Source organism: Pristis pectinata, chromosome 8, assembly GCF_009764475.1.
Source record: "Pristis pectinata isolate sPriPec2 chromosome 8, sPriPec2.1.pri, whole genome shotgun sequence".
Lineage (NCBI taxonomy): Eukaryota > Metazoa > Chordata > Chondrichthyes > Rhinopristiformes > Pristidae > Pristis > Pristis pectinata.
The window spans coordinates 78,868,807-79,133,382 of NC_067412.1; the positions used below are offsets into that span (position 1 = coordinate 78,868,807).

A 264,576-nucleotide genomic window follows, 5' to 3' on the forward strand; every position below is an offset into this window, starting at 1 on the left:
CTTATCTGTATCTCTCATAATTTTATAAAATTCTATCAGGTCTCTGCTCAACTTCTAATGCTCCAGAGAAAACAACCCAAGTTTGTCCAGTCTCTCCTAATAGCTCATACCCTCTAATCCAGGCAGCATCCTGGTAAACCTCTTCTCCACCCTTTCCAAAGCCTCCACATCCTTCCTGTAATGGGGCGATCAGAATTGCACACCATACTCCAAATGTGGCTTAACCAAAGTTTTATATTGCTGTAACATGTCTTACTTACTCTTATACTCAATGTCCTGACCAATAAAGGCAAGCATGCCATATGCCTTCTTTACCACCCTATCTATCTGAATGATCACTTTCAGGGAGCTGTGTGTATCAATGCCGTTAAGGGTCCTGCCATTAACTGTATACTTTCCCCTTACATTTGACCTCCCAAAGTGCAACATTTCACACTTGCTCAGATTAAACTCCATCTGCCATTTCACCACCCATATCTGTAACTGATACTTTTACCTGATTCTATAATTTACTCACAGGGATGGAACAATTCAGTCCCCAGTAATGGTGAAAAACTTATGATAGCAAGTCCACCACCAGTTTATCCACTGATATTTTTATTGTTGAAGAAAAAATTTCATTGCACCACTTGTAGACGAAGTGGCCCATTCTTCCAGTACCCCTCAAGCAACAACATTTGAGATAAAAACAATTTCTGATCCTTTATTTCATTGACATCTGTGGAACCCTACTGAGCATAAATTGGTTGCTATGTTTGCCTTCAATAACAAGTGACTACACTTTAAAAATAGTTCATTGTCAGTAAAGTGCTTTAGACCTCCTGAAGGTTTGAAAGGGGAACTAGATGAATGAAATTTCTTTCTTTCCATCTATCATCTATCCCTTGACAGTGATGCCTTTCCCCAGGATGGGATTTTGCCTGAAGGTGCATCTTATTGCACAAGCAGAAGAGTTGTCTTACTGGTTAGACATAGAGGGAGCATGTGCCCAGTGATTGCCAAGCTCAATGCATATGTCACAAGATATTATTAAGTGGCATTTCAATAAAAAGCTAAAGATGGTTCTGAAATTGTTTTGGGTATAGATTGGCTCCCTAGAGATTGTAAATTCATATTGTATTCATAGCAAGTTATTTGGTCATTATAAGAAAACAGAAGTAATCATTAAATGAGCTGGATATTTACATAAAACAAATTAGTTTTTGGCTGTCCTTCAGGGGAGAGAATCTATGTTCTTTTGCAGTTTGGAATACATGGGAATCCAGCCCCACACATTATGCTTGACTTTTAATCCAATCAGAGGAACTGCAAATTTTGCTCATATTTGTTTCTGAAATCAGTAAAACACATACAGTAATTAGCACAGTGTAGTTTGTGGGATTGCACAGCACAAACTTTTCCCTATTTTACAACAGTGAAAACACATCAGAAGTACTTACAGGGCTGTCAACCTCTTTGGGATGTCCCAAGATTGTAAAAATTGTTCTTGAAGTGCAGCTTCTTCTGTTCTTTCTCAGTGTCACCCACATCCCAAAAGCAATTTCTATATGAAGAATATGAGAATTTCAAAGATGTGTCACTGGGAAGACTGGCATTTCTACTTTGTATCCTGAAGGGATGCCCTCTTGGGTCTGTATAAGCTACAATGAACATGAAGTCTAACACAAACTTTGTCAAACCTCTCTTCTGTAGAGATATTCCAATTGCTTGCAAAAAATAACGGCAACATCCTATCAAAATATTTTTATTGCGGGCTTGGCTTTTGTAAGAAATATATGTGGAGCAGGCAGTTCACTGAATGAAACAGTCGGGGGACTGTTAGCAAGATACATTGCACTGTTAGGTAGTATTTCCTTTCCAAATTCATTGAAGTAAATAACCTTTTTATTCCACATCTGTTTTCAGGGTCTGTATCTAGTGCAGGCATAGCGATCCTTCTTCCAAGAATGATGGACTACTGTCCATTTGATGTAATGTTCTGAAGTGACAGATATTTGAAAATAATTTTGGAGCTCAATATAGACATATGCAGATACTTGTCTCCCTATGTAGGCACTGTTGAATGCGCAGGCTGCTGGGGTGAAAGCTGATAGCAAGGACTACCCAACCCTTACTGTGGCTGGAGTTGAGGAGAATGAGATCAGAAGAGTGGGAAACAGAGGAGCTGTAGTTAAGAACCCTGTCAATGGTGCTCATCTGTCATAATTTCTGCAACCTTCCACAGAATTCAAGCACCAGACACATCTTCTCCTCTCCTCCTTTTCCAGCATTCTAAAGGCACTGTTCACTCTGTGACTCCCTGCCTACTCTCTGTCTCTACCAACAACTTATCTTCTTATGGGACTTTCCCATGCAAAAATGGGAGATGCAATACCTGTCCTATCACCTCTTCCCTTCCCACTCTCCAGGGACACAAACAGTCCTTCCAGGTGAAGAAGCTGTCCTTCTTTCAATCTGGTATAATGCACTCAGTGTTCACAATGTGGGTTCCTTTTCATTGAAGTAAGCAACCACAGACTGGGTGTCCTCTTTGAAAACACCTCCATTCAGTCCATAAGAGCTTTGGTCTTCTGCCATTTTAATTCACCATGCCACTCTTAATTTGACACCTCCAACTTTAGCCTGTATATTGCTCCAATGATGCCCAATGTAAGTTTGAGAAACATCACATCTTTCATCTGGGTACATTACAGGCATAAATACTTAATGCTGAATTTAACATTCTCAGCTAACCCTTTCTTTTTTAATCTCTCTCCACAGATGTGGCTGTACCTTTCTTTTTATTTTTTTAAGTCTCCAACTGCCATTTATTACCTTGACCACTTTGGTCTGCATTCTCTCACTGACAATCTCTCTGTTTTCTCTTTGCTCCTCCTCTTGGCATATTAAAGGATGCTTGTTATTTTTTTCCAGTTGTGATGAAGTGTCCTTGACCCAAAATGTTGCCTCTGTTTCTCTCCCTGATCTGCGGTGTGCTTTCACAATTTTTTTTTGTTTTGTACTTTCAGCACCAGCAAATTTTTGTTCCAAAATCCTCAGATAGGTGTTGCACTATAGGATGAAATTTGCATACAGCTCGAATGTCTCTTTAGGAGAAGGGATGTTTGACAAATTTAGTCTTACCTATTAGGAATTTACATTGCTGCAGCCTCGATAGCTCAGATCGTAAATACTGCAGAAAGTAAGTCTGTCCATTGGGAGGAATGGACCAGGATCAGTTCATGAACTGTGGTGAATAAGTCTCTTTCAAATGGATGCTATCATTTTCCCTCACATCGTTCACCAAGGATGGGAAAATTCTGCTGTTGAATTATAAACAGTAACTTCTCCTGGAATGTGCAAAGGTGTGTATTCTGTGAGGAAAGGATTTTGCTGTGCGATGTACTGCCACCAGAAAGGCTGATGTCATTTATTACTGACTATACATGTAAAGAATGACCACCTGAGAGAGATACTGGAGGGTATCAGTTGAGTGAGAAAAATCTTGTGAAGGGTCAGCATGGACAGTACAGAGAAAGCTGAGGGAGGGAACCCGTGCTTTTTTGAAAAGAAACCTTAAAAATAGAAAGTCCTGTGATCAGCTGGGAACTGGATTAATTGTGCCTTCTAAACCCCTAAATAACCGAAGTATGTAAACCCCATTCAAAGCAGAGATAATTGGTTAGTTCTGATTTACCAAACCATCATGAAACACAGAAATATCAAATACAGAAAATCATCAAAGCATGCACATTCTACATTTCTGAGCAATTTACGAACATTGACCCACCAGCAAATAACTGTTTTTCACATTTGTTGACATCTCTGATCTAATGAATGAGGTATTTCAGCATTAACTGAAGAAACACAGAAATACTTTACAAGATGGGGGTAACCTAGGCAACCTAAAGTACAGCTTAGCATATCTCTATGCAAAGTTCCATTTTACAAAGACACCAATCAGCTATAGTTAACCATCAGACCAGCTCTAATAACAATGGAAGGTCCATTCTTTGACCCTAAAAATGTGTACCATCTCTGAGGATATGGTGGAATTAACATTTGATTTGAATTAACATCATAGAAGACAGGAAACAGAATTGTCATCTCGAACAGGTAGAAGCTAGATTTTAATGAGTGGTAAATAGGGTACTACTTTCTATTAGGGACATGTTCATCCACAGTACCTTGGTTGGGCTAGCCACAGAAATCTCGATAAATAGCATTTTCATTTTTTTAATGATTTCCACAGCTGTTCTGGATGAGTTAGGTGCATGAGTTAAAACAATCCCATATAGAAAATTTCCTCAGCTTTTGGAGGATAATCATCTGAATTAGCACCTAATATCTAACTTGGAAGGTGCAGGCAAATGATTGAATCTCAAAAATCCAGTTCATTCTTGTCTTTCTATCTTTCTCTCTGAACCTTTGTGCCAATTGTTCCAATCATATTGTGTCATGCTGTGGGAAAGAAGCGTTATAATAACGCATACATTGATATCTAATATTAAAGAACAGTCTGATTGGCTGATGTTATCAATCAACTGGTAGTATTATAATATATACATACTTTAAAAATAATATATACATTATGTATTATGATACATGTATTAATGCATATATTATAATAGTAAATACATTAGTACATTAATACACTTTCTGTAGGCCTTACCATACTTCCCCAACAAAATGTTATCATGGGATCCTCGCCAGCAAAAAGCAGGATGCAAAACAGTGCCCTCCTGCTTATAGTTAAGATGCAGCCCATGACAGTCAACAGTGGTCTGAATATTAGATCCACCTTCTGGTAGGCTTGCTTCAGTGCTGACCTCTGGGAATCGTGCCAAGGAATGGCTGCTCTTCTTCCATGCACCATATGTCTTCATTAACTCCTCTTCTGAACCATTAGATAGCAGGGTCAGAATCAAGACAAGTGAGCTACTTATCTGTACTCTTGTTCTCACAGCTTGGTTTTTCTTATCTGTCATTTTTGTGTGCAAATTTTAATTCCCTTCCTCTGCACTTTTGTCTTTTGATCTCCAAAGCGAAGGGAAAATCAGTACTTCTGGTAATTTGACCAATAACAAGTAGCAATAAGCAGAGGGTGCAAGTGCAGTTTCATAAGAAATGAAATAATTTGTTTGTCTTTAGTTTAAAGTGAGAAATATCAAGAATAAGGGTGATGAACTCAGAGCATGGATCAGTATGCAGAATTACGATATTGTGGCCATTACAGAGACTTGACTATCGCAAGGACAGGATTGGCTGCTTGATGTTCCGGGGTTTAGATGCTTCAAAAGGGATAGGGAGGAAGGTAAAAGAAGTGGGGGTGGGGGGGGGGGAGTGGCATTGCCAATCAGAGATAGTGTCACAGCTGCAGAAAGGGAGGATGTTGTGGAGGGATCATTTACAGAGTCAGTGTGGGTGGAAGTTAGAAACAGGAAGGGAGCGATCACTCTATTTGGAGTATTTTATAGGCCACCCAATAGCCACCAGGACACTGGGAAGCAGATAAGTAGCAGATTTTGTGAAGGAGCAAAAATAACAGGGTTGTTTTCATGGGAGACTTCAACTTCCCTAATATTAATTGGCACCTCCTTGGTGCAAAAGGTTTAGGTGGGGCAGAATTTGTTAGGAGTGTCCAGGAAGGATTTCTGACACAGTATGTGGACAGGCCGACTCAAGCAGAGGCCATACTGGATCTAGTACTAGGCAATGAACCTAGTCAGGTGTCAGACCTCTTGGTGCGTGAGCATTTTGGAGATAGTGACCACAACTCCCTGATCTTTTGCATAGCCATGGACAAGGATAGGAGCAGATGATATGGGAAAGTTTTTAACTGGGGGAGGGCTAATTACAACAGTGTTTGGTAGGATCTTGGGAGCGTAAATTGAGAACAGATGTTCTTAGGGAAATGCACAGAAGAAACGTGGTGGCTGTTTAGGAAATACTTACATGGGGTTCTGGATAGGTTTGCCCCACTGAGACAGGGAAAGGATGGTGGGATAAAGGAACCATGGTTGAGAAGAGAGGTGAAATATTTAGTCAATAGGAAGAAGAAAGCATACTTAAGATTTAGGAAGCAAAAATCAGGCAGGGCTCTTGAGAATTATGAGGTAGCCAAGAAGGAGCTTAAGAATGGACTTAGGAGAGCTAGAAGGGAACATAAGAAGGGCTTGGAGAGTAGAGTTAAGGAAAACCCCAAGGGATTATACACGTACGTGAGGAACAGGATGATGACTAGAGTGAGGGTAGGATCGGTCAGGGATAAAGGGGGAAACATGTGCCTGGAAGTGGAGAAGTTAGGGGAGGTCCTTAATGGATACTTTGCTTCAGTTTTCACAATGGAGAGAGGCTTTGACGAATGTGAGGTCAGCGTAGAACAGGCTAACGTGCTGGAGTACGTTGAAGTTAAGAAAGACATAGTGTTGGAACTTCTAAAAAATATTAGAATAGATAAGTCCCTCGAACCAGATGGGATATACCCCAGGTTACTATGGGAGGCGAGGGAAGAGATTTCTGGGGCATTGATGATGATATTTGCATCCTCCCTGGCCACAGCAGTGGTAGCAGAGGATTGGAGGATGGCAAATGTTGTTCCCCTGTTCAAGAAAGATAATAGGGATAATCCTGGGAATTATAGAGCAGTGAGTCTTACGTCAGTGGTGGAAAAGCTATTGGAGAGGATTCTTAGGGACAGGATTTATGAGCATTTGGAGAGGGATAGTCAGCGTGGCTTTGTGAGGGGCAGGTCATGCCTCACGAGCCTAAATGAGTTTTTTGAGGAGGTGACAAAACAAATAGATGAAGGTAGAGTAGTGGATGTGGTGTATATGGACTTGAGTAAAGCGTTTGACAAGGTTCCCCATGGTAGGCTCATCCAGAAAGTCATGAGGCATGAGATCCATGGAGACTTGGTTGCAGGGATTTGGAATTGGCTTGCCCACAGAAGGCAGAGGGTGGTAGTTGATGGAGGATATTCTGCCTGGAGGTTGGTGACTAGTGGTGTTCTGCAGGGATCTGTTCTGGGACCCCTACTCTTTGTGATTTTTATGAATGTCTTGGATGAGGAAGTGGAAGGATGGATTAGTAAGTTTGCGGAAGACACAAAGGTTGGAGGGCTTGTGGATAGTGTAGAACGTTGTCGTAGGTTACAGCAGGATATAGACAGGATGCAGAGTTGGGTGGAGAAGTGGCAGATAGAGTTCAATCCAGAAAAATGTGAAGTAATACAGTCTGGAGGAATGAACATAATGGTGGAGTACAAAGTTAATGGCAGGATTCTCAGCAGTGTGCAGAAACAGAAGGATTTTAAGATCCAAGTCCATAGATCCCTCAAAGTTGCTGCGCAAGTTGATAGGGTTGTTAAGAAGTCGTATGGTGTGCTGGCCTTTATTAGTCGTGGGATTGAGTTCAAGAGCTGCAAGGTAATGTTGCAGCTCTATAAAACTCTGGTTAGACCACACAGAGTATTGTGTTCAGTTCTGGTTACCCCATTATAGGAAGGATGTGGAAGCTTTAGAGAGGGTGCAGAGGAGATTTACAAGGATGCTGCCTGGATTAGAGAACATGTCTTATGAGGAAAGGTTGAGTGAGCTAGGGCTTTCTCTTTGGAGCAACGCAGGATGAGAGGTGACTTAATAAAGGTGTATAAGATTATGAGGGGCATAGATAGAGTGGACAGCCAGCACCTTTTCCCCAGTGTGGGAATAGCCAATACCAGAGGACATCCGTTTAAGGTCAGTGGAGGTATGTTCAGGGGAGATGTCAGAGGTAAGTTCTTTACACAGAGAGTGGTGGGTGCCTGGAATGCACTGCCAGGGGTGGTCGTAGAGGCTGATTATAATAGGGACCTTTAACAGAGAAACTAAGGACTGCAGATGCTGGAATCTAGATGAAAAACACGATGATGCTGGAGGAACTCGGCAGGCCGGGCAGTATCCGTGGAGAAAAGCAGGCGGTCAACGTTCACCACCTGCTTTTCTCCGCGGATGCTGCCTGGCCTGCTGAGTTCCTCCAGCATCATTGTGTTTTTCAGGGACCTTGTAAAGGCTCTTAGATAGGCACATGGAAGTAAGAAAAATGGAAGGACATAGGCTGTGCAGGAGGGAAGGGTTAGTTTGATCGTGGAGGAGGTGTTCATATAGTTCGGCACAACATCATGGGCCGAAGGGCCCGTACTGTGCTGTATTCTTCTACATTCTACATTCATGAGGAGGTGGAAGCACTCGGTCACATTCAGTTATGTGGGATTGTTTCTCTCTGAAACAGAGAAGGAAAAGTGGAGATATGATAGTAAATTTTGTACTATTCCTTCCTAACTAATATCTCTTGATTTTGCCTTTATCCTTCTATCAACCCCTATTTTGCCACTTTAGCCCTTTTCCGGCAGCTCTGTTCCCCAAATTCACTTCAGTGGAAGCTTGTAGAGGACAACTCTTTTGCCAACATTTATCAAAATCAGTACCTGAATGTTTCTGTCAGTACAATACGCAGGGAAAATACCCTGACTCACAGGTTTCAGGGAAGTACTTGCTACTGACATTACTTGATCAGCACATACAGTATTTCTGTAGGAGATGACATGTAACACAAGGGAGACATGGTCCCAGAAAACGTAGGTAGTCAATTTGAGTTAAATCCTGAGCACAAATAAGCAGGCAAGGCTGAGATTGTAGGACATCTCCATCTCTCCCCAGCTGCTGAGCGTAAGTATGAAAATTTTCACAGCACAATTTTTAAAAGGAATGGTTTCAAACCACCAGGGATTGGTGGATTCAGTTGAAGGTAAGCCTGGATACTTCAAAATTTATCTGTGGCTCCTCATATTTGCTATAGAAAGTATGCAGTCAGTTTTTTAAAAAAAATATTCTTACAGTGCAGGTGGTATGGCCAAATTTGCTGCTGAGTTGCCTTGAGATGGTAGTGATTAGGCAGGGGAGGCATTGCTTCCAATGGTGCAATGTAAATTGAGACATTTCCCTGGGGGCATGTTCTAAGTAGGAGATTGTGGAGTGTGGTTTGTGTCAGTCTGCTGGTAATCCCACACAGTCTGCAGGATCAATGAAATGATGGTGAGTTTCCAGCATTCCAATGCTACCTCTTGGGACCATGTTATTCAAGATTGGATAGGATGTGAATGTGGCTATTGGAGTTCAAGGGCTAGAAAGGAACTTTCAGGCTGTGTTTACTTTCAAGGATGTTGGTGAGGTCTTCCTGCCTCAGTTTCAAGTTTGCATTTTGTCAAACAAAAGAGAAAAAAAAACCTCAAAGCGTATTTGGCTTGCCTCAGATCCAAGATCTTAAAGTAATTACCAAAAAATATGGTTCGTATTTCTCTCCACTCTCTGTAGTAATCCTCATAATAATATTGGAATGGTCTCACATCCAAGCAAATGAGAATCTCAGTCATTCTCCTGAAAATGGACTAGGAAACATCTTTATAAAGCAACTGAAAGGGAAATCAGCATCAGTGGTCTTGTGATTAAAATTGGAAAAGGCATAAAGAGCAATTCATGCATCGTCCATTTGTTGCCACATTGATATAGTTTCTTTCGGCTAGCAATTAAAGGTGTCTGACCACTGTCCACAAAGTGTATCCATGAGGATGTTGGTAGAGGATGGTTCTGGCCTCTGATTTATTCACATGGAACAATAGTCTTGCTGCATTAATTGTTATTAGTAAGTGAGGGTTTATTTCCCTAAATTTAGGAGTGGGTGACTGAGTGGGTGTGAGAGAGAAAGTGAACATGTGTGTGCACCATATGCTTATTCTTTTTCTATTATGATTAAGAGTACAATTCATTTATGATTTTTTCCCCTATCTGCATTTAGTGCAGCTGAGTAGAAAAGACTTATGAGGCCATAATACATTTTTCTTTCATTTGGCTTATTAAATCAGTTCTAATTTTGATCACTTCTTTTAAAGTACTAGCACCCTCAGGGCAAGAATTCCCCAGGTGTCAGACACACCCACCCATCACACCCGTATTACCTCAGTAACTGGTTTATCGGGCAGCACGAACTGAATCAGTGGATCTCTGCAGAAAACAGTCGCCAGTTACCAAGCACATTCCCTTCCCTGCCAGGTGTTCGCCCGTACACATTTTACTGTTTCTGGACAGAAATCAGTTGTGCAAACCCAGACCGAATCTCTTCTGCCCTAGCCTAAGGGGGCTAAAGCCAATTATATTTTCATGACTGCTGCCCCAGCTGAGATTAGATAATTTTGTACAGACCCTGAATCAAACCTGAGACCTTCTGGTCTGCCTGACTGATACAGTCTGCTTTACTAATTGGGTTATCACGGGAACTTATCGAGTTTGTACAGCAAGCAAAAACAGCTGCGTCGATGCTTCCTCAAGGAAATGTTACTTCTGGTAATATATTTTTCCACAAGAAATATCATACTTCTGGTAATATATTTTTCATGGGTCTTCAAGAGTTAACATGGTGATGATTGTTTGCATTTTGAAAGTAAGCAAATACACTGAAATGTTCCGGTGACATTTAAGGTGCTTTACATTTTTACCATATTGTTAAATATTCCCATCAAACCCCTCCCCTCTCTAATGCTGTCTGATATGTGACAACTAAATATTCATGACATTACCTTTTCATAGATGATTGGCAGCTGCATTCCTGCTTACTTGGTCACTGAGTGATTAGCATGCGACGCCCGCCTCAGCTGTTGCCTCACACTGTGAGATACTGCTCACGGGGCTGTTATTCAGAAACTGGCACTCTCTCTTTCTTATCTACATACAGTGTGACGTGTAATCTCTGCCGAATGGGTTTTTGCAAAGAATTTAGTGCAAGTGAAGCACTTGAGACTGATGCTGCAATCAGCTGGAATGGAATGAATTAGAAAGGGAAGAAGAAATCTCATCTGGCATGGTGGATCTGCTGGACAATTTTAGTTCAGAGCCCAGGTTGACACCACAGAGTCTGCCAGATCCGCATCTTGAGTACTACAGTCTCCTGCATTGCACCATGACCTTGGATATACAGACCATTGTTGTATTTGCCATTATCGTAGTGTTGGTGCTGGTGAATGTAATTTTAATGTTCCTGCTCGGCACACGTTAATGGATGACTCTTGAGCTATTGGGTGACACAGCGCTTCAGAGGCACAGCTACAGTATGGCCCTGCAGTGATATGAATGACGTTGGTATATTATCTACCTAATCTTTTGTCGTGTCTTGTCTTTAATATGCCTGTAAGTCTAGTTATTTGTTGGGAAGATCTTGTGTATTTTTTACATAAAGTAGTAAAGCGCTTTAGGGAGGTTTTTCCAGTATTAGAATCTGCGCTCTGTAGAATTTTCTAGCAAGTAATTATTGATGCTCTGTGTATTACTGAAAGCTAGTATGAGTGTGTGTGTGTGTGTGTGTGTGTGTGTGTGAGAGAGGAGAGAGAGAGAAAGTGTGTGTGTATGTACGTGTGCAGCTTATGAGCAGTTTTGGCTGAAGGATATCAATGTGGACGTTAAAACATGAAGAAAAATATACAGGGCATTCTCAAGAAATATTTTCTGTATGACAATATTATTTTCACCAATGAATTTGCTGGTGGATTGATGGTCTTCTAAACAGCATATTTCAATATGGTCAGCATGCTTTTTCAAAATAAATTGTTATCTGTAAAGGAATTGATATTTTTGGAGTGCGTTTCATATATAATAAGGCAGATTTGTTTATGTTGTGAATCCTGGGGAAATCTCACATTGCAAATGCTGGCCTTATCTTGTGCAGAGTGGATGAAGGACATAATGTTTCAGCCCTGAGAGAGTTAATAAACCATCGTAGATTAAGACAAACCCTGAGGCAAATCTGTTCTTGCAGTCTTAATCAAATGATTTCAGTTGATGCTATTTCTGTAAAACAGCATGACACAGCTTTGTTCATCTATTTTTGGTTACTTTTGAAACTATGAAAAAAAATCAGACCTTATTTTGTGCCATTTCCTTTGTATTTTGACTAAATTATTCTGGTAGAATTTATAATGATCTGCATTTTCTTTCAGCCATTTTTAATGTTTGGCCTGAAACTGATATTCAACAATATGCCAAGCTTGTATCCTTCGAAAATTAAAACATGCTTTTTCATTACACTTTTTTAAAAAATGAATAAGGGTTGGCAAATTATGTGTTGGCTTTTGTAAACCACCTCCATAAACAATTTGCCTCCCACCACTAACAAGAACCACATACATAATTCACCTTCTGGGCTATTACTAGGGACCCTGTGACTGAAGGGACATGAGATGTGTTTAAAAATATCATCTAGTCAGCACACGGAGGAGGTCCGGTCATGATTCATGAGATCTGTAAAGAAATGTCAAGGAGCAAAAGGCAGGCCTCTGCCCTGCCATCTTTTAACCAAGGTGAACGATAAGAGTATCAAGTCTGGACAATAATGATTACTAACAAAATAATTTGTTAACTAATTAAATCTCACCTATCGTGGCTTGTAGGCTTTGCTGATTTTTCATGATAGGAATTTTTAAAAGACAGTATTATTGATTGGAAATTGGGAAACCAATAGTATTTAGGTGCATTGTAAGACAATAAATTACCTGGACTTTCTTAGTGCAAGCCTTAAGGAAGGGGACGAAGAAATTTCCTTAATTTTATTTCCTCTCCGTAATTACTTTTTTTCCTTTTCAGAGGCAGCTTGCCTCCTCACACATCTTACACTGGATTGGTGGGTGCGTCACTCTGGCTGTAAGTTACTCCCAGAAACATTTTTGAATCGGTTTTGCAATCAACCAATCGGAGGCCTGGAGGCCTGGCTCAAGCCCATTGTCCTCTTCCAAAAAAGAGTCTTTCTATTTCCCATGGAGTGTTCTGTCTAGCAGGCTAATATTAATAGGCAGAAATCATCCAGATGAGGGAACTGAGTGTGGGCTTAAAACTCATAACCTCCAGCTGCAAGATGTGAAATACTTAACCCCTGCTGAACTCAATCAGTATTTTATTTCTTGGTAAAGTTTGAGGTTTATAAAAAAAGATAGAAACTTCTATTGATAGTCATTCAGTTGCATCAATTTTTTTTCTCTTTTCTATTTTAATACAGTTATTAATCTGTTAATTTTAAATGGACCAGTGCTTGCCAAAAAAAACTAAAAGAATCCCAAATAAAAATATAATAGTTGCACTAAGGAAGAAATCAAAGTTTTGGAGAAAAAAATATTTTCTATTTTTCTTCCTGACAATTTTCAAGACACTATTCCTCCATTCCTGATGGTGTTTTCTGTTGCTCAGCTACAGATCAATCATCTTGATCATCTGCTGGTATCACATGCCAGTGGCCTTTCTCCATGTTTATGGAGAATATGGCCTGTATATGGAAACGGATGTTTCTTCATGTGGTGTTGAGAATTGGCTGCTGATTATAGAAATGGCCTGATTAAATTTCCATTGATTTCAATGAATGTGAAAGTCTTGTACAGGGGCGAATAGTTTGTGAGGCCAGCTTTATATCCAATCCGTTGACAACCTACCTCATTAATTCTTAGTAAGGTGTGTGACATCAGCAGATATGTAGATAGTGATTGAGAACACTGGCTATGTTGTCCTCTGTTAACCCTGAGCACCTAGTGAAAATTGTAACACTCTGTCTCTGCTTCAGCAGATAGCACTTATAATCCTCCCAAGATCTCTGAACTCATCTAATCCCAACCTCTTGTGCGTGCTAGATTTCTATTACTCTATCAGTACCTTCAATTGACTGGTTCCAAGGCTTCTTGAATTCCCTTCCTAAATGTCCCTGTGAGTCCCTCCTTGTTTAAGCACCTCCATGTGACTGACTTCATTGAAGAACCTTTGGTTACTTGTCCAGTCTTTCTCTTTAGCTTGTCATCATGCTTAGCCTGATTGTGTGTCAGAATCAGAATCAGGTTTATTATCACTGACTTATATGTCATGAAATTTGTTGTTTTGCAGCAGCAGTACAGTGCAAAGACATAAAATCACTTAAAATTACAAAATAAATAAATAATGCAGAAGGAAAAAGGAATAACAAGGTAGTGTTCATGGGTTCATGGATCATTCAGAAATCTGATGGCGGAGGGGAAGAAGCTGTTCCTAAATCACTGAGTGTGGGTCTTTAGGTTTTAATAGGGTCTTAATAGCCCTTGGGACATCTTAAAATGTTAGAGATACTATATAAATCAAATTGTGTTTTTGATAGCATTTAATTTGACACCGACTGAGAAGAAACCCAGAACTTTCCTCATATTGATAGCTTTGCTATTCACTGTCTTAATGAGTCGTCTAACTGAGGTGCTCTACTGTTAATGCATTCTGATAATAGCATCTACCCGAAATGATATGAAATTAGGAAACCAATAGTATTTGAAACAATACTAGGCACCTTAATTGAAAATTCTTGCTATGTCAATGAGGAAGTCTACACATTTTTTGTTACTTCATTGCATTCTTAAGTTTGTGAAGTGACCTTCAGTGTTATTCAGTTGTCTATTAAACCCATTATCTCAGCTAAAGTGGAAAGTAGAATTTCATTGTCTGATTTTTGTTTTGCAATGATTGACAACTGAACACAATTAATACTTGTGGTGTTATTTGGGATCTTGACTCTATATTAAAAACAATTTTTTCAGCACAACTTAACAGTTGTGGCATTACAATTTTTTTTTAAACTTTACCATGTCATCTTTTTAAATAAAAAATGGAAAACACTGAAAATACTCAGCAGATCAGACAATTTCTGTGGAGAGAAAGAAACGGGGTTATCTTTTGGGTCAATGGCTTCATCAGAATGAGGGAACATTAGAAAACAAGCTTGTTTTAAGTTAGAGGAGAGGGAGGTGTGGAGGGCTCAAAGGGATGTCTGATATGCGAAGACCAAGATTGGTGTTGGCTGAGAGAGGGAGGTGAAGGCTTATTAATCTCAGTACTTGGGAGGATTTAAACTAATTTGGTGGGTGGATAGGGGTTGGTGTGGAAGGCAGAGTAGTGGTGCAGTAACATCATAATTTGAAGTGCTGATCTATATTCTAAGCTCATCAGACTTGTCTGTGAGGCAGAAAAATGTGTAGGAAAAATCAAACATCCAGTGGGCAGAGCAGACACAGGCAGTTTAGGGAGCGTGGGAGGGCTGGCACACTCAATTCAGTTACTTTAATGCAAGGATCCTCACAGGTAGGTCTGATAAGTTCAGGGTATGCATCAGCACTTGGAATTATGATGTTACTGCAACCACAGAAATGTGGTTGAGGGAAGGGCAGGACTGGCAGCTTAATGTTTCAGGGTGTAGTTGTCTCAGATGTGACAGATGGGAATGTGAAAGTGGAGGGGAATCGCATTACTGATTAGTGAGAACATGACAACATTACTTAGAGAGGACATCTTGGAGAGATTGCCTCTTAAGTAGCCATATGGGTAGAATTTAGGAATAAGAGAGGGGCAATCACCTTGCTGGGGTTACACTATCAGCATCCCAATGGTGAGCAGGAATTTGAGGAACACATGTGTAAGCATATTGCAGAAAGGTGTAAAAACAATAGGGTTGTAGTCGTGGGGGATTGTAACTTTCCCAATATTGACTGGGATTATCTTAGTGCAAGGGGCTTAGATGTGACAGAATTTGTTAAGTGCATCCAAGAACATTTTTAGAGATAATATGTAGAAAGAATCCAACTAGACATGGGGCAGTACTCAGATTTATCTTAACTGAAACTGGGTAGGTAGTGGCACTGTCAGTAGGGGAACACCCTGGGAACAGTGACCATAATTCTCTCGGTTTCAAGGTAGTTTTGGAAAGGGATATGGTTGGTTCTTAAGTTAACGCCTTGAATTGGGGAAGGCTGATTTCAATTGCGTAAGAGAGGACATGGCAAATGCAGATTGGGAGCTAATGCTTATGGATAAAGTAACAGCTGACAAGAGGGGGTATTTTAAAAGAAGGTTAGTGAGAGCTCAGGGCCAGCATGTTCTAGTAAGGGTGAAAGGCAAAAATGGCAAGATTAGAGAACCTTGGATGAAGTTAAATATTTTATCAGGAAAACAGAGGAAACATATGGTATGTATGGGCAACTGGGGTGAGGGGAGCCTTTAGGGAAATAAATTAGGAGGACACAAAGGGCCACAAAATATCCTTGGAAGTAAGATTCAGGAGAATCCCAAATAATTTTATATCAGGACCAAGAGGATAGCCAGGGAAAGAGTGAGTTCCCTTAGGGACCAAAAGGGTAAGCTATGTGTGGAGCCAGATAATGTGGGCAGGTTCTTAAATGAATGCTTCTCATCTGTATTCACCAAGGAGAAGGGCAAGGAGGAATATGTGGATAATCTGGAGCTGGTCAGGACTAAGCAGGAGGAGATCTTAGATGTCATGGGACAGATAAAGGTTGATAAATCCCCAGGATCAGATGAGATCTATCCCAGGTTGCTATGGAAAGCAAAGGATGAGATAACTGGGACCTAGACGAAGATTTTTGCATCTTCATTAGCCACAGGTGAGGTGCCAAAAGACTGGAGGAGAGCTAACGTTGTTCCTTTATTTAAGAAGAGCAGCAAAGATAAGTCCATAGTTCCCTGAAAGTGGCAACACAGGTAGATGGGGTGGAGAAGAAGGCATATAGTATGCTTGCTTTGATAGGTTGGGGCATAGAATATAAAAGTTGGGATGGTATGCTGTAACTTTACAAAACATTGATTAGACTACACTTGGAGTTCTGGTTGACACACTATGAAAAAGATGTGGTTGTGCTGGTGAGAGTCAGAGGAGATTCACCAGGACATTGCCTGGATTGGGGAGAGATTGGATAGACTGGGCTTGTGGTCCCTGAAGTGAAGGAGGCTGTGAACTGACCTAATAGAGAGATATCAAATTATGAGAGACGTAGATGGGGTAGATAGTCAGAATCTTTTTCCATGGTAGGGATATTGGAATAGTTTTATTATTGTCATTTGTACTGAGGTACAGTGAAAAACTTGTCTTGCGTATTGTTCATACAGATTAATTCATTACACAGTTCATTGAGGTGGTACAAGGTAAACCAATACAGAATGCAGAGTAAAGTGTTACAGATACAGAGAAAGTGCAGTGCAGGTAGACAATATGGTGTAAGGTCACAACGAGTTAGGTTGTGAGGGCAAGAGTCCATCTTATTGTACAAAGGAACCGTTCAATAATCAGGATAGAAGCTGTCCTTGAGCTCGGTGGTACGTGCTTCCAGGCCTTTGTATCTTCTGCCTGATGGGAGTGGGGAGAAGCGAGAATGTCCGGGGTGGGTGAGGTCTTTGATTATGTTGGCTGCTTTACCGAGGCAGCGAGAAGTATAGACAGAGTCGATGGAGGGCAGGCTGGTTTCTGTGATGTGCTGAGCTGTGTCCACAACTCTCTGCAGTTTCTTGCGGTCATGGGCAGAGCAGCTGCCAAACCAAGGATATCAAAAACAGGAGGTCATAGGTTTAAGGTGAGAGGAAAGAGTATTAAAGGGCATTTGAGGGAAAAGTTTTTTTACAGAGAGAGTGGTTAATATCTGGAACTCACTGCCAGAGGAGGTGGTGAAGTCAGATGTAGTCACTACGTTTAAGAAACATTTAGACAAGCAGCTAAGCAGGCAAGGCATAGAAGGATACAGACCCAATGCAGGCAAATGGGATTCGTGTAGGTGGACAAAATGGTCAGCATGGATTTGGTGACCAGAGGGCCTATTTCTGTGCTGTACGACTCTATAATCTATGACTGTAATTGCAAGTGATCTGCTGGAGGAGATGAAAATGGAAAGAGATGAATGAGATCAGAGGTGAGAGGAATGAAAAAAAGAACAATGCTGGAACTGTGAGATACAGAATTCAGCAATAAAACAACATGCTGGAAAACACCCCAGGTCAGGCAGCATCAGAAAGACTTAATTGGTGGGAATTAGTCTTGAGGTATGTCAGGGTGGAGCTCTCTCTTATTAAATTAATGAGGAAAGTGTATAAAAATTAAATAGATATGTGCACACTTGCAAGAGGAGTGAGCATGTGCATCCATCAGGATCAAGTGCAGGCGAGCAGAATATTTCTGAGTGAGGCTTGTTGACAAAACTATTGTGAGACAATGGATATAAAGATAAAATTAAATGTTGACTAGAGATTCTTATGATGCACGACATCAGTTAGATGTCTCTTTAAATGGTGATTCTCTGCCTATGATTGGCTGGATAAGTAAGGAACCAGGCAAGTGTGCTTCCATACAGCTGGATGTTGGTCCCATAACTTGTGTCATAGCTGTTGGAAATACAAGTTTGCAAGAGTGCCATGATGCTTAACCAATGAGATGTAAGACAGAGAAAGAATCAAGGGGAGTGCAGGAGGAGGGCTGCTTAGAGGCAAATCAGTTGCAGATAGAAAAATTGAGGCAAAAGAAAAATTGGACTATAAAAGGGAAAAAGAGATACAGAAAGCAAATGTAATGTAAAAATAAATAAATGTGTGTAATTTATAAAATCTTCACCAGCAATGTACTACAAGCATGAGTGGGATTTATATCAATTTAAAATTGTTTTCCTCTCTCACCTGAGTGACACTTCTAACAGTAGAGAACTCCCTCAGTGCTCCCTTTGAGAATCAACATAGAGTTTCATGCTCAGCTGCCTGGACTGGGCCTTGAACCTTCTGATGCAGACAAGCATGCTGCCAGATGTGCCAAAGCTGACATATTCCTTTGTAAATGAATACATATGCTATTAAGTTCCAGTCCAAACCCCTCAGATTGACTTTACTGGATTATTAATGTTAAATCCATCAATTTATTCTGAATGAAAGGGAGGATGAAGCTGAGAACAAATGGTACACTGGATCGATCAGCATGTTTTGGAGATTCAGAACTCATGAACTCACTGGATGAATTTGCACATTACTTATACTGTGTTAATACACCATTTTTAAAAGCAAGATATAGTTCAACACTGCAATGTAATTTGGGTAGAAATGCTATTAGCATCAATGACACAGTTATGTAAGTAATAGACAAATTTATTCAGTTGTTATTTGACCATCAGTGGCATTGGGCTTTGTAGTATTTGCGATATCAATGAATGGCACTGAAATGTGTATGTATTGGAAGCAAATTCATTCCTGCCTGTGATACTATCTTTGGCCAAAAACTGACCAACACTTATTCACATGCCAAAAAATGGGAGAGATGTTACTAGGTCACAAATATCTTCCCGGTGCAGGGAAGAGAGATTGGGGGAGAAATAGTTTAAGCTAGTAAAGTTTAAGGGATGCAGGTAATAGCCACTCAAATTAAGACATTTATACCAGATACTGAATGGTATTTCTGCATAATGTGATACTATAAACAATTACAGGATTAGCATAATGACTGTGGGAATGTGACCATTAGTTCTAATTTTCAGTATATGAACTGTGTAGATATATACTTCAATGGAAATTAACTCCATTAATTTTTAATGTGCTTCACAGCCAGAATTGTCAATGCCAGGGAAATTTGAAGGGTGAGACTTATAATCAAAAGATATAAAATGGACCACAACCCTTATAAAACACATTTAGCACAAATGAGATACATGGGAAAAAAATCAAATGTTCAAACCAAGATGATGTCCCATTCCAAATATGTGAAATTTTAGAAATCTATCTGCAGTGCAAATATATAGTAGAGAAAGATAAACACATAACTTGTTGATAAATTTTATTTGGTATCATTATATTAGGAAACAACACTCTAAGCACAGGTAACTGATAAAAGAACCAGGGGCAAAAGATTTCTCTGCAACAATTTAGTATGCATTTGGACTGTACTGCCTGATAGTGTGGGGAAAACAGTTTTAACAATAACCTTCAAATGTGAATTGTATAAATATTTGAAGAGGGAAATATTTGAAGGGGGAAAATTGGATTGCTTTTTGAAATAGATGCTGCAGGTTTGAAGGGCTGTGGCATCCTGTGCTGCACAGTTCTGTGATTCCAGGATTCTATTATTGTGCATAACTGTAACATGAAAACTGTCTCATATGTATTTAACCATACATTTAACTTGAAGTTGCTGTCTCTCTGGCATTTGATTGAACAATCATTTTTCAAATAGATTATTTTGGGTTTTCTGAAATATGAAATAGATGAGTTTTCCCCTTAATTTTTTTTATCTGTTTTGTTTCTGGCTCTAATGAAACAAAGATATTAGAGAACACTTTCTTCTCAAGTTGTTGGAGAGAGCACTTCTAGCCACTAGTAATTTATTCACGTAGCCATTCTTCAGAATAATTTTTTCATTAAATGTTTGTCATGTCATAGCAAGTGCCCAAATTCATGTAATAATCCGAGGCTGTTTTACCCCAGTCCTGCCACTCTTCCACCCATACATCAGGAATAAATCAGATGTAAGGCTTGCTGTATGGAATCAGAGCAGTTAAAAGCCTTACAGCTTCTAACATCAAATGTATCTGTTTGTTAATAGAGAAATTAAGGTTCTTTCATTTTGTTAAATTGTACCTATGTTCTAACAGAAGCAGATTTATGAGCTTAATATTTATCAATTAAAGACATATGGATCTAGAAATGCAACCAGCCAGCACCCATTTCTCAGGAATTAAACAAATCATGCTCTTATTACGATAAATGGGAAGCATTGTAGACCAAAAGTACACCACCCACGGCACTGATAAAGGCAAAATAATGTCACCAGGGCCCACACTGGAAATTGAAAATTAGGCCATTTACGTTCAAAAAGTGGTCCTAATGCCTATGTAAAACCACATCTGTGATATTGGGTTGCTTGATTATGGCCAACACCAAGCAGCCTTTGGTAGGAAATTCAGATTGACAAGCAATCTTTAAAGGAACCAATAAAGACCACAACCAGCAAGGTAGTTGTTTGAAACACACTTGGCTGAATTTGAAATTCATATTCAGACTGAGAGGCTGTTGTCCACTTGTGATCAGTCACTGCCACATTGAAACCTTAAATGTGCCCTGTCAGTACTGCAAATCAGCTGATCGCTGCCATCATCTCCGCTCCATCCCAGCCTCAGCCCTCCTCAGTCAGCATTTCACTACTCCCAGCCAACTCTGTAGCCCTGACTTATTTGCTTGAGGGATTATAGATTGTTGCATTAATTTTCGAGAAGAGGTAACGCCTTCAGCCATACAATACTTTCTCATAGGACAACAGCACAACATCAACTTTCTGCCATACCAATCAATCTCATCATTCTTCAGAAATGCATTAAATACAATTGATTACTTCAGTATGCTTTAACAGTTTACTTACTAGACTACCTCTCATGGCTTTTATCCAACATTATTATCACCTCCAACATACAACAATTTGCACACCATTTTACTTTCAGCCTTCACCATTCTCTTATTAATTTATTTATAAATGAATATTCAATTTATTCACTGCCATTTATAAAATCACCTAAAACAATTTGAAAACCATTCAGGGATTCTCACAACGAGACAGTTGTGAATCAGCCCCACCATAGTTCAACCTACCAGCCAACTGCAGAACCCAGTTAAAGTATCCAACTATATCTGAAATGATTCTAGGGTTTTTGCTTTAATAGTTCAAATGAGAAATCCATTCATTGGCATGGATTTTGTGCTCTGTAACAAATTCACTGTGCTAAGAAGTTGGGCAGGAAATATGAAATCTCCACGGTCTTAGAAATCGTGGTGGAGATTTCATCTTTCCTGCCAGGCTTCAGCTTTGGGAGAATTGAGAATTATGGGGATCAGGGAAGAAAATAGATTTAAAGTGAAAGATCAAATCAACTGTGATCTTATGGAAATGTGGAGCAGGCTGGAGGAACGGTATGACCTGCTTCTGCTCCTGTCTATTCTTATGAAATAAAATTTAGAACCTTCACAGAGAATAAAGGAAAAGTTGTAATATTAAAACATTAAAAAATATAGTTTTTAAAATTTTAAGCAGGTATAGAATTTCAAAATATTTATCAGAGGGAAGTTCAATTTGTGTGCACAAAATTAGATTTTTACATCCAGAAGTGTAAGGATCAATTAATACAATTTAATATGTCATTAAACACATTGTTACAATTTATGCAGCAAAACAACATTTTCAGGTCTCATAAGCAAGAATTGTTCCTGGAAACCTAACATTTTTGCCAGTTGACGAATTTCTGCAGATTATGTTCAAGACAGCCGCAGAGCACTGCCCCCGTGAAGGAGCAAAGAATCACTAACTGCAGTGGTTGGATTTCTATCTGCTTACTCCAGATGTTGTTGTCAGATTTCCTCTATTATTACGATGAGTGCTGATAAGGTCTGTGTTATTTTCATCACAAGCTCCAAATCAGTGACTAGTTACTCATTGTTTAAATAACTTGCTGATGTTGGTCTTATGTCATAATTTAAGTTAACGGACTGCCCAGCTTCTCTCTATCAGGGTGCGGCCTTGAGACCCACACCTCAGTGCCTTGTGGCTGCACAGTGCAATCCCAGTGCGCCCAACACCAGCCCTCACAACCAGACTCTCTCCACCAAGCCATGAGGCAACGCTGCCGTGTCAGGAATTTGCCAGCAATCCAGCTGTGCACTGTCAGTAAAGCATCTCTCTCTAAATAATGCCATATCGAACCCTTTCAGTGCTCTTGTACCTGGGAACACATCCTGAGCACTGCACAAATTACCACTGGAGTGAGTTTAATCAGAATTAGATCCATTTGGTGCTATGACAGAGGCTTGTTGAGAGAGGTTTGAATATTAAGGTCTGACTACAATAGGCACAAATTTTGGCAGCTTCAACAAACATTAAAAATCTAATTGTACCCTTTTAGATTTCAGTACCATTTACACATCTGTATGTTTACCACTCAATCACTGACACTTAAGTGTCTGCAATTCTTCATAATCAGTCAGTCACAGGATTCTGGTGATGAGTTAAATTCAGAGACTAAAGGGAGCCATGAGGGTTGAGAGTGATAGAAGGATTTGCTTGGGTCCTCCAGGTGCCAGCTGTGTAAATGTGATGGCAGTCACGGCTGCTGACCACACATCAATTTTGGAAGGTACCTTAGCTGATACTATTCACTGCACTAATTACTCCAACTAAAGTCTCACTACAGTCAACCAGAAATAGACCCAAACATGCTTGAGGTCAGTGGAGTACAATGTGAGCTTTAGAATAAAACAACGTTGATATTTTCATGTAACTGGGGAGAGCAGTAAGTGACAGTACAAGAGAGGAGATTAAACCATTTTGAATGTAAAAGCTTCATCAATCTGCATTTAAGGTTATTCTGAGCATAAAGCTTTTCCAATTACAATAATTTAACTGATTTCTTGGATAGCCATTGATTTAGTATTCAAATAAATCAGACATCAATAAGAATATAAACAGCTAAGGATAATGGATGAATTTGCTGCTACTTATATTTTCACCTTTGAAATTTTTATTTCAGTCAGCCACAGTCTCATTGAGTTCTCTGCATCTTCCTCCTACCTATATCCTCATGGTGTTGAAACCCAAGAACGAATTGCAAATGTAGGAGTCACCAAAGGAAATTGGTGAGAGGGAATTTTCAACCATAATTTTAATAAATGGAATATCACAGGCTGTGGACCTGGAGTTTTCTGCTTTGCTTTATGCTTCTCAATAGGAGCACAGGACTGCAATATCATACCTTATGGCAATATATGTTCTTTCCCAACTCAAGACCACAGAACCATAGAATACTGGCCTGGGAACTATTGTCCACCTAAATGGTGGGCAATGTGGTTGCACTTGCCAATGGCTATTATGGATGTGGCCCTGTTGATGTTAGCATCAGGAGCACCTGAGGTGTACATATGAAGATAAATATGCCATGTGGGACTGAAACCAAATCTGGAGACAGGGTGATGGAGAGGTTGGACATTGGAACAAAATAGAAATGCTGGAAGAACTCAGCTGGTCAAGCAGCATCTGTGGAAAGAAAACAGCTACTGGTTCAGGTCAATGAACCATCCTCAGAACAGTCATTGATCCAAAACATTAACAGGTTTTTTCTTTCCACAGGTGCTACTTGAGTGGCTGAATTCATTCATCATTTCTGCTTTTGTTTCAGATTTCAGCATCTGCAGTTTTATTTGTTTTCCATTAATAGCAGCTGGATTTCTAATTGGGACCTATTGGTGGGAGTGATGGCGGTGGTGCAATGGGTGGGATCAGCAACTGGAAGATCAAGGCATAGAATGAGGCAAGAGAAGGGGTGGAAGTTGCCAGGTTGGCTCTCAGGTGGCCAGGGCCTGGTGGTGCAGGTGTGTAAGGTTTGCCTTGGAGGTTTCTAGCTGCTGGGGGGAATCAGAGAGTTGGAACTCAGGGTGCTGGAGGGTTGGGGCAGTGGTGTTCAGGGGGGCCAGGTCTATGGTCTGTGTCTCAGGTGTGTGTTGGACTGGAGGGTCAGGTGAGGAGATTGGAGGGTCAGGTGAAGAGATTGGTGGGTGAGCAATTGGTGCTGTTGTGGGGGGATGAGGAAGGGTGATGGGAACATACGCAGGTAAGTACAGAACATGACTTAGTGGGGTACCAGCCCTGTGCAATGTTGGTTAAACCTAACTATACCTTGTGTGATCAATGCTGGTCTTTCCTTGGAACATCAGGGTCTAATTTCCTTGTTGATTTTGTGCAGTGAATGACATCACTTGATGCACTTCTTGCGTGGAAAAAGTGATTCACACTGACCATTAGAACCTCCTGAGCGGTGCAAACTGACCCAAGTATCACGCTTCACTTCAAGATAAGTCATTATTCGATTACATGGTGCTGAAATCAACAGCATCATGCAATCAATTTCCAGAACACTGTTCGCACCTCAGTCTCTTCCTGCCACCATCTTGAGGCTTTTGAAATTAAAGCACCTTGTTGCTTTCTGACTTACCTATTAAAAGATGAAATGATTTCCAATGTTATTAGATGAATTTTTAATGTGCCCATATCAAAACTCTTACTGTTATTTTAATAGAAGCATGAACAAATTTATTTTAATTGGATTAACACCTCTGTCAAAATTGCAGAGAAAGCAATCTGGGACAAACATATTCAGTGCTCATATTAATCATTGCCAACTGGAATTTCCATCCTTTAGTCATCAGTCAGCACTTTAATCTGTGGCCTTTTACCTTGGCTTGTCAATAAGATTTTAAAAATTCATGAGCTATGGAAAGTGGTCCACAGAACAAGAAAAATTGACATTTTTTTCTATCCATTCAGGATAATTACTCTTCAAATAATACACTAAACGGATATTTTTAAGGAATACAGGGATTTTGGAAAAATAATTCAAAATCTGGATGTTAGGAACATATAGTGTGTTATAGTTGAACTAACAGCATATTGTTCTAAAATATATTGTAATCCAAGGACACATGAATCCCATGCCATGTATGAAGAATAACAGCACTTTCAGAACAGAAGAAAGACTCTATGGTGTTTTATTTCATAAATTATTGGAATATTTAAGTTGAAAACACAGCATTTTCTATTTTCACAGATCTGCATTTATTCATTAAATCCTCAAACCTGTTTTTCCGGAGAAACACATATCACATCTTTAATTCTTTCAAACCTTTTTTTCAATGGAAAGCATTTTGGGATTGTTATGCTTAAGGGTCATAATTATGAAACAACTTGCTCTCTATTTTAAAACAATATAATTAAAAAGTAATAAAATGATGAATGATCTCAAGAGATTTCTGGATTCTTCCAGAGAAACAAAAGGACTGTCGATGCTGGAATCTAGATGAAAAACACTATGATGCTGGAGGTACTCAGCAGGCCAGGCAGCATCCGTGGAGAAAAAGCAGGCAGTCAACGTTTTGGGTCAGGACCCTTTTTCAGGACTCAGGACTTCCTGAAGAAGGGTCCTGACCCGAAATGTTGACTTTTCTCCACAGATGCTGCCTGGCCTGCTGAGTTCCTCCAGCATCATCGTGTTTTTTATCTGGATTCTTCCATTCTGGTGTCCCTGACTTTGCTCACTCCTACACACCGTCCTTAGGTTATGAATGCTCGACTTCTGAACACCAGTACAAACAAATGAGCTCCCATAATATTATTAAATTCAAAAGTCTGACATGTGTACATATGTTTGTTCCCCCCCCCCCCGTCTCTCTCTCTCTGTCTCCACTTTCAGTAATTGTTCTTTCTTATTAATCTTCAGTGCCTTAGATGTCATTCATTACAGTGCTGTGGAGGGAGGTATAGTTACTATATTAAGTGAATTTTGTGTAATTTCTGACTAATGGACAAAATTGAATGTAAAAATGGAACCTGTTCATTACCCAGGGTTGGCCTGTTTTAATCATTATTTCTTCAGCTATCTGATCTGTAAATTATAGAACTTCCAGCTTGAACACTCTGCCTTTAAGCTCTTCGAAGCTTATCTCTTTAACCAAGCTTAGGGTCATCTCCTAATGTTTACTACTCTGATCAGACTCCTGTGAAATTTTATATTTTGCAGTATTATGGATAATAAGTGCAAGGTTGTTACTTTTATGCATCAACCATTGCCACTGTACATACTTCCCTTAACTGACCTCAAATTTCCTGATCTTGTCCCTACTACGGACCTGATAGCCAATGGCAGGTGGCCACTGTTAACTATACCAAGGGCATTCCAAAGCATGGGGCCTGAAAGATTACTGCCATTGATGGTACTTAAACAGAGAGAATGTGCGAGAAAGCAGTGTTGGGGCAATAGAGAGTACTTGTTGACAACAGTTATAGGGCTGGAGGAGGTCATGAAGATTGGAACAAACATAACCATGAATTCTAAATTTGAGGCTTTTTGAACCAGAAGCCTTGGAAGACCACAAGGATTCATTTAATGACTGTTCAGGACTTGGTGCTGGATGGGCTACAGGCAGCAGAATTTTGGATGAGCTAAAGATTATGGAAAACAAGGAGCTGAGAGTGGACAGGAAAAGATTGGAAAAGTCAAGGCTGCAGTTGGCAAATGAATGGGTGTGTTTAAGGACACCTTCTCTCACCTCCTTCACATAAACCATCTCCATGAGGATGGGAGTAATGGTGGCAGTACTTGTGACAGAGATTACATGAGATTGAAAGCTAATAGAAGTGACACAATCTGGATTAGCCTGAGACAAATGATAAGAGTTTAACGTTGCATTCAGAAAGGAATGCTGCTTCTTCCCAGTGTTCACCTGAAGGATATTGTGGCTTATCCAGGGCTGGGAGTGTTGAGGCAGTGCAATGCGGAGAGAGTTGATGGAAAGATAGATCTGCAGCCCGTCAGTGTTTATGTGGAGTCTGACAGATCTCATGCCTAAGGATGATGTCAGTACTGTACTCACCCAATGTAACTGTACTGTGTAATGAATTGACCTGTACAATCGGTATGCAAGACAAGTTTTTCACTGTACCTCAGTACCAGTGACAATAATAAACCAATACCAATACCAATACCAAGATACAACACATAAATAACAAAGAGGTGGGGTCCAAAGACAGATCCTTTTGGAACTCCAGTAATGTGTGATGGAGGAGGTGATATTGCTGGAGCTATGTAGCTGTTTTTGGATAAGTAGGATTGAGGTCAACTGAAGCAATCCAACTGAGCTAGATACCAAATGAGGAAAATTGTAAAATGATGAGTTGATTGACTGTGCCAAAGGCCACAGTGCAACCAAGGAGGATTTAGGAAACTTGGTCACAAGCCAAGATTATTATCAATCTTTGCATGCACTCAAAATTTCTAGTTTGTTTTTATTCATTTTGTCAGGTTGTTAATTTTGACCAACAAAACAGAAGAGGTGCATGTATCATAATCCCGTCTGTGGAAGGTACCTCTCAATAGAGCTTGCAATACATTGTATGTCACGGTTTAGTGGCTATCTTCATCCGAGTGCATGTGAATGAGTTTTGAGCAGGGGGTAAAAAACAGATGATGCTGGAAATATTCAGCAGGCCAGGCAGCATTGGTGGAGGTCAGCAACTTGAAACATTAATCCTTTTCCTCTGTCCACAGATGCTGCTTTACCTGTTAAGTATTTCTATCATTTTCCGTTGTTATTCGAGATAAAATATGTGTACCTGAAAACATATTGGGATAGAGAGCAGTTCAGAGTTATTCATGCAGTTTTGTTGTCCTGCCTCTTTTTTGGATCCGCAACCTGATGTTTCACCAAGCCATCTATCTCTTTCCAGCTTGTTATACTTGAGTCAGCCCATCAGTTTCAAAAATGACAGTCCTTCTTTAGCAAATGTGTACTAAAGTGCACTATTAGTGAACTTGGTGACTCAAGCCTGTACTGTTCATGGATGTGTTGTTCAAACTCGCCTTCTTAGTTTTTAGGTAATCTGGCTCTGTTAATTGCTTTCAACTCTAATCCTGGTGCAGATGGTCCATTAAACGCCTATGGGCATTTATAAAGCTTAGGCACTTTGTACAAGTACTGAATATTAGGAGCAAAAAGCCATGTGTGACGGCAGAAGAGGCATTTGCATCAAACTTTTTACCGATGTGGGGTACAATCTATGATCTCCCAAGATCCAGGTATCTTTTCTTCTTTTACTACATCCTTTAGTGGGCTAGCCTAAGTTCATTTTTTAGTGGAAAATTTCCATCTGTTTTCTGTTGTTATTCATTTGTATCACTCTTTACTTTAATTATTTGTCATCATGTGGCAGGAATGTAACACAGAGGAAGAATGCATGCTTTGCACGTATTGGCCCTGGGATCAGTCCTCAGCTTCTCCAAGCGGGTTACCCTGAATCTAAAGGTGGTGCAGTTGTGCAGTTAGTAGTGATGTTGCCTTGCAACTGAAGCAACCCATGTTCAATCCTGACCTCCATTGCTGCCTGTGTGGAGTTTGCACATTCTCCCTGTGACTGCCTGGGTTTCTCCCTGATGCTTTGGTTTCCTCCCACTTCTCAAGGATGCATGGGTTTATGGGTTAATTAGCCACTGTAATTGGCCCCCGTGTATAGGTAAGTGGTAGAATCTGGGTGTGGGGATGTAGAGGGGGTGGTGGTTGCAGTTGGCTGGGAGGGAATTGGTGGGAGATTTTTTGGGACTTTTGGGAGAATCAATAGGATTAGTGTAAATGGGTGCTTGATGATTGGTATGGACTCAGTGGACCAAAGAGCCTGTTTCTATTCTATGTGACACGATAAATGCAATTTACATACACATTGTGTATTTTCCCTTTGTTAAATCAGGAACCAAGACAGAGTTACCTCATACCCAGGAATTTGTTTTATGCATAGCACTGATACCAAATTGAGGATAACCAAATCAAAATGTCAAGCATGTGACGTTGTCACTTTTAAAAAAAAACTTTTATTGAGATTCTCCCCCATTTGAACGTGGTAGAACATCACCTGTGCATTCACAGCTTGCATTTGGTGCATCAGTCACACACTGCTTGGTGGGAAGTAGGTCAGTTTAGTTAAACTGCACCTTTGCAGCAGCCACACAAGCTGCTATGGGGGTGAAGAATAACATGGGGGGAAAAGGGAAAACACTGCACTGTTCTCCTTATGGCACAATTGCTCTGATGCCACCAGTGCACACTCATTACAAGCAATGCACTGATTGGTTATCTCGTATTGCCATAGCACCTCCCACACCACTGCAGTATCGTGCACTGAGGTGCACAGTGCCGAGGTGCTGGGATCTGAATCAGTGCTCCTGTGGTGAAAAGATCAGCAAATGAAAGTGAATGTGAGCAAGTCAGTACTTATTAAAAAAATCCCAGTGGGTTAGGATTACACTTTAGTGAGGGCACCTTTTCTTCTGGAAGGGGGCCTTTGAGTCATGATGGCTCTTGACTTACTGTGTGGCTTTACTCAGAGTGAAAAGCAAACATTGTAGTTCATGACCTTTTGATCCAACTTCTGTTGCAAAGGAAGCAATAAGCAGCATGCACATTGATAACATCATCACGTGCACAGATGGTGATGGAAAAATGAAACATGATCGGGTGAATCATAACCAGAAGCATCAGATCCAATTTCCCGATTTATGGGACTTTAACAGGCAATGGGTTGATTTTTATGCATGAGTTATACATGTAAAAAAAACAAGGACAAGTATTTCCTATTTCTAGGTAATAGTCTCACCTTTCTTAAAAGTTCCATAACCTTTCCTCTGTTCTTATCTGCTTGAAATTTTATTTCCTAAAGATGGCTTAAGGATAAGAACATAAAAGTGTCTGATCTTCTACCTCAAATGCCATTCTTTTTCCCTATCCCAAAAACCCTTCATTGCTTGACTATCCAGAAATCTATCATCCCTGTTTTGAATGAAATCAATGACTAAGCCTCCACTGCCCTCTGGGGAAGAGAATCCCAAAGATTCATCACTCTCTGAGTGAAGAAATGTCTTCACATTTACTCCTAAAAGGCCCATCTCTTAGTTTGAGACTCTAACCTTTAATTCTAGATTCCCTCACCAGGTGAAATGTCCCCCCTGCATCTACCCAGTTGAGTCCTTTAGAAATTTTGTGTTTCAGTGTGGTTACCCTCCATTCTAGAAGAAAAGAGTCCTAACTGATTCAACCTTTCCGCATATGGTAAACCTGGAGCTAGCTTAGTGAATATTTACAGGGCTCCCTCTGTAGCAAGTATATCCTTTCTTAGTTAAGGAGACCAAAATTGTATGCAATATTCCAGGTGTGCCCTCGTTAAAGTTTTATATGTCTACACTTGTACTCAAATTGTCTTGTTACAATGGCTAACACAGCATTTGCTTTCCTAATTGCTTGCTTTGACTGCAGGTTAACCTTCAGTGATATGTGAACAAGGGCACCCAGATCCTTTTTAACATCAATATTTTTCAATCTCTCATCATTTAAAAAATACTCAATATTTCTGTTTTATCTACCAAAGTGGATAACCTCACATTTTCCATATTGTGTGCCGTTGGATCCAAAACTGGATGGGTGATAGGAGGCAGGGAGTAATGGTGGATGGGTGCTTCTCTGACTGGAGATCTGTAACAAGTGGTGCACCACAGGGCTTGGTGCTGAGATCTTTGTTGTTTATAATATATACAAATGACTTGGATGTAGGGGGTATGTTTAGTAAGTTTGTAGATGATACAAAAATTGGTGGGGTCATAGAAAACAAAGAAGGTTGTTTAAAGATACAGTGGGATATAGATCAGCTGGAATGTTGGACGTAGTGGTGGCAGATAGAATTTAATCCAGACAAATGTGAGGTTGTGCACTTTGGGAGATCAGATTTTGTTAGGACATATAGAGTAAATGTCAGGGACTTTAGGGACACTGATGTACAGAGACAACTTGGGGTGTAAGTCCATAGCTTTCTGAAACTGGCAACACAGGTGGATCAGGTAGTGAAAAAGGCATTTGGTATGCTTGCCTTCATAGGCTGAGGCATTGAGTATAAGAGTTGGGATGTCATGTTGCAGTTGTACTCTTTGACTGCACTGAGTTTATTTCTCTCCATAGATGCTGCCTGACCTGCTGAGTTCCTCCAGCACTTTTTTATGAGTTGACTGAGAATATTATGCACAGTTCTGGATGCCACACTACAGGAAGGATGTGACAGCAATAGAGAAAGTGCAGAAGAGATTCACCAGGATGTTGCCTGGAATGGAGGGCTGTTATTATAAGGAGAGATTGGGTAAGCTGGGTTTATTCTCACTGGAATGTAGCAGGATGAGGGACATAGATAGGAGAGATAATCAGAATCTTTTTCCTAGGGCAGGAAAGTATAGAACTAGAGGGCAGAGGTTTAAGGTGAGAGGGAACAAATTTAAAGGAGATCTGAGGGGTAAGTGTTTTTCCCACACAGAGGTTGGTGAATATTTGGAACAAGCTGCCAGACGAGGTGATGGAGGCAGATACAATTACGTTTCAAAGGCATTTAGAAAGGTAGATGGATAGGAAAGCAGTAGAGGCCTGATGCGGGCAAATGGGATTAGTGTAGATGGGCATCACAGTGGGCATGGATGAGGTGGGCTGAAAGGGCCCATTTTGTACTGCATGATTCTACGATTCTATGATCTGCTGTGTTGTGGCCCACTCACTTAGCTTCTCCTTATCCCTTTGAAACACCTTTGCACCCTTATCACTATTCATTTAGTTTTGTGTCATCAACAAACTTGAAAATGTTACAGTTGGTTCCCTCAGCCCATCATCAATGCAGATTGTGAACAGATGGGGCCCAAGAAATAATTTGCATGGTAACCCCACCAGTCAAGGGCTGCCAACATGAGAAGAGTGGTTTATTCCTATTCTTTATTTTCTAGTCCCTGTGCCAACATATATTACCTCCAATTCCATGTGCTATAAACTTGTTCAGCAACCTCCTGAGTGGGAATTTATAGAAAATCCAAATACACCATCTCTACTAATTATACCTCACCTGCTTTAGTAGGCACATCCTCAAAGAACTCCAATAGATTAAGTCAAACATGATTTTCCTTTCAGAAATCCATGTTGACTCTGTGGAATGATATTATTTTCTAAGTATCCTGATATCACGTCCTTTATTATCGATCCCATCATGTTCCCTATTACCAATATCAGGCTAAAGGGTTGGAAATTCCCTTTTGTCTCTCTCACTCCGATCTTAAATAATGGAGTCACATTTGCTGTCTTCCAATATGCAGGAACCATCTGCAGGATGATGGTTAAACTGTCAGCTTCAGTACATGTTCAACCACTTGTGACCTCAAAATCTAAATATTAAACCGTCTTCGGAACTTGTCTAATTTAAGTGCCAGTATGTGCCCAAAGTTACTAAACTAGTACATTGATAATCATCTCTTTTCTAGTTATCCTCCTTGAGTCACAATTAATGATCCTCAGATTGTTCATTCAACATTACATGATCTTTCTCTCATTGCACAAATTATTTAGCCTTGAAGTATTTGAAACTTACAAGAAAAAATTGAGCCAACTCCAAATGGGATGAAGAGATAGTGCACAGGAGAAGGATTATTTAGCAGACTTAGCTGGAGTGAGAATGGTCAAAGGTCAAAGGTTGTTCCTGTACTGATTAAAAGTGTATACATCCATTAATGGCATGCTGAACTTTGTTATGAAGACTGTCAAAAAGGTCCGGTTTGAAAGTATTGTATGATGTAGTGCATTGTCCAAGAATCAAATTGCAGTCCTCTGAGCCCTAGAACATGGGGACTTAGACACTACCTCAAATATGCTTTGGCATAAGAGTGCTAGAGAGCATATTGTTGCTTCCTGAACTTCTGAGGATGGCGCAGTTTCAAGATAATACATGAATGACCTAAATTTATCCCTTAATTGCAATATAGGTCAATACTCACAGGATGTAAACACTAAGTCTCGGATTGGTTGCTATTTTGTTTGTGCAAAAAAGTTAATAAAATAGAGCCTAAAGATTGGGAATTTGGTGTGCTAACCTGGATTGTGTGTAGTGGTAAAATCCATCTGTTTTTCTTGCAAAAACTTATGGAATTGGCAACAAACTGTTTGAGAAAGCATTAGGGCTGTTTACGCCAATAAATATGGCTAAAACAAGATCTACGCAGTCACAAGAGATTGCAGATGCTGGAAATCTGAAGGAGCACACAGAGAAACTGGAAGAACTCAGTAGGTCAGGCAGCATTTATGGAGGGAAATGGACAGTTGACGTTTTGGGTCGAGACCCTTCATCAGGAAGCAGTTCCTGATGGGACTGCACTTAATTGAATGCAGCTGCTGACAAATTGTTATGCTATCAGCATTGCACAATATGACTGCCATGAAAAAAAGAAGCTGTAGGGAAGAGGAGGAGAGTCCTTATATTTAGTAAATGAGCGATGGAGCTGTGTGCTGGGAACTAGGAGACCAGGTAGGACAATCACAGTTAGAGCCCACCAGGAGATGGCTGCAGCTCTCTCCCTCCTCCAGGTTTGAGAATGCCCACTCATTTGAGGAATGCTGAACTTTAATAACCTCATTATATACGTCAGGGTGACCTGCATGTCAGTGATGATAGCCTTGGGAAACCTGAACTTGCAAATACATTATTCATCAGAGAGGTCTGAATACTCTGTGGGAGTAGACTGTTCGCTGATGGGCACCACTTTGTCTGACCAGTTGTGACCATAACACCACCACCAAGAATAGATTTCTGCCGGCAGTGTCATAACTGAGATACCCATGGAATGAATATCTCAGCAGATAAATAATGGAGACAGCGTACTCAGAACTTTGGAAGGAGTTTGAGCAACCTGCAGTCAGATCTAAAACTGGCCTATTAAGTGTTCCTTTAAATAAAGGAAAAATACAGCAAATTAGCATGATGAGCTCTCAGTTGTACTGAGACTGTTCCATTGTGGTGGAGAAACAAAGGACTGCAGATGCTGGAATCTAGATGAAAAACACGATGATGCTGGAGGAACTCAGCGGGCCAGGCAGCATCCGTGGAGAAAAGCAGGCAGTCAACGTTTTGGGTCCTGAAACATTGACCGCCTGCTTTTCTTCACAGATGCTGCCTAGTCTGCTGAGTTCCTCCAGCATCATCATGTTTTTCATCTGTTCCATTATGGTAGTAGGTTGAACCCAAGAATTTCAATTTATGTTGGCATGGGTGGAAGTGGGAAAATAATGATGTCATTAAAAACATATCTATTTTGGGGAAAAAATCAGATGCACAAACCTGCACTGAAGTGGTTAATCCAATTTCCCAATGGCTACTATTTCACCCTGAAATGATCACTAGTGATATTTGACCTGTATTAAATGGCATTTATGCATGATTTGTGCATACAAAAAAACACTTACAATCCAAATTCTTAGGGCAGTTTTCTTCCCTATTAGTCCTGTTAGACAAGAATAATTCTCATTGTAAACTGTCATGCCATTATCTGTTTGAATTGCCAAGTGGCAGCAGTCTAAATCTATTCTCATCATGTTGTAATAATCATAGTTCTGTCTTCCCAGAGGTAAAGAATTCAATCCAACTTTCTTTGAACTTTCTGTTTGGATCAATGTCTGCTGCTTTCCTTGACTCTTTTATTGTTTTACTTAATGAGTGGAGTGAAAGAAGCTCTGTCTGTCCATTTCTAGTGTAAACCAGTGAGGCAGGCAGGCACTTAAAATTGATCAGGAAGCTTACCTGTCTACACCCCATGTTTTTTTGCTGGACTGTTTGATCTGCGTGGATAGCAAGGACATGGAAAGTAGCAGTATTCTTCTCGTGACAATAAAAATTGAGTTCCACTTAATGTTCTGTGGCCTGACTGCTGCTCTGGTTTCCTGAGTGGTGAATCCCACCAGGTCATTATAGGAAGAAGAGTCAAGCAAATGTCCATTCACTATAGAGCCAGGAGCTTAGAAATGCTTTTCCAGGCTGAACAACGTTCAGGCCTCCTTTTGTCTGGATCCACTCCATCCTGATTTCAAGAGCTTCCTGAAACATTTGATCTGAGCTGCAGAGACTGTGAATTTGGCCATGGTCAACAGTGTCAGGCAGACTGAGGTTCAGCCATTATTCACTAGCCTGCTGCCAGTCACCACAATAACCCCCCGAGCTCCCCTCAAACTTCATGCTGTCAAGGAGAGGGTGATTTGTAGTTTTCCTCAGCATGTGAATCAAAAAAGATATTTTGCATCAGTCTTTCACTACAGAGGATATAAGTAATATTCCAGAAAGAGCTGTAAGTCAGGAATTGGGAAAAGGGGAGCATTCAGGAAAATTACAATCACCAGGGAAAGGGTAAGTTGGAAATTGTTGGAGTGCTGGGGCCTGACAAGCCCCAGAACCTGATGAACATTCCAAGATCTTGAAAGAAATGCCCCCTGAAATAAGTTGATGCATTGGTTTTTAATTTTCTCGAATCCCCCGGATTCAGTGAATATTCCATTATTTTGGAAAATAGCAAGTATTCAAAAAGAGAAAGCCTGAGTTCAAGAAAATTCAGTCCAGTCATCTTAACATCTGTCATAAGGAAAATTTTAGAAGCAAATTTTTCTGATGTTATAGCACTGAACTCAAGGCAATTAGGCAAAGTCAGGGTAGTTTTGTGAAAAGGAAGTCATGTACAACTGATTTATTGAAGGTTTTGGAGGAAGTAACTTGCTCTGGACAAAGGGGAACCGCTAAATGCAAAATACTAAGATTTCCAAAAGGTATTTGATAAATCACCACAGGTTGCCACGCAGGTTGATAGGGTTGTTAAGAAGGCATATGGAGTGTTGGCCTTCATTAGTCGGGGTACTGAGTTCAAGAGCCACGAGGTGATGTTACAGCTCTATGAAACTCTGGTCAGACCACACTTGGAGTATTGTGTTAAGTTCTGGTTGGCTCATTATAGGAAAGATGTGGAAGCTTTAGAGAAGGCGCAGAGGAGATTTACCAGGATGTTGCCTGGATTGGAGAGCATGTCTTATGAGGATAGGGTGAGTGAGCTAGAGCTTTTCTCTTTGGAGAGAAGAAGGATGAGAGGTGACTTGATAGAGGTGTACAAGATGATAAGAGGCATAGATCGAGTGGACAGTCAGAGACTTTTTCCCAGGGCGACAATGGCTAACATGAGGGGACATAATTTTAAGGTGATTGGAGGAAGGTATAACAGGGATGTCAGGGTAAGTTTTTTACACAGAGAGTGGTGGGTGCGTGGAACACACTGCCCGCAGAAGTTGTGGGTGCAGATACATTAGGGACATTTAAGAGACTCTTAGATAGACACATGAATGATAAAAAAAATAGGGGGCTATGTGGGAGGGAAGGGTTAGATAGATCTTAGAGCAGGATAAAATGTTGCACAACATTGTGGGCCGAACACTGTGCTATAGTGTTCTATGTTCTCTGTTCTAAGATAAAAGCCCATGGTGTAAGAAGGAACATGTTGACATGCATGGACGATTGACTGGCTAACGTGAAATGAAGTCAGCATAAATGGGCAGTGGAAACAGAGTCTTTGAATATATTTAAGACAGAGTTAGATGTATAAGTGATAAGCAAAGAGCTGAAAGATCACCATGGGTAGACAGAAATGCGAAGTTGGGGTTCAAATCAAAAGAACCTCCATCTTATTGAATGGTAGAGCAGAATTGAGGGGCTGAATGGCATAGTCATTCTTCTAATTCATATGTTTATCTGCTGTCCCTGCTTGACAGCTGTTAAAATCAAGCATGAAGCAAGATAAGTAGCTTGTTGACTGTGCCAGAGCAGTACAGAGAAGTATCTGCTCTATTGATTTCTATTCTTCTCTCCTGAATGCATTGAGTACTCACAACTTTTTGTTATTCTCTTGATCTTTCCTCAGGATCCATTAATCATTAAGTGTGAGCCTTGACAATAAACACAAAGGCATTTTTCAAAGGTATCATGGGTAACATAGGGCAAGGCAGAAAATCATTTAACTTGCCTCATGTGATCAGTGTGCGGTGTATCCGATTATCTAATGGAAGATTTGAGGCAATATATGATCCTATGCAAAAGCCTCTTTCAGATTAACTCACTAAAGTTGTGTTTCAATTGTACTCACTCAGTTTTCCAGTCTTAGAAGTTCTATCCACACTCTGCACATCACAATGAAAAGTGGGATGCACTGAGAATCTTGACACTTGCCATGCTCCAGAGAGGTTCTCTAACAAGCAGCTCATCGCACAGTAATGAATAGTCTGTTTTTGTACTTTTGATAAATATTGCTGCATTTTGCTTTGTGTAACTGTTGGTTTTGTTGGAAGGGACTCTAGTTTTGCATCTTTTATTTCTGCCAATACTTTCCTTCACAACTTTTTGATGATACTCCTGTTTAAGCAGCACCATACAATGTGATAAGTTTGGGGATTCCTTGGAGCATTGCGACAGTGCAGATGATTCACGTAAGGAAGACAAGCTGATAATGGGCCAACAAGAGTATGTTGAATAATGCCCGAAGTGCATAGCCTGCGTTGATTTCCCTGGGGACCTGCATTTATGAAACCTTCTATCTTAATTCTGACATGGAAAATGACCATCATGGTGTGCAGAGATCGAGCTACAGCCCTTGTTGTGCTTTGACTTGTTGCTATGGCACACTGAGAAGGGTAAGGAAATAATTATATTTGGATTGTAACACCATGGCCATAGCTCTTTCAGCACAAGGTGGGAGCTGGAACACTGACAATACATGCTACTGATAGACTTGAATTTTGTCATAAGAATTTCCCCATCTGTTTCCCTATTTCCTAATATTTCTTCCAAGTGCCTGCCCAATGATTTCTAATCTTTCTTGCCGATGCAGAGTGAAAAAGTAAAGGCTGGGGTTTCTCCAGGTTGAGGTAGTTTGCTGACATCAATTGTGGGCCACATTCTAATTTAAAGAGAAAACAGAGAAGATAGAAAATCGTGAAAATATCTTTGACTCCTTCATGTGAAATGAAATGAAGTTGTGAAAAAGTATTTGTTAACAGGCATGTGTACAAAATTGCTAACCACAAATGTGAGCCATTTGCTTTTTCCTTTTGTGATCATTTGTGATCATTCAGTGAATTATATTCACCAAATTATATGGGGAATTTTTGCTGTAGCAAAATCCTGTGGTATCTGAGTTGATTGCAAGCAATCTCCTGTCAGAAGAACCAACTGGGTACAACAGGAGACATTTGTTATTCCACTGCAATTAAATCCAAGTAGCTTCCTGATATCAAGCCAGTATTCAGAGACTAGAACTTTTGCTTCTTTTCAGTGGGATGGCTTGGAGTTAGGCTGAAGTCCAAAACATTCTGATTCAATAGCTGGAATGCTAATAGGGGACTATGGTTCCCCAATGAAATGTGAAAAGCACTTACTTCAATGAAGAGTTCTGTGGTGTGACTATTTCCTTTTACCTAGTTTACTCTGGTGAGATCATTGAATTGAGCAGCCATGCAGAAGTTGTTTGAGAGTACATACAATAATGAAACTATTCCACGGGGTATAAACATGTCCCTGCCTTTAAGTCAAATTTCCACTGCCTTCTTTGCTTTATTTTGAACAGAAATGAGAGAATGTAAAGCTTTGGGAACTTTTGCAACCTTGGAGTTCTCTGTGTTCAACTCTTTCTTTTAAATAACACAAGTCTGGGCTTTATTTAGCCACTGCATCATTTAGAGACAGCAGTGCCAGATTCTCCTCTCCCCTCCACAACACACCTTCCCACTGTGTGAGCCTAGAGCAAAAGGCAGAGAGTACAGGAGCCCAGACTTGATAATGAAATGAACCTGACACTGGAGTGTGGGAGGGAGGTGAGACATCAGCAGGTCAAAGTGACATCTTGATGTACTTGTGTAATGGAGAAAGTGCCAACAAAATGTGTTAGGTTTAATTCAGCCAACCTGCAGCATCTGAATTAAGGTGCAAACTGTGACAAGGTTTTATGTTGTTTTCTTGCTGGGGTCAGCTATGAATAAGTAGGCTTTGCAATATAGGTTGAGGACCACCGCTTTTTAGCTTCTAGACTAATTTGGGGCAGTGGGAACTCCACTGGGCGTCAGCTTTTATTTTATGTTATTTGAGATTGGAGATGGAAGAGAGCAAAACCAAGCACATGAGATGACACCAGAGAAGAACCACAACTGCAATCCCAACTGCAAAGAGGCAAAAGTGGATTTTTCAGAGCCTGTGACATTATAAAAGTCCTTAGGCCAAAAAAGCCTGAAAAATTTGACCAAGATTGCAAAGATCCTGAAAGTTCTCCTTTTCTGCTTAACATTTTTAGATTGAAATATTGGAAAAGTATTTTTTATTTGAAAGCGACATTTATAAAATTATGAGAGGCATAGATAGGGTAGGTGGTCAGAGCCTTTTTCCTAGGGTAAAAATGTCAAATACTAGAGGGCATTGGCTTAAGGTGAGAGGGGAAAATTTTCAAGGAAGTTTTTTTTTAAATTTTACTTACAGAGTGGTAACAGGCCCTTCCGGCCCAAGGAGTCCGCGCCGCCCATTTTAAACCCCAATTAACATACCCGTACGGCTTTGCAATGTGTGAGGAAACCGGAGCACCCGGAGGAAACCCACGCAGACATGGAAGAATGTACAAACTCCTTACAGACAGTGACGGGAATCGAACCCCGATCGCTGGCGCTGTAATAGCGTCGCGCTAACTGCTACGCTACCGTGCCGCGACTGTACCATGCCAAAACTTGTGAGGCAAGTTTTTTTTTTACATAGAGTGGCAGGTGCCTGGAATGAGCTACCAGCAGAGCTGGTAGAAGCAGATACAATGGCAATGTTTAAAAGACATTTAGACAAACACATGAACAGGCAGGGAATACAGGGTCCATGTGCTGGCAGTTGGGACTGGTCGGTGCAGACATGGTGGGCTGAAGGGCCTTTTTCTGTGCTGTACTGTTCTATGTTCTATTTATTCTACCTGAGATCCAGCTGCAACAATCTCTTCCAATCCTTTTTAGTGGCTACTGTCAGAACATTTCACCAAGAAGCATATTTTAGTGAGGTTAATAGTTGAAGTTTTCTAAGGATATGTCACAGTGCGAAAGAAGGAAACAGAAAAGGAGAAGGAAAAGCAGAGGAGAGTACTTGAGTACTCTTCACCATGCACATGCAGTATATTTGTAAAATGAGATTAATTGATTTACGGTTATCATTAACTCTTGGCTTGACTGACTGAAGGGGAATGCTCTTGGAATGGAGACCATTACACATGAGGCTTGTGTGTGGTGGCATCGGCTCTTTTTTGTTTTCTGCCACTACTGTGGTGAGCAGAAACCATAGAGGAAGTGAGCTGGGGAGAAGGTCTCTGTTGCGGGTTGTGAAGGGCGCAAGGAGAACATTGCAGAGAGGGGGATGGTCACGATTGTGGGGAGGTGATCAGCGTGGAGTAGGACAGAAAATGGGGTTATGTTTGAGGAGACTGAGTACAAGGGCATGGGTGTAGACATTTAATGATGATGAAAAGTTAAAGAAAGCACCTATCTAGGGAAAAATGAATGTCTCAGACTCTCCAGCATGGTACAGTGGTGATGAACTAACGTCAAGCATGCTTCAACTGGTTAAGACCGGAGAAATAAAGAACTGCAGATGCTGGAATATCGAGATGAAAAACACTATGATGCTGGAGGAACTCAGCAGGCCACAGATGCTGCCTGGCTTGCTGAGTTCCTCCACTATCATAGTGTTTTTCACCTCCATTTAAGACCTGCTTCACTCTTTTCAATGGCCAGGAAACTCATGGTTGAATTTTGCACAAATGACATCAATCAAATGTTTTTGATGTCACAGCACATGCCCTATGGACTCTTAGTGTTAGGATACGATGTGCATGGAAGCATCAGCAACAGCTTCAACTGATTGTACTAACCTGAACTTGTTCCTCAAGCTCAAATATTTGGGCAACCTTGATCTATACCACTTCACTCAAATGCACTCTGTTTCCTCTGGACTCACTGTATGATGTCCTGGTGAAAACCCTATGTTGATGCTTTCTAATTCTTTACTTCCCCACAAATGAATGAAGGAGTGCTAGAAACCAAAAAAAGAGAAAAGAACCTGAGCAGGAGAGTGAAAGAAGGCACAGAGGGCAGAGGCCAAGGGAGAGAAAGAGAGAGAAAAATAGAGGGGGTGAGACAGCAGAGGAAAATGGGTAGGGTAATGAAATTAGAATGAAACAGGAGCGGGAAGGAGACAAGCTTTGGAAAGAGCACGATGAAGGTACAAACAAAGGAGGTAGTGATGTATGAAGGAGAGAAAGTGAAAGGAAAACCAGGGTCCCTGTATATCAACAGGTCTTTTGTATGCAGAACTGCCTTAATTATGTATTGTTTTTATGTGTAGCTCTGTCTAATGCAGACACTCACATGCCTTGACATATGTATCGGACTCACAGCTTCAAGATGTTGGGAGTCCCTGGCATAGACTTGGAAGCTGTAGGGCACCATTGCTGCTGAAACTACTCAAGTCCTTTTGCTTCTATCTCATTCCATGTTGCTAAAGGCTGTCAGGCCTTTGTTGTTGTTTTATTAAGCAAGTTCACCAATTTCTCCATGACCAACCATTAGCAATGCTTTTTCAAATTTCAGGATTTCTCATTATTGAATCCACCTATTTGGCATTCAATTTCACAAAGTAATTGTATCATTAATTGTAAGGGAATTGATGCCATGAATCTACATGGGACCAGGTACATAATGCACAGAACTCAGGCAGCAGATGTGATGCCACTATTATGAGGACATTCACCATGCCGCCATTATTTGACCCAGAACCAAAAGTAAAAGATTATCTTCATTCCTGGGGCATTAAATCTGCTATCTATCTATCCATAGATGACTAATTCATTAGCCCTCTATAGCAGCTATATACACTTGCCAAGTATTGGTTTAATAAGATACATCCACATATGAATGTCATCATTGTGCATCAGCTATCTAGACAGATCAGGGGTCCTATAATGATGCAGTTCAACTAATGCCTCCATATCAATGTCTGCTACACAACTTCTACAGTTCAATAAGACTTAATAAAGAAATACCTGAAACAGGAAAGAATTACAGTAAAGATGTGGGAATGATGTAAATGGACCTATTAATTATCCACATTTGCAACAGCGTTGTGCATCTTCAGAGTTTGCAGTAATCATTGACAAAGAAATAGCGACTTCTCTGATTATTTTAACAAAAGCTTTCTGACTATTTTGAAAAGATTGAATATCATAAACTCTATCCCTATAGGCTACTAAGGAATGGAAGATTTTTATACATATAGCAAAAACTAGAGATGCATATGGTTTAAAATTATAAAGAATATTGGTAATGTGATTTGAGAAGCTGTTCAGCAAAAAATCAGGAAGGAGGAACAAGGGACATGATTAGAAGTTGTAGAAACTCCAGCACAAGGAATAACATTGATTAATTCTTTCCATTGTGGAATAAATTAGCATTTTAAGCAATGACTAAAGGCTCAATTTAAGCATCCAAGAAGAAAATGGATCATGTACTGGCTCCGTTAAGATGTGGGTGGTATGCATTTGGCTTAGATGGAACAATCTGGAAAATATCTTGATATTTTTTCCACCATCTATTTCAATGCATTTTTATGATACTCAGCTGTCCTTCAGCTAACGTTTTCATTTCTTAGCAGTCATCCTCTAATGTCTCATTTAAGTAGTCAACATTCATGTTGAACCTTGACATATCATTTTTACACGATAGCTTTTCGTCAGATGTTCACATACAAACTTTTCCATCACAGATTGCTGGCTCATAATCAGGATCAGTAACCTTTGCCATTTTCCTTCTTTGTAATCCAGGGAGACCAATTTGAGTGCTCACATTAACAACTAACTGAGGTTAACTGATTCAATATACAGTCCGTTGAATTTCCATCCATGCTCTGACCGTCAGTATGTTGCTGCAACGGATATTTCAGGCTTCTTAACTGCTATCTAATGGAATGTAATAAGCATTTAAGATAAGATATCTTTATTAGTCACATGTACATTGAAACACACAGTGAAATGTACCTTTTGCATGGAGTGCTCTGGGGGTAGTCCACAAGTGTAGCCACGCTTCCAGTGCCAATACAGCATGCCCACAACTTCCTAATCTGTACGTCTTTTGGAATGTGGGAGGAAACCAGAGCACCCGGAGGGAAACTCACACAGACACGGGGAGAATGTATAAACTCCTTACAGACAGTGGCCGGAATTGAACCCAGGTCGCTGGCACTGTAAAGCATTACGCTAACCGCTGCACCACCGTGCCTGCCCTTGTTGCTTAGTGTCTCAGCCATATTTATTTTTTCATCTTTTTTCACAAATGCAGGCTCTTTCTTGGCAGTAATTTTCTTTCCCTCTGTTGGGTTCCATTCACATTTTGTCAACTTTACCCAATCAGTACATTATATAATTATCTAGTCAATCAACTGCCAAATATTGATTGTATACCGGTGTTATTGTGTGTGTGTGTGTGTGTGTGAGAGATGGTTTTTATTCATTTGTGATGATAATGACTTTAATCTCTTATGCTTCTTTCTTCCTTTTCTGTGCTTATTTTTAGCTGATCAGTGGCGGTTACATTGTCAGTGCTGAGGCAGTATGGGATCACGTCACAATGGCCGACCGTGAGTTGGCATTCAAAGCAGGGGACGTTATTAAAGTCCTCGATGCCTCTAACAAGGATTGGTGGTGGGGACAGATTGACGATGAAGAAGGCTGGTTTCCAGCCAGTTTCGTGAGGGTAAGTGAAAGAGAATTAAACCTTTTCTGTTTATGTTTGATTACTGCTTGCATGGGAAATTAACCCCCCAGTGGTAAAATGTGTCAGAACAGAAAATGTAAAAGTAAAAAGAGAAAGTTGAAAATGAGAATAGGAAATGAGGGAACTGTACGGTGGGTCGGTTAACAGTAAAAAATTCTTTTTATATAAAAGAAATATATACATAGAGACCTTTTAATTCTGATAAAGAGTTTAAACACCAAACATTAGGCTGCCTTTGTGTTCATTGATGATGTGTAATTTCAATATTTTATCTCTAAAAGTCATGGATTTACAATACTGTACATGATATTAAGCAATGAACAATTCTTAAAACCATACAAATATTAAGGATTAATAGTTACTTTCCTGTGGCACTAGACAAGAGCAGTTGAGACAAATGCTCTATTTACATTATTTGCTCTGAAGCACTGGATGTGATGGATTGTGACTAACAGCAACTATTTGTCTTTGAACAAATGCAGTAATCATTTCAATATACTGTCCAGTGATTAGAAAGATCAAGTCTCCACAGATCAGAAAACAAATTAAATTGAAGACTACTCCTAAACCTTACCATGAGTGTTGGTGTACAAGCTGACTGCAAGTGGATTGCTGTTACTAGGGGTGCTGGACAGTCACATAATCCCCAACCACTGTTAAAGCTCCTCTTGGACCTGAATCTTTGGAGCTAGATGATGCAAATCAGGAGCTGGTTCTTTGGTGTTAGATAATGCAAATAGAATAGTTGCATGCTGAAGTATTTAATTCCATATAGTAGCAGTTTGTAGTACCTGCATCTTGCAAGTGGAAGCAAAACCCATGGAATTTCAATCCCATAGGCTTCATGCAGGTTAATAGATCCAGAACACTGATTTCTAGGAAATTGCAGCAGGGAACTGAAAATAAAAGTGTACTATCACAAACAGGTGATCTCATCTGAGTACCTTGTGTAGCTGATATAATAGACAAAGGGCCAAGTAAATTAACACCAATTTTTTATCCCTGAGATCTGGAGTCAGATCCAGTCAGACTAATGGAACAAAAGCCTCTGCAATATGATTTTTATAAGAAATGAATCCGTATAATCTAGTTTCAAACCTCCTTAAAATAGATATCCATATTGGAAACTTGGTTACTAAACAAATAGGTGTGATAGAAAATTGTCAGGAGAGGTTCTCTCTTGTGTTGGAACAATCTGATTAGACAGCTTTATTCTGCAGCTAACCATGCTCTCCTAATTAAGGAGCTATAACAGCACTTATAACAGACATGGTGGTAGTTCAGCATTACAACAAATTAAATGTAACAGAAAGAATGGTTTATCTATTAATATGATAATTAGAAATCTCCACAGAAACTTTCCAGTTATCAGTGAGTATCTAGCATGCCCCAAGTTACTTAAAAGACAAGTAAATGTTTTGTAATTCAAAGTAGCCATGTTTGTGTATATATTTAATTTAAATGAATTTACTATTTGAATGGAGCCACAGCTAAATAAAAGGACGAATATTATGTTGTGACTGATGGGACTGACAAATGCACATTGCTTCAAGGGGCATAAGCTCTTCATCGGAGAGAAGAGGTTTTCACTCTGGTGGATTTGATCAACTGTTCAATGAATTAAATCTGTATGTTTCCTCTTTTAGTTGTTAATCTAAAATATAAAAAAACACTGGTAATATCCAAACTCTCTATGCCTTATTTAGCTTAAGCCCAAAAATTATGAAGGCACAATTCAGTCAAACAAAGAGAGTTAAATCCCACACTTCTGCCTTTATTTATCTGTGAATACAACACAAATTGCTTGGTATGAAGATAATAACAAAAGCACTAACAACAACTGGTAATGAAAAATGGAACTGATTATACCTAACATTCTGAAAAATATGACAATAATATGCCCATTATTTTAATGAACATAGCAATAGCTGTGCTCAATGTGATGATGAGTAAGGCCAATAGATAAAAGTCAAAGTCATGTTTATTGTCCAATGCACAAGTACAGATGCAATAAAATACTTACTTGCAGCTGCATCACAGGCACATAGCATCATATAAACAGCATTCACAAGAAAAGCATAAAACTAAACATAAATTAAACAATTTTTACAAGAAAGAAAACAATTAGAACAAAAAAAGTCAATTTTAGTGCAAAGTGATCAAAGATGTCACCAAGTATGTTGAATATGGCAATAGATATGCCTAATAATCATGCCTAATATGATTATACATACAACCTTCCTGGCTTGGCAGTTTGTGTTGGTTATAAGTCAGTTGGGTCAGTCTGATCAAATCAACACTCGCATTTCCAACTGCAGTGACAAGCCAGTTCAGAGCAAATGGTCATTTCACCTCCATCAAGCAATTCTTTGAAGTCTGGTGACCTTCCAACTGACTACAGTGACGTTCATCAGTATTTCAGCTGATTTCACTCTGGTTCTGGATATAATTGCAGCACCCTTTTTCTCTAGCATAACAGGTTTATACTTAACCCGCATTTCCTCTGGGCAGTTTTTCAGAACAATTTATCTTTAAATTTCCATATCCACTTGTAGGGAAGTCTGCTTAGCTGCCACACTTAAAACAACAAATGGTCGTCATTTTCGATCATGTTTCCACCTCCCTGCTTTATTGGTACCTCAAGTACAAATGAAGGGTTTGACCCTGTTGAACATTCTCATTTATGTTCACTGAAAAGTTACACGATGGGAATGGTACCTATAAGTTCGGGTTTATTTATATTTCAATTATTTGTTGACTGAGTAATGGTTTAACTCGAGATCTTGGTATTGACATATCCAAGAAGCCAGAATGCACCTGATTTTGAAAGAGGGCTATGTTCCCAATGCTCAGAAACCCATTTTCAGTGAAACTAACCCTGATCTGTTTTATCTTTGTCAGATCAGATTTTGATGTTAAAGAATTAATCTCACAAATGTCTACCCAAGGCCAGTATCACATTGCTGTAGCAAAAGCAAATTTATCTTCAGAAGTTATTTGAAATGCTACTTCAAAAGTTACAACATATTTGAAAATCAAATACAGATTCAAATGTTGCAATATATGGAAAGCTGCAGTTTAACATACAATCCCAATTACGAACATAAATTCCTTCAGTATAACTTTTTAATTGTATCTGTCCCATGGATAGTTATCACCAGGTATAAACTCCCTTTACACATCAAGTGCAAATATAACCTCTATGTCTCCTTCCATTTCTATGTCTCCTAAGTCCTTTTAAATATTCAAATCCAGAAACAATTATCCCTGTTTCCCTATGGGGCATATAAATCCCTTGAAAATTTAAAATACTGTCTCAGTGTCCTTGGTCACTTCCTTTCTCATTGTGCTGCCTTTAAGTAACTGTGCCATGGCCAAGTCCTGTCTTTCAGTGAAATTCAGAATGCATTAAAACAGGTTTGTTACCTCAGATACAGTACAACTTGCGCAAACATACTAACATCTGAATGTTAGGTCAGACCTGTCACTTAACATATACCATCTTTCTGTTTCTAGATGCTCTTGCCAAAATATCATAAAGAATCTGGGAATCTTTACTTATCATGTTTTTATGGTCTTTCCTTGCTAACAGGCTGTGTTTTTTCTCAATACCCATCCATTACAAGCTAAAGTAGCTCCTGATTTCACTGATGGAAATATAATTCTCTGCATGCTTTTTCTGATCATTAATCTGAATATTTTGGTGATGTGAAGCAATTTTTAAAATGGAAAAATCAGGCAGGATTTTCATTAATGTAAGAAATACAAGCACAGAAATGCAGACTAATGTAATGAGACAATAAGATAAGGTGGTAATATGATACTGAGACACACGAGTGTTACCTCTTAAGATTTTCTGAAGGTAGGTATTATAAAGAAAAAGATGTTTGGAATCTCATTTTGTAAAATCCTAGAAAACCACCTTAAAATCATCTAAAAGGATCTCCTTGCTGCTAAACAAATAATAAAAAAGAAACAACATTCACTTAGAGCCTTAGAGAGACAATTATGAGAGGATGATATTGTTTGCTCAGACCTGACATTAATTTTCTCCCAGATGTGATGCTGCTCAGGAGTAAAATTTGATCCCAGATATAAAATGAAAGAAAAATTATTTAGTGAACAGTCATAATAAACCAATGGCAGTATAATAAATTCACACACTGAGATCCACAGCTCTGCAAGCAAGTCAATCATTATCTGTATACATCAGGTGGCACAGAGGTGCTGCAGGTAAAGTAGCTGACTCACAGTTCCACTGACCCAGGTTCAACCTTGACCACTGGTGTTGTCTGTGTTGAACCATAGAAGAACCATAGAACCATACAGCACAAAACAGGCCCTTCGGCCCACTGTGTCGTGCCGTCCATCAGACCACCCTCACACTACCTAACCCCTTCCTCCCGCATATCCCTCTATCTCACGTTCCTCCATATGCCTATCCAACAAGCTCTTGAACCTGTTCAATGTATCTGCCTCCACCACCACCCCAGGCAGTGCATTCCATGCACCAACCACTCTCTGGGTGAAAAACCTCCCTCTGACATCTCCCCTGAACCTCCCACCCATAACCTTAAAGCCATGACCTCTCGTCTTGAGCACTGGTGCCCTGGGAAGGAGGCGCTGACTGTCTACTCTATCTATTCCTCTCAATATTTTATTGTGACTATATGGGTTTTCCAGGGCTGTTCAAAAGATGTGGTGGTTGTTAGGTTAATTGGCGACTGTACATTGTGGTGACAAGTAAGGGAATCAGGGGAATGTTAATGAGCAGATGTGAGGGAATAGATTACAGGGAAATGAGTGGGGGAATGGGATTGATGAGATTGCTCAGAAAGCTGGCATAGATGGGCTGAATGAACTCCTTTTGCATCATAAGGAAACATGGAAATAACTCCAACTGGCTTTATTGAACTGCAGCTTGAAATGATGGAGCTGAGATGCTGGTGTATTCCCTTTCTCTACAAAGCTGCACTTTCAGCATGATATTGTATTTGTGTAGCATATTTCTGCAGGGAACTCATAAATTATAACTATAAGTTATGTAAATTGTTTTGAACATGCTGACTCACAAAGTCATGCCGCTTCACAAATAATGTAACTACTCACCATGTCTTAACTATGTATTTATTGCACATTTATAAATTTCTTCTGAGAGATTTAACAATATTACTGGATTGCACCTCTTATTCCACAAAGATGCAATACAATCTAAACACACAATTTTTTACATTGACATTGATTCATAATATTTTCCAGTGCAGTGTGTGATGCCTCTTTCGCTAAAACATTTAGGATACATACATCCTCAGACCATGGACACCCTCCCATTTGGTAAATGTAAAATTTGGATTCACAGATTGACTAAATCCAAAATCTATATTATTTTCATTGGTTAAGTTGCTCAAAATATGACAATTCTTCTATCTGACCATTTATCTTTAGCCTGGTGAGAAAAGTAAACATTCCACCAGGCCCTGATTATTTGATGTGGAGGCCTAGAAATTCTCCTGTGCAAAGCCATTTATTTAGATGGAGCAAAACACCACAGTAACCATTTTCAGGTTGTTTCACCCTGGAGATTCCACTGGGCATTTTCTGGTCAGTCATACTTATGCATCTGATGCAATTTTCACATCACTCCCAGGAAAGCTGTTTTCATAGTACCAACCTGCTGGCATCTTAAGAGAGATCAATCCATGATAACTCCCACAGTCCCACAGCCACTCTAGTGAAATTAGGGCTCTTTGTTTCCTACAAAAGAGAGTGCAGCAGGCAAGGTCTGGTAACTTAAAAACATTTCTTTGGCTTCCATGGCTGGTTTTCAACTCACTCAACCCCATCATGTGATTTGGTTCTCATTTGGGCATTCTCCTTTCATTGTTATTCACTGCTTTAAACCGGCCAATGATAGCAAGAGAGAAATGAAAGGAGGGTGTGGAAGTTGAGAGTTTGTGGTGGATGTGCAAATACTGTGTGAGAAATATGTAAGTGCAAGCAGTATGAGGGGGTGTTGAATGAGATAGCTCTCTGAAATGTCAAGTGGGGAAAGAATCCTGAGAAGATTCCAGGATGAAAAAGGAATAATGCTAATGGCTGATGCAAAGGGAGCAAGGGAGAGGTGAGTGTGTGTTTGCATTGAGAATGCAATATACTGTGTATGCTGGGTAGTGAAGCAAGTAATGAAGGGAAGACCATTGTTGATAGTGGTTAGGAAATGAGAAATTCACTTTTCTTTCTCACTGTTTTCAGGGAGACTTCTCAGATCATTGGCAACCATTCCCATTACAACAATTTTTTTTCTTGCATTTAGAGTCACAGAATCATAAAGCACAGAAACAGGCCCTTCAGCCCAACTCGTCTGTGCTGATCAAGTTGCCTCCCACATTCCAAAGACGTACGGGTTAGGAAGTTTTGGGCATGCAATGTTGGTGCTGGAAGCGTGGCGACATTTGTGGGCTGCCCCCAGAACACTCCACGCAAAAAAGATGCATTTCACTGTGTGTTTCGATGTCCATGCGACTAATAAAGATATCTTATCTTACCTGAGCTAGTCCCATTTGACTCATATCCCGTGAAACTCTCCTATTCATGTACCTGTCCAAATATCTCTTAGATATTGTAATTGTACAGCTTCTACCACTTCCTCTGGCAGCTCGTACCATAAATCTTCTACCCTCTGAGAAATTCTTTCCCCTCTTACCTTAAACCCACGTCCTCTAGTTTGAGACTCCCCCTCCCCTGGGAAAAAGACTGTGACCATTCGCCTTACCTCTGCCACTCATGATTTTATGTATTTCTATAAGGTCACTTCTCAACATTCTCTGCTCGAGGGGAAAAAGAAAGTCTCCTTATAACTCAAGCCTTCCAGTGATACTATCATCCTTGTGAATCTTTTCTGCACTATTTCCAGCTTAATGACATCCTTCCTATAGCATAACGACCAGAACTACACACAGTACTCCAATCGCAGTTTCACCAATGTATTGTTCATCCCAACTCTTGTACTCAGTTCCCTGACTGATGGAGGCAAATGTGCCAAATTGCTTCTTCATTACCCTGTTGCCACTTTCCACTATCACCACACCCACTACGTTGCCACTTTCTGGGAACTATGTACTTTTCCTCCAGGTCTCTGTTCTACAACCCTGCTATTAACTGTACAAGTCCTGCCCCGGCTTAACTTCACAAAATGCATCACTCTGCACTTGTCTGAGATATATTCCATCTGCCATTCCTTAGCCCACTTTCCCAGTTGATGTAGATCCTGTTGTAACCTTAGATAACCTTCTTAATTGTCCACTCTACCACCCATTTTGGTGCTGTCTGCAAACTTACTAACCATGCCACCTACATTCTCATACAAATTGTTAATATTGATGACAAACAAGAGGGGACCCAACACAGACCCAGTAGCACACCACTGGTCACAGGCCTCCAATCTGAAAAGCAAACAACTACCACCACCCTCTAATTCCTACCACCAAGCCAATTTTGTATCCATTTGGCTAGCTCACCCTTGATACCAAACAGAATAAGCCACAAAGGACCATAAGCTGTTTAAGAGGTGAATTCCAGCTTTTATTAGACCACTGGCCAATTTGCCACTGAGTTGATCCAATTCAGTGAGGATTCTGCAGGTGAAAATACAATGAGGTCATGGAGGTAAAATGTCCCAGGATAGCTTTGCCTTCAGCAGCTGGGTTTTATGCTGAAGCCAAAAAGTACTTGCTAAAAGAATGATCTGGAGTTAATATGATCATCTTCCTGTAATTAAGGTGTACCGATATGACACATATTCCTAGATTTGCTTCAGCTTAGCTATCTTTTAAAGGCAGAAAGGCCGAAGTATAAAAAGGAAAGGAAGTCAATGCAACAAGACACTTTAAGATCATATAATTTGAAAATAAACACAAACCCTACAGCTAAGGTTTGAATCAGAATTAGAATCAGCTTTATTATCACTGTCTTATATGATGTGAAATTTGTTGTTTTGCTGCAGCAGTACAGTGCAAAGACATAAAAAAACCTATAAATTACAAAATAAATAAATAGTGCAAAAAAAAGGAACAGTGAGGTAGTGTTCATGCATTCATGGACAGTTCAGAAATCTGATGGTGGAGGGAAAGAAGCTGTTCCTGAATCGTTGAATGTGGGTCTTCAGGCTCCTGTACCTCCTCCCGATGGTAGTAACGAGAAGAGGGCATGTCCCAGATGGTGAAGGTCCTTAATGATGGATGTTGCCTTCTTGAGGCACCTCCTCTTGAAGATATCCTGGGAGGGTTGTGTCTGTGTTGGAGCTAGCTGAGTCCACAACCCTCTGCAGTCTCTTGCAATCCTGTACATTGGAGCCTCCATACCAGGCTGTGATGCAACCAGTCAGACTGCTCTCCACTGTACATCTATAGAAACTTGCAAGAGTCTTTGGTGACATATCAAATCTCCTCAAATTCCTAACTAAATAGAGCCGCTGGCATGCCTTCTTCATGACAGCATCAATGTGTTGGGCTCAGGACAACTCTCAGAGATGTTGACACCCAGGAACTTAAAGCTGTTCACCCTTTCCACTGCTGACCCCTCAATGAGGACTGTTGTGCGTTCTCCCGACTTCCTCTTCCTGATGTCCACAATCAATACCTTGGTCTTGCTGAAGTTGAGTGTGAGGTTGTTGTTGCAACACAACTTGGAAATCAAGTGTTATGTGGAATTTATGAACATTGAGCAGTGTTCTGCTTTCATCATACACTTTGTTCCTACCAGTTGGGTGCATGACAGAAGAAAGCACCGAGCACACTCTGTAGTGTTGCTTTTTGGAAGGATGCCATTGTATCATTAAATCCAGATTAAAATTTTTGCTAGTTAAGCATTTCTCTACTTGTGTTTGGAAATTCTTGCACACTTTGATTTCATTCTATTTCATTTCTTCTCTTGGTGAAGTCTTCATTTTCTAAAGAGGAATCCTTGGAGCCACAATGATTCAGGAACAGCTTCTTTGCCTCCGTCATCAGATTTCTGAACTGTCCTTGAACCCATGAACACTACCTCACTGCTCTTTTTTTTCCACACTATTTATTTATTTTGTAATTTATGTCTTTGTACTGTACTGCTGCTGCAAAACAACAAATTTCACGTCATATTAGACAGTGATAATAAACCTGATTCTAATTCTGATTCAAACCTCATCCTTGCCAGCAGGCTCACTGTGTTCACTGTTATAGCTCCAGCTTTAGACTCACAAGTCATACTCCTTTAAGAAAACTCGTAAGTGAATCGCAGCAGCTGATGCTATGGGAATGATTTACACTCCCTGAAGATGACTAATATAATGTGCTAGTGTGTCGGCTAGTCTTCCTGGACAAAGTTGCACAGAATTCTAAATGTGATATGGCTGTCAAGATCACTACTTTAATTAGGTGACAATCTGCATGATCCAGCTGACAAAATAGACATTTTAGGAAACATGGTGTCATCTAATTATGATGATACAATGCATTTATCTAAGTGGAACTTTGGATTATTTATGCCATAGATAGCAATATTTCTCCTTGTTACCTTTTTTAAACTAAGAAGCAAAGGTGAGGGTTAAGAGCCTGTTGATCAGAACATTCTGAAGATGGAAAGAAAAAAGGAAAAGTTGAAATAAATTAGGAGTTACTGATAAAGTGGCACCAAGTTTAGTATTGAGAGACTGTAGATTGTTGGAGGAGGGAAGGCTGAAGAAATTAGATTGTCTTAGTGCTCGGGCCCTTAACAGCATTGATGTACAGAAGGATCTTGGGGTCCAAGTCCATAGGTCCCTGAAAGTGGCAACACAAGTGGACAGAGTGGTAAAGAAGGCATATGGCTACTTGCTTTTGTTGGTTGGGGCATTGAGTATTTGAGTCAGGAAGTCATGTTGCAATTGTAGAAAACTTTAGTCAGGCCGCATTTGGAGTATTCTGTGCAGTTCTGCTCAGCCCATTACAGAAAGGATGTGGAGACTTTGGAGAAAGTGCAGAAGAGGTTTACCAGGATGCTGCCTGGATTAGAGGGTATTAGCTATAAGGAAAGGTTGGACAAACTTGGATTGTTTTCTCTGACCTCTGGAGACTGAGGGGTGACCTGATGGGAGTTTATAAAATTATGAGAGGCATAGATAGGGTAGACAGTCAGAATCTTTTTCCCAGGGTAGAAATGTCAAATACTAGAAGGCATAGTTGAGAGGGGAAAAGTACAAAGGAGATGTGTGGGGCAAGTTTTTTTACACAGGGAGTGATAAGTGCCTGGAACACACTGTCAGGGGTGGTGGTGGAATATGATAGTGACCTTTAAGAGGTATTTAGATATGCACATGGATATGCAGGGAATGAAGGGATATGGATCATGTGCAGGCAGAAGGCGTTAGTTTATTAGGCTCAGACAGCATGGGCCGAAAGGCCTGTTCCTATGCTGTACTGTTCTATGTTCAAGAGCCGTGAGGTAATGTTGCAGCTCTATAGAACTCTGGTTCGACCACACTTGGACTATTGTGTTCATTTCTGGTCACCTCATCATAGGAAGGATGTGGAAGCTTTAGAGAGGGTGCAGTGGAGATTTACCAGGATGCTGCCTGGATTGGAGAGCATGTCTTATGAGGATAGGTTGAGTGAGCTAGGGCTTTCTCTTTGGAGAGGAGGAGGATGAGAGGTGACTTGATAGAGGTGTACAAGATGATAAGAGGCATAGATCAAGTGGACGGTCAGAGACTTTTTCCCAGGGCAACAATAGCTAACACGAGGGGCACAACTTTAAGGTGATTGGAGGAAGATATAAGAGGGATGTCAGGGGTAAGTTTTTTTACACAGAGAGTGGTGGGTGTGTGGAACGCACTGCTGGCAGAAGTTGTGGGGGCAGATACATTAGGGACATTTAAGAGACTCTTAGACACATGAATGATAGAGAAATGGAGGGCTATGTGGGAGGGAAGGGTTAGATAGATCTTGGAGCAAGATAAAATGTTGGCACAACATTGTGGGCTGAAGGGCCTGTACTGTGCTGTATTGTTTTATGTCTTTTGTGTGGAAGTCCATTAAAAGGAATGCAGGAATGTGATGCTCTTTATCATCAGTAAAGAACCCCCAAATTATTAGGTTGTCCTCATTATTTGCCAAAATCTTGGACATAAGCCAATGAGAGCAAATAAAATCTTATATGTAAAAATGTGAAAGTATTAGCTAGTATCAAGGATCACTTACGTGTCTTTTGCTATGTTTCAACTTCAATGGATGCTGAGTACATAGACTTTCATAAAACACTGGAAACTAGTGAAAACTTGACATTTGATCCATTTTGTGATAAAGAAGAAACTCTTTTTGTATTTATCAATTTAATCAGGAACAAATTAGTTCCATCAATGGCTTAGTATGTGAGTGCATTGTCATGAACTAAAGATCACTTTGACTCTGAGCAAGTCATGGAAAAATAAGCAGCTAGGAGTTCTACTCTGTGTCACTGCACAGTGACCCCAGCTATCAAATGTGCATGTCCATGTTGTATAAGGACAGGATCAGATTCAATTGTCATGCCCTTGCTTGTTCATAATGCTAAAATTGCTTGTCTCATTCTGCACATGAATAATAGCTATTTGAGTAAGATACTGAAGAGCTGTAATAGCCCATGGAATTGTCGACTAGAAAAAGTCAGTGACTCCAGTGATGGGAGAAAGTTGAAAATAGTCACAACCGGAATCACATTGCTGATTTGTTGTGTCAGGGTACTGAGCTGTGAGTAAAATTTAGAGAAGTTGAGAACATTCAGGCTTAAAAAAGAAGGCTATTTAACAAATTATTCGAGACACTAATCGGAATAGAAAAGATATATCTGGAATTTTATTTTAATTTAAACCACAACAGCTGGTTAAAGGGGCATGACCTTCTGTTCCTTTCTCCCTTGGGGGTTTATCTATCTTGCTTGTAGAGACATCTATGCCATTCTCTTCAACATTCTCTGGATAAATAATTTCTTCTTGCTTATTTACCAAGCAGGATTACACAAGATTCCGTAGTGCATATGGCACAGAAAGGGGCAATTTGTCCCTTCTATTCCATGTCAGCACTTATGCTAAACTAGAGTCCCCACTTCTTTCCTCATCTAAATCTATTTCCATAGCCCTGTATAACCTACTCTTTCATTTGCTTGCCTAGCCTTCCTATAAATGTACTATTTATTAGTGACAATCTCATATTTTTAGAGTAGTGTGGATGGGTTAAATGGCCTCCCTCATCTGTTCTGTTATTTTTGTTGCATCAACTGCAAGAATTAGTCTGTCAGCCCTGGAGAATGTCAGAATTAATCCTGATCCCTTCCTCTCCTGTCATCAATATACTGTGTACATTTCAGCAAAGTGACTGGATAACATTTAGAAGCAGGACCTTTGGTTAATTTTCACAATCTAACTCAGGGCACTGAGGCCAGTTACCTACTTACTGCAGGTAGGTAATTTGTGAAGGGGGAGGGCATCACACCTGGGACACCTGCACCATGTGATTTCATGTTCTACTAAGTGATCCCTTAACTGATTGTTACATTGGGTAGCTGAAGTAAAATTTTGGATTGCAAGAAACTATTCTCTAAATGATCTTATCATAAAACTGAACTGTAATAATGTAGAGTTGAGTAAAAGTAGAGTAAAAAATCATCGATTAGGTCCCTGAATGTAACAGGGGAAATGGAAAATGGTAGGTTAATTGGCCACTCTAAATTGCCCCAAGTATGTAGATGAGCGGTACTGTCTGATGGGGGAAGTGGGGGTGGATGTTGATGGGAAATGCAGGGAGGATAAAATGGGATAGGGTGGGATTAGGGGACTTACTGATTGGTGCAGACATGGTAGGTCTGTGTAGTATCTCTCTCTATGACTTGAGAGAAATAAGCTAGCAGAGCTTCAGGGACAGAGCAGAGATTGACTGATTACTAGTCAGGGAGCTAGCACGGACTCAGTGAGGCTCCTTTTGTGCTGTTATGAATCTTTGACATTGCCTGCTGAGTGTGAGTACAAAATAATTTATTTGACTGACCATGTCCATGCTGACCTTTGTAAACTTCTACACCAATTTACTAAATGTTTTCCTGATTTTTGGTAATTTAAGTGACTACCTTTCATGTCCAGTTTCTGTTTTCCATTTACATAAGAAAACAGGATCAGGCTTGGACCCTCAAGTTTGGCCCACCATTCATGGCTGATCTGCCCCAGGTTTCATCTCCTCTTCTTGCCATTTCCACATAACCCTCAATTCCCTCATCATTTCAAGACATTTCTACTTCCTCTTTAAATACTCCCAATAATCCTGTGATAACCTCCACAGCCCTCTAGGAGAGAGAATGTCAGAGATTCACCATTCTCAGTGAGAAGTTGTTCCCAGACACCTCAGTTTTAAGGGCCCACCCCCAATCTTGTAATTTATCCCCTTGTTCGAGGTTCACTTGTGAAACATCTCAACATCTACCTTGTCATGTCCTCTCAGGATCTTATATGTTTTAATAAGAATCACCCCTCATTCTTCTAAATTCCAAAGAATACAGATCTAATTTCTTTAGCTGCAGAATCTGCCTTCCATTTGCTACTTTCTTCTTGACTCCATATGTTCTGATCTTATTCATGAGCTTACTTTAAGGTTAATAATCAAAAGCTGCCCAGGCCCTTCCCACTCCCCCAGCCCCTCCCAGTCCTAGTCTTGCTTCCAGATACCCCTTCCTCCTCCTTCCAACTCCAATCTTGCTTGACAATAACCCTAACCCACTCCAGTGACTTGACTAGTTTTCTGGCACTGATTGGACCTACATCCTCTTGCTCTTTCTCCTCCCTGACTTGGCCATTGCCTGGGGTGGCACATTTTCAGTGAAGTCTAATAAAGTGTAGCAACCTTTCAGTAGCTCCTGGGTGCTTGAGTACAATTAAAATTTACAACATGGGGCCCACGACCTAAGCAGTCTTCTAGCTGGCCTATCAAAGTGCACTAGAACTTTGAATCCATTGTCTCCACTACATTACACTTACTTCCTTTTCTGTGATTTCTTCAAATAACTAAATAAGGTTGATCAACACAATATTTTCTTGGAATTTGCACTGACTCCTATATTATCTTTTTACTTTCTAGGTGGTTTTCTATTACATCTTTGAGTAAGGATTGAATTATCTTTCCTACCTCTGACGTTAAGTTAACTGCTCTATAGTTTCCCAGATTTATTCTGTCTACCTTATATTTATGGTCCTCTGGCACAATTCCATTTTCTAATGAATTTTTACATGCACATGTAATGGTGTTCCCGCACTCTTCCCCTACCTTTATTTAATAAACATGAATGCAATCCATCTGGTCCTCTGATTTCTCCTTTCTAAAATTGGATAGTTTATCAGTTATCGTAAATGCTTTTTACCCTTTTAAATCTCATTTTCCGATTTTTATATTTGACTTCCTGTTTCCCTGATTAATGCTGAGATGAAATAATTATCTAATATTTCTGCTATTTTACCTTTGAGTTTTTTTTATTCATCCCTGGTTACCCTAACCTTTTCTCAATCTTTTCTTTTAGTATTAACATACCATTAGAATACCTTACTATTTCTTTTTATATTTCTTTATAATTTAGCTTTGAAGGTTTTCTTTGCCTTGCAAACTGATTTTATTCCTATATCCTTTTGTCATTCTTCCCTTTGTTGTTTCATGATTCATTCATCCATGACGTGCCTTACTGACCAGTTTGTTCTTGTTTACAATGCAAAATATCTCATCTGGACTCTGAAAATTACCATTTTAAGATTTTCTCAGACCTGTCCTATTTCCTGGATTGTCAATCTTATTTATTCCATTTATTTTTCCAAATTCTATTCTAATCCTCTTAAATTTCCTTTTTCAAGTTTTAACATTGGTCTTTATCTCTCAATTATACTTTCAGCCTTATTATGTTATGATTCCTATTGTCAAAATGTTCCCCTAAATTTACTTCACTGGTCAGTTTTGGTTCAATTCTCATTACACATTTGAGCACTGTCCCCTTTGTTTTTGGGACATGTACACACTGGATAAGAAACAAGTCCTCCAAATGTCATACAAAACATCTGTGTACGCTGGACCAACATTTATAACATTAACAACAAGGTAATTGAGGCATTCAAGTCAGAAATATTCAGATTACATATGTTGTCTGTATCGGCTATAACAGATACTGCAGTGCCTCCTGGGATAGAGATTTGAAGTCAGTCTGAACTGCTACTCCTGATTCATTTCCATTGATGCCTGCCAGAAAAAGTGGGCATTAGACAATGTCAGGTTGAGCTGCTCTATGGCTAGTACTATGACACTAACTTTTTCATCGCAAATAAAGTGTGTGATCTTATCAAGGTTTTGGTGGATTGATCTCCAGACCTAGACTTCAAGTTACTCTAACTTGTAGAATTCAATGTTGAGTCCAGAAGGCTACAATATGCACAGATGGAAAATGAGGTGCTGTTCCTCAAGCTTGCATTGAACCTCACTATGACAGTAAAGGAGGCTGCAGACAAATAAGATCAGAGTGGGAGTGGGATGAGGAATTGAAGTGGCAGGCAATGGGAAGTTCAGGATTGCCCCTGAGGACTGAACGCAGGTGTTCCACAAAGCAGGATTTGAATTTAGATTCCATTTTAGATTTCCAGCATCAGCAGATGTTTTTATAATTTTTATAGAACATTTAAGTTGCATTCATCAGAACATTTTTAGCCAGTATGTAGTTCAACAAGATGGGGAGAATTCTGGAGATAGTTTAATGGAAAAAGCTGGCAAGGTGGAAGGAGTATTAGTCGGAGAGTGGTTTTGTGGTAGTGGTTATAATTTGGTAAGATTTAGCAAAATTTTACAACAGGACACAGACAAAATAGGAATAAATGAGGGAAGGCCAATTTTACCAGACAATTAAGTAAAAATGGACTGGATGCAGCTATTGGAAGTTTATCCTGGAGGAATGGGAGGCATTTAAGAAAAAAATTCAAGAGTCTCGGGGTAAACATATTCCCACAAGGGAAAAGGACTGCCAAATCTAAAGACTCTGGGAGGATAAGATGCATAAAAGGGGAAAAAGGGAAGCTAGTGTCAGACAACCCCAGGAAAGAATTATATGTGTTAGGGTGAAGTTAAAAGGGAAATTAGGAAATCAGAAGGCATCATAAAGTACTGGTAAATAAAAGCAAAGGACATCCAAATATATTTTATAAATACATAAAGGGTAAGAGGATAAATAAGAAAAGAGTGTGGTCCATTAGGGACCAAAAAAGTAACCTGTGTGTGGAAATGGAGGATATGGCTAAGGTTCTTAATGAATACTTTGCAGCTGTCTTCACAAAAGAAAGGAACATTAAGATGAATGAACATAAAATATAGGATGGGATAAACACAAAGAGAGAAATTATTAAAGGGTTTCATTTTTGAAACAGACCTGCTGCTAAAAGAAAGGGAGAAACTTGGGAGAGGCTTAGACTATAATTTTTCAATCCTCTAGCTATAGAAGTAGTGTCAGAGGATTGGAGGAATGCAGATTGGCAGTAGAATTGCTTGCATTGTACTGTTGTGTACATTGTATTATTGTATTGTATCATTGGCTATGGAAATGCTCGCATTGTGTTGAGAGAAAATATTAAACTGAATATTTACCCAACTCCTGAAGGTAGCAGGTCTGGTCAAAAGGTGGTTTAAAAAGACATTTGGGATGCTTTCCTTGGTCAGTCAAGGCATGGAAGATAAGAACACAGATATTGCGAGAACAAAATATGGCAACATATTGGACAATTATCCATTCTGTCTCTTTCCTTTATTGGCAGCTTTGGGTGAATCAGGAAGACACTGTAGATGAAGCCAGTAGTGAGATTCAAAATGGACATCTGGACCCAAACTCTGACTGCCTGTGTCTTGGCAGAAGTGTGCAGAACAGAGACCAGATGAGAGCAAATGTCATCAATGAAATAATGAGCACAGAACGACACTACATAAAGCATCTGAAGGACATCTGTGAGGTAATCCAAAGTCCCTCTTAAGGACAAAATAAATTACACACAAGGTCTCCTATTTCTACACATTTGTTCTTGTAAACATTTATTGTGGGTCTTTAAAATGTCATTTAAAATTCAAACCACTTAATAAATTGTGTATTTGCAGCTAATATTAAAAGCTGCACTATATTAAAGAATCATAAGGAATGAATTGTCTTGAGTCTTCACATTACACCACTGTGACATTAACAGAAGTTCAGTAACATGTGCTTAAATGGAGTTCCATCAACTTTGTGCCAACTGCTGGTAATATTGGATGAAAAGCCAACAGAAAACTTTCACTTCTGCAATATCTTTCTCATTTAATGAAAATTCAAGACCTCGGTCAATATTTTGAAGGAAAACACAGCCAAGAAGTTCTATCATATAATGCAATATTTTTGTGAATTATGCAGTAGTTTATCTAAACCTGATCACCAAACACAATCTGGTAGCATGGCATTTGCATAGATCTGCACGTCTGCCGTGTGTTTGATCTGCCTGCATATGAAAATCATTGGGCATTTACGGTGATGTTGAATACCATGCAAAACTTATTTTGATGTCATTTGTGCAAAATTGTCCTGCATAGATACTGCCCACGACAGTGTAAGCCTGGCATTATGAAGCAGGACTGAAGTTACTGTGATAGTATTTAAAGGTGCTTGATCTCACTTGGTCAGAATCATAGTACCCAGTAAAATTTCGCCGCATTTTAGTTTGCATATGAACTTGCTATGACTAGCTTCTGCATTTATTGTACAATATGGTTGGTTAATTTGATTGGTTCTTCTTAACCATGTGGCCAATAATAAGACATTGTTAGTTCCAATAACAAAGCAGATTGGAAACTATATTCAAACATAAGGGTTGATCCTACAGTCTTTTCTCAGTGGCACCTGGACTTTGGTAACTCAACAGCAGCGCATATCAACCTTTTCTAATATGGATCATGATCACCACCACATCAGCTACTTCAGGTCCTTAATCGGGGTAGTCAAGGCAACTGTCGTCTTCGGATAGGAACCTATTTGCAAATCAAGGTTGAACACCAGCTGTACAACTGTATCACATTCTTGTGTTGGCAATGTACAAACCTTGCAGGGCACACACTTGATCTGACAATAACAGACACTGAAAGCCCTGACCGGTGATTCTCAATGAGGGTCCTGCAGGCTAATTATGAAAAAGAAAAAAGATAGTTGACCTGCAGCGTGTTGCTGATTTCACTGTGCCCTTTTAATACCTATAATCTTTTAATCTGAGATTTATATTAACAATTGACTGAGCTTTTTGCAGTTTGCAGAAGGGAATCCACATTTTACCATGTGTAAAATCTTTGCCTAACTGCACTTCTGAAAGGCTTGACTCTACAAGGTACCCAATCCACGGGCAGAATAAATAGTTTTGTGTAACCTACTTTATTGATTTGTGTTAGAATAACAAACTTTAAACAAGCTACTTCAAAATTCTTGGTAGTATAACAATGTTTTCTCAATTTCTTGTAACTGATCCATCAGAAGGCAGTATGTAATTGCTGCAGTCTCTCCATGGCCAATACATCCTTTCTGAGGTGTGGTGCCCAGAACTGCTTAAAGAAATCTGGATACGGTCTAAAACCAAGGCTTTTTATTGCAGTACCAAAACGTCTATCTGCTTTTTCCCCAATCCTCCAGATTTAAAGGCCAGCATTCCACCAATCATTTTAATTATTTTTTTGTTTCTACCATTTTTCTGCCATATCCCTCGATTCATTAATTTCTGAGTAATTTATGCAAAGTCTATTTGGGTACCAAAATCAGATGACTGAATCCTACCTCTTCTGGTACGGTCAACACATGCTGCATAAAGTGCTGAAGCCCACCTGGCTCTCCTGAAAAAATTCATGAAATTGGGCAAAAACCCATTAACAGTAGCATTGTGGTGTTTTGCACACAGATTCATGCACTAAAACAGGACTTGTGCAGGTCCCATTGGGAGTGACATTGCTGTGCTGATGCATAGAACGCTCTCCATGATGGCCCAGAAAAGCCGTAGAAAAGGCTGTGATGGAGGTGAGGGAGTACTTGAGAGCAGACCGATGCAACAATTTCAAACATATTTAAGAAAAGGGTGGACCATGCCTGCCCTACCATTCAATAAAATCATGGTTGATCTTCTATCTCCTCTAAAATCCAGAAACCTACCATTCTTTGTTTTGAATGCAATTAGTGCTTGAGCCTCTACAGCTCTCTGGGGTAGACAATTCTTAAGGTTCTTCGAGTGAAGAAATTTCTCATTTCAGTCCTAAAAGGCCAACCTCTTGTTTTGAGAGTGATCTCCATTTCTAGTCTCCTCATCCAGGGGAAACTTCTTCCCCAGTTCTAACCATCAGGCTAAGAATTTTTGTATTTGTCAATGAGGTCTTCCCTCATTCACGTAAGCACAAAATAATGAAGATCTGGCTTATCTTATCCCTCTTCATGTGACAGACGTACCATCCCAGGAAATGGGCTGGTGAATCCTTACCGCACTTCCTCGATAGCAAGTATATATTTTTTTACATATAGAGACTAAATTGCACACAATTTGGGGATTCCCCACATGATAGATTGCCCAGATTGATTCCCATGCCGCAAAGGTCCGCAAAAATCTTTAAGGGAATTTCTCTTCCACTTTCTGAAATGTGTTGGTATTAACCAAGCTCGTTTCAATGCCCTTTTGCCTCTGATTCAAGTTCTGCTCCAGAGAATTGAGCATGAAGGCCAGACTGACACCAGAGCAATTATTCTGCTGACGCAATCCTACATTGATCAGCAATGTGTGGGCTTATCACAGAGCAGGAGATCGGAGCTTGCAGCTGGCAATTGATTTGGGAGAAAAAGTCTTCAATCGCTGGTGGAAGTTCCACTAATTAATTTTTCATAAAGCTGACCATAGAATACTAAGCCTGGAAGATGCTGTGTGAAAGCTATTGACACCACTGTGCAAGTAGCTTAATTGCCTTCTCACTTTAGACCCCACACAATGTGATCCCAGTTTTACTTTGAGTGAACAATGAAGGTTACAGGTTGCGCCAGAAGACTGGCAATGGGGTGATATGACACCATTAGCTACAGCACTTATACCAGAAGAATGGCAGCCACACAAAGGTGGATCATACAGGCAAGTGCCCTGGTTAGTTTGACAATGGTGCTATCTGACCCAGAAATGATCGCTGACAAAATCTAACTTGGAGGAAATTGCTTTTATGTACAATTTGTGCATAGAAATTGTACACAAATGGGCACCAAATATAGGGAAAAATTTTTACATTTTTATTGTTCAGAAAGTGCAATTACTTCCAGGTCCAAAATGAATGACTTCACTTTTATCTGCACTGAACACTTTTTATCAATTGCTTAATTTACAAATAATTATTTTTTACTTTAATTCATCCACACCGCATGCAATGTTGCATAGTCATGTGCCAAAAGCAAACTTGAATATTTGGCTTTCGATCTCCTCTCCCATGTCCTTGCTAATTCACTGAATATTCTGTGCAGAAAACAACTGGTTGTGCTCTGTCTGTTCAAGTCCCTCTCCATTATTCCTACTCTCTGCTGCTCAAATAAGTTCCATGAACTTCAACTTTAGCTATAGTTTCTTCACAGGGACTTCAAGTGCCTTTTGCAAATCAATATGAATAAGATTCATCAACATTTTCTCATTCATTATTTCTGTCACATTGATGAAACCCCTGGTTAGACTGCACTTGAAGTATTTTGTGCTGTTCTGGTCACCACACTATAGAAAGGATGTGATTGCACTGGAGAGACTGCAGAGGAGATTCACCAGGATGTTGCCTGCATTGGAGGACTTTAGTTATGGGGTTGAACTTGTTTTCCCTGTAACGAAGGAGGCTGAGGGGTGATCTGGTAGAAGTATATTAGATTATGAGAAGTATACATAGAGTAGTTGACAAAATCATTTTTCCATGTTAGTGGTATCAGAAACAAAAGGGCACAGTTTTAAGGTAAGAGGAAGGAGATTTAAAGGAGATCTTGAGGGTAAATTTATTACACAGAGAGTGGCTAATATCTGGAACATTCTGCCATAGGAGGTGGTGGAATCCAATACAATTACGATGTTTAAGATGCATTTAAACAGACACGGCAAGTCATAGAAGGGTATGGTTCTAATGCGGGCAAATGGGATTAGTGTAGATGGGCAAAAAGGTTGGCAGGGACGTGGTGGGCCAAAGGGCCTGTTTCTGCGCTGCATAAATCTATGATTCTATGGCACTTTGAAAAATTCAGCCACGGTCATCAGGCAAGACCTACCCTTGATAATTCATGCAAAATCACTTTGAAAATGATTTGATCAAAAGGACGTTCTCGAGGTGATTAGTTACTCTATCCTCAAGTAGAGACGTTAGTAATATTTTTCAATCATAGTTAGGCTTATTCATCAATAATTCTCTTGTTTCCTTATCCCAATTTTCTTATGTAGTTGGGTACCATGTGACATTCTTCCAACCAATTGGAATGGTACCTGAATAGAGAGATCTTTTTAGACTCCCAAACTATAAACCAACAATATCTTCACCTAATCCCTTTAAAATCCTGGGATAGAAATCGTTTTGCATTTTGATCATTTATTATTTCCTTCAATTATTTCCTTCATTTATTTTGGTTATGTTAATTTATTTGAGATACTATTCATGAGACTCAATTCTTTGACTTGCCCATGCATGTTATCCAGATGTTATTATTCTATGAAAAACATACATGGATATAAGGAGAATTGGTTCAGCAGAGAATGACTGACTTGTTACTAATTAATCATTATTTTGATTTAACTTGCTATTACGCGCAAATCAAATTTGCCACAAACATATAATTTTTTTTTGTTTTAGGGGTACCTCAAACAATGCAGGAAACGCAGAGACATGTTTAGTGATGAACAGCTGAAGGTTATTTTTGGAAATATTGAAGACATTTATAGATTTCAGATGAGTTTCGTCAGAGACTTGGAGAAGCAGTATAACAAGGAAGATCCTCATCTGAGTGAAATTGGACCATGCTTCTTAGAACATGTAAGTTATAATTCCGTTAGATTTTATTATCTTTTGGATGTTCTTTGTGTAATTGTTCGTGTTCTGTATTTTGACATTTACAAGATAAGATACCTTTATTAGTCACATGTACATTGAAACACACAGTGAAATACATCTTTTGCATAGAGTGTTCTGGGGGTCAGCCCACAAGTGTTGCCACGCTTTTGGCGCCAACGTAGCATGCCCACAATTTCCTAACCCGTATGTCTTTGGAATATGGGAGGAAACCAGAGCACTTGGAGGAAACCCACGCAGACACAGGGAGAACATACAGACAGCAGCCAGAATTGAACCCGGGTTGCTAGCGCTGTAATAGCGTTATACTAACCACTAAACTAACATATACTGCCACGGTGGAATATAATACAAGGGTGTTCAAATGTACTGTGTTTATTTTATAGTTAATGCATAAAAATTTCTCTGGCTGCTATTTTAATGAAAACATTAACCCCTTTAATTTGTTTTAATTAAGTTATGGACAAAGCAATCTCAAATTCATTAGAAATATTGAACATCGCAGTCTCAGCCCAAAAGTTGTGTGGTTCTAGTAACCGTATTGCTTTATCTCTACAACAACAATGACATTATTAATCCAATTTATTTTCTTCCTTAAAATTATTCTGCTACTTCAAACATCAAAAATATTGAATTATTAACAACGTAGTATGATGGGTCCCATCCCATAACTACCAGTACAGGTTTTTCAGTTGGAGCTATCCATTCTAAACACATTGACTCAAGTCAAGTTTATTGTCATATGGAGAAGTACATGTATGCACAGGTGCAATGAAAAACTTACTTACAGCAGCATCACAGGCCCATAGCATTAGAGACACAGCATTCACAAGAAAAGCATAAATTAAACATAAATTATACAAGAAAGAACACAATTAAAGCAAAAAAAAGTTAAAAAAGGAAAAAAAACAAAAAAGAAACATTCATATCCTCCCTTTCCAAATGCATACCCACTTTAATCATGTTATGTACTCAAATGTAGTAAGACCTTCCATGTTCACATTGTTTAAAAAAATCTCCTAATATTTCTATTTATTCTAGTGTAATCCTGAAACTCTGTCCACTCCCCTCGTTATTGGTATTCTGGTAGCTAGCACAGTAACAGATTTAAGCCCAATGCAGAGGGAAATGTTCTTTTTTTTTGCATAAGTATGCCTGGATTGCATATATGGATGAACATTTAATGAAAGAGTTGAATGTCTGCAAAGAAGTAAATTCAGTTCATTTTTCATTAATTGAGATACATAGAACATTGAATGAGGAGTGTTACAAAAGTCACCAGTTGATCTTTTATGCATGCCACCAGATGATTAGATACAACGGTGTAAAAATGGAAAATCTGCCAATTGCATAACAATCATTGGCAACAGAAACTATGCTTATATAGCATCTTTAATGTTGTAAAATCTCCCATGGTGCTTCAGAGAGAAGACTGACACAGACCCTCAAAATGCAAAATGTGTTTAAAGAAGAAGATTTTAAGAAATTTAAGAAATCGAAAGCTTTACGGAGAGATCTTCAGAGACTACGGTCTCGTATGGTCTCCATTAAAACCTCAAGTGCTCAAGAGGCCAGTATTGATGGAGGATGATGGCATGAATGGATATCATGGAGGGTGGTAGAGCTGGAGATCATTGAGAAAGAATTGGATGTGGCATGAAAGGAATTATAAATGTGGATGAGAATATTAAAACTGAGATGTTGCTTCATCAGAAACTAAGAACAGTGAGTGATGAGTGAGTTGGTGCATGTTAGGGTATGGGCACTGGGCTTTTTGAGGCAATCAGGGTATGGTTGAAGACTTCAGCAGGGAGGAAAGTTGCAGTACTAGACATAGTTCATCGCAAAATAGTTGGAAAGATCACTGGTGCCTATATTCATAGTGTAAAGGAATAACATTAAAATAGCACCTTTCACAACATCAGGTTATTGTAAAAATCTGTGTATGCAATTAAGTCATTTGACATGTAGTTGTTGTTGTAACATCAAGAAACATGGCCACCAATTCGCTTGTAGCAATGTCCCAAAAACAGCTGGGTGATAATGACTCCATCATTTGGTCTAGTGATGACGGTTATGAAATTAGTATTAGGAGGAACAGACAAGAATTTTGTGCCATGGGACCTTTTACATCCACTTGAGAGAGCCCTGGTTTAACATCTCATTCAAGAGACTGCACCTCTGGCAGTGTAGCATTCTCACATCTGTGAGTGTGATCTGTCGGTCTGGATTTTTATGCTCAGCTCTCTAGGGTCTCTCTTGAATCTACATTTTGATTGAAGCAAGAGTGCAACTGAACCTTGGTTACCACCTTCACATCCAAAGGAGTGGTAGGGAGATACTTTGTTTTGCTGCTGTAGATTACAGATTAGACACAAAGGATCAAATATATTTTGTGATTTATTGTGAGCACATCCCAGTCATCTGTGCTGCCTACTTCTAAAGTATTACTCTGTCAGCTCACAAACCTAATCATCTGACTTTTTCTGTACATCTCATATATATTTGTTGTATTCATTTATAGCAAGATGGATTTTGGATTTATTCAGAGTACTGTAATAATCATCTAGACGCATGCATGGAGCTCTCCAAGCTGATGAAGGATGGCAGGTATCAGCATTTTTTTGAAGCTTGTCGTCTCCTGCAGCAAATGATTGACATTGCCATCGATGGTTTTCTCCTCACTCCTGTGCAGAAGATCTGCAAATACCCACTACAACTCGCAGAACTACTCAAGTATACAGCATTGGAACATAGGTAAGAGCTGGAAGGCAAATGTTTTATGCCCAATATTATTTGTTTGATGATATTATACTGACCAATTTCTTACCTTTGGTCAGCAACATGATCTAAAAAAGGTGTTTCAGGTGTGTACTTCACTTCAACGAGACTTGGGGCTTTAAGAAGAAAATTGACGAAGAAATATTTCACTTTAATGTCTGCAAATTATTAACACATACATAATAGAAACAATGAAAGATGTGGAAACTACATTCCCAATATTAAAATGCATGCCACTTCCAAAATGATTTTGTTTCCTAAACTAATTGATAAAATGTAGGCTTTCCTCTAAAGTTACCAGGGGCTAGCCTCAAGAAATGCTTGAGGATTTTGCATCTAAGTGAGTAATGAATGGGATTGTCCATGTTGCCACGAATTCTCCCATTTTCCAATGTATCCAAAATAGGAAGACTGATAAACTTTTGATGCTTTGTTTGTTATTCTGAGTTTTGAAGGGAACAACTCCTGTGATGTTAGCGCTCATTAATGGAAAGTCAATGAACTGTTTCACTTGTGATGGCAAGTGTTAATTTAAGATTAGGTAAAGTATAGAATCCACATGTTTGTGCTTCTCGGCAATCTGGACAAGGTTTGTAACTTGAAACATCATGCAGGAGAAAATGAACAGTTAGCATTTTTGTCGATTTGGTTCCCCAGTCTTTTATCAAGGCAAGAAAGGAAAATGATCATACTAAGGTTCATAACTAGATATCATTTAAAGTTATTGCATGCTTGTTTTTTTTTGTCTTGCTTTCCTTTTTCTTACATTTTGTTCATCTTTCCTCACCTTTACTTGTTTGCTATTTTCTTTAACGTGTCATTTTCCTTCTTTTTGTCTCTGTATTAGTTAGTTTTACCCTTTTAGTTGTTATCTTTATATATCACTGCTTTCCCTGCATTTCATTTGTTTCCGCAGTTGCCTTTTTCATAATTTCTCTTTGTTGCCGTCATTGTATCTGTTCCATTTTCCTAATTTCTTAAATTTATTCCATGTTATTCATATCTGATCATCAACACTATCTCTTTCTCCTTGTTCACTTCCTCTTATCTAGAAACCATGGATCAGGCATCAAGTCATTTATGTTATGGTAAGAATGAGTAGTCAGACTCGAAGTAGAATTAGATTTTATATGTGCATTCTGAGGGGTAGTTTTTAAAGAAAGCTGAGTTAAGAAGAACTAAAACAAGATGGGAGTTTTCTGTGTCACCACAGTTGATAAGCCTGAAGTGCTTTTTGAAAACAAAATTAAATTTAAAAATTCATTAGCAGTACAGATAGCTCAGGAGCTTATCAGTGAGTGCCTGAGCTTTGCTGACCAAGTTTGATCCCTGGTTGCTACAACATCTGCTCTTGGGAGCGGCAGAAATGATGATCATTCTCAGGATTATTTGGTTGTTGGAAGGGCTCACTTTCTCAGACAATCCTTCAGGATCAAGACTTACTTTCACTCTTGAGTCTGTGGATTCTGAGATAGTTGATGAGAGCAACGTTGGACCCGCAGACTCTGCTGCAGGTAGGACAGGAGGTGCTTGATAAGGTGGGCATCGGGGGGGGGTTTGGGAAGTGGTGTGCTCCATTCACATTATTGATGACTTTCTCTGCGCTCCCACTACATGGATGAGAGGTTCTCAATGCCAACTCAAAGGCACCTAGACTGTTAGAGCTCAACTACTGCCCAGCCATTCAATGGATAGTGATTAATGAAATGAATTCTGCTTTATCCTTTCCCTTAATAGCTCAAGGGTTGTAAGGACAATTTTGGGACCCCATGTTAAGAACAGCTAGCACAGCACAGACTAAAATTGAATAATCCTAATCCGGTATGTAGTTTAACTCTGAAATGGATAGTGCACATGCTGAATGGACCATTGTAAAAGATCACCAGCTCACTTTAACAGGACAGGTAAAGCTAAGAATTAGTTATATGTGGAACAAAGGAAATGACCTCACATTCTATCCCTATGTGAAACGGTAAAGTCTTGAGTGATGCATTGCATGATTTCTGTGAATTAAATACTAAAACTCATGAATAGGCATTTTACAAAACAACATGTAACATTAATTAACAGAAAATAATGGCATTGAGAGATAAATCACATTACCTAGATCTTTGGTGCTATTTTTTCACGGAGCTTATATTCCCTCAGGGACCTTTTCCTCTTCAGAATCTTTGCTTATCTTCAACTCTTGTCTGAGTTGGTGTTTCAAACAGGAAGACAAAAATAATCTACAAGCAGTGCTGAACATCATTCTTTCTTGATAATCAGACATGCTTCTCGACATCTTTGTCTCAACACTTCACCCACTCATAGTTTTCAATAATGTCTTCTGTTCTAAATCTCAGTATGCTTGATGGTGGCTTAAAATTTCTTTAAAAAACAATGAAGAATATTTCTTTGAAATAATATTTTGATGTTAATTATGTGCTTGTCACATCAGGTGAGGGATGTTAACTGAAACATTCATTGTTATGGGCATCCCTATCCCAATTCATTTCAAGTAAAGCAGGTCCAATTTCAGCTCATATATAGAACAGTACAGCACAGTACGGGCCCTTTGGCCCACAGTGTTGTGCCGACCTATATAAACCTTATTCCCATTCAATCTATCTCCCTCTCTACTTCACCTCCCACAACTCTCTATTTTTCTTTCGTCCATGTACCTTTCTCATTGTCTCTTAAATGATCCTATCATATTGCCTCCTACCACCACCCCTGGCAGTGCATTTCAGGTACCCACCACTGTCTGTGTAAAAAAAAACTACCTCTGACATCTCCCCTGAACTTACCTCCACACACCTTAAATGGGTGACCTCTAGTATTGACCATTGCCACCTTAGGGGAAGGATGTTGGCTGTCCACTCTGTCTATGCCTCTCATAATCTTATATACCTCCATCAAGTCATCTCTCATCCTCTGTCGCTCCAAAGAGAAAAGCCCTAACTTGCTCAACCTCTCCTCATAAGACATGCTCTCCAACCCGGGTAGCATCCTGGTAAATCTCCTCCACACCCTCTCCAAAGCTTCCACGTCCTTCCTATAATGTGGTGACCGAGTGTGGTCTAACCAGAGTCTTATAAGGCTGCAACATTACCTCTCGGCTCTCAAACTCAATCCCCTGGCTAATGAAGGCCAGCACATTATATGCCTTCTTAACTGTCCTATCCACTTGTGAGGCAACTTTGAGGGATCTGTGTACTTGGACCCCAAGATCTCTCTGTTCCTCCACACCGCCAAGAATCCTGCCATTAACCATGTACTCTGCCTTCAAGTTCGTTCTTCCAAAGTGCATCACTTCATACTTCTCTGGATTGAACTCCATCTGCCACTTCTTGGCCCAGCTCTGCATCCTGCCTAAATCCTGTTGCAACTTACGACAACCTTCTTTGCTGTCTACTACACCACCAACCTTCATGTCATCTGCAAACTTACCAACCCATCCTTCCACTTCCTCATCCAAATCATTTATAAAAATCACAAAGAGCAGGGGTGCCAGAACAGATCCCTGCGGAACACCACTAGTCACCGACCTCCAGGTCGAATACACTGCTTCTACAACCACCCTCTGCCTTCTGGGGCAAGCCAATTTTGAATCCACATAGCCAATTTTCCATGGATCCCATACCTCATGATTTTCTTTCTTTTTCAATCTTTTTATTAATTTTCAAATTAATACAGAATAATACATATAACATTGGTAATTATACACGTAATACAAAGAGATCGGGAGGACAATCATGACATATATAGTCATAAAGAATAAAAAAAAATATTCTAAGCCCCATGGTTTCTTAGTAAATGAATATATTACAAAACAAAATCAAAATGAGAAAGAAAAAGATTTATTATATAAAAAAGCCCCAAATTGAAAAAAATTATAAGTAATAAAACGAAACAAACTAGAAATAAATTTCAGAAGAAAAATAATCTGGACTGACATTTCTCGATAAACAAAGAGCATTATTATGTCGTCAACTCCGCTCCTCAAAGTTCAAAGATTATTGAAAAGGGATCTATATCATATGAAAATATTGAATGAATGGACTCCAAACTTCCTCAAATTTAAGCGAAGAATCCACAGTGCCACTCCTAATTTTTTCTAAGTTTAAACATGATATAGTTTGAGAAAACCATTGAAAAGTAGTGGGAGGAATGATTTTCTGAATGAGCCTACCATGGGAACCTTGTCAAATGCCTTGCTAAAATCCATATATACCACATCCACCTTCATCAATTTGTCTTGTCACTAGCATAATATATACCCAATAAGATTACGTCTGCTTCATTGAACCTTAGAAGATTTTGCAAAAGTGTGATCTTTTATCCTGGATCGACTTAGAAGTTACCAAATCAAAAATAATTTTGTGCTGTGACCTCTTATCTGTTATGAACTGTAATTAAATTGCAAACTTATTTCATGCAAGACTATCATAGTCTTCAGACATAGGTCACTTCCTCTCATCAGTCCAACCTAGATTTATTTAAAACTTGATCTCAGACTGGAAAGCCTTGTTCCTTTTGTAGAATTCTTTTCAGTTTGTTAGTGTTGAACACAATGGGCCTAGAAATCAGATCACATGTAATGGCAAATGTACTCACTGAGGACTGAAACATGCTAACAACCATTCATATGTTGTTATTCTTTGGTCTGGATACTTAACAGGGCACTCTTTCAAGATGGCTTATGCATCTGAGTGATTTCCATATTAGGTGCTCATCAAATTGTATCAAGCAGTTTTTGGAATATTTTGGGGAAAATTAGACTGCAGTGACCATTGTTCTGAATTCCTGACAATTAGGTCTTTATACCCTTTGGAGATCCCCCTATCAATGGTCAGGACACCTATGACCACCATTACCACCCTCTCCCATGTATTCCCCCAAACTCCACATGCACTGATCTCCTCCTGATTACCCAAGCCCTGCTATCCTCCACTGATTTCCTTCCAGCCCTGCAATCCCAGCAATGGAGATCCCAATATCTACTCCTGTTCCATGGTCCCCTACTTGATTATTGACTTCTACCACCCTTTACACCCCCAGCCCCTGATCCTGACTGCAATAGCCACCATTGCACCAGGCCTGGATTCTGATCGCTGTCCTGATACTGTCACATCTCCTCCACTTGCCTGATCACCGACAATATTCCAGGCCTCAATTCAGTCTATGACTGACACCCCTCTCACTGCTGAATCTGCTTCCACACCCTTTCCAGTTGTTCATTCTAGGTGGTAATAATGGCTCCAGTTTCTAAAATGTCCCTGCACTTTCTATCTGGTGCTTTTGTCATTTAGTTTCCATAAGAGTTATCCTTACCATTTTTTCTGTTCCAGTGACTATAGATACGTTGCTGCAGCTTTGGCAGTCATGAGGAATGTGACTCAACAAATCAATGAACGGAAAAGAAGGTTGGAAAATATAGACAAGATGGCTCAGTGGCAAGCTTCAGTCCTTGACTGGGAGGTAGGTTTTTCATTATAACTTGTGATGTTGATGTTAATATTCTAATGTTAGGTTCCATTCTAAGGTTTGGGTTAGCACCCTGCCATAGTATTTTCTATGATGTAATATTAAACAAATTAAATTGAAATAGTTACAGCCACACAGTACAGTTTTTTAATATTACAAGATAAGAAAATGCGTGTATCATGAATGTCATACTTGTAATTATAATGATAGCTCACATTTTTAAGACACTTACTTTCTGTACCTATGCTGTCTTCATCAGCTTCCACAAACCATAGGAAATTTTTGCAATCACATTGAAAGCATTTGTTCAATCATGCATTATTTTTGGTTCCCCTTATTCAGTGTATCCAACCACATGTTTTCTCTTTCATTGACAAAAATCCTATTCATATTGTTCCTATCTGGGAACCTTATCTCCCAAACACTGTCGTGTGCTTTTTGGGTGTAGTATTCCTTGTAGCCTTGCAATTCCAAAAATATGCCCAAAATAATAAATGCCTAGTTGTCTCAGAATCAGTATGAATGAGTAAAATTAATTCTGGTCTTTTCATTTTCATCACAATTTCTTATTTTGCTTTTTTACTTTCCCAGTCATGGTAGTGTTTTGCAGTAATATTGTATATCTACAGTAATCACAATTTCACAAGATTTTGAAAATTTTATGAAAGTTTACAATGTTTAAGATCTTTCCAAATTTCACTATGTTTTTACATCTAAATCAGTCATCTCAAAAATTGAGAATGCAAGAATTAGTTGAAAAAAGCCATGCTTCTCCTTGATGTTGCTCCACCATTCCAAAAGATTGGAGCAATTCTAAAACAAGTCCACTTATCCATCAAAACTTTACACTCCTTGATTTCCTTTAAATTCTATGATCCATTGGTCTCAGTCTTGAATATACTGTGCATCCACAGTATTTGAGAGTAGAAAGTCTGGTTCCACTACTCCTTGATTTCCTTTAAATTCTATGATCCATTGATCTCAGTCTTGAATATACTGTGCATCCACAGTATTTGAGAGTAGAAAGTCTGGTTCCACTTTGAACATATGCAGTGCAGGGCTGCCTCAGCAGAATGCTAGTGAGATCTTACCCCAGGCTTATCAGTTGTCAAAGACATCAAAGTGATTCAGGAATACTTGGACATGCTTAAAAAAATGTTGTCACAAAAATTTTGTTAACCATTGTTTATCTTTAACATTCTCATACATAAAAAACCCTTGAAACTAACTTAAAAGAAGATAATCCTTCCTTTTTAGCAGTCAGTGTCTCCCATTCTTTTAGAACTGCTGTGCAATAGGCTTGTTCTGCAGGTACCACAAATAAGTCCCAGCATTGGTGTTACCTTCAGGGTAATGGTTCCAGACCTAAGAGTGGTTCATAAATTTTAATGATTCATTATTTGCCTTCTTCAGAGAAATTGAATGAGGGCTGAATTATAATAATATTTTGCTTAGAGGTATCATTACAGGTTTTCCTTCCTGTGATGAAAAGCTTTTTTTTCATCATGGGTACTGAGTTAACAATTCTGATCCTCAGATGACCTTAATGTCAATGTAAATAAAGTTCCAGGTTAATAAAACTTCAAATTTCATTGCCACTCAATTTCATTGAAGTAGGGATAACAACTTTGGCAGTCATCCCAGGGATTGAGATATTATTAGAAACATTCTAGCATTCTTATAAATCAGTGTGACAGTCCCAGATGGTCGGAAGATTCAGAGCCATTACACAATTAGTTAAAGAACTTGTCAATCGTTTTTTAATAGACATGCCACTGACAAGTATTGGACCTTATCATGCACAAAGGTGGTAATTATCTCATTCAGCTTGATGATTTTTATTTTACCATTTGCTTACCTATTTGCTTTACTTCCTTCTGAAGTTGTTGACTAGTAGCTGGAGTACAATTCCACAGATGCTAATTATCTTCTGGTACCTTTTCTATTCATGTGCATGTCATGATAATAAGTGTTGCCAGGCAGTGTCCGTTTCACCCAACCAGGAGTACGGCATGCATTAATTTTATTGCTGCTCCAGTTGCCAACAAGTCAACATTTTGAGAATAGAAGCTAGAAACTTCCTGATCATTATATCTTCAGGCAGGGCTAATGGGAGTTCATTGATTGTGAGGTACTTAAGTGAGATATGTTTTCAGAAGATCTTATTACTGTTCTTCATTCGCAAGGACCTACAGATCATTTTTTTCTCTTTATATTAATGTTAAATTTGTTATGTCCATGGGATGGCCATGGAACAAATAAAAGCACTGCTCCACATCTTTTGAGTTTATGGCAAGGGAAGGTGTGGTACAATGGTAAACTGGTTTAGAAGGAACTTTATTATGTGTCTAACCATAGCATAAGTGAGTTGGATTGCTGATGCTGGGAGTTTGAAATTTGAAAGTATTCAGTTTATCATCGTTATCAGAACAAAATGTTATCAATATTGCTCTGTAACGTGGAGAGTTATTAAATATAATATCATTACACCACTGATCACCATGGAATAACAATCACCAGAGCAAATGTGATTATCGTCAAGTCAGCTTAGCAGTCATGTCTATTATTGGTCGCCAGGACACAAAAGCAAATACTCAAGCCTGTTGAACTAACGACCTGGCCCTATTGACAGATGATTGAATTAAGAGGAAAAAATCAGGAATACTTTTGCTCTTCAAGTTGAAATTAGTGAACTGTTACATGACATGTAAAAAAAATTTAGAACTACATATTCATTGAATAAGTCACAGGATGTTTGTCCAAATTATTGATGAGTTGAGTAAATTGTAGTTTACCTATTTCTCATTTGTAAATGATGCAAGGTTTCCATGTTAAGTTAAAAGGCTCAGAACATCAAATTTCATGTTGTATGAACAATTTACAAACTTAATTTACAGAATTAAAATTAATTTTAGACAGCCTATGTAATCTGTGTTGTTTTTGCTTTGACGGAACTTGCCAATAAACCACATTTTCCTTTTTGGATACTTTTTATAACGTCAAAGACCAGCCTTCAAAAGACTTCAAAATTATATAATAAGGATTAAGAAATAAAATCCACTTGTGTTGTCTTTGGATAAATGCAGAGCTGACATGATTGCCATGGGAACAGTTAAGACTGTTACCAAGATCACATTGTTTCCTCATTGTGCCTGAGGGGAAAACAGATGACCTTTATGATGTAAATGCTCCAGTCTCCTGATAAACAGAAACCCTCTATATCCAATACAAAAGGACTTCATGTTTGTTTTCTACAGTGTTATCACCTTAAAATGCCCATTGTAACTAAAACCCCTGCCTGTTTTATATTAACTGCTATTATCTGCTTAGAATAAGGAGATTAACAACTGTTAAAATAGCCCTGCAATTTAACACAATTGTTAAGATAGCAGTTTAACAGAACTGCATTCAGTAAGCAACTAAAAATAATGCACTCAATAAATAACACTAGCAGACGTGTTTATCGTTCTTTCATGAAAGTTTGTTAATCAGTCTCACACTGTTTAGTGTGTGGTTATGAATAATCAATGGGCAGAGATCACATTGATTCTTATTTAAGTTTTGAATTTATCAAGATATGGAATGTTAAATTTTCATCACTGCATGGCTTTGTGGCAAAATTAACATTTCTCGTGAGAAAAGTAAGTGACACTGGTCCTCAAAGCAAGCAGAAGATAGAGAAAGGCCTGAAAGCATGTACCACCAGGCTCAAGGACAGGTTCTATCCCACTGATATAAAAACTACTCAACAGCTCCCTAGTATGATAAGATAGACTCTTGACTACACAATCTACCTCATTATAGCCTTGCACCTTATTGTCTGCCTGCACTACACTTTCTTTGTAAATATAACATTTTATTATGTATTCTATGTGTTTTTCTATTGTACTACCTCAATGCACTGATGCAATGAAATGATCTGTATGGATGGTATGCAAGACAAGTTTTTCAATGTACCTTGGTACATATGACAATAATAAGCCAAATTACTAATGATATATCTTCAAAGTGGCTTCCCTGTGCCACTGTAAACTTTTCTAACAAGGGCAGTATTGCCCAACAGCCCTACCTCCTCCAGCATTTTACTCTACCAGTGTCAGCTACAATAAGAAAATGCACAAGTAGTCCATCTCTAAGTAAAAAATTTGCAATCCATGACTCACAAAAACCTCTTTTTTTTTGAAAGCTGGCCTGATTTCACTTACTAAAAGTAGATTTGGCATAACTGCTGACGACATGCTATTGTTTTACTGCTAGACGTCATTTGGATAACAACTCTTGGATCATTTTTATCCTGAAATAAATAGTGTTTCTATTTTTCAAGTTACATTTTGCACAGTAGTTGACTGAAATATTATTCAGTAGAGTAGTTTGAAAGTTTTTGTCCTATAAATCATTTCTGAAGCAAGTGCATGGTAGGAAAGAGTGGAATACACAATCATTCTAGTTATCAGGGGTATGTTTCATGTAATTTCTTTTAGATACCCAAAGGACTGTATATGTTGTACCTTTTTATTCCATGTTAGTGAGGAAATAGGTAAAAAGGTAAAGGAAATGCTGTGGAATATTGGTATGGATAATCTGAAGATAAAGAGATAATTTTATTCAGGTATTCAAAGTGGTATAGGGCTTGGATAAAATAATTTCCAATGGCAAGGTAATTCATGCCTGGTTATTAGTGCTAAACATGTCCTATGGTAGCGACTGCACATTCTACTCCACTTCTGAAATTCAAACTTAGAAGAGCATCAAAAAAAGGCAGTTTATATTTGACTGCAGAGAGGAATAGATCACCATGGAAACAAAGAGGTGAGTGAAAAAACAAATTCAAAAGTCAATAGGACAAAGACTAGACAAAACATTTGATAGATGGTATCAAACATTTTCTCAAAAGCAGGGTCAGCCAAGGGCTTCCAACGTGCTTTCTGATCCTACTGTATATTCCTTTGTGATCCACCTTGAAAGCACCTAGGTTTAATGAATACATTAGATGCACAAATGCTTTTGACCAAATAAACACCCATGAAATGTCATCGGAGAACCATGTACTTTGAGAAAGTTGTAGCCTAGTTCTGATTTGGAATAATGTGAGTTCATGCTCCATTCAAGGGACACAAAGAAAAAATCCAGACTTACACTCAAGTGCATCTCGGAGGGAATGCTGTACTTTCTGCAAATGGGCTTCACATTTCCAACATTATACCAGAGGCCACTCTATTTAAAGTACTATGCTGACTGTGTAGAATTCCTGAGATAGTGAAAGATACTTTTGGATGTCTTTATTTTGAGAACATGATGAACTTGAATTAATGGGAGTAAATGGTATGTCCAGATTTGGTCACATAAATGAACAGCAAATTGTCATACTTCAAGTGTTGCACTAATAATGATATCTCAGGAAAAAACTTTTTTTATATTTTGAATCGAATAAAGGATTATATTCATGATAGCAGAGGCTATCATCATATACAGCAAAATAACTCAGTGAGTAGTCTTTTGATTTATATTTTCCCATTATTGTTTATTTCCAATTACACGGGCATTATTCCTTGGAAACTAGATCTATTAGTTCCCTTTTAATATGCAAGAACTGCACATATAAAGCAAATTTTTGCATGCTGTGATGTCTTTGCACCCACTTCAAGTTGAAGTCCTGCCCTATCAGGAAATTGGAATAGCATCTGTAACAGCTTTTCCTTCATCTGCAGTCAGGCAACTGTATGGTTATGTTGAAGCAGCCTGATTGGGGATGTTGCCACGATGGTACACATTTGTAGGCCCACCATCGCAGTGGCATTTAACCAAGCCCCATCTTTATTTTCCCCCATCCCCTTGTCCCACTTCCCCTCTTTTCTCCCACCCTCCCTTCCCCACCCCCAGCCATTTTCTCCCATCTCCATGGCAGCCTGTGTGAGATAATTTTAACTGTGTTGACTGACTTCCTAGCATGCAGTGTACAAATAAGATAGCAGTCTGTGAGCTCCAGGAGCAACTGCTGACTGTGAATGTGCAAGGTGGGCTTTAATATTTCTTAAACAGGGTAATTTCTTAAAGCAAGGATGTCCCAATTTCTCAATAATATTTGATGAGCTCGGTAGTTTTGGAAAAAAGGCAAAACATGGCACCCAGTAGTGCACCAGGAATGGATGAAATCTATCATCTAGGTTTATCATACTTAAAGGCTTAAATATTGTTGCACCCAATACTAAATAAAAAATTACAACTAATAACAGGGTCTGAAATTACATACTGTCATGGTCCTTTATATGTCAAAATGGCTAAAGTAATTCTAATATTTAATCTTGTTATGTAACAAAGTAGTTATATAATTATAATTGGTAAAAAATAATATCTTAATACTTCATTAATGAAAATATGCAAACATGCAAAGACCTGAGAATATTCCAAAGGGATAAGGGATTTTATTTATGAGGGCTAATTTTATTTTTAGTCACTCTTTTATTTTTCTTAGTCTTAATTTCAGGAAAAAAAAGTCTGCTTGAAAATCATTGCCTTGGTGTTGTTTATTTGACAGTTTTTATTTAAATTGTGTCCCTGTTTCTCCAGCAATAATTATCAAATTATCAAATGCAACATCAAACACAGGGGGTGGGGAAGACACACAATTGCTACATATGTGGGATAATTGGGCACTTTCTCATTTCTAAAAGGAAGTTTTGTGCACAAAGAGTAATAAGATTGTGCAATAAATTACCAGGAGGCCATTGATGCATAGAGTATGAATAGAAAATTAGAAAGGTATGCATAGAGGAGACAAGCCTTTTACACCGACCACTTTTTCCTTCATTAGAATATTCTACTTTCCTCATTGCGCCCGACTGACTCCTGGATTATTCCAGCAGTTTTGTCTGTCTGGAAGATTTCCATGGAATGCTTCATCAGCTCAATTTGAACTTGTCCTTTAACAGACGGAATTTCAGTTTCTGTAGTTGTATTCTTTTAAAATGAGGATCATTCGGATATAAAGCCAACTTCAGTAACAATAACTCAGCTGTCTGTTTAGAACTTTGTCCAACATTTTTTTTGCTATAAATTTAAACCAGATTATGATATATCTTTAAGGTATCATCTCAGTTAACTCTATTGAAGGCCAAGAATTGTGTTTACCAACCCTTGCTCATAATTTGGAACTTTAACACCAATCTGAATCAGAATCAGAATCCAAATCAGGTTTATTATCACTGACATATGTTGTGAAATTTGTTGTTTTGCAGCAGCAGTACAGTGCAAGACATAAAGGCATAAAAATTACTATAAATTACACAAATAAATAAATAATTCAAAAGAGGAGTAACAAGGTAGTGTTTGTGGGTTCATGGACTGTTCAGAAATCTGATGGCGGAAGGGAAGAAGCTGTTCCTGAAACGTTGAGTGTAGGTCTTCAGGCTCCTGTACTTCCTTCCCAATGGTAGTAACATGAAGAGGGCATGTCCCGAGTGGTAAGGGTCCTTAATGATGGCACTGCCTCCTGAAGATGTCCTCGATGGCTGGGAGGGTTGTGCCCATGATGGAGCTGGCTGAGTCTACAACCCTCTGCAGCCTCTTTCAATCCTGCACATTGGAGCCTCCATACCAGGCGGTGATGCAACCAGTCAGAATGCTCTCCACCATACATCTGCAGAAATTTGCAAGAGTCTTTGGTGACATACCAAATCTCCTCAAACTCCTAATGAAGTAGAGCTGCCGGTGTGCCTTCTTCATGATTGCATCAATGTGTTGATCCATCTCACATCTCTAGAACTTGAAGTTTCATGGTTTAGAATTGATGCCATTACTCAAACTGTGATCTGATCAGGGGACCTGGAGGATGGAAATTATATTCAACTGATATAACAATAGACAAGTGAAGGTAATTCCAAAGTGAGAACTAGTTGAAGGTATGGTGAAACAGTTTTAACCAATAAGATAGGGATTAGCATTTTGTGCCCCCTGCCTGATGAACATATCCTTCTCCAAAAAATCCTTGGGATAGAAATGAGTTTATCAGAGGATGGCTAGCCTGAAATTGAGTGTTGGTATCAAGGAAGCAATCTGGGCTGAGCCAACAGCCCTTATTACAACTCGAATGGTGGTTCACTCTTCTGCATGCTTCAGACATAAGCAATGGCTTCAGTTGTTCTGCAGGGTGTGGGGGGATGGGAGTGGGCTGTGGAGGAGGATCAAAGGAGAAGGTTAAGTTAGGCTAGCAACTGGATGTAGACATGAAAACAGCTAATGCGGTCAGGATGACAGCCCTCCTGGTTATATTTGGGAACCTTTTCACTTAGATCCCCCAATCTAATGGCTGCATACTCCAGAAGATGCATATGCAACTTTGGATGTGAATTGGCAGGTGAGGGGTGACAGAGGAATAATGTTCTATAAGGAAAGAACTCCTACAATCCCATGGGCTGTTCTCATACTACCTTAGTATTCATTATTTTGCTTCATGGAGTTTCTATCGTTATTTGACTTGATACTCTCAGCAACGTTTGTAAATTACTGATAACCCTGGGGAACATTCTCCAAAGTTCTCAAATATACTCCCAGCTAAGCCTGATTTTTTTAGTTTAGCCTTTCCAGTGTCAATTGATTCCTAAGTCTCAGCATCTGCTCCAAACTGTGATACCAAATTCCCAGGAAGTCCTAAGACATCTGTTTCATTTTCTTCTTCTCACGCATTTGGGATCTGAGTGCTTGAAAGATGTCCCAACCTAATTTCAAGACAAATGTTTATTAGGCAAGTTTGTTGATCCTTGACTTTGTCCTTCATTGCAGGTAAAATGGGTCTGAATCTGTCCTTGTATGAACTAATGGTATAAAAGGATTGAGATGGATTAGATTGGATATTGATATATCGTTTGCAGGACTTTCCCTGCACTTAGCACCAGCATGTCATTAGTACGAATCAGTTTTGTTTTATTTTTCATACACAAACGTTAATGTAATCTGATAAGAATTCTACTATTTTTAAAATTTATGTGTGTAATAATCTTAAATCCTGGCAAAAAATTTGGATTCTTGTTTTCAACTCTTTCTGCTTCCTAAATACCAAACTAAGCCAAACCAGGTGGTTCATAATGTTGGTGCTGTAAGCACAGTTCTCATTTTCTTTCTATCATCAAGATGTCTTTCATTCACCTCTGCAGAATTGTTTGCCTTTGCCTCTTTTCTGTCATTCATGGAAACTGTTTGCCTTTGTTTCACTCTTTGCTTCACTGCTGCGACCTTTATTTCCAACCTCAATACATACCTCAAAACCCTCTAATTTACAGTTCCTCTTTCCACCACGAAACCTCTTGTCCCTGCCACTTCATCTTAGATAGCAGACAGCTCCCCTATTTGACTCATTTCTTCTCTCCGTATAAAATGCTTTGGGATATTAATCATACAATACAAATACAAGTTTTTATTTGAAAAATTTATTCTTTATGTTTTAAGGGTGATGATGTTCTGGACAGAAGCTCTGAATTGATATACTCTGGGGAAATGACATGGATTTACCAGCCTTATGGACGGAACCAGCAAAGGACCTTCTTCCTCTTTGACCATCAATTGGTCATGTGTAAAAAGGTAAGACAGTGGCTGTGAATCTTTTGTACTTGTGACCATCTCATAGAATGATTACAGCCCATCATGTCCAAGCTGGATTTGATTAAGGCAAGATCTTCACATAAATATGAATGAAGAAGATGCTTTTCCACTATTTGATCTTATCCTTTTAAAATATTGGAACTATCATCTCATCATTTAGTTATCAGTGAGCAGAAGCTATTGTGATACAATTGGGCCCAGTGTTCAAGGAAGCATAAAAAGGTAATGGTGACCCTCCTTTTTATTCAATGACCAGGTGAATGGTCCCTGGCTGAGTCGGAGGTGGGCTGCTGGTATATGAGCAGGTGTAGAGATGGGCAGGACAAAGGGAACATCTCTGATAGCACATGGCCAGATTTTCCATGGTATAAGCTGGAGAGTTCATGTAGTTAATATGTTAAGGGGGCAATTAGAGGCAGAGTAAAAGCTATGAAATGAGGCCAATTAGAGAATGTGAATATAAACACTCCCTCAGGATATGCTTGCTCAGCCTGCATAGCCCACATCCTTTTGAATGAATATTTTTTAAAATTGTGAAATGCAGGGCTGTGGGACATGTGCAATTCTTATTTGAAGTCAGTGTTACAGCGTTCCATCCAAACGTTCTTTTAAGCGTACATGTCTGAACACCAATTCAGCCTAAAGGAGCACACTTTCATAAACGGTTTTGAAAGGGTTATCAACTCCCTGCAGATTAGTCATTTGTTGATTTCTTTTGGATGTTGCTGCAATTCTCCATATTTTTTTGCATGGATGCTTCATTTTGTAAAAAAAATAGAGAGAATGGTCTAGTATGTGCTTAAGGACATTTTGGTTATTTCAAGTCTTCTACTCAATTCAGTTGCTCTTATTTCCATTGGTAGTTCCTTTCTTCTTGAGCTGATGGGGAGAACTGCTTTGAGTGTGTGATGACAAGCATGGCCCCAGCTCTCCGTTCACTAACAGCTCCTAATCTTACTTTGCATTGATCATTACAGTTTTCAGTTGGTCACATGGAAAATAAAACAGATCAGAGAGTAAATATTCCAAATTAGGCTCCAATCATGCCAAGATCAATCACTTTTATACATTTTCTAAAGCCTGTCTTCTGTGTGCCTTTGGCTGTGCTGGTATTCCTGTTCAGTGATATCTCAATAGCTGCTGGGTGACTAGTGGAAAGCTACTAACTTAGAAGAAGCTGTGGATGACCTGAGAATGATGTGAAGTAGCTCTGGGCCTTGAAGACTTGATTGTAGATTGCACCATCATGACTTGGGTGGCATCAATGTAGTCTGCTGGCTGAGTGTTAAGGACACAGGTGGAAAGACAGTGGTGGGTAATTATCCTGCAGTCTAAGGTACTTGCCCTGTAGCATGCAGATATTGGATAACTACTGCTTATGCTGCAGTGGAAGCTGCAACATCTGTCATCAGGCCCTTCATCAAGAGTCCATGGAGGGGAGGCTGGTTTCCGTGATGCGCTGAGTTGTGTCCACGACTGTCTGCAGTTTCTTGCAGTCACGGGCAGAGCAGTTGGCATACCAAGCCATGATGCCTCTGAATAGGATGCTTTCTATGATGCATCGATAAAACTTGGTGAGTGTCAAAGGGGACATGCCAAATTTCTTTAGCCTCCTGAGGAAGTAGAGGCACCAGTGAGCTTTCTTGGCCATGACCAGGACAGGCTATTGGTGATGTTCACTCCTAGGAACTTGAAGCTCTTAACCTTCTCGACCTCAGCATCATTGATGTAAACAGGAGCATGTGCACCGCCAACCCCCCTTCCTGAAGTCAATGGGCAACTTATCAATCTCTTCAAGGCCAACAGGATCCTATATTTTACATACATTGGGCAGGATCTGTTTTGCCAATACCACACAAGCAGAATTTTACTGAACATAGAACATTACAGCACAGTACAGGCCCTTTGGCTCACGATGTTGTGCCGATATTTTATCCTGCTCTAAGATCTATCTAACCCTTCTCTCCTACATAGCTCTCCATTTTTCTATCATTCACTTGGATGTGGATAGGGGAGGCAAGATCAGTAAGGTTGCAGATGACATGTGCTTGGTGGAGTTGCTGATGGTGTGGAAGGTCATCTTAGGCTTCAGAGAGTTGTTGATGTCCTGGTGAAATGAGAAGAAAAATGACAGATGGATTTTAATCCAGGCAAATGTGAAATGATGCATCTTGGGAACACTGATAAGGCTAGAACATACACCTTCAATGAAAGGATCTTACAGAATACTGAGGAACAGAGGGACCTTGGAGTACAATTCCTTTGATTCTTGAAGGTGGCAATGCAGGTAGATAACGTAGTTAGGAAGGCATATTGGGATATTGGCTTTCATTAGTCAGGGCACTGAATACTGAAGTAGGGAAGTTATGTTCTAAATTCATAAAACATTGGTCAGACCTCAGCTGGAGTTCTACATGCAGTTCTGGTCACCAGAACTGCATGTAGTACTATAGGAAGAATGTGATAGCACTGAAGAGGGTGCAGAGGAGATTCACCAGGATGTTGCCTGGGATGGAATAGTTTAGTTATGAGGAGAGACTGGAGAAACTAGGTCTGTTCTCCCTGGAGCAAAGGAAGTCATGAGGGGACACAACTGAGATATATAAAATTATGAGGGGTATCGATAGGTTAGACAGCAGGAAACTTTTCCTCATATCAAAGGTAGATAAGATTAGAGGACATCGGTTTAGAGTAAGGGGGAAGAGATTTAGAGGGGATATGAGGGGGACCTTCTTCACCCCAGATAGTGGGGAGTGCCTGGAATGCACTGCCTGAGAGTATGGTTGAAGCTGGGTCACTGACAGCCTTTAAAAAATGTCTAGAGCACTTTAATCACTTAGGCATAGAAAGCAATGGACCAAGTGCCAGGTGATGGATTAATGTGAATGGTTGCCCACTGGTTAGCGTGGATGAGTTGGAAGGAATGGCCTGTTTCCATGCTATACAATTCTACCATTTAATTTTTTTAATGCTTTAATTTTTTTAATGTGGAGTAGCTGTTGCACAGATGTAGTGAGGACAGACGCAAAAACAGGTTTTATATTCATCTGCCATCTACTTACTGTCCATTATTAATGCCCCAAATTCATTTTCTATAGGACCTATGGTCATTTGTTGAATCTTCTTTGTTGACTCTTACTATCTGTTTTTGTAGCTCTGGCCAGCTTTATCTCATGCTCTAATTTTTCTCTCCTTATTAATCTTTTAGTTGTTTACATTCTGTACCATCTTCTGACCTGCCACTTGTCTTTTTCTTTAAGTTTGTTGCTGTTGTTGACTTTATTAGTTTATAATGGGTGGTGGTCCTCCCCTTGGAATTTGCACCAGGCATGTTAACATGTTGCAGTCGGAGAAGGGTCAGACTGTGTTTGTGTGTCGGGGAAAATTATCACAGGAGATGAAGATACCCTCTTATGGGAGACAGCACAGAACTTTGCAGCTGGGATCTTCCAAAGTGAATTTAGGCACATCATTCGATCATGTTTTTTCTAGATATGCAGAATTGCCCCAGATTGATTTTAAGCTTTAAAAACATTAAACAAGTCAATGAGAAATATATCTTCTGTCTTTTGCAAAATAAAAAAAATGCCCTTATTTGCCTGACATAAAGAGGGTGGGTGTTACTGGCATATACCTCAGCTGGCAAAATATGAAATTCTCTGATTTTCAGGGATAACATTCACCAGAATTACATTCATATGAAATGTTATTTTGTTTTTTTTTATTTTCGTGACATTTATTTCAGACTTATTAAAATGCCTTCTCAAAGGACACCACAAAAAGTTATTTCAAAATATACACAATTTTTTATACATTGAACAATATTTTATACATTGAACAATTTTCCTCTGTCTCTTTCCTGTCTTCCATTATTCTCATAAATGTCCATTCCTTGGTGGAGTGTGGTTCCATAACCTCTAGGCATCCTGTAGTATCTCAGCATTAATCTTGATTCCATGTGCTAGGTGCTATTCAACCATGGTAGGCTTCACAGGTAAATCTCTCATTAACTGCTAACTGCATATCTCTTTTGCATCACTGAATAATGCAGATGAGGTGTAATCTTGGTTGCTATTCTTCTTTCTGGTCCATTGCACAGGGAAATATTGCACCATCACTGCAAGCATTCTAGCCAACATCTACTCAACACAGATTAAGGTCCCAAGCAAGAACCTCCTTGACTTCACTGCCTGAACCTACTGAGCTTCTGTGTAAATCGTATAATTTCTGATGCCAAGTACTGATCTTAACCAATTAATGGACTTATCCAAACTAAATCTTGGCATCTGTCTTTTGAGTAGCAGATGCACAGTGCAGACTACAATAAATCTAGTTAATCCACTGTTAAATTAATTCCTTTAGAAAAGACTGGATAAACACTCAGTGATGATGAGATAAATATAGAAGTAAAGAAAATGTCATTGCGCTGTTGGGGCAACACAACCAAAAATATCCATGAAAATATAACAAATCAAGATGAACAGTGCAGTTTTGAACATGAGAAAAATGACTTCCTGATTGTTTAGCTTTGATTTAGAAACAAAAAGATATTTAACAGATCTTTATCTTCAGTCAGGTTTTTAAATAAATTAGATATATGCATGGAGAAAGCAAGATTGGTGAGAAAATCTTGAGTTCTTCATTTTCTTGCTCTGGAAGCATACCCTTACTAAACTGTCCTTATAGATACAGTTTTATATGAATCCAAGACTAAGGAGGATGCAACATTGACTAATGAGATTTAATATGAGGAGAAAATTCTACACACAGGAATTTTTTCCTGCTCATGTTCATGGATGCTCTTCTCTTGTTCGTTGTTGTGTTTAATAGATTTTTGAGCAATCTCAATGAAGTTAGAGATTGGATAGGAAAGTATACTGGAGGAACAGGATGAACAATGATTTTATTGAATGGGATTGACTGTTCTCTTCCTGTTTCTATTTCAGTTGTTCTTACTTTAAATGATATTCATATGGTTTGGGGGGTGTTGGTTAAGGGATAAACATGGGTTAAGACATGTTATTCTCTTCTTTGAATTATGCATGGATAATTACTTTCTGTTTAAAGAGCCAGGGCAGGCAGATAGAAGCCCAAATTAAAGTTTCATCCATAGAATTGCATCTTTGACAATGCCACAGGCCCTGGATTGTCAGCCTATAAATTGTTCAAATTCTGGTGTGGATACTAAGGAAAAAGCTTTCTTACCTGACCGAAACTGACAAATTAGTGCAAATTAGATGTAAATCTTGATAGCACTATTCTCTGTGCTTTAATGTGGCTGCTTCTGGTCAATTTTGGAAGCATTCAGGATTTTACTGTGGTGTTACTTGACTTTCACAGTACCGTGTAAGAGTTCCATGGATCATAATCACTACAGGTTTAAAAAATATTGTTAATTATAGAGGGATTACATGTTCTTGTCAAGCATTAATGTCTTATGATTAGTAAATTAAACACAGCAAGCAAATCTATTAATTTTGTAGCAAACATGAAGTGTTCATCTACTATAAATGTAACAACACAGATAATGTAGATGTTATACATTGAATGCATAGGTAACCTGATCATAACTGAAAGTGTGTGTTTAAAACAAAAACAAAATCCCCTAATTGTCTTCTCCTTCACTTGAAGGTACAGACTATTGATTTTAGTTTGTTGCATGCTGACTTAAGCCCTCTCAAATCTTAGATGAAAAGTCATTTTTAGTCTTTGACATTTGGCAGAGGAGTAAATCCAGTCTATTTATTCACTGAGGACAACAGAGAACATAGGTAGAGGGGGAGGTCATTTAACCCCTGAGCCAGTTCTGCCAATCGATTAGGTCATGGCTGATCATTGTCTTGTTTCTGAATTCATTAATGCCTTTGTCTAACACAAATATATAATTCTCAGATGTGAAGTCTTCAGTTGTCCTTGAAGAGCTTTTTGGAAAGACAGAGAGAGACAGAGTCAGACCACCAGTATTCCAGTACTCTTTTTGTGAAGAAGCTCTTTGTGATATCTCGCTGAGTAAACTGGCTCAATTTTTAAGGTTATCTTTCCTTATCCTGGACTCTCCCATCATTTCCTTTTTATGTTTAAGGGATGTGGGATTTGCAGGCTGAGCTAGCTTTTAATTGCCCACCCCTAACTGCCCTGGAGAAGGTTGTAGTGAGCTGCCTTCTTGAACTGCTGCAGTCCTTGAGATGTGGTTATACCCACAATGGTGTTAGGAAAGGAGTTCCAGGATCTTAATCCAGTGACGGTGAAGGAACGATGATATATTTCCAAATCAGGATCGTGTGTGACTTGGAGGGCAAATTCCATGTGTTCCCATGATTTTGCTGCCCTTGTCCTTCCAGCTGGTAGAGGTTGTGGGTTTGGAAGATGCTGTTTAAGGAATCTTGGTGAGTTGCTGCAGTATATCCTGTAGATGGTACAAACTGCTGCTACTGTGCATCAGTGGTGGAGTGAGTGAATGATTGCAGATAGGGTGCCTATCAAATAGGCTGCTATGTCCAATACAGTGCGGAACTTCTTGAGTGTTGTTGAAACTGCACTCATCCAGGCAAGTGGAGAGTTTTCTATTGCACTCCTGACTTATGCCTTGTAAATGGTGGAGAGACTTTAGTGAGTTAGGAGGTGAGTTATTCGCCGCAGGATTCCTAGCCTCTGACCTGTTCTTCTAGCTGCATTGCATATATAGCTACTCCCATGGTCAATGGTAACTCCCAGGATAGTGATAGTGGGGGATTCTGTGATGATAAGGCTATTGAATGTCAGGGAGTGATAGCTGGATTTTCTCTTGCCTAGCATTTGCGTAGCATGAATATTACTTGCCACTTATCAGCCCAGGCCTGGATACTGTCCAGGTCTTGCTGCATTTGGATGTAGACTGCTTCATTATCTGAGGAGTTGTGAATGGTGCTGAACATTGTGCAGTCATCAGCGAATATCCCTGAAGAAAGGTCATTGATGAAGCAGCTGAAGACAGTTGGGCCTCGGACACTACCCTGAGGGACTCCTGTAGAGATGTCCTGTGACTGAGATAATTAACCACCACAAACACCTTAGTGCTAGGAATGATTCCAGCCAGTGAAGGGTTTTCCTTCCTTTTCCCATTTACTCCCATGCAGAAGGGCTCTTTGATGCCATACTCGATCAAATGCTGCCTCAAGGGCAGTTACTCTCAGAGGTAATAGTTTCTCTGCATCTACACTTCCAAATCCTTTAATAATTTCAAACGCTTCAATTAGATTATTCCTTAATCTTATGTATTTAAAAGGATATAAGCTTAGTTGGTGCTAGGCTGGCCTCAGTTTAATTCTTTTATCTCCAGAATCATTCTGGCAAACGTGCACATCAGCCCCTTCCAAAGCCAATTTATCCTTTTTTTGTCTGTCTGCCTTTCTTTCTCCCCCTCTCTCTGTATTCCTCACTTAAGCTTCACTTTAAAATCTGGCTCACAATCAATTCATGATGCCTTGCATTTATTTCCTGTGGTGATCCCGTTACTCAAGTATGTGGTTACTGGATGGCACGGGCACTGAAATAAAGACACCATCGGTCGCAGCCAGCCTGGGTTATTGATGTGAAGTGCACAAATGTGGATATTGGATAAGGAAAGAACTGGGCTTATCTGAGGTGCCGTGCAAAAGAAAGTAACCTGCCTCAATAATCACAAAGATAATTACAAACAGGGAAGACCAGATTGCCTTATTGAGCTTCCATAGAAATCTTCAGTCATCACAGATGCAGAATAGCCACATGGAGGAAATAACAAGAGAACAGTATACTAATCCTCTTTTCTCCTCTGCTAATGCTCTATCATACAGCTGAGAATTGTATGACTGAGCATTAGCAGAGAAGAAGGGATTAGTAAAATAGAAAATAACATAATGAAATATCTGACGAAGTATAATGCTTTTTGTGTTTTTGGTGCTGCATTCATAGTAAAGCACATTTTAGAAACCAGTATTGTCTTTTCCACATTTATTAAGTTTATCAGTGTTAACTCTCTGTGAATAGATATACTCGACAGTTCTATTACTTGCAGCGATTGGAGGCACATTTCCTTTGCTCAAGATTGAGCCTGAGCTGCTACACCTAATCAGATATTGGAACTACAAGGAACAGTTTTGATAGCCTCCAGCATGATTTCAATTTTAACTAAATTGGCCTGAATTAAGTTACTTCACCACAAATTGTTACTCATTTACACCAGTTATTGCTGAGGTTATAAAAGAAACCAGAAATCTAGATTAAGGGACAACGTATATATAAGATGCCCAGAACAATTTTCAAACACTCCCAGAAGCATTTTAGTCAAATCAAGCAAAAGGCAATATTGTGCTATCCCAGCTGAACCACTTCTTATGTAGATCTAGCAGTTTAAAATCACATTTTAAAATGGCTAAGGGACATGATAAAGTTGAAATCTCGATTGAACCTTCATCACAATGAGCTGCATTTTAGTGTTTCTTCAGCACCTCTCAAAATCATGTCGCACTACACATGGCTAGCAAGTGAGATTATTTATGTGTGCATCTCTAATTTCGTAATCAAGCTCTTTTAGTAACTCTGGCCTGCCTATGAACTAACTGTTAGCAGAGTGCAAAATATAAAAAAAACACAGGGAAAATATCAGAACAATCAAACTATAACAATTTTTTAAAGTAGAAATTTGTGAAAATGCAAAGCATAATTTGCATGGTTTTATTTAAGTCAAGATCCTTCTTTTAAGAAGGGTGAGATACTGGGAAAGGATTGTTGGGGGGAGGGGGGATCTGAAAAATCATGAATAGCACTGCATGATATTATCAGGGGAGGTAGAAAGAGGAAATTCAGCTGAGACTTCTTTTGCCAACTGCTTGCTGTCACTGTGTAAAACGAGTGGGAGGGTAACAAAAGACGGCAGCAGTTCTGAGCCAACAACAGAAAAAATTGGCAGGGTGTATCATGGTTAGCCTATCTGATCTGATATGCCTAAATGTTGAAATTACCTTCTTAATGTGGAACTTGTCTTAATCTGGATCTGAAGCTATACTGACATTGTGCAAAGAGAATAAAATTAATTTTGAATCTATCCAAATCTCTTTCAAACACACAATACCAATAGCTGGAAATCTAATATTCCTTACAATGGGGGATTGCCAGATGCTAGTGGCAAGGTTGTGAGGACATTTGATAGTCGAACAATAATATATAACAATCATTACTCTACATCAAACTGTTGTTTCTTTGAACAAATGTTCTGATGTTTCTGACGAGTCCATCATTCACATAATTCTCATGGCCTGTTGTTTAGCTGGAGCTGGACTTCTAAGGAGAGAAAGATTGGGACCAGCCAGGTGTAGTAGCTTTTGGTGGTGCTGCTTGCTAAGGTAAATAATGGGGGTAGAACTACCAATTAGGCATCCTTTATTGAAGGCAGTCAAATCCCAATTAATAGCAATGGCTGGTACAAAATGTATCAAAATTCATACTACAAGGTATGCTTAATTCTTAAGGGTACACTAACATTTAGTCTGTCATAGGCCAGTTCACACACAGAACCAACCCCCAGTATCTATTCTTGTGGCCCATGGTTGCACGTGCTAAACTTGTAACTCTTGAAGATCTCTGAAAGGCTGGATTGAAATGTTCCTTCATGTTTTTTTTTACAATGTCCAAGTAAGATACCTCATTTATAGTTTGCACCACTGTAACTCTTCCCCCCTCCCACCCTCAGCACTGATAACAATTTCATCTTTGCTGTGTTATTCCGTACTGTGTCCTTCCCTCAAACCTCAACGATATTGTTTACTCTCAGGAAAATTTCTGAAAACATGGAAAAATGCTGAGCCTAATCAAAATCCTCAAGCTTGCTGACATATCCACTATGTACACTGACTGCCATGATCACTGCTTGATCTAGAGAATCCAGTTCTCTATGTACTTTACACTGGATTGCTGCCTTGATATCCCTTAAGCTGCAATATTCCAACTCAAGGCCAAAGTACCTAGAACATAGCACAGTAGAGCACAGTATGGACCCTTCAGCCCACGATGTTGTGCCGACCTATACAATCCTTATCCCCTCTCTACTTCACTTCCTATAACCCTCTATTTTTCTTTCATCCATGTGCCTATCTAATTGTCTCTTAAATGACCCTATCGTATCAACCCCAACCACCACCCTGGCAGTGGTTTCCAGGCACCCACCACTATCTGTGTAAAAAAACCTACCTCTGACATCTCCCCTGAACTTTCCTCCACGCACCTTAAACGGGTGACCTCTAGTATTGACCATTGCCAGCTTGGAGAAAAGATGCTGGCTGTCCACTCTGTCTGTCCCTCTCATAATCCTGTATACCTATATCAAGTCTTCTCTCATCTTCCGTCGCTCCAAAGAGAAAAGCCCTAACTCGCTCAATTCTCTTCATAAGACATGCTCTCCAACCCAGGTAGCATCCATACATCTTTAGTACTGCTATTCACTCAGGCAAATAACAGAGGTAGACCTACCAACACTGAAGGCAGTCAACTCCCAATTGGCTGGTACAACTCATTAAAACTCATACCACATGATGCACTAAGTTCTTAATAGTGCATTAGCCCACTTACATGTTACACCTGGGTATAATAAAAGACTGAGAGTACACAAATACATGTGGGGAAAGTAGTTGTGATCAGATGCATAAGTTCAGACTTCAAAGTCCAACAGGAATTTAGGAAGAAAAATTATATCAGCAGTTCTCTTGTTCCACCAGAGATTTACTTACCAGTTAATATGGCATGGTATATGCTCAGTACTTCAATATTCTGGAACCAAGATTTCAGAAAATCACAGGTGATAATTTTTCCCTGAAACTGTACTGCATTTTGATCCATGTAAAGATCCGGCTGTGAGTCTCCAATGACAAAATGGAAAGGCAGTCTGAGCCAAATCTCCCAGCTCAAGTTTACTGGAGATTGACACTCCAGATTGTCCTGCAATCTTTTTCTCCCTCTTAATCTTTATACAATCAAAAGAAATTAAGTATGTTGGGAAAAGATGCCAACAATAGGAGAAAGAACAATTTAGTGCTGGAAATACTCCAGCAGGTCAGGAAGCCACAGCGCAGGTAGAAACAGGGTTAACATTTCAAATCAGTGACCTTCCATCAGAACTGTTGAAGTTATGACATCCTCAGATGAAGAATCATTGACCTGATATGTTAACTCTATTACATTCTCTACAAACGCTGCCTGAACTTCTGAGTATCGCCAGCAGTTTCTGTTTTTATTTCAGATTTCCAGCGACGAAATTTTTGATTTTCTAAAACGGGTGATATTCTATTGTTGGACTGTTACATTTGTGCCTGGTTGTTCTTTTTCATTCAAACCAACAGTAAAAGGCTCATTGACATTTACAAATATTACAGAAGGAATGCAATAAAAGGTTCACTAGATTGATTCCTGGGTTGAGGTCTATGTCCTATGAGGAGAGATCAAGCTGAAAGGCCTATTGGCTTTGCCTCTTGACTTCAGGAAAAATGAGAGGTGAACCTAATGAAACATATAAAATTCGAATGGGGGTTGACAGGGAAGATGAAGGGGTATTGGTTTATTATTGTCACTTGTACAGAGGTACAGTGAAAAACTTGCCTTGCATACCCTTCGTACAGATCAATTCATTACACAGTGCATTGAGGTAGTACAGGGTAAAAACAATAACAGAATACAAAGTAAAGTGTCACAGCTATGGGGAAGTGCAGTGCAGGTAGACAATGAAGTGCAAGGTCATAACAAGATAGATTGTGAGGTCAAGAGTCCATCTCATCGTATAAGGGAACTGTTCAATAGTCTTATCACAGTGGGATAGAAGCTCTCCTTGAGCCTGGTGGTTTGTGTCCTCAGGCTCCTGTATCTTCTTCCTGATGGGAGAGGGGAGAAGAGAGAATAACCTGGGTGGGTGAGGTCTTTAATTATGCTGGCTTTAATTATGGGGTCTTTAATTATGCTGGAGGGGAGTCCATGGAGGGGAGGCTAGTTTCCGTGATCTGCTGGGCTGTGCCCACAACTCTGCAGTTTCTTGTGGTCACAGGCAGAGCAGTTGCCATACCAAGTCATGATGCATCGAGATAGGAAGCTTTCTATGGTGCATCGATAAAAGTAGGTGAGTGTCAAAGGGGACGTGCCAAATTCCAATGATTCCAATAGCCGGGGTGTCTAGAATCAGGACACACACATTGCTAAAATGAACATTTAGGACAGAGCTGAGAAGGAACTTATTCACCCAGACGACTGGAATTGCCAATCCTAGAGGGTTGTCAAGTGAGATCAATAGACTTTAGGATATTAAGTGAATTGAGGGATATAGAGTTAGTGCTGGAAAGTGGAGCTGAGGTAAAAGATCAGAGACCTTTGTTGCTTCTATTTCTCATTTCTTCTGCAAATTCAGGTCCTATGAGGCAAATAGGTTGTGAGAGGGTGTGGTGAATCTCTGGAATTCTCTGACCAGTAGGTGATGGAAGCTGGATCATTAGTAATGTTTGAAGTGGAGGTGGATAAATATTTAATAGAACGAGGAGAAGAGGAGTTGAGGCCAGCATAGATCAGCTATGATCATATTAAATGACAGGGCAGGCTTGAAGGCCTGATGGCCCACTCCTGACCCTATTTCCTTGTGTTCAGTGTTACCATCAAAATGGATATTGCATTGCAGACTTGTTGGGCCTAACATGTTCTGTGGTACATCAAGAAGGAATCAGTAATTTTGGGTCAAACTTAGAGGAAGATTTGTGGACAAAAATTGTGGTTGAAAATTGTAATTGGAAAGGGTGATAGCTTAGCGGACTATGTAGGGTGAACGAGGAGCAGGGGTAGACAGACTGAAGGGGCAACTAACCGAGGAACGCGCAACAGTAATCGGCCGCAGGGAGTGGAAGTGGACTGGGCAATGTGAGGAGGCGTAGGGTGACAAGCCAGCGCACCAGGTAGGAAGAACTATGAGCAGGCTGAGAACCCAGAGCAAAGCATGAGCGAAATACACATAGGGCACAGAAGTAGCGGGCAGCAGGGAGAAATGCAGAGGCAGCAGCATGGTCTGGAATGGCTCTGGCAAACTGGATGGGGACCTGGCAGGGTGGAGCTCAGGCAGACCTGAAAGGCATGGTGCAGCTCCCTCGGACCTGGAAGGGTGATGGCCTAGTGGACCGTGTAGGGTGAACTGGTAGTAGGCATGGATCAGTGAAGGGGCAACTAACCCAGAAATGTGCAACAGTAATCAGCCTTAGGCTGAAGCAGAGGGAGTGGGGTGATTAGAAGTGGACTGGGCAATGTGAAGAGGGTGAGGACACGGCAGGGTGAAGCAGAAAATGACATGAGTAAATGGAATTAGTGTAGATGGGTAGAAGGGCAGCATAGACATGGTGGGCCGAAGAGCCTGTTTCTGCGTTGTATGACACGGTGACTATGTTTGTCGATAGTCTAAGTTGCAGGCTGTGGAGCCTCTTGCAATTTCCACATTGAATTTATTCTCTGCCTTCAGGAGGGACAAAGAGCAGGAAGTATGGAAGTGATTTTTGAATCCCGATTATGGATAAAGGAGGAGTAGCAAGAGCAGTGGTATAACAGCTTTAAGGAAACTAAGCTGGAGCTGCACCAAGTGCTATCAGGGAATGAAATTGGAGGAGCATTGCCCCAAGCTGGTTTTTAGGGAGCAGACTCAAGGGTAATGCTTCAAGAGCTTCAGGTTTCTGTAGCAAACAATAGCAGAGCAATGCAACATCCTGAAAGAGAACCTGCAGGCTTCTACGACAGCTAGTCACTTTCTGTTAGCTGCTTGGCATGAAACTTTAACTTCATTTCTCTCTTCATAGCTGCTGCCTGACCTGATGTGTATCTTCAACATTCTCTGTTTGTATTTTAGATTTCCAGCATCTGCAGTATTTTGCTTTCCATCATCTTAAATATATTCAGCATATCTCTTTAGTCTTGATCTCTGTAACCTTTCTCATAAAACTCTAAGTTCAGCTGATTTTTAAAAAAGTGATTTTATCCAGCAGCAGTTGTGCTCTGTGAATTATACGTGAATGCCTAGTTCTTTATTTATTCACATTCTTCAGTGTTTTTCCAATAAGCATATGGTTCTGCTCTTTGTTTTTTCCTTTTGAAAATGTACCATCTCACACTTAAGCATATTAACTTGCACCTGCCATCTGTCTGCCCATCCCACTGTTTACATATTCTTGAAGATTCTTGCTTTGTACTTTTTCCTTATAGTATGTTCAACTTATTTTATTCTGTGTCCTCTGTATCCAAGCACAATACTTCTCCTCCTGTCCAAGCCACACCCACTTATCCACAAGTAATCATCAACCAGTTTTCATAAACATTTTACCTTGTGCAGAATGTCCTAATCTTTAAAACAAGTCTTTTGTGAAATATCTTAAGAATGGAATTTGAAAGCTTATATACACTACATTTAGTTCATTCCTTTAAAAATGCAATGGTCACCTTAAAAAAAACTAATCTTCAAGAAATCTCTGCTTGATGTGTATAAGGATTTTATAAAAAATAATCGGAGCAATTTCAATCCAGCTCTCAACAGATTCTTAAGATATCACTAATTTAGGACTAGATTTGTACCAACAACTAGAAATGTGCCCTTTCAAAGACTTCGGTACTTCAGTTATGTTATTGAATGGATAGATCAAGACAATAAATAAAAAATAAATATAAGTTGTTTAAATTACAGTTAATTTACACGGGTGGGAATTTTACTTATTTTTTTACTTCAAAAATACTAAACTTGTCAGGTTTAAATATTCTGTGCATTTGATTTTTTGTTTATTAGATCTACCTTTGTGGCTGTGCTTAGGGACATTATGAACTCTTTGCATGATTGTGATTACAATCTAGTCAAAACAGTGATACTGAATTCATAATCAAAGGTGAGCCTCACTCTTCTGCAGAAAGAGGAGTGTGAAGTGGATAATGGCAGCATAATGCAGCACACTGAAGCATTGCCAACATTCAATGCCCAGGTTCACAAATGAAAAATAACTACTTGGGTGTAGTATTGAAACATGCCCACAAGACTGCAACCTAGTAAAGCAGCAGTGCTCTTGGGTCAGAGGAAATTGGGCAAAAAAAGATGAAAGAAATACTCTGTGGTTACTCTGACCTGAAGAACTAATGCTTCAAGGCACCAGCTGACAGAACTGTGAGCCATACTAACCAAAAGCTGCCACATTTCAGTATGAATGGATGTTAAGGAAAATGTCTCAGTTGCTTAAGTTCATATGAGAAGATTGCACATCACAGTAGGAATCAAAAATTTTAGGGGAAGTCTTGGGAATAAAAAAATTATTTTGGTCTTTATTTTAGTGATTCCTTTCCACTATAATGTGAAGGAAAGTTCAGCTAGACTTTTGGTGGCATATTTTTAGATATTGTAAGAGAGAAATTCTGAGTGACTGGTTTACATTTGATGGCTGTAGTGACCATCTACAAGAGCCACTGCATGAAGGATTTTTCAACAGTACCTCCCGCTCACTGACCTCTATCTCTTAAAAGAACCAAGGCAGCAGACGCCAAGCAAAATCATCTCAATGTTCCCTTCCAACTCACATGCCAGGCTGACATTAGAAATATGTCTCAATTCCTTCATTGTCCTCTTCAAAAATCTGCAACTCCCTCCCTAACAATGCTGTTGTAGTAGTTCACCAGATGGACAGCAGCAGTTCTTAAGGGCAATTAATGAACTCCATTCCAATAATACCCATATCTCATGAATGAATAAAAAAAATGCAATGTTTATTGGGGTTCTTTCTAATTGTCTTTTCCTGGTATGAAGGCTTCTTAATAGAGCAAGTGTCTTTCCTCAAAGGAAAAAAGGTAATGTGGCAGGCTCTAATTTGAAAGGTCTTCTCACTGGTAGGTGACTGAATTGTCCTCCTATTTCCAGTAATTGGCCACGTTATTTTGAAAACCGGGGTTCAATATTGTAAGTAGGGCAGAAAATGCTATTTTGCCTGGAATTGCTCCAGTTGTCACAATGCAGGCTTCAGTCAGTTCCACAGGAGGTGCCTGGTGATGGGAAAATTAGAGTCAGGTTTTTCATGTTACGGAGTACTTCTGTTTGGTAAATGTTTGTAATACTCTTCCATGAAGGCACTTGATGGTATGCCAACTGTTAATATTAAAACTGAGATTGATAGATTTTTGAGAACTGAAATTATCAAGTGATATGGGATAAGGGAGGATATATTGTGTGAAATCACAAGTTGACTACTATACCATAGCAAAATGGGCTTGTGAGGTTGAATGGCCTTCCCTGTTCCTATGTGTAAAAGGGGCTAAACAAAACCTCAGACTAAATGTTCTTCTTTCAGGGTTTGCAAAGGAGCCCCTTCTTTTACATTAAATCACTACCAAAAGCAATGCTCACCACTGCTTTGCAAATGGTAACCACAAATCAAAAATGAATATCTTTTAATATGCACCAAGGGAAAAGCAGCAGAACAGAAGGCAGTTAGGTGTAATGGCAGACTTGTGCTTTTAAAGCTAGATCATGTTAGAAGCTGTTGACTTATTCAGGTTAAATAACTTTGCAATCATCTTTATCTTTTATAATGTCATCCAAATTAATGCATAACAAGTTATGTAACCATGTTGAGTGGTGAGCAGACCCATTGTTTACTATTGCTCTTTGTCCATCTGAGTCCAGGTCCTTCACGTTTTCTACTATAGAATCCTCTGAATTTAAAAATCGTCAGACATTGATAGGAGTAATGAAGAAGAGAAGTGGATAGGAGCTTAGCCACTATTTGATCTAATGACAGTATTTTACCTCCCATCCCTGTGCGATGATTCATCAGGCATACCCATTAGTAGACCCCAATGTTTATGATGATTGAGTGAATCAAACCCCAAGGATTCCAAGATGTTTTTCATCGGTTTTTGGGTTTATGTTTTGTGATCTTCTCTAATTTCTTTTGAAACTTAGGTCCATCAATTAGCTTATTGTCTGTCTGCTCTGAAAGACTTATGTCCTTATCTACGAAGGGATAAGATAAGATATCTTTATTAATCACATGTACATCGAAACACACAGTGAAATGCTTCCTTTTGCGTAGTGTTCTGGGGGCAGCCCGCAAGTGTCGCCATGCTTCTGGCGCCAATGCAGTATGCCCACAACTTCCTAACCCGTTCGTCTTTGGAATGTGGGAGGAAACCGGAGCACCCGGAGGAAACCCATGCAGACACGGGGAGAACATACAAACTCCTTACAGACAGTGGCTGGATTTGAACCCAGATTGCTGGAGCTGTAAACCGCTACACTACCGTGCCTGCGTGTTGTAAGCAGAGAATAAGTACCTAAATTTTATCTGGGGAATATTTCTTATATGCACTGAACATAATGAACTTGTAATCCCGTTTGTATTGAATGATTTTGTTACACATAGCTCACAAAGGAAGCCTTTCACATTTAGTTATTTGTGTGGCTACACAGGACCTCGCTGTTAACTTAAGTGACTAATAATCCTCAGAATTAAGACCATGGAATATAAAATTGATATTATTCTATGCAACAGTAGATGGATGATGTTGGAAGTTAACTTGGAAGGAACCTTGAATTTTTTAGTGTCAAATCAATGGTGCCAACCTCCAAATTGGATGACATTATAAAGAGTTTTGCAGTAATTTTTGAGGTGGATAATTACTCCTACTAGAATCAAGCCTTATAAGCATAAACGTCACCACTCTTTATTTTCTCTTTTGCCCTTTTCCCCTAGGTGCATATTAAAAATTATTTATTCTCAGTTTGAGTCATCAGTGGCAAAGTGGCAGTGAGCTTGTTCATGGCGATGATTCAGTGCAACTAAATGGCATGGTAGAATCTTCAGTTGCAGTTAGAAGTCAGTGTGGTGAAACGGGACTAAAGTCATGCGCTAAAATTAATGATTTCAATTCTTAGTGAATCACTTTGGCTTTATGAAGAAGTGGCAGGACCGTTTTATGGGTAACAAAAAATGTTTTGAATCTGAATATAAATTCTCAACCTTCTATCGTTGGATTTGAGCAGATCTTTGCTAGTTAGTTAGTCCAGATGACAAGCTGAGTAACATATATAATTCACTACTTTATTCCTGTCATTTTGTTGTCCATTTTGCTCCATCACATCTAATTACAAAGGAAGGAAACCATTTGGTATCACATGACATACTGTAATAAATCTCATCAATTTCTACATAGCATGATTTGATGCTGCATATTTGTATCAAAACTTCCAGTGTGTAGTCAAACAAATGGTTCCTGAACGAGTTAAAAAAGTCCTAAAAAAAGTTCCCAAACTAGTTAAAAAAATCACTTTTCCAGACAAATGTCAATGGTTCCTGTGGTGTAGTTGGCTGTCTGTTCTAAAACCTATTGTTTCTAAATTTCTTTCCTCAAGGATTTGATACGACGGGACATCCTTTACTACAAATGCAGAATTGATATGGACAAGTATGAAATGAGTGACATTGTTGATGGAAGAGATGATGAATTTAATGTTAATGCCAAGAATGCCTTCAAACTAAAGAACAAGGAGACAGAGGAAGTGCACTTATTCTGTGTAAAGAAGCCAGAGGAGAAGCAAAGATGGTTGCGAGCACTTCATGAGGAGAGGAGGATGGTTCAAGAAGATGAAAAGATAGGCAAGATAATATGTTATTTTTCCTCCTCTACCAAAAGAATTGTGCCTGATAATGCCATATTTGTCATAATAGAATTGAGCCACTTCATTTTATTGAAATTGTGCAGACCTGCATATAACACGGATGTTGTATCAGTGAAGTAAATGAAGGAACTGAATAATAATGAATGGATTAACTCTTGAAATAGCTGCTCAGTACAAAACCATTGAGCTCTGGAAGTGATTAATAAGTATTTTTAGATTGACAGAAGGCAGTGGTCAAGGAAAGGCTCAAAATTTCTTAGTTGCTCTCTTCTCTTTTCGAGTATTCACTGATTTAGGTGCAGGACAGTGGCACAGCTATCAGAGCTGCAGCCTCACACACCAGCAGCCTGGGTTCAATCCTGACCTCAGATGCTGCCTGTGTGAAGTTCGTATATTCTCCCTTCGAATGTGTGGGTTTCCTCATGGTGCTCCATTTTCCTCCCACATCCCAAATACGTGTGAATTGGTAGGTAAATTGGCCAGTGTAGATTGGCCCTAGTATATAGGTGAGTTGATAGAAATGTAGGGGGAGTAAAATGGGATTAGTGTAAATGGCTGATAGGTAATCAGAGCAGAATTGGTGGGCTGAAAGGTCTGCTTCTTTGCTGTATGACCTATGATTATAGTACAGTAATTCATAGGAAAGGATGTTATTTTCCATTACAATCAATAACAGCAGTGCCAACTCAAGGTGGATATGGGTGTTGCTGGCAAACTAAATTAGGCCATAACTGTTGGACCGTGTCCAAGTCTGGCCACCTAATGTTAGGAAAAATGTAAAGCTCCGAGAGAGGATACAGAAAAGATGAACTAGAATGATTCCATGATGAGGGACTTCTGCTGTAAGGTTGGACAGGAGAAGATGGGGTTGTTCTTCTTGAAAACAGATAATTGAGAGGTGATTTGATAGATATACACAAAGCCATGGCTGGTTCAGACAGGGTAAATGGAGAAATGCTGTTCCCACTAGCAGATGGGTTCAAGGACTAGGAAAGGAATTCAACATTTTGATTTACAAAAAATCCAAGGCAGATGTGATGAAAAACTGTTTTATTATTCTGTGAGCTGTTATGATCCAGAATTCATTGTCTGTAAGAGTGGTGGAAACAGTATCAGTTGGTATCTTTAAAAGGGAATTGAATGACCTCTGGAAAGGAGCTGGAAAATGGAAATGATGGGATCACTCTACTGGGAACAGGCATAGACTCAGTGGAACACATAGCCTACTTCTGTGCCATATCAATTCTTAGATTCCTTGGTTCTCTGAATGATTAATGAATCAGAATTGCATATAGAAATTCTAAAGAAATAAGTTGCAATTATATAGGGGCATTAATGGAATAATGACTTCCCAATCTAATGTATTGATAGTTTGTCAGATCTTTTGAACTATATGGGGACATTATGTCGGGAATAAGTGATGCTTAGAAGCTGAAAGTACGCTGTGCAAAGATTATTTAACCATGGGTTAATAGTAGCATTGCGATAGCAAATAAACTAATTTAATATGAATACTTGAGCATGGCATGCAAATTTTCATATGGTGTAATATGAAGTTTCTTATTTATCATTGGTTGACACCATTAGTCTGTTGTTGGTGTGTACTTTTGAACATTGGTCTTGTCAAACACAATTACTGCATTTTGAGCCAATTTTGCTTACGGGAAGTTTTTATGGAGGATGAAGTCAAATTGAGAGAGCAGGTGATGTTCCTGAAGTTTGTGGCCTCCACAGGGGACAAGACAATGAAATATTCCAGTGAGACATTCCTCAATCTTTGTCACTACATTGCTGTCCCTTATTTCCAAAAATCTTCCTGCTGAAGTGGAGCTAATTGAGAAGAAAAATGAAAAATTGTCCAACCTATGTTGCTTCCATTTCAGAACGAAGATCATTCCAACCTTGGTCATTGAGCTGAAGCACGCAGGCAACGTTTGTGTATACACAAGTTAGGATGTCAGGCTATAGACTTCACAAAACAAATGTCCTCGACTAACCTGACCCGACTACACATCACCCCCCTGACCATAAATGTCCACATTGAGACCCTGAAAAATGCGGACCATGTCTATTTCTTAGGAGCCACCTCTCAATGAAGGCATTGATGATGAAACTCACAATTGCCTTCAATGCATCAGCGTAGCCTTTGGCCATCTGAAGAAAAGAGATTCTGAAAATCAATATCTCAAACTCAACACAAAGCTATTGGACAGCAGTGATGTATACCTTCCTGTATGTTTCTAGACATGGATTACCCATGACTGAAAATGTAACACCAAGGCTATCTTCGCAAAATCCTCTAAATCCACTGGTAGGAGAAGTGAACTAATGTCAGCATCCTTTCCAAGCCAATATCCCATCACCAAGGCCATAATTGCACTCATTTGATCCACTGGGCAGGACACATTATTGGTAAGCCCAACAGCAGACTCCCAAAGCAAACACACGACTCTGAGCTCCATCATGGCAAGACAGAGCATGGATTGAAGAAACAATTCAAGGATGTTCTCAAAGCTTCCTTGAAAAAATATAGCATGCCCACTGACTTGTGGAAGTCCCTAACCCATGACCTTTCGAAATGGAGGCAGAGTATTTGGGAGGACATTGAGAACTCAAGTCCACCAGCTGCCAAGCGTAAATGACAGAGGTACAGAGGTGAGACAGAGAGAAACTGAAACGGGAGGATCCGGTATGGAGAGTTGTGCAGTGCTGGTCTGAGGAAGCAGATGAGCTCCAGCGTGACTGCTTTGAGACAGTGGACTGGTCCATGTTCAAAGACTCAGCTGCCAGCCTTGATGAGTATCTATTTGGTATTGGTTTATTGGTATTGGTTTATTAGTATTGGTTTATTATTGTCACTTGTACCGAGGTACAGTGAAAAACTTGTCTTACAAACCGATCTTACGGGTCAATTCATTAAACAGTGCAGTTACATCAAGTTAGTACAGAGTGCATTGATGTAGTACAGGTAAAAAAAACAATTACAGTACAGAATAAAGTGTCACAGCTACAGAGAAAGTGCAGTGCAGTAAGGTGCAAGGTAACAACAAGGTAGATCGTGAGGTCATAGGTCATAGTCCATCTCATTGTATAAGGGAACTGTTCAATAGTCTTATCACTGTGGGGTAGAAGCTGTCCTTAAGTCTGGTGGTACGTGCCCTCCGGCTCCTGTATCTTCTACCCGATGGAAGAGTAGAGAAGTGAGAATGTCCCGGGTGGGTGAGGTCTTTGATTATGCTGGCTGCTACACCAAGACAATGAGAGGTAAAGACAGAGTCCAAGGAGGGGAGACTGGTGTCCGTAATGCGCTGGGCTGTGTCCACAACTCTCTGCAGCTTCTTGCGATCTTGGGCAGAGCAGTTGCCATACCAAGCCGTGATACATCCAGATAGGATGCTTTCTATAGTGCATCGGTAAAAGTTGGTGAGAGTCAAAGGGGACAAACCAAATTTCTTTAGCCTCCTGAGGAAGTAGAGGCACTGGTGATGGTGTCACCACCAACACGGACTTTATCAGCAAGTGTGTGGAGGACTGTGTACCAAAGAAGACAGTACGGGTGTTCCCAAACAGGAAACCATGGATGAACCGGGAGATCCACTCTCTACTGAAGGAGAGGACTGCTGCACACAAATCTGGTGATCCTGATCTGTACAAGAAACCGAGGTATGACCTTCGGAAAGCTATCAGGGATGCCAAGAGGCAATACCAACTCAAAATAGAGTCCCTGACCAGCCGCCATTTATGGCAGGGCTTACATGCCATAACAGGCTACAAGACAAAGTCGGGCTGCATAGCTAACAATAGCGCATCCCTTCCTGATGAACTTAACACATTCTATGCGCGTGTTGAACAAAAGGGAAGTGGATTGTCACCATCCACCCTGACAGCCACCAAGTCCCTGCTTCAATCTCAGGGTCCCTCCTGTTTTAAGAAGAGCACTATCATCCTGGTACCAAAGAAAAGCAAGGTAACATGCCTCAATGACTACCGACCAGTGGCTCTGACATCCGCCATCATGAAGTGCTTTGAGAGGTTGGTCATGGCACACATCAACTCCAGCCTACCAGACAACTCGGACGCATTGCAATTCGCCTATCGCCGAAACAGGTCTACAGCGGATGCCATCTCCCTGGCCCTACACTCAGCTCTGGAGCATCTGGACAGCGAAGGCACATATGTTAGACTATTGTTTATTGACTACAGCTCTGCCTTCAATACAATAATTCCAAGCAAGCTTGTCACCAAACTCCAAGACCTAGGACTCAACACCTCCCTCTGTAACTGGATCCTTGACTTTCTAACAAACAGAACGTGATCAGTGAGGATAGGCAGCAATACCTCCGGCACGATTATTCTCAACACTGGTGCCCCACAAGGCTGCGTCCTCAGCCCTCTACTCTACTCTCTATACACTCACGACTGTGTGGCCAGATTCTGCTCTAACTCCATCTACAAGTTTGCAGATGATACCACCGTTGTAGGCCATATCTCAAACAGCGATGAGTCGGAGTACAGGAAGGAGATAGAGAGCTCAGTGGAATGGTGTCATGACAACAACCTTTCCCTCAATGTCAACAAAACAAAAGAGCTGGTCATTGACTTCAGGAAAGGGGGCGATGTACATGCACCCGTCTACATCAATGGTGCTGAGGTCGAGAGGGTTGAGAGCTTCAAGTTCCTGGGAGTGAACATCACCAACAGCCTGTCCTGGTCAAATCACGTAGATGCCACGGCCAAGAAAGCTCACCAGTGCCTCTACTTCCTCAGGAGTCTAAAGAAATTTAGTGTGTCCCCTTTGACTCTCACCAACTTTTACTGATGCACCATAGAAAGCATCCTATCTGGATGTATCATGGCTTGGTACGGCAACTGCTCTGCCCAGGACCGCAAGAAGCTGCAGAGAGTTGTGGACACAGCCCAGCGCATCACGGACACCAGCCTCCCCTCCTTGGGCTCTGTCTTTACTTCTCGTTGTCTTGGTGTAGCAGCCAGCATAATCGAAGACCCCACCCACCCACCCAGGACATTCTATCTTCTCTCCTCTTCCATCAGGTAGAAGATACAGGTGCCTGAGGGCACGTACCACCAGACTTAAGGACAGCTTCTACCCCACTGTGATAAGACTATTGAACGGTTCCCTTATACAATGAGATGGGCTATGACCTCACGTCACTTGTTGTGACCTTGCACCTTATTGCACTGCACTTTCTCTGTAGCTGTGACACTTTACTCTGTACTGTTACTGTTTTTACCCGTACTACATCAACGCACTTTGCACTAACTCAATGTAACTGCACTGTGTAATTAATTGACTTGTACGATCAGTTTGTAAGACAAGCTTTTCACTGTACCTTGGTACAAGTGACAATAATAAACCAATGCCAATACCAATACACCAACTGCCAAACTCAAGTATCTCCTGCCCCATCCCTAGCAGAGTCTGTGTGTCCCACAATGGCCTCACAGCCACAGATCTGGGGTGGAAGCAAATTATCCCTGGTCTTAAGGGTGGGGGTGGGGGTGGGGGTGGGGGGGGGGAGGAGAGAGAGAAAGAGAGAGAGAGAGAGAGAGAGAGAGAGAGAGAGAGAGAGAGAGAGAGAGAGAAGAATGCAATGCATTTATGCTAAGGAAATCAGGAACCTTTAAGAGGTTCAGGCTTAATATTTCTACCACAACCAGTACCAGTTGTTTGAGGGACAATTCTACCATGGGACAATTGCTATGTTCTCTAAGATAAAATGGTATTATATTAATGCAAATATTATCACTACCAGAATTTTCATCTGACTTGCTTTTCATTTGGTATCTGCTTGCAACAATTCAGAATTTACTTTGCACTGGTGTTTTGAATATGTTTGTCCTTAAATGGACGCAAGTTCATGAGACAGTTTGTGTGATTTCCTGATATATTCATGTGTTCTTGGTATACCTGATATACAGGAACAGAAAGAAGTGTATTAGAATTTTCACCTCAAATTTGTCAGTTTTGATTTAATTATTCGTGCATAGTAGATTACCCTGAAAAATTGTATTTTTTCTATTGGAGGATAAAATTAGATATAATTTGGATAAAACTTCTACTTAATGCGTACAGTATGTGATAACAAACCTATTTTTTTGAAGTTGATATCAGCTCCCTGTAAATCTAAATAGTGGGCGTTGTACATATTGTACACAGACATGAGGTCAATTCCAATTACATATTCACAGCAACTCTTGGCCTGGATCAGAGCCCTTGCTGGGAGCTTAACACAATGATAGAAAGAGGAGTGGGAGGAAATTATGGCACCCCACAGCAGGCATTTAATGGGGTGAGATTTTTAACCAATAAATATTCATCTGAGCTTGAAAATTTTGGCTGATAAACGGAGCATCAGCAGACCTGAACATCTGCTTCAGGGATGGAACTGTAAATCTGTAGCTTTAAAAGTGGTGAAAAGAGAGTATTTCTGTTTGCCACCAAAAAAAAACCTGAGGGCAGTTGAGAAAGTTACTTCTCAAGAAATAATTAGCAAGGGCCAAGCTAGCTAGCAATTCCCTGCACAAGTTGAGCAAATACATACTGTATATCTCTTAACACAATCCCTCTCAACCAATTGAGTGCAGTGCACACGAAATACTAAATTTTTCATAGCCTAATGTACCTACCAGCATCACAGCAAGCTAATCAAACAGCTGAAATTAAAAAATCAAAGCTATGGTTTCATTAAAAAATATATTAAGTATCCTTCAAGCACTTCTCAAAACATGGCTGGGTGGATGCTGCTTGCACATTGACTTATCTACATGTTGGGATGTCAGGTGGCTGTTTGCATCTCACTATGTTTGCTCTTCAAACACCCAGCAACTCAACATTGCTTACTTCCTTGCTGGACAAGAAAGAAGAACAGGAAGAAGCAAACCTAAGTGGGAGAAAGGCCCTGCAGTTTTAAACATTTGAATCACTATTATGAAATATTGCTGGAAATTGTGGAAAATAAAAGCACTATGGAAATGGAGAATGATTTAGTCTCCCAAAGTCAGAGCTAACACCATCCATCCTTCACAGCTTTTTTCTCTCTCAGTGTATTCACCCACTGATTCATTATTCCCTCTGACACAGCCGTGTAATCAAGCACCACACCATGACATTATATTGCCATGTAAGCAGTTTGCACATACATATACATTACTGAGTTAACATTCAAACATAGCTTCTGTCTCCATAAGTGATCTGCAAGAGCTAGCACAAGCCCATACTGAAGTGCTGGGTGATATTCATTCCACATTCTTGAAGCATCACACAATTACTTCCGGCCTGTGGAAGTAAATGGTCATCTTTGCAAGTCAGCATCGGGTGCATTAGACCCGGTGCATCCTACTCTTATCTCCAGAGCATCTGGATAGTAAAGACACCTACATTAGTCTATTGTTTATTGACCACAGCTCTGCCTTCAATACTACAATTCCAAGCAAACTCAACACCAAACTCTGAGACCTGGGACTCAACACCTCCCTCTGCAACTGGATCCTTGACTTTCTGACCAACAGACCACAACTAGTGAGGATAGGAGGCAACACCTCCAGCACGATTATTCTCAACACTGGTGCCCCACAAGGCGCGTCCTCAGCCCTCTACTCTACTCCCTATATACTCATGACTGCATGGCCAGATTCTGCTCTAACTCCATCTACAAGTTTGCAGCTGATCCCTCCGTAGTAGGCCGTATCGTAAGTAATGATCAATCAGAGGACAGGAAGGAGATAGAGAGCTTACTGACATGACATCATGCCAACAACCTTTCCCTCAATGTCAGCAAAGCAAAAGAGCTGGTCATTGATTTCAGGAAAGGGGGTAGTGTACATGCACCTGTCTATATCAATGGTGGTGAGGTTGAGAGGGTTGAGAGCTTCAAGTTCCTAGGAGTGAACATCACCAATAGCCTGTCCTGGTCGCCACAGCCAATAAAGCTCACCAGCGCCTCTACTTCCTCAAGAGGCTAAAAAAATTTGGCATGTCCCCTGTGACACTCACCTACTTTTATTGATGCACCATAGAAAGGCTCCTATCTGAATGCCTCACGGCTTGGTATGGCAACTGCTCTGCCCCGGGACTGCAAGAAACTGCAGAGAGTTGTGGACACAGCCCAGCGCATCATGGAAACCAGCCTCCCCCCCTTGGACTCCGTCTTTATCCCTCGCTGTCATGGTGAAGCAGCTAGCACAATCAAAGACCCCACCCACCCGGGTCATTCTTTCTTCTCCCCTCTCCCATCAGGCAGAAGATACAGGAGCCTGAGGGCACGTACCACTAGGCTCAAGGATAGCTTCTATCCCACTGTGATAAGACTATTGAACAGTTCCCTTATACGATGAGATGGACTCTTGACCTTACAATCTACCTTGTTATGACCTTGCACCTTATTGTCTGCCTGCGCTGCACTTCACTGTAGCTGAGACACTTTACTCTGTATTCTGTTATTGTTTTTACCCTGTACTACCTCAATGCACTGTGTAATGAATTGATCTGTACAAACGGTATACAACACAAGTTTTTCACTGTACCTTTGTACAAGTGACAATAATAAACCAATACCAATACCTTGTGGCATTGACAGTCAAGGTTTATCTACCTGCCACAGCTACAAAGCTCAGGTGATTACTATCTGAGAATGGTCCCCTGCAGGTAGTTGAATCAGTACAAAACCCAACCGCACACTCTGATATTGACCCAAGAGGAAATCACTAATCACATCTGTGCAATCATGCTGCAGTTTACTGAAACCGCAACCATGGCAACCCCATGCAGCTCAGCAGCTGAGCTCCCGACATGATATTTCCTGCAGTGTTAATGTGATGTCTTTGAGCTCAAGTACCCATCCTTTCAACATGTTGTGTTTTGAGAATGAGAGAGCCTTTGCAAAAACTCAAATTTGATTGCAGCCCAGAAGCTTTTTCCCATGCAGGTCATCGGACATATCCAGTGACTGCCCAGCAACAGTGACGTAAATACAACTGTTATCTCTTGTAGTAATGCCACATCCAGCCACAGGGGCCCCTGACAAAAAATTGCTGGAAACTAGGAAATCATGCCCCGTGTCCTAATGTATGCCAAGTCCATTCACTCATCATCCCTGTATTTGTGGAGAGATGTTAGCTCCTGGCTAAATGATGCCTCTTTAAAATTGTTTTCACATCTCTCCATGGTTCCGTCCTTCCCATTTGTGTAATCTTCTGTAGTCCCAATACTCTCTGTGCTATCTTGTCTCGTTCAATTTCAGCATCTTCCTGATCCCTGATTTTTGTCACTCCATTCCTGGCAGTTCTACCTTCAGCTGCTGCGGCCCAAAGCTTATTCCTTCCCCGAATCACTCCACCTTTTGGCCTCTCTTTTCTCCTTTAAGACACTTCTAACCCATCTTTGACAAATATGTCAAATTTTGTTTGGTAATGTTCCTTTGAAATGCCTTGAGAGATTTTACTACCTTATATAACTATATTCATTTGCTTTTAATGTAAATTGGAAAAATATCTGAACCAGGCAAACAGATATCTTCAGGGTTATCTTGTTTGCTTTAATCTTCATATAAAGCAGGAACAGAGAATTTCCTATAAATAAATAAGTCTGAACTCTTGCATGAAGATGCATGATCTGACATTTCAGCGTTCAGATGCCCACTGCGTTTGTGCTGAGGAACAACTTGCTATTCAGGAACAACACGAGGGCTAAATTACACAGTGCTGGAAAGCATGCACTGGGATTAGGGTGTGCCCTCAGCCCCCCTCCATCCGACCTGTTGTAGGACATGCACTCAATTCCATTCTTCCAAACCATTACCGCAGTTTCTGTATTCAGACAGTACCAACCATGCAGTTTATCACATTAGTTTGGAAGAATGGAATTGATTGCAAGTAATCCAATATTGAGAGTGCTAGCACCAGTAGAAGTGAGCTGATGGTGATTAATGCCTCTGAGAGGGGAGGTGCTGCTGAGGTCATCACAGCATGGGAAGGTCGCATCTAGGATGTGACGAAGCATAGATTAAGAGGGAACCCTTATTTTCTAGTGGGGCACTAGACACCTCAGTGAATGAAATGGAGACAATGAAAATGTTCTTTTATCTATAGGTACTGAGAAAGCACCCCATTTGTAGTGTTAAATGGTAGTGGGGGGGGGGGAGGGTGTGGTGGTGGCTGGGGGGAAGTTCACCTTGGGGTCAATGACACAAATAAACCTGAAGAGTACGGATGCAGTGCCACAAGAAATATAATGACCTTCAAGGGTTGTCAAGGTCTGTGGAAACATCTACTGCACTGCAGGCCTCACAGACTTGTTCCATCATGCACTTCCATCCCTCCTCCCAATCTAGACTTGTACTAGATACCTGCCTCACCCAGCCTCACACAGCTTCCACCTGCTGACACCTGTTTAACTGGGGCACCACATCACCCAAACCACTGCAACACACACATAATGTGAAATCTTCTCTCATGCCGTTAAAACAGGGTAAAGCCAGCACCATCAGAACAGGCAATTGGCGGAAAAGCCACTGACTCTCTGGCCTGAGCAGAGAAAGTGCTAGCAGTTACTGGTGTATGCTTTAATTTAATCCTCCTCCTCACATCTCACTTCCCCTCATCCTGAGTTACAAGCTGCAGATGGTGTAATCAGGGTTTTATTTCTTGTTCCATCCAACTCCTGCAACTCCCTACTTGAATGTATTTCTTTTTTCAGATGCACAACAATCTCTACTGGCCAAAGGGGCCCCAATGAGGAAGCAGACAGCAAAGAAAAGCACCCCGCATTACTCTCACAATCACCAGCTCACTTACTGACATTTGTACACTGTGGAGAGTAGCTTTGATGCAGTAGATGCATGTGTCACTAGGCATGAGTCCCTCTATTGGAAAATGAAGGAAGCACACAAAATTCTCTTGAAGTGGACTCAGATGTGGACTTTGATGGGGCTGAATCTAGGTGAAGGTTGTTGCAGATATGCAATGCGTGCTTGGGGCACTTGGGGAGTCAGCAACTGGGTCCCTGCACTTTTTTAACCACAATAATTGTGTCCAGATAGATCTTTGGTTAATGGCAATCTGCAGGACGTTAATGGAATTTGATAATGGTAACTTTGTTGATGGTGAAGAGGAGATAATTATCCTTCCTGTTGTTGGAGATGATCATAGCCTCAGACTTATGTGATGCAAATGCTAATTACTACTTATCAGCCCAAATTTAGATGTTGTACAGTTGCTTTTACAACACAGCTTAATTCATTGCCTCACTGCTGCTGATTTGGCTCCAATTTTTAATTGGGACCAGAAGGTGGTGAGTTTGTTCCCATATCCAGGACAGTTGTTGCCTCTTCTCCCCCTCCTTCCCTGTCCTTCTGCACAACTCTAGGAATGGATGATTGTGTGTTGGCACGGGTATGAAGGACACAGCAAGCCCTCTCTAGACTCTACTACAGAGTGCTTCCAGAGTAGCTTAGATGGCAGAATTGCATTCAATTATATTATGGGTAGTTGTATGTCTGTCATTGTATAAGAATCTTGCTCTTGTACATAGAACACTGAACTCAGAAGCTGCATGAACAGAGGATGCCTCTTGTCCCCAAGCAACTGACCATTGGTCAGGAATGATGACTGGAAGATAGCAGGCACAGCTAACCAGTGCAAGATGAAACCATCGTCTAATCTTCCTGGGTGATTGATAAGGATATTTTGGTTACTGTGGGTTTCAGTTCAGTTGTCAGATAAAACCCAAAAGGCAATGTGTGTTAAAGCAGTTTCACCCCATACCTGCTGGTGCCCATGGTGTTTGTTGAATCCTATCCATGTGCTTAATATAGATATTTGTATTAAAGAAAGAAATCAATCGCCTTTTTCTTGAGGAGCAAGCCACTGTCACCCTTCTGATCCAGTGCTGAATGGAATACTGGAAAACCTTGCAATCTAGAATAAGACTGAGTCAAAAGAATTTAAGATCAATGTCACCTTTACAACCACAGGAGGAGTATTCCAGGCACAGATCTGTGGCTGCAGTTGTAGATACAACATATGACATCTTTCTGTAACTATTGAAAATTAAGGCAGCTGAAGACTTTGTTCCTCAGTCAGATGAAGAGTTTGGGTAGATAGATTCTTCTGATGACAACCTGTCTGCCCTTTGATTTGTGCTCCTTTCCTCTTCCCTATCATGCTAGGGAGCTGGTGAAATGACCATCAATATAGTCAGTAGCATAATGGTTAAATTACTTGAATAGCAGCTGGAGTTCTGAATCCTTGATCTATGGAAGCTGAGGGATTTAACTTCAAGTAATTAAATAAGAATTTGAAATTACAAAAAAAAGTTAGTCGTAACAAACATAGGATTATAGGATTGTCATAAAAACCCATCTGGTTCAGTTATATCCTTCAGAAAAGAAAATCTGTGGCCTTCACCCAGTCTGACCTGCATCTGGCTGCAGTGATTGACCTTCCTCAGTTTTGGGTCAACTAGGGATGGACAATATATGTTGGCATTTCCAGTGACATCCACATTCCATGCTCAATTGAATAGATTGAAGATTTGTGCCAAGCACAGGAGATGACAAAAGGGATAAATGCAGTTTATAAGCATTTGGTTAAATCATGCCTGTACAAATCCAGAGGTCCAGACTAATGACTTGCTGTCATGAGTTCAGATCCCTTCATAGCAACTAGGGAATTTACATTCAGTTAATTAAATAAAGCTATTTCAGTAACTGTGATCATGAAGCTACCAGATTGTTAGAAAATCCCATCTGGTTCATTAGTATCCTTCAGGGAAGAAAATCTGCTGCCCTTACCTGATCGGTGTACTTGTGCTTTGCTCTTAAGGGCCTCTGAAATGATTCCTGGAAATGAATAAATGTTAAAGCAGCTGGACAATGTTTGTTGAGATAATAGAATTTAACTCTTTGCTCCAATGAATATGTGTAGTCCTTTCAAACCAAATGATTCCCCATACAACCACCAAAAACTTTCAGGTCATAAGAACTTAGGAAGTAGGAGCAGCCCATATGCCTGCTTGAGCCTAAAAGACATTGCATCTCAACTCCACATCCTTTTTGTCAAGTCACTGTGAATCCCTTTAAATAGCACAGGTGGGGGTGTTCTTCCTGCTGCCAAATGCCTGGCATCCTAGGCATGAATAGCACTGTGTTAACCAGATCTTTGCAGTTCAACTTGACTAGACTGTTAGGTGTTCCCTGTGGACTGAAGTTACCAGTCTGCCAACTTCCAGCGTGAACATACAATGTACCCAATTCCGCATTGTACAATTTCCTGAGTTACACAAAAAATATGGGCTCATGATTTGTGAACAAAATTGAAAGTGAATCAGCACCTACAGCACAAAAAATCCAATGGCACACACATTAATTTCACATCCCATCTGTATGGCCCCAAATCTCCAAATGGGTTTTAATGTGATAGCCAGATGAATGCCCTGAAAATCTGCAGCTGTTCCCACGTACATTTGCTGTAATTTTGACAGAGGCCTTCTCAGTTGGGCAGAGATCTATCTTGGGTCACGAGTACACAGGGTTTCAGCCTTTCATTGAAGTTTCCTCTCTGGTCAGCTAACAATAGAAATGAAACCATAATCAGGGATGGCCCTAATTGTTGAAAAGTTTCCAAATTCCCTGTCCTGGACCAACAGTTAGTCTTTATGTATCATTGCTGAATGTGGGATTTGTCTGTAGAGATGTTTTGGATAACCAAGACTAGAGTGCTTCTCTCCTGAAGATTCAGGCAGGAATTGTGACCCCTGAACTTAGGGGTAGACCAAAGGACAGGTGTGAAGATTTGCAGTGATGTTCTGAATGCTGCACCAACACTATGGGCAGACCTTGGCCTGAGCTCAGAATGAGCAGCCAAGGAGCAGGCACATGAAGAAAAGAAGGACAAGAAGAAGCCGTAACCCAGATGGACACTTTCTGCACAGGATTTTGGTGAGAAATCATCAGAATGTTATACCAGTTATCACATCCCCAGTTCCACACTCATCAACATTGGTCACTGATCAGCAAAATATTAAAAATGCAAAAATAAGCTTTATTGCAAAATAAACATACTGAAATAGATTTATAAATTACTACAGGCTTTATTTTAAACAAAACTCATCTAGTTATCTTTGTACATTTGTCTAATTCATGTCTCTCCTTGCACCTTTGTTGAGGTAGTGCTCCAAGCAGTGCTAGCCCATTTGTTGAGGTATTATTGGTGGAATACTGCTGCTCTCAGGAGGAAAGGCTGCAGATGGCCTTGGCAGGCCACTTCATTCTCTTGGCATGGAGGGCATGATTTCAGACTGCTTTCTTCTGTATCCAGTTCCATCAATGTCCTCAGCAATCCAAGCTGGCTTGCAGCAGAGAGCACTAAGGGTACTGGCCAGGGTGGAAGAACAAACACTGTCATCCCAATAGATTGCTGAAAGGCTGTGATATCCTCTAAGTCCTTATGAACACTGTTGTACACAGTTATAATGACAGTAGTCTGAGCTTGCTTGGTAGCAAGCTGATCTTACATAACAGTTGTTTGGTTTATCCCAACGGGATTCATTCACTGGGTGGCCACTACTTCCACACTGGAAAGGATGGTGCAGGTTCTGAGTAAAGCGCTGTGCCAATTGGTGCCAGACCCTTCCACACACCTCGACACTGAACATAGATTTTCCAATACAACTTGCATTTCATGGTGCCTTATTCTCTTACCTGCCTGATCAAAGTCCATATCTGAGTTCTTCAACAGAAATCAGGTGTAACCTCACTACTTGTATTCACTGACCTTGACTCCTTATGTAAGGTTATTGTATTTCTTGTTGTCGCAGTACTGTGGGCTTAACTCCTACCATAGACCACCATGGCTCTCTATTCAGATGGTGTCTGAAAAGTTATCTCTTCTACTTTGCACCTATATTGTATCCTCTAACCCTGGAGCCCTCTGTCTTATCTATTGCATCTGTTTAAATTAATTTCCTGCACTACTGCCAATAACTACTCAACTCACAGAGCAATTTCGCTTTAAGAGGTTCAGGTTAGCTTTATATTGTGAAGAGTAACTTTATTGGTGCTAGCAACCCATATTATTAGGTCTCTGCTATTTCATTCAGCCAATCAACAGCACGATTAGTACTGCCAAGAAATTAAAATGACCAAGTAGCAGGAAGCTGATGTGCTGCCTGCACTACAATTATCAGTACACATTAATCATGCATCAAGAGACACTTCATTTATGACTATCAGATTTAGTATCTTCAGTATTTACCATATTTTTTTCCTGTTTTCTGCTTGATGCAACTATGCTTAATAGATAAACAAATGTCCTTAGACACAAGAATACAATTTGAAGCAAGCTTTTCAGCTTCTTATCTTGTGTTAACATAGCCAGCAATTGAGAGATTGAAGTGATGGAGATGCAAAATAAAAGTGCAGATTTTGCAGAGAAATGAGATTTCCCAACTGTGTTTCCATGCTGGACTCTTCATGAGCAAAATTGTGACAACTTCCCAGCACTTTAGCCCAGAGAATCCATTTAAAGAACTTGGTGTAGGGATTTCTTTTTCATTAATTTTAAAGGAAAACAGTTGCAAGAAATTAAGATATTTTTAATTGCCTGAATTTATTTAATTGCATTTAAATGTCTTAATGGCTTGATGATTTTTTTGTTTAGGCAAGTTTTTTAATATTTCTGAATGTCAAAAATATTTAGAAACATTTATAGTGATTGAAAATATTGATAGTCGGCTCAACTAGGAGGTGGCTTAGCCACTTGTTAAATTTATTTTTGGTCAGATATGTTTCACATTCCCTCTCTCCTCTAGTTTGATGGAATTTATGATCAAAAGACTCTGCTATTGTCGAGAGTCTTTTCACTGAGTTTGAAATTGGCCTTTTGTGACAAGCTCTCAACAAGGGAAGGGTAAGCATGGGCTTTACCCGTAGCTCAGTGGCGATTAAAGTTGGGCTATTAGCATTATGCTGTGATTCAAATATGTGGAAAACAAATCTTGGCAAATTGTTAAAGTGCCTTCGCAGAATGGTACACACTGCAGCAATGGTATTCCAATGATGCGTGGTGTAAATGATTAATGTGGGGAATTAAGTGACAGCCTAGTGAACTGCTTTGTCATGGATGATGTACAGTTTTTTTTAAGCATGATTGAAGCTGCACTTATCCAAGTAACTGGAGATTTTTCAATTGCACTTTTGCTTTTTAAGTGATGGAAAGAGTTTTGGAGTCAGGTGATAAGTCACTTTTTTTAAAATTCACTTTTTGAAATAAGGACATCACAGGCAAGTCCTTCCCTAAATGCTATTGTATTGGTGTAGGCTTGGCAAGTAGTGTATTTTGAAGATGACACACATTAAGAACACAGTGCAATGCTGGTGGAGGGAATAAACACTTAGGGTAGTAGATAGAGTGTCAGTCAAGTGGAATGTTTTTTCCTGGATGATGTTGAGCTTATTGAATGTCGTTGGATGTGCATTCATCAAATAATAAGTATTCCATCAGGCTCCTGATTTGTGCATCGCAGAAGGTTGAAAGGCTTTGGGGTATCAGATGGTGAATTTAACTTGCCTCTGATCTTCTTCAGCATTTACCTGGCTGGTCCAGTCAAATTTCTGGTCAATAGGGAGTCATGGATTATTGATGGTGGGATCTTTGCAATGATAATGCCATTGAATATCAAAGGTATGTGGTGATATTCTCTATTATTGGAAAAGGCATGAATGTCCCTTGTCACTTGTTAACCCATGTCTGAATATTATTTAGGTCTTTCTGCATTCAGGCATGGGCTGCTTCATATTCTGAAGAGTTACAAATGGAATTGAACATTGAGCAATTATAACATACGAACCCACTTCTGATTTGATGATAGAAGGAAAGTTATTGACGAGGTAACTGAAGATGGTTGAGCCTAGGATACTGCATTGGAGAACTCCTGCAGGATGTCCTGGCACAGGAATGGTTGACCTCTTAAAATACGACCATCTTCTGTGGGGTTTGGCTCTAACCATTCGAATGTTTGTCCCCTTCATGCTTATGGAAATCGTTTTTACCAAGGCTTGTTGATGTCCCATTTGGTGAAATATTTTCTTAATGTCCTGGGCAGCTACTCCCACCTCATCTTTGGTCCGATTTTGGATCAGGGCTGGATATGGCCCAGAGCCAAATGGTTTTGGCAAAACCCAAACTGGGCATTGACAAGCAGGATATTGGCAAAAAACTGTTACTTGATAAACATTATAGATAACACCTTCCGTTATTTTGGTTATTATTAGAGAGGTAACTGATTTTTTAAAAATTGGTTAAGTTGGATTAGTCTTAACTTTAAGGACAGGCCTTACTGTAACTAAGCTACTTCACCCACTGTTGAGTAGATGCCAATGTTGTAACTAACATGCAGTTCTGGAGCCCAAATTTCAGTTAAACAGCAGCCAGTCCCATAGGCTTTGCTGCACCGAGTGCTCTCTGTCATTTTCTATGTCATCTGGAGCATCTCAAATTGCTTAACGACTAGCTTCTATGATCATGGGGATCTCACAAGGAAGCTGAGATGCATCATCCACTTGGCATTTTGGACTAAACAGGGTTTTGATTGCTTTAGTTTTGTCTTTAACATTCACATGTTGAAGATGAAGATGTTCCTGGAACCATCTCTTTCTGTTAGTTTTGATTTATCCAACATGATTCACGACTGGTTTGGTAGATATGATCTGCTGGTTGTAGGATCACTGAGCATTGTCTATTGCATGCTGTTCTTGCTCTGTTGCTCTGTCACTGGATTGGCATTTCATCTTAGGTGTACCTGGTGCAGCACCTGACATGACATGTTTCGCCCTTCAGTGAATCAGTGTTGGTGTCCTGACTGGATCATAAGGGTACACTGAGGGATATACCAAGCCATAAGGCTACATATTGTGGTGAAGTACATTTCTGCTGCTACTGATAGTATACAGTGCCTCATGATATCCAACTTTGAGCTACCAGAACTGTTCTGACTCCATCCCATTTAGCATGATAATAGTGACACACACAGAGAATATTCTTGGTGTGAAGATAAGACTTTGTCTCCACTTGTCACAGGATATCCATGCTCTGAGTAGTCACAGTATTTATCCAGTTGGTCCAGTTAAGCTTCTGGGCAATCGCTACTTCCCCTCTGTCCAGAATTTAATGGTTGGTGATTCAGTTACATTAATACCATTGATTGCAAAGGGGGCTGATCTGAATTACTTTTGTTAGAAATGGAATCATTGCGTCATAGAGTTGCTACAGCTGACAAGGTGGCCATTCAACCCTCAGAGTTTGTGTGTGCTCCAAGTAAAGCAATCCTGTCAGTTCCATTCCCTTGCTTGTTTCCTATAGCCCTACAAATACTTTATATCAATTGCCAATCCCCTTTTGAAGACACTGATTCTGCTTCCAACACCTTTGTAGGCCATGAATTTTGGATCATAACTACACTCTGTTTGAAAATAAAAGCTTTTCTCATATCCGTCTTGTTTCTTTTGGCTAAAATTTTAAATCTGAGGGCCTAGATCCTTAACAATCTATTTCCCTCTATTTACCCTATCTGAACCCTTCATGATCAGAACCCTACATGACTACACCCCAGGGTTCTGAAAGAGGTAACTGAAGAGATTGTGGAGGCATTAGTAGAGATCTTTCAAGAATCACTAGAGTCAGGAATGGTTCTGGAGGAATGGAAAATTGCAAATGTCACTCCACTCTTTAAGAAGGGAGGGAGGCAAAAGACGGGAAATTATAGGCCAGTTAGCCTGACTTCAGTGGTTGGTAAGATGTTAGAGTCCATTATTAAGGATGAGGTTTCAGGGTACTTGGAAGCACATGATAAGGGAAATCTTGCCTGACAAACCTATTGGAATCCTTTGAGGAAGTAACAGGCAGGATAGACAAAGGAGAGCCAGTGAATGTTGTTTATTTGGATTTTCAGAAGGCCTTTGACAAGGTGCTGCACATGAGGCTGATAAACAAGATAGGAGCCCATGGTGTTACAGGAAAGGTACTAGCATGGATAGAAGATTGGCTAATTAACAGAAGGCAAAGAGTGGGAATAAAAGGGGCCTTTTCTGGTTGGCTGCCAGTGACTAGTGGTGTTCCTCAGGGGTTGGTGTTGGGTCCGCTACTTTTCACTTTATTTGTTAGTGATCTGGATGATGGAATTGATGGCTCTGTGGCCAAGTTTGCAGATGATACAAAGATAGGTGGAGGGTCAGGTAGTGTGAGAAAGCAGGGAGTCTGCAGAAGGATTTGGACAGGTTGGGAGAATGGTCAAGGAAGTGGCAGATGGAATACAGCGTAGGGAAGTGTATGGTCATGTATTTTGGTAGAAAGAATAAAAGCATAGACTATTTTCTAAACTGGGAACAAATTTAGAAATTGGAGGTGCAAAGGGACTTGGGAGTTCTAGTGCAGGATTCCCTAAAGGTTAACTTGCTGGTTGAGTCAATAGTAAGGAAGGCAAATGCAATGATAGCATTGATTTCGAGAGACTAAAATATGAAAGCAAGGATGTAATGCTGAGGCTTTACAAGGCATTGGTCAGACCACATTTGGAGTATTGTGAGCAATTCTGGGCCCCGTATCTAAGGAAGGATGTGCTGGCATTGGAGAGGGTCCAGAGGAGGTTTACGAATATGATCCTGGGAATGAAAGGGTTAATGTGCAAGGAGCGTTTGATGGCTCTGGGCCTGTACTCACTGGAGTTTAGAAGAATGAGGGGGAATCTCATTGAAACCTACCAACAATTGAAAGGCCTGGATAGAGTGGACATGGAGAGGACATTTCCAGTAGTGGGAGAGTCTAGGACCAGAGGGCACTGCCTCAGAATAGAAGGACATCCTTTTAGAACAGAGATGAGGAGGAATTTCTTGAGCCAGAGGGCGGTGAATCTGTGGAATTCATTGCCACAGATGGCTGTGGAGGCCAAGTCATTGGGTATATTTAAAGCAGAGGTTGATAGGTTCTTGATTAGTAAGGGCGTCAAAGATTATGGGGAGAAGGCAGGAGAATGGGGTTGAGAGGGCAAAATAAATCAGTCATGATCAAATGGCGGAGCAGACTCGATGGGCCGAATGGCCTAATTCTGCTCCTATGGCTTATGGCCTTATTGTCTTATGATTTTGTACACTTCTATCAGTTGTTCCCTTCAGCTTTCTTTGTTCCCAGAATAATAACCTCAGCTTCTCCATTCTATCCTTGTAGCTGAAATCCCTTATCCCTGGAGCCGTTCTGGTGAATATTTTCTGCGTACTTTCTAGGTCCATCACATTCTACCTAAAGTACAGTCATCAAAAGTGTGTACAATACTCTATTTTTCTAGAGGATGAACATAGTAACCTTGCTTTTGCACTCTTTGCCTCTAATTATTAATTTCAGGATCCAAAATTCCTTACTCATCACTCCCTCAACATCCCCTGTCACTTTCAAGGATGCAGGCATATCCAGAGCCAGGTCTTTCTGTTACTTTATAACTGTGTCATTTATGCAAAATCATCTCTTTGATTCTTTCTGTCAAAGTGCATCACCACGCATTTTTTACACTTCAATTTCACCTGGCAGGTGTGTGCCCATTCTGCCAGTCTATCTATTTCTGCCTTATGCTAAGTAAAATAGTCAGAGGCGAGTTGGAGATTTTGTATGGTAAAACACTGGATGTTAGCAAATTTCTTCCTAAAGAATACTAGAGAGATTGAGACAGGGCTTGATATAAGCATGAATTAAAGTTTTGGCAGTGATTGGTGTGAGGTGAGGAGGAGGGTGTGTGATACCAGTGTGGTTTTCACATAGAGTCCTAATTTAAGCAGTGATCGCTTTGTAATCAAGGTTCTCAATTAGTCCCTTTTGGCATTTATAAAATGCTTCAGTTGAGCTTATTTCTGCTTCTGTGAAACCTTCAGTACATTGGCGAGGAGATTGTACCGATGATTTCATATCTTGCAGAATAAGGTTGCTTCTTGAGGTAAGATTTCATTGCAGAATATTAAAAGAAAATGTAAAAAAAATCCTCATATCATTTGAGTCCATATGAAGTGGCAAACGAAGCACTGAGAAATATCTTGAAATCCAACAGTGGAATAAAGAAAAAATTGCAATTTCAAAATCTCACAATTTTACTTTTGAAGTGTAGTTAGTGCTATATTGAAGGAAAGCTCACAGTCAGTTTGTGAACTGCAAGGTCCCATGGTCCAATGTGATAATAATCAGATCCTCTGCTTTAGTGATATGAATTGAAGGATAAATGACCAGGATTTGGGAAAACCCTTTCCTTCTTAAATGGTACCAAAGGTTTGTCTTTAATGTCCATCTGCAATGGGATCTGTTTAATGCCACATCTGAAAGACAGCAGTTATGACAGTGCAGAACTTCCTCAGTGCTGTATATATCCACATTTAGGTCCCGCAGCTGGAGAGATTTAAGAGATTAAGATATGTATACAGCATGTTGGTTTAGGTAGGGTGTGTCAAGTCAAATCTCTGGATTAGGAAAAATTCAAAACCTGTTGAAAGCCAGAATGCAGTGCTGAAAAGATGAAAGTAGATTAATTAACTTGCATTGTTGGTGCAGAAATAGAGAACAGAAATGTAGCACTGCCAGGCTTAAACACGTCTTGATTTTAGAAGGCGTTTTCTTACTGTTGCCAAATTAGGAATCAGATATTGAGGCTCCCAACTGGGCAATTGATCCAATGAACAATTAACACCTCTCAAAAAGAAGTGGATGAATATTTGTCTGAGAATGGAACTGAGGGTAGCAAAAATAAGTACAGAGGCAGATAATCAAATGCTGTGTGAAACATAATGGAGCTAACATTCCAGCTGTTGTGTTGTCAGTTCAACAAAACTGAATGCACCACTCAAATTATGATCCGACTTAGGCATTGTACAGTTCGATTATGTCTTCTGAGTTATGCTATACTGGTCCAGCAATATATTTTAGCTTCCTATTTGCTTTGTTCACTGCTGCTTCAGACCATTCTCATCAATCCTAGATCTGGCCATCTTTGTCTACACAAATAACAGTAAATCTAATAAGTTTAGGACATACACAATGAATGGTAGGGTCCTAGGGAATATTGAGGAACAGAGGCACCTCTGTGTCCAAGTCCATAGATCCCTAAAGATGGCAGCACAGGTGGATAAGGTAGTTAAGAAAGTCTACAGGAAAGTATCCAGTTCATTTCAAGATGCCGTCTAGAGGAAGGACATGCTTGCATTAGGGATGATACAGAGGAGATTTACCAGGATGTAGCCTGGGATGTAATATTTCAATTGCATTGAGAGATGGCAGTGGCTGCATTTATTTTCTTTGACATAGTTGAAAATGAAGGAGGACCTGACAGAGGTATACAAAATTATGAGAGGCATGGATGAGGCAGATATTGAGAAACGATTTCTCAGGCAGGTTTGCTATTGTGGTTCGCTATTGTGGTTCGGGAGGGTTTAAACTAGTTTGCGAGGGGGATGGGAACCGGAGGGGTAGGTCAGTGGAAGAAGTGCATGGAGTAAAGTCAGATCTAACATATAGAGAGGCTTTGAGGAAGGAGAAGCAGAGAACAGGGTATAAAGTTAGAAAAGTGGATGGGCTAAAGTGCGTTTACTTAAATGCAGAAGTATCAGGAATAAGGGTGACGAACTGAGACCTTGGATAAATACATGGAACTATGATACTGTGGCTCTTGCAGATACTTGGCTGGCACCAGGGCAGGAATGGATACTGAATATTCCTGGATTTCAGTGTTTTAAAAGGGATGGGGGGGGGGGGGGGGTGGTGAGAAGAGGGGGAGGGGTGCCGTTACTGGTCAGGGATACTATTACAGCTGCAGAAAGGGTGGATAATGTAGAAGGATCCTCTCTAGAGTCAGTATGGGTGGAAGTTTGGAACAAGAAAGGAACAGTTACTCCACTGGGAGTATTCTATAGGCTCGCCAGTAGCAGCAAGGATACTGAGGAGCAGATTAGGAGGCAGATTTTGGAAAGGTCTCCCATAATAACAACCCTGTTTTGGAAAAAACAGGGTTGTTATCATGGGAGACTTCAGCTTCCCAAATGTTGATTGGCATCTGCTTAGTGCCAAAGGTTTAGATGGGGCAGAGTTTGTTAAGTGCGTCCAGGATGGATTCCTGTCACAGTATGGTGACAGGCCGACTAGAGGGAATGCCATATTAGATCTAGTATTAGGTAATGAACCGGGTCAGGTGACAGATCTCTCAGTAGGTGAGTATTTGGGGGACAGTGACCACCGCTCCCTAACCTTTAGCATTGTCATGGACAAGGATAGGAGCAAACAGGACAGGAAGATATTTAATTGGGGAAGGGCAAATTATGAGGCTATAAGGCTAGAACTTGTGAGTGTAAATTGGGATATTTTTGAAGGGAAATGTACCGTGGAGATGTGGTCAGTGTTCAGGGATCTCTTGCAGGATGTTAGGGGTAAATTTGTCCCGGTGAGGCAGAGAAGGAATGGCAGGATGAAGGAACCAGGGGTGACAAGAAAGGTGGAACAACTAGTTAGGAGGAAGAAGGCAGCATACATAAGGTGTAGGCAGCAAGGATCAGATAGGGTTCATGAGGAATATAGGGTAGCAAGGAAGGAACTTAAGAAGAGGCTGAGGAGAGCAAGAAGGGACATGAAAAGGCCTTGGCGAATAGGGTTAAGGAAAATCCCAAGGCTTTTTTTCACTTACGTGAAGAGTAGAAGGATGACGAGAGTAAAGGTAGGACTGATTAGAGACAAAGGTGGGAAGATGTGCCTGGAAGCTGTGGAAGTGGGTGAGGTCCTCAATGAATACTTCTCTTCAGTATTCAGCAAGGAGAGGGGCCTTGATGATGCTGAGGACAGCGTTGATAAGGTTAATGTTCTGGAGCATGTAGATATCAAGAGGGAAGATGTGTTGGAGCTGTTAGAAAATATTAGGACAGATAAGTCCCTGGGGCCTGATGGAATATTCCCCAGGCTGCTCGCGAGGCGAGGGAGGAGATTGATGAACCGTTGGCTAGGATCTTTGAGTCCTCATTGTCCATGGGAATGACACCGGAGGATTGGAGGGTGCCAAATGTTGTCCCTTTATTCAAAAAAGGTAGTAGGGATAGTCCAGGGAATTATAGACCAATAAGCCTTACGTCTGTGGTGGGCAAGCTGTTGGAAAGGATTCTTAGAGATAAGATCTATGGGCATTTAGAGAATCATGGTCTGATCAGGGACAGCCAACATGGCTTTGTGAAGGGCAGATCATGTCTCACAAGCCTGATAGTGTTCTTTGAGGAGGTGACCAGGCAGATTGATGAGGGTAGTGCAGTAGATGTGGTCTACATGGATTATAGTAAGGCATTTGACAAGGTTCCACATGGTAGGCTTCTTCAGAAGGTTAGAGGGCATGGGATCCAGGGAGCTTGGCTGTGTGGATTCAGAATTGGCTTGCCTGTAGACAGCAGAGAATTATGGTGGAGGGATTGCATTCAGATTGGAGGGCTGTGACTAGCGGTGTCCCACAAGGATCGGTTCTGGGACCTCTACTTTTCATGATTTTTATTAATGACTTGGATGAGGGGGTAAAAGGGTGGGTTGGCAAGTTTGCAGATGATACAAAGGTTGATGGTGTTGTGAATAGTGTGGACGACTGTCGAAGATTGCAGAGGGACATAGATAGGATGCAGAGCTGGGCTGAGAAGTGGCAGATGGAGTTCAATCTAGAGAAGTGTGAGGTGGTACACTTTGGAAGGACAAACTCCAAGGCGGAGTACAAAGTTAATGGCAGGATTCTGCGGAGTGTGGAGGAGCAGAGGGATTTGGGTGTTCATATCCACAGATCCCTGAAAGTTGCCTCACAGGTGGATAGGGTAATTAAGAAAGCTTAAGGGATGTTAGCATTCATAAGTCGTGGGATCGAGTTTAAGAGCCGCGAGGTAATGATGCAGCTCTACAAAACTCTGGTTAGACCACACTTAGAGTACTGTGTCCAGTTCTGGTTGCCTCATTATAGGAAGGATGTGGAAGCGTTGGAAAGGGTGCAGAGGAGATTTACCAGGATGCTGCCTGGTTTAGAGAGTATGCATTATGATGAGAGACTAAGGGAGCTAGGGCTTTACTCTTTGGAGAGAAGGAGGATAAGAGGAGATATGATAGAGATATACAAAATATTCAGAGGAATAGATAGAGTAGACAGCCAGCGCCTCTTTCCCAGAGCACCAATGCTCAATACAAGAGGGCATGGCTTTAAAGTAATGGATGGGAAATTCAAGGGAGATATCAGAAGGAGGTTTTTTACCCAGAGAGTGGTTGGGGTGTGGAATGCGCTGCCTGGGGTGGTGGAGGCAGGTACATTGGTCAAATTCAAGAGATTGCTAGATAAGCATATGGAGGAATTTAAAATAGAGGGATATGTGGGAGGAAGGGGTTAGATAGTCTTAGGCCAGGTTTAAAGCTCAGCACAACATTGTGAGCCGAAGGGCCTGTATTGTGCTGTACTGTTCTACAATTCTATGATAACGGAAACATTTAAAATCAGAGGGCAAGGTTCAGGATAAAAGGTAAGAGGTTTAGAGGTGATCTGAGGAAGAAGTTTTTTACCCAGAGGGTGGCAGGAATCTGGAACACACTGCCCAAGAGGATAGCAGAAGCACAGACTCTCACAACATTTAAGAAATACCTGGATGAGTACTGGATTCGTCACAGCGCAGAAGGCTATGGATGAAGGGCTGCAAAGCAGGATTAGTATAGATGATGACTCAATGGTTGGCATGGACATGATGGGCAGAAGGGCACATTTCTGTGCTGTATGACTCTATGATTCTAAGTTTTACATCATTAATAATAGTTGTAGCATCTCTCATTTCTTCCAATGTGTGTGCAGTGCCTTGCTTTTGTTTGTAATTAATTCCATTGCTCGCCTACAAATTTTATTTAGCTCATTTTACAGGTTTCTTGTTGCTTCCTCCTCCCCAACTGCTCCGCCTCCTTCCCATGTCACATCATTTTCATATCCCAGCAGTTGCATTAGAACTCAAAATGTATTTTAGGAATTTAGCCAAATTCTTTTACCTTCTTGGATACTTTGCCTACATATATGTAAATCATTGGGAGATTAAGTTAGAGATCAGGATAGTGGAAGTTTTATGTATTCCACTAGGAGGAAGGCTTTAGTGGACTATACAGACTTATTTCATTTCACGCCAATTTAAATAACAATAAGTGGTCAGCTGGCTCACATGATTATCTTAAATTGATATCATTAGAGATGGTGCCATTTAAATTTTGGTATTCCTCTTTGCGTTAAGGTTTTATTATTTCTATTATGTGAATCATTCTGAAGAGACTTATTTCATAATAACTGTGAGTGAGAAGAAATGCCTGCCAAGGAAGAGAATAGAAAGAAAGCTGCAAAGTGACTCATGTTTTATTCGAGTTGTGTTAAGAACCAGAAATAACTTGGTGTCTGATTTTTTTTTCACAATATACAATGATGCTTTCTTCAGATAAAATTCTGGAAACTCCACTTATACATGCAGAACATTTCAAATGAGAGTCAGTATTGATTGCTTATTTCATACACTGGTGTCAGGCTGCAGGCAAGTTGTAATCTTCTTTCTTGCTGTACAAGATCTGTGTCTCATAGGGAAGCCTACTGATGTGAAACACTAATTATGCTTTTTTTCCCCTAATTCCATTTTCTATCCTCTCCTGCTGAAGTCATTGAGGTTTAGTAGGGCAATCTTCTTAACATACTATTGCCAACAGTAATCATTGTTCTACTCTGGAAAGTTGTCTTTCAATGAGACTAAAATCATAGGCAAAAAGAGGCCATTCAGCCCATTTGTGCCTGTCCCTGCTCTTTGCTATTCAAAGATATCCTGCTCCTTACCCAGAGACCTGATATTCAGATATTTATCCAATTTGGATTTTGAAGGTATTATTAAACCTGCTTCTACCATTCTTTCAGCAAAACATTTCATTGGTAACTAGCTGCATAAAAAATTCCCATTTCAACCCTGTTTTTTTTTTCTCAATTACTCAAACCTGGATCCTCCAGAGTAGAAATGGTTTTCTTTTATTTATTCAATCAAAACCCTTCATGATCTTTAAAACCTCTTCTCCAAGGACAATAACACTAGCTTCTCCTTGAAAATGAACTTATATGTTAGATTTAAATTATCCCATTCAATTCTGAAGTTGGAGGCAAACATTGTACATTATAACCAGCCTTCACTCCTTTTAAAGTGGGCCACTATTTGCAATTTCTTCATCTTATATTTTTATTTCAAATTATCCTGAGAAGAGTGGATCAGAAAATGATTACCATTTTATTGAGATACAAATGATAAACAACATCTTCAAGGGAATGAGGATTATAGTGTAAATGGCAATATGAAGTGTCTGTGGTTAGGGAGAATTTAACCATTGGATATCAAATGTTGTTTAGCAGCTGCCAAGTTGTTGAAAGATGACCCACTTCAAGTCAGACAAATAAGTACCCTGGTACTATTTTAGTAAATCTAGTAAATCCACAAAAACAGAATTGGTCCTACTCTTAGGCACAGGGGAAGCTTACACCCTCAACAATAGTCACAGAATTACCACTCCAGACTCGGTGTAACCACTGATCAACACTAAGTGACCAGTAACTACCTGTGAAGATATGATTGAATAATAATTACTGATACTTTGGCTTGGCTGTCATTCTGAGCCAATTGAATAGGAAAACTGCTCTCCGGTTTGGAATGTTTGCCTTGAATAGGAACACATCATAAAGATTGTGAAATTGTACAACCCAAAGGCTCTGTTTTTCATTGGAAATAGAATATTTAAACCATCCTTTATATCCAACAAAAGCTAGTCATTGATTTACTATTGTATATACAATCTAATCATGTGCAAACCATAGTTACAAAGGTAGATCAGAGACTGGGTAATCAGCTCCTGACCCCTCCAACTGATATTTTTTGAAAAGTGAGCCCTCAGTCCATGTCTCATTCATTCTTAACAGCAAACTATTATGTTACTCTATAAATCATTTTAGAATGTATTCCTGGAACATGAACCACATTGGTAAGGAAACATTTATTGCTTTATTGTATTGAAAAGCTGGCAGTGGACTTCCCTTTAAAACTGCTGCAGTTCTTGTGATAACTGGCGTTCTCACCATATGTGGGGAAGGGAATTCCAGGAATAAACACTTCCTCATTGATGCTCTGCATTTATCCTTAACAATGCTGAATCTATTTTTATAAGTGCCTTTGAGACATTGCTTAGATGCTTCATAGAAATGCTACTGATTTCCTCTTTGAAAAATTGAAAGCACGGTTAAATATTGTAGTGGAGTATGTCCAAGTCATAACATTGCCATTGTAGGTAATTCATTTATTAGTGTTTGCAGTAGATGACTTCAGAGGTCCTTTAATGCAATATTATTCAGGGATTACATCAGGGATCTGTTTTTTTGCCTGAACTGAGGCAAGGCATTTGCTTTACTCTAATGGTCAGTCTTGATTTGCTTGGCCTTTTCAAATGTAACCATACTGTTTGTTGGGCCTGAAGTAGAGGACAGAGTAATAGAAACTGTACCTGCAATTGAAGTGTTCAATCTGCCAGCAAGTACCTCTCCCAACCAGAAACCTGTCTGTGGCAAATTTCACCTCCTTATATTGGAAATAATAATGTTCTATTTCCCAAGACCAGAAGCCTACATTTAATCTTATTTATTAGCGACAAAATTATATGGAAATCTTTTTGTATATTAATTCTTTAAAAAAAACTCGATATAGATGTTAAATTGTGTTCCATTGTAATAATGTGCTTATTTAGGATTATCTGCTTCTGTGGATTAGAACATTACTCTTTTTTTCTGGGGCCCACTTAAGTACTGCCAAACGTGCAGATAACAATGTGTGATTTTGAATATTTGTGAGACGCTAACAAAGAAGTTAGAAAGTTTAAACCTAAACACCAGCAAGGTGCATAGAATTCATCAGTAAATTGACGTCCTCTCCTCTAGACAGCATATGATTTGTTTGGTGCAAGAAAGGAACATGACATCTTGATGCAATTCTGTCCCTGATATAAGGTGGTTGAAATGTTAGTTGTGGTTCAGTTGGGAGCATCGTCATCACTGAATCAGATGGGCCTAGGTTCAAATTTCAATCCAGAGATTTAAGCATTAACATCTAATCTGACATTTAGAGAGTGCTGCATAGTTATAGGTGCTGTCTTTTGGATGAGATGAATACATGGATGTAAAATATCCATGAAGAAGAGTAGGAGAATTATTCCTGGAGCCCAACCAATATTTACCCCTCAATCATCATTGCAAAACAAAAAAAGATTTTTTGATTCATATTTGGTAGTTGTTTGTAGGAGCTTGCTATGTGCAAATGCAGACTCATCTTTCCCACATTACAATAATGACTACACTTCAAAAATGTCTTAAAAAGAGATGTGAGAGGTGCTATATGAATGCAATTTTTTTCAATTCCCTTCTGTGCTGAAATCAGATCATTTGTTGCACATTTATCTGTGTATGGTTGTGACTGGTTTTAGGGGGTTCTCACCATTTTGGATGTAAAATTACTTTCAAATCACCTTGTTTGAATCTACAAGTCTCCCATTTGTTCTCCTGCTTTTCAGGGTTTGAAATCTCAGAGTATCAGAAGAGACAAGCTGCAATGACCGTAAGAAAAGTCAGCAAACAGAAAGGTGAGCATGTATCCTTGTAATCCTTTCAGCAGACAGTATTACAGGCAAAGAGTCAAAAATCAGAGCTGGAAGAACTTGGGTTGTAGAACCGCTGCCTCACAGCACTGGAGATCCTGGTTCAATTCTGACCTCCAGTGCTCTGTGTGTGGAGTTTCTGCCTCCGACCATCTGGGTTTTCTCTGATGCTTCAGTTTCCTTTCACATCCCAAAGATATTCAGGTTAGGTGGTTAACTAGCCACTGTAAATTGCCCCTCGTGTGTAGGTGGGTGGTTGGATCTGAAGGGAATGTATATGAATGTAGGGAGAATAAAACATGGAAATAATGTAGGATTAATGGAAATGGGTGGTTAATGGTTGGTGGTGACTTGGTGGGCCAAAGGGCCTGTTTCCATGCTGTACGTCTCTATGACTCTAACATCCTTGAAGCCCCACTGGGCATAGACATGATCCAAAGTACTGCACATTCATGGTGCTCAGGAGTTTCCAGGTTTCATTGCTAGTCTCTACTGAGTTAGCTAACTCCATCTAGCCTGTAGTTGAGGCTTAGATGTATGAATTTGATTAAAAACACTTAGTTTTGGTCCAGAAGCTCTTGGTTCTTGAATAGCTTATCTATCTTATTTACCTATCAAGACTCACATGGAAGAGATACTGAAGTATTGCTGTCATTTATCAAATTGTACACCGGCAGAATTTATTGAAAATTGCTTGAAGGATCTAGGGAAACTATACAAAGGTTTTAGTCAATGGCACAAGTCTGAGCAATCAACATGATGTAACATTTTACAACTTTGTGCTGCCAGCAGCAATCTTCAGCAAATATCCAAATTTTCAGGGTGCACACCATTTCATTTTCTGGCCACGAGAGTTTTAAAAATAACGTGCAGCGCATGACAAACTTTTCCTGCTCCAATAATATACAAACATCTTGCATTGCAAAATGCAAATATTCCAGAAGATATCAAAGGCTTTAGGGCACGTAAATATAATGGCAAACTAAAACTCTCTAATAGCTTGCCTACTTTAGGCATCCACACCAGGCAGTTTCGAAACCACACAATTAAGTTCATGGTGGATTAGCAGATTTTGGAGGAGATATATGAATAACCATTGCAATCTGTGTAGTGCCCATAAGGCATAACATACCCGAATTCAATGATTTCAAAGACATAGCTTGACAATGTCCTGAGGAGAAAAAAAACATTATTTGATCATCTCAGAAAGGGCTGGTACAAGTTGAGCCTTCACAAGATAGATTGAAAGTACCTGGAATTGCATGGGTTTGATGTTGGATAATGGTGAGATTAAGCCCAATTGTGATGCCTCCTGTAGTCAGTAACCTATCAAGATTCACTACTTAAACTATTAAAATCAATGGCCAAGGCTAGTGGTACCTATGGAATCCTAATGAAACACAATAATTTCATTCAGGATAAATAATAGAAAAACTGGGACCAATTTAAAAATCTATTTGGTGATATTAATCCATGTTGAAATCATTCAGAGTAATAATAAGATTTGCCAAGCTGTGGCTAATCTGAGAGTGAGTGCCACCTACCATGCAAAAGTTATCCTGTAACTTGTTAATATTTACATACCGTATTTAGTTTTAATTTATTAACAATTCTTAGTTCATTCCTTTAAATGCTAACTAGCTGATAAATTACATAATTCATCTTGCTTTGCCAGCATTTTATAGATAAGTGGATGAGATTGTGACTTTAAGTTCCTGTGGAACCTGATTTTTTGTGTATTCAAATCATATTTATTTTAGAATATAAATCAATGTCATTTAAAAACCTTTAGTTTTAGTTTATGGTATTCTGAGAAGCTAAGATAGAATAAACAGAAGAGTATTCCCAATCTGAACCTATCTTTCCATCTGGTAATGTAGATTTGCATTTTAAAAGAGCTTCCAGCTACACCAGTGATATTTTTAGAATACCTTTGTTCAGCAAGTAGGCCAGCGTGCATAAAAAAATACTCTACAAAATAAGGAAAGTGTGGAAAAGGCTGACTTTTAAATTGATCTTCACACCCCAATATAGAAATGCTGGCTGATGTAAAATGATGAGCAGCTGTTTTACTACTGGCACTTATGTAAATTAAGGCTCAAACTAGGGAAAGGGCAAAGATAAATCCCCACTAAAGGAGTTAATATTATGCAGATGTGAGCAAACTGGCTTCATTTAGATCTTTCTGATTGATTTCCTCACTGTTCATATGATGCACTTCCACTTTGACACGGGTCCAAGAACAATGAAAGGACACATGGAGAACAAATGCCTTTTCCCAATTAGGCTTCCAGTGAGACATATATGTTATTGGACATCAGCATCTGGAGGTCCCAAGTTTCCATTTGAGCATCACAGTAGAAATATAAGGTGAATGCATAATAAGAAAATATGCTGCAGATAAGTTACACATATAAGCAATTGAATATACATAACACCACATAAGCTGTGTAAAGGATTTAACCTCATCATGATGGACCTTTGGAAAGACTGTGGTTAGCTTAAAATACACAATTAAAAAAAACTAGAAATTCAATTGCATGTTTTCAGTGTTTTGCAACTGAAATTTCAACTTTTCCAAATGTGAAATTTGATAATGTTCAGTTTGAGGTCTCTTTGTGACACTCTGGCCATGAACTTGGGTATTTCCAGCCACAAGTTATTGGCCAATGCAATTTCTGCATTAGTCATGCTTGGTATGATTTCATCTCCAGCTCATTGCTTCTCTTGGACTAAGACTTAGCCAATCTTGAGATAATTAAGTCTCTATTGGGCACTCTTGGGACAAGCATATTTTAGCAAGTTAGTAATTGCTTGAGATGCACATAAGCTATGTGCTTTACTTTGCTCCTTTAGAAATATTCCCACAATTTTGTTTTGACCTTATCATCCATGATCCACTGATCTCATTCCCAACCCCAAAGCTCTAATCTCACAATCCTTCAGTTCTGACACCATCCTCCACCCAACCCACGTCCAGGATTCCTCTGATCCATCCAATCTTCCAAGGCCCCCTCTGAACCTCTCAACCCATTGATTAAACTTCTCTTGAATCTCTTCCAACCTAACCAACATTTCGATGACTCCTACTCCCCCCCCCCGCCCCCACCAAAAGGCTACTCCAGACATCCCCACCATCTGTCCAAGGCCCCTTTGATACAAATCATTCATCTCCCTCCCTTTTCCCCAAAGCCCCTCCGATCTTCTCAATCCATCAACTACAACCCCAATGATGGAAACATTGCCAGGCTAACACCCAGTGATCTCCCCAATCGGCACAGTCTCTGCTTCTGCAGCAGGATTACCAGGACTTCGGCAATCTTCTCACTCCAAGATCTGCGGTCAATACTGAAACAATAGCACTTGCCACTGATTGCAAAGAAAGCTTCCTCAAAGACCTAGTGAAGTCGGATGAAATCTTCCTTGTTCTTGGTACACACATCTATAGTACCATTAAACTAGCTGAGTGGTCAATTGCATTAAACTGAATCAAAGAATTTTCATAGAGAGCAAACTGAAGGCAAAAAGCACCATTTTTAGTTATAATTTTAAATATTATGCAAAGTATTAAAGGTTTGAACATAAACATATGATTAAGTAGAAGCTGCAATAATTTCCTTTTGTTTTAAATTCCTGTTTTGAAATATTATTTTGATGAAATAATAATCCAAATATATAATTTTTTTTATGGAGAGGTAGTCGGTTAAGCAGTAATTATGGCTTGGCATTGCCATTAAAAACACACAGATCTAATAAACTGTAATATTTTCAGAACATCTTTGCAGCCGGACCAGTTTATAAATAGCAGGAACTTACATTAGTTGTAATGACTTCCCTGATCCTGGTGAAGTCTGCAAGCAGCACAGCCCATGAAGAAGCAATGAATCATTGACAACAGGTTTGGCAATTCCACATTAAACTGCATGTACCTGGAAATCCCAAAGATTCCTTTCAATTTCAGAGCTATGACTGTGAACACCGGTAGCTTTTCTGTTATTACAACAACAGTATCCAGATTTACATCTGTAAATTAGAGTACTCAACCTCACAAAATTGGGGAACAATTTAAACTTACTTCTAGGCCTGTTGCTTGCCCTCTTTGAAAGTAATGTCTTTTTCAGATTCAGCATTTTGTTATTTATGGGGAAAATGTCAAATTACATTTCCTGCCAGTAGCATCTGTTAAAGAGTTATGATTTATTCAGCCTTGTAGAGTTTCATAGGAAAATGAGAAATATAAAACAAAGATTTCAGATGCACAGACTACTTCAGTGGTGTAAAGTCCAAACTTAGAACTGACATCCAGAAATATTTCCGTACACAGATAATGATCAAAAGCTGGAATGGCTGCCAGGAAAATTAGGTCAGGATATTGGACCCATGTGGGAAATAATGAGATTTCGTAATGGAAGATGCTGGCATTTGTAATTTATAAGCATAAGGTCAAAAATATCATGCAAATAGATTGAACACCACTGAGGTTTTCACAAAGTTGTTCACTTAGACCCTTTTGCATTACTTCACACTTCCCAAGCTTAGTGCTAGGACAAAACCAAAACCAGCTAGTAGTGTTGTTAAATATGGAAGTGTAGTTCAGGTGTAAAGGCCAAAATGAGTTCTGAAGTAAAATGGAATGAGAATCTCTTACTGCATAAGTTTTCTTCTGCTGCATTCTGGCAGCAAATGGGAGCATGGTGAAAATTTCAGATGGTTTTCCAATACTACTTAGACATTGGTTTGAAGTTAAACCACTAATGTTACTGTTGTAGTGTACGTAAAGCTGCAATTAAACATTGTATTTTGAAAGAATTCAGTTGATCATATAATAATGTCTAATGACTTTTTTTTCCATTTCAGGGGTGAACTACACAAGGTCATTACCTCCCTCATACCCAGCACCACCTGATCCTCTTCATCAGAGGAACTTCATGCTCACTGATGGCATACCTCAGGGGTCAATGTATGAACTAACGGAGCCTAAACGCAGTCAGTCTCCCTTCTGGCAGAACTTCAGTAGGTTAACACCATTTAAAAAGTAACAGGCCATGTTGTTTGGGAGGAACTAGCCCTTGACATTTATTCTTGGCAGTTAAAAACAAAGTGTGGATCAACAAACCATGTTTGGATCATGGATCTAGATGATTTAAACATCTGCTGACACCTTTCCTGCTGAGCCTTGGTTCAAAACAACATTTTATCTCATTATTTCTTAATGTGATTCAACTGTTCATAAAGCATATAATATATGACAACAGAAAGTCAGAAAGGAAAACTGAAATTCAGACTCAGCCTTCATTGCATTATATCATTTGTGATTATGTGAATCTAGATTTGCTCCTTAGTGCACCGTATTGCAGCTGTATACACGCAGGCACACACAGAGACAGACAGTTTCATGCACATTCACACACACATCTTGCTTCTGTTGTTCTAAAAGCTTATTACATATATACTGGAGTGTGACTGTTTTATTGCTTGATCAGTTTTACATAAACTATTACAGATATTTTAATGACTAATATCATAACCATGCTTTTGATGATTTAATATATAACCATGTGCTGATATGATATGTTGTACTGAATGAACAGTTCAAACTCTATTTGAAGAACTTAGGAATAACTCATGCCATTTCTACCAGTATCCATGGAGTTTGTAATTATTCAGAAGGTAGGAGTTAATTGACAGGGCCATTCCTTTGCCATCTTTGTCCTAGTTGGTTTAACAACCAATTCTCTTTGACAGTACAACAAAATCTTTCAACAGAATGGATATATAACTATAACCTTTTGACCAGAGAATCAATTGCTTAATATAATTAACATTCTTTGTTATGTTTTAGTCCAAGTTTGTTACAGTGTTACACTTAACAGTTAATAAGGCTTAATAACTAATCAAATTGTATTTTAACTCTTTAAATTTGAGTTGGAAGGCATAATGTAACACCGACAAGTCTTTGTTGTCGTCAGTTAATACTTTCTTCACCTTGTGCATCCTTGGACATTTGCCAGTCCTTCCACAGCATTAATCATCTGATCCCATGTGGTTTCTCTACAATATCTCTGGACTACTTCAACTGAAATGTTTGCAATTCATTGGAGTTCTGTGGATTGAACAGTGCACAGCATAGATTATAAACTAGGTTATGGCGGAACCATTGCAAATTAAGGAATTAAGTTATCTTTAAATATTGTCCTACAAAAATGTTTTGTGCCACAAGTGATGTAAACATTTGTTTTGTGATGTGCTAAAATTTCACTATTTTGCATTTCAAATGCATACAATGAAATCATACATGATATAAAATGATAAACTAGCCAATCTTTTGAAATAATAATGGACATTTTTATAGAACTACAGAGCTACTTTTCCAATAATCATAGCTAGATATTATTTTCTAACAGTCTAAATAATTAAATATTTATTAAACTAGTGCCAAAAAATGTAGAAGCAAATTCAACAAAAGGAAAAATTGTTAGTATATGATTCAGTACACAGGCACTTAGCTGCCAGCTGACAGATTGTTTGTTCTGTACTGTTCCTATTTAAAGGCTGTTGGTGCCCTTAACAAAGACAGTTAGCAAAAGTCCTGGTTAATCAAAAATGTATTTTCTCATACTGAAGTTATAGGCCATCAGGAATATGTTATTGCTATCCATTTAGGGAGTTTAGTGGCTTGCTTTTATTTTATTTCTATAGTGAATTATTTAATTTCATTGTAATGGCTATGGTCTTTGTCTAATCATATTCAAGCTCTTTGCTCAGGTAAATTCTTGCATGATGTGCCATATAAAGTAGTGATTGACTGGTACGTAGTTCTACAAGTCTGGTTTTCTGGTTTCTTTAGTACTTGCCTCTACTGGTAAGGGTAACAAGCAGTGTCAAATTATCAGTTGGATCAAATATGCATCGCAATTAGTGATTGACGTTGTACCACACACCAGCGTTGTATGTGACTCATATGAAGAATGAGGCCTATTTACCCATTCTACGGTAATCTGAGGCTAGCCAGACCTAATTATTGAAATTTTTGTAGAGTGCACAGTCAAGTGACTGTATAGTTGACCAAAATAATGCTAATGGTATCTTTTCTTATCACTTGACCAGGAGTATTGAATAGGAGAGTCTGTTGGTGGAGCTCGATGGACTAAGTCATAACTTGGCTTTGGTCCAAGCACTTTTCAATCATTATTCACCACTCTTTAATAAGTCTTTTACAATACTGGCACAAGTTTAATTTTGATTTTTAACTGCTAAAATGAATACCAGATCTAAAGCGTCAGCTAATGGTAAAGGTAATGGAGACCAACCTACTTTGGAAGCTATTTCTAATCTGGATAGAAAGTTTGACCGAAGCTTTGCCAAATTGAAGTCCATTTTACAGGACTATGAAGGAGTATTGAATAGGATGTTTCTCAGGGGAATATTGGTCAAAACACTAATATTGCTAGCTTATGCTCTTTGCAATAAGTAATTAAGAGGTCTAGAAAGTCAAGTAGACCAGAGTGGATCTCAGTTCAAGATTTCGATTGAGTACAGCACCCTCCTCCAACATGTGCCCCAACTCAGTGTTCTCAGTTTCACACTCGAATTACTGTGTGAACAGACAGAAACTGAATGTGGTCCATGCGCCCACTGGTTTCTCAAGATAGGGGCAGGAGAATGGTACCCATTGAATGTACTACTACACTGATAGCAAAATGAATCTATCACTTAATGGAAGGGGAGAAAATGATTTGGATGGGGAGAGGATACCACAGATAGATTTCTGGGTATTATTAAGCTAGCTTTAGATATTTTTGCCAAATACATTCACCTCTCTGTGAAGGAGGAACAAGAAGTACCTGTTTCCCTCTTGTCAAGGGTTGAGGTACATCTGTGATTTAGTGCGAGAAATAATGATCAGTTGCAAACGATTGGTATGCAAGACAAGTTTTTCACTGTACCTCAGTACAAGTGACAATAATATACCAATACCAATATTATGTTACACAGACAAGGTGCCAGGAATGATTCTTAGTCTGTGCTGAATGATGTGATCTGGAATCCTAAGAACTGTTTTTAACAGACATAGACTAAAAATACAACAAAATATTAGCCTAGGGCTCCCATTCCCAATCACTATCCAGTGAGGTGCACATAGGTAATGATTTGGTAAGGGTAGACATTCATGTCTAATCTTACATATGAAGAATGGCTTTTTTAGAAAGGTTCTGGTATGTTGCTGACACACACAGAACTGTAGGCTATCAAACAAGATTAGGAGGAACAAAGTTGAGTATTTTTTCAATAATGAGGATCTTTGATATTTGACTGAATATGAAATTAAATGACATTATGGTTTCAGTATCTTGCTGCTTTTACCTCACCACAAGTGTTACCATCCAACTGAAATGAGTATTTGTGAGGTTAATTAAAAATCAAAAGGTTTATATTTTGGATTATATTGTGGCAAGGCAGAGTATTCAATGCTTGGAAGCATTGTAACTGATGCCAGGACAAATTGGGTTATTGTACCAGTCTCTCACTAATACAACCCCTCAATTTTGCTTTATTGCATTAACACAATGAGGTAAAATTATACCACAAAATTGGGTGACACCAGCTATCCATTTTGTATTGTATCCTTCAGTTGCGCTTGTAAATGTATGCAAGTCCTAATCCTCTACACAATTTTCAACTATGAAAACAAATATTTACACACATTGGTCATTGTACATTGTTTCCATGATTTTATTTGGCATTGTTTTCACATTGTTACATAGTCTGTGTAATGAGAGTTGTAAAAAAAATTCAAATGAACTTACTTGGGGAGTGGCTCTACCTTCCATTTTACTAATTTAAGCTGTTAAATTCTGTTTTATTTTAATTTGTGATTTCTTATGTGGAATGTCTCATCATTGAAGACATGACATTATTATTTCAATATGGCAGTACAGTGCTATTTAAAATTAATTCTGAGAACTACAATGCACATAAAGGCAAATGTAGTCTGTGCACTAGTGCTGAGCCTTAAGGAACAAGACTTGGATGGGATGGGTATGGTGGTCTAAAAGATTTAAAAAATCTGGTCAGCATCTAAAGAGATGTGGGAAGAGTTGTTCATCTGCAGTTGAGAAACTCAAGCATAAGTGCTATCATTAAATGGATTTTTGATTTGTGATAAAAAGACAAGATACAAATGAATACTGCTTGCAAGGGGCAGGAACATTTTTAAAAAATCCATACAATGTAGATGTGAATTATTGCATCTAGGAAAATTGATGCTTCAGTTATGAACTCTTGTCTTTGTATTGAAAGTTACAGGCACTGGATTTGTAAATGACATCGAACTATTCAAGTGTTTTAATGGAAGATGTTCTGAGTGAAACCTTCTCCTTGCACTGGCATTTAAAGTCACACCAACAGCAATGTTCAATTACAATATTATAAAAATATGGTCTTAACAGCCTCTACTGTATTAATAAGAAATAAATAGGACTTACATGTTATTGATGTGCAAGTCCACATGTATCTTGTACAAAATAGAAATGTGGTTCTCAGCACCATAATGCAACATGCCATGGAACAGGTGCTCAACTGAGTGATAAGACAGTCCTGTTAAAGCCAGTTGTGTAACATTCATTAGTTAGAGTGAAGTCTTTCAGTAAACATTTTGATTTAGCTTCATGCTGTAAAATACCAGCATTTTGCTCAGAATTTCATTTCTAAAGATATAGCTATTAGTTGTAACAGGATTATTTCATGGACTCGCACTGTTTATGTTATAAAATTACTGTTTGAATTTGAAAAACAATGCATGCATGATGCCTTTGGAAGTAATGCATGGTCTCACTGCTGTTTTTGCAACACATGATCATTTTTTCGGGAATGATACACCACCGGTCAATAAAATCTAAGTGCAAATCCTGACCTTTTGTTACAAGCAAAACCATAGCATGGTAAAATAACTAATGAAACATGACCATGTTAGATTCTAGTTGCTAATGATGTAGATAAGCTTGTGATTCCTAAGTGAATCCTGCTGTAGAGAGTAGGATGATTTTGTCAAATTGAGATCTTGCCTATTAACTTAAGCAGACCAGAGCTTAGATATTCAATTCCCTAGACAGAAGTGTGGCTAGTATTTTAAGAGATGGGATCATTAATGTGTTTTGTCAGTTTTTAGAAATGGATAGTTAGAATTGAACACTATCATTCATGGAAATAATCCTCTACTAAATAAGGATTCATTCCAGTTTTAGTCAAGGGTGTAGAATAAAAGTGGGATAGCTCCATAATACACAAATTTATCTCCAGCCCATTCGCAGTTAGTCTAACTCAACTGTGAGTATAGTAGTACTCGCCAGTATACATAAACTTCTGCCATTGATTCCCTCAAATAAAAAAATGCAGATAATTATCATGTGTTCATTTTAACAATGTCCTTCCTGTTAATTATAACAAATATTGTACCGGCAATGAGTTGGAGGACAAAATTTAGATCTCTGCTTGTCATTTGAACGTAATTCTGTGGAAAACTGAAAACCTGCTGATTTGGGAGCCAAGTTTGCTGCTGGTGAACTGTTCACTGGTGCAGTTTAAAGTTGAAGCATCACGAATAAAAGAAGATAGTTGAAGGATAACTCATTCACTTTAAGTAATCCACACTACATCTGGAACTTAAATACAAGTAGCTTTTATTTGCTTAAAGCCAGATCAGCATACTTGCAAATTGTACAGATTTAAGTTGAATTTTAAAGTTGATCCAAATAATATTTAAGTTTCAATTAGTTAAAATCAAACCATTTGATTTAAGCAATAAATACGTTCACAAAATATTCCTTCGTCTGCCATTTCATTAAAAATTTAACCTACAGTTAATGCTTTTGTTAAAACAGCAATTAGAAATATTGTATGAATGTGTTAATAAAATCTTATAATTTAGTTTTGGCCTCTATATTACAATTGTCATAGTTGGCAAATACATTATTCATAAAGAAATAATTGTATTTTCTCCATAATAGCCTAAATGTGTATATCCGTAGTCTTTATACTCCAAGATTTTATTAAAACAAAATTATATTTTCTCTATACTAGAGTTATAAAATGTTGTTAAGAGAAATGTGGAGAATGAAATAATTAGTTATAATAATTAATTATATGGCATAGTATTTAGAGATATTGCTATATGAATAAATTCTGATGATGTCAAGTGAATTGCTTGGCTGTAACATTAGAAAATATTCCTCCAATAGCTTAATAACTGAAAGCATTTTCCCATGTAGTACCAAGACCTATAGACTAGAAGGTTCTAGAATTTATTGCCAATCTTAACCAGGACAGTAATTTGAGTACTACAATTTTTCTTGGCACCCCTTTGTTACAGTGGGTCAAACACAGTCAAGAGTGCCTGCTCTTGGTGGTAAATTCTATCTCTGTGAGGCCAGGAAGTAAGGATGATCACCGAGGTCAATTAATCTGCGGACTTCCACTGCAGAATTTAGCATATGACAGCTGGGAACCATGGGACTTTATGGCAAAGGTTAACACCATTAAATTTGGACGATGTTGCATAATTTAGTAATTCCAGTTTATAGATTTGGACACACATATGGAGAATCCAGCACAGAGGTTAGCATACTAATATTTTCTCCGCATAACTTTACATCGATTTAAAAAAGTAATGCATGAACCTTAACATCACAATTTCTTTATTGATAGCTAAATTGTGCTTTCCCTAATGGTATGAAGAATAACAATTAACATTTTCTTATCAGAGTAACTCTCCATTGTAAAATACTTACATATTTTCAAAACAGTTTGAGAAACTTTCTAACAGAGAATTATGTGATTTAGGTAGGTTAGATAATGAGACCCACCAACAAAAAAGTATGAACAATTACAAAACAACTTCTACAACTTTCACTTTCCAGGAAACCATGCATCTTAGTCAAAAACCCCACAAAGTGATTATGTTAATCAGAGATTGGTAATGGAGTGGTTTAGATTCCTCATCTACTTCCCTTCTTTCTCAAATCGGCCTATGGAATGGAGGTTTCTTCTGCCTTTTGGCTGTAAAATCTCTACGTAAAATTAATTTGTGAATCTTTGCCTGTTTCCAGCATGAACAACAAAACACTGTCCTTTAATGCCACAAAGATATTGGTGTGAAAAATGGAAAAGTATTACACTGGTACAGTAGAGGCTGTTTGGAGCTATGGCATTTTGTCAGGCAGATTAGAGAGAGCTTTATTCTGCAACTAACCAGGCTGTAGTTGACCAGAGAATTATTGATGCTGGGTATACACATACCAAATTAGTTTAAGGATACTATAGATTAAATAATATTTCTAATTCTCTGGGGTGATTTTAAAGTAGTGGGCTTCTGGTGGATAGTTTCAGGAGTCACTTGATTACTTGCCAGCATGGGTTGGAATGAGGCAAAGTAAGTCCTATTAAACATGTTATCAGCTGACCAGAAGTGGGCATGATGCATATTGGCTGGCCTTTAACTGCTTGCCCACACTCAGATAAGTATAGGAAGATGGGTTCTTCATGAAAAGGAAACAGAGGGTGTCTGGAATAGGGAATACTTGAACATTACTTTTGTGAACCAAAGGAATACTCCTTTATTCCCTGAATACAGAGAAGTAAGAAACGTAATTTAGATAGTCTTTTATACTTTTGATCCATTTTTGACAGGCCTATAAGCCAGAGCTCAAATTGCAGGTGAAGTTTGATGTTAACAAACTTCAATCTGCCTATTTTAGGAACTATGGAACCTTGTTTGTGTCCAGAAGTGATAGTAAAGGTCAGCAACAGTGAGCTCAGTATTGAACATAGATGAATATGTTGTTACTTCATTTGAACTTCTTTCTCATTCAGTTTTACTGGGTAGGAACAGTTAAAATTCACTATCATAAAAGATTTTATTATTGACTTGCTCAAATAATGGTAATGTTCACTATAAGAGGATTCTGATTGTACATTTTATGGAATTAACATTAAAAATTACAACTACATAGACATTTAAATAATTTTATTAATTATATTATCAGATCTTGCTTTGACCTTTGTGTTCAAAATTAATAGTAAGAAATAACAGTGAACTTGCAGTCACAGAGGAAAAAAGGTAATGAATTGAAAAATTCTCATCACCAGTGAATGGTGGATGTTGAGTTTATAATATTGCTCAGTCCAGTGTAATTTGGTCTCAGTATGAATCCTGACTCTGGTTAACTTTTGGTAGTAATGGGATCTGTCTAAGTCATTATAATCCTGATACAAGTCAAGCTAAACTCACATCACTGCATTAGTTGTAAGTTTAGGTCGGATAGTTTCCCTGAAAAATCAGGTGCATGGACAAATTAAACACATTGATGACCAGGATTTCTTCATACATCATTGAATTCTGTCTGACTCAGAATCTGTCTCAAGAGATTGCAATGCAAATACATATCTAACTAAACATAACTGTATTAATAACAATGCAAAACCACGTTAAGAATTCATGAAATTAAACAGATTTTAACTGGAGATATAGAAGCAAAATATCTTACTTTTCTCATCCATCCTATTCATCAGGGAAAACTTAAAGAATCAAGTCACAAACCTTTTAGGGTCTCAGTCTACTGTAGAAGAGCATAGTTTAACAGGACAAAAAAGTATCAAGGGCAAATACAATGTTGTCACTTCATGCTGATTGACAAGGGTGCTTGCTGTAATTTTAGTTGAAGTGAACAGCAGATGGGTTCTATAGAAATGTTTTTTTTTCCTGCCTTGATGTTAAGTGCTATGACTTGCCTGGAGTAGTACAATTCCTTTTTATCAATGAAAGATAATTTTGAGTTGTGTTAAATCCAATGTATTCACTGTGGTGATGCTCAAGTTGATTGTCCGAGTAAAGTACCACGATCTTCTGGATACCACTCTCAAGATTTAGCATATGTGTAATGTTTTTATAATGCATTGTTCTCTCTGATAGGGTTAAACCACCGCTGGAAAGCAGAGTAAGATACTTCTTGGGGAAAGGGAAATCTACCTGTATTTTTAAGTATGTTATGATGGATGCCAAATTACAGTATTTACCAGACCTACAGTTAAAAAGATCATAAATCAATGAAGATAAATGTCTAAGAATGACAAAAATTAATTACATCCTTGCTGCTGCACCAGCAGAATTTTATTACATTTCTTGTCTCTTAAGGTTTTTTTAAAGGTTTGAGTAGCCTCAGGCATATCCCAGACTAAATGCATATGTTTAAAAAAATACTAAAGTTGACATGTAAGAACTGATTTCCAAGGCTAGTGCTGCTGTTTTCTGCGACAAAGCCCATCAAGAAATTATGGGTGCACTGCCTGCAATTTCCTGAAGTTTGCAACTAGTAGTTGTGCCACCCTCCTCTCCCACTCACCTAACACGACCACACACCAACTGCTGTCTAAATGAAATCCAGACAGATCCTCTCCCATTCTGTATAGTTCCAAATAAATGTAAGCTTGGTGCTGTAATGTTAGAAAAGAAAAAAATGTTCTTTCTATTTTGTTTATCAAATTTAGACATAAGAATTTTGTAACTTTTGTGAATGTTTGTCAATGTTGTTCTACATGCATTAAAACCGTCTTGGAATTAAAAAAGGTATCAGCTGATTTCCAAAGGTTATTTTTCTTAAAGCTTTGTCACCATAAAAGAGAACATTTTTCATTTGTGTGAAACCGTGTTAAACATACCCAACTCTCCTTCAAACCATTTCTATTTTGAACAATTTATAATTACATCCACAATGGAGTCCATGGTCATCTGTAAATCTGAATGCAGTGTAAGATTAAGCAGCTGTAAAATGGTTTGAAAACATTAGCATAATGATCTTTTGAAACTGAAAATATAACATCTCCTATTTTGGTCCCTTTGCATAAAGAATCCTTTTAAAATTTTGAAATGAATGATGTGATTAAATTCTCATTTTTTCAATGATTAATAATAGGCTATACTGTCATTAGCTTAAAGTTTGTAACTGGGAGCTCCCTCAATGACTGTACAGTAGCCATCACCAAACTATATGGAGCTAAGGATCCCTGCTCTGTGGTGAGTAAGCTCAGACAATTGTTTTGGGGTCCTCCCAATTATTAACCCTGCTGCAAAGTATGTACATGTGCATAGATGTTGTGGATGAGCACAACTTCAATCATGGCTTTACTAATCCCTGAAGGTAAATCCCTTGGTACATTGTCGTGACTTACACCATAAAGCATGAAACATTATGTAATTAGAATCAAGCTCTCAGGGAAGTGAGAAAATAGAGGAAAACTAGGAATTGCCATTTTCACTTTCTGAGTCTGGGGCAATGATAGGATTAGACATTGAAAACTACAGGTGCTTTCACATCAGCAAGACAACTAAAGAATCATAATCAGTTTTAACCAGCTCAAATGATAATTTGGCCATTTCAAGAATGTAAGGAGAAAAATGCACTAAACCGAATCACAGGGTTTGTGTGTATTAATAAAAATGTGTCAAGTATGTGCCAGATGAAGGAGAGCAGAATGAGATTCAAAATTCCTTTTAAATCAGATATTGTCTTTAAATATAACGAGGGATATTTGACAGCATTTTGTGAAATAATCATTAGCCTCCCAATATTGTTCCATTTGGTACAACTCAGTTTACGTTTTGCAATATTGCCGCTTACTCGCTTTTCAGCATTTTTATGAATGGCCTTGGGTGCTTTCTCTCAGCATTTACTTTTCTACGTAAATAGGAAATGACCTTTCTTTCACTGCTTTCTCGGATTTAGGGACTTTAATTTCCCCTTTTATTTTAAGGCCCTATGTATGTATATTATAATGTTTGTGGCTGAATAATATTTTGTTACAGTTTTGTACCTGTATTGAAATCACACAATGTACACAATAAATGCTTTCAGCTACTTAGTGTATTGTATGTGCCTTTGCCACAAACATTAGTCTGAGTTTGGATTAATATTTCATTTGCAGCCTTTTCTTGTTGATTTATTTCCCAGTCCTTTCCTGAAAATTATGGTATCTGGTAGGGTTTGTTATTTTTTAAATTATAATCACCTTTTAATACCTCACCAGCCCCCATCCTTCGAATAGGTAAGACTGGATCAACTCTTCCTTCACCCAATGCTTCCATAGAGATCTGCAGCTTACAGCTGACCACCTCTCAGACTTCTGTGCATTTGTAAATCAATGTTTGGGTCAGATGAGGGTAGAATTGAACTCCCAACCCACCAATGCACCTACCTTGGGATCCAGTGCAGAGAAATTACATACTAAGCAGAGGATCCAGAAATACATTTTGTATTTGTCATTTCAGTCTTGCACTGTGCCTGGTTGGAATAAAAACCATGACCCCATTCTCTTGAATAATGTTGCAAACCCTACGATAAAATGGTTGTGTTTACGTATTTTACTTTATTTTATTTTTTTTAAATTATTTGCCAGCATTTTAAGGCATTTTTAATGAAATTTATTTTCTTAATTTTGGCTGTTATTTATTTTAATCTCTTGGGTATTTTCTAAATGTGTTTGACATTTAAAAGCCTTTGAAAGTGTTATGTTGTCAAAGGCCTTCATGGCAAACTGGGAACAGAACCTCAGGTTCCTCCACCAGATTACCATTCCACAACCCTAGTATACCAGGGAAGAGTAAAATTGGGCCATGCTTGAAAAAAATTAATCCCTCACGTGGAAAATGGCGGTCTGGCTGAGTTCCTGGAGGATAGCTGAGCTAATGGAACTATATTACTGGAAGGAGAAAGTTGCCTTAGGAAGGAGCTGGGAAAAATGGAGGGGGAAGAAGGAAAATACTAATACAATTTTTCACTTGGACAGGGATGATTGTAGGGAGATGGAATTTGGGGCTGGTCAACTATTAGTTTCTAGAAATCACTCTAATAACTAATGGTAGCAGCCTTAAATATGTAGAAATATAAAAGATTATGAATGGGTAATTATGGTAATTTAATAAAAGGTCAGTGAAAGACCACAAGGCACAACTTGAGTATTTAATTGATGTTTGAAGACTAATTCCATGGCATTTTTTTCAAAGCAAATTTTCTTCTATAAAAAATGTCCACTGGTATTTCAATTGTGAAGTAAAAATTTAGTGCCAATGACCCACTGCAGCATCATTACTGTAGAAAACTTGCATGCCATGGAGGAATAAGATTTTTAACATAACAACAACTAAATGTTTAAAAGATATTATAATAGCATGTAATACTCTTGGACAGAATACAAGCAAAAAGCTTGTTTGCAGATGGTGTCCCATTTCTTATGATTCTCTTATTTCTATTTGATTAGTGGTGTTGTCATCCGTGCTTTTCAGAAACTTTCTTTCATTTTCTCCTAAGATTGAAAAATGTCATTAGTATCTTGCTTTTATCTTTGAGCATATTTCCCTGGGACAGATTTTAGATACAGAATTGCTTTAATACATTATGAGTTAAAACAACTGTTACCCAGTAAACAGATAGCCAAACGTCATGATTTTGTTTGCCTGGTGATCCAATTTCTATGAAGAATAAAATATGAAAGAAATTTGGGGAGTTGTAGTGTGCAGATCCAGAATTTTTATTCCAGTTTCCTTTGTGCATCTTGACTCATGACAAGTGGAAGACCATGCAGTTGCATCCAACAAAGTATAACACACTTATGGAATTTCATTCACATTGGATTGGCTGCATACCATCCATAAGCCTGTGCGGCCTATTTCTGCACAACTTAAAAAGGAGCTCTCAAAACAGGTCCAGCTGAGTGCCGGGAGCATGAGATGGGTCGGTCCATTTTAAGTAATTTACTTACTGTTATTTTTCACCCCCCCCAACACGCTCCAGTGATACTAACCACCACCTTTCCCATGCCTACTGCCTTGACCCTCACTTGACTTGCTCCCCACTAATTGTGTGACCAATCTCATCCCACAAATTGGCAACCATAGCCTCCCATCCCTGAAACATCAAAACCTTGTCCAACTACTACCAATCTCCCCATCTGCAACCACTGAACACCAGGAGCTCTAATCAACCACTGAACCCCTCCAGGTCTGGCCCTCCTACCACTTCCCTATGGTCCCCTGCACCTGACCCTGGAGCTTATTTCCTTAGCATGAGCTGCATTGGCGCCACACAAGAAGGAAAATGCTCAAGCATCACTGAATTTCCAAGAGACAGGTCCACAAGGAATCCAATCATTTGTTAACCAGGTAGGGAACATTTAATCAGTCTTGTTACATGGAAAAAATAATTTGAGCATTTTCTTGTTATTTTTTTCTTATTGTATGGACTGTGATATTTAATGTTATTCTCAGAAATTAATATTTAGAATGAATTGTATAAGCAGAAACTTAAGTAATTATTAAGACACAAGGAATGCAGCTGGAGAGCAAATGCTGGGCCTTGGCCAGAATGTTTAAGGTGTAAAACCAGGGGCACAGGCTGATCACCTTATGGCCTCTCGACCATAGGTTTGGCAATGTGGAGGATCAGTTGCTTCACAAAAGCCAGCTGTTCAGTCTGGCCAGGTAAAGGTAGGCCCAGCTGCTCAGTCTGCCAGGTAAGACTGGTCCCATCTGTCTGGACAAGGCAGGAGGAGCTGATCAATCTGCCCAGGTAAGGATGGAGCCTGCCACCTGGTCAGGAGGAATGCCAGCAAACAAACTGTATATGTTTGAAACCATCAGTACAGATGGTTCTTTCAAATCTCCTTGTGAGTCAGAAGCAGCAGGACTGCTTCTTCCAGGCCTCCCTTTCAACCTTCCCAGTCGCTTAATCACCAGCTTTCCAGCCTCCCCCTCCAAAGTGTCCTCTTTACTGCACTTTCTCACCATTTTCTTGAAAATTATGCTTCCTCTTACAAGCTGTCACACTTACAATCCTCCCCAGTTGCCAAGCACACCAATACTGTCTGGTCTTCTACCACTGGTGATCGTTCCAATCCACTAGAGAAGTTGTGCACTTTCAAGTGAGGGGCAGGAGGCAAAGTTACCTGATGCCAAGGAGGCCTTGTCATTAATTTTGGCAGAACCTTCACGTCTCCAGCCTTGTTGGGTTCTACAATCATTCCCAGCCTCAGACACATTTTCCCTACCTCCTTAAAGTTATAACAGGTAAACGAGATTATGTGTGTGTTACGAACACCCAGCTTACACCCCTGCATACAAACAAGTTCCCATAATACTACTAGATTCAAAAGTCCAACCTATGTACATATGTTTGTTCCAACAAGTGACAGAAGTAGTTTCCTCTCTCTCGCTCTCTCTCAATTTTTAGTAATTGTTCTTTATTATCAGTCTTATGTGCTTTTAATGCCATTCATTACAATACTGTGGATGTATGGTTACCACAATGAGTGATTTTAATGCAGTTTCCAACTTACAGACAAAATTGATTCATGGACATCTGTTCATTACCCAAGGATGGCCTATATTGGGCACAGGCAGTGATACACTTTTCCCTCTCCCCCACCATTCACACTCTGCACTCTCTTTTTTTTCAATATGCTGCTTTCCCAAATTATCCCATAACCTCTAACTTGACCAGACCAAATAAGCTCTCAGTCTTGACAATCTTCATTCCCCGTGTAACAATTCACCCAGTTCACTGAACATCTTCCAATATTAGATTCTTTTGTAATCCCTTCACTCTCCTAGTCATCTCCTCTGAGAAGCTCTCACAAAGCACTCCAAGTTATTACCTGTCTCCCCTTGCTTCAAAGGTACATCAAGTTCTTCTTTCATCTGTGCTTGCTCTCCAGTTATTTGTGCCCTAACAAGTGTTTTGGAAAATGTAACCATGCTAAAGGAGCTTCTTAAGTTCCTGTGACAATGTGCAGCATAATTTCAATCAAAAGAACCCTCACAACCAGGATTCCTTTTGAATTTGAAACAACAAAAACAGATTCATAGATGATTTTAACTTTCGTTTTTACTTTTGTGGCATGTTGAGAATTATTTAGTTTATGGTGAATTCTGATATTAGATTGGGGGAGTAAACAGTCAGCCAATACTGAAGTATGGTGTGTGTTATTTCATTCCTTTGCAACAAACAATCTGCTGGAAGAACTCAACGGGTTGAGCAGCATCTGTGGGAGGAAAGGAATTGTTGACGTTTCGGGTCGAAACCCTGCATCAGGACTGAGAGTGGAGATAGCCAGTATAAAGAGGAGAAGGGGAGTGATGTGAAAAGAGTCCGAGGTGATTGGTGGACTGAGGAGAGGTGAAAGATGACAGGCAGTTTGTGCCAGGTAGGGGAGGGGAGCAGGGGTGGAATTGGGGGACAGAGGCAGGTGAATGACAGATGGAATCAAGCAAAGAGCAGGGGTGATGCAAGGTTTCTTGTTTGTTGCTCCACATTCCAGCATTTGCAGTCTCTTATGTCTCCAGCAAAGGATGGTCAGCGGTTTCATGCAAAATGCAGAACAGGTCCTTTCTTGAGTTGTATCCCAGAGGCTCATCAATTTAATTGCATCTCCCATTCTATCATTAGCCTCCTGTTGCCAATTAAATGAAACACATGATAAATGAAGCTTTAGTTTTAAAGGCCTGAAGTGAGAAATACTCACATCTGTTGCAACAATGAGAGGTAAATCTGAGTAAGGTATTCTGGGATGCTAAACCCATGATCAGCTGCTGTTCAGCACATTCAGAAACAAAAGTAGCCTTCCACTAAATTCAAGAGATACAAGAGTTTGAATGGTGGGTGTTGAGGCACATTCTTGCACAATGGCTCATGTATGGCCTGTTTATGAGTCTTCGTATTCCCCCACTCCTTAATTTGTGGTCTTCCTGACTTACAATAAAACTTTTCAAACTCATGCAAAGAAATCTGATTAAGTAATGATATTTGATATGTTGATAATTTGGGGGAAAATAATGTGAAAGTGAATTGGAAATTTTGATAATTATACCATCTAAGGGATTGCTTCCTCTCTAAACTTTGTACACTGGTTTGTAGAGTATCAGTTTTCTGAGATTCCTTCATTGTACCTAGGTAATTAAATTGATTTAATTTTTTTTCATAAACATTTTCTCTGTATTTCACTGCACCTGATCTCATTTGACAGGAACTGGGAACTGAACTCATTACTCTAACTAGACTGACACTCCAGTGCGGTTTAAGAAGGGAATGGATTGTCATAAGTGTCATCTTTTGGATGAGGTATTAAAGTGGATCCTTATCTGTTTAAGTAGGTGCAAAGATCCTCAGGCACTGTTTAAATTAAAGCAGGTGGATTATCCTAGTAGTTAATAATGCTAGAAGTCAAATCTGGGATCTTGGAGTATATAGGCTGTATTTCCCTACTCTGCGTAGACTGTGCAGCACCTTGGCATGTTCAAAGGATGCAAAATAGCTGTATAAATATGAGTCCTTTCTTTCCTTAATGCTATAGTAACATTGCCTCATAAATAGTCAACTCTGTAACTGCCAATATTTTCTAAATGAGTTACTTTAACTACATGAAAGAAGTACAGGAATGAGGGAATTAAGAATCTGTCTTTCATTTACCTTTCTCATGCTGGACTCCCTATCAATCACAACCATGAGACATTGCTTGGATATCAGAAAAGAAGGGTTATTGAAGCGGTGTATACTTAGGGAACTTTAATTGTTACCATGCAGCTATCAGTCTGTCAGGAGGAGTAAAATGATATGGTTGCTTTAAGAAATTCTCAACTTTCTGTCTTCCTGTCTTCCTGTCTTGAAAACAATTTCATTCTGTGGTGCTTGCCTCCTTCCTATGAAAGTCTACATTTGGCACATTGTGATCCTTGATGAGTGAGTTGACTGACTTACTGTGGCCAAGATTATCTTTTACCCACAAAATCACTGCACATATGTGGTGTCCAATGAAGGTCAGAACTAAGAAAACCTTCAGGAAAAGAACCCAGGCTTTCTCACCAGAGATACTGAGGTATATTGTAGCAACCCCTCGTCTGTTGAGCTGAATTAATTAACTTGGCACAGACCTGGGATAACGCATGGCTCAATCACTTTTATCAACATTGCAAATAGCAGGTAACATTTAGTGGCCAAGAAATTACTTGGGTGGAAAAACATGCATTAAAACATATCCTGGTAGTGTTAATCTGTGATGTTTTTGTGTCTGTACTTCATGAAAGCACAAGCATTTAAGAGGTGCCAGTTGTCGTGCTTTATATTTGCCTATCTACCTCTAACCTGAGGATCTGAAACTGGGAGTTTGAAAAAGGAAAACAATGTGTATTTAAATGGTATCCTTCCTGACTTCGGAATGCCTCAATGAAGCGCTTTGCAGCCCCCTTAAATTTCCAGCTGAAACAAACTTGGGTTAATTCACCTAATGCCTGAATGCACTGAATCCAACCACCCCTTGGAAGTCATTGTGTAGCTTGGGAGCACTGGCAAGAATGATTGAAACACAAATCTGGAAGTGGCACCCCAGCTCACTGTCCCTGACCTTGACCTCAACATCCCGGCTGAAGGGGAGAATAGCAAAGATATTCTGCACACTCGGGACTCCAGGAAGCCTCTAAAGCATGAGATGAAGCATCAGTGAGAGAAGTAACCATTGAGATCATTGCCAGAACTGATGCCTCAAGAATGTGTTCGCAGTGTTGTGAGAAGTTTAATGATTCATTCTTGTGGTCAGGGTTAGTATGATCTGCAACAAATATCATTCTTCAAAAAGTGCGCTACTACTTATTTGATAAGGTCCCACATGTTGAATTAGGTTGGAGAGAAGAGGGAGGGGACTCCTTCCTTGGATGTGGTAGCCGTTTCTCAGGCTCCCTCTCCGGAATCGAACCCTGATTCCCCGTTACCCGTGGTAACCATGGTAGGCACAGATAGTACCATCGAAAGTTGATAGGGCAGACATTCGAATGGATCGTCGCCGTCACGAGGACGTACGATCGGCCCCAGGTTATCTAGAGTCACCAAAGCTACCGGGCGGGCCCGGATTGGTTTTGGTCTGATAAATGCACACATCACCTCGGATGGGTTCAGCGCTCACAATCTTTTGCTCTCCTAACCTTTCCTTATACCTTACACACATTCTCACACATGGCAGGCTGGTCCAGAAGGTTAAGGCACATGTGATCCAAGGTGAACTGGCTAATTGGATCCAAAATTAGCTTGGTGACAGGATGTAGATGGTAGTGGTAGAAGGATTCTTTTCTGATTGGAAGTCTGTGACTAGTGGTCTACCGCAGGGATCGGTGTGAGGACCCTTCTTGTTTGTTTGTCCCCCCTCTTCCCACGCTCTCTTCCAACTATACAGAATGGTTTAAATGTACCTTGCTTATGAGCCCTTCCCCTCCCCTCTCCTTTCAGACTTGGATGTGAATGTAGGAGGTTTGATTAGTCAGTTTATGGATGACAGAAAAGTTGGTGGTGTTGTGGATACTGAGGAAGGTTGTTCAAGGCTACAGCAGGATATAGAACAGAAGGAAAGTTGGGTGGAGCATTGGCAGATGGAATTTAATCCCAACAAGTGCAAGTTAATGCACTTTATAGAACATAGAACATGACAGCACCCTTTGGCCCACAACGTTGTGCCGATATTTTATCCTGCTCTAAGATCTATCTAACCTTTTCCTCCCACATAGCCCCCTATTTTTCTATCATTCATGTGGCCATCTAAGAGTCTCTTAAATGTCCCTAATGTATCTGCCCCCACAACCTCTGCAGGCAGTGCGTTCCACACACCCACCACTCCCTGTGTAAAAAACTTACCCCTGACATCCCCCTTATATCTTCCTCTAATCACCTTAAAATTATGTTCCCTTGTGTTAGCCATTGTTGCACTGGGAAAAAGTCTCTGACTGTCCACTCGATCTATGCCTCTTATCATCTTGTACTTTGGGAAGTCAAGCAGGGGTAGGACACATACAGTAAATGGTGGGCCACTAAAGAATGTTGATGAACAAAGGGACCTTGAAGTTCAAGTCCATAGTTCCTTGAAAGCAGCAACACAAGTTGATAGGGTGGTGAAGAAGGCGTGTGGCATGCTTGCCCTTATTGGATGGGGTATAGAATATTGGGGGATTCTATTGCAACTTTACAAAACACAAGTTAAACTGCACTCAGAGTATTGTGTACAGTTCTGATTTCCACACTATAGGAAGGATGTGGTTGTGTAGAAGAGATTCACTAGTATGTTGCCTGGATTGGAGGACTTTAGTACTGGGGAGGAACTGGATAGACTTGGGTTGTCTTCCCTGGAGCGAAGGAGGTTGAAGGGTGACTTCATAAAATTATAAGAGGCATACATAGGGTAGATAGTCAGAATATTTTCCACATAGGGGAATCAAAAGCAAGAGGGCATAGGTTTAAAGTAAGAGGAAAGAGTTTTAAAGGGGATTTGAAGGGAATGTTTTTTACACAGAGAGCAGTTGATACCTGGCACTTGCTGCCAAAGGAGGTGATGGAATCAGATGCAATCACTACGTTTCAAGGACGTTTAGACAAGCACTTGAATAAGCAGGGCATGGAAAGATACAGACCTATTGTGGGCAATTAGGATTAGTGTGGATGGACAAAAGAGTCGGCATGGATGTGATGGGCCAGATGGCCTTTTTCTGTGCTGTACATCTCTGTGACTATAACTCTATACACCTGCATTGCCACTACAGCAACATTCAGAGACTCAGCTCACACCCAAAACAAACTTTCACCTATTTAACCACACTGCAACATGCTCACTAACTCTTTCCTCCAAGGTGATGGGGCTCCCAAATCCTGCTCACGACAAAAGATTGTCAGTGGTCTTTACTGAGCCAACAGGCTGTTACCTGGAAGACAGAGTGCTTGGGATCATGGGTTAACTGCACAGATCCAGTGGCCGGGGAAGAATCAGAGTACTGAAGATGACAGCATCCAATCCTTCTGCTCACGTTCTACTTCCCTCCTCTTCCCACACTCTCTTTCAACCATACAGAATGGTGAAGTGTATCTCTTTTGTGTGTCCCTCCCCTTTCAGATCAGTTGCATGGGCCATGGAGTAGTCCAGGACATACTGAAGATCCACATGCTGAAGGTGACAAGTCTTTGGCATCACCGTCTTAGAAAGGCTTAGCCTCTGGACAGGTTGAGTTAGAAGCATGTCTCCTGGAAACTCTGAGGTTAAGGACCTCTTCTTTCAGTCTTCTCTATAAGGGAGGTTCTTGCCTTTGTCCCTCTTGTTCATCTTCTGAACACATTAGCAGGCCAATGGCAATCACCCATTATTTTTTGAAAAATTGGATTCAGATACAAATTACCCAGAGTAATTGCAACCTTAAAGTTATCCATAGCTGTTTTTCAACTGATTCCCACAGAAATGTGCATGCAATAGATACTCCATTTAAATGACATGGGTGCAGAGCTTGTCCATGGTGTTCAGAGCAAATTTCCTGTGCGTCGTCCACAGTTATATGGTAATTGTATATATTAAGTCAATTTCACAGAAGAAGTATTAATTAATTGGCTCTATGTCCCCTGTGTGCCTCAAGTACGTGCAAAATTTATGCATGGAAAATGTGCCATAACACTCATTTACTCTCTGTTCAACTCTGTCATTCAATTACAACTTAAATTGCAATTCGATTCTTGATATTTCTGATAACTGCAAATAAAATTCAATAGAATCATTGGAGATTAGGCAATTTTTTTCTTTTCCCTGAATCTATTCTGGAGAATGATTTATCCTAAATTAATTTCTTGAACATGTAACCTGATAGCACAAGTGCACCATTAACTTTACCATGGTAATTATTCCCCTGCAAGTTTTGCATTGTACCCACCGACAGAAAGGTATTCTACTTGGGTAGATGGATCAAGAAAAAGATTACTTACTGATGTTGTACAAGAAATGTTTAACATGACACATAAACTGTTTATTTTAGCAGAAATATTTTACAGAGTCTTATGTACAAACATTTATAATCAATGGATAAAGGATGATACTGTATTGCAGTTGTCCCAATCCAATAGCTCTCCGAATCTGTGATTCCGATCAGGTCCCTCCTATTCTGAAATGTTCTGTAAGTTTCGTAATTGGTCAAGTAGTCTTTTGATAATTGTGTAATGTTTCAGACCTGAAAAATTACTAAATTACTAAACAAAAAGTAGGACTTCCTTTATTGAAGATGAAGGTGTAAAACAACAAATGCATTTGTTTTACAATTGCAAACCCTGTGTGTTCATATGCCTTGATTGTGTAAAGCATTTACAGTGAAAGGTAAATAAATGGATTTGAAAAGTTCATTGCAGAGTGCTTATTTTGAGAAGAGGATAAATGGCACTCGTTCAATGTGGCAAAGATTGGACTGACATCACAAGTTCTGATTAGCACATGGAATGAAGTTCTGAATTGGCTTTTGGAGTTGAAAACCTTGTAGTCCCATAAGGCTGTAATGAGATGCAATAGGTTCTTCTAAGTAGGTGAGCTAGGAAAAGTCAAATGGTTTTCCTCATTTTTTTTGTATAATTTCTGACCTTATGACTTTCAAGGTAAACAGAACAGGATAGGTATATATGTTTCATACCAAGGCAAACTTCTGTTATTCTTGATTAAAATCAGTGATTTTGTAAACAATGTGATTTTCTTTTGCTTATGTGACAATTCAGTAGTGAAAAAAATGGAAAATAAGATGGAGTGCTCAAGTCATTTGAACAAATTATAACATAGTTCTTTCTGAATCATACAATGGACATAACCTTTTCTACTTCTGAGCTCAATCCAAATTTATGTCTGCATTTTGGTTGATTAAATGAGTTGATTTAAAAAAAAAGTCTGGCAACTTTATGACAACATTTTATACCACTGGGTTAACTCTTCCATAGCCACGGTCACCACTTACTGTCGTTTATGATGTAATTCCTGTCCCTATGAAGTTAGAATTCATACCACTACACAATTTTGTAGCTATTTTTGCTGCTCTGTTCTGACAACTGTGGTTTTTGGCAGAGATGCTGCTCCTGCCCTTGAGGTTCCACTTACAATCAGGCTGACTGAGATTGACTGAGTTGGAGTTGAAAGTCCTTTCTCTCAGACTTTGGATAGACAATGCTATTTGAAGTAAAAACATAAACTGATGGAAATGTAGACTAGGACAGTCATCTTTTGCAAAAGGAGAAGAAACTGGTCTTTGATGCTTCAGGTTGCATCATTCACTAAAACTGAATGAGGACATTTTAACACAGCACACCTGGTAAGAAACAATATCCCTTTTGCACGACATCCTACTTCACTCTCCATTAAGCTCAAAAACTCCTTTCAGCTCAAGCTGTTGTGGCCAATGGACAAATGTTTTCACCCACCCATATGAACTGGAGTTAAGCCCAGATCCAGTACTACATTCAGATTTTGTTGTTTATAGGAATGCCTTTTGCATTGATTAATCCCTAAGTCAAGAAGTTGACACAAGTGAATTTACCAGCATGCACATTTTCTCTTTTCTGAGAGATGGATCAGATTAAAGTTTAGAAACAGGTCTAGACCACTGAACTCCTTAATATATTTTGCCATTTAATTAGATCACAATTCATCTGTGAGTCATTCCCATTTATCTGCTTGCTCCAAGTATTTAGCACACTGGCCTTCATCAGTCAGGGCACTGAGTAAAAGAGCTGGGACATTTTGTTGCACCTGTATAAGTCGTTGGTGAGACCACACTTGGTTCTGTGTACAGTTTTGGTCACCATGTTATAGGAAAGACGTGGTTAAAATGGAAAGAGTGCAGAGATGTTGTGAGGACGTTGCCAGGGCTAGAGAGCCCGAGTTATAGGGAGAGGTTGGCCAGGCTATGTCTTTATTCCTTGGAATGTAGGAGAATGAGGGGTGACCTTATAGAAATATTTAAAATTATGAGAGGCACAGATAAGGTGGATGGTAAAAGTCTTTTCCCCAGGGTATAGGAGTCCAAAATCAAGGGGGAGTATGTTTAGGCTAAGAGAGGAAAGACTTAAAAGGGACATGAAGGGCAACTTTATCACACAGAGGGTGGTGAGTATATGGAACGAACTGCCAGAGGAGGTGGTTGAGGCAGGTACAATAGTATCATTTAAGAAGCACTTGGACAGGTACATGGAGGAGTGGGGCTTAAAGGGATATGGGCTGAACACAGGAAATTGGGACTAGCTGGGTGGGCACCGTGGTCCATATTGGACTGGTTGGGACGAAGAGCCTGTATTAGTGCTGTATTGCTCCATGACTCCATAAGTCCATTAGTACTGTTGTCCCAAAGATAGGATAGAAAGAAATGTTGATAAGACTGGAATAAATAACGAGGAAGGTTCATTCTGTGGGAATGAGGATCTGTGTAGATACAGCATTTTGTTTTTCTGTATTTCCAAAATTTATAGCTTTTCATTTTTATTTTGTTGGTATGCCATTGAAAGATAGAATTTTCTATCTTATATGAACCAATCAAAATGATTTAATATAATTAATTTCACTTTCAGGTTCTGAAGGAGCTTGCTATGGTGGGGGCTGAGAAGTTGTTTCCCTTGGCAAGAGAATCTAGAATGAGGTGGCATAATCTCAGGACCAGGGGTAAGGTACATGGAACTGAGGTCAGCAGGGATCTCTTCACTCAACTTGTGTGAATCTTTGGATGGTTGATCACCAATAAATACTCAAGATGGAGAAACAATAGATTTTTGGAATTCAGGAAACTGAAGTGATGTGGAGTTGGAAAAATAGAATTGACAAAGATGATCTGTTGCGATCTAGATGAATGGCAATCCAAGCTTAAAGGCCATAAGGTCTCATCTGGCTCCGATTTTATATGTTTGCACGAGTAACTGTATGTAGCCAGTTAAATAGTGTTGTAAAGAATATAGCACCAAATGCAACTATCTACCTGTTATCCAATCCCCATTTTAACAACCTTCAGAGATAAGGTGAAAGGGGTAAAATGTTTACAATGGACAGAAGTAAAACCACAGCTGGATAAAACTTGTTTGAATTCATTGGATGCAGAGAGATGAGTGGACAAGGTGTTTGGATCTCCTGTCATACACAAGCACACACATGGCTTTTATGCCTGTTTTATGATGAAATATTAATTTGAAATTTACTTATAATCAAGATCAAAATGGGAAATAAGTCTTTTTCTGTTCTGATAATTTATGTGCTACTGGAAGAGCCTCAGTCTGAAAGAGACTACAACAATTAGGAATTGATGTCTTTCTGAATCTACAATTTCAGCTTTAGGGTAGGAGAAATCTTAGCAGTTGTCGAAGTGGTCATTTGGATAGAAATTGTTTAAATAAAATATCAGCAGAATTAGCTTTATTTTTGTTTATCAATTTGATTATATACCATTTATTATTTCTCTGAAATGAAGGGAAAGTATTGATACTAGTTGTTAATTATTTGGAATGCTAGCTCTTACTTAAAAGAGTAAAAATTGGAAAATAATTTGCTTCTCTATTTTTAAATTACATTCTAGTAAGTTGTTGCAAAATGTCATAAAATGTGATATGCATCATTCATTTTATATTCTCTTTCTTAGTTGCCAGGATTAAAGAGAAAGTTTCATTTTGTTTTTGAAATTCACAGGAGAGGTTTTCTGAGTGCACACAAATCACAGTTAGTTTTGCTAAATTAAACCTCATTCAAATTCTCATGTCTTGCAGAAGGTGTGAGAGTTGACAATGGATTTAACAATGGGCAGCACCACAACACAGCATGAATAAGAAATAAAATTTGGTGTAAAATATCATATACCAGGAGTTATTTAGGGCAGGCTTGTGTTGGCATTTGTCAGGAGATGAATTGAGACAAAGGGCTTCTGAAGTCAATACATTAAAAAATTTCAGCTCAAATCCAAGCTGAATTTGTACCCAAGTCCCAGTGAGTAATCTGTTGATATATCCAGTCCTTTTACTGGTTCTGTTCATATGATCAAGTTATCTCCTCCCTATGATTCTCTGTGGCAAAAATTTGGAGAAATTACATATATCATTGGAAATATTTTTAAATCAAGGAGTATGAAATTGTTATATAAAAAGTTCCAGACTGATATGCATTGAGGTGGTCATAATATTATCTAACAATGTATCAAAACTGTCGTGACTAACTATTAGCCCTCTTCAGCCACCTAGCCACTTCTCAGTGCACCACTGAATCCTCAAAACTAATAGGTCTTGAATTTAATTCATCTTCTGTGTTAAGCAAGATGTTATTTGGGATAGCATTATGATATAATAGCCAGCATGATTGAAAAAACTCAACCAAGCTCATGCCAATCCAATTACTCTCCAGTGTGAGTAGTATCTGCATAAAAACCTCAGGGGAACAAAGTACAAGGCTCAAGCCTTGCCTCTCTAGTTTAAGTGCCTGCACTCTCTCTCTAGTGCATGAAGAATGGCTTAGGTGATTTGTTTGGAATTGTACCTCAGTTAAAATCAGTGCTCCAGTAGATAAAAAATCCAGTTGCTGAACTCAGCTATTATCTACAATCTCTTCTTACTTGTGCTATGTGACAGCTAAAAAAAACTGCAGCTGAGTAATGGAGCAATGGTGACAAGGAAAATTATCAAACCAGTCTGATGGTGCCATTAGTTTAAAGGAGTTCACTTTCAGCAGTTGCACTGCCATGCTTGCTCCATCACGTCGTTTTCTTTTGCATTTGGAAGAAAGAATTTGTGTAAATAGCTGAAGAAGAAAACAGGCTATGATCATCTTTAGATTATTATTTTGCCAAGGAAGATGATGTTACTGCTGTTGGGTAAGGCCAGGAAAATATTTGATTAAAAGGGAGAGAAGGGATCAGAGATCTCTTAGACTCTTCACTAAAACATTTGCTGAAAAATTGCAAACAATTGCTGATGCTTGTTTAAAAGGACAGAAAATGTGGGGAAAGCACAACAGGTCTTTCAGGCTCTGTGAGAGGCTGATGATTTGTTTGGAGTATCTTTGTTCTTACAGAGGGTCCTGATCCAAATCTGTTGCTTTCCTCTCTTAATAGTATGGGGCCTACTGTGCATTTTCAGAGTATACCTCTTCCATATGCCTTATCCACAATGTTGTCTCTATTCCTGAGTTAAATTATAAATCTAATCTCTATGTTCTTTATTGACCAAGAAGAAATTCTCCTGCCCAATTTGACAACACATTTACCTGATAAACCAGTGCAAAATTGTATTAATAATTCCAGGAAAAATAGTCATCTTGGAATGAGGCAGAAATTGGTACTTGATCAGAAAGTTAAGAAGATTTGGAAATATCTCATTGGGACTTGTGGAACTGTCCAGCAGCTTCACCACAACTTTCCAAAAACTTCTGCAATCTTACTTCATAATGGTTTCTCTTTGCCTATTCTGAGGATGCAAACTGAACTCAAAGCATGTAAAAAAATTATCAATGATTTTTGACCAACCAAGAGACCAAACTGGTATAAAAACAGAAAATATTGGAAAAACCCAGCAGGTCAGGCACCGTCCAGATTTAGCGCTTAAGGTTAATAAACTCTTATTCAATGAGACATTAACTCTGTTTCACTCTCCACAGATGGTGCCTGCCTTTCTAAGTATTTCTAGCATTTTCTGTTTTTATTTCAGATTTCTAGCATCCACAGTTTTTTAAGCTAAACTGGTATATTGTCTTTGGTGACCAAAATGGTCAAAGTTACGCTTCAAAATATCAATTGTCACATCATACTCACTTAGTCAAGGCTAAGACATCTTGCAATTTATTTAAGTAATGCTTTCATGTATGGAGAAGACCTCCTACAGTTCTGGATACAAGAAAAATTGATACCTGCTTCTGTTAGACCTTGCCATTAAGATTTCTAACATGCAGACCACAGTTAATGCTATTATAGTTAATGCTCTTCTCAACTTTTCCACCTTGTTCCTCTTACAGTCCCAGAACATTATTCTGCACTTGTTTTGGATCTCTCACATTTCCAGTGCATTGAAGTTAGGACTCTACTTTTACTTCAAAATCATGATATTCCTTACCTCTCTTATTCTTCCTACGATCAGCAAGCTTCTAAAGTTCAGGTAGGGTATCATCTAACCACTTTTCTGGATCTTACTGTGTTCTTCTCATTTGCTCTTTGTTTTAACCCTGATAGTGTCCTGCACTATGGGCTTTACTCCACATAATGTGTTCTCAGTAAAAAAAAATATTTGGCAGTCTTCTCAACTGTATTTGACACAGTACCTGACCTAAAACATTATTGGGAGAACATAAACTGAAAATTGATCAAAATATACCAATGCAGTAGCAACACTGTTAAAAATACAATTCATGTTTTTGTATTTCTGACTGAATCAACAATGAACAAGCTGCCTGTTGTCATTTTACTTTCACTTCTTAATAAAAAAGAAAAATTCAATTTATTCCTGCAATCTGTTATAACTAGAACCATATTGGTCTAGTTTCCATCTTCTTTCATAGCTGGTAACGTTTGTAGTTGTAGTAAAAATCCATCATTTTAAAGGTTTTGAAATGTTACAGGATTGGCGTACGTCAGTCCATTCCTGCTTAGTGTTCTGCAAAGCCTGGGTCTTCTGTTCATCTACTTGGACATAATCCACCCGCTCTTCCAGCATGGATGAAAGGAATGGTTTCTGTGTGTAAGACAGGACGAGCAATCTATTAAAAGCTACACTAGATGCATTGGTTCCTCCATGCACTTCTCACTTGTACTTGTTTTCACTGTTTTGCTATTTTTGCTCTTTTCTTTTATCTCACAGTCCTCTTTGTAGATTTTCACACTTTCTCTCACAATCACCTCGCTGTCACAATTTCCCTTACACTCCACATTTTCACACCCTTGCTGTCACAAACTATTTAAATCTTGTTTTCTTCCATTCCTTTCTTGTTGCTACTATGGACATTTGTATTAAGAGATTTGTTCATTTGGGGTACAAGTTATAGAAACCATCCAGATTTGTTTAAAAATCATTCATTCACAGGATATGGCATCACTGACAAGACCAGCATTCACCTTGCATCTCTAATTTGCTACAGTACTCAATCATTTCCTGGTCTATTTCAAGAGGCAGTTAAGATATAACTACATTTGTAGATCTGGGATGGCATTCCGGTCAAACCAAGTAAGGATGGCTGGTTTTCTCTCCTCAAGGACATTAGTGCAGCATACAGGCTTTTAAGAACGATGTGATATTTTTATGGTCACCATCACTGATACTTATTGAAAAATTATTTAATTACTTGAATTTAAAAACCCCAACTTCTCTAGTGGGATTCTAACTCATGTCTCTGAAATAACTTAACCCTGGCACGATTATTCTCAGCACTGGTGCCCCACAAGGCTGCATCCTCAGCCCTCTACTCTACTCCCTATACACTCATGACTGTGTGGCCAGATTCTGCTCTAACTCCATCTACAAGTTTGCAGATGATACCACCGTTGTAGGCTGTATCTCAAACAGCGATGAGTCGGAGTACAGGAAGGAGATAGAGAGCTTAGTGGAATGGTGTCATGACAACAACCTTTCCCTCAATGTCAACAAAACTAAAGAGCTGGTCATTGACTTCAGGAAAGGGGGCGGTGAACATGCACCTGTCTACATCAATGGTGCTGAGGTCGAGAGGGTTGAGAGCTTCAAGTTCCTGGGAGTGAACATCACCAACAGCCTGTCCTGGTCAAATCACGTAGATGCCACGCCCAAGAAAGCTCACCAGCGCCTCTACTTCCTCAGGAGGCTAAAGAAATTTGGCATGTCCCCTATGACTCTCACCAACTTTTACTGATGCACCACAGAAAGCATCCTATCTGGATGTATCACGCATTGGTACAGCAACTGCTCTGCCCAGGACTGCAAGAAACTGCAGAAAGTTGTGGACACCAGCCCAGTGCATCACGGACACTAGCCTCCCCTCCTTGGACTCTGTCTTTACCTCTCGTTGTCTTGGTGAAGCAGCCAGCATAATCAAAGACTCCACACACCCAGGTTATTCTCTTTTCTCTCCTCTTCCATCAGGTAGAAGATACAGGAGCCTGAGGGCACGTACCACCAGACTTAAGGACAGCTTCTACCCCACTGTGATAGACCATTGAATGGTTCCCTTATACAATGAGATGGACTATGACCTCACAATCTACCTTGTTGTGACCTTGCACCTTATTGCACTGCACCTTCTCTGTAGCTGTGACACTTTACTCTGTACTGTTATTGTTTTTACCTGTACTACATCAATGGACTCTGGACTAACTCAATGTAACTGCACTGTGTAATGAATTGACCTATATGATCGGTTTGCAAGGCAAGATTTTCACTGTACCTTGGTACAAGTGACAATAATAAACCAATACCAATACCAATACCCTGTGTCTTCACGTAGTTACGTTCTACATTGCTGCACTAATTTTACGTAGCAATTAACTATTGACTCCAATCAACCAAAATTATGACAAAATACCTTCTGAACAGGAGAGGGAGATGTTGCATTGAAGTCTAAGGCCAGATAGTCAAGGTTTAACGTTCGGGGCCACTGAGTGCTGCCATTACCATTGTACACAGAGCTGGAGCGTTCCTGTGGATAAGGATAGTGAAAAATCAAACTCACTGACAAAAGTAGTTCACAATAATTATTATGCAGTATAAATAACACAAATGCTGAAAAATTGAAATAAAAATATTGGAAATACTCAATGTCAGGCAGAAAGTACTAATATTGAATTACTGTCAAAAATTCCTTCTGACAATGTACAACATGAAATTCACTTAAGAATAGTCTCACATTGAATAAAGAAACTTCATTAATCTGATGTGGAGAACATTGTTGGGATATGTTCACAAACTTCTCAGAACAGTGTTTATTTTAGGTAAAAAAAACCCTCCATTATACTGATCTCTCCTTTCCTCTTCTTGCATTCAAACCTTATGTCCAAATCTCGTCTTTCTTTCTGAAAAAATATAAATGGTGTTTTTTGTAATCCATTTACTCCGCTTTTGATAACAAATTGTTCCACTTCATAATTATTCTACGGCTAAAAAAAAAGCAAATCATTCCTTGATGTCCCCTCTTATTCATTTCCTGGATTTTAGTTTGCATGCATGTACATTCAGATACTACACCATGAGAACACCTTTGCCTCCTTGGTATATTTTTTGTCATCATACCTGGAAAATGCTAATTGACTGCAATATTGTTTCTTAGCTTTAAAACAATATATAAAATTTATCCCCATTAATTTAAGGGGGTGTAGATTGGTCCTTGATTCTTTTATAGACATAATACAAGAGCACCCAAATACAAATTTCAGAGCATAACAATCTACAGCCAAATGAAATGTGAAAATCACCAATGCAAAATCTGGTCAATTTTTGTGAGGCTGATTAAAATAGCAATGAGGACTCTTGCATACTTTAATGAGTTTCATGTCCAGTGAAGGACTCTTCTCAGAAATTTGGCCACCCTGAGCACAGAAGGCATTGACTGATATGCTCTGCATTACCAAAGGAACCCTGCCCTATTATTGGCTACACTATTCCTCATGCATTTCTTTTTTTTTACCATTGCAGTGTAACTTTCTTCACTCTCCCCATCAAAGGTGCTGTAAAAACTTCTGCCTGAACAACTTTGGCTTTCAGGTGTGATGCAATTAGCGGTACTCCATCTGCTAAATTAGAAAAGAGAAAGGTCAGGATAATGACTACACACAGCATGGCAAAGAACACTGAATGATTACACAAAGAAATCTAGAGGAACAGGACATGAAGAACCTTGGCCTGTTCCACCATTTCATTTGATCATGATTTTTCTGTACCTCATCATCACTTCCCTGGCTTTGATCTATATCCCTCCTAGTATAGAAGATGGAACTCCAAGTCATTTTTACATCTTAACATGAAATCTGAGACATGTTTTTTGAGTCAGAAAAATAATCTCTAAAATAAGTTCGGCAAAAGACTAATCAGTAATTCACTTGTGCAGGGTGTAACAATAATTGCCTCAATTTTGCTCTGGAAAGCAGCCAGAAGAGGTCTACAGCTATTTAAGGCAGATGCACATGATCCAATGCAGCCAGTTTAAAGGCTGAACTTTGCTTCAGCTCCCCCACTAGTTTAATAGGTACAGACATTACCAACAGTGTAAATGAGGCATGTATATCAGAAAGTCCTAGCGTTCATTTCTATTCCATGCTGGGTTAGTTGTTTTATATGGATTGTTTCAGGAATGTTTAGAAAGTAAGGGATAACTGTCTGATGAAAGCCATCTGGAAGATATGTTTAGACATATGCTGGGTGAGAATGAGATTCTCAGTGATGCATTCACAATGAAATAACCTACTACCACACACTCAAGAGTACATGTTTTTCAGACTGGGGGGATTGGGGGAAGTTTGTGAAACTGTAAGAAAGGAAAGAAAATCTGTTTTAGGAGTGAGTATACTTACAATGGCATACTCCGTGTCCTGTTGACACCAGGATGGTTGCAGTGTCCCCTGATTGTCGACAAGCTCGTCAGATCTAAAGGTGGTGGCTTGACTGCAATTTGAACCACATTGTGAAGCACAGATTAATTAATGTAGGGAGCAGTTGTGAAGCCTTCTACAATGGGAAAAGTCAAATTGGTTGTTTCATTTGCTTTTATGTTTTTAATATTTTAAAACATCAACTTTTCAACTGTTGGGTGGTGTGGAGGAGGTTGGTCTCCATGTCAGCCGACCATTTGTGGAAACTGCAGCCTGGATTCTCTGTTAGAGTTAGAGTTAGTCCCAGAACACGCTCCCTGTTCAGCACCTTCACGCACGGTGGAGATTGTAGGCATGCTGCATGCTTACTAAAGCAGTGTTATACAAAGAAAAAGAAGCAGAAGTGGGCTATTTTGCCCCATGAGCCTGCTTTGTCATTCCACAAGATCATGGCTGATCTTCCACCTCAACAACAATGTCCTGCCCTATCCCCACATGCATTGATCCCTCCAATATCCAAAAACCTAGAAATACAACAAATTCTGAGTCATCTTCAGATATTGTGCCAATAGAGTGAAGTCTAAAGGTTGAGTATGGCATTGTACATTTGGCCTTACTGACCATGAGAGCATGAGGGCAGGCACAGTAGTGTAGCAGTTAGCGTAACACTTTACAGCGCCAGCGACCGGGGTTCAATTCCGGCTGCTGTCTGTAAGAAGTTTGTACATTCTCCCCACGTCTGCGTGGGTTTCCTCCGGGTGCTCCGGTTTCCTCCCACCTTCCAAAGACGTACAGGTTAGGAAGTTGTGGGCATGCTATGTTGGCACCTGAAGCGTGGCGACACTTGCGGGCTGCTCCCCAGAGCACTCTACACAAAAAGATGCATTTCACTGTGTGTTTTGATGTACATGTGACTAATGAAGATATCTTATATATCTTATTGTATTTCCAGGCATGTGTTTCTCATATAGCCTTTCACTCAGGAATGCCCAATGCCGGAAACTAAGCATGCAAACAAGCTGTAGAAATACATCATTTCCCACATAAAGAAGCTCCCATTTGTAAAGAGATGAAATCGTACCCCATATATAGATAAATGTACAATGGATATTTGAAATTATCCTTACTCTTTCTGATTCGAGGCTTGAGGTTCCTGTTAACTGGAGGAGGTTCAATGTCTGCAGGAAGTGTAGGTAATGGAAAATTGTCTACGGTGACTGATTGGAAGACCAAATTAGTACAAGCTGGACTCATAGGAATGTAACCATCTGATGTGCAATCAGCTGTAGACATTATTGGAGAAGATCCTGGATTCATAGGAACATAGCTGTCATCAGTGCTGTCCATGGTACTACAGTGCTGGCCAGGGAGTTTCTGCATTAAGAGAAAGAAATAGCTATGTTTATATAAATATGAAGCCCAAGTTATTTGCCCTAATTTGCAACATACTCTTGATAAATTAAATAAAAATGAATTAGGATGAACATTGGGCCAACCATATTGAAATATGACCCAGATTTTGGTGGCAAAATAATAATGAATTTAACGAACATGTTATCAGTGTGTAAAAGTTCCAGCAACTTTTGGTAAGAAAAAAATGAGTGTCATGAGCTGCAAGTTGATCCAAAATGTCAGACAACTTGCCTTGTGAAAATGAGAGCTCATCAGTCTCCCAGGAATTTCAAGAAATTGTTGCATTTGTGTGTTGATTGACAAATAGACTCACAGTTGGAAGTTAGGATTTGTACCCAACAGCACAAGAATCAGTTTAAATTTGAGATGAAAATTTATGTGATGTCACTCAGCCTCTGCAAGCCAGAAAGGAAATAAACAAAACTTATTCTAAGTTTATAAATATTCCCTCGATTCAAAATTAAAATGTTTTGTTCCTTTCTGTCTTTGTTCTCAATTAATTAAATCTTTTTTTGTGTACTTGAACTGACTCCAGTTCATCCTAATTCCTTTCCAAATCTTAAATTTGATTGGTTCATAAGAAAGACTGTTGGTCCCATTATTCTTGCAATGGCCGTAGTTATGTTACTGGGCTCTTAAGCCAACATCATCCCAATGATTTAGAGACATGAATTCAAATCCCACAAGTGCAGCAGGGGAATTTATGGTAGTCAAGTAAACAGACCTGGAAGAAAAAGCTGCTAAATACTGGATTATGAGTTAAAAAACTGTCGTCTTTTAGGAAAGGAAATTAACTGCCTATTATTGGACTGTTAAAGTGGTTAACTCTATTCTCTAAGTGTTCAAACTTTTTTTCAGGCAAGCCATTTTAACTAAATGGTTCACCCATGCAATCCAACTTTAATAACTAGTTAACTATGAACCTATCTGTAGGTGCTATCAAAGTACTGACATAAGCAAGAATCTGCATTCATACCACACCTATTGAATGTACTGAATCTTACAAGAGGTGGTTGGTTTTGAAATCACAGAGTGTAACTGTCAATAAAAACAGCAGCTCTCAATGAGAACAGTAGCTGAGACATTATACAGCAAGCAGACACTCTCTGTCTCTTCTGTGCAGGGGCAAGCCATGGGTAAAATCAATTTTGGTGACCCATTTTGTAACATACAGTACCCAACCACTGGTTATGGGCCCACTTTGAAAACCACTGCTCTAAAATGATCTGCCAAACCATTCAGCTGTAACAATCATTGCAAAAAAAAGTAACCTTGCAAGTACTTTCATTGTATAGGCCACAGAAGCTCAAGATGGTGGCTCTCTGCCATCTTTCAAAAAGCAAGTGAAGATGGGTAATTTAAGCTGTTTTTTGCAACAATGCCCACATCCCAAGAAAGAATGCAAACAAACCTTCTGGTGGGACTATTGAATAGCTAAACTCCGAAAGTAAACCTTGGATTCCTTTGTTAAAACAGTGACTGCAGTTCAAAAGTACTTCAATGGCTGTGAAAGACTTTGGGAAATTCCAAGGTCATGAAAGGTGTTCTTTAAATATATATTTTTTAAGCTGTTTACTCCTTATTTAAACATATTAATCCCATATATTAAAGGTGACAGATACATATGGTGCTAATAAATTGAGTGGGCATTTCGTATTTCCAGACTCTCTTGCTTTCCCATATAACACACATGGTGACACATCTGATATTTACGCTTCATACACAGCACTCACCAAGTTTACATTAAACCCTTCCTCTGCAGTTGTTATGCAATTCCCTTGGTAATCAGTAAAAGGAAAGAGACTGCACTCTTCAGCATCTGAAACACAAAATTTGTTTATTTGATTGAAGCGCACATCCTTATTTTGCAACAAACAACTCGAAAAAAGAAAAGAAATATTGATCAATTGTGAATCTCACTTCAGACTTTGAACTTTTTTCATTCTTACACCATGGCCCTACCATTGTAAACCATTTAGCTTTAACTAAAGATTTTGAAATCCAATAATTGCTTTATGATATACTTTGCCCAAAAATACAGTCTTGGGATAAAAAATCCCAACATAATGGGCTGGGAATTGCAGTAAGTGCTGAATAAATGGACACTTGCATAAACTTCCTGCGGAGCTTTGCTCCCTAACTTCCTTTAAATTTCAAGTCATTTCATCTCACCATTCTCTACAGAGGATTCTTAGACTGCATAAACAGAACAAACAACTGTTCATTTTTATAATCTATCAGTCAAAGGATTACTTATTTTCATATTTTTATTTCATATTTCCTTACACCAAAGGAGGCCATTCAGCCATTCAGCCAACTGATCTATTCACCAATCCCTTTGACCCATTTATTTTGTGGAAACCTATTCCCTCTTGCACAACCTGCTGATTCTCCTACCACCCTCTACACTAATAGTACTTCATAGAAGCCAATTAAACTACTAACTAGCATGTCCATGGAATGCATAAGGAAACTGAAGTACCCAGCAGAAATGCATGCAATCACAAAGAGAATGTGTAAACTCCGTACATGCAGCACTGGAGCTCAGGATTTAGTCCAGATCACTTGAGTTCTGGAGCAACAGCACTAGCTGCTGCATCTCTATACTACCACAAGGCCAGAATGAGGAAATTATAGAGATTATTACGCATGACAAACCAGTACAGAAAGTGAAACAGAGGGAATGAAAAATGTAATTAGGGTGAAAGATATGGAGAAAAGGTTTTTAGTATTATGTATTTTCTTTTTTTTAATCTACAACAATATTTAAAGTCTGAAGAAGTGTGAGAACTCACATTGTAAGTCAATTTTACATGCCGGAGAACTTGTCTGGCAAGAATTAAGATTTATCACACCATTAAAAATTGACAAGGCTCAACTTTCTCTGGTGAATTTAGTGCCTATCTTGCACTCGTGTAACCCAAATTGACACTGCACAATGTATTTACTTTATAAATCTCTCAGTGACGCGCAGTTTTCGCACAACTTCTGGAGGAAGAGGGCAACTCAAAAAGCAAGCCCTGATATCCATGTTTAATCTCATGCGTGAGATTGCAAGAAGTTCCTGCCTGACTTAACTCTTCCATAATGTTGAGTGGAACTGGTTTCACCTTTACTTCCATAGTGAATATGTCTGTATAAAATTAATTGTCTTATAACTTAGCCAAATTATTAATCTAGTTAAAAAATTATTTGTTAAAATAATTGATACATCAATTTCATACAAAATATATTAACATGTTTCCATTATAGTAAAACATAGTGCTATTTCATTCCATCCTTGTCAGAAAATAAAAACAAGAGGGTGAATTTGGTATTGGTATTGGTTTATTATTGTCTCTTATACCGAGGTCACTTGTCAGTTGTACTGAGAATTTCATTGTCTGGTAGGTATTATCATGTTGTCTGTTAAGCACAGAATTAAACAGAATTAGACATGGCTGTGATGCTCCCCTTCCACCTCAGCCACCTAACTCTTCAATTAAATATCCCGCTAATAGTCACCCTGTCAGCTCAAAGATGAAGAACAATCATTTTGCTGAAGTCCCAGGGAGATGTTTGGAGTCTAAGTGGTCAGCCATTTGAGAAGAGAATAAATTTCTTCACCAAAATGTTTGGAATTCTCTTCCAAAGGGGACTGTGGAGGGTCAATTGCTGAGTTTGTTCAAGAAAGTGGTTGATAGATTTTTGTATATTGAGGGAATCAAGACATATAGGTTTAATGTAGGAAAGAGGCATAGAGTCATACAGTCATACAGCACAGAAACAGGCCCTTTGGCCCAATTCATCCATGCCGATCAAAATGCCCTTCTATGCTAGTCCTACTTGCCCACATTTGATCCATATCCCTCTTATTGAATGGTGGTGAGGACACAAGGGGGTGCCTACCCCTTCTTATGGAACCAAATCCTAACAATCTTTTTCTTGAGAAAGGGAAAGGAAACTGGAAACCAAAAATGAAGACGCGGTAGGCCTTTCCTCTTTTTTAATATTAACAGCATGTGTCCATATTTCATTATTAACAAAGAGAAATATCACAAGACGCTTCACAGAAGGGTCTGAACATATTTTAAAATTGATCGATTGTGGAAACTAGAGTACAATGCTGGTCATTGATAACAGAAGCAATGAACCAGGTGGAGTCAGTGGAGAATAAGAAAAGAACATTAGTGTTTTACAAAGGGGGAGTTAATAGGCATGTGTGAGAGAATAGATTATAGGGAAATAAGTGGGGAATAGGATTGCTCTTAGAGCCAACATAGACTTGATGGGCCAAATAGCCTCCTATGCCATGAGAAAGCATGAAAAGAGAGCCTTTGTCAATGGACAGCAGATGAGGAAAAGTTGGCCATGAGAATCTCAGAGTAGTCAAGATAAATCTATGCTGGACTTTAAAATCTGTAGCATGCCTAAGGTAACCTTTTTGGGTTATCTCTGAAAAGTTGGGAATATTAACAGGTATTAATAAATTAAATAAACATTATACATGTGAATCATGAAAAGCTCTACAACAATATCTGGTTTTGTAATATTACCTCTCCAACATTTTGTTTTCTCCAGACTTGAAAGAGGGATTCTTTTGGGTACTGGTGCTGGGTTTACAGCATAGGCGCCATCTCCATTCTGAACCACTTTGTGTGTCTTTTCACGGTCAGTTAACTGGTTTGGCTTTGGTGGCCGTGGAGGTGGAGTGTTTGATAAAAGGTGAATCCCTGTTACGCCAAAGGGTAAAGTATTGTGGTTTTTGTCAAAGTTAAAGATCTGTGAGAATGAATAAACTGACAATGGGGATGAGGATGCTGAAGAAGGTCCACTGTGATCTTGGCTGGGAAGAATGACCATTTGCGAATCTTGCACGTTTTTGTACAGTGGTATATTGCAAGACAACTGTGTTGGAGTGCTGCTCTTGGGTTGTAGATTCTCTTGAACATCTTCTGATCCCGTCAACTCAAAGGAATGATCAAATGATTTATCACATGGGGAACAACTGTTGCTTCTGCAAAAGGAAAATTATCTGGTTTAGAAAGAAAGTGTATCATTTATTATCAAGATTCTTAGAAATATCTTCAAACACTTCAAATATACTAAGTTGCATTGTGAATGTAGTGACTGTTATAATGGAGCCATCTCGCAAATGCCAAGATGTCATGAACAATAGTGAGATCAGAGATTAGTAATCAATTTGGGAAAGAAATTTTGACCAGAACATAGGTAAAGTTTGCACTTCTTTAAGTGAATAATGAGGCACTTCATACCTTACTGAACTGTCAGCTCAATTTTGTGCAGAAGTTCTAATATAAAGTTTGAATCCACAACCATAAGAGAAGTTGATACAAGTGCCAGGTAGCTATTGGAGACTGAAGATAGTTTCCAATGTATTATATTGTTTCATGTAATGTCACTTCAAATCAAAAGGCTTTATCAAATTCTTTCATGTAACTTTTATGTGTATCACAAAAAGAGGGAATCATGATGCAAAATACTTTTAACAATCCAAGTTTCACATGGGTCCAGACAATAGATCAAAATTATAGTTGCAATTACCTTGGCCATTTGTGCAATCTTTGAGCCACAGCTGCTATGTAGTGCCTATTATTTCATATACCCGATTTTCTCTTACTTCCTCTTGAAAAGAATGGCACTAAAGTAAAATTCCACATCTACTGAGCCTTCAATTTCATGCCATTAGTCATCATGTATGAGCTTAAATTGAGAGATTCACCTGCAAGATGCTATCAGGACTGATTTGATTTGATGGACATCGTGTTGTATGAGAAAATGATTTACATTAAGAAATCCCAACAACAGGAGCCAGAAGTCCACTTCATATCAGTGAGTTTCCATTTTCTTCTTTACACAAGATGGTAGGGGGTTGGGGACGGGGAATTCACTGGATAATGATCAAAGGCAGGAAGCCCTTCATTGTTTTTTCAGGCCAAGACCATTAAAGCCAATTACTGTGCCGGACAGAACTGCTGCGCCACTCTGATCAGCCAACTCACAACAGGAACTGAACCAGGGTCAGTGCACTTTATTGCCAGACTTCAGAAAGGCCCTTTCCTAGATCCTATTATCCTAATGTAGTACTTTATCACTTTGTTTTTCACCTGTAAGGAGGCAGCCAGAAGGGGAAATGAGAGCCAAAGCTTCTTGGAGAAGAGCAGTTCCTTTATTTCCTGCTTCATCAACCTGCTGCTCCCTCTGCACTTATTCTTTTAAAAAGCCAGTGGTTGGCAGCTACAGGAACAGAAGTATATTGGAAAGGCACTTTTATCTAGTTGTTGTGCATTGGTAATCAGGGTTGATGATCAGAGACTCAGTACTGACACTCCGTGGTTGAGATTTCAAAAAATGTCAGTACTGACCAAAACCCTGTCCATCAATAATTTGATAAGATTGCATTTGACTCGCAGCCTTTATGGATATGCTAAGCTTTACAAGCTGAATCAGGGCAGGTTCTGTTCAGAGTGATACTGAAGTGACTGACTCCTGCCGAAGCTGTTGGGAAAGCAACACTGCCTTGAGCTCGGGCAAGCATAAGTCAGTCAAGGTTCTCACTTACAATTGCTATCCAGGAGGCTCTGCTGGAAAATACATTCCCAAGAAAAGGAATCATTAGAGTTATGAAATCCTCAACAGAGAAATTTCATGCCATGATTCGCCACTTGGTTTTGTATACATAGACTACTTAAGACATTGGAAACTACAAAGCCTGAAGAACCATATCTAGCAAAAGCCAATAGCTTAATAGGAGATGAGGAGGAAATTAGAAGAAATATTCTGCTGGTGGTATTAAATGACATTCTGGCAGCAATTATATCAGTGTAAATAATAACATGCCTGCATAATGTTCTATGAAATAAATATGTGAGACAGTGAGAATGTACAGGAAATGAGAAAGATTGATAATCATCTGAAACAAGATTGTGGCTAGAGGGGTTAGCTTTGTCTGTAATGAAATCATTGGTGATCAGTAGCCTTCTATAGCAACAACTTAATTTGTGGAGTCTGTTCAAATCTTTTACCTGGCAGTATCTATTGATTTGGTCTCACATTGGGATAAAATAAGATAATCCAAAGGTATGGAAGCAGAGAGCGTGGAGTCTGATTCACTTCTCCTGGAGTCAGCTTCAGTTCCAGAATCTTGAGTTGAGGGAAATTGGTCTCTATTCATTGACTGCTGTGTGTGAGTTGAAACAGCAGGAGATGGTTGGAGTGAAGAGGAGGTGGTAGGAGATGAACTGCCAAGGGAATCTGAAATAAAAAGTATTCATTATTGTGCTGTACAATGAACGTTCATTCTTATTTACATAGTGGATGGGAAGATCATCACCTCCATTTCCCTCAATCTCCAACCGCTTCCACCCCCGCGCCCCCCCCCCCCCGCAGTGACAAGCCATCCATAATTGGATGTCTTATTGGTGTTTCTTCATCAATGCAGTGTTAAAATCCTGGAACACCTTGCCCTACCAAGTGACTTTGTGTAAGCATCTTCAGTCCACAGAGGGCAGGACTTCAAGAAAAAAGCTAACTGTAACCTTTCAAGTACAGGGGATGAGCAATCAATTGAAAGTAAAACAAAACTGCATATGCTGGAAATCTAAAATAAAAATAGACAATGTTGGAAATACTCAGCAGGTCAGGCTGCATCTATGAGAAGAGAAACAGAGTTGACACTGGATTGAAGGGGCGGGGCCTCAGGATACGCTATGGTGGCTGTGAGGCATGGCCTTATTCTTCCCTCTACATCCAGAACACTGGGTCGATTCTGATAATGCTTCTCTTGTAACAGATGGTTCCCATTATCCTTAGTCAGAACTTAAATTCATGGGATATTTTCTGGACTGTTGCACATATTTTTCCCCCAACTTTGCACTTAATTTAAAAAATGACAATACTGGGAAATGTAACAAATTTTATTCTCAACATATATTCTTAGTCAGCATTAAGTTGTTGGGATCCATGTGCTATGAATGAATGAATAAGAAAAAAAAATATTCCCAGACTGGTTATGGCATGGGTCAAATGCAGGTTAAACGAGATTTGAGCAATCGCCTCTTTCTACTAAGAATTGCATTGAAACATAGAAAACTATTTTTTCATGGGAACTTTGTAGACAGTACATGTGAAGGAAACCCCATTCTGAACATGGGTCTTACATTCCTTCACAATAGAATTCATAGATTATTGTCAAAAATCATCAATTTACTTTCTATTTATTAAATAATCCAGCTGGAACCCTTACTATGGCTCTTTCATTTATCCTTGAAAACTCAAATTTATTACAATTTATTAAACTTGTTAAAACTTATTAAATTTAGTGAATTTAAAGGAAATAGTTATTTTAAAATATTCCACCAGAGGGCACCAAAACTAAGTTACAAGGACTGTTATGTACATTCACAGCCACTGCACAAATTCATCACAGATTGAGATGCAAAACCAGGAAAGGGTTGCATATATTTTGAAAATGCTAAAAAACTGAAACTAACAAAAGTTTTTATTTCTATTTATTAAGACTTTCTATATGTTCCCATTATCATTTCTCCTGCTATCATTTGTTTGCTAGCTGGTATGTCTTATTTTGAATAATATATTGTTGTGCACTCCCATTAATGCTCTTCCGCAGTTGACTGAAGGAATGGGTCCATCTGTGGGTGGGACTGATCTTGACAACTCTCCGCTTTTCACCCTGATCGAATGCCAGTGAATAGTTAAAATGTAGCTGGAAACAGAAAATGTTCACTTATTGGCAGTTCAACTAATAGGGAGCATAATAGGAATAAAATGGAAAAGAGAGAAAAACCTATTTACCTAAAGTGGATCAGAGTTGAAGAAAAACTCTTGAATCAGACAGTATAAATTAATATAAGAAACAAAATTTAGTTTCTCATTCTAGCAAAACCTGACCAGTTACAGGAACTAGCCTATCAAACACTCATTTCTCCAGCAAGTTTCTCTCTCCTACATATTTGCCTTTCTAGCTCTCGCACTGGGGCAAAACTCACAGAGACTTTTCTTCTGTCATTTGTGCTAAACTCACCTCCTGAGAATTCAGAAGCAGATTTCAATGTTAATATATCACATGTGGTGTGTTCAGCACATGCAACTGTGCTTCTCAAGGCTTCCCACATCACTTAATGCAGTCCATTCTTTCCCACATCATTAAGTTGGTAGTTGTCCTCCCCCAGTCCTAAGACATCTCTCCCAGCTCTTACCTGCCTCCTATTATCCCCTTTATTTTCCCAATTCTGCTTTTGGTTTTTCCATCCCAGAGCCTCCTTTCCAAGTCCTACTACTCCGCCTCCCCAAGCCTCACTTCCATTGTGAGCTTTGCCACTTCTTAGGATAAATTTGGCCACTCCACGTTATAGGTGAGGATTCTTGTTCTTGTAGCAATACAGAGGCCAGGCCACTTCCATTAATAGTGAGTGCAGTCATGATGGTAGCAGTCTGGTAAATACTAACATGCTAGTAAATACTGAAACACAACTTGTGTTTGGTAGTGTTCTACAGTGCTGACACTTGTATGGTTTCTTGTGAGCAAAGAAATTAATGGATGTAGCAAGACATTGGGGAGATGGTGTTGAAATGTAATAAGACAACAGCCCTTTTCCTTTCCTGAAATATTTATATTTTTAAAGTTTTAATATCCAAACTCTGCATTATTTACTCTTCTAAGTCATTCAATGAATCCAGAGATGTTTAAACTTTTAATTATAATCACAACACATTACCACAGTCATTGCAGCCCAGACCACTGGACAATATTTTGGTTTTTTTTGCTGATTTGCTAAGATACAATTCCACAATTACTATTGGTTGTTCCCCAGGTGACTGTTCCTCATCTTTGTGTTTGGAGAATTGGAGTCATTAGCATCTTCAGGTGTGGAAGGCACAGCAGCTTAACTGCTTCCTTTCTGTACCTATTGAGAAGGACTGTGTGCAAAGACTCTGGTGCTATTTGTGTCCTCCTTAGTTATTTAGCTTCCGAGGGTATTTTTCTGCTACCTGAAAAAATCATCAGTCTCAATGGGTGCTGTGGAATCATAGGTGAGATGTTCATCTCTTGCCAAACAAATTATCTGGACAAACTCAGTCTTATCGCATAGGACTATTGAATGCTCTCAAAACCAAAGTCAAAGTCGAGTTTATTTTCATAAGCACAAGTACATGTACACACAGGTGCAATGAAAATCTTACTTGCAGCAGTATCACAGGCACATAGTTCTGTGATTACAGTTCACATATAATCTATCCACTTCTCCCAAATAGCTCAATTGTCTGTTCATGTCAACTTCAAGGCCATGAGTGAATTAGGGAGAGACAATTTAATGGTTGAGGGAAAATGATAGGTTGGCACCAATCTCAGCCTGATGAGGGGAAACAAGAAACTAGTGTTCCTGCTTCACATGGCCATTCAATTACCCCTTCTAAAAATTGGATTAATGCACTTTTTCAGTTGGGACAGCATTAGGCTCTGCTACAGGGGGCTCGATAATAAAAGAGCCCTGCGAATAAAGAATGGCTACTATGGCACTGCGGCAAGCTAGCTCCTAACCACATCTATAGTCAGTACCTTCACATGAGAAAAGGAGAGACCAGAGGGCAAAAAAATAACAACAGGAGACAACAAAGAGAACATATTCTGATTAAATACAAAAAAAAATCAAAGCAAGCTGCCCTTCAGTAACCTTAAGTTCTGGTGATTTCCCAATGGTACTAAGGGAGACTCTTCAGCTGAAGTAATCAAATCACCATACATCAATGTCAATTCACAGCAAACATGGCTGCAGCATCAAATATTCATATGCAGTTTCTTATATCAGAGAACATAGAAAGGTTTCAAAAAACTTTAAAAATAAAACATAAGCTATGTCCAAATGAACACAATGGATGTGCTGAACTTCAAAATGCCTCTGCAAGCTGGAAAATGTAAATTATCAGAGCTGTTTGTCAGAATACAAAGCTAAAACAAAATTGGTTTGATACTGAAGCATGATTGATGAGTAATAATGAGGCTTACAATTAAGATGTTGCCTAATGACTCCTTTCAAATGAAACAGACTTTATTTTTAGCATCTCTGACGCAGATTGGGTAAAGGCGTTGCCTGATATAGAGTGTAACTACTTAGCCAAACAGCCACTCAGTCACTCCCAGTTAGTGCTAGAGTTGCAGTTTTCTTGGCCTCGGTACCCTAGATTAGAGAAGGAAAATCAGCCTAATCTTGATAAGTCTAAAGATCCCCCTGCTGGAAAATGTATACAGGCAAGGGCAGGCAGTGATGTAATTACTCACGGGTTAGTTACCAAACCATATCTGGAGTTGGATAATGGAAGAATATGACCTTGGTGAAATGGTTGGTGTTTCATACAATTTACCTTGTCTCATTGTATCATGGAGGAAGGATAACAGTCTATCTCACATTGCTCTAGGTGCTAATTTGTAACTATACTTTGGGGGCAGCAGAGACTGCAGATGTTGGAATCTGAAGCAACAAACAACCTGCCAGAGGAACTCAGCGGGTCATGCAGAATCTGTGTGTGGGGGGTGGGGTGTAAGGGGAAGAAATATCCACATTTCGGGTCATAGCCCTGCATCAGGACTAAGTATGGAGAGGGAAGAGAGTCAGTATAAAGACGAGAGGTGGAGTAACGTGACAAGGGCTGGTAGGTGATTGGTGGACTGAGGATGGGTGAAGGATGACGGGCAGATTGAGCCAGGTAGGAGAGGGGTGGAGTTGGGAGACAGAGGCAGGTGGATGACAGGAGGAGGTAGGCAATAGAAAAAGGCAGAGGGAGCCAGGTGAGGGGAGGGGAGGGTGAAGGTGGAGACAGCTGCTGGAGCATGATAAGTGGGAACACAAGGGCTACCGCACCTGTAGGAACAAATTTGTGGGGACTTAGGGCTCGTGCTATAAAATTAACCTCTGCACATTGAATGAAATGAAGTCAACACAATAATTTCATGCGAGTTAGTCCTTCCTGTGATCTCAGTGCTCAGGCAACACTAACTGTGCGGTTGATTGACTGACTCATTAACTGGGGCTCAGTGCCATGAACCTTTAGCTTTAGTTAGCCATTGTATGCAGAGGAAGGCACATTGTGCTGGAACAGGTGGCTGGATACAACTGTATCATCTGAAATACAAAGAAAAATTGCAAAGTTTGGGCTACAGTGCAGTCTAAGATGTTTGGATGCTGCATTGGAAATGTAAATGAGGGAGGGTTCAAAGTGAGAGAGGTCCTGCATCTTTAGGGGCCAGAAGACCATCCAAACATGGGATCAAAAGGCAACAGGAGCAGAAGGTATTAGAGGCCTATGCCAACACTCAAGCCCCAGGGACCTAAATGCGGTGCTACAAAAATGAACATTCAAAGTGAGTGATCACATCTTCAAAGCCATATTCTCATAATTACATCAGGAGGTGCTCAGTTCACCACAGCCCATCATTCACCTGCCAATAATCACTAAATCAGGGCATATGTGAAATTAATTTGCTCCACCGCACCATTAGGAATTTAACACTGCTGAAAGGCTCACACCTACAAATCAAAGCAGACATTTCCTGTTAGCTAATCAACCATGACAGGCATGTCTGCCAAACACATAGCATGACAATTACTGACATGCCTCACTCTCTCCTGAAGGACAAGGTGGCACAAAATCTGAAGCAACTGAATCCAACTGGAGAGGACAGGTGTACCTATATCACCTAACCCCCAAGAGAAAGTTGTTGGCATGACTTGAATGGTCATTGCTGGGGCTGTGGCCGGCAACAAACCTGAGCCATTAATGATGACTGCATCTTCATCGTTCTTGTTCTGCTTGATGATCTAGGCATGCACCTCCTTCTTTCACCCGCATAATCTTCCCCTTGCCCCTTTTTCTCTACACAGCTCTGTACGAGAGCTGTAAACTAGCCAGGAAGTGGAGGAAAAATAAGAAGATAACATTGATAAAAACACAGATTGACTAGTTATATATCATTCGCAGCCATAGCCTTAGATGCTACCACTGCATGTACTTTATTAGAGAGCGTAGAGGCTGGACCAGCAAATGGTAAGTCAGTGGGTAAGAACGGCTTGCAGCCAGGACAGGAGTAAGGTCAGGTGTCATTTGGTGAGGTCTCACACAAGTTCCATTGTAGAAGCCTCAGGTTGGTAATTTGATAAGGCAATAAGGCCGGTGGTACAGTAGTTGGAGGTTGGGAAACCTGACCCATGAGACCCATATGCGGAAAGTTTGCCAACAACATCACCTTATACAATGGAGAATTCCATATTTCAATGCAGAAAATGATGAATGAGGTTTCCTGCTCTCAGTGGACCTTTCTTCCAATGCAGTGGAATCCAACATGAAATTTGTGGGCTATTGGAATATCCAGTGATTGTATGCAATGTCCACCAAATATGCAATGGTAGTTCAGAATAACTTCACATTAATCTTATTAATCAGCAGTATTATCCCTCATGCTTGCACTGAAAATCTTTATTGATTTAACTCAGCGATGCTTGAGAAAGAGAATGTGGGATTTAGTCCTACACTGCCAAAATCTAGCAGTAGTAAGAAAACAGCATTGATTCTGTTTTATTTAACAAATACAACTTGTCAGACTTGTAGTTATGTAACTCAAAGTGGATTTTCATGAATTTAAAACCAAAGTTTCAAACAGTGCTATGGACTATGAGGAGCACACCGTCTTAGCAACTCTTCTCTCATTTGGGTTCCGTCTTGTGAATCTCTGACAGGCCTTGACTGAAAAAGGAGAACAGCATTACTGAGAGTGGGAGCTGGTTGTCAAAACCCACAGTGATGCCTGTGTCTTCTAAAGATCATCATAAATCTCTCAGCAGGAATTGACGGGCAAAACCCACAGTGCTGCCTGAGACTTCGTAAAAGTCCTCATAAATCTTTCATCAGATCTGCTTTTTCTGGATATGGGAGGCACCAAGAGCTAGGCCGCCTGGGATGCAAATGACCAGGGTAGGGGCCGGATTAGTCAGCTAGGCTGCAGGTTAAATATCATCAATTACATGAAATGGCCAATTAGACTCAAGGATAAGCAGATGCATTTTGAATAAGAAAATATGGGATTTGTGAGGTTGTCTTCTACCTTTGGAGGACTTAACTTTAATCTTAGTACTTATATTTTTAATAAATAAGTAGAAATGTTATATATTACAATTGCTCCTCAGGATTTAGAAGAAGAAAATTGTTCAATTTGTACCCTTACACCAAGCCCACACAGGACTGGATTTTTTTCAGCAGTATGTGATTGAAAACTGTTTTCACTTGAAGTGGATCATAATTGCATCTGTTTCCCGATCACACTGTGGCAGTTGGGAACCTGAATCAGCCATTTCCCAACATCTGACACTCTTGTGATTCCCATGTGATTTCTACATCTGGATATGTGGGTGATGTCATTCCCCACACAACACTCATTATGGAGCATATTATTCTTGGGTTACCTATTATTGAGCACTGCATGGACAACATGCTCTTAATCCCACAACAAAAGCCTGGAGTGCCTGTAGGGTAGGAGACTGCTTACCTATATCCTTGTGCACCTCACCACCCCTTCACCCACACCAACTGCACTGCACCAACAATGTACCCAATTTCTAGCCCATATCCCGACCACTCCCCATGCAATCTGAGGCTCACCCTACTCCTCAATTTTTTTTATCTCTCTCTCTCTCTCTCTCTTTTCTTCCCTCTTATCCCTCCCCTGGTCCCCCAACTAAAAGTGCTGGATTTCCCACCCCTGATCCCTTTGTGAACTGCTGATTCTTCCTCCCTCCATCTCTTACCAAGCTCACAGCCAGTCTTCCCTGGTACCCTGCCACAGAGAGGATTCCACTCTTCCCCACCCATCCCCAACTAACTACTGGCCCACCCCCTTTGCCTGACTCCCCAAACACCAAATCCCTACTCTCCTCATTAAAGCATAGGCCCAAGGAGTTCCCAAGCCAGCCTCAAGAAAGAAGGACTAGCCAGCACATTTTCAGTTATAAAAAATCTGTCATTGAATTTTTTTTGCACCATGCTGCACTAGAAATTCTAGGCAATAGTTACTTTGTTGGGCCTGATACTCCCAAGTCTTTCTAATTGCTGTTGAAACATCATTTCTTAAAGGGCCAGCTGGAGGTTGCCATGAAATAAGTAGGATTTCCTAAAAGAATGCTGAGCTAGTTGTGGAAGCAGTATTGTTGCCCTGGGTGTCAGTCCATCAATAGGTCAGCAGTGTGTGCCCTGATCACCTTCCAAAACAAGAAATGTATACCCCCGAGTGCACTTGGTCTTAGAAGCATATAGGAAGGCAAGGATGTGCTTAAACCCTCCTTCAAAGAATTCAACATCCTTACTGACTCCTGGGAATCCCTGGCCCATGACTGCTGAAAGTGGAGGATGGTACTGAGAACCTTATGCTCTGGGTGCTCACAGAAGCCCGTGCAGCTGGCAGAAGAAGCACACCACCTCACACGTATCTGTGGAAGAGTCTATGATCCCAACATTGGTCTCCTCAGTCACCTCAGAACCCACAAAATTGCACCAGAGGCAAGTCATCCTTGTTCCCAAGGAACTGTCTAAGAAGGTGGAGACACCCAAGTGCTGCTGCCAGTACCACTGTGGCCCGACATTTATTTGTTCCTAGTCAACAAGTTACATGAGAAAGTGCAGTGGGTAGGCATAGCTCACCAGTCTTATTGAAGTGAGGGCCAATATGGATTCTAAAACAGGGACTCAAAAATCACTGTTCCCTGTTTAAAAAAAGTCTTACTAAACATCTTGTTCCTAAAAACTTATTAGTAACCTATCTGGTAGTTAGAGAGCTTCAGCTGTCAACTCAGTGATATTATTCATCCACCCTATGATACCTTGAATGAAAGGTCTCAGCTCTGGGAGAAGAAACATTGATGAAGGCTAATGCACCTCACAGAAGGTACATCTTGCATTGATAACATACTGACTGAGAAAGAGAGAGAAAAAGCAACCAATAAACTGGACCCTAGAGTACCTCCTTTACACGCTTTATGTGAAAAATAAAAAATAACAGAGAATTGGGGGTCTGCAATGTTTGTTGCAGACCCTTGGTGCATCTGACTGACCAATAAATACAGGAGCCGAGTCATTTGCAGCAGTTTCCTGTGGCATGTGATGCATGCCTGGAAGTCACTTCTGGGACACTTGTCATTGATGAGTGGTCATTGCCATCAACCAGCCTTTCATGCAGGTCCAGGCCCTCACAAGGCTTGTGAGGTTTGCTTCAGTGGTACTTCAAGGAGTCCCACTGAGCAAATACCATGCGGCTCAGTCCAGCTCCACCCTTCCCACCCCACCCTAAGAGTGACATGTGGCTCATGACCCTCGATCACCCTCTGCCACCCACCTTCCTGCTGATCTGTCCCAAACATCCCCACTCACTGATCTGCTGACTGGACATCTGCCGATTTATCAACTGCCCGCTGCTGATCACCAACCCTATCCCACGACTAACAACCTATCCCAACTGCCTGTTCACTCCCACAAAATTAGCAACATCCACCTACCAACTAATGCATTGGTGCACTGTGAACTGTTTAGTGTACCTCAGTTCAAAAAATTAAATCTTCTCCCTATTTCAAAGAGGCTTAGTGAAAGATAAATTAGTTATTGATTACCTTTCAACTTTACAGTAATTATACCGCATTTGTTAATCCCTTGAGATAGATATCATGTTAATTATTTGCAATCTACAAGTTAGTAGCATCTATATTGAAAAATTGGGAAATTTGCTGTTGTGTTCCTTTATTTCTTAATGCTGTTTACAGAAGGGAACCAACTTGAGGAAATAATTATTTGAATAGGAACAATTTTAATTCCTATTTCTTCAATATTATATGGATATGATAAAGGTTTACATACTATAACACTGGAAGCAAAATTAAATTCTGTTTTCCTTTTGCAAAATCACTGTGACAGAATTTTTGCAATGCATTCTGTGTTCAGATAAGTGTTAGCATTACGTTGAGTTTTAGGTGTCCTTCCATTTTGAACAAGTCACAATGGACAGAGAGGGCACTTACTCACCATGCAGCACTCGTTTTAAATGCAGTGACCTCAGTGCTCTTTCTTGGCAAAACAGCCTCTCAAATGTAAGCCATTCATGAAGCAGAACAAAATGGTTCAGCTTTTTACTGCACAGCAACACCGAACCTATGTCATTTTTGCTCATGACCTTAGGCTCTTAACAGACAAGATACTGTCTTTATTGAATTCCAAGAGACCCGACTGATAGATCAATAGCCTCCAAATGTGTCAGTCAGTTACTTAGCAGTGCTACAGGGCAGTACTGCAGGACTTTTATTTTTAATAGCCCTGAGCTAAGTAGGTTTTCTTGTGCTGCCAGCTGCAATGGAAAACATTCAGGACTGGATGATGATCTGTGTCACTTGAAGAGACAGGACTCTTTTGATGGTCCAGATGCCAGAACAGGGCTAAACCTTTTCTTTCTGATTTAGAAATCATGGACAGACAGAACTTTGAAGCCAAAAGCAACACAAGATGATAAAGATACATTGTGCTTAACCTTTTTTTCCTCCATTGAATGCACATGCCTAAAAACTGGAATTTGTCCTTTCTTATTGTGCTAAACATGCCTGTGTATAATGTTAATGCCCAGCTGGATCATCTGATAAAATTCACCAAACTGAGCAAAAATAAGTTGAAAGTAGCGCGATGGCATTTTGTACACTGATTCATGTGTGAAAAAAGGAACCTATGCAGTTCCCAGCAGGAGCTGTCTGTAGGTATCATGCCAGCCACGTCATGGTCGCATTAGCCACTGGGAAGGTGATTAGACCATAAAGAACCCCTCTCCAAGGCAGCTGCAGCAAAGACTGTTGTGGAGAGATTGCAGGGGAAAGCTGCAATCACCAACATGTGCGGCTACCTCCCAACACAATCCAAGTCGCTTGCCATGAGTGATCCTGTGCCACTACAAGGAATGGACTGATTAGTCCAGCAGTCATGGCAGCATTTTACACTGAGAAGCACAGGAGATGAATGCTGTGATTATCAAGGGAATCAAGGGAATGCACAGTGATGCTTCTGGGTGATGAAAAAATGGCATAGGCTGTGATTTAAACTATTATGTCACATAAGGGATCCTTTAATTCATGTCTCTTTACTGAGGGGATTTGCTCCATGATTTTAGTATCAAAGGTCATTGGTTATAGCTCAACACATTAATTTAGCTTGGTAAGAGTGGAAACGACCACATGCATGTGATGATGTCATTAGCAGTATGACTCACACACAGCAAACATCAACTGCATTCATGGGAATTACACGTCAGTATCAAGCCCAATTTCTTGATTAGTGCTAACCAACTTGGAAATGATCACTATTCCAATCTAACCCATGCATTGTGTCTTTTGTGTGTGATTTCCACATAAAATAACATGCATGATTGTGTCCAATGTTTTAGTGTAAGATTTTGAAACTGTCATTCACCCCTGGCCAGATCACTAAAGTGGTGATTCTTCACATGTAATCCTGATAGTAAAGCACAGACATAGAGATTAACATCTACCAAGCTCCATCGGTCACTCCATCAGATAACGTGGTTCACTTCTGAGATCTTAGCGCAGAACATGGAAGTAAACTGCTGCAATTCAATTGTCACACTTGTTGAGGTAGTAAACAGTAAAGACTGGTAAAGAAGATTGAGAACATCAGTCTGTAGAGTTCTTATTGCTCCTTAAGTTGATAGACTGTTCGTTGCTCATGCTTGATATCTGTACGAGAATCAGCCATCAGTTGTACTCAGAAGGAAAAAGACTGCAAATGCTGGGATATGGAATAAAAAGCAGAACGCTGGAAGAACACAGCAGGTCAAGCAGCATCTTCAGATCAAGACCCTGCACCAGGACCCAAAGGAAAGAGGAAAGATTGCCAGGATATAGAAATGCGATGGAGGTGGGATAGAGGCTGGTTGATGATGTGGAATGAGATGGGGAGAGGGTGATGGGCAAATGGAACTGGGTGGGACTAGTGGATGGAAAAGCTGAACAGAGGGAGAAGAAGACCGGCTGGAGAGAGAACAACAGGGAGAGGAGAACAACAGGGGTGTGGGCAACCTGAAACTGGAAAATTCAAAGTTCATACCATTGGGTTTTAAACTATCCAAGAGGAATATGAGATGTTGTTCTTCCAATTTGCATTTGGCCTTTCCATAGCAATGGAGAAGGCCAAAGACAGACAGGTCAGTGTGGGAGTGAGGAGAGTTAAAATGACATGGAACTGGAAGCTCAATTGACCGTTGAAGAAGAAAACAAGTACTCCACAAACTAGTCACCTGGTCTACGCTTGGTTTCACCAATGTGGTGGAGGCCACATTGTGAGCACCGAATGCAATAGACCAGGTTGGAAGAGGTGCAGGTGAACCCCTGCCTCACTTGGAAGGACTGTTTAGGTGCCTGGATGGTGCTGAGGGGAGAGGTGAGGGAACAGGTGTTACGCTTCCTACAATTGCAGGGGAAAGTGCCAAGGGATGGATACTGGCAATCTTTCCCTTTCCCTCTCAGTCCTGATGCAAGGTCTTGACCCGAAACATCGACTTACACTTTTGCCTCACAGATGTTATCAATTGTACTCACTACTGTGTGTTCTTCCCCAATGACTTAACTGAATATGCAAGGATAAGTACAAATGGGAGACAAAATTCTCGCCCACATCTAAAGCAAAAGTCAAATTTCTCGCTTTTGTAATGTTAAACAGCTTTTTTACTTATTCCTTATGTTGACAGAGATTCTCTCTCCTTTCTGCTTGGTTTCTATATTTGTTAATTTTGCTCACACAATGCTGCATTGAAAATCCTGGCACTGTGATGTGTGGTTCTGAGTTATTCCTGCCCTTTGGTCGGTTTTAAAGATCATACCACTAGGACAGGAAGACCTTGTATGAGAATGACTACCAGTTGGGGTAGAGTTGCTGGAAATAGGCTTGTTATTGAGCAGAGTAGAGCTAGTTCAGGGAACTAAATACAATCAGGGTCTGACAGGGAGAGGGATAAAGGATTGGTTGCATCCTAGGCAATATCTGATATCTAATGGAATTTATCAGAGAAGGATGTTGGAGCTTTTGTTAGATGATTACTCTGCATAACAATTTACATTTTTATGATTTATTATGTCTTGATATTTACAACCACTAAAATTTCCTTTCCTTAATAATGTTACTTTGATTTTAAAGCCATGAAGCATTGGATCCAGATCCAGTGATTCAGGATGCGCTGGTCAATTTTATGTCAAATAAACCAAACAGCTCATGTCGACACAATAAGAGCAACTCTCATAATGGTGAAGTAAGTCAGTAGGACTGTAATTATCAGGGTGGAATAAATCACATAACTGTTATCTGCAGTCACAAAGACCATGACTTGAAGTGTCTAAAGTAGCTCTATTAGCTTGAAGAGCTGCTTCTATTATGTCAAAAATACCTTTTGAAGTGACAGTTTTATTTAAATCAAACCTGATTTAAAAGAAACAGAATTATTCATATTCATCACAAGAAAGGTGTAAGAGCAACAGGGTTATAATGGTAGGGAAATTAACTTTCCCACTATTAACCTGGATTACCTTCGTGCAAGGCACATAGTTGGAGTGGAATTTGTTAGGTTCATCTAAGACAACTGTTGAGACAGGGCATTACTCAACTTTAATTCAGGAAATGAAACTGGGTAGTTGGTAGAAGTGTCAGTGGGAACGTAAAATTGACTTTAGGAACAGTGACCATAATTCAGCAAAGTTCAAGGTAGTTATAGAAAGGGACAAGGTTGTTCCTCAAGTTGAGGTCTTGAATTTGGGGAAAGGCTGATAGCATATATCAGTTTATCAACTGCACATAGCAATTTCGATAGCATAAGAGAGGACCTGGCAAAAGTAGATTGGGAATCGATACTTGTGGGTAAAATGACAGCTGACAAATGAGGGCCTTTTAAAAGAGAGCTTGTAAGAGTTCAGAGCCAGCATGTTCTGTTAAGGGTGAAACGCAAAGATGGCAAGATTAGGGAGCTTTGGATGATGAAGGATGTTGAAAGTTTAATCAGGAAAATAAAAGAAGCATATGGCAGGTATAGGTATCTGGAATCGAGGGAGTCTCTTGAGGAATATGGAGTGTGTAAGAGAGAAGTTAAGAAAGAAATTTGAGGGCAGAAAGGGGTCATGAAATATCCTTGGCAAGTAAGGTTAAAAAGAATAGGAGGGTAGCCAGGGAAAGAGCGGGTTCCCTTAGGTACCAAAGGGGTAATCTATGTGTGAAGCTAGGTAATGTGGGTAAGGTTCTAAATGAATACTTCTTGTCTATATTCACCAAGGAGAAGGACGTGGAAGATAGTAAGTTCAGGGAGGGGGGGGTGTGGGCAATCTGGAACAGGTCAGTATTATGAGGGAGAAAATGTTAGATGCCATGGGGCACATAAAGGCTTATAAATCCCCAGGACTGGATAAGATCAGGTTACTATGGGAAACAAGGGAGGAGATAACTGGGGCACTGACTGGAGGATAGCTAATGTTGTTCCTTTATTTAAGAAGAGCAGCGGGGATAAATGAGGTAACTACATGCCTTCTTCACCACTCTAGCCACCATCGATTGTTCGAAATTACCGGAGAAAATCCTAATGGGTAGGATTGATGTACATTTGTAAAGGCAGGGGCTGACCAGCGATAGTTAACATGGCTTTGTACAGGAGAATATCCAGTATCACGAATTTGATTTGAGTTTTTTGAGGAGGTCACTAAGAAGATTGATGAAGACAGGGCAGTAGATTTTATCTACTGGACTTTAGTAAGGCTCTTGACAAAGTCCCGCAAGATAGTCTGGTCCAGAATGGCAAGGTGTGCTGGTTAATTGGATCCAAAATTGGCTTGGTAATAGGAAGCAGAGAGTAGTGATGGAAGGATGCTTTTCTGATTGGAAATCTGTGATCAGTGGTGCACGGCAGGGATTGGCACTGGACACTAGTTATTTGTGATATATATTAATGACTTGGATGTGAATGTAGGGGGTAGGATTAGTAAGTTTGTGAATGACATGAAAGTTGGTGGTGATACAGATAGCAAGGAAAACTGCCTGAGGTTACAGCGTGATATAGATCAGATGGAAAGTTAGTTGGAGCATTAGAAAATGGAATTTAATCCCAACAAGTGCAAGGTGATGTATCTTGGGAAGTCAAATAGGGCTGGGACAAATACAGTGAATGGTCGGGCACTAAGGAATAGATGAACAGAGCAACCTTGGGGTTCAAGTCCATAGTTCCCTGAAAGTAGCAACAATAGTAGATGGGGTGGTGAAGAAGGCATCTGGCATGCTTGCCTTCGAAGGTCAGGGCATAACATATACAGATTGGTAGAGAGTGCAGAGGAGATCCACCAGGACGTTGCTGGAGTTGGAAGATGTTAGTTCTGGGGAGAGATTGGGTAAGCTGGGCTTGTTTTCCCCGGAGCGAAGGTGGCTGAGTGGTGACCTGATAGAGGTATATAAAATTATAAGAGCAAATATACAATAGATAGAATCTTCTTCCCTTGGTAGGATATTAAAACAAGTGGGCATAGGTTTAAGGTGAGAGGAAAGAGTTTTAAATGGGATTTGAGAGGAAAGTTGTTTTACACAGAAAGTGGTTGCTGTCTGGAATTCACTGCTGAGGAATCAGATAGAATTACTATGTTTAAGAGACATTTAGACAGGCACTTTAATAGGAAGGCATGGAAGGATACAGACCTAATGCAGGCAAATGGGATAAGTATAGATGGGCAAAAAGGTTGGCATGGACATGGTGGACTGAAGGGCTCATTTCTGTACTTTACTACTCTATGGCTCTATGAATATCGTGCATGTTTCAGTGGCCATATTTACTGAACTCTATGATTCTATGCAACTGCATTCAGACTCATGATTCCAAAGTTTTTGCTCCCAACACTATCCATAAGCTCATTCCATGCATTAAACACATTCTGTGATAAACTTCCCAATCCTAAATTTGCCCTTTGCTAGTTTGAATCTCTATCCCTTTATCCTACACGCAGAACTTAGAGTCATGGAGTCATACAGCATGGATACAGGCCCTTTGGCCCAACGAGTCCATGCCGACCATGATGTCCACCCAGCTAGTCCCAATTTCCTGCGTTCAGCCCATATTCCTTTAAACCCTGCCCCTCCATGAACCTATCCATGTGCTTCTTAAATGATACTATTGTACCTGTCTCAACCACTTCCTCTGGCAACTCATACCATGTACTCACTACCTTCTGCATGAAAAAGTTGCTCCTCAAGCCCCTTTTAAATTTTTCCCTTCACACCCTAAATCTAAATCTATGCCCCCTGGTGTTGGACACCCCTACCCTGGGGAAAGGACTGCTACCATCCACCTTATCTATGCTCCTCATGATTTTATAAACCTCTGTAAGGTGTCCTCTCATTCTCCTACGTTCCAAGGAATAAAGACCTAGCCTGGCAAAGCTCTCCCTATAAACCAGACCCTCTCATCCTGGCAACATCCTTATAAATCTTTTCTGCATTCTTTACAGTTTAACCACATCTTTCCTATAACACGGTGACCAAAACTGTACACAGTACTCCAAGTATAGCCTCACCAACAACTTATACAACTGCAACATAATGTCTCAACTCCTATACCCAGTGCCCTGACTGATGAAGGCCAGCATGCTAAATGCCCTTTTCACCACTCTGTCTACCTGTGCCGCTACTTTCAATAAACTATGCACGTATTCCTAGATCCCTCTGTTCCATTACACTCCCTGGTGCTCTACTATGCATAGCCTAAGTCCTATGCTGCTTTGACTTTCCAAAATACATCACCTCACACTTATCTGTATTGAAATCCATTTGCCACTCCTCCGCCCACTTCCCTAACTGATCAAGATCCGCCTGTAATCTACGATAACCTTCTTTATTATCAACACCTCCTCCTAATTTCATGTTATCTGCAAACTTACTGATCAAGCCTTGTGCATTTGCATCTAAATCATTTATATAAAAAACAAATAACAAGGGTCCAAACACCGACCCCTGTGGCACACCACTAGTTACTGGCCTCCATTCTGAAAAACAACCTTCAACCACCACCCTCTGCTTCCTACATCTGCGCCAATTTTGAATCCACCTACGTAGCTCTCCCTGGATTCCATGGAACCTAACCTTCCAGACCAGCCTACCATGTGGAACCTTGTCTAAGGCCTTGCTAAAGTCCAAATAGACAACATTCACTGCCCTACCATCATCTACTTTTTTTGGTTGCCTCTTCAAAAAACTCTAAAAGGTTTGTCAAGCACAACTTTTGTGTGAAGTAATTTTTCAGACTTAACTTTCATACCATTCTATGTATTTTATATACAGTTACCCTTCAGTCAATTACTTCAAGATTGAAAAGTCCAGGTTTCTCTATTTTTACAGATTCTACAGATTAGCCCCATGGCTCCTTAAACTGTTTACAGTTTCAAGGGTTCTGTAACATTTACATTTACTGGAAGTAGATACAGACTAAAGATATGATCTGACCAAAAGCACCTATATAATCACAGTATGATGTTTTTCTGCCACATTATTCAGCATTCCATTTCCTTGTTGACTGTTGCTATGCCATCGTTGGGATATCTTGAGACTTAGAATCCTTACTCACTTTCAAATCAACGCTTGAGCATTTTGACACCATCAGTGCAGTATGACTGATTTACTCATTTTCTTTCTGTGTGCAATGCTTGGCCGTATTTTTCCCTTTTATGTCATACCTAACTCATTCTTTATCTCCCTAGCTGCCTTCTCAGAATAAATCGGCCCCTTTATTATCTCTGAGAATACTTATTCACTGTACCACAAGCCAACTGTGGCTGTTAATCTCAAAATGCACTGCAATCACCAGCATCTCTTCACAAGAACCTCTCAAACCCACAACCTCGACTAGATGGAAAGGCAAAGGCCGCAGCTGTATAGGAAAACAACTTACAAGCTCTCCATTAAGTCACATACAATCCTGACTTGTAAGTAAGTCACGGTTAGGACATCCTCACTGGGGGTCAAAAACCTGGAACTTCCTGACAGCACTTTGGGATTACCTGGTCCACAGGGATCTCATTGATTCAGGAAGGTGGTTCACAAGCACTATATAAAATGCAGGCCTTGCCAGTAACACCCATAACACATGAAAGAATAAAAGAAATCTTTGAACTTGAACCATCCACCACTAAGGACCTTCACCATCCAGGGCAGACCCTCTTCTCTTTACTACCATTGGAGAGGAGGTACAGGAGCCTGAAGACCCACAGTCAATGTAGGAACAGCTTCTTCCTCTCCGCTATCAGATTTCTGAACAGTCCATGAACCCACAAACACTGCCTTGTTATTCCTCTTTTTTGCACGATTTATTTATTTTGTAATTTATAATAATTTTTATATCTTTGCACTGTACTGTTGCTGCAAAACAACAAATTTAAGTCATATAAGTCAGTGATAATAGACCTGATTCTGATTCTGAAAACAAAACCAGAAAATGTTGGAAGAATTCAACAGGTCAGGCAGCATTAATAGAAAGAGAAGTAAAGAGTCAACATTTCAGGTCACTGACACTTCATCAGAACTGAAAGTCAGAAAATAGGTTTGTTTTAAGGAGCAGCAAAGGGGTAAAGTGGAAACTGTCTGTGATAGAGTGCACACCAAGGTTGTCAAGGTAACAATTACATTAAATACTGGCACTTAGATACAGGACTGAAACAAAGGAACAAACTGAAGCTGGAATATCCAGCAACACATGTGCAAAGAGAAAAACAAAGTGGTAATCATGAAATTGTTGTCAATGGATCGTCAGTCAATAATTCTGTTTATCTCTCCACGGATCCTGCTGAGTTCTTTCAGCAATTTCTGTTTGTATTTTAGATTTCCAGCAACAGCAGTTTTTTGCTCCTTTGAACTTGGCCAGTTTGGAAATTCATTGCATATTCATATCATTCCAGAAGCAAGTCAACAAATTCCTCCTCACACAGCCAAGTATGCTTCACAGCTTTCAAATCAGGCGCTTCCTGGAAATATTCAACAAACTTTAAACAAAGGAAACTTTGCTAATACAGCTTCATAGGTAATAAAGCATCTCCACTTTCAAAACTGCATTGTGTTCACTGTAGCAGAAAAAGATAATGGAAGTTTTCATATAATGCAAGGGAATAAGGTAGAGAAAGACTCACTGAAGCTACTCATGTGGCTGAATGCAAGGTCAACTGAAAAGCACCATACATGGTGGAGTGGCGAACCTGAAACAAACTCTAGGATTTACAAGGGCTGAGTGCTAGTGTCTGTGGCCAAAGAGCATTCTATGAATGTGCTTTTATCACATCCTCATGTTTAGCCATTCCTGATGGTAGTTAGTGAGGCTGGCTTCAGCCAACATTCCTGTCTAAAGGAGAAAGTTGTTTTGTAACCAAAGTCCATCCAATGCTCAGGGCATTTGTGCAAATAATTCAGCAATTATTATAATTTGTACCTGTTCCATCATCACTTGAGCTAAACCCGCAGATCAGTCTGATGTGCTGTACCCATCGATTCATCTCGTCCTCAGTTTTAGCTACTAAGTAGAATGTCCGAGCTGGAGTCTTCACTTCAAAAATGTAATTGTTCTGGAATTCCTTTTTACTGAGCTTCAACCCAGCTTCAATATTATTGCATTCAGTGAGGTTTATCATGCGCAGCGGTTTCTTGGAGTGATGGTTTTTGTAGTATTCAAGGACATCTGGATTGCCACTCAATCGCCCACTACGCAAGACAAACCAACGTTTTCTCCAGGCCTGGGAAAGCAGAGAACAGTTAGACTTAGACATCATCGCAAGGGTAGATGTTACAAAAATGCTTCTCCCTTTTGAAGGGGTTGACTCTCTGTACTATATTTATTGTATATCACAGCGAGTGGTCAGCATTCATTTGAAAACTTTAATACTGACAGTCACTGTGTGGTTTAAAAACATTAAAGGAGGGGTTGGGTCGAAGTTGGAACCATAGTGTCCAATCCTGTTACTTTTAGAAATAGGCATTAGTGGATAATGAAACCAAGATTGATAACTGGAGATTAAATACAAATTAGGCAAAATCCAACTAAATGGCTGAACTGGGTAAATGGAATACTTATCTCCAAGGTTCTTGGTCCCTACTGGAAGTCCACACCCTTACATGTTTCTTACCCCCAGAGCAGGAACCCTGGGTAGATTATCAGCTCTTCAACGCAAGAGGATTAAAGCCAATGCCTGTCTTCTAGTTACCCAAACAGGTATGAACTAATTGGTCACAGACTGGTGGACAGGTGCAGGTTCCAGACTACACCATGTGCACTTGTGGGAACCTTGCACATATCCACATGACAAAAGACACAAATCTATGAAATGCCTCTTGCACACTATAGCACAAGATTGTGTTTTAATGTATCTCCATTTGCATACATTGCACTCAGGAAAATCTAGGACACAAATTTATTCCAGCTTGTTGCTGAGTTCAAAAATTAAAGCCATGGAAATCAGAAGCTCTACTCATGGTGAACTTGGGTCTCATTTAAGATGAGTCAGCCCACAGGTTCTACTGCCTCCAAAGGCAGCTTCTCCAACCTTGGGAATAAACTTTGCCTATCCAGCTAAAGTAGCTCTCAGACTAGTCCTAGCAGGGGAGCTTTGGTTGGAGAAAGGATGAATCACAGTATGCAAAATAATCACCTAATCCTCTTTAACGTGAAATCATTTTGTTAATTTGATTCATGTGTAGAATGAAAAACAGAGGACTATGTGGAAACATCTTCTCATCAGGGTTTGATTACAATGCTACAGAGGGGTATGTTGCTGGTGAAGTGGTTAAATTACTGGACTAGTAATCAAGATGCCTGAGCTAGCAATCCAGATAACTGAGTTCAAATTCCACTATGGCATCTGTGGAATTTATATTCAGTTAGTTATTTGGAAATTTTTAAAAGCAAATGACAATAAAACTACCAGATTGTTGGAAAACCACATCTGGTTCACTAATAGCTTTAGAGAGAGGAAGGATCTTTGCTGTCTTTACTCAGTCTGATCAATATGTAACTCCAAACCCCTCAATGTGGTTGATTCTTAAATGTCCTCTGAAATGGCTTAGCAAGGCACTCAGTTTAAGGGCAACTAGGGATGGGCAATAAATATTGTTCTTGCCAGACTTACCCAGTTTCTAATACGTATAAAAAAATCATTCCAGTGTGTTATGTGATTTTCCAATACTTTGGAATGAGAGAACTATGAAAAATGGAGGAGAAGCTGTGGAGGTACAAAACCAACAGAAACAACACAAGTGGGATGTTACAATTGGTTTCATCTTCCCCAAACTGGAGAGTAAGAAAATCAGCCAGTGCTTCCACACTTGACTACTACCTGACTGGAAATGCAATTGTGGAGAGCTTGTGTGTGAGCTGAGGTAAACTTGGGTTATCACGTACCTTGTGGTTTAATGAGTTTTACATCTGATGCCTAGGTTCACATTAGCAAAATACTATTTGAGTAAAATACTGCTAGTCAGCTAGCACTATGGAACTTTGCCCCAGCAAGATTCAACTCATACAGAAATGTATACTCCAGCAAGACACACAATCCTTAGGAGAGAGAGAGAGACAGAGAGACAGAGAGTGATAGAGAAAGCAAAGAAAATGTGCCAATAAAACTAAGTATCTGCATTTTACAATTAAATAGTCTGCCACTTTACAAATATTAAAATTTATATTAGCTCATCGTTTCTTTAATTACAGATGGGTAGACAGCAACGCAATATAATTATGATAAATTCTTTTATAGATAAAAGATTAGCAACTATTTCTTGTAAATAATGTCACATGGTTTTGAATGAAATACATGCAGTAAAAGTGGTTTAACGCAGAGACAAAATGTATTTTCATTTCAAATTCGCAGCTCTGGGTGCTTAAAGGAGAAACCTCCATTGTAATTACGCAAATCATTTGCTCATTCATATCTTGTACTCTTTAATATTTCTTGGATTTTTTTGCAAGACAACCATAGTATCACAAAATAGATACAAAGCAGGAAACTCGTTGGCCATTCAACCAGGAATAAATCTATGGTTGCCCATTACAATATTCAGTTAATTCTTAAGGTAATGTAGTTTTACCTCAGAATTCAGGAAGCAGGTGACTATTTGCCCGCCCTCAGCTCCAGCACTGCTAAATATGACTCACAGAGTTTTGAAGAACTCATTATGTGGGTTTTCCATGGGGACTGCTTTTTAACAGTGTCAGCTGGCAGATAATGACCTGCTGGAATCAAAATGAAGATAGGACTCGTGTAAAACTGACTTCCAAGCCTTTGGCTTGGCTATACCATCTGGAAATCTATTTCACATGTTGTCTTTTCTTAATGTGAAGAGGTTTCTAACATCACAGTTTGATTCCAAAGCAGGTGCAAAGCATGAGAAAAGATGATTGTACAGCAGAGAGTAAATTATTGTTAATGTACTTGCCAAACAATTTGCCTTTATGTTTCAAGAGGCCTTTGTCCTTAACATTGATTTTAACAGCTTCAAACTGTAACTTTCACTCTGACTACAGATATTGGAAATATGAGATGGGTGCGTTGGAGTTTCCAGGGATGGGAAGTAGTGTGGGTTGGTGTTTGGATAGGTAATCCTGCCTTTCCTGCCAATCACTGCCGGCGGTTCATCTGCACCCTTTGTGCCAACCTGTTTCTTACATCAGACCCTTTTCTCCTACCCATTGTCCCTGTTTGAGTTCTTTTTCAATCATGGGGTAACACAGAATTCCCAAGCTGTTGTCAGTGATTTGGCCCTCTTCCACAACCTGTGCTATTTTGCTGCCTTCACCATTTCAGTCAACAGAAATTAGCTGAAAATTTCAGGTATTTACAAATGAATCTTTTTGTAAAATATTCTGAGAACAAACTCTGAAGTCTAATTTTTTAATGGGGTACTTAATAAATTCTCTGAATCAAATAATCTAATTTTATGTATGTGAATTATAATGGTTGACATCAATACTTAAAAATATAACAGACTCTTGTTTTTGAGTTGTAGTATTTCACCATCTGTCTTAAACATATGTGCATAATCCCAACTGCATTTATCACTCTGTAAAATGTTTAAAAAGTCAGATGAAACTTTCTTTTCCTGGTTTCATGTTAGTGAGAATTCAGGAATATTTGATGATATCATTGATGCTGGACACCAAGGTTTCCCTGAACTGTCGCCTGACAAGCATCACCATCGGAAAAGGTGAATTCCTTGCTACAGAGCTGGGCAGAGTTTTGATAGTGGCTTCCTTTGAGGCCAACAGTGACACATCAGGGAGACTCCTGTTTTGCCACAGATCATTCTTGGACTGGTTTTGCATTTTGTTTTACAGTTTTGCAGCATCTGCAGGATTTTGCTTTGTCCTGGATGTAGGTTGAACAAAAAAAGATAATATCCAGACTTTTATTTCCATGTGAAAAGCATAAAATAAATGAGAGTGCAACCTATTATAAAGCTCAGTGTCCTTTGAATGGTATGAATACTTATCTGAGGTCATTTTTGTCATTATATAATGGCAGCCTTGCTATTTATACTGGTTTGTTGTGACTGGGTACATTGGGGAGAAAAATCAATCCCAAATCAATCTTGAGAGCTTAAACATATTTTGAAGCCAATGGAGGGATGCTATCCATTTACAGTGAATCTAATACTATCTGTGTTTATATTATAGTAGCATCTATTTAAACTAAAATCCTGTCAGTGCAACGTACTTATTTCAGCTTGGTTTTATGACACTTATATTAGTCAGTTGTGAGTAACTCCTAATCAATTATTTATCAAGCATGACATTAGCCTGATTTTAGCACATCATTTCTCAGTTACTGCATTCATAAGTGACATTTTACATGGTGTACGGGATAAAGGTGCTCCTAATATAAATAATAAAGGTCTTGCTATTGTTTCTGTGAAATCATAAGCCTTAGCATTAAAATTGTGTTTCCTCTTTAAAAAAAACTTTCCAATTTCTGTCTTCCAATTGTACATATTTAAATTGAAAGGAACTGTGCCAAACTGGAACTAGAAAATTATATGGTGGGCCTTGAATGCTTATTACTGTAGGAGGAAGGAGGCAGCTGTCAAATTGCCTGCAAAATCTAGCCTTTCTTTTTTTAAAAAATGATTCCCACTTTGGGGAGCTGTGCAATGTTATACACTAACAAAAATCCCACATGTCCTCTGCAGATAACCCCCAGAATCCCACAACATCATTACTAGATGCTATGACTTAAAATGGGGCCTCAGCTTTTAGAAATGAGTCAAATGTAAGGCAGCATGACGGAGAATGTGTTTACCGTATCTCAATGTGATTTGCATGATCCCACACACTTATGAATTAATGTTGCAATGTGTGATCTTGAGTACATTTCCAACATAACCACAGTGGAAGAGGGCCAGAAGAGAGTCCAGGGAAATGTGTCAAAAAGAAGGCTCTGAGTGATGTTTATGACTTGTGAATTCTAATTTTGGGTTTGCTGAGTTAGTTCATTTCAGTTGGACTCCTATAATTACTTGGGAAGGGAAACTGGACATAAGATTCCTATGAGTGACTATAGATAATTGGAAAATGCTTATGTTCAGGTGCTTGGTGAGCAGAGAATCAATCTCATCTGGAATAGTGGAGCAACAAACAATATGCTATAGGAACTCAACAGGTCGAGCAGCATCTGTGGGAGGAAAGGATTTGTTGATGTTTCGGTTCAAAGCCCTGCATAAGGACTGATGCAGGGTTTTGACCCAAAACATTGACAATTCCTTTCCTCTCACAGATGCTGCTTGACCTGTTGAGTTCCTCCAACAGACTGTTTGTTGCTCCAGATTCCAGCATCTGCAGTCTCTTGTGTCTCAACAGGAATAGTGTCTGATTCAAATGTCAAAGCTCCTTGTTTGTTTCACCATTCAATGAGAATATGTGTCCTAACGTGACCTAATTCCATATGGTTATCTTTGTCCCATATTTTATGATCATTTTCATTAAAAAATTATCAATCTTCTATTTAAAATTAACAATTGACTGACTATCAATAGCTACTTACTGTATGTAAGAATTCCAAACAACTGCCATCCTTTGTATGTTGAAGTGTTTCTGAGCTCTACTGTTGAAATACCCGATTTTTAAAATATTATTCCCCCAGTCCAGAAACAAGTGAGATATTTGTCCTTGTCCACCCTGTCAGTTCGCCCTAATAACTTGAAAAAGATAATCAAATCATCCCTTTAATTTGGTTGATTGAAACCTATCCTGTTAATACTTACTAGATGGATTCGCGCAGATAAATGACTACTCATGCAAACCTTAAGAGGGCTACTGCTTTTCATACCCCATCAGAGGTCAAGATTTTGGTATTTGAAAGTAATTGATTCGAAAAAAAACTTGTTTTGCTAACTCATAACATTATGTGAAGCATATATACATACACACCACAGTTACAGTCAAGTGGGTAGAAATTGGTGATAGAGTGTTTTTGTGCATATAACCAGCTCTATGCAGATCGATCGTGAGAAAACAAGAAGGCCAGAGGCTCATCCTAAATTGGACCTCGCCCTAACAACTTGGGCAAAATGCTAATGCCTATTGTGTTGCCTGAGGCAGGTCATCCATTTCAAGAAAATAAATTCTGGCCAAATCTCTTGCCGCTAGATAGGCTCAGGATATGGAGGAAGTTAGGGTGCAAAGGTGAGGGTGGGATGTCTCACAGCCTGGTAGTGCTACTCAGCATTGCTGTGCACTAGGAGGAGTATTCTGTCTTCTCTTGGCTCTATGTCTAAATTTAAAATGATTTAGTTATTTATTTTGTTGGTTGGCACCAGTACTGACCCACAGGGGCTGCTGACAGAACAGCTGGACCCTGCCACAGTGTCATCCAGTTTAGGAGAAGGGTCCTAAAATAGTTGTTACATCTTTCATTTACCCAATATGGTGAGGGATGTATTACAGGGTCTTGGCAGTGTGTGAGACAGCAGCACGAAATCAGCCCAATTTTGTACTTGAGAAACAAATAGAATTAGTTCCAATTTCCCTCCCCATCAGTGTTAAAAAGCATTCAGCTAATAGCTTCAAGAGAAAATTATGCCATATTTTTAGCATCCCAATGGTCACATTTATTATTTACCTTGCAGCATCTCTGGGCTTGATGCCAGAAGCCTACAAGAGTCCCATGGGATTGTAAATGGGATTCTGTATTTTATAGACTGGTAGCAAATGTAATATAGCTCCATTTATGAACACTTGAAACCAGTGAGTTTGACCTTCTCTAATCTGTGAAATGTGTGTGTAGCTGTATATATATATATGCGTTATGAGTTTTAGGGAACAGGGGTGGGGATGGTCCTTAATTTCTAGTAAAAATGATTAAAACACAACAACTACAGTCAATGACTACAGCCACATATATTAATAACCTTTGTGTATTAGGAATGTGCAAATATTATATACAGTATGATTTATATCTTTATAGAAAGATTGTGTATAATTATACCAGTGATTAATTTTTGTCCAGGTATATATGCATTATGAAATATTGCAAAAGTATCTTACTAAATTCTTTCATATTTTCGAGATGTTTTCTCAGCTTTCTCCATTCCCTCAAAGACCAGTTTTGCAATGCAGTTTCAGAGATGCATTACCCTTGGCAAACAGCTATCTTTTATGTGGGCCAGCATCTTGAAATTCCCTTCCTCCCCACTGGAATAGCTTTCACACACACTGCAGTGGTTCCAAAGGATAGCTCATTACCACCTTCTCAAGAACAATTTGGAATGGACAGGAGATGAAAGAATAACAAAATAACATGTAGATCTGGACATTGAATGTAATTAAGCTATTTGACATTGGAGGGCATTACACCGTGTTCAAATACTGGTCTTGTCCAATTCCCACAGTGCATCACTTTCCAGCCAAAGGTAGAAAGGATGGAGACAAGTGACGAAAGGCATTAAAACACTGGCCAGGGGGTTCTCGAAGACTTCAAATTTGCGCACTTTTGAAAGGGCAAATTCATGAACACACAATAACCTGTATGTGTATGTGCTTAAGACTGTGTTTAAGGGACAACACAGTGGCAGCCTTTAAGTTGAGCTGCTGCCTCACAGCTCCAGGGTCTGGGGTTCAATCCTGACCTCGGGTGCTATCTGTGTGGAGTTTGCACATTTCCCCTCAATGTTCTGGTTCCTTCCCACATCCCAAGGACATGTAGGCTGGTAGGTTAATTGGCCACTGTAAATTGCTTCCAGTGTGTAGGTGAGTGGTAGAGTCTGATAGAGGAGAGGGGGGAACATGGGGAAAATATGGAGAGAATACAAAAGGATTAGCATAGCTTTAGTGTAGTTGGGTGCTTGATGGTTGACATGGAAGGTGGGCCAAAAGGCCTGTTTTGGTACTTTATAAGTATGACGATGACTATTGCCACTATGCCTCTGTGTCCAAGCTCATGATCCTGGCTAATTTTTCTATCCCCAGCTCAGGATACTCAGAACAACTAATGAGGAATCAAAATCAGGATGTCCCAGTCTTTCTAGCTTTTATGCAGATTTTCTTATATGTGTGTTATGTAAAGCTCTTTATCTTCTTTCTGGGTTTACATTCAAGTAACCATGATAATAGAATGAATTATGTGCAATACATTAGCATACAGCATTCGTATGGCAATCCTCATGCATCTTGCTACGACTCAGCTGAGTGAAAATTGCACAGTTGTTATCAGTCTTACAAGCTTTTTGTGATTCTGTCCACTTAAAATAACTGCACTTACCAGCAGTGTGCTGTGTGTGTCTGATACAGTAAGATGGTCAGCAGCTTCTCTTGTTCCTGTTCTATTATTAACACAGTCATTGCTGATCCTTTGAGAATGAACTATTGTCAGATGACAGAATACTGCCATGTTAAATGTGACAAGTAAGCACTCAATATTTCTCATTGCTGAAACTGCGCTTTTAAAAGAAACACAACCCTAGCTTTTGTACTCCCAGTAATGACCTGGGAAATCAGAAGTAAAGGTGTTTTTTTCTGGTTAACAATTTCCTATAACAGGAAGTTGATTATATTTATCAAAAAAATACACGAGAAAGGAAGTTTGAAAAAAAGTTGCTGACCCAGAATCAGATGACAATGTTCAAACTTATAAAGAAACAAAGGCAACAGTAGCAAAAGATTGAGTAATCTCTTGCCTTGCTTTACAGTTTCAGAACTAATGGAAGACATTCAAGTTTTGGCATTTAAGTTGCCTGTATAATACTTATTCATTCATTTGCTCAAATTTAATGGAGTTCCCAATTTTCTGTTTACCACTTTTTTAGTCTTGCTTATATAATAAATTCAGTTTTAGGTTAATAGGCTAAAAAGCTCAGAAAATCCTTCCAGTTATGTTTCTGCTTGGTAACTACTTAAACTTGCATCTGGCAACATCCAGGGAATGGAACTGTTGGTTGCAAGTATAAGATTAAACAGCCAGATGTGTTTCTTTTTAACCTCAAAAGGGCATTTCACCATAAGGACATAGATTAAGAAGAAAAAAAAAGGCAGATCAGATGATGCTAGATATTGTAGATTGCTATGAGGTTTAAAAGAAAGTTTCTGGTGACTAATGATGTGGCAAATAAATTGGTGAAGATTTCCTCTGTTAGGCATTTCCTGTAAAATGTAAATGTGTTTGTCTAGATAGTAATTATGCTTAGAAGTTCATCAGCTCTTGAAAAACATGTTCAATCTGTGCTTTATAGCAGGTCATTCCATGCTTGTGCTGAACCCTTGCTGAAAGATTCTATTGCACATGAGGCCAAGACTATTGTATGCAATAGAAGGTGCTCAAAGAGCTTTCCTCAGCTTGGCATACCATTGCCAATCTGGTGAAGTAAGTCAGGTAGGTCATAATTTCAGTTTGTGGGACGTAAGGCTGGGTGAGAGGGCGGGGCAGGAGGAGAGACTTGGAGAAAGGAGGGACGCTGGGTTCGGTAGGGGAGAACCTAGACCAAGGATATCATGGGGATAGATTTGGAGTTGGGGATGGGGATGCTTCAGTGTCAATTGGCTTTGGAATGTCAGGATGCACTTGGCAAATAAGATTGTGATCAGCATTGATCAGCGTTGGAACTGGGAACAGCAGGATGTGGAGGTCCTAAGGAAGATTGGCAGTGAGCACAAGCTGTAAAACAGAACAATCTTGCTCCCAACTATGATCTAGATCAACCCACCCCCTCCAATTCTAAGCCCCAACTCAGGATCCCACTCACCCCCACCTCTACACCTACCTCCCAAAAAGTACAATGAAACTGATACCCAACGTCAGACCCAATGGCCCAGGACCTTCTTGGGCAGGTCATCTTTAAGTCACGCTGAATCAGGGCTCAGGTGTCTTGTGAAGGTCTGCTTCTGCAAGAGCAGTCATCCGCAACAGTGGACCATATAAACACCAATGAAATTTACAGATGTAGTACTCAGACCAGCAACTGCATATATTTAGTTACCTATATGTGTTAGTACATGATACATTTCGAAGATCCAAAGGGAAGATTAGACTTTGCAACAGCCATCCAATTACTTGTTGCCATTGTTTTCCTGAACAAATTCTGTTGTGTAACACATGTAAATATTGCCTTAGATGACAGAATTTCTAGGCCCTAAAGCCTTGCTACCAGTAGTAAAATTATTTAAGACTTATCAAAATGTTCAGAAGAATTCTCAAGTATTCTCAAGTAAGCTGTTAAGGCCTTGATAGTTAAATAACATGACTGACAGGTTTTGAATATAGATCTCAATGGAAGGGATGAGATCAAAGTCTGCTCATGGAGTAGCAAGTTGGTGAAGTTGTAATCATCTACTCTGCTATTGCTTCCTCCTGTGCTCTTGTGTGACAGAGGAATCTGTGACCTTATAATATAATCATGTTTCATATATTATAGACTTAAATGGAAAGGAAATAGCTAATTTTCACCAATGGTACTTTTAAAAATGAGAAATGATTTAAAATGTTTGATATTCAGAGGGACTTGGGTCACTCTGAAAGTTAATATATGGGCATAGCAAGGAGTTAAGAAGGAAAGCAGGCTCTTGGTATTATTGCAAGAGGATTTCACTGCAAGAGTAGAGATACAGTATCTTGCTCCAATTATGTAAAGATCTGGTAGGATGGTATCTGGAATATTGTGTCCAGCTCTGTTCTCCCTACCAGAGGAAAGATATATTTGCAATAGTGCAGCAAAGATTCACCAGACTAATTCCTAGATTGACATATTGTTGTACAAGGAGAGGTTATGCAGACTGGTCCTATACTCTCTCACGTTTAGAAGAATGAGAGGTGATCTCATTGAAACATACAAAGATCTTACAGGCTTGATAGGGTAGATGTGAAGTTGATATTTTCCCTGGGAGGGATGACTAGAAGCAGGTGTCACAGTCTAAAAATAGGAGGTCAGCCATTCAGGAGAGAGATGAGAAGAATTTTTTCACTCAGTGAATAGTAAATCTGGGGAATTCTCATGCCAAGAGGGTAGTGGAGGCTCAGTTGCTGAGTGAATTCAAGATGGAGATCAAAAGATCATTTGATAATAAGGGAATCAAGTAATATAGGGTTTGTGTAGGAAGGTGGTGATTTGGAAAAAAGATCATGTTGAATGGAAGTGCAGGCATGAGGGCCTGCTCAGGTTTCTGTTTCTCATTTTGTGATGTTATATTTATTATTTGTTGTATCTTAATAAAAAGGTTGTTTCATTGGTATAACACAACACATTCTCAAGTGTGCAAAAGTTCAAGCCCAGTCTAGCTCTTGCCTATTTGAAAAGAGATCTTGTACTTCAAAAATAAATACACCAGTGTGTGTAAAAATAACATTGAAATCTTTCTCATAACATTTTATCCATTAATTTCACTTCAAACATTTCCTCAATATTAGCATGTTTGTAGCTGTGATTTCCCAGAGGTCAATTTCCTCACCTCCTTGGATTAGCAACAGAAGGTCAATGCTACCCTTCTTAACCCTGCAGACATATCTATGGTGGTTAACCAGTGACACTGGCCAAGCTTTGATATCAATTCACAACTCTTTAAGAAAGAAATGCATTATTAAACACTGAAAGAGAAGGAAGAGTAAAACAAGTACCTTTGAGAAAATCTAGTTATAATAATTTTGTGCAGCAAAGCAATCACAGGGTTACACTAGTTAGCTTATTCTGAAGTCAGAGACTGAGCAACTTTCCACCACAAGTAGGGAGGAATAACACAGCATTTTGGGCCCACATTCTCAATTTTTGCCTTTTCCATAATCTCATTTGCAATCTTTTCTGGACCCATCTCCAGAAGGTGCTTTTGATAAAGCAGTCAATAGTTTGGGCTGAAAGCACTAAATTAAGGACCTAATGAAGATTCTTTGAAACAGTCCTTGTGAAGGCTGCCTGCCAATTGTTTGTGTGGGCTGGTCAAAAAAGAAAGTTTCAGACAAAGACGAATGGTAATTTAACAAAAGCACCCTGATTCAGGAAACCAAATCCTAGTATCATATTTACATGATGGATATATAGTATTTATTTCAGACGATGGTTTCCCTTTGGACACCTGGACCACAGGGGCACTGTTTGTGCTCCTTACTTTTTACTAACATTCTGGGAGGTGGGAATCACAGGCAAGGCCAAGATATATTACCCATCCCAAGCTGATTTTAATAAGATCGTAAACCACTCTCTTGAATTGTTGCAGTATTTCTGGTGAAGTACTCTAGTGGGTAGGAGCTTCCAGGATTTAAACCCAGTGATTATGAAGGAGCGGTTACATGATTCCAAATCAGGATTGTGTGTGATTCCATTATTGTCACTTCAGCGTTTCTTTTAGCACTACTGCAGATTGCACTACAATATTTTCACCATTCTGCTGTCTTGCACTCATCGTTGTACATATTGTTGTATTTAATATTACCACATATACTGTTTACTCTGTGAGCTTCATGCGAACAAGGAATTTCATTGCGCCCTGGTGTATATGACAATAAACTAATCTAATCTGAGTAAAGGCAGTTATAGAGGATCACTAATTTTTGAAGTTGTACATACACATGTGAATGAATGTCTGTGCACATGCATTTTGTATATCTATATGTGTGCAAGTCTTTATGTGCACGTGTGAGCTTGTGTCAATGTGTACACATATATTAACACAGTGTGTTTCAATTTCTCTGATGATTTAAGGATTTCTAGATTATTCAACATGTATGCAGTTTGGTTGTCACATGGATTTTGTGGTGGGTCACTTCCAGGAATAGTGTAAAACAGTTTATTTGGAAAACACATCACGTCAATGAGGTAAGAGAGATCAGGTTTTCCTCTAAGTCAATTACATGGTAGGAACAGTGGTCTGCATTGAAAGGATAATTAATCCTTTGGGCCTATTTGATTACTGCACCAAGAGGCCTCATCAGTTTCATAGGCCTATCTGATGCTGCTTTCAATTTGCATGCTTGTGAGTGGCCAGTATTCCTGCGTCAAACATAAAGGAACCTTCTTGCTTGTGTAAAAACCATGGGGTGTATTATTGTTGTCTGGACCTAGTTTGCCATTGTCAGTTGCAGTGGGGACTCCATGAGCCATACTTGCTCTGTCCAATGGTACAAGTGATCCAACTAGCAATCATTAAGGGAACCATCACATGCTGCTGAAAAACAGGGATGTTTCAGTTTTAGAAAATGATTAATACTCTTCTGGACCCCAACATTATCCCCAACAACCCAATCCTCGATGGCCACCTCCATTTGTCAGACACCATCACCAGAATGCACCAACCTCCCTCCTTCTTGCCTCTTTCCTCCCTCAGCTATTTCCACTGGTTATGCTGCACTCTATGGCAGTCACATTTTTAACTCTATTCAATCAGCCAACACTTGGAACAAAGGAGCAACTCACTGATGGAATGGAGGTAAAGCTTGACTATGAAACTGATGAGGCCTCTTGGTGCAGTAATCAAATAGGCCAAATGGATGCCCACTCACCGCATGCATTTAGGGTAATAATTGGAAATGATTTGCTCCCTTGCCTCTCACAATATAATTCCTACAATTCTGTTTTCTAAAGTTATCAGAACTCATTTTAAGTCGATTATTTTGCAGAACAATAAAACAGTGGATCAATCATTAATAAACCCTGTACCCAGGCTTTGTAGCTGCAGTTTAGTCTTTCCTCCTACGTTTATCTATCTTCCCCTCCTAAAGGCATCTATGGATCCATGACCAGAAGCAGTCCTCTCGTATCTCTAGTCTTTCTCTGTGAGCTTTGGAAGGCTTTTCTAGCAAAGGAAGCAACAGGTGCAAGACTTATCCTGTTTTGTTCCGGTGCACATACATGTTATTGCCAGCAGGCAACACTTAATGATGAGCAGGAGCAGGAAACAGTCAAATTTCCCCACTCACCAGTCACTCAACCCTCAAACTCCCTTCTTCTTAGCCTTGAGTCATTGTGGCATTTCTTTTACTTGTTCTACCAGAATTAGCAATTCTGCACAGGATTCAATGCAACTTGCAAGTAATTTAGTAAGAACTATACAACATGATAGCAAATCCAAGGTAGGAGGAGTGATTGACAAAGTTGTGGGGCTGCCCCAGTGCCCTTTAAGTCATATAGATCTATCATTTCTCCTGTGATGTTCCAACAACGTTTGGGTTATAGGAAAATAAAGGTAATGTCGATTAACAAAGAGAAAGATTCGAGGAAGGAAATGGACCAGTGCATCATCTTAGCCACACAAGGGAGGTGAATTGTTTTAATTTCTGTTCAAACTATATGAGTACAGTTGCATTGAGGTCTGCATCGCAAAGCCACAAAAATACCTGTGCAATTTAGGAATGGATGCTTTTACTCTACAGTACATTAAAACAGCATAGTATGTATCTATCTTCAGTAATGTTATACACATTTCATTGTGTTAACAGCAGTACAACTCCTATCCAGCAAGGATTGGGTTGTTGGGGATAATGTTGGGATCCAGAGAATATTAATCATTTTTTTAAAACTGAAACATCCCTGCTTTTCAGCAGCATGTGATGATTCCCTTAAGGATTGCTAGTTGGATCGCTTGTACCATTGGACAGAGCAAGTATGGCTCATGGAGTCCCCACTGCTACTGACAATGGAAAACGGGGTCCAGATAACAATAACACACCCTGAGGTTTTTACACTATCTGGAGGTGAATATCCCACAACATCTGCAGTGTTAGAGTGGTAATTTCCTTTGATTTTCTGCTTTCTCTATGAATACAAAGAAATTTGCAACCTACTTTGCCTGATATTTTGTTGCAAATATGAAAGACTTTCAGCCTGGAACTGAACTTTCCTGATGCCAAAAATATGTAATAGAACTTAACGTATTAAAATTGTGACTTACTCAATAGATATCAGTCTCAGGCTGATATAACTGTCATATAAATGTAGCTTTGGGTATTGTATTGTTTTATTTACTGCAAGTGTTTATTGGGAACAGTATTTTGTTGGCAGGTCCCGCTGACATTTCTATCTCCTGCATTGCTCTCTGGCTGAGAGAAATGGAGCATCAGCTCTCTAATTACATTTTATCATTAACATATGGTTGATTGCCCTGTCACGTCAGTTCTCCATTGGCACTATAGTGATTTAAATGGAAATCTCAAAACTCCTGTAGCCTTATAAAACTTAAGTCCTACTGGTACGTATTTATACAAGGCAGAAAAGGAGCCCAGCTGTGTAATACAGTAACTCCTCAACTGATCTTGCATCATTGTCTAACAGCATTTTAGGTAACTACGCACCTACACAATTTAAAGCAGCATCCATATTACATCTAAACAAATTATCAAATAGCAATTGGTCAGTAAGCCTACCATTGTTGAAGTAAATAAGGGAAAAGAATAGTCTAATGTCATTCAGAATTAAAATAAAGTTGGAGTCCAAGTAACTTTAGAGCGAGTAGTTTAGATGTGGTTAGGCTTGAACAATTCACATCTTCCAAAGCTTCGCCCTCGTCCAAATCATGGTTCAAAGCAAAATAGTCTGGGAAGAAACAGCACATTATTGCTGACATACCTTAATTATACAATATCCTCCATATGTAGTTTGTTTCTTTAAAACTATTTCTTTAACTTTTTCAAATGTAAGCAGTGCATAGGCCGAAAGGCACACCAGGCACCTAGAGCAGAGTGGTTTTGTATTTAAATGTTTAAAATCTAGAGGCCATCAAACCACACACCACATATAAATAAATTATTTTCCAGCTGGCCTCCTGTCTTGGGCAGATAGCCAGAAATCTTCTCGTTTCAACAGCACAAACCAAGTTTTCCAGAAGCCATAGTTTTGATAAAATAAATATGCTTTCTAACTTTAATAAAAATAATGGAATGAAAATTCTTTTGATTCTTTAAAGTCTTGGCGAATGGTGTTCATGTCTAACCTTTTGTAACGTAAAGGTCAACAACAGATCATCCTGTTCCATGTGCAACACTCAGTCTTATATCACATGACTTGGAAAGACCAAATGTTCTTAACTGAAAAGGAACATAAACAGGAGATTGTGCAAAGTGGATCTGTCGCCATGGCTATATGTGACGGTTTGATGTTTATATTCTACTTAGAAGAAATGGAAGATAATACGTTTCATATTTGCATAAAACTTGTACTTCATGAAACTAGCTATCTACATAAAGTGGTTTCCATTAGTGAGTCAGCCAATGTATTATAATGAAATCGTTACTGATAAAGATTCCTTCCCTAAAAATTCAATCAGATGGCCTTTTTATCTGGAGCGATATTCAATCAAGATCAGTTCTATGTTATTTCATGCCACTCTCAATATTTGACCATCACCTTTGTCCAGGAAACCTGACACCTTTTGTCAGGTTTTGTGAGCCACCTTTTGCCCCATCTCATGAGCACGATGGATGATACCATTCCCAATGTGAAATCCCTTTTGGAACTCACAGCAGGATCTTGGACCACCTTGCCTGAGGATATTCCCAGAACTCACAAATCTGGATCCACTTTCAGGTGAATCCCATGCATAGATTTTATTTTTCTGGTGGCCTGCCAACACTGTACCAATCCTTGAAGGATACAAGAGGTATCAGAACAGGAGCAGGAAGAGACTGCATAAATAATAATGGAATTAGAAGGCTGTAATGCACTCATCTTAAAATTGTTCAATACTTGACAAGAAAACCTTTCTGTTGAGTTAAAGGCGTAATTTGATATTTCATTCTAAGATTTGTTTGTTTTCAATACGCTAAGTAATACAATCTTTAAGGAAATGGTCTGATTTGTAAACAAGAATGGCATCTTTTGACCCTAACTGTACACTAATGGTCCTTTTTAAATATTCACTCCTCCTCTTCTGAAGACCTTGACTCCTTTTGGTGTAATAGTTCACTTCAACACCTATCCCAGGTGGTCTTTGATCCTTTCTGAACCTGATGATCTAGACACATGTTGAGTATGTTTTGCAGATGCTTGCTGGCTTTTACTGGCGTTGGCCACTCATAATATTGGTCTCTTGCTGATGCATCTGATTCAACAGCTTGGTTAGCATTGGCTGGACTCTAGATCACCAAAATGAGCAGGTAGTGTAAAATAAGCATGCTAGTTGGGTTTTGCCAAGTAGTTACTGATATTTCCCCTATTTTGTTTTCCTCCTCATGGTTAGAATTGCAAAGAATTGCTAGGGTGAGAAAAGATGAATATCTCTTGTTGCTCTTTTAAGTGATATGTAAAATGTTATTTAAATAGATAAGGTTGGAAAGAAATAAATGTTTAGCTGTGTTCATTTTTATTTCATGCAAAACCAGGTGGAAGTCCTTTAAGGTGTATCTGTTAATTTTGCAATATGCTTCTTAACCACAGATTTCATCAGAATGCAAACCGCCAACAGTCTTAACTTTATTGTCAACCAAGATGGGATGAGAAATCTATTACTCATATCCTGGTCAGCAGAAGCTGGCTACCCTGCAGTTACCATAATGGAAGCTGCATTTGACAGCACCAAAAACAGATAAGGGGATTGCAATGCAGGAGTAATACACACCCATTTATTGCAAACCAAACAGCACTTAACTTTACGTTCACTTTGGAAATTTTAAAATCCAGCCAACACCAACTGTGCAATTGATTGCCTAGACTAATCAACAAGAGAGGCCAAGTTCAGGCAAATCTACCTTGTACCAGTTAAACCTGGTCTTTAAAGGATGTTGCATTGTTGCTGGAATTGCAGCCAGCGGGCATATGAAAAGTGCATCTGACCTAGAAAATATCATGAGTTGGACAGAATGGACTCCAAGGTTTTCATATGATGCCCATTGGAGGTCAGATATCTTTCATCCACAGGAAGTCAGGAAACAGCAAAGTGGTCAATGCCATGAATCAAGTCCTGAAGATGTGGATTCTGTGCTGCAAGAAGTTCATTGACTTCATGTGAGTGGTACAGGTCAGTATTCTACAACCTACCAATCAATCTACCAACCTTAGACACCGCTCAATTAATTACACCCTATTACTCAACTACCGACAACTTCTATTGAATAAGACACATATCTAACATTCACCCCACTCTCTCACATGCAGGGATTGCTGCAAGCCTCATAGCCACATCTCAAAATTTGTACATGTTGTTAGTTCTCAACCACGACAACTCTTTATCCATATGGATTGTAGAACACTCTGTGATATACTTCCTCTCACGCAGCCAACAGTAGCAGGATCTAACTCCAGGGGGCAAACATACCTGAATTCGATGGAGGGGATAGGAAACAGTGCTGGCCATTACTGGGGCGACATTACCAAGTCCATTGTCAAGCACATTTGCAACTGGTCCAATCACCTGCATGTATAGCAGGTAGAGGATGATGATGAAGATACATCATCACTTAATTATATGGACATAATATACACCTTATAGTGTAGCATAGAGGCAGAATCTGATTGCAGTGAAACAAAGGCCTAATGTGTAACAATGGATTTAACATAGAAAGGCCTCATGGTGAGCATGGATGAGGTGGGCTGAAATGACCTGTTTCTGCACTGTCTGTCTCTGTGATTTTATCATTCCATGAAACACATGTGCTCTTCACGTGCAGCTGGGAGAGGTGGCAGAGATAGCACAGATACTAGTTTGCCAAGGGACAGAGTTGCATATGGGCTCTCTCTCTGAAGGTTTGGGTGAGGACTTAATTGGCTAATGGGAATGCAAACAAAATGCTTGGTGCATTGGGATGCCTGTCAGAAAGCTTGTGTTCAGTCGGAAGTAAAGAGGACTCCACCAACTTTCTGCAGAGCTTTGCACTGAGCTTGATCTATACTCTCCACCTTGCAACTGGTGGCCAAACCATTTGCACACTTGTGCACTCAGCCACAATACAGCATCTGAGGCTCAATTTCTCATTCCAATGCAGTATAAGCAGCAGCTGATATATGTGTGCTGCAGTGGAAACTCAGTCAGCTGTTCAAGGCCATGCCCCCAGCTATGTCCAGTCTCTTCCAAAGCAAGTCAGAACCCTTCCCCCAACCACGCTGAGCCATTGAGGAAGCTTTCTGTAGAATTGGTAGGCAAGGGAATATGGTAAACAGACATTAAAGGAATGAACAAGGATAATCAGGGCACAGGGTGGCATTGACAGCATCAATATTGCATAACAGCTGCAACATGTCAATTCTGATAAAAACTACATGCAAAATGATATGATCTCATTTATTTAGTTTGGCACTTATTGCACTGTGACCAAGCAGATGCTGTCATAGTAACAGATGGAAGGGAAGGTGGAGACTGCTGCTGACTGGGGAAGTATGTCTCTGGTTACTCATTTTGGTTACTTTGTATCAAGAAATGGACTGGCAAGGTTGTCTCCTCCCTTTTTCTCCTCACCAGCTAATCATGCAGTTGGTGTGAAGGACTCTCCTCACGCTATCAAGGTTGTGCAGCATAAACCTTGAATTGTTTTGTGGAGTCTTACAGTGTTCCTCTCACATAGTCCCAGCTTTGTTTCTGCATCTCAACGGCTGCCTTTTCACATGCTTTGTAGCACTATGGATTTCAATGTGAGCATGCTACATGTACAGTGGCATGCAAAAGTTTGGGCACCCCTGGTCAAAATTTCTGCTACTGTGAATAGTTAAGTGAGTAGAAGATGAACTGATCTCCAAGAGTCATAAAGTTAAAGATGAAACATTCTTTTCAACATTTTAAGCAAGATTAATGTATTATTTTTATTTTGTACAATTTTAGAGTGTAAAAAGGAAAGGAGCACCATGCAAAAGTTTGGGCACCCAAAGAGATTTGAACTCTCAGATAACTTTTACCAAGGTCTCAGACCTTCATTAGCTTGTTAGGGCTATGGTTTGTTCACAAGTCATCGTTAGGAAAGGCCAGGTGATGCAAATTTCAAAGCTTTATAAATACGCTGACTCCTCAAACCTTGTCCCAACAATCAGCAGCCATGGGCTCCTCTAAGCAGCTGCCTTGCACTCTGAAAATTAAAATGAATGATGCCCAGAAAGCAGGAGAAGGCTATAAGAAGATAGCAAAGCGTTTTCACGTAGCCGTTTCCTCAGTTCGTAATGTAATTAAATGGCAGTTAACAGGAATGGTGGAGGTCAAGTTGAGGGCTGGAAGACCAAGAAAACTTTCCGAGAGAACTGCTCGTAGGATTGCTGAAAGGCAAATCAAAACCCCCGTTTGACTGCAAAAGACCTTCAGGAAGATTTAGTAGAGTCTGGAGTGGTGGTGCACTGTTCTACCGTGCAGCGACACCTGCACAAATATGACCTTAATGGAAGGGTCATCAGAAGAAAACCTTTCCTGCGTCCTCACCACAAAATTCAGCGTCAGAAGTTTGCAAAGGAACATCTAAACAAGCCTGATGCATTTTGGAAACAAATCCTGTGGACTGATGAAGTTAAAATAGAACTTCGAGGCCGCAATGAGCAAAGGTATGTTTGGAGAAAAAAGGGTGCAGAATTTCATGAAAAGAACACCTCTCTACCTGTTAAGCATGGGGGTGGATCGATCATGCTTTGGGCTTGTGTTGCAGCCAGTGGCATGGGGAACATTTCAGTGGTAGAGGGAAGAATGAATTCAATTAAATACCAGCAAATTCTGGAAGCAAACATCACATTGTCTGTACAAAAGCTGAAGGTGAAAAGAGGATGGCTTCTACAACAGGATAATGATCCTAAACACACCTCAAAATCCACAATGGACTACCTCAAGAGGCACAAACTGAAGGTTTTGCCGTGACCCTCACAGTCCCCCGACCTAAACATCATCGAAAATCTGTAGATAGACCTCAAAAGAGCAGTGCATGCAAGACGGCCCAAGAATCTCACAGAACTAGAAGCCTTTTGCAAGGAAGAATGGGCAAAAATCCCCCAAACAAGAATTGAAAGCTCTTAGCTGGCTACAGGAAGTGTTTACTTGCCAAAGGGGGTGTTACTAAGTACTGACCATGCAGGGTGCCCAAACTTTTGCTTCGGGCCCTTTTCTTTTTTTGTTATTTTGAAACTGTAAAAGATGGAAATAAAAAAGTAATCTTGCTTAAAATATTAAAGAAATGTGTCATCTTTAACTTTATACCTTTTGGAAATCAGGTCATCTTTTACTCGCTTAGCTATTCACAGTAACAGAAATTTTGACCGGGGTGCCCAAACTTTTGCATGCCACTGTATATGTGGGTTGCACACTGCAGTCATCAGCCATGCTGTAGATGGATAGAGATTACCCAGTTATGACCCTTTGATTCGGTGTGGTGACTGAAATATAGTTGGCACTGGGAACTTGTGTAAAATGAAGGCTTCTTGACTGCTGCAAGGATTCCAAGAGTAGCCTCCATCATGTACTGTCTATGGTCGCCCATAACATGGACAATGAGATAATAGAATTCCTTATTAGTTTTTATCAGAATTGACATGCTGCAGCTGTTATGCAATATTGATGCTGTCAATGCCACCCTGTGCCATGGGGAAACTTGCAATCCTACAACCTGTTAGTCTTTGGGAAAAAAATGGAATGTAGTTACTTCCCTTTGAATAAAGAATGTGGGTAACATCTCAACATAATACTGGATAGAAAACTGTGAGATTTCACAAATATATTCAGCTTCATCCTGGAAAGAGGGTGGTGGTTAACTATTCATTGGCATAATCGCCATAAGAGCTACTAACAATTCTGTCCTTGCTCTGCTCTGAGGTCGCAACTGAAGTTATTTCTGGTGGTAAATTTCAGTGAGGATATTTTTATTGCAGTTCACCCACCTTGTTCATTGTTCTTTCCTGACGTTCAAATAGAAACTTTGTTCTGTGGGTTTCTGGATGGGTTCCCTTCTCCCATTCCTCTTTCAGCAGTTACTCTTCCTCTGCTTGCCTGCCCTCACAGTGAAAACAATGTGAATGATGACTCATGTTTTCATCTCTGGGAGCACTCAGTTTGTACAGACATCAGCAAAAAGTTCATCAGCTCCTGCCATGCTACTCCTTGTAGGCTTTTGCCACTTGAAATAACCTAGTGTGTTGCAGCCAGAAGAATCAACAAGCAACTAATTTGTAAATAATGGAAGATTCCTACAGATGTGCTGTTAGGAGTCCTTACTGCTACTAGAAATATGATTGGCCATATATGTTTAAAAGCCTGTTAGCTAGTACATTGAGCTCCAAAATGGCAGCACAAGCAATGAATCAATATAGCATACTAAACGACATGATGAACTGCCTACTGTGGATACTTCAAAGAACTATTTACTGCATGTGGGCTAACGACGTGCACGGTAGTGTAGCAGTTAGCCTAATGTTATTACAGTGCTAGCGGCCTGGGTTCAATTCCCACCTTTGTGTATAAGGAGTTTGTACGTTCTCCCCATGTCTGCATGGGTTTCCTCCAGGTGCTCTGGCTTCCTTCCACATTCCAAAGACATACAGGTTAGGAAGTTTTGGGCGTGCCACGTTGTCGCTGGAAGCGTGGCGACACTTGCGGACTGCCCCCAGAACACTCTATGCAAAAGATGTATTTCACTGTGTGTTTCAATGTACATATGACTAAAAAAAGATATATTATCTTATCTTACAACTTTACTTATATACCATTCTGTGCAATTTGCCTCACAAATGTTTGTATCATCATAATGCCATTTTGGACCTTTAAGGACACTGGTAGCACCCAAAGAATGACCACTAATGATTTTGGTTTCAATAGAGGTTTCCAAATCCAGAGCAACAAATGGATCAACAAAACTGTAAGTGTTAGTTAAATCCTTGGTTAAAGTTTTCAGGTCTGAGCAACAACTTCATGGTGTCCCCTTACAAAGTGGCAAGCTCAAACTGTCAAATGAATTGTGTAGTCAGCTAGGTGTACTTTTCCTGCCTCATGCACAACTTATACAGTTGAAAAAAATACAGCATAATCCAAGATGAAAGAAAATGGAATGCGTTGAATTTGTAAGTATCAGATATGTAAGGCCCTGATTAGATCCTACAATACGCCACAGAGGAGGTCCTTTCTAGTTTCACCAGCATCTGTATCCTCAATCATGAGCAGTGGCAATGGCTTAACCAGACAGGCTGAGCATTATGCCGACGTGAAAAAAGAGAAATCTGGATCATTATTAAGATTTATCAAAATAGGTTTCTCTATAACTTTAACTTTTACATGAACTGCTAAGAATTTGCCTCATAACAAGTGAACTCTGCATATTTAATCTATAAATATTGGTAATTAGTTGCTAATTAAAAACTGAAAACTAGGAACAAGATTGAAACAAAGAGCAATACTGAGATGGCCAACCTTACTTCTTGTTGAAGTCTTATTGCCAAAGGACTTGCATTCCATCAATGAACAGGACCCTGTTTGTCCCAGAGAGAAAGGTCCCTTGTGTTTTGAATTTGCATGAAGCTTTTGAAAAAACACCTGCTTGATATTCAAAGCAGAACCTTTCAACAATGTGCAGAGTATTACTATGCAGCATGTTTTATATAAATGCACAAAGCATATGCAAATCATAGATATTTCTCTTCAGACCTTACCTTTAAGCCAAGAATTACTTAAAGGAAATAAAGTGGAAATTTGCTTAATGATTCTTTTCTCTCCACAGATGCTGCCTGGCTGGCTAAGTGTTTAAAAATCCAAAATCATTAAAAAAAATTAAAATGATACTTTGGATTTTTCTTCCGATGATTGAGCCTTCCATCAAACCTCAGCTCCTGGAGACACATGAGGTTCAAGGTAGCTTGATTTTAAAGAATAACTTTCAGATGCAAGACACTTCTACCATTAAAATTATTTCACGTCTAAGGCTCTGTTAAATACATCCTAGCAAATATGGAAGACCTATGTGAATTCAACAGTTTGTCTACTACCCTCCTTATATATTAAGAAAAAAAAACATTTAATACAATTTTGGCAGCTTCAGACTTCTTTCTCCTTATCCCACTTCATATTTTCAAATGCAGTAATTGTTATGATAACTCAATTGCATGAAGGAATGTTAAGTGGGAGGACAATTAGATATTATGTAATTGACTGAGGCATCAACCCTGTTTGCACATGAGAACACACTCAGTGTGAATCAGTTGTGAAGAGTTAGACACTGAAATTCCTCGGGTTGTAATTCCAGTGGTTATATGAGAGCCATGCCCTATGATACCACCCAGCACTCACACAGGTCAATGGAAGGGCATGGAATATAAAGGCATAAACACTACTTCAAAGGTACCACTCATTCTATCCAAATGTGAATTCAAAGATTGCTCTTTTCATTGAAGGAAAAATTGATTTGTCCAACACACAATCCAACACCAGCAAACTCTTTGTTGCCTCTAAGTAAGAGATCAGGCTGATTGTCAACCTACAACCAACCCTCCCACTGTGACCATCCCCAGGTTGTTTCTAACTTTTCTGGACAATATTTGGGGTATAGTATAACTTATGAGTCTACCCAACCCCAGATGTTGAAGCAACATTTGGCCCTGTGATGCTGTTACCTTCACTGACTCTATGATCTGTTTGTTATACAGATACTAGATTCCACCTGTGGATCAGCATCTCTCTGTCTTTTGCCTTATAGCTGAGACCCAGGGTAACCAGATCAGTGCCAGTTCTGTAATGGCTCTGCTGGCTCTCATCAGAACTACAGCAGGAGTTCAACGAATTTCAGCAACTTTGTAAAAAATGAGAAGTGAAGTAAAGAAGCTGATCCCAGCCTGCCCAATTTAACTGAATATTACATCAACTCTGATTTCACAACCATTGTGTAACAAGTTACTGGCAGACCTTCACTTTTAGTCTGAGCAGACCGCCAGGTATTTACTGGTGGCATTCCTTTCCCTCCAGCTTAATGATTGAAATATTTTAGCACCACCCCATGAACCTGAACAAAATATGTCTGGTACCTATAAGTTATTTTCAATTATTACAACAATTACCTTTCAGGTTTCAATTCTTGTCCAGTGTGCAATCTCAGGTTTCTGAAGCATTGCATGTGTCATCAAGATCTGTGCTGTGGATCAACTGAGCTTGAATTAATCTTGGACAGGTAATTAACATGCTATTGTTCACTGTCTGAAACAGATTTTGGAAGGAAAGCAATCTTTTCTAGGAACTAATTGGACTCTTGTCTTTGTAAAGTAACTTATACAATCATAGGAAGTCAGGAAAAATAATTACCCCACTTAAGCTCAAAATGTTAGGATGGTTAAAAGGTAGAAGTAATGAACCTACAATGCACGAACTATTATAAAAACTACAATGTGCATGAGTGAACAGCACAAAATTGTTATAAACGCTCACACCAATACTTTAAATTTAGGAATTGAAAACAAATCCTTTTCCATAAGTTGAGAGGGGAAAGATTTCAAAGGGACGTGAGGGGCAACTTCTTCATGCAGAGTGTGCTGCGTATATGGAACGAGCTGCCAGAGGAAGTGGTTGAGGCAGGTACAATAACAACATTTAAAAGATACTTGGTCAGGTATACGGATAGGAAAGGTTTAGATGGATATGGGCCAAATGCGGGTACATGGGACTAGCTTAGTTGGGCATCTTGGTCAGCAGGGACCAGTTGGGTCTAAGGCCCTGTTTCTGTACTGCATGACTCTGTGACTCTTTGTAAGGGGGGAGCATTTGTGCGTAATTCCAAAACTGGTGGTTTTAAAGACTTAAGTCTTTTAAAACAGAACACTTTATTAAAAAGACAAAATAATTTTATATCAGTCTCTGAGCTTCCAGTTTTAGAATTAATATTGAAATTCTGTTAAAATTTGTTAATAAGCATGCAGTGAATCTCAATAGCTTAATATGACTAAGAAGATGAGCCAAGTGTATCTGATATGCATGCATTAGTTGAGATCCAATGTGCCCTTATTGTCTATATTTGTCCAAGTAATAGTTTGCTTTTGAAGGTGGCGTGACCTCAGATTGCTCCATGTATTCTCTTTCAACCTCCACAATTAGCCTCCTTCTGTCCTTTCAGTGTGTTGCAAAAAAGTTTTGATATCATCAATGCTATAAGAAACAATATGCTCTCTTATTATGGGGGAAACATTTCCAAAATAAATTCAATATACTGCCTAATGTTACAAATGAAGCAGATAACAAGTATACGAAATCTCCAACTGGTCATTGAGCAAAATGGATTCCATGAATCAATTAAGTTTGATAAACTGCAACAATGATTTGCAGTAATTATCTTTGCTAGTACTAATGTTGATGAGCATAGACAAAATCTAGAAACTTGAAGTGATGAGCTGCTGAACCTGGAGCTTTGAAATTGATCACAGGGTCTGTTCTAACTGACATTTCAGGCGGTTTAGTTGGAAATTAAGCAACTGCTTCTGTTAGGTTGATAAAGGTATCTGTAAATCATAGCTAAAATTAGTCAAAAGGTCAATGCAATTATTACTAGAGTGCAAGTTAATCCCATAAATGATATTGTCCAGCAAGGGGAACAGATGGTGGCATGCTTTCAGTAAACTAATAAAATGCCCAGCTCTGTCAGTCATTCAAGAATAGTCTCCCACAAAAATATGTTGCCCTGATATACTTACACTACATAAATAAAGCTTTCAATACAACATAATGTGCAGCAAAGTTCTGAAAACTAAAATTAAACAAAAGTGGAACCCACAGCTTTGAGAATATATGTACCAGAAGTAGCTTACATTACTGTATTCACATTTAGCCCATAGAATTGATGTCAAATTTCTACTCTATTGCATTTGCATACACCTTTTGACAGTTTTCCATAATTATAACTTGATAGGTTGATTCAGATATGGGATTAATTTTGATCTTGGGTTATAGTTTGAAACAGGCAATACTGAACCTCTCCATCATTACATATCCCTCCCAACTTTCACTTTCACCAATTTCAATAGAAATCCTAAGCAGGATGATTGTGAAATGGGCAACTGGTCCCCCATCAAAATTACTCACATGCTGCAACCATTCAACTTTAAATAGAGAATAAGTAATTACTTCATTGTCTAGTCCAATAATCCTTTGCCTTTTATCCTATTTCAGCCATATATGATTTTGTTTTGATTCCTTATCTGCAAAAATTCATAGTACTAATGACGTGCATTATATACAAAAAACTTCATTTAAACTTTTAAGTTATTTAATGAGTCTAGATTGAGCTAATAGAGATTCATAAATGCCGGAAAATGGAAGGCCAGGACTTAATGCATTTAAATAGCTGCACGCTAAATTTAAAAATATAAATCACACACTTTGTATTTGAATTGGACAGTTAGCCTCCTTCTATCAGTCCAGGAGACACTCAGTCTGTCCTTGAAACATATATGTTCTGTTAGCATGGATGAATGATTCTCAGTGTAGTGATTTCTGGAAATCTAGGGGGGTAAATTTCATCTTTATCAACAGGGCAATTACTTGCCCATTTATTATCCACCAGATTTTCATTATATTGATTTCAGTACTAGGTACCCAAGGAGAATTTCCCAGCTCTTCTATAAATGGTTCTCGAGGTTTTTATTTCAATCATAGGACATCCATAGTCCATTCATAATGACCCTTGAAGAGGTGATGCTGCATTCACTTTCATGAGCCACTAAGTGGTTAACAACAGAGTATTTGTTAGGCTATTTTGCAGTAGTTAAGAGTCAATCACAATGCCATACATCTAGGATCATATGTAGGCCAGACCAGGTAAGAGCAAATAAAGGATCATTCCTATTTCCTTTCATGAAGGATATTAGTGAACCACATGGAATTTTGCAACAATCCATAAGTTTCAGCATCTCCATGTTTGGTGTCATCTGTTTAATTCAAGATTTTATGAACTGTATTTAAACTTCCCAGGGATTTGAATGCAGGTCTCTCTATCATTGACCAATACCCAATACCAATACCATTGGCCATTGCATCTAGATCACAAACTCACTAACATAATCTCCATGTTACCACTTATTATTCTGATCCAAAAGAATGCATCCTAGCAGTATTGCAATTCCTTAGTGCTGGGTCAGATTTTATAACTTGGTCTCAAGAGCTGGATTTGAATCCACATCCCTCTGAATATGTTATCAACTGTTGTTTTATTTATTTTTTATAAATTTCAGGCAGAATATTCTTTCATGGGACTGGCAAATTAGGAATATATCACTTAACATGAAGGATAACCATGTTATAAAAGAAGTAGAAAACAAAAGGTCATTTTGATACAACTTCTCAGTAAAAATTGTTGCTTTGAATAAGGACTTAAACTTGTTGAGATCATTTCTGTGTATTCCTTTCAACTTTCTGCATTTAGATGATGGCAGGCAAAATATTTACTTTTGCTTTTATGAGAGAACTTGTCAGGGAATGTGGTCTTTGTAAGGGTATATTAGGGATAGGAGGCAGGTGTGAAGTGGCTTTAATTGATTGAAGATTCTGTGTTGGCTGTTATGCAATGCACTTAGATTCTGGCTCTTGTGCTGTGGGGAATGCCTCTGTTAGATCATCCAGTTGCGTAGACCCTGCATGATGCCAGACTATGAATCACCAATATAGCCTCTCCTATACCTTCAATCTCCTCATCCACTACATAACATCAAAATGAAGATACCAGTGTTTGGAAAATCATGTCTTGAGTGCAAAGCAGTAGTTTGATTAGAGCTGTAAGTAGCAGAATGAGTCCTGACACTTGCAGCAAAATATTAAAAAGTACAGTTGAAGAAACACTTCTGAGCTTCCATAGAATGATATCTGTCTCACGGCTGATTTTCTCACACTGACCGTAAATACTTGGGGCAGATTTGAGCAGAAATAGAAGGCAATGGTTAGCAATGTTAACCACATGCTCTTGAGGCCCACATAACTATGGTAGATTGAGCTGGCATTTATGAAGCTGGCAGCTTTTTGGAAGGGGAATGCAGTCCCCATTTTTTTTTGTAGAAGATTTGAAGCTATAACATTTAATGGCAAACCTGGTTAAAATCCTGAGTCAGGTCAGAGGAGGTTCCAGGCATGTACAAGAATTTAAATTTGTATGTTTTTGGAATGCTATTTTAACGTTACACAGAATAAAGCATATGCACAAGTTCTTAATGTGGCTAATTATTGTAGAGGAGTGTTATGTCTGTACTACTTCTCAAACCTCACACAGGTCTTCCCCAGGATGACAGCTATCTCTGCTTGTGGGTTCACACACCAGAAGGAGTCATTTTATTGCACATTCCCACAAACTTCCCACATTTTTAAACAAAGGGAACAAAAAATTGTTTGCTACATATACTTCGGTTTTGTTATTTTGCCTTTTCAAGATGTCCCTGAGCACACTTTATCCTTTGTAAAATTAATCTCATTAAAGGTTTGCAGTTTCTGCATATATTCACTTCACATAAACCAAAGTATGCCTTGAACATCTGGGCAACATTGTACAAAATGTAATAGATGCTGTCCCACAACTGACTTACTTATTCGGTCTTTCAAAGCACCATCATTTACACATACTACACACACTGATGTTGGCAATGTTAACAGTTTGTCGAGGACTGCCCAAGCTTGTTTGTCAGCATTCTGAGCAGTATCATCTTTGTTCTAATTTAATGTTTCTATAACCATGTTTACATTGAAAGCTGCCAAATGTGCTCCAGTTTGGGATTTATTTATCAACATGGTAATAGTGCTCTTAACCAAACTTTGAAATCCCCCAAATCCAAAAAAAAAGGAACTAATCGCCAGTTTCCCCTCACTGCAATATGGAGCAAACTGCTTCATACAAACAACAATCCCAGTAATTTTCCTTTATACTTTCATATTTTCCTTTCATATGATTTTTTTCTTACATCATAGAAGGAGGCCATTCGACCCATTGAGCTTATGTTGGCTTTCGCAGCAATCCCATCAGTTCTATTTCCTGACTTATCTCCATGGTAACCTATTCTCTCCCATTTGCCCTTCAATCCACCCTAGGTAATTTACAGTAACCAAGTTACTAAAAACCAAAACATCTTTTGAGATATGGGAGGAAATAGAAACACCTGGGGGAAACCCCATGTGGTCACAGTCAGAATGTGCAAACTCCATACAAACAGTACAAGAGATCAGGATCTTAAAGCCATGTTGTTGGAGCAGTGAGGCAGCAGCACTGTGCTGCACACACACCAACATTAATGAAATCCACTAATAATATTGGCACTGAAAATAATAGAACAATGTTATTTGATGTAGTAAACATTCACAGAGTAACACAGGAAAGAGTGATGCGCTCCACCCAAGCAAGCTAATTGATGATGAGGCTTGTACGCTGAAGGATTTCTCTTGAAGATGCCATAACTCCATCTTCTGACATCCAGGTAGTGAGTGTTGCCTATCCATTCAAAGACTTAGTCATCACACTAAGTCTTATTAGAGAAACTAAGGACTGCAGATGCTGGAATCTAGATGAAAAACACGATGATGCTGGAGGAATTCAGCAGGCCAGGCAGCATCCGTGGAGAAAAGCAAGCGGTCAATGTTTCGGGTCGGGACCCTTACTTATTTCTGTATTGGCTCATACATGTGGACACTTAGGCACTTTTTTGCAGAGACCATGGATGTGTTTTCTTCTTCATTGTTCATGGGCACTGATAGTGATTGTTGATTTCAGCTCCTCTGTTGATGTCTGTTAATGGGTCTAAGCAAGAATCAAATTGGAGATGTTCCTATCTTGCCTCATCAGATATTCAAATTAGCAATAGAGCACGAATAATTATAACCTTCACAGAAACTGCATGGTAGGACCAGCATTTTTACAATAGTTGGAAAACTATCTCCTTTCTTTACACTTTTCTTATCAGACTCCAGATGTTGCACTTTGATATAGATACAAAAAAGACAATGATCAAAAAAGAGGAAGAAAGACTAACTGAATGTTTGGAAAAGCCGATTAACTTTTAAAGGGGAATGAGATAGAGGGTTCTATTGTGGCTCGGGGCTCTGACAAGTTCCACCAGCCAGCTTAAATTCCTTGCAGTGTTCCACTGTCTCACCGACTGCAAAAATCCTAGAAGATACTAATGTCACTGTCTGCAAGCAAATTTTGCATCTCAGTTAATGAAGCACTCGTAAGCACATCTTCAGCAATCTAAACCCTGAAATTCTAGAACTTCATCCTTAAACCTCTCCACCTCACTCTCCTCCTTTAAGATTCTCCATAAGAGTTACCTTTTTAACCATGAAATGGCACTTGTTCTAATATATCCACATGCATCAAATTCTTTCTTTGATAAAACTTCTGTTAGATGGAACATGTTACAATGTTAACAGGGCTAGATAAATGCAAGTTGCTATCGATGCTTAGCAAATGTATTTACTTATCTACTTATTTTGTAGCAACTTCTTTCCAACTTCTTTCATTGACCAGCTGCATACTTTCCTTGCAAAAACCCAAGCACTAACAACACAAAAAGAAATCTGTGAAACTCTAGAATATTTACATACACCCGTCATGTATTTCCTAAATTGACTCATTTGTTTATCAGCACTAACTTCCAATTTGCACCTTCTAAATCGCCAATTTTTTTCTCTACAGTGACTCATGTAAGTGTGACTTTTGCCAGTCATTGTAATCTCTCCATAATCAGAAAGTGGACATATATATTCCTGAGAATGAGGCGGCCTCAAACTCCAGATAACTGCATCAGTTACTTACAAGTTAAAAAAAGGAGAAAAACATGTTTTGAATTCCTTTTACTGCAAAAAGGAACCTCCCATAGTCCTTTCCTCTTTATCTTTTGTCCACATTTGTTTTTGTGGGAGTAAGACTGTGTTGATAGGTTTAACCCTATATTTTGCTAAAATAAAATCCTTCTGCCCACTGAAGTGAGTCACCAGAAGACGACTGGCAAGACTAAGATTACCTCTGCAATTGAACATCAAAACTCCTCTTGAGAAGAAATTATAAAAAAGCAAAGAATTAATTTTTGTTCTGGACAACAGATGTAAAGAGACAAGGCGACCAAACATTGGACAACGTTCAAGCACAGAAAGGAAAGCATTTCAAAAAAAAGAAAAAGTAGAAATTCCACAGTAAGAAGGATAGTTGGATGGGAGCCATGTTGGGGATCTTTACTCCTTTTGAAGTCAGAACCCTGCAATGTTAAGTGCTAGAATGGAATGAATTAAAGAAAAAAGCATAATCTTTGAAACTGCTGCCTTTTCCAGTAAAAATAATAAGCTGACAAAGGGTTAAGATCTTCATAAAACATCGGAATGGTGATATACTAAATACTATTTTTTTCTGTTTGCCAGCTGCATGCAATGTGACTTCCTTTTAAAATGCAGGTGCCATATTTCTTCAAATCAGAAACTAAGCGATAGGCCCTTCAAACTGGAACTGCTTTGAGGAGTTCCTCCTAATTTACTGGAAACTGTAAGTTATGGCCCAAAAGCACATTTCTTAAACAGTCAGAAACTTGGCAAGCAGCTTTGAGGTTTGGGTATGTAACAGGCATTTGTAACTGAATGGACAATCCCACCTCAAAATGAAAAACTAACAGATTAACAATCCACAGGAGATCTACTCAGGTGTACTATTATTTGGGTTTCTAATTTTATTTCTGTTGTTATGGGAAACCAATTCCAAGAAAAAGTATTGTTGTGACCACTGAATAATTAAACTTAAAGGGAACTACATTAGGGAAAGTAGTAGTAAATTAAGGAACTTCAAATTAATCTATTTCAGCCATATGTATTGTTTAAACCCATGGTATCAGTTGATGTAAAGAGCTTGTCAAGGCATATTTTCTGTAGAAATAATTGGAACTGAACTGAAAAGAAATGAACTGACAGGACAGCTTTCTTGAAACGTAATATAATTTATGAGATTGTCATGGTAAAATGCGGAAATCTACAATTTGTCTTCAACTTAGTCACAAAAGATTTTCAGACATTCATTATTTTGTAGTTGAGGTTGTTATCCCTTCATCTTAGTGACTGTGTTTAAATGACTACAAACAATTAGGAAAGGACCAGTATAAATGTTCTGCAATTATTTTTACACTGAGCAAAGCAATTATATCCCATTCAAAAATATGGATTGGAAGTTTTCTTGATAAAATAGAGAACTGCTGCCAGTCTCCAGAGATTGTATTTGAATTTGGCTAAAATGGACAGGTCAAAGGCTGCTGCAAAGGGCATGATTAACTTACTGAGCTACTGATCTGGAAAAAAGAGTTGGAATCCCATGGCAGTAGTTGTGTAATTTAAATACAAGTAATTAAATAAACCCGGAACAAAATAATGGTTTGAGTAATTATGAAATTATTGATTATTGTAAAAATCCTCTGATTTGCTGATGATGTCATAGAGTCATAGAATGTTATATGACATAGAAATATGCTCATGCAAACCATCAAGTATCCATCTGTACCAATCCTATTATCATCACTGAATCTGTAGCCTTTTGTGCCTTAGTGATTCAAGTTCTTGGCTGGATACTTATATGTTGTGAGGGTACCTGCCTCTACCACTCCATAAGGAAGTGTGCTCCAGATTCCAACCACTCTCTGGGTGAAAGAATATCCTCCACAGATTCCCTCTAAGCCTCTTATCCCTTACACTAATCCCATGCTCTTCCCCAATTCTGCTATGGGGAAAAGTTTCTCATGATCTAATTTATGTCCCTCATTATGTCAGTAAGGGATGAAAATCTAAATCCAGCACCCTGACTTGGGCTGGCCTACAGGTAAGTCTAGACCCACAAAGTGATTCATTTTAAACTGCCTACTAAAATGAGTACTCACCTCAGAAGGCAACTTGTGATGGGCAACAAATGCCGGCCTTACACCCCATGAACAAATGAATAAAAACAAATCTAAATAAGTCCATACAGTTTCAAATCTACCATAGGTCCAAGTGATCGAAACCTGCCCTCATATGAAGTAGATATAACTGTAATTGTATAGTTTGTGCGTATTTTTTGAATGGACACTAGCTGATGAAGTCCTTCCCAGACCTGATGAAGGGTCTCGACCCGAAACATCGACTGTTTATTTCCCTCCATAGATGCTGCCTGACCTGCTGAGTCCCTCCAGCATTTTGTGTGTTGCTCCAGATTCCAGCATCTGCAAAATCTCTTGTGTCTGCGAATTGGAGGACATTACGTAGTCACACTCGTCTAAGTACATGATATACATTTAGACATAGACCATTAGCTTCCCAGTAATTTGGTCAAGCGTAGAAGAAAATATGCTGCCATATAATCTAACCTAATAGAAGCATCAGCAGTGAGAAATAGAGACAGAAATGAAGATGAAACTCTCCTAAGTGTAACTTGCAGTGCAACTATTCCAAACTAGTTTTCCTTCCACCTCCTCACCTTCCTCTTGCTCCTGCTCTTTTGATGGGGGCAAGGGCTGTCTCCTTATGATCACATTTTCAATATAACAATGCATTAAAGACATGAACAAAGTGTTAACCAGTGCACATTACTCCACATATGTGCATGATGTTGCAAACAGTGTTTTGCTACCACAGGGGTACTTGAATTATTAACAAGAATTTCTTTCAATTATTGAACACTGGTAAACTCTGTCTTCAAAACTTTGCTCGTAGATTCTAATGATTTGATGACTTCAATAAGAGCTAGAAAATCTGTGATGCAACCATATTACCTTTACTTCCCACAAAGAATTAAAATGAATTCAATTCATAAAGGTATATCATTGGAACATTGCAATAGAATTTAATTCTAAACTGCCACTATGGACAATCAAGGCTCTGATCTTAACATGCTTCAGTCAATAAACACAATAAAGTCCTAGCCACATGGTAAAATGAAAAGATTATTTTAAAATTACATTTCAATTCCATCACTACCATGTATTTCACAAAAATTAGTTTCAAAGCTTAAAATGCACATCGAATGAAGTAAGTAAATTTTACATGATATCTCTCCAATTTTTGTTCATCTTATATTGCCTTAAGAATTTACGTTACCATATTCCAAATATAGAGTAGTCATAAGGAGTTACTAGTTTGGTCTACTCTCTATTTCAAATCAAAAGAGTTCTCAAATCAAAAGGTTTTTCAATTGTTTCTACGCTGCTTCTGTTACTTTCCTGGCGAATGCATGTCCTTCACTAACGCAACCATAAATGGATCACAATTCATCCTTATAGCAGAGGCAATCTTCAGAAATCACCTTCAAACTCTCAACGTCTTTTAATGTGAAACATTTTGAGACATTACTGAGGGATATGGAAGGTGGGAAATAAACACAACTTTATTTTTCCATATTTTGTAATATGGCTCCCCCACATGACTCTATTGATGTGTGTTGAGTTTACTTGCATGTGTTGAATGTGTTGAATTTGCTAATCTAAACTGAAGTGGCAGTGTTTATGCTATAATTTACTCTGGTACCCTGACATGAGATGAGAAAACAGGCCAAGGATTCTCTGCTGGAAAGAAAGTGTGATGTTGGACATACGTAAGACTGGAGTTAGCTTTGAAGCCCAAGGTTAAGTAATCCTGCAATACCTTCATGTCTCATCTCAAAAATAGAGAGTGACCATTTGGGCAAGATGATAAACATCTATAAAACTGTATGCCAACAGGAGTCAACTTCATGGGCAACAAAGAAATCAGGAAATCCACAAAATTAAAAACCTTTCAAACTTGGTAACATCAAAATTAGCTAAAATCTACATAGTAACAAAAGAAATTGCAAAACAGTATTGCCAAGAAATTGGACTAGTTAGAACATAAATTCCACATGAAAGCAATTGAACCCGGGTTAGATTGCACTAACAAACATTTCCAGGTGAAACAGCACCCTTTGGAAGTTGGATCAAGCACATTAGTATGCCTGGCATTTCTCACAGTATTCATATAATGTCCATTTCTATCCTCAGCAGCATAAGCTGGAGCTTTTGGATACAACTTCTCTCTTTGTGAGGGTCATGGTAACCTTGACTCTGCGTGTCCCCACCACAGGACCTTTCCAAGTGGCTGCAGCTGATCTCTGCTGCCTCTCACTACTGCATCAAAGAAGTCATCCATGCACTGCATGCACAATTAAATGAGTTCATATATTTTGATTTCAGGAAGAACAGGTGACACCTCAGGCACTGGGATTTGACAACATTGCTGGCTTCTCATGATTGCAGGCCAAAATAGTTATGGAGCATGAGTTCTTTTCCTGAAGTTGTTTATGCATATGACTTTTTTAATTCTCAGGGAGACTGAAATGCCAAACAGTTCTGCAGCCACTACTGCCCAAAGTGAAGGATTCTGGGTGGGGGGTGGGGGTCAAGGGTTACACTCTACTTCCCTCGTTAATAGCAGTCTTACCCCTGCTGCTGAGTGCTGCACCATCGAGAACCTGAAGGTGAGATCCCAGTGCTTACAACAATCCTGCAATGTACACCCAGTGGGTGTGGAGACATTATAGCTGGATGCTGGTTTTGTGTAATCTAATAATGCGAAGTAGTAGCTGGTACCGAAGGAACAGCAGCAGGCAAACCCAGAGCCTGAGGAAGATGAGGCACGGGCCAAAGAAAAGCAAGAGCAAGCAGAAAACGTGGATAAGAAGGCTTTAACTAGGAAGGCCCAGAAGAACACCACTCATCTCATCTCTCAGTAGAACAGAAGAGGGAGGCATTGACAGCACAGGTTATAAGGGACTCACAGATGGAAGAACAAGTATCATAAGGAATTGGCTGAACCACAGACCTCAATCCAAACAATACAACCCTCCCCACATTACAATCAAAAACATTACAGTTTCCTAGCAATCAGCGAAGAAAATCGAGATGACTCCGTGACCACTTATACTGATCATACACATTCGTGAATAAACCTCTGATTCATTTACTTAAGTGGCCTATCTTACATGGTGTGTCGCTTATAACTTGTAAGGACATGAGATTTGGCATTGCTCTAGTGATTAGGGATTCCTACACCTGGAGGAGACAACTGGAACCATCACCTGTCATGCTCTTCCCAGGGCAGTCCCAATCATTCTCTTGCCTTTGCCTGCTACATAGGAATTCTTCTCTGGCTGATACCTCTCTGATAGAATCCTTGATCTCTAAATCCAGTGGCTGCACCCTCTGTCTACACGATGGCAGTAACAGTGTTACTTGTTTCCGGACATCATGGGGGAGTGCGCCCTTAGGGGCTTATGTCCTGATGTGGAGAAAGTTGTTGGAAGCTGCAGCCAATTGATTGTGGTCCCATTATGCAGGTCACACTTTGGTACAACTTTCGAGGCGTAAACTATCCACTGCCGTTTCTAATGTGACTTTGGCCAATTTCTTGATTATTTTGTGGGAAAACCAAATAGGTGCCAGCACAATAAGTAACGCCAACTTGGGCACAAAAAATGATGCAATCACATTTCTATAAATGTAACTTTAAAATGAGCTGTTACTGTTTAAATTTATCTGACTGCATTGCATACCTTGACGAAGAGTCAAATTTACATTTCGTCTGATTCCTAGAATCAAATTTCTCCCCTATACTAAAGATAAATAGAGAAACTGCAACACATGGGCTCATAGGTGATTAACACAGCAAGAGCTTCAGATGTCTTTGAAATAATAAGAGCTTATTGACGTCATCAGAGTATTGAGGCATTGAATTGCTTTGAAACGTACAGTACCCAAGTCCTTAACATGTGTAGAGTGGAAACTTTCCAAATCTGTAGGACGAAACCTTCTCTAACACCTCGTCTCACTGGACAACCTGCTAACAGCAGTCTCTTCATATCCAGAATAGATCAAACCCACAGCTCAAGAAGGAGAAATTAAAATTATGATTTTAGTTTGGTATATTCTGTGCCTAAGACTTGTCTGTCATTTATATGTCTGCCAATTCTTAAGATCCCCTAGGAGGGCTCCTTTAGTATTAAGGATCAGCTTGAATATTTTCTTCTGGCATCAACTTGGAGTGAACATGACACTGTAAATGACCATACAGAATAAAGGTATAAATGTATTTCAGGGTTTATTGATTGCAAACACAATTCAAATGGTATTGATGTAGTCCCATGTGACTCACACTATTGTATTACTTAATCACAAGGTTCATATTGTAGTTTTATTACTCTAAAATGTTTCGAGGCACAGAATATTTATTGCACACATCAGAAGATACCTTTTAACACCTAAAGTTCATTATTAAAGCCTCACAATTCTCAAGGATAAGGTGCACAATCTTTTCACAGAATAGGACTAGAAAACGCTGTTCAATATTGAAGGATATTAGACCCTGGTTAAATTAATTGGAGGTTTACATGGTGGCAAGATCTAACCTAATAACTCTCCACAAAAATATTAGTCAACTACACTGCCGGTAGACTCAAGTGGAAACTCATGTGTTACCAGGCCATAAGTGCAGAAAATCCCATTTTAGATTCTCAGTCTATGCTGAACCAAATGATTAGAAGGTTTAATTAACATCAATGATTCTGAGTTTCAGAGAGGTATGATCTGGCAGGTATCATGAACCTGTTATCACCGACAGACAATAATAATGACTTCAGTGCTATCCAAGCTCAATATTATGCATATTGATATATTATCCCATTAAAACCAGCCATTTAAGTAAGGTGCAGGAGTATGTAGGTACAGGAGCCTTCAAAGCTGTACGCTGACAAAAAACAATGGCACAGAAATGTGTTGGTGTAAACCTCTTTTATCTGCTCGGACGGAATTGCCACAATATCTCTTCAGCAGGTTTCCTGTCTTCCAGCACTGGATAGAGCCAGAAGATGGAATGGCGATGGCCCAATCAGACAATAATGGTGAGAATGAAGCATTATGGATAGAAATGGCCTTAACTTAAAAAGAAAAGTTTGAAAAGCAAATTATACAATATAAAAGGCAGAAATGCAAATAAAAACAAAGAAAATATATTTTGAAAGAACATGAGGAGCAACCGTATAACCAAAGAATGAGTAGAGTCTGTTAGGGAACAAGAATGTGAGCTTTCTGTAGAGGTGCAGGATGTAGGTTGGGTTCTCAATAAATACATGTAGCTAACTTTACAAAAGACGGGTATACCTGGCTACTGAAGTGGCGCTGGAGGATCAGAGAACTGCCAACACTATGGCATGGTTTAAAAGGGAGGAAAGGATAAACTGAGTAATTAGAGATCAGTTAGTTAAACTAACGTTGGTGGTGGACAAATTATTGGGATCTGTTCTGAGGAACAGCATATAAATCTTCATTTAAAAAGGCACAATCAAGGACAATCAGCACAGATTTGTAGTCTAACTTTATTGACTTTTTGGGAAGATAATAAGAATGGCTGATGAGGGCAGTGTAGATTTTAGCAAGACATTTGATCAGATCCCACATGACAGGTTTGTCAAAAAAGTAAAATGCCTTGGGATCCAAGGGAGAGTGGCAAAAAGTAAAGCTAAAAGTTGACAGATGTCTTTCTGACTGGAAGGCAGTTATCGGCAGGCTCAGCAGGGCTCAGCTCATGGTCCTTTAGTTTCTGTAATGTATATTAGTAATTTGGACTTAAACATAGCAGACATTAAAAGAAAGTTTGCAAATGATTCAGCAATTGCCCATGCGGTTGGGAGTGAGGAGACAATCTTTAGATTGCAGGGAGAGATAAATGGTCTGATTGGTTGAGAAGCGAAGTGGTAAATGGAATGTAATCCAGAAAAGTGTGAGGTAATGCATTTGGTAGATGGAGGGTAGGGACTGGAGGTGGCAGCTGGGGGGTGGGGGGGGGTGGTGTGGGTGGTGGAGGGACTTGCAACGAGGCCAGGGAATAAAGAATAAATGTGAGAGGGTTGCAATAATGTCCACAGATACTTAAAGGCAGCAGGTCAGGTTGAGAAGGTGGTTAGAAACCATGTGGAATACTTTCCTTTATTAGTATTATTATGAGGAAGTTAAGCTAGCACTGTATGAAACACAAGTTAGATCATAGCTTGAGTACCGTGTGCAATTTTGACCACTACATGACAAGAAAGACGTAATTGCACTGGAGAGGGTGCTGCAGAGATATACAAGGCTGTTCAGAGGACTGGAAGCTGAAGAGAGATATACTCAGGTGTGTAAAATTGTGAAGAACATAAATAGAGTAAATGGGAAGGACCTTTCTTTCTTAGCAGAAGCATTGAATTTAAGGGCATAAATTTAAAGTAATTGGCAGAAGGGTTAGAAGAGAGATAAGGAATAAAATGGTATCTGGTGGATGGTGGGATCTGGAGCTCACTATGAGAAAAGCTGGTGGTGACCCTCATCAAAAGTACTTAAATATGTGACACAAGAGACTGCAGACATTGGGATCTGGAGCAAAAATCAAACTCTTGGGGGAACTCAGTGGGTCAAGCTGCACTGTGCAGGGAAACCGACTGTTAACATTTCACGTCGAGACCCCAAAATATTAACTGTCCATTTCCCTCCACAGATGCTGCTTGACTCACTGAGTTCCTCCAGAAGTTAGCTTTTTGTACTTAGATGCATACTTGAAGAGCTAACACCTGCAGAGGAATAGACCAAATGCTAGAAGATGAGATTAGGCTAAGTAGCTCTTTTTAACTAGGATAGGCACAACGGGCCAAATGGACAATTCTGTCCCATAAAGTTTCCATGGTTCCTTGTTTCACATTGGAAGAGAACAAATGTTACCATGTCACTCAGGAGAAGAGGAAGAAAGGAAAATGGGATTATAAACTATTATTAAGTACAGTATATTATAACTGAGCACGAGGGAAGTTATTATGATGAGGCACAATAAGCACTGCTTTATTAAAGGGAAAACATGTTTTACAAACCTAACAGACTGTTAAGCTGTATCTTGTAAGGCAGGTAAGCAAGAACCAATGGATGTAGTGCATTTGGAGTTTCAAAAAGCATTTGAAAAGGAAAAACATGACAGGCCTTTACATAAAATAGGACTCATTGAGTTGATGATAATATGTCAGGATGTAAAGAGAAATAGGAATATAGGAATAAGTAAGTATTTTTCAGGTTGGCAAGCTGTTACCACTGGAATGCCAAAAGGAACAGCAGAGGGCCCTCAGCTATTTAAAAACCATGGTAATTACTTTGATTAAGTGATGGATCACAATGTATCCAACTTTGATGACAATACAAAGCCATTTAGAAAAGTCAGCCATGAAGTTGCAAAGAGCCTGCAAAGGGATATAGGCAGGTGGATAAATGAGAAAAAAAGTGGCAGATGAATAATGAGATAAAATGTGAAGTTATTCACTTAGTAGGATCAATTGAAAATCAACATATTTTTAACATATTTTTCTGAATGAAGAGAATCTAGTAAGTATTGATGTACAAGGATGAAGGTAAGGTATTTGAGAGGCTGTTTCCTTTGGCTGGTCAGTCTAGTTGTGACTCAGGATAGTGGTGCCAGCCACTTAAACAAATAAGGAGATATTTCTTTACTCTGAGGGAATCTTTGACACACTGTATCCCAGAGGGTTCTGGATGCTCAGTCATTCAGTATATTTGAGACTGAGATCAATAGGTTTTTAGATACTTAGCAAATCAAAGGGCAATGGCAATAAGACAGAAAGTGGACATGGTACAGCAATGAGGTGCACAAAATACAGCCAATGGACCACATTTGGCTGGTGAGATATTTCTGTCCAATCTGCAACAGAGAGCAGCAAGCCACCCATACACCGTATTCTCCCATCTGTTGAGTCTGCACCTCCCTGGACTGGATCTACCTGGAGCAGATCTTGTGTAAACTTGGTCCCTTGCACTGGCCTCTGACCTGCAAGGCCCAGAACAGCACAGCAGCTCCCACCACAGGTAGCACGCATTCCCTTAGCAATGGCTTGACAGTCAAGCTTATTGCTGTCAGAGAGCTTGGAATGCTGACATTTAAAAGTATTAAAAGATATTTAAGAACTACTAAAAGTCAATCATCGTATTACTAATTTATTTTAAACTTAATTTTTAATGAAACACAAAAATTTGGTAAATACTATCATGTATTTTGATATATTTTGCTGTTTTTAAGTTAATATTTAAATATGCTTAAGTTCCAAAAAATGTAAATTACCTGAACTTTATATCTCTCACTAAGCGGTTGTTCCACTCCATTGAAATTATTGCTTGCTAACCTGGCTCAGGTCAAGCCTGCTGCAGGTTCAGCAAGATTCTCCAGAGCAAATACTGAGAAACTGCAAGAAGCTGGTGTTTAGCAACTGGACTCAACGAGGAGTCCAATCTCAGAGCTCTTCCAAACATCACCAGCAAGGACTTCTGAGGAAGTTTGGAACTTCCATGTTCATACTGGAGGGGGTCAATCTGGCCCTTCCTGGAATAGAGTTGTGCACTTTTTGTATACAGGATAAACTATGCTCTGAATGAATGTCAGAACAGATTTGAAGGATGGCACAATGACATGGGCAGTGCACTGGCACAGGAAGCAGAGATGCTGCCTCACAGGTCTGGTGACCCAAGCTCCATCCTGACCTGCAGTACTGTTTGTGTGCAGTCTACATGTCCTCCCTCTGACTGTGTGTGTTTCCTCTGGGTGCTCCAGGTTCCTCTCGCATCCAAAAACATGCAGATTAGTTGGTCAATTGGCCACTGTAGATTGCCCCTAGTGGATATATGTGTGGTAGAATCTGGGGGGAATTGATGAGAATGTGGGGAGAATAAAATGGAATCAGTGTAAATGGATGCTTTATGGTTAACAAGGACTTTGTGAGCTGAAGGTCCGTTTTCCCTTTTTCATGACTCCATAATCACATGGCTTCCATCAGCTTCTGTTTCTTAGGTTTTTTTTACATACTTATGTTCTCAGTTATCAGTATAGGAATCTTGGCTTCTTCCCCCCCCCCCCCCCGTAGCTCTGTGGCAATGTCACATCTGAAGTGCTGTCTTCAGTAACAACAGAAAACTCATGAGAAACTGAATAGCTTAAGGGCACTTTGACACAACTTGTTCTACCGCTTGAATCAGCTCTTTCCAAATCCAACTTCCCAGGAACTGTGAGAGTTTACTTCATACTTCTAACCATTCCGTCTGTGAGAGTTCAAATATTACAACCCCATGACCATATCTCATAGCTTCCATCTATATTCTACCCCGTGGCTCATATATAATAAGTATATAGCTCAGACAGCATCAAAAAATGCTTGACATGAAAGGAGCTTTACGCACCTTCTGAAAATGTGCATAATTTGTCACATTTCTTATTGTTGATCTTCACCTATTGACCTCTGCGGAAAAGTGGGCAACTTGCACTGCTGGTTGGAGACAGAATCAAGCTTGATCACGGTATCTGCAAAGGTTGAACAACCAGCCAATGCCCACTGCACAGGTTTTTTCATGAAGAACGCCAACTCGAGTGCAATACTTTGGGGAGGGGGGAGGGGTAATCTTCTTGTACATGATGCTTTTCCAAAAGTTTAAATGAGTAAGTTTGCCAAGGTGGTTAGGTAGGTACGTATAACTGATTTTACTGCTGATCTTACTTGTTTGATATATATAATGTACTAAATAAGACTATATTTTTGATCTAACTTCTCTTTATTCAGAATAAGTAAGAAATTAGCAACAATGGAGGTCACCAGAAAAGTCTTGAGATCACACATAACTTAATGCAAATAGTTATAATACGGATAAGAGGAGTAATTGTAAATGCTGGAAATACTGTCAAGTAGTGACTCTATCTGAAATGTTAATCTGCCTTTTTTTATTTCAAATATTCTCTAATTTACAGTATACTTCCACCATTTACTCTTTCCATTTCCCTTCTATGACCAGCTAGTCAAACATATGTCCAAACAAATTAAAACAATAATAGTTAAAATATGTGGATTTGATACATACACTCAAAAGTAGAGATGTTAAACAAATACATAGCACATAAGAGAGACGCTAACCACCTATCCTTGCCATTCAATGGTAGTATCATCGATGAATTACCCACCATCATCACCTGGGGGTTCACCGCTGATCAGAAGCTCAGCTGGACCATCAATTTAAATATTGAGCTAGCAAGAGCAAATCAAAGGATGGGTATCATGTGGCAAATGACTAACCTCATGACACCCCAAAGCCTCTCTCCGATCTACAATTCACATGTCAGCAATGTTAATGAGACTCTGTGGTGCCTATAACACTCAGGAAGTCGGACACCATCAGGACAGAGCAAACCGCTTTATCTGTGCCCTGTCCACCATCCTAAACATTCGTGTAGATTGGCAAAAAAGGTCGCCATGGACGTGGTGGGCCGAAGGGGCCGTTTCTGTGCTCTATGACTATGGATATCCTGCATGTGTTATCGGGCATAATTATTGCATGTTGAAAACGACTACTGCGGGAAGAACCAAGTGGCCTAGTGCAAGTACACTGTTGTATGCAACAGATGTTGGAGGCAGTTCTGTAAACAAGTTCAGCTTGACCACCGAAGTGAGGTTGTTTTGATTTGCAAATACGTTTCCTTGTCCTTCTACATTTAAAAAAAAACATAGTCGGGGCCAAGCTGGGATTTCGTAGGACTGAGTCTTATTTATTACTATTTTGGAGAGCACATCTTTGACGGGGCTTGACAGCCTTCCAAGGACGGTGAAGGCTGCCAAGTCATCCAGACTGGTTTGCATAACTCAGCCGCTTACTGATTATTTATCGCATGCACAAATGATAAACTCTGTCACCTGTGCAAAAACACCACCAGGTATCGACTAATGAAATTTATGATGTCCTATTACAAAAGCAGACTTGTTCCAATTCTTTCCAAACATTACTTTTTCGCGTGACAACTCGGCCACAGCAATAGAACATTAATTTATGCAATGATAATAGAAGGGTTTATTTCAATGTTTTAATCCAATCTATAAAGGGTAATGCATGTGTCCGTTAGCAGAGCTGGCCCGTCGGGACTTACGTCTGGTTAATAAAAGTGTTCATATCACATAAAGTTACAAGCACATTTCATTATTCTGTGTGCTTTACACCAAGATCATTGACAACTTCCCACGGCAGTGCTGATCCAGGGTGCAATCGTGAGTCATGTTCATAAAAGGTTAGCAAACTAGAGCATATGGCGAGGATCACAAATGAAGAAGTGCCAAATTAATCATGTTTATAAAATCATAGTTTTATGTCACCAAGCACAACAACCCTTCCCCCAAACATTTCTCTGAAGTGGAGGATCATTTGCATGCGCTATTCCTGAAGTGTCTGCCACGGGTCATCTGCAATGTCGAGTGCATGTGACCCCGGTATTGTTTTCAAATTATTGACGCGTCTGAAGAGACTTTGGGAACACTGTGAGGTCCGCAGCACCAGATAGAAGCGTTTGCGTTGAGTCGACGCTCAGCTAATGTAGTTGTAACGTTGTGAACTACATTAAATAATGATTCTGCTTTTGCTGCTTGGAGTGCGCCAGTAACCTTATGGCACAGCTTCCGATTTGGTGATGTTTTGAAAACACGCCCAAGTTTCTCAGAAAAACAGGCGAACGGTTAGCTGTACAGTGTGGGCAGCGAATCCCCAACCCCCAGCCAACCCCATGTGAAAAACAGAACAGCCGAAATAACTTTCTTTCCAACACACTCAATAAAACTAACGAAGCTGGCTGAAAGGGTTTTATGTTGCAAAGCAAATCCCGAAATAGCTTGTGTTCATTCGTTAATAAATTATTTATTTCGGCCAGAATCATATAGTGAAATATTGCCAAGATCCCAGCAATGAGTGATTAACGAACGTGCCTTCTGCACAACGCTGGGTGTTATTTCTCTTACTGTGAGTCTGTACTGTAGCAGGTCAGAACTGAATCAGTATCATATAATAGTCGGTTGAAAGCAATTCTTTACTTACATAGCGCTTTAATTTCTTTTCTGGAGGCGATTTGATGAGCCAGCCAGTGTAAACGATGTCTTCTACACTCATGACTGCAAGTGGATGGGAGACACTTCTTGCGTTCTGTGGTATAATGTTTTGTGTTGATTTTGCTGTCACTCAGCTTCTCCATACACAATGCAATGTAAAATCCATCACAGTATCTCTCATCTGTCTAATGGCACAAGTTCCTTATGTTGGAGGCGGAAGCAGTGCGAGGAACCGCATACACCAGTTCTCCCACCCATTACACAAAGCTATCCAATAATAGTCACATCATGGCCTGACGTTAGGTAAACAACAAATACACATCGTACCCTCCCCTCTCAATATGCAGAAAGAAAAACTGAAAGCGCTTTCGGATGACCCTCAGGGCGCAATAATAGAGTTAAAGGAGATAAAAATATAAACATCGTGTTATTCCTGTATTTTGAATGGCAACATGTCAGTTATTTACACAAGGTGCAATCACTGGTGAAATGATCTTGAGCTTAAAAATAGAATTGAAATTTACATAATATACAATTTCGCAAGCGAATTAGATATTTCTCTCCGTTACACAAGTCTAGTGCAGACCATGGTAAATAGGAAAAATTCGGAGCCTTTGTCGTCGGCAAGTGTACAGTGATGACAATATACATTAAAACCAATACTGCGGTTATGCTACATTATTTTCTGTTCGACTCGACTTCTTATTTTTACTTTCGAACTTGCTTCCCCTGCCGGTCTCATCGCACCTGCCGGTATTATGTGTTAATATATGTAAGGCGTTGAAAAGCTTCTATAAGATCCTCACGGAAGGGTTGCAACATGACCAAACTCAAAGCCCATTAGGAAGTTTCACAACGTTAAAGGAGTTATGTAAACGTTAATATGTTGCTTTCCACCCCAAGCAATATGTGCATAATAGGCTCAATAATCAATAGCCCTAATATCCAAGTTACAAATAGGAGTCTTGTTATTATATATCATTATTCTTCCTCAAACTAAGTTCTGACACCTTTCATGCTCCATATATTTGAAGAATCTGGCAGAGACTTGATGTAAGTATTTATTATTGAACTAAATGCAGATTGCGTGACTGGCAATCCTCTGACCTTCAACCTCCTTGTCATCATTCATCACATTGTTTCTAATATCTCGTATTTCAATCAATATTAATATGGTCTGTTCCTTTCTGGTAGTTTCTATTTAATATTACAAAGACCATACCCAACACATTATCATTCTCACTGTGTTGCAGTCAAGCCTAACTGTAGTCTCCATTTTAAACTCATTCTACTCCAGGTACTTCCTACCCAAAGTATTTCTATAAATTTCAACCTCTTATGATAGAATTGGTCTTTCAGTTATTTTACATCATTTCTTACTTTCTTCCCTTTTCTATTTACAAAGAATGTTTAAGTATTTAGATATTTATTTATTAGTCACACGTACATCGATACACACAGTGAAATGCGTCATTTTGCATTACAGGGAATGTGCTGGGGGCAGCCCGCAAGTGTTGCCACTCTTCTGACACCAACATAGCATGCCCACAGCTCCTAACCTGTATGTCTTTGGAATGGGGGAAGAAACCGGAGCACCTGGAGGAAACCCACGCAGATACGGGGAGAATGTACAAATGCCATACAGACAGTGGCAGAACTTGAACCCGGGTCGCTGGCACTGTAATAGCGTTATGCTAACTGCTGCACTATTGTGCTGCCACACTACCATGCCGTTGTGTGGAATATGTCACTGCTGTGTGGATATTGTTCCTATAAGGATTAGGCGCTTGAATAGATGCTGAAAACATTTTCTACTAGCCCCAGCCCAGAGATTTGGATGACCTATCCCCGTCTCCCAGAACCAAAGTGGCCTTCTAAGACTCCAACGTAGCTGAAAGAATGTGCCCAGTTGTTGTGAGTTGAGGTGAAATGGTCAGCTTGTTCGTAAGGACCCCAGATATGGTTTAAAAGAGGGATAGATCTTCCACATAGATTGAGCAAATCAAGTTGGTCGAGGCAGTCTTGAGGAGGACTTTATAGAATGCACCCATGATAGCTTTCCTGAACATCATGTTAGTGAACATGCAAGGGAAAATGCTGTCTTAGATCTGGTCTTGTGCAATGAGACAAGTAAAATTAACAATCTTGTAGTTAGAGATCCTCTTGGGAAGAGTGATCACTGCATTATTGAATTTCTCAAACAAATGGAGGGTGCAATAGTTTGATCTAAAACCAGTGCATTATGCCTAAACAAGGGAGACTACAACAGGATGAGGTAGTAGTTGGCTAGTGTAGACTGGAAGCACAGGCTATATGGTGGGTCAGTTGAGAAACAACGGAAGACTTTCAAAAAGATGTTTCCCGGTGCTCAACAAAAGTATATTCCAGTTAAAAGCAAGGACAGTAAGGGTGGGGAGAGTCAGCCTTGGATAACTAAGGAAATAAAAGAAGGCATCAAGCTGAAAGCTCATGCATACAAAGTCGCCAAGAGTAGTGGGAAACTGGAAGACTGGGAAAACATTAAAAAGCAATGAGGAACCACTAAGCAAACAATAAAGAAAGGGAAGATATATTATGAAATGAAACTAGCACAAAATACAAAAAACAGATAATACAAGTTTTTATAATTATATAAAGTGGGAAAGGGTGGCCAAAGTGAACGTAGGTCCCTTGGAAGGTGAGAAGGGGGAATTAATATTGGGTAATGTGGAAATGGCCAAAGCCTTGAATGACAATTTTGCGTCAGTCTTCACAGTGGAGAATACGTCTAACATGTCAAAGAGAGATGTTATCGATGCGATGGGGGGTGAGGACCTTGATACAATTGCTGCCACTAAAGAGGTAGTGATGAGCAAACTAGTGGTTCTAAAGGTAGACAAGTCCCCTTGACCTGATGGGATGCATCCCAGGGTACCTAAAGAAATGGTGGAAGTTATAGTAGAGGCATTTGTGATAATTTACCAAAATTCTCTGGTCTCTGGGCAGGTCCTGGCAGATTGGAAGACAGCAAATGTCATGCCACTGTTTAAAAAAGGATGTAGGCAAAAGGCAGGTAACTACAGGCCAGTTAGTTTAATGTCTGTAGTCGGGAAAAAGCTTGAAGCTATCATTAAGGAAGAAATAGCAAGACATCTGGATAGAAGTGGTTCCATTAGGCAGACGCAGCATGGATTCAGGAAGGACAGGTCCTGTTTGACAAACTTACTGGAGTTCTTTGAGGATATAATGAGTGCAGTGGATAGAGGGGAACAGGTGGATGTTGTATACTTGGATTTTCAGAAGGCATTCGATATAGTGCCGCATAAAAGACTTATTCATAAGGATGCATGGAGTTGGGGGTAATGTATTAACATGGATAGAGGATTGGTTAACCAAGAGAAGGCAGAGAGTTGGGATAAATGGGTGTTCCTCTGGTTGGCAATCTGGTGAGCGGGGTGCCGCAGGGGTCAGTGCTGGGCCCACAACTGTTCACAATATGCATTAATGATTTGGAAGAGGGGACGGAGTGTAGTGTATCTAAGTTTGCTGATGACATGAAATTAGGTGGAAAAGCAAATTGTGCAGAGGATGCGGAGAGGCTGCAGTGAGATATAGATGGGTTATGTGAGTGGGCAAGGGTCTGGCAGATGGAGTACAATGTTGATAAATGTGAGGTCATCCAACTTTGGAAGGAAATATAGAAGATAAAATTATTATTGAAATGGTGAAAGATTGCAGCATGCTGTTTTGCAGACAGACTTGTGGGTGCTTGTGCATGAATCAAAAAATTTTGGTTTGCAGGTGCAACAGGTTATCAAGAAGGCAAATGGAATGTTGGCCTTCATTGCTAGAGGGATTGAATTTAAAAGCAGGGAGGTTATGCTGCAACTGTACAGGGTACTGGTGAGGCCACACCTGGAGTACTGTGTACAGTTCTAGCCTCCTTATTTGAGGAAAGATATGCTGGCTTTGGATGTAGTGCAGGGGAGGTTCATCAGGTTGATTCCAGAGATGAGAGAGTTAGCTTATGAGGAGAGATTGAGTCACCTGGAACTATACTTGCTGGAATTCAGAAGAATGAGCGGGTATCTTATAGACACATATAAAATTATGAAAGGAAGGTTGTTTCCACTGGTAGGTGAGACTAGAGCTAGGGGACATAGCCTCAAGATTTGAGGAACAGATTTATGATGGAGATGAGGAGAAACTGCTTTTCCCAGAGAGTAGTGAATCTGTGGAATTCTCTGTCCAGGGAAGCAGTAGAGGCTACCTCATTAAATATATTTAAGACATAGATTTTTGCATAGTCTGGGAATTAAGGGTAATGGGGAAAAGGCAGGTAGGTGGATCTGAATCCACGGCCAGATCAGCCACGATCTTATTGAATGACAGAGCAGGCTCGATGGGCCAGATGTCCCACTCCTGCTCCTATTTCTTATGTTCTTATGATTAAGGAAGTTGACCAGGTAGATGCAGAGTTAACTGTGATCTCATCTCAGAGGTAAGATGACATTTCTTCACTCAGAATTTTTGGACTGTGAAGCCTCCATTACGGACTATAATCAAGACAGATTGATAGATCTTTACATATTAGTAGAATCAATGGATATCAGGTGCAGGAATGTAATGCTTGGATAAGAATGAAAAAAAAACTTGGAACTTACCGAATTCTGGACAAGCTGCTTTTTTGCTCTGTACTGCTTACTCGCTTCATGGAATTGATGACAGAGAGACTCAGTATCTGGGTGCTTTGGGTACCATCACTCAAGTTCAGGTACCCTGAGCTCCCCTGAACACGAAAAAGAGCAGACTCAAACTTCTCCTTTGTGTTACTATCATCAAAAGCACATCAAGGTTTTTCACATCTATGATCTCCATTAAAGTGTATGGCAATTCATTTTGGAGTACATTTGTGATATTTTCCAAAAATAACAAGCAGGAAATATTACAAAATGTGTCACGTCACTCAATTTATAGTAACTAGTTGAAATCAAGCATTAGTTGAGAGCAATGTCTCATTTTATGAAGATTAGCTAATGTCTCCATTTAAGGGTATAATCAACTAAAGAGAAAATTCTAACTATTGTTCATTATATGCATGTAACAATTTTAGGTATCTTGATATTTTTTACAAACGCTGAAGGTTTTTTAAAGCTTAATAAAAGAATCCATGAGATAAAAATACTTGTGCATTTGACAGCTACACAGGTTCAACAAAAGCTATGAAAGTGTTGTGATTATTTAAAAAAGACAATTACATTGATGGAACAAAAAAGGGCAATTCTTTCTGAAAACCTTCCTGTTTTTGTCACGATATATTTTAGCCATTTTACTTTTCCTTTCATCTATACTGGGAATCGCATGTTGATCAGCAGCTCTGCCCTGCAAAAGTCTATTCATAATGCTCCAGAGTCAGAAAGTAATATAGCACGGATACAGGCCCTTCAGCCCAACAACTCTATGCCAACCACCGTGCCCCCCCCAGCTAGTCCCAATTTCTGCATTTGGCCCATATCCCTCTTAGCCCTGCCCTTCCATGTACCAATCCAAGTGCCTCTTAAATGGTACAATTGTACCTGCCTCCTCCAGCAGCTCATTCCATATACTCACCACCCCCTGCATGAAAAAGTTGCCCCTCAGGTCCCTTTTAAATCTTTCCCCCTCACCCTCAATCTATGCCCCCCAGTTTTGGACTTCCCTATTCTGGGGTAAAAACTGCTACCGTTCATCTTATCTATGCCTCTCATAACTTTAAACATTTTTATAAGGTCGCCCCTCATTCTCCTACGTTCCAAGGAATCAAGACCTAGCCTGGCCAACCTCTCCCTATAACTCAGGCCCTCCAGTCCTGGCAACATCCTTGTAAATCTTTTCTGCACTCTTTCCAGTTTAACCATGTCTTTCCTATAACAGGGTGACTAAAACTGTATACAGTACTCCAAGGCTGGTCTCACCAACGACTCATATGACTGCAACATAATGTCCCAACTCCTATACTCACTGCACTGACTGATGAAAGCCAGCATGCTAAATGCCTTTTTCACCACCACCCTGTCTGTCTGTGATGCTGCTTTCAACTAACTATGCACTTGTACTCCTAGGTCCCTCTGTTCCATTACGCTCCCTAGTTCCCTACTATTCATAGCCTAAGTCCTATGCTGGTTTGACTTTCCAAAATGCATTACCTCACACTTATCTGTATTGAAATCCATTTGCCACTCCTTGGCCCACTTCCCTAACTGATCAAGATCCCCCTGTAATCTACGATAACCTTCTTCACTATCAACAACACCACCTAATTTCATGTCATCTGCAAACTTACTGATCAAGCCTTGTGCATTCGCTTCCAAATCATTTTTATAAATAATGAATAACAAGGGTCCCAACACCAATCCCTGCGGCACACCACACCACATTGGTCTCCATTCCGAGAAAGAACCTTCAACCACCATTCTCTGCTTCCTACCTCTGAGCCAATTTTGAATCCGCCTGTCTAGTTCTCCCTGGATTCCATGGGACCCAATCTTCCAGACCAGCCTACCATGTGGGATTTTGTAGAAGGCCTTGCTGAAGCCCAAACAGACAACATCTGCTGCCCTACCCTCAGCTACAGTTTTGGTTGCCTCTTCAAAAACTCGAACATGTATAGCAAGCATGACTTTACACACACAAAGCCATGCTGATTCCTCCTATTCAGACTCTGTCTATCCAAATGCTGGTAGATCCTGTCCCTCAGAATGCCCTCCTGTAACTTCCCCACTACTGATGTCAGGCTGACCGGCCTGTAGTTCCCTAGCTTGTCCTTGCTACCCTTCTAAAACGATGGAACAACATTAGCCACCTTCCAGTCTTCGGGAACTTCACCAGTGGCTAATGATGAAGCAAATATCTCCACAAGGACCTCTTGTAGCCTCCCACAAAGTCCAAGGATGCACTCAGTCAGGCCCTGGGAATTTATCCACCTTTATGCGCTGTAAAGCTTGAAATACCTCCTCTCTGGTAATATGAATTTCCTCCAAAACATCTCCACGAGTTTCCCTTACCTCTTGAGCAACCATGATTTTCTCCTCAGTAAACAGCGAGGAGAAATATTTGTTAAAAACCCCACCCATCTCCTGTGGCTTGAGACATAGGCGGCCCTGCTGATCTCTAAGGGAACCTACTCTCTCCCTAGCCACCCTTTTACTCCTTGTATAGCTGTAGAACCTCTTGGGATTTTACTTAACCTTACCTGCCAGATCCATTTCATACCCTCTATTTGCCCTCCTGACTTTCCTCTTGAGCCTATTCTTAATCTTTTATATAGTAATCAAGGGATTCACTTGTCCCTTTACCTCCTAAACCCAATGTATGCTTCCTTCTTCTTCTTGACTAGAGCCTTAATATCCCTTGTCAGCCAAGGTTCCCTAAACTTTCCAGGTTTACCCTTCATCCCAACAGGAACATGCTGCTCCTGGACTCTTGATATCACATAGTTTGATAACGATGACTGCAGACCAATTGTTTGTGGAAGGCAAAATGGCCCACGTTGATCCTATCAATGCCTAGTATTCGCAGTTACCTTGCAAATAAATCAATGAGGATTATTGAGCGTAATATTGCTTTTTAAATTTACTTGGCCAAAAATATGGTCCCATCTTTTGGAAAATTAGGTAACTGAACAAAGACTAAACCTGGAATCTACCTGACCAGTATGGTCAGATTGAGTATTAGATAATACTCAAAAAATCATACAAGGAACATAAGAAGTAAGAACATGATTAGACTTGTCCCACGATTCAATATGATCTGATCTTGGCCTTAGTTTGACTTTCCTGCCCATCCCTCAGCCTTCAATACCTTCAATGCTACAGCCACCATGCTACAGAAATAGTTAGAAGATGTTCATTTTTTTTGGAGGGGCATGCTAAGCAATATCCTACATGATTATGGGGGAAGGGCATGCCTCAGCTGGCTGCCCTGCTCTTTGCATGAGCCTTAGTTTTGTCATCTAATTGAAAATACTATGGCTTTCAAAAATTCAAAACATGAGACAATAAATGCCATGATGTTGCAATGAATATAGATATAATCTGGTAAATAACAAGTCAATAAACCTAGAACACCATATGTATGATTTTAGTTCAAGTTGAGTTAGATATTGCCAACCAGTTCAGAGTAGTATTGTCATACTTAGTCACAATCCTACTGAGATAAAAAGGGGAAAATGTAACCATGGTTTCATATTCTGATTGCTTGCAACCTACCTGTGATGAAAGGTACATGTTTGTGGGAGCTGAGTCAGGATTGATTGCACCTTCCCCCACAAATAGCATGCTGAATCTCACTTTTGAGAGTCACACATAAAGAATGATAAGCTAGAAGAGGTTGCATGCTGGCACTGAATTTATACCATTGCTAAAATCGATGGATTCAGAAGAAGAGGAGGAGAGAAAAAAAAAGGTTGCAGTGGGTTTCAAGGATATGGCATATAACGTAATCTGTGATGTCATGTGAAATACTTGGTGCATAATTGATTAGAGATACATTCCAGTTAATACATTATGCAACGTGTAAGTACAGGCATACACACACCCTTATACATATCATGAATATAATTACATTGTAGTCACAATGAATAATGGAACTCTGAATCCTAGTAGCATTGATAAGGGAGGAACTTGTTTATGATGCCAAGCAGTGTAGATAGATCTGTTTTATATATTCAGTATTTATTTTTGCAGGACATCAATATATTACAATACATTATGTGGAAGGGAGATAGAAAGAGTCTTTATACTGTTGTGAAAATTGCCTGGTTCTGGATTCTTGAGGACAAAAGTCAGTTGTTTTACAATAATCATTCCAGCCAACACAGCATTGAGATTCTCTCTAATCATAGAATCAAATATATTACAAATCCAGCAACATTTAGATAAATTATTCATAGCCCAAGAATTACATAATTTATGTTATGGAAATGAAGTTTTGTATTAACTGTGAACAAAAGAGCTTCTGCTGTTGCTTGGCATAGCCCCAGTATACATATGTTCAGCCACATCATGATAAAGTCTTACTTCTTATCCCTTGGTACATTTAGTAATAGATCCAGTGACAAGGGGATCCACGAGTGGACATAAACCGACACTTACACTAGGTTGTGCCTCCCTGTAGTTTTGCAGAGCTATGTCTTTTACATAATTAAATGACAACAGCATCTTGCACCTTCTGTTGTTTGATGTTCTCAGAGTTTAGGATGCATTTTCCATGATGGTTAATTCATATGGTGAATCCAGTGTAATTAAAAGCTCCATTGACTGTCATGTGCCTGTCTTAAGGCCCTTGTGGTGCATGAACTGAGATGCGATTCTGTTATGACTCTGTCATTTTCATGGACAAGAGCTCTAGATGTTGCATCACTGTCACCCAGTTGCTCAGAGATGCATCAATATTTGGCCCCAAAATATGGAGTTCTCGATTCTGTTGCTGCTGCACAATCTCCACAATCATGCATTCATTTTCTATTATTCATTGGTTGCTCATAAACGGCAGCAATCCCTGTAGCCAGTCAAATATTTAAATCACTAATAACTTGTTTTATGTCGAGCCTTGAGTGGAGTTAAATGTTTCAAGGCTCTTCATGGGAGTGTATTGAGGGAAGAACTGATACTGTGTCAAAAAAGGAGACCAAGCCATAAAAAGCTTGATAGAGGGAGAATACTGGAGAGGGTCTTAAAAGGAATAAAGATGGAAAAGGGGATAGGTTTGCTGGAGCTGCAGAGCTTCAGGCCCAGACAGCTGAAGGCTCTACAATTGTAGGTAAGGATCCACAGCTGAAGGAGTGCCAAATATTCACAGGGATATGGTGTAAAGAAAAATTACCCAGATAGAGAGGTACATGAGTGCAGGGAAGTGAATTTTAAAATGTAACATCTTTTCTCATACCCAGGAATCCCTGGCTTATCGCTGCAGCCAGGAAGGCACTGAGCTCCCTGAGTCTCTATGATGAGAGCATGCGCAAACCAAAAAATGAACACAATACATCCCAAGCTATCCACCCACCCACCCAATCAAGGACAATTTGCCCGGAGTCAGAGTTTCCCACTACCCCACTGCTCCATAGTTTGCTCCACCATTGACAAAATCTGTGGATCCCACATAAAGTTCTTCAGCCAACTCAGAGCCAACAGAACTGGCGTGGAAGCAATTCTTTCTCAGTCCTGAGGGATTGCCTAAGAAGGAGAAGAAGAAATCTTGTAAGTCTTTCATACTTGAGTCTTGTGGCTTTATGATTTGGAAATGGCGATTTAAAAAAAATGCTTCATCCAAATTAAAAATACCAAGAAATATTGGAATCAAAAGATTAATCAATGTAAAACCTAATATAAGCATTGCTTTAGAAGTTATTGGAGGCCTGTTGTTTACTGTGGTATTCATTTGCAAGGCCCATGAAGACAAAAAGGTTGGACTCTACTGATTTAGTGGGAAAACATCTCACCTTCTTTGCTATAGAAATATATACAACAGAGGTTTATATTCTGTATAAAGCCTGAGCTTTGTTACAGAAGTTGAGGGCTAGCACATTAGGAAGGGTGGAAACCTGACTGAGTCCAGTTATAACATTAATGTTGATGAGCTTTGGCAACACAAGAATTAAATTTAGTTGTTATCATTCTCTGCAACTGTATGCACACAGTTTTCTTTCATAAAGAATGGTCAAACGACATGATGCTGAAAAGTAGATTTTGCCCCTAAATTTTGAAGGGTACTAATGGACATACAAAACCAATAGACAGGTGAAACCTGTTGTCTCTCTAGTCTGCTTCCCAGAGTTGTAATGCATTTTTTTGCATCACAGAACATATACTCCCTACCTACCTGGAGCCATTTAAACTGCTGAGGTAGGTGGAAACACAGATAAAAATACAGGACAATTATGTCAAGAAAAAACCTCAAAATTCAAGTCCTTCCCCACCCTGTCCCACCCCTCAAGTGAACAAAATTATCCCAAGAGATGAAATTGACATTAATTCACATTACAGGATACTCAGAAATGTTCAATGAGATCACCACAACAGTCAGAAATAGACTTTCACTTCAAGGAATGTGGCAAATCATTGTTTATTGCATGAGCTGCCAACCTTTTTCACAGGTCAGCTATTCTCTGGAAAATGAATACCTAACAGCAAATCTAGTTCTGCCCTTGAGTAACTTGTAGGCGTAACTGCTTGTCCTCCCTAATATTTTTCTTGTTAAAATAAACGGCCCTGATCAACACAGTTCGATCTCAGTACTATTTTTATAAACCTTGATCAATCAACTTTGAATCTATACCTCCAGAGAAGGCATACCCAGCACATCAAGCCTTATAGAGTGACTAAAGTATTTTCATATTGGACTTAATCTTGTTGAGTTGACCTCCTCTGTACTTTTTCCAAAGGAATGATTCCTTAAGAAAATTAAAACTGGGTACTGTATTTTAACTGAAATTTAATCAAGAATTGTAATAAAAAAGATGTGTTAAGCTTTTTTTTATTTGAATATACTCTAAAACCTGATTATTTTAGTTTTGTCTTCTTGAAATTTGTCATGGACTTTTAGAAATCGATGCATTATAACATACAAGCCTCTTTCTTTCATCAATGACTGTAATTCTTTTCTCAATATCTTTTATGAAGGTTATACATTTGACCTGCCCATACACACACTGCATTTTTCTAAGTCAAACATAATAGAAAAACAGCTACAATCCTTCCACCTACGTGGATTTACTTGTCATATTTAAGCATCTTCTACCCAAAAATTCTCAAACATATTCTTCATAAGTTTACATTTAGATCATTAAAAGAGAAGTCAATTGCCAAGTCCAGACACTGAATCCCGTGAAACACCATTGGTAACTGGCAGATAACAATTACTTTCTGTCTACAGGATTTAAGCCAATTCTCAATCCATTGCAGGCGAAAGTTACTAATTCTACAAGGTTCAACCAAGCAGATAAGATCCTTTGGGACAATTCAGGCTCATGATCAATATTTCCTATTTATTAATCACTATAAACCCAACATATTTAGAGCTAGGGAAGTGGTGCCAACTTTTTAATCAGAAGTCAGTGAACAATATCTTCTGACTACTGACCATCCTGTCCTGGACTAGTTCAGTTTCCTGAGGTGTTGCAGTGAAAATGACCTTTATACTGTTCAATGCATAAGTTAAGATTAACTTAGGTTAATGTGTGCCCTTTAGCATAAGATGCTTGTATAACATTTGTAGTTGACAAGTGAATACATCTGTGGTTATATGGGGCACTCATCTCCTTTAAGCAATTTTTTCCTGTTTACTGTTTCAAAACAATTCATATGGTTGGTGAAAGTGGCCATATCCATTATTATTTTCTTGCCTCTTAAAATATTTCGGATATCCAAACTTTGACTCATCAGTGACAGTTATGTTTTTGGCCGTTGCACAACATTCCTTTCTGTTTATTTCTCACAAGATTCCACAGTTTCACAGCCCAAGATGACTTGGGTTGGAACTAATACTACAAATCCATATTAATTCATCTATTGATATCATTCCCCTGTATGACCTTATTAGTAGCCTCAAATCTCAAATCTTATTCAAAACTTTCTGAAAGTCTAGTACGACAATGTCCATTAAATTCATGTTTATCATCATCTGAAAACCAATACATTTTTAAAGAATTCAAATAAATTGTTAATGCATGACCTGTTTTTGATAGCCCAGTCCTTACCCTTCTTCATCTAAAATGCAATTGATTGCATTCAAAGTAAGAAAATAATGATACTGTAGCCGAACATGATGCGTTCCCGAAAGGAAAACTCAGAGACGTTGTGGCTGAATTGGAGCACACTTTACTGTGTGAAGCAAAACGCGCGCGCACACAAAGATACCCGAGAGCCTCTCCGGCGGACATGACATCAGGATCCCGCCGGAAGGCCCGCCCCACGGTTCGCTCACAATGCGCTGCCGCGCATCCGCCCGTGGCCGCCGATGGCGGTTCGAGTCTCAAAAGTACGGGCCGCTACACCACCCCCACCCCCAGAAGCGTCCATCAGTGGCGTGGGACCCCCTGTCTGTGTGTCCCTCTCGGGTGGCCTGCCCCATCGGCGTGGTGAGGGTACCTTCACCGGCTGTTCAATGCCCAAATGCGCCGGTTTGAGGCAGTCCACCGTAAAAGTCTCTTCGCGGCCACCCACCTCCACGACACATGTAGATCCATTGTGTCGCAGCACCTTGAAGGGTTCCTCGTACGGCCTCTGCAGCGGTGACTTGTGCATGCCCCTGCGGATGAAAAACGTAGTCACAGTCCCAGAGGTCCCCAGGGATAAAGGACAGTGTAGTGCCATGTCTGGAGGTGGGAACCGGTGCCAGGGTCCCTACCTTATCCTGTAGCCTCGTCAGCATTTCCGCCAGCATCCCTGTTGGACCTTGGGCCTCTGGCACGAACTCGCCTGGGACCGTCAGGGGAGTGCCGTAGACTAACTCTGCCGAGGAGGTGCCCAGGTCCTCTTTGGGGGCCGTGCGGATGCCCAGTAAAACCCAGGGGAGCTCGTCTGTCCAGTTGGGCCCCCTGAGGCGCGCCATCAGGGCTGATTTGAGATGCCTGTGGAACCGCTCTACCAAACTGTTGGACTGGGGATGGTATGCCGTGGTGTGATGTAACCGGGTGCCCAAGAGCTGCGCCAGTGCTATCCACAGGCCTGACGTGAACTGTGCCCCTCTGTCGGAGGTGATGTCCACTGGGAGTCCGAACCTGGCGATCCAGTTTGCGATGAGTGTCCTGGCGCAGGATTCAGTGGACGTGTCTGTTAGTGGCACGGACTCCGGCTATCTGGTGAACCTGTCGACCATGGTGAAGATATACCTGGCGCCCTGGGAGATGGGCAGGGGGCCGACGATGTCCACGTGGATGTGCTGAAACATCCCGAGCGTTGGCTGGAACTGCTGGAGGGGGGCCTTCACGTGTTGCTGGACTTTGGCAGTCTGGCAGTGTATGCAGGTCCTGGCCCAGTGTCCGACCTGCTTGCGCAAACAGTGCCAAACGAATTTGAGCAGGCTGAGGCCCAGTTCAGCATCAGAGGCATTACAGCCGACGCCACGCGGTATCACTACGTGGTCACCGCGCTCGACCAAGACACGGCAGGCCGGATCATCAACTTCCTGCACCAACTGCCAACGGAGGATAGGTACGCTAGCATCAAGGCGCTCCTAATCGGTACTTTCGGACTCTCCCGCCGTGAACAAACCACGCTGCTTCTGCACATGGACAGTCTGGGCGACTTGCAAGCCATCCGAGCCGATGAACGACATGCTGCCGCTCATGGATGACCATAAACCCTGCCTTTTATTCGAGCAGTTGTTCCTCGAGCAACTGCCAGAGGAGATTCGCCTCCTCCTCGCGGGTGAGGATTTCAGCGACCTGTGCAGACTTGCAGCCAGGGCGGACATTCTGTGGCAGAGTAAGCAGTGGGGAGCGGCTTCCACCTACCTAACCACGACCGTGCAGCCCAAGATCAAAACCCCACAACCAAAGCCACCGAGACCCGCAGGGGACCAGAGGACAAGGATGAAGGTTCGAACTGATGATGTTTTTACCATCAGAGATGGGGGTCAAATGCGCACCGCTGCCGCCCACCGTGTGCCTTCCCGGGAAACGCTGGGGCCGGCTGTCGCTAGTGGCTTCGATGGCTGGCCATCGAGACAGCCTCCTATTCCTCTGGGACCGGCACTCCGGGCGACGTTTCCTGGTGGACACCTGGGCCGAAATCAGCATTCTTCCCCCCTCCAACATGGACACCCATAACGCGGCCCCAGGCCCCGACCTCACTGCCGCAAACCACACCACCATCCGAACATACGGCACGCGCAGCATCCCGCTGCATTTCGAACCCAGCTCCTTCACCTGGACCTTCACGGTAGCAGCGGTATCGCGGTCGTTACTAGGGGCGGATTTCCTACGGGCCAACCGCCTCCTGGTCGACCTGAAGGGCCGGCGTTTGGTCCATGCCGAGGCCCTCCAGACCTTCCAGCTCAGAGAAGCCCACTTCCTGGCCCTCCACCTGGACTCAATCACACTTTCGGGCGATGAGTTCGCCAGGGTGCTGGCGGATTTCCCCTCCATCATCACCCCACAGTTCTCCACTACCGGTCCCAAACACTGCAAGCAACACCACATTCCCACACAGGAGAGAGGAACTCCGAGAGGTGAAGAGCCGGCAAGCTGTGCTCTTTGCCTTTGAATCCTCAAAGATCATCTTCAGATCCAGAGTCCGCTTTGTGGAACAGGATGAGATGTGCTCATGCTTCTTCTTCTGAAAGGTTCACTGGGGGAGCTCTGTGATCCACAGCCTTAAGGAAGAGGATGGCTCAGTAACATCCTCACTGACAGACATACTGAGGATCTGCAGATCCTTCTATGCCAATCAGTATGACAGTAAGACCGCAGACAGCACAGCCTCCCAATTTGATAAACGCCCGGATGGTCAGCCATGGTCTAGAACTGCTGCAGATCATGTAGATGAAGACCCATAGCAATACAGGTAGGGCTTTGCTACAATGCAATTAAAGAGTGTGTATGAATTGGACGAGAAGTTTCAGGTTGTGATGCTCTCCACCACTTCCTTAGAATAATAGTTAAAAATTTATCAACTGTAAGTTTGGCCAGCGCTATATAACTGGTCCAAGCAGGACGGAAACCAAACAGTTTTCTAGAGAGTATAAGTTGTGGTTTTTGGTAGGTTAAAATTTGAGCACATAAATCATTACTCATTATAAACTTTATAGTATGTGTTTATTCCATGTTTTTAAGTAAGGAAGTCACTAATGTGAAGGCCTATCTGCCCTCTCACATGGATATCAATGATTGTAGGGCCTTATTTGCAACAAGGTAAGGACGTTTTTCCTGGTATCCTGGAAGAAGCGTAATTCCCAATCAACACCATCGTAACAGATGATCTGATCATATTGTTATTTGTGGGACTTTGTTATGTGCAAATTGGCTGCCACTACTCTTATGCTAAAACAGTAGCTACATTTTATAACCATTTAATTGGCTGTAACAATCTATGTGATGTGCTAAGGACATGAAAGGCACTATATAATTTCAAGTTTTTTTTTAATCAGTACAATTATCTCCAATGCCAATTCCCAATCAATGAAATTGAAAAATTACTCCACTCAAGAGTTTAACAAACTAACCCCAGTTTTCATGTTGCTTTCTTCCATAAGCTCACATTTTAACTTTAAGCGATGTGAATTGAATAATTGTTGTTACATTTCTACTGTTAATCTCCATTTCAGTTTGAATGGAATGTTTGATGAATAATTGTAAAAACATACGTCTTGAGATCGTTCCAGAGCTTTGTGTTTGAGATTGACAGGCATGTCCCAGTGGCGCCACCACATGGCCAGTATAATGAGTTTTCACTGGGCCATTCAACATAACAACGTCTGTCACAAACAACTGAGTTTCCCTTTCGGAAATTCAGCCCTGCAGCAATTGCACCTCTGACCATTAGTTCAGGTGCACTGATGGGTGGATGCCTGCAGATCACTCGCCAGTTTTGGTCCGTGGGAACATTTGGGATTCCTGGCTCAGCTTCAATGTTTAACCAGACTGGTGACAATATTTAATTGTTCAAAACCTCCACATTGTGGGAATCTGGAAAAGAAAATGTTATTTTTTAAAAAAAGATCATCTCCTATCTTTCTTTCCTCCCTCCTCCCAAAATATTACAATAAATGGAGATGCAAGGCATCAAATAGCTTCAGAGGTACAGCACAGATCCTGGGTGTTGTTTCTGGGGTCTTGGCCAAGGGCAACCATTATCCTCTGAAAACATTATCTCAGCTAAAGCTACTGCCAGCACGATTTCAAGCATGAGGTCATGTTGGTTCATTACATTCTGCCTTACTGATCTCTTGGCAGTAGATAGCAAAAGGTTTTTAATTTTAACTCCCTAAATCCACTAAACTTCAAATAGCTCAATATATTCTCCATCCATTCAAACTTCTCCCCACCTACTCTGCTCCTCTGACACCAGCCTAGTGTGCATCCCTATTATCCACCTTAAACATCACCCTCTCTACCTTTAACAATCTTCTTCATACTCACCTATTTGATTTATCTAACTACAAATTAGGCTTGCCTTCGATTTTATTATGGCCCGACGATATGTTCTGAGAGTTTTGATGATGCAGATCAATGCAATCGATAATGGAAATATGATGGATAATGTATTTTTACCATTGCCACATAATCATAATGGTATATAGTACATCACCTGTCATATCAAGCAGGAAACTGAATAGATTTTAAAATGGACAGATGTCAAACAGAATGATTCACTGATAAATTTTTCATTCCTATGATAAAGTAGTTCTGAAAAAAAAATGAAGAAGCTGTCAATCTACGTCTTAGTGTCCTGTTTATATTTGAGAAAGTGGAACACTACAGTGCATTCAGAAAATTTATGATTATATTCCTATTTAAGTGGCATTTCTTAGCACTGTTACTCTTGCCAAAAGAATAAAGATAATGTGGAAGGCAACAATAACTAAATGCTTCTTGCATGATTCACAAGCAAGGGAGCTAATCAGCCATCATGAACAAGTCATTCAAACTAAAATACCCAAAATATGTTCACTGATCCTTGATTAGTGTTAAAATACCTATTAAGTGTGAAAAAAAACTAATGTAATGTTGAAATACATTAATTGCATCAATACTCAAGACAAGTGAAATACTAATTTGGTTAGCCCATTCGGACAGCCTGTTAAGTGCAATAACAAATAGTTACAATCCAGTGCATAACATGGGGATTTTGATGTTATTTTAAATATTGGCAGGATCAGACAAAAACATTTAAGGCAATTTGTTGAATTCAGACTTTCTAGTGAGTTGAAAGCTGAGGACCAGATTGGTGCCTTTATGGATTGTTTCCTAATTTTACAAACTACATTTCAATTTTAATAATAGCTTTATATTAAATATTTAAAAAATAATTACACACCATTATAAAACATGACTCAAAGCACCTCTCCAGCCACATACATGGCCATTTTTCTGACTTCCATGCTTTCTACATAGAAAGATAATACAGTATTTTTTTCATCTGACATTTTGATGTTGCTATGGCGAGTAAGTGCCTATTTTTTAACCAGGAGAAAGTGTATTTGATACTTTATCTGTCATATGATGTAAGGTTCACCTTGTTGCGGGCGACATTAATTCCACAAACTAGAAGTAGCATTTGCCATAGCTAACAATATTTTTTATTAGTTCAGGAAACCATGTAATAAAAACAATGTGGTTGTAATGGAAAGTATTGTGGATTTGAATTCTTAGTGGGCTATAAGTAGTATAGCCTGCTTTTTGAAAAACAGGAACTATAATGACTCCATACTCCAAGATGGACAATACAAGTGATTTATTTAACGGGTGGTAACAATTGTGTTAAGCCGTTTTATGCCCACTCTTGTTGGTAATATTTTTCAAAAATAACTTCCTGAATGCTTTTGTTGCAGGCAAAACTGGCATTTATTGTCCTTTTTTGGGAAGGTTGTTTTGGCCTTTCTTCTTTACCTTCTGGGTTCAATTCTGACTTTCAGTGCTGTCTGTATAGAGTTTGCTCATTCTCCCTGTGACCACTGGCTTTCCTCCATGTGCTTCAGTTTCCTCCCACATCCCAAAGACATGTAGGTTAATTGACCATTGTAAATTGCCCCTAGTGTGGAGGTGAGTGGGGACTCTGAGAGGAGTTGATAAGAATCAGCGGAGAATAAAAATGGGATAAATATAGGATTACACTAAATGGGTGATCAATGGTTGTGTGGTCTCAATGAGCTGAAGGGCCTGTTTCCCTGCTGTACACCTCTATTACCCCTACACCCCAGAGTTCTGAAAGAGGTCACTGAAGAGATTGTGGAGGCATTAGTAGTGATCTTTCAAGGATCACTGGAGTCAAGGAGAGGCCCAGAGGACTGGAAAATCACAAATATAACACCCCTGTTTAAGAAGGGAGGGAGGCAAACCACAGGAAATTATAGGCCAGTTAGTCTGACCTCAGTGGTTGGTAAGGTTTTAGAGTCCATTATTAAGGATGAAGTTTCAGAGTACTTGGAAGCACCTGATGAAATAGGGTGACGTCAGCATGGTTTTCTTAAGGGGATATTTTGCCTGACAATTCTGTCAGAATTCTTTAAGGAGGTAGACAAAGGAGAGTCACTGGATGTTATTTACTGGGATTTTCAGATGGCCTTTAACAAGGAGGCACACACGATGCTGCTAAATAAGATGAAAGCCCATGGTGTTAGAGAGAAGGTACCAGCATAGAGAGAAGATTGGCTGACTGGCAGAAAGCAGAGAGTGAGGATAAAGGGGTCCTTTTCAGGATGGCTGCCAGTGACCAGTGGAGCTCTGCAGGGGTCAGTGTTGGGACCACAACTTTCCACTTTATACCTTAATGATCTGGATGAAGGAACTGATGGCATTGTGGCCAAGTTTGCAGATGATAGGTGGAGGAACAGGTAGTGTGGCAGAGGCAGGGAGTCTGCAGAAGGACTTGGACAGGTTGGCAGAGTGGGCAAAGGAGTGGCAGATGGAATACACCATAGGGAAGTGTGGGGTTATGCACTTTGGTAGGAAGAATAAAAGTACAATTATTTTCTAAGTGGGGAGAGAATTCAGAAATTGGAGGTGCAAAGGGACTTGTGAGCCCTAGTTAAGGATTCCTTTAGGGTTAACTTGCAGGTTGACCTGGTAGTAAGGAAGGCAAATGCAATGTTAGCATTCATTTTGAGAGGACTAGAATATAAAAGCAAGGGTGTGCTGCTGATGCTTTATAAGGCATTAGTCAGACTGCATTTGGAATATTGAGAGCAATTTTGGGCCCCATATCTAAGGAGATATGTGTTGGTCCTGAAGAGGATCCAGAGGAGGTTCACAAGAATGAAAGATTTAATGTTTGAGGAGAGTTTGACAGCTCTGGGCCTGTATTCGATGGAGTTCAGAAAGATTAAGGGGGAATCTCATTGAAACCTACTGAATACTGAAAGACCTGGAGAGAGAGGATGTGGAGAGGATGATTGGGGAGAAGGCGGGAGAATGGGGTTGAGGAAAAAAAATCAGCCATGATTAAATGGCGGAGCTGACTCGATGGGCTGAATGGCCTAATTCTGCTCATACATCTTATGACCTTATGACAAAAGTGGAAAGTATTTCATCATTATCCTGATATGTGGAAGTTGGGGAACCCATCTATAATACTCAGCTTTTGACTTGTTCTTATATTCACAGTGTTTCTTTGGATAATCCAGTTAAATACTTGGTTAATAAATGGCAGGAAATGGTGGGAAAAAGAGACACACAACGGATTGCAGATACTACAATCTAGAGCATAAAACAAGCTGCTGGAGGAGCTTAGTGGGCCAGGCAGCATCTGTGGAGGCAGAGGAATATTTGACATTTCTGGTCAAGACCCTGCATCAGGACTAAGAGTGTAAAGGGGAGATCACCAGTATAATGAGGTGAGGGGGAGGGGTGACGCAGAGGCTGGCAAGTAAAAGGTGGATCCAAGTGTTGGAGAGGTTGATAGGCAGATGGAGCCATGTGGGGGTGGAGATAGTGACAGAGGCTGGGAGGTGATGTGGAAACAACAAAGGGCTGCAAATTATGGAATCTGATAAGAAGGTGACAAGTGGAACCAGATAAGGGAGTGATGGTGGGCAGATGGGAGAGTGGATAGGGGACACAAAGAATTGAGTGTGTGGGTGATGGGCAGATGGAACTGGATGAGGGATAGGAAAGAAACTGAGTAACAGGGAACAGTGGGGGGGGGGGAAGAGGGGGGTTGTTAGAAAGAAATGTGTGTGCTGAGAGGACCTAGGTGGATCAGAAGGAGAGAAAAAAGAACAGAGTGGTTGCGTTTTACCTTAAGTTGTTGAATTCAATGTTCATGCCATTGGGTGGTGAGGGACTTGACAATATTAATGCCCTTTGAATGTCCAGGGGAGAAAGGTAGATTCTATCTCACTAGAGATGGTCAGTCTTTAACACATGTTACCCGAATACGTTGCCCTTTGAAAGCCCAAGCTCAAATGTTGTCTGAGTCTTGATCTATGCTGGCAATGGACTCTTCATTATCTGAAGGATTGTGAATAGAATTGAATATTTACAAACATTCTCTTTTCTGCCCTTACGATTGTGGAGAAGTTCCTGCTGAACCAACAAGGTGATTCAGTCAAGAGCATTGACCTAAAGAACTCCTTGAACAAAATATTACTCAAAACAAAACTATGATGCAGAAATATATTTAATGGCAAATTGTGGGGCTTTGAGCCATTATCTGGAAAGCAATTAACCAATAGTATTACAAATAAATCCCTGCCCCAAATCAAATGAGAAAACACTGGAAGCACTTTGCTGGATGGACAGCATCTGTGGAAGAGAAGCAGAGTTGACGTTACTGGTTGAACACACTCTGTCGGAACTGGAAAAGAGAGACTGAAAAATTTTGATGAAGGGTCTTCAACCCCAAATATTAACTCTTGTTTCTTTTTCTACAGATACTGCCTCTCCTGCTGAATGTTCCCAGCAATTTTTTTTCTCTAATAAATAAGAGGATAATGTCAGTTTTAAATTGCAGAGGAGGGGTGGAAAGGGCAAAGGGAATATCTATGATAGGGTGCCATGCAGATGAGATGTGGATGAAATTATCTGGTTGATAGGTTAATGAGAACACTTAGAGAGCGAGAACACAAACAAAGAGATGTAAAAGCTGTGAAATGACGGCAGGCAGAGACAACACAAACAAATGTAGAAGGTGTGAAATACCAAGTGGGTGCATCTGTGCAAGTGGAGAGAAAGAAACTAAACTACTATTACAGATGGATGACCTATAGCAGAATCGGCCAAGTCTGATATGAACAAAGAAAATTGAATCCAATAACTTACTTTCTCCATTTGTCTCAGAAACAAATAGTTCTGCTGTATGTCATCTTCACTTGGCTCAGTTTCACTTTCTCC

The 264,576-nt window shown here is 39.7% G+C and overlaps 2 protein-coding genes across 6 annotated transcripts; one reads left to right on the plus strand and one right to left on the minus strand.

The window, feature by feature from the left end:
• The first annotated feature begins 10,702 nt into the window (after window positions 1–10,702).
• Window positions 10,703–148,289, plus strand: arhgef9a (Cdc42 guanine nucleotide exchange factor (GEF) 9a). 3 transcript variants are annotated; one of them, XM_052021116.1, is made up of 10 exons: window positions 10,703–11,198; window positions 43,905–44,084; window positions 60,916–61,107; window positions 65,999–66,178; window positions 68,739–68,971; window positions 74,329–74,458; window positions 83,906–84,037; window positions 102,462–102,705; window positions 132,378–132,446; window positions 137,319–148,289. In XM_052021116.1, exons 1-10 carry the CDS (start codon window positions 11,142–11,144, stop codon window positions 137,498–137,500), a joined length of 1,599 nt encoding a protein of 532 aa, XP_051877076.1. In that variant the 5' UTR covers window positions 10,703–11,141; the 3' UTR covers window positions 137,501–148,289. The 3 variants fall into 3 exon arrangements, with proteins under 3 accessions (XP_051877076.1, XP_051877078.1, XP_051877077.1); XM_052021118.1 differs by having other exon boundaries at window positions 10,703–11,150; XM_052021117.1 differs by having other exon boundaries at window positions 10,703–11,146.
• Window positions 148,290–158,323: 10,034 nt separating this feature from the next.
• gab3 (GRB2 associated binding protein 3) lies at window positions 158,324–242,779 on the minus strand. 3 transcript variants are annotated; one of them, XM_052021112.1, is made up of 10 exons: window positions 242,560–242,779; window positions 196,778–197,078; window positions 177,267–177,495; window positions 174,777–175,237; window positions 171,975–172,060; window positions 169,956–170,202; window positions 168,811–168,901; window positions 167,928–168,033; window positions 166,830–166,943; window positions 158,324–165,010 (listed from the first exon to the last, which is right to left on the minus strand). In XM_052021112.1, exons 1-10 carry the CDS (start codon window positions 242,629–242,631, stop codon window positions 164,870–164,872), a joined length of 1,848 nt encoding a protein of 615 aa, XP_051877072.1. In that variant the 5' UTR covers window positions 242,632–242,779; the 3' UTR covers window positions 158,324–164,869. The 3 variants fall into 3 exon arrangements, with proteins under 3 accessions (XP_051877072.1, XP_051877073.1, XP_051877074.1); XM_052021113.1 differs by having other exon boundaries at window positions 167,928–168,030; window positions 242,560–242,758; XM_052021114.1 differs by lacking the exon at window positions 196,778–197,078 and having other exon boundaries at window positions 242,560–242,766.
• Between the last annotated feature and the right edge of the window lie 21,797 nt (window positions 242,780–264,576).

What these genes read in the sequence shown, in the direction of transcription:
- arhgef9a (XM_052021116.1), top strand. Translation starts at nt 11,142, where the DNA reads ATGACGTTGGTATATTATCTACCTAATCTTTTGTCGTGTCTTGTCTTT. An exon ending in TATACAGCATTGGAACATAG is followed by an intron (nt 68,972 to 74,328) that starts GTAAGAGCTGGA and finishes TTTCTGTTCCAG; the next exon opens with TGACTATAGATACGTTGCTG. An exon ending in AAAAGTCAGCAAACAGAAAG is followed by an intron (nt 132,447 to 137,318) that starts GTGAGCATGTAT and finishes TTTCCATTTCAG; the next exon opens with GGGTGAACTACACAAGGTCA.
- gab3 (XM_052021112.1), bottom strand. Translation starts at nt 242,631, where the DNA reads ATGAGTGTAGAAGACATCGTTTACACTGGCTGGCTCATCAAATCGCCT. An exon ending in AAGAAAGTTACACTGCAATG is followed by an intron (nt 166,944 to 167,927) that starts GTAAAAAAAAAG and finishes CCTTATCCACAG; the next exon opens with GAACGCTCCAGCTCTGTGTA. An exon ending in CTCCCTCTCCTGTTCAGAAG is followed by an intron (nt 165,011 to 166,829) that starts GTATTTTGTCAT and finishes TCTTACACACAG; the next exon opens with AAACCATTCCTTTCATCCAT.